The following is a 288,358-nucleotide window of genomic DNA, read 5'->3' as shown; positions in this document are numbered from 1 at the left end:
ATTACCAGGGCTGTTCTCTACTGAGTTGTAAGACTAATACATATATTTTTATCTAGTACAGCACCCCCTTCCTTTTGTGATAGTGTGACAGAATGATCTATGAAGAGCTGGAGCTATGCAGACTCGTGTTACTGTAATTAGTGAGATCTAACCACGTTTCATACCTGTGTAGCTCCATTCTTAGGGCATCTATCCATGTTTTACCAGCATAGTGAGATTTAAAGCCAAGTCTTATCTTCCAAGTGCACATAAGGGTCAGTTCATCCACCTTCAGCAACAGTAGGTGACAGAGGGATCGAAGCCAGATTAACAGATGGACTTCACAGAACAAGGATTTAGCTTGACTGTGTTAAATACACCCGTGGCATAAGTCACACCAATGGCAGTTAATTCCTACTGTAGTTTGTGACAGAGTTAAAATGCTCCTTATATTGCTCTAGCTATAGAATTTTTCTTATTTCTCATTGGGACACTAATTTTCCCAGTTGTTTGACAGGACTGTGAGAATGCAGGCTATGGCTTGATGCTCAGTCCTGTACATCAAAGTCAGTTCTTCTGGCTGCATGTTATTCAGCTTTTAAGAGGTAATAAAAATTGACTCTATGACAAACTAAAACATTTGTTTGCTTATAGCTGTTAGAAATTGTGGCACTACGTAAGTAAAAAGGGGGTGGCAGCACAAGACACTCCCAACAGCTTTATTGTTTTAGCTGAGAAATGGTATTCACATGCTCTGCCTCCAAGGGATCATGTTAGAGGGAGCAGATTCATCAGGTCCTGCCTTGCCTAGATCATCTTGACTTCATAAACACCATCCCAAATCTGTTCAGGGGAAGCAATATATATTAATTTCCAGAAGAGGGGAGGGGCTCGTAAAATTCTGCATTTAAAATTGTTTCAAGTTGCAGCTACCACAGTTCCTACATCACTGCTGGCAAAAAGACAAGAAAAACATACAGAAGATTCTGGATGTAGCTTTAAGCTACATCAAGAGGATCATGGGGTGTGTGTTTTGGTTTTGCAAGCCTGAATTTTTCCATTGTGGATCAGGAGTGATGGATTATAATGGCTCCAAGAGCTGTCAGCTAATATCTACACTGCAGCATGATCAGACAGTAGCAACCTCTCTGGAATGCTGTGACAATTTCTGGCTGCTGCCATGAGAACCACAGGTCATTCTTCCATGAGAGGTTTTAAAGTAGAAACCTGAAGTTTAAATAGGAAAAGGCACCCAGACTGCATAATCTTCTGCAGAATAGGAAGAAAGCATTCAGCTAATAAAGTACTGACAGCTTGGAGATTTTGCACACTGCTCTACTTTCTTGGCACTCTGATGCCACTGTATTTTCTTGTTACCTTGGAAGTAGCTGCATTCAGGTGAACAAGGCCAGCGTCTCAGTTATCAGGGAGGGTGACTAAGCAGCTCACTCGGTTACACCTTGGGACCTGTACTTGAGTTCAATGGTTAAAAAAAAATCTAGGCAATCCATATACTTGTTGCTCCTCTAATTTCACTCTGCATTGAAGACACCCATTATCCCATGAAAAAAAGGCACTCGACACATACCAAATCAGTCATATTGTAAAGCATAATGAAGTTGCTGAAATTCTAGTAAAACACTGTTTGTACCATAGGAAATGTTCTGCAAAGAATGTTAGAAGTTCAGTCATCACAATCTCAGCAACAATGCCTCTTACGCATTACGGTCAGGTATGAAGGTCATGACTTTGAAAGCAGATGACCATTTAAAGCAGTGATTAGCTTTCTAGTCCACTTATCTGGATGTTGGCATCCTTTCTTAGGCTTTGCGCCAATTAGAGGAAGGAAACCACAATCAAGTGGTTATGCGTCCTGGTGACTCAATACATGCTAAGAAAAGGACTACAAGATTTGAGCCAGTGGGTGATACTTGTAGGGGGCTTGAAGTGCCTATGGTCATGGAAAGAACAAGGCTCCAAACTATTATCTACACCCAGAAAGCCAGAGGGAGTGCAGACCAGTGCGGGAATTCTGCCTCAGACATAGCCGTGCTGTGCAAATAATACCAGGGCACAATCTGCTCCTGGAAAACTGAGGAGTACATGCCATTGGAAGGTAAGAGTATTACAGAGTGCAGTTCTGGGAAGACAAGTCAAGATAAAGCATTCATGCCTTCTCCCACCATGAAAAGAGAGTTACTTGAGCCTTGGGAGTAATAAATATAAGAGGAACAAAAGTGCTCAAGCACAAGAGCAGCAGGACTGGTGGAGCTGTAGCTGTTTGGAAGAAAAAACTGAACTAAAGCCCACATCCAAGTCAGAAGGTGTAAAGTGCAGTCCTGCTGTGCTAAATACCTCACCTTGTGCCAGTAGGCCTACTTCAAAATATGACAGATATTTGAAGTAGTGGTTAATAAAAGATCAATTAACTTGCTCACAATTAGACCTCTCTTTGGGTCTTAGTTCAATTCCACTGCACACAAATTTATACAAACTGCCTTTACAGCATCCCCTTGGAAAAACAGGAAATGATGAATTTCTTCAAGGGGGGAATATTTTCTAAAGGTAAGTCAGTTAGCAGTGATGACTCCAGAGAGGCATCCTCTCCTGCACTACTTGCCATGGCTGGAACCAGTGTGCTGCCCCAAGTTCCTGTGCAGATACTTGCCTTCAGAGCCAGGCTGATTGCAGGTGTCTTTCCAGACTTGCACTTCTCAGAGGCTCTGGGACAGAATATAGAAAACATTCACTGGAAGCAGTGACTGACCCAAAATACTGAAACTCATGGGGCACATTTTCAAAACTCCTGGCAAGGATCATTTTTTCTACCAAACTGCAGCAGCACCCACACTGAAAACAGGTCAAACTGTAGCCTTCCTGCCTTTCCACCAAGCAAGGTATAGGATGTTGAATTATGCCAGGCTTTCCCACAAGATTAAAGAAGAAATGTTGCCCAAATAATGATCAGAGGCCGGATTCAGTGGTGCAACTTGTTCATCTATGGATATTAGAAGTGGTTACAAAACTAAAGTGTTGAGAATCAGTCAAGAAACACTAAACACTAAGCTACTGCCTCTAATTTCAAGTCCTGAGCTTCAATATGGTGGTTGTACCGGTCATGGGGTACTGGTCACAACACCAATGGTCATTATTGTCTTTTCCCTCTCCCTAGTCCTTTTTCTTGAGAGAGGTTTTTCTATGTTTCATGTTCCTTTAAATATTACCTAGCACCTTTTTCCTCTGTAGTCTGAAAAGATATTACAGCAACATAACAGCATTTTCAGATGCACAAAACCTGAAGTTAAACACCAGGGTTGGCATATTTACTTAAATCAAAGATGTCTTAGAGATGAACAAAGAGAACTGGTAAATGTTACACAAGCTAAAACAAATGAGGAATTTCATATTAAATACATCAGAAGATTACATTTTTCAGCAGTTACATAGAGGTTTACAAACTGTTATAGATGAGAATGATACCATGATTGATTCCTCCATATGAAAATTTGAGCCTTGGGGCCAAGTTACAAATCTTCCAAAAAATTGCAGCCTGCATATCTGTTAGTGATTAAGAGCTGAAATTTTACATTCAATGAAAAAAACCATGCTTTTCACGGGTTTTTAGTGATATTCATATAATGCCCTCAAAGAACTGCTAAGAACTCATCTGCCTTCTGAAAATTTTTGTATGTGAGCCAGTAGGGCACATGCAAGCCCCAAACTATGTATACATTACAGGGCTCCAGGAAAAACACTGGCTATTGTGAGCAGAAGTGAGACTTGGCTACAGCATGACTGGGGTAGGAGGTAGGGAGGGAGTGAACGTCAGAGCTGAACACCCCTTGTGGATATGGGAAACAGGACACCAAAGGAAGGAAGAAAGGAAAATCGCGCTGGAAAGCCACTCTCTCATAAGAGATCTATAAATTCTTCAATCTAAAGATGTTGGGTTTTACAGGCATGCTGTCTTTTTTATGTGAAAAAAGCACACAACAAGAAGGAAGATGTGTCTCAGGGGAAGAACGCAGAGCTGGGCAGCCTACACAAGACAGTGTGGGCTAAGAGCAAGGCCTGAAACAGTCAACAAGCAAACATGGCAGGATAGAAGATGAAACAAAGGAAAACTAGGAGTGTTCAGGTGTCATGGATCTCTATGTCCTAGGGGACATGCTACCTGTAATTTAGCTGCTTCCCAGATCTTCTATCAAAGCCTAATCTGGTTGACCACTGTTCCATTCTACAGCAGGCAAAGCCTTATGCTCTGAACTCAGAGCCAAATCCAGGCATTGCAATGTCCCCATCATATTTTGTGACCCTACCAGAAGATATTCTATGCCTCTCGGGGAGGACTTTGCCTATAGCAGACTCAAGGCTTCATCAGTAAAGGATATAGACAAGTCATATTCTCCAGGTTTTATCTGGAAATCATGGGAGCAAGGCTGCTTTTCGGTTCTGGGAGCCAAGAACCCAGACTTAGGTTACTCAGAATCAGTTGGGATTTATGGCCTCTAACTGTTTTACCACTTTTTCAACTCCTACTGCTGAAAAAACTTTCTCATCTTCTCCTCTTACTTCTTAAGATGAAATAGGAGTAGGTGACTTGGGTCTTTGTTGCCAGTCCAGCATGCCTCCCTGTGATCTGTTGCTGGCTGCTCTTTTCTCTTCACCTGTGCCATATCACCAGCAGAGACCACCTCTGTGAGCAGGTTGCACGCTAAAGATATAACTGCAATAAATATAAAATGACACACCAACATGTTCTTCCAATCATTGTATCAGGAACTGTGAGGAAAAATCTGTAGGAGGAAAGCTGCAATAGAAATGCAGGGCCATTTAAGTGAAAAGTGTGGAAGGGTAGAGGCAATGACCCACAAAGTTTGTAAGGTGAAAGGATAACTTGTATGCTTTCCTGGAACTTATTTCTGGGGGATCTACGGTTCTCTAGAGTTCTGTGTCACCTATTAGTAAATATCCCAGTCATTACATCTTTTTTTCTAGTCCACACAAAAGCTATTATCTAACATTTAATATAGTAGCTCAGAGGTGGGGAAACTGATGATAAGTTTTGATAATTAATATTTGTTGTTAATATGGCACCAGAATGCAGAACACCTGCCTCCATATTGAATTTGCTACCAGGGGTGGATGGATTAATTTTTTTTAGAACAATACTAAAATAATACAAAATTTGTGACATGACCTACAGCAAAGTTAGACCTGCTGTTCAATATTGTATAGGTGGATAGTGAGATGATTGGCTCTCCCAATTAAAAGATAACTATTGTGTGAATATTAAGAAAAGCTTTAGTGATGTATAGTTATGTTATTGTAGTTTAGATGTCCTCTGCTGTCCCCACAGTTCCCTTTCCCCCCTGTATTGTGACCATCAGACAGCCAGGGTTGTCTAGGGCAGGTACAAAGAAGGCATGCACATGTGCCCCTCGTATGGGGCAGTTAGGAATGGATAAGCTTGTTGCTTAGGGGGTGTGGCATGGCGACACCTGACCTCTAATCAGGTTACAAGAAAGCAGTCTCCACTGCAGGGCAAAGAAGAGCTGACTGAAAGACTTTGGGAGGGGCCAGGGCTGGCTGATGCAACCCCCAGGGGTATAAAAGACTGAGCATCCATCTTGAAGATGAACTGGTTATGTGGTGTACGTGAGAGTAGTTCCCAGCACTACAACTTTTTCCTTGTATAGTCCTTTGTATTTTTGTTAAGGTTTAATAAACCTTTTTGTGATAAATAGGGTCAGGAGACCAGCTCATTTAAAAGGCCTTTATTAAAGACAGCTCTGGGTGGGGAACCTGAAGGGTCACACACAGTGCCACGAGGACTGCAGCTTTGTCTCTTGGCAGAGCTGGGGCTACCATCCTCAAGAGAGTCCTTAAACAGGCAATACTGGCTCATAGTCCAGGGTTATCCTCCAAGCTGGGTCCTATCGAAGTTATGGTGACAGGACGGAATCCGGCTCTGGTCAAGAATGGGTGACTTAGTCTGGTTCTGGTGGGTTAAAGTCAAAGTTTATATGCTGGTTTGTTGTTTTGAGAGGGTTCATACAATTGTCACAGCCTCTCATTTGAATTCAGTCCAGGTGCAAGGCCTCCTGGGAGCAGGGGGGCAGGGGAAGTGGTTCCCAATGCGAATGGATACAAATCCGGGGTGAGATGGAAAGGGGTACATAGGCAGAGTATGAGGGGAGAGATACAAATACAGGGTAAAATGGTAACATTTAACAACGGCAACTAAAAGCAAGTCCTAGAACTCTTAACATTCAATGTTTAACAACAGACCAACACTTCAAATTAAGACTTTATCAACTTCACTAACGTCAACTACCAATTACTACTCTGAAAAAGAGCTCTCATCTCCAGGATTTCGTTCCTCACAGTTTTTAAATTTTCAAAGTGAGCAGTTGTCTCTCACAATAGTGTGCCCTCCTACCCACCTGTGTGCAATAAAAAACTATTAGGCTTTGTAACTACATAACTCGATGTTCTTTTGCTTCCCAGCAAACCTTTACTCCATGCACTCTCTAGACTGGATAGTGGATATGAGGATGAAGCACTACTGCCCATCAGCAGGGAGCCTGGTCCCTGACCTGTAACGTCAGCAGGGTCTGATTACCTGACGTGAAGACCTCAGAGTACACACCAGCCTGTGCTGATGGACTGCAGATCTAAGCGTGCCAACACATGACAGAGCTCAGCTTTGCTCTGCTCTCATATCGTTGGTGTAGGTGAGCTTACAAAGATAAACTGCTCTGCAGTACAACTGCTGCTGCCAACAGGTGAGTTGTGTATAAAAGGCAACAACTAACTAGATGGGTGGGAAAGGTAAGGCAGCATGAACTCATAGTGTCCCACATTACAGAGTCCTTACATCAGCAGGAAGCAACAAGACACCCTGGGACTTCTGCCTGGCTCAGGTCAGAAACCAAATTTCTTCCCTCCTTCCCTGCTCTGTGCTTTTTTTAGTCAATTTTATTATAGCTTTATTTCTTTAACCCAAGCAGTATGCAGCTGAAATATATGGCATACTCTGGCACTGCTCTCAGAGCAGGTGGACTCAAACACCATCTGTATTCACACCAAACTATAAACTGCTTGTGCCTATCACCAGGATGAGGGGGAAAATAGTCATGCAAAAGACTGATTGACTGAAGTTTACCTGTTTAATGCTCATAGAACAAGCCTGTTGTGCTATTTTGCATCATAAAACTTACAAAGAAGTAAATCCATTCATACAATAATGCAGCCATTATGGCTCATTAGAGGCTCAGCTTGCAAAGTCCAAAGTGTACAAACAGGCATATATAGGACAAATCTGAACTAAGCATTGTACCCTGCCCTCTGCCTGAACCAACCCCTTACACGTATCCGGTAAATGATTTATAAACCTAAAGATAGCAAACTATAAAAATGCATCACTCTCTTCACTTTGCAAACCAAACCCTTTCTGAATAATTTGCCATGGCTCGGAAAATGTTTCAAATTTTGGTGTCTGCTCTGCTGTTTACTGGTAAGTGCTTGGCATCCTATCTCATGTCATTCTCTTCATGCTTGTTAAATAGTCAGCTGGCAAAAAATCCTGTGTTACCACCAGAACAGCACCAATGGAAGAGAATTAACTGGAAATCACTGCAGCAGGGACATACAGGAGAGTGGGTGCTGCAAGAGAGAGTACTGCAAGATTGCATGGAACATTCTGTGAAATATAGTTTGATTCTGCTCCTCGTGACTACTTTTGAGCTTTTCACTGCTCATGTATAAGTAAGAAGGATGCATTTCTGACTGAAAGGCATTCTTACAGGATGATTTCCTGAACTGTTAAAATTGTAAAAAGAGCTTGATGCTGTTCCTACAAAATCTTCTTTAAATATTATTCTTATCTCAACATTTATTGTTTGTAGGAAACAATCTCACATGCGTTTATAAGGACCCAAAATAATCTATTTCACAAGAGATTTCTGGAATACCTGGCTTGAATTTCTTAAGGAGACTGACTGATTGTTTTAAAGCACTTGGGCTGTCTGGATGCTGATCCTTCACAGCACTGAGTAACCAGAGCATCTACAATCAAGACTCAACCTGTAACACTTGGATCAGAGGGAAAATGGATGGGGCAGGGCTACTACATGCTCTTCCCAAAGCAGCACACGCTGGTACAGTCAACGATCAGTGATGCACGTGCTGCAGGATTAATTTGTTTCTCACAAAATTAGAACAAACCAGGCAGGCAGTAAGTGACAGCTGACTTCCCAAGTGATTGCCTGCATCTTGACAAGATGGTCTATCCACATGCATGCATTAAAAGCATTTCTTAGATTTGAGTGCTCCAATACACATGCAGTAAACACATGATGTGAGTAGCTAAGGCAGAATGAGGGAGACAATGATTAATTGTGGATTACTGAAAAATGTTTTGTAAATTGGGACCACAGTAAGGTATAATCTCTCTCATGGTTTTAATTCACTTCCATGCCATATGAACCTGAGTTTTGGCTGCAGTGAGGCTCTGTAGGGAAATAAGGAGATGGAAAGGGACTTTGTCTCTTCGGCAAGTTTGAGCTCACCTATAAACCTTTTCCCCTTATTTGTCCTTCCTGATCTGCAGTTGAACTGGTACAATTCCTGAGTATTGCCTATCTTCTTGAACTTCACCTCCTTTCCATTGAAGGCCATTTATAGCACAAACAGTGTCACCAAGGCCAAGCTGGGAGTGCAGCAGCTTGCAGCCCCTCCTTTTGGAAGACTTTACTTTCATCTCTTTTATGTCTCTTGTCTTGTTTACCCTCTTTTTCAGGTTTCTATTCTTCAAAATACATGCAGAACTACTTATTACTATTTTTAATGAGCTGTTAAAATTTAATTGATCACAGTCAGTTCAGTTTTTCATTAATTGTAGGTCCTTTCAGCAACAGTGAAGGTGGTAGTGAAGTAAAATAGAGACTATAAGACTGTTGTGAGAATCTTATTTTTCTTCATGCCCTCAATTCAGCTGCTATAAATCACTCCTCATAGTAAACCATCGTCACAGCACTTGGAATAGGCTCTCTGGACCTTTTGCTTTAGCTTCTGGAGAGTAGCTGCAAGGGATGAGGTAGGAGTGTCAGTGATGTCTTGGCACTGAGATAAATGCTGAAGTCTCTCAGTGACATCCCAGTGATGTCTTGGCACTGAGATAAATGCTGAAGTCTCTCAGTTGTCTGATGGGGGTTTTTTGCCACAAATGGATGTAGAAAGGAAATCTCAACAGGACCCACTGAGTGGACCAATGGACTGGTGCTTTTTCTAATACTTTGCTGCAGTGGAAGTAGCTCCTTCCCTAGGATTATCTAGGATTTTTGCCAAATTGCCTTGCTATTTACCCATGCTGGCAACTTTCCTGACCCCTGGCATCATCACACATATTGAATATGTTCAATAGCTAAATCTGCATTAAGTGTCTGTAACTTCTCTCTGCCTTTGCTGATGAGGGAATGAGGCTGATGCTATAGCTCTAAGGATTGTTAATGACATCTCTTGAACCAGAGAGCTCTTTGTGTTCTTGAAATTAGGAATTGTCAAAGAATAAAATCTATTTTACTTGAAGCTTGAAAAAGAAACAGATAAGGCCAAAATTTCAAAGACTGGATGATATAGAAAGAGTTGAAGCACTTAATCAGTGACTTTAACTCTTGCTGTCAACAGATATTAGCAAATCTGACTAATTTAATTCTATTCTAAGGCTTGTTACCATCCAAACACTCCAGAATACAAAGCCTATGTACATGTGGGAGGATGGATTGTAGGAGAATAGAGATAGTGCTGAAGGCAATCTCATCCCTGAGGAGCTGCAGCTGTACTAATTACTAAAGAGTAGAAACAGGCCTGCCCTTAATAGGTCACAGCTATGTCCAGTAAGGATGGGTGTTATAAAAAAGCGGGTTAGGATTTTGTTGGCTCTGCTGTGCAGAGTAGTAAGGGAAAGGCAGTTGTGTAAGGGACAGGAAGGAGTTAACTGGCTGTGCAAGAAGGGAGAGTAAAGGAGTCACTGTTGTGAGGAGCTGCCCATGGGAACTCAAAGAGAGAAGGTCTGAAAGTTTTGTAGTAAGATGATAAACTGATAGTGACAGTCAGATTGGTTCCAAGCACTGAGGCCAACAATTGATGGCCCATATGGGGGTGAGTCCTGAGATGTACATACAAACATTTTAAAAAATAATTTGAAAAGCAATGTGCAGGTGTTAGACATTAATACAATTATACTTTTCAACTGAAAAAAAAGTGATATCTGGGCCAGAGTTGGCCTGCAGAATCCACAAGTCTGTCTTTGCTGAAATCCAACCACTTTCTGCAGTGTACTGACAGATGTCTAGATTTCCATGGAATGCCCCATAATCTAGAGAAATATTTGAGTGAGGAGAGAAGCAGCTGCTGCATCATTCTTTTCAGCTGTTGCACTGTGGTATTCCGAGTCCTCAGACGGAGTTCTGTGGTCTGACTTTGTGAACTTAGATTTAGAAAGTCAGATAGCTGAAACATGGTGGGGAGGTGGTCTGTTCTAGCTCGTTCTAGTCTTAGGAAACACAGGTGAGCTGCAGACTTGATTTACTTTTCAAAGTTCCTAACACGTCAGCACCTGCCACCTCAGCAAGGTTGAAGTTTAGCTCTGTCCAAGTTTAGCCTCTGTCCAAGCTCTGTCCTAAAGAGCTGATAAGACTGGCAGCCTTACCTCCATGAGCTGAGATTTTGACCAGTCACCACAGCCAATAATAAGAAGAGTTATTAGACCTAAAGGAAAGGAGCCAGAGCAATTGCCAAATTTTGACATTTAAATTACATTGATATTAACTTAAGCAATATGTTTTCAAGTTGTCAGAAACTTGCAAGTCTTCAGAAACTAGGAAAAAACAGTTGTGTGCACAGAGAGTGTTTGAAGTGCTGCTAAATAATTGTCAGGTTTTTTATAAATATCACAACAAATCAGAGATAAAGCACTTTTCCCTTTAGATGTAGATGCACACCAGAGGTAAATTTTGGTCCTAAGCCTAGAGATTGCTCCTTACCACCTATAAAATAGTGCTGATCTGGAGAAAACAAACAGGCTTTGGGGTAGAGAGTGGAAGAAGAAGTGCATCCTGTACTAAGGCAAGCTTGAAGATTTGTCTTCTTATCATTAAACTCTGCCATTAGATGTGCAAATTGTGGCCCGCCTGTTCTTCCCAGACTACTAAGTGTACAATGGCTCTTGCTACTTAACTTCTACAAAAGAAAATTTATATCAATTAAAAAGGTCCCTTAGCAGACAAATCTGTCAAAACTTAATCCCATACTCACCTTTTTGATTGTGTGATGAAGTGGATCACTGCACATTCAGCTGACAGAAAAAGATGTCTTCCTGGGAAGATTTTGTGGCTGCACCCAGCTGAGTATGTTGCTGTCTAGAAATCTATCCTTGTAAAGAGAAATATGCTTCCATTCAAGTCTAGGTTGAAGAGATTTTAAAGCACAGTAATTTAAAATGTATTCAGGTTGATTTTCTATTTTGAGTGCGGTTTGCTGTGATATTTTTTATTATTACTTTGACATTCCAAGATACTTGATATGCCTTTTCATAATCAGGCTTTTGTCATTGGTTTGGTTTTTCTTTTTTATATACTCAATGCTGGATTAAGTGCACATTTGGTTTTTTGACAAAGATGGCAAGGTTGTATCACCATCTCTCCTCAATTTCAGTCTCAGATCATAGTAATCCAAAATTAGATGCTCAGAAGGCATAGTAGCAATAATGACTACTAACAGTTTTCCCTCTGGACAATGTCTTTAGGGGCACAGGATAGACAAAACGATCTGCTGAATGCAATAATTACATGAGCTAAGCATCTGCTTGTTAAAAACAGCCAATTTTTTTGTATAATTTGCTTTTCATGTGAGAACACTGAGTGAATCTTCAGGAGATGATGAAAGGAAACACTCTAACTGGTAACAGCTGACCTAACCTCAGCAATAGTTCACCCACTACACATGTTCCTCCTATTTTCCCACTGGGACATTTATATCTAAAAGTACTTTTCAAATCACGTATTTATCTTAGAGAGGAAAACAGTATTGAATAATAATAAGAAAACACAAATAAAAAAATACATGTCTGGCTGCTCTTCATGGTGAGTTAACTGTTTCAGTACAACTCAAAGTTCTTTATTTTTTGCAGCTCAACTTTATGCACTATGAGCCATTTACCCACTTGCTCCTAACTCCCTCTAGTCTCACATCAGATGCTCTGAAATTCCAATCTCCTGGTTTGTATGCTAATCTTCTACAAGATGCAGTCCTTCAGGAATACTGTGTTTATAAAGCAAATCCTTCAAGATTTTATTAAGCTATTCAAAAGGAGGAGGAAAATTACACCCAAGCAAATTGAGTTCATTTGATGAAAACTCTACATTGTATTCAGAGGGGCTACTCAGATGGAGACAGCTGGTGTGATGACCCCAGGTCTACATTAGAGCTAAGTGAAGACCTTTCTCTGAGCTCTGCCAGAGCACAAGCAAATGTGCAGCCACACTGAAAGACCAACAGGGCTGATTCTGGTTATGCTAGAAATCTCACTGGAGTTTTTCCAGAGGTAAATGAAGTTTTCCATGTTCAGAGACTTGCTGTGATCTTTACAGCAAGACAAAGAGAGAATGAGATAAGCCTAAAGGATTAGGTCATATATAAAGGCTCTTACCTGATTTTCTCTTGGTACTTCTGCCTTTTTGGAGTGCCCCAGCAGCTGGGGACAAGTTCTGCAGAGACAGCTCCCAGGAAATGAAATAGCAGCTAGAAAAGAATAAGAACTGGGTGTCAGCATTGACAAGAGAAGCCAAGAGCAGTGCTGGCATACCTACCTCTCCTCAGAGCAGGCAAGTGCACTTCAATCTAAGTGAATACTTAGCCTAGTTAGGGGTGGCATTTCTCGTTGGATACAGAAGCAGCCAGAGGAGGCTATCTATTAAAAATTGACATATAATACCCTGAAGATGCAGCTCTCTGCACCACAGTAGCTAAGATAACGCCTCACTGTCCCACCAGTGGAATGTCGAGATCATTTTTGAAGATGCTGGCAGCAAGAAGAAAACCTACAAGAAGCAGAGCTGCTTAATGTCCTTTTTTTTTTCCAGCTTATTTCAAATTTGGAGGGCCAGAGCACATATTGGTGATAAAATGTAATGTTTAATGGCCCTTACTAACTATATGTACATTTAAAGAAAATGGAAGCCTTTTAACGAGTCAATTTCTGATCCCAGTTCAGTTATTTCAGTCCAGAAATGTAATCATGAGCTTACAAAATATTTAATACAAAAAAAACCACCCCAAATTCCCTAAAGAGAAATTAACAGCTCAGAGATTTTTCTATTGGAAAATAGTAAATTGCCAGAGGAATGTTGAAATTTGGTACAAGCTTAGTTTTCTCTTGTGCAGCTCTAGAATACAAGTATAGCAGCTTAATAGACATAGGTGTGAAATATCTTCTTTCCCAGCCTTCCACCAAATGTCTGAACTTACTTTTTTTCATGGAGTTGGTAACATTTTTGAAGATGGTATTCCTTGAAAACTCCCTACCCTAAAACTTCTACCTCCACTTTATGATTATAGTAACTTGGAATATGAAGAAACTGAAGTAGCAAGGAACTACTGGGACTGTGATTGCTTGCTAAGTAACTTTTCTAATGTACTAATTGATGTCTATATTAAGAGCAAAGATTACAACTATCCTCACTTTTTTTTTGTTCATTACTCTATAACCAAACTCTTTCTCATCTTTTTTTTAAACATTTTTGGCACTGAAAAGAAACAAAGTGAAAGGGAGCAGCAAACACTCTAGCTCACATATCTTCTACCTATATGAATTCAGCAAACATTTTCTTCTATTTAAAAATCTAAAAAGCAACAATATTGTGGATGATCAGGAAAGCCAGCAATAATTACAAGTGAGCTGAATTCAACTGAAATTGCATATGAAAGCAAACATTTGATACTCCCAGTTAGATTTTCCCCCTAGAAATTCAGGAATCAGGGGATAGGAGAGCTGTGAGTGAGGTTATAGATTGCCCTGCTGAGCTCCTACTCTAAGACATATTAGAAAACGGTTGAAGTTCTTGGCCCATGTGTTCCAAGTATGTGCAGGTTACTCACAAGTGTCCATTTAAACCCACTTGACTAAATTGGAGTACAGCTGTTTACAGACACTGGCCTCAGCTCAGTTGATGGATCTGAGCTCCATCTTAATCAGTGGTTCATTAAAAATTGTGTGATTTGGACTGACATGCTATTTTGGACTCTTTTAGCCCCAAATTAATTTATGTCTCAAAATTAATATATGTCTCAAACACTCGAGACTAAAAAGAAAAGGTTTTTTTTCTGTACCAGGACCTTTCATGTGAAGCTAAAGAGGAATTCTGACCTTTGTCTTGTGAAGAACATTTTTTTCAAGATCTGTAAGGACTCCTTCTGCATCTATGGTGACCTCAGAAGCTATCTGAAGCAATGCAATAACAAGATTAGAAGTGCAATATCTTCTGTTCGGAAAGTAATTTCCAAGCATGCAGTTTCTATGTTGATACTAATGAGAGTAAATATCACATATAAACCAGGAGGTTCAGAAACCATAGATACATTCATAGGTAGGGTTTGTGTTATTTTAAAAAAACTTTAAGCTCTCAGCACACCTGAGACTAATGCAATTATAGTCTAAGAGGATTTTTGTAACAAAATTTTGCATTAAAAATAAATTAGTTCCTTAATTAAGTTGTGACTTTATTTACTTCAGATTCAACAGCAAAATAATGATTTAGAACATTTGTTTTGTTAACTTCAGGCCTAAAAAGAAATCTTCTTTCTGGGAATCTAAGGTAGGACCACCTCCGATTTTTATTAAATAAACTACAGATTCAAAACCATGTTCTATGGATATAAGCATATTATTGAAGTGCACATTCTAACATATTTTTGTGATATTACAAATATTTGTCAGCTTCTGTTTCGAGTGTCCTTGGAGCACCCTTTCTGACAGAAGAATCAGCGAATCAATTCATGCGGCTCAAACGACACGTACCATATTCTCCAAGCTACTGGGACTCAGGCAGCAGCCAGAGCACGTGGGCATACACTGTGGCTGAACAGGTATCTTCCTCATGCAGCTCCTACTGAGAAAAAGAAAGCATGGGTCTGGAATTAATGTGTAACATACATCCTTTGGGTCATGGGAGGAAATTTTTCTGATTTATCAACATGGGCAAGGCTGCTCAGTAGTCACAGAGAATATTTATTTAGTATTAAAGCTCAGAATATTCCTTTCTGTACTGATCTACTTCAGATTAGTGAAACATGGGCAGCTCTGAGGGAAACAGCCCAATACTACATGGACTTGGACCCTTATGCCTTCGATCCTTCGACAGCTGTGTTCGATGGGGTTTCTCAACAGCGCATTTCATAGACTCGGAGCCTGTGTGTACCTAAGTAAGTAAAACTGGCCCCTAAAAAACTGCTGACGATTTATAGTGTCATAACCTGACACAGTGAAAAACCCAATTGTATCTTGAAAAATTAAAGAAGATTTGTTTCTGCTATCCAAGTTTAATGGTTATTTAAATGCGGTCATTTTATTGTGGCAGAGTCTTTTTTAAGTATGTTTTGGAAAAGCTCATTAAGGGCTTAAAGAATATATATCCTTTTAAAAGTCCACAGAAACTAAACTGCTTCCTATAGAGTTGATTTAAAAAGCAGACAGAAAGCAATTCCTGAGGAGAAAAATAAAAGATAAAAAATGCCATCTATTTCAGTAACAAAACTATATTCAGTGTGGAATAAAATCTCAGCAGAACGAAACAGAGAATGAGACATAGCAGTTGGTAAAAGCAATATTTATAGATTGGAACAGGAGTACATGAAACGAAGTGTTGCAAACTGTCTCAGAGAAATTGTTAAGGATCGGACACATTTTTGGAACAAAATTTTTTTCAAATTTAGGGAGCAAGTACTAATGATTCAGTTGGACAAGCACAATACCCACATTATTCCTGTGGAGCACTTTTCCTGAGAAGATACTGCAGTCCTTAAAAATGGTAGAACTACAGGAGCAGGTAGAAGTAAAATTCTACAGTTTCAGTACTTAAAATAATTACTAAGACAGCAATCTGTCAGTCCGACTGAAACCACGAATAGGAAAATGGGTAAACTTCTAATATACTTTGAATTGAATATGCTTTGAATTTTATTGACTTGAAAGTACCTTTCTTTTTGAAAACATGTTTCATTTTGAAATGCTGCTTTTGAAAAGACCTTTTTTTTTTATAAGATAGGAATTTGACTTGGAGACTCAGAGTAAGCTTTCCAGGACGGTTCCACCTGAAAGGTGACACCAGTTTCACTTACTCTGAGCAGAAACAAAGTAGGAGAGAATAGCTAAAAGCTATAGTTTACTTTCCCTCCTGCTGAGGCTTCAGCTGAAGCCCTTGGGCAACTGGAAAGAAGCACCAGGTTATTCATTCACAATTTCTAATACTGATATGGGTGGATAGCAGCAGTCACTTCTGCCTTATGACAAATTTACCTGAAGACACTTTATTCAGTTTTCTGAAAAAAACCCACTGTCTTTCCCATCAGAAAAATTCCTGACAGAGGAAAGCCCTTTGTCTAATTACTGGTTGTGCATCGGTTTGCCTGATGGCTGTGATTGCAGCAGCTGCCAGGCAGACTCCAGGATGAGTTATGCCTCCAGAAAGATAATCCTAATGATTGTTGTATGACAGGATTAAAGCCACTTACATAAACACATTTGCAGGCACTCCCACTGAAATATGGTTATGATTTCAAAGCAAGGCTAGTTAACTCACAGACTGAAATAAACTTTCCAGTGCTAATGTGACAGGAATTGACATCTAGAGTTTTTGAGAAGCCATATAGTAGCAAAGAAGCATCAAGCTAGAAGTTACAAAGACCATTATGGAAAAGTAGAAGAATTCTTTCCAACCTTATTTTTCTTGATTAGTGATAGTTCTGAAATGGAAAGCCTATAAAACCTATGCAGGAATCTGGTTCAGGGGCTGTACTTCCAGAAGAAAACATTTGCAAAAGCTAGCAAATCTGAATACTAGAGCTGTTGATAGGATCTTTAATTAATTCTGTGATTTTTTTTTCTAAAAGTAATTTATTCCATCTTTTCTAGCAACAAAATCAGATCCTACATGGAGAATCTACAGCAGTCTGGGACTCACCTCCAGCAACAAGCTATTACATCCTACACATCCTGTATCTGGCCATGTTAGGATATGGCATGTTATGTATTTGGCATTATGTATTTGATAAGATGACTTTATCTCCTCCCACTTGGGTCTAAACCCAAAATTAACACACTAATTCTCTGTATAAATACTGCATATTTTATATTCATAAGTAGAACTGAGATGTAGGTCATGGTAAATTGAATACGTTGAAGAAAACAACCATGAACTTTTAGCAGGTTGGATTTAAAAATGTCTAGTGTTCAGGTAAAACATTCTTTTGACTAGACAATTGTTTGAAGACACACATTCCTGCTTCTGTGACTTAAAATGACGTTTTTATTTCTCAGTATTTTCCTTAAACATTAAATGTTTTTGAGAGGCAAATAAGAAATTAAAATTGGTTACTTTGGATGGAAAAGAGAAGTAGAGCACGTTTGCTTCAGGTATACCTCTGTAGTTCAAGTGCATTTCCATTTTTTCAAGTACTAGTAGTAGGTGTTGTAGTACACATTCATTCCTGTCAATGCTTCTCTTTCCTCATTTAATCTTCTGTACTTGGTCTTGAATGCCAAAATGAACTGAACTCACAGCTATTACTGTGAGTTGTTTTTTCTTACTCCACAGAAATGGGAAATGGTAGAAACATTCATGGCTCCTTTTCTATAAAGAAAATGGTGGTGACAAATGTTCTTTTGTTCTTGAGCTTGGAAGTTTCCTGGTTCCTATTAATTAATGTACCTTATTTCAGAACATCTTTGAAGAGAGGATGAGGCTTCCATGTTTGTATTATATGTTATTAATATAATGCTAACAATTAAAAGCTTTTTCAAACTTAGTCAAAATTTCTGCATGAATAAAGATGACCTGTTGAGGAAAACAAAATGTATGGTAACCTAATGGCAGGGTAGGTGAAGGAAGGAAATTTTTGCTTGCTTTTTATCCCCAAAGAGCAGTTTCTTCATGTTGTGCTTTCAGGATTCTTTGTGAATATGGACTGTACACTAACTGGAACAAATTTGAAGATAATGTTGGATCTTCTAGAAAGAAATCCACATTCTGGATTTTTGGCAATCCCTACCATGCTTCTAGGTATGAAACTATCCTTAGGTCATTATTAATTTCCCTGCATAGGACCACAACCCTGAAATTTCCATTATTCGTTAGCTGAAGCTGAAAATTCATTAAACACTTGAAAGAGATAAATGAGGTGCAAGTTCAGTATTTGCCATGTAGAATTTCACATCTTTAGTCACACTACTTAATTATGAAAGGTTCATTCAAAGATAAGGGCTAACAAGTGATATATAGACTGAAGACCTCACTGGTTAAACACAGTCATGGCCTGTCCCTGCTGCCTGCCTTCTCTGCACTGGTCAATCTTGGATAAGCTAGGGGTCCAGACCCTAAAAATTCCAGTGTTTTCCTCAGTAGCAGCACAGACATGATAGAGTTACTGAAACTCTTCAATTTATAGCAAAGTGCAGGACTGTAAGGATAAGCATTGCCTTTTATTTTAAGTGGATATGCATTAAAACTCCAAGGATCCACCTGCTCCAGCTGAGCATCTTGCTGGTCCCAGAGAAGTTGCAACTCTGCAGGCATTGATGCTCACGCCACTTGTGAACCTGTTCCTGAAGTATTGCTCTTTTCTGCCCATCTCTCTAATTGATGTAGTTTCTGTCAAGGCAGAGGTTGTGATCTCTCTGTGCATTAACTGCAGTTTTCATGCCTGCATGTCAAGTTAAACCAAAATGGAGGTAGTTCAGGACCTTGTTTGCAGATGGACAGTAGACACCCCTGGAGTGGGGATGACAAAGTCCATTAGTGAGGTGGAAGGCAAAGTGAAGTGCTATCAGCTACTATCTGCTATCAGCTAGTGAAGTAACTGCCCAACCCTTATGAGCCATTTTAGGGTTGTCAGAGCCATAAAATTAGGATAACCACTGTCTATTGCCACGAGGACAGTCTTGCACAAGGCTGGCTTTGCAACCAAAACATCAGACAATGCCAGGGGATGCAATTTGACAGATCTGTTGTACTTAGACATGACTAATTCCTTTAAAGGAGTTGTTCTGAAAGCCAGAGACTCAATACTCAATCTGCAAATCCATAGCTTCAAGCTAATGTCAGTAATTCACATAATTAGTCTTGCTGAATTAAATGGGAAGAATTGTGCATGCATGAGTAGCGGTGGAGGATGAGGTGCTTATTTTGTGTTATCAAATACATGCCACTCATGACAATGAGCAAATGGCTTTCACAGCATTTGAATATTAAACACCTTCTTCTGCATTTATTAATAACTGGGGAAAATATTTACCCTGTGAATTTGCTACCCCTGTTTATCTTCACATATTATTTCAGTGCTTTAACACAAGTAAAGCTGGACCTTTTTCTGCTGACTTTTCCAATGCATCTTTATGTTTCCACCTACAAATTTTATCTCCTTGCTTTTTCTACAGCACAGCTTTTTCTACACGTGCAATACCTGACAAAACCAAAGAACAGTGTTAAACTAAAGAGAACTTCAAGTACATCTGTGCTGATCATGGGAGTGGAATCACAGGTCTCAGGGCATTTTGCTTCTGGTGAAATGGAGAGCAGTATTTATTACTATTTTCTGAATACTGCAAGTTTTTTGAGGGAAAAAACCCTAAGCCACACAAATACCAGAGCTCCCTGAGGCTAGAGAGAACAGAGTTCCTCTGAGAGAGAGGGAACAGGCAGAGAGGAAGAGGAGTCACGGGAAGCTAGAATCCGGTTTGTCTCTGTATAGATGTTAACTGGATGGATGCAGAACATCCACCAGGCAGCCTGATTTTCCAACTCTTTCTGACTCATGTGAACACGGTGACTAAAATAACAGAACGACAGAAATCAGGATTTCCAGTTATCTCATGGTTGATATCTATCTCCAGCAGCGGCTTTTTGCCAGGCAAGGCCCTTACAGGATATCCCTCCCATGGGAGTGGCAAGTCAGTCATGCTGCAAATCTTTCCTCAGAGCACCTGCCTATTTCCCCAGCTTCTTGTATCCCTATCTTTCCTAATCTTAGAAGAATCAAACTGCCTTTGAATATTTTCTACTCTGTCAAGTTGAATTGAAAACAGCCCACAAGTTAAAAAATTACTGTGGCTAGACATAAGGGATAAACAGGTACCTATGGAGACAGCATGGTTGTAGGAGCCTTGCTTTGTTAGGGAAACAGAGGAAGGATTCACTGTAGTCAGACATGACAGGAGAAGTAAGAAAACCTGTCATTTCTATAATAATTGAAGAAAAAGATTAATACTCCATAGCTTTCTTTTAATGAAAAAAGCAAGTCATTCTGAACACAGTGAATAGAAAAAGCTGTAGAATCCAAGTAACCTATATATAACCTACATGACAAATGTTGAGTGTGGGATAAGTACTAAGATACAGTTGTCTATAAACTCAGCAGGTGAGTATATAGAGGTAATGAGCAACAACCACTTATTTTATGACCTGAAATGGTTTCTTCAAACAGAACAGTGGCAACTGGTATTCAGTGAAAATTCTATCCACTACTTCATCACTGCTGTAGTTCATGTGATTGAACCTGGTCCCAGATAATTTTAATGCATAAACCTTTTCAGCTTGCATCACACTAATACTGTGCCTTGCTTTACATTTGATCTTCTGTTGTCTTAATTTAAACCAGAACAGCTGAGACAAAATACTCATCTAATTTACACCTACTGCTGGCTGCCAGCAAGAGTGAGCTGTGTTCAAGGCAATTTATGTTGGCTGATTAAGTACATAAACCACCCACCTGAGGCAGGAGCATTGCCACAACCTCTTCATGTAGAGTGTGAAATAAATTGTTAGTGTTTTGTACCATCCATAGGAGAACATGAGCTCAGTAGTAAAAATATAAACATAGAAAGTTATCCAAACCCCAAAAAGTTCAGCCAGGAAATAAGCAGTCTTTGTATGTGACTATTATGTTAAGTAAATAAACATCAATAATTACTATTCTGCCTCAAAGACTGTTGAAGAGCTATGAATTTCAAACAATATTACATCAAACCTGCATAGCCTACTTTCCACCAGCTGCTAAAAAGAGGAGCAATTCCTTCTATGAGAGATGAGTGGTATCAAGCTGAATATCTGTAAAGGTGATCAATGTAAGGCAACACAGCAAACAGCTGTTCCCTTTGAGCCTGAGCCCAAGCCACATCCCACTGCAGCACTAGGCAGGCTGAGAGCGGCAGCTGACTGCCTTAGAGATAGAACAGGTACTCATTGAGACTCATAATGCAAATTTAACAACCACCTCCCAAGGGGAGCAAGCTTTCCCTATGCCAATGTCAATCCAGACAGGGATAGGGAGGGAAGAAGAGACAGACAGATGAATTTCAGCCCTCTAGAGTCAACTACTAAAAGCTTCTTTCTCTATGAAGCATTACAGGATAGTCAGCTTGGAGAGACACTTCCTATTCACCTCCTTATTCCTGGTCATAGCAGCCACTGCTAAGGTGATTTCATGCCAGTCACTGACTCTGTGGCAGAACTGAATAAGTATGTGAAATCCTATCTGAATAATTCAACTATGTCCTGCTTGTGATTGAAAGCTGCTGTGCAGCAGGGAGCTCACTCAAGGAAGGCTTATAAAACATCCTTAAAACTGCTGTCAATCCTATTATCATAAATCCAAGGCTGGACTGTGCAAGGTGCAATGAGAAAGCAGTTATTGTGACATCTTCAAAATGAAGGTAGGACTATCTAAGGGCAAGAAAACAACCACAGAAATAAAGTGACTAAAAAGAAAACCATAGATGATGGTGGTGGCTGCTTAGCACTGAAAAACAACTGATTTGGTAGTTATTTAGAAGAAATATTATAAAAAGATATTATTTGTAACTTCAAACTGGCTTTAGTTGAACACAGCGCTGAGAACTATAAAGTGCTGCTTCCTCTTGGTGTCTCTGTTGAAATATTTATGGTACTACCCTTGCTGTGGAGTTCAGGCAGGAGGCTCACTGCCAAAAGATCTACCACAACCTTCCTGATGGCCTGGGATCTCTACAGCCCCACCTTAAACTGTGGGCAGGATGCAGTCCAAATTTTCCAATGGTACCTCATAAAGCAACTACATTATAGCAAAGCTACATGTGCTGACTTTTGGTTTTTAATTTAGAGAACTTGCTATAATGAGGAAGAGCCTATTTAAAACATTTAAATGGTGAACTTAAAAACCCCCATGCTTTTACTCATAAATAATTTGAAACAACTACCTTTTGCTAAGTGTACAAACAATTCAATATTATACTTTGTGGATAACAGAAATAATTTTTCTACAAATAAGAAAATAACCTCCCTTTTCATTATTCAGGATTACACGTACTCATCCTTTTTCATCCTCTCTGCCCCAAGCTAAAATCTATTTTCATTCTCTTAATAATTGCCAGAGGATTACATCTAGCCCAAGTACAATTATAGGTACTGTTTATAGCAACCAAAGATTACTCTGTGCCTCACTAAAATGTCCAGGCTACCTTGATCTGTCAAGTCAACTGTATCAAGAACAGCATATGCAGCAGCAATTACAAATAAGCGAATTACAAAAAAGTCCCTTCTCTTGAAATTATAGTTTTTGTAATTCAGGCATGCTAGTCTGAAACCAGAAAAGGAAGCTGAAGGATTTTGAGAGAATTGCTCATCAGATGGATCCCTCTTTCCCACAGAGAAACTTTGAAGTTATGTTATTAATGGGAGCAGTGACAACTGAAGACAGGATCCTGTTTGACAGTCTTCCTTTTCAGTTCTTAATTAACATGTAAAATTGCATGCTGGAAATGGAGGGGCAGTTACCAATGTGTGCTGAAAATTTACTCACACCCTCCTAAAATCAGCTTCTGAAAGAAGTATTAATGAGTTAATGAGGTTAACGCAGAAGAAGACTGCATCACCTACATTGTAGCCAATTGATTAGAAGAAATTAGTCAGGAGAATCAGGAGCAGATAACTGTATCTGTCTCAAGACAGCCTAGGCAAGCCAAGTTTTCTCTAAATCTTTTTCAAATTGAACTAATGTGCCCTGAAATCTGCTAGCTTGAGACTGCTGTTAATATCCAGATGTCCAGAATGGGAACTCTCAGAGAAATATTTTGAAATTGTCAGTTCTGGTTCTGAACAAGGATTGAAAGTAGCTCATCTGTGTCAATAAATTGGCTAGCAAAGATTGGATCTGTCCTTTGCATTTGACCCTGGTACAAGTGATATGTCTTCTGGTACAAGTTTTGCAGCATCAGGACTCAATCAATTGAGAGTTGATTTTACCAGCCCCTAAAATTGGACATCCTGAAATGTGTGTGCTTCAGGCTCACAGGACTGAAGAGGACAGAAGTGAATTCATTACCTTTCTAATACAAGATCACTTGATGTGCAACAGCCCTACCAATCATTATGTCCAATGCAAATAATGGATTATGTTTCTGTCTTATTATCTTGTGACAGGATTGTTATTAACTTGTGACTAAACAACAGTTTTGTAGAAAGTCTCCTCAAGGACAGGCTATATACATGTGTGTATATATATATATATATATATATATATATATATATGCCTTATTCATGTTCATCTTTTCCCACTGCCTAGATTGTAAGTTAAATTGAATGGACCAATAAGAGATTGCTAAACTGTGGGCTTTAGAGATCTCCAAGCTTGCATTAATGCAAGTAAATATATACCACAGATTTTTTTTCAAACCCTGAAAAGTTGGCTGTTAAGATGGCATAACAATTCACAGTGAGAACATGAATTTCCAAAAAAGGTTGGAAAGTGTCATCGAATTACAAGGCAATAATGAGGCCTGAGGCTTTTCCAGCATGTATGGTTGTCCTGCTAATTTGGTAAGACAGTGCCTCCAGAAATAATTAATGATAGCATTTGTACAGGTACTTAATCAACAGAAACATTGGAGAGTGATGAATCCATGCAAAGATTGCACAGGTAGAATAGAACAATCCCTACAATAGACAGATATAATAATATGCTAGCAGTGTCTCCTTCGAGAGTGAAACTCAGTTTTTCATTTTCATCTCTTACCTGGGCTCAATGTCACTGAAGAAGGCTTGAGTAATTTGAAGAAAATAAGAGTTGTGATTTTTTTTCAGTTGGGTTTATGTATTTATTTGAATTTTACAGCTTTTATACATTTTTTTTTAATATTACATTTCTTAGAAACTACAAAATCATATTTAATCTTGAATGGCAAGCTGCAATTTTTACAGCAGATCCTGTTGTGTTGTCTTTGCTTTTAGGAGGAATGAGCACAGGTCCTACTGGGCACTCACCTTATTGACCAGCAGAAGAACAATTAAAATTTTCAGCCCACTAATATACATGCATGGATATACATGTCACTTGAACTCCAGTTGAAAGTTGAATGAAGAGAGGTACTTGTATTTTTACTTACTTATGCATAGATAACCATCTGAATTACCTGAATTACCTTCCATGTTCTAGTAGAGATGCCTTTTAGCACTAACCCTCAACCTTGTGGCCTTAGCACACTTACAGAGAAAATACTTTCTTCAAGCACATTCAAGGGAGATCAGGTCAGTCAAAAGGACATGAAATTAATTTAAATATGCAAAATGGCTTATTGAAACAGACTTATTGAAACTACAGCTACTACCAGTGATTCTATAGGCTACAGCTTCTGGACAGAGTTTCATTTTGTCCCAAAAAGCTCCAGATTGTTTGAATTAAATTCACTGACTTTGTCTTCCTCTCCATAGTACTATCATAATGGTGAGAGAAAGAGATTCTTCCAAAAAGAGCCTCAGATTTTTAGAACTACTCAAGAATTTCTTCTTGCGAGATGGCATCAGTCCTGGAAGTCATTCAAGACATCACTGAATAAAGCCTAAGTCTCGATATTAACACCTTCTGTAAAGCCCAAAACACCTCTCAAATCAGCCAATAATCAGCCTAAATCAATTGATTACCATCATGCCTAGTGACAAGAGTTAGTAATGAACTATATGTATTTTTCTGATTTAGTGGTTTGGAAAAGTGTTTTAGTCAATTTTTGAGCTGGTATCCGCTAGAAACTTTGGCAGATAAACACATTTCACATTCAGAGGTTAATGTTGATATGTCTGGGAAAAGAACAGAGAAAAATGAAGGTGTAACTCTTTGGTAAGTGTAGAAACAGTTAAATAACATAGTTAAACCCCATATATGGGTCATATTTTGCAACAGAAATACTCCCTGAGCTTCTCCTCCAAAAGGGAGATCAAGTCTTTGTTTAGTGGAAACACATCATCCTGAATACATTGGAAAGAAATTTTGCTTGGGAGAGTAAAAACTGAATTGAAAAATAAGTTTGCTTCCTTCCAGGAGCAGAGCATCCATGGGAGTGAGTGAGTTTGGCTGGGAAGAGTTCATGTCTGGCAGATGCAGCCTGGAGCTGGGGCACAAAGAAGCACAGAACAGGTGAGGAGGGGAAGTGTCTGCATGAGGCAGCTGAAAATAGTGAAGTGGAAGCACAAAGTGATCTTTTAGATTTAGTTTCAATAGAATTTGAATAGAATTTTAATTTCAAATTTCCTTGCATTTCCTTGCAAGGACTCTTACGAATATTTGTGCCAATGTTTCCGTTTTTGGATGCTGCAGATCAACTCTTTCATGCATTGCTTTGTGGGGCAAGTGATTGTGAGATAACAGCCAAGTATCCAGGCAGCTCATGCAAAAAGGTGCAGTGAGCAGGAGGGCAGCAAGGAGAAAAGATGGAATGTGCCATGTGCAGGTGGAGGGGAATGGGGGTAAAACAAAACACTGTGATTCTGATCCTGTTGTCTGGGAATTGGAAACTCATGTGGCCTCAAGATACAGAAAGTAGGAAAAATTAATGAACTAAAAGGATTGAAAAATATTTCTCTTTCAAAAAATAAAATGTCTGGATTTTGGACTACTACCTTTTCATCCCCGTGCCTTTAAAACCTTCACACTTTAAAGATCTTGTACACAGAGCATTCTTTCCCAGGAAATAACTTATAAGTTTTGTATGTTGTTCCTCTAAAAGACATCTTTTCTTCTTCCTCTTGAGACTTGTTTTTTTTTTTGCTTAAGGCTATCATGGGGAAGATCAAGTGATTTAGTCACCCAGCAGAGTATTTATCATTACACAAGCCAGGATAACAGTGTGTCACTGTGCTGCTTCCTTTTTTAGGTAGAATTACTGTAAGGAGGCAAGCCTGCTGAAAAGACACCACACAGGAGACTCCAGCTTTTATGCAAAAAGGGCTCAGGTCATGCTCTGGGATTACACACAAGGCCGTGGCTGTTACTGTAAAGATCTCCCTTCCTGGCAGGAGGAAGCAAGAAGAAATCATAGAATCACAGGATATCCTGAACTGGAAGGCATCCACAAGGATAATCAAGTCTAGCTTCTGGCCCTGCACAAAATAACTCCAAAAATGGGAAGTGGCATCATCCCAAGCTGTACTCGATGGTGGAACCATCATGTACATGGGGAAAGGCTGTGAGGTTTTGCTTATTTGCAGGCCTAACATGAAGCAGAAAAAGGCAACACAACAGTTTGGACGGAGAAGACTGGGGTAGGGTCAAATTGGGGGTTGTGTTTTTTAAACAAGGAGCAGGGTGTTTGTCACCTGGTGTATGTCACCACTGGCCTGGACAGGAGAGGATGGAGCCAGACGGTGCTCTGGAGAGGCAGTTCAGACACAGCTGGGAGTCCCCACAAAGTCAGAGGAAGTGGGGACCATCCATTCTTCATTTGACCTTGCAGAATTTGTGCAGAGTCCAAAGAAACCTGTCTTACCAAGGCTTGTAGGTGCCATTAAGGAGGAGACAGCTGTGACTGGGGCATCACTCCTTTTTTCTCCTGGCTTCCCTGCTGTCCCCCAGGGCTCCCAGCACAAGTCAGTCAACCCAAAGGGCTCCAAACACAAGTCAGGAAAATTCCCTGAAAGCATCTGAAGCACAGAATTTGGATTCTAGAGTTGAAGAAGTTGGCTGGAGTTGGGTGGAAGAGGGATCATACACAGCACATAAGTCTGTTTACAACAGGCTATTGCTCATTAGTAAAAGTTTTAAACAAATATTATGTTTAAAGGCCATTTTATAACTCTTGCTATTCTCCCCTTTGGAAATCTTTGACAACCCCCATTTCTTAGCTCTCAGGAAGCAACTCCACCTCAAAAATCTCACTTCTTGAAAGAATGGTTGCAGCAAAGAGCGAACTCCCTATTTCTTCTTACACCTCCCACACAGAAGTGTCAGGAAGGTACTGCCAAAACATTTTCTATGATGACTGGCAACTTGCTTGCATGCCAAGAGAAAGGAACTTGTGAGAACATGCAAAAGTGTAATCCTGCAATTCCCTGCCTTGAAAAAGTTTTCAAAAAATGGTAATTACTTTTAATTGAATTTGAAGATGAGAGCACTATAGTTTTTATTTTAATCTAAAGCAACTCACCCGTGTCTGTGTCTTCTAACAGGAACAAGAGACAGAATGTAGCATGCACAGGTAAAATTTAATTAGCTAATCCCTGCTCATTATTCTGGACTGTCACTTGTAATCCCCATATCCTATTTAAGAAATTATAATTTCTTCTGTAGTTCAAGTTTATTATGTACAGTCCAATCATAATTTTGTCAAAAAACTTGTCTGAGGTGAAGAAAGAATCCTGCACAGTGCTATTTGTTCATCAATAGACTAGTCAGGCTTACTAGCCTTTTTTAAAAGCACTTATAAAAGACACCATAGATCAGTATCAGCATTTTGCAAGAGCCTTTTTAACTATTTCCTCCAGGTGATAAGCAGATTTCTCATAGACAAAGAGCAGCTGACATTCCAACCTTCAGATTATTTTTTTATAAAAGCAAAATATTTTCTGTTTCTGACCATAACTGTGCTCTTAAATTATGTGCAGAGATAGGAAAGGTCTGTGCTTCACAAGTGATGGCAAAGTCAGTGAGTCTTATGTCAACATCTTTTGTCCAAATCTAATTTGATAATGATGAAAAGGTGTCACTTAGTGATCTCTCTATTTGAAAATAATTTATGGTAAGACACTTAATGAACAGGTGCTTAAAATAGCAATACTTTTTTTATACCTGTGCCAGCTTCAGCTGCACTTTTTCTGTAGCTAAATAGAATATCACTGATATTAGTTTGGAAAAATAAATCAGCCCATACTGTTTTGAAGGGATCAAAGGAAAACAAAACCCCACCAATTTCAAAGGACCTCTTCATCCCACCCCTTATTGGTGCTGTTACAATGGGAACTTCTGACACATAATTCCCTCAATAAACCACATTTCCATCCCAGAGAAACAGCAATTGTTCTTCACACCTCCTCACACAAAGATGGTTTCAAGGACCATCAGAAAAATATACAGAGAACTAACCTAAAACTATTAACTTTCCAGACTGTAATCATTGTATTCTGTTTCTTCTGAAAAGTCACTTCACTTTTGAACTCCCATCCAGCCCTTACATTTTTTTCCCAGCTCAGAGGATTTTTGCAGCAAGAGACACAAGTTCACCACAGTTTGGAGGAGGCATTTCCCTGAACCATAACATACCAGGGATATGACTTCGACAATATGTGTTTAGACAGACCTTTATAAGACAGTTATAGTGAAGAAAGTAAAGCAATACTGTTCTTGATGCAGTTCTTGATGCAATACTATTCTTAAGCTTTGGAGAAGTTAAGGAGATGCTGAGACACAGCTGAATACCTGTAGAGCATGAGACAAAAGCAGAAAAGAGGCAACAGAAATCAATCAGCACTTGGCTTTGGTTTGCAGTCCCTCCAGCCTTGCCTGATTCCTCTGCAGTGGACACACTTGAAGCATATACAAAGAGAATTAACAATGAGTAACATTCTTCATCCTGCCCTGTGCAAACACCACTTCAAGAGTTAGAGAAAGCAGTGGAATTGAGAGAAGCTTGAAAGTGAGGTATAATGAAATTACTGGCGCTGTATTGATAACTTTAAAAATCAAAAAAAGGAGGAAAAAAAAGCTCATTGTAAGTCACTGGAACAAACATGGTTTTCACAACCCTGTTCTCATTTCTGCTCAAAGACATTCTTTTATTAAAATGACTAGTAATTAATTAAAGGAAGAGCTCCAAGATACTAGCTAGTGCTTGCTCTCTCTCAAATAATGGGGAAGAAAAAATACAGAGCACCCTTCTACACACCTTGTTTCTGGTCCCTTACATTGAAGTCTATTGGAGAGAAACCCCCCATAGAAGGCAGGCCTGATGGAAACCCAGGAAACTCACAGGATATAGCAGATGTTCAGGTATATGAACAATAGGCAAATTATTGGCTCTCACAGTGGTCACTCTCCTTATTTTTTTGTCTTCTGCACAGGATTAATTTTTAAAATGGTTTATTTTCAAGTCTGACATATGTCTAACGGCAGCCAGCAAATTCCTACTCATGAGCTTACATGTGTTTAGTATTTCTGTGCTTCTTTACATATATCATCCTGTGTAGACAGAGAAAAAAGTATTCCAAGTAGATTGCCTCTCTGAAGAGCTGCTTTAAGATATTTCATTTTATTGTACAGATCTATATACTGTTAGCCATCATAGTAGCAGACTGCCGTGACTAGAAATTTCTCCCTATTTTTTCCTAGCTTGCCAATTAACTGGTACCACACTACAGAGGGAAAAATGTCATTGCTGTTTGCTCATTCATGACCTAAGTAAACATCAGGAGGAAATCAGTCCCACCCAAACCCCACTGTCAAGTGTGTTTGCACAGGTGTCACCAATTAGGGCAGAATTTGTCCTGTAGAAAATGTCCAACCCTACATGCTGCAGAAAACTGACAAGTTGGTTTGGGATCTCACAGTGATGTTTGTAGAGCTGTCTGCACATAGCCTCAAGGTCTGGGGAACGAGGCATTTCTTTCCTTTGTGAACTGAACATTTCTGGTGTGTGTACTCTGTCTAACTGGGATGGAGTTGATTTCCTTCATAGCAGTCCATACAGTGCTGAGGTTTGAATTTGTGACAATAACTCTATTTCAAGTTCTCATTTCACCCTTAGCCCCTACTCCAACCCCTTTTCCAGAAGCTGCACATCATGGAGCTGTATCACCTGCCCATCCTGACTTAGTGAGGGCTTCTCTTCTTCCCAGTATTTCAGAGGAGGTGGATGAGCATATCAACTCATTTGTGGCACCCTTTGTAAACAGTGAGGAAGAATGTGTGGCCATATGGAATGTTGTGCTGTGCTAACAGACTGGCGTGAATCCTGTTCTCAGAAGCCAATCCCTCTGTCAAGAAAAAAGGCAAAACAAAGGAACTCGGCAAGCGTGCATCAAGGATTCTCCAGATGACAAAAACTCAAAATAAGTGACACTACTTCACATATGCTGTGTGCAATCACAAGGACAGTTATCTCACCATGAGGAGAGGAACCCACTGTCTGTAACTGCTTCAGTTGCAGAGGGATTTCAGCCGTGGAGAGTGTTCCTTGGGGTTTTGTGGAGAGACTGGAACTCGCAACCATGAGCAGCCCTGTTCATTTTGAGAAGTATTACCTCAGATGCCATAAGTGATGACTTTAAATAGCATTTTCGGTGTTTTTCTTGTTTCTAGTGCTTATCAAAGAACAAAAAGGTGACCATGAAGACCTACAGGGTCACTTGATTTACAGAGAAGAGGAAGCCAAAGGATGTATAAATCTAGGAGAAAAAGTTTTTAAAGACAAGATGAGACTGTAAAATAAAAGGGTCACATGAAAGATGCCAATACTTAACATTTCAGTGAAGGAGCTGTGGCTTTAAAAGTTGGAGGGCAGCATGGAGAGTATTGCTAATATTTAAAAACTAGCTCATAAAATGAAAATTATGATGATGATAATAATAAAAAAAATATTGAAAGAAGAGATTTTTAAGTAAAGGCAGTCTAACCAGCAACTGTCCAATCTGTTTGAGTAGTATATCATGGTACGCCATCTAATGTCACTTATATAAACGCTTATATTTGTTACCTCTTTATTTTTAACAGCTGTGCCATTTCCACATTGAACTGCAACTTACAAATAAGACCACAGACTGCAGCCGGAAAAAGCTGTAGAAAAGCTTTTAAAAACAGATATTTGAGCAGAACTTATCATATTAACTATTTCTGGTAAATTCTAAATTATCTTAATTTTTAATATTTTGTGAATAATTGCACTAGAATTAGAAAGTAAAGGTATCTTCAGTTGCATAAATCCAATTTTCCACCATTCCACTGCTGGCTATGCAATTTCTAACTTTTCCTTCAGATAAAGCACTTCCCTTTAGTCAGCAAACAAAAATGAAATCTTACAAGTTTCCATATAAAACCCCAAATCTGTTTTAATTTTAAAATTAGGAGAACAATATCTTGCATTTTTTTTCAACTGTGTGAATAGTATCTAAGACTCAGAGTTCAAGAGAAAAAACCTGAACAGATGCATCTAAGAATTCAACCTAGTATTCTCTCAATTTTGTATCAGCATCATAAAAGGTTTTCATTCCTCACAGTGCACAACTGCAGAACCTTAAGGTCATAAACTTGATTTTCATAAAGTACTTGTGTTTTCATGCCCTGAAGCCACAAGTGGCCATCATTACTTTCAATTTTACACTTATCAGCAGGAGTCATCCCCAATGCACTTTTCAGGACACTCCTGCCACATTTTGGCATGAATACCACAACCCAATTTTATCAGCTTCCAAATTTGGAAGCCTTCTCATCTTCATTCTGTGTGGCTCATTTCCTGTGGCTATCCTTTTTTAAAATCAGCCTAACAAAGCTTTACCAAGGCCAGGCAAATGGCATAAAAATGCAATTTAAGGAACAATATTGCCTTGACCTGCAAAGAAGAGGGAGTGCAATGGATCTTAATGGCCCTTTTCTATGTAAGATTCTGAGAGCTGTGGAGGTATAATACAAACACTGAACTGTCCTGAATTAAATGAAGTCAAGATAACTCAAGGACAAAAACTTGTTTGCAGCCAATATAGATATTTGAATTCCTCTCAGCAGTACTTTAAAAATCTCATTATGAATGAAAATGGGTATTTCTTGTGGTGCTACAGCAAACCTTGAATTTCTTCATTGTTTCATGATGTGTGTTCTGAATACAGACGGGCTCTCCCAGAGATAAAACTCAGAACAGTGTAGCATAAATGATATCCATAAATAATTATTTCCTTAGCTTATCCACTAAAAATATCACTCCTGCTTGAAATACATAAATCTGGATATAACTCCAAACCAGGAACATTACACGTAAGGCTTTAGTGAGTTCTGCAGCATTACAAGAAAGCTGCCGCTACTTCAAATTCAGTGTTAGAGCTTGGTACTTAATTTTTTTGAGGAGGAGGGTAAACTAGAATATATCTTCTTCTTTCATCCCTTATCATGGCTACAAATATCCCACTTAGAGGCAAAGTTATGCTTTGAAATAAATTGCTGGGCTTCAGGTTATGAATCTTAAAAAAAAAAAAAAAGAAAACCCACAGAAGTACCTGTAAATAATTGAAGGTACAGTTTTGCATTACAAAATGACCTTGTGTCACATTTTATAAACAGCAGAATTATCTTAAAACAAAAAAGGTGACTATTATTCTGTCTACCATGCATGCATTCAGAACTTGGTATTATGGATGTGCTCCAGGAGGAATTTTTTCTATTTTCTTTGGCTGTATTACTTAAGGGAGGGCTGTTAGCCAGCTGAGCAAAACAGCTGTGACTTGGGAGCCCAGCGGAAGAGAATGGGCCCTGTAGAAGATTGGCTTTTGCATATCAGCTTAAACTAAGCTCCTAAAAGGGACAGAATATTCTGTGACAATCACTGGAATTGAGTGACATTATTAATACAAATGTTCTGCCAAGATAATGGACAGACCTGCTTATCTGTCCATAGTAATTAAAAAGCTCTAATAAAATAATATTGAAATAAATTTCAATGCTTTGTATGATGGAATTCCTCACAGGAAAGTCTTTTATACAGCTTCAACTTTAAGTTGCTACTAATTTTTGAAAGTTAATGCCATGATAACTTTCAATAATATGGCTAGTGCACATTTCTATGCTGCATTAATTGTACATTTACAGCTCCAAAGAAGACATGCACAAAGAGGAAAAATACAGGACATATCATCTGCAGTTGTAGACAAATGAAAACAGTGGCTATCAGCCCCGCAGCATTTTCATTAAATATAACTATTCTTATCCAGCATTTGTATGCATTAAATAATCATCATGCTTCCCTAGCTCTCCTCCTTCCCTGGAGAGGTCCATGGATCTAACTGACACTCTTGTAGGACTTACCACTTCTACAGAATACTAAACAGAGAACTAAATAATTTCTTTCCCCTGGCATCCTAATTAGGACAGTATGAAGCTCTATGCTCTTAAATCCTAAAGTCAGTGAAGAAACTGAACAAAGTCTGCTACATTCACATCAACAATTACTTACTCTTTTTTGTCCCCACATAACTTTTTCACTCCATGTCAGTTAGTGCAAAATCCTGCCATAACCAAATTTGTGCAAAGATCTCCATAATCAGAGTGGAATATTTTTTGTTGCTAACACATAGCTGTTTAGATACCCATTCTTCTTTTTCTAGGACACTCCTGTTGCAAGAAAGCCTTGAATCTTTAATTTTCATGGCTGTTTCATGAGTGGAGCCATGGCAGGGAACAGAAAAGGCATTAGGATACTTAGGGAGGGGGAAGAAAATATAATCTCAATGCCAGCAAGAACAAACTGCTGATACAACTGATTTTAAATCTTCTTCCTAGGTGGGAGACTAACAGAAAACAGCTGAGATTTTCACTTTGAAGAATGCTATTGAACTGGAAAGAATATTATGACACTAGAAAAATAATGCAGATTGTACTTTGCTGATATGGAAATATGCAATAATAGCAATGAAATTAATGTGTGTCCCTACTGAAACATCTGATTTTTTTCCTTGCTTGCAAAATATTATCTATCCAAAGATACCAGTTATGGAGAAAAAGGGACATTTTAAAGAAGATGATACTTAACCAGGGACCATTTACAGACTAGTCTGATGCCCCAGTTCCTACTGTGAATCTATGCACACACACAGAGTTTGCCATCCTCAGGTTTTATTTAGAAATTAATGCCAAAACAATTCTCTTCTCTGTGAATCAAATCTGTTCTTTGGATTAAGCTGAGAAAAAATGAATACTAAATGAAGAACTCAAAGGTTTCTATGAAATTTATTTATGACCTTCTAGGGAGTCCCCTCACAGAAGACACCAGAATAGTTCAAAATGTTGAGAGCAAAACTATGAAATTTTATCCATGTATATGAATTGTATCCATGTATTTTTGACACAGTCCTTTAATATACCAGTTTTGGAACTGTGACACCAGAAAAACTCCTCAATTCCTAAACAGGTTTTTCAAATCAAAATAATGTTGCATTGATATGTAAGCTGTGGTATGGTTAGAGATCAGGAAAGGGCAGCTGAAGTTTGCTAACAAACAAGAATTTTTACATCCTCAAATGTTTGTAAGCTGGGGAGAGTTTTTAATTCATGTGAGCCTAAGGCTGCACAGCTTTTCAGTTTGATACGGGAACTAGGAGGAATAAGGATTATATGTACACACAGCACAAAATAGTCTGCATGCAGGTACCTGGGCCAATCACTAGCAATACATAGCATACAGTGTAAGGCCCCTCTCCACCACACTTCAATTCCGCTGATTTTCCAGGCTACATCTGATATTTTGTCTGTCTCTCTTTCAAGTGAAAATTCCATTATGGGCTGATAATTATCAATAGCACTACTGCTGGAGTATTTCACACACACACACAAAAAGGGAGGTTTTAAAAACAACTCACATCAGCAATTTATAACAATTTAAAAATTGAGATGTTTCTGACCCGTCCTAATTGTGACAAACTGAAAATACAAGAAATATTATCTGGGAAACAGAAGATGGGAAGATCCATCTGCATATGCAAATAGTAGATTATGGTTTGGGGTATTTTGCTTTTATAGACCTCAGATGGACCATCTGGATCAAAAAATCCAGAAGTTCCCAGGCATGCCTGTGAAAGCACTATCCATCTAATATGGTTCAGTACATAGATTGGAGGCCCATTCGCAACAGCAAACAGAAAGCTCTTTGTCCCATCATCAAACCCTTCACAGTTAAATGGGAAAGAACTCAGAAATCAGATAAAATACTAGACCTCCCCCTTCAACACTGGGTAGAAGACACAACTCAGTTCTTAACTGAGGTCACTTTTATTGTGGCTGCATTTTTTTGCCTGGTTAAGCAGCTGTGTAGTGCTTCATTTCCAGCTGGATTTGAGCCACGACAATTGTGCAGAGAGGTCTACAGTGCATTATAAGAGAAATAGATTCTTAAGTTTCTACTACCATTCACCTCCCATAATTCAAATTGCTGCCTGAAGTGCACCTTTTCAAAATCTAATTGGGGTAAGGATTTAATTGTAACGTACCATACCAAATTTATGTTGCTTCTCCCAACACTCCATCTCCATGCAGTCTCACTGTAGTTCCTCCTCAAGGTAATTAAGTACTATATATACATAAGACGAGAATCTACAGTGAAAAAATTGCTTATTTTGTATGTTTTTTTTTGTATTTCAGAGTAGCCTGGCAGTCTTTAAACACTGTAAGGAAGAACATTGTCAGCATGTAAAATGGACCCCATTTACCATGGGGTCCATTTTACCTGCTGACAGTGTTCTTCCTTACATCCTCTGCATTAGAAGACTAATCACATTAGATGCAATGTATGCACTGCCTTGTATTTTGTCCTTTTTTTTTTTGGCAGATGACAGTGAACAAGAGCTGAGACATATTCAAAAGCTCCTTCTATTAAGGAAAATGAAAAATCTCATTTTTTTTCACACAGAGTGTATTTTTGATAAATAAGAAACAAATGTAACATAAATTGAATATGGATAAGCTGGAAACATTCCCTGATATGATCAAACCCACTATATTTAAAAGGCAGTGATGAGGGCATTATCAGATTTGATTTTGAGATGGCGGATCAACTTCCATCTGCGTACCTCAGGAAGTTCATTAGCTGTACCACAGGGTTATGCACACAAGTCCCTGTTCTTATACTTGAAAGGGCATGGAAATACTTACATTAATGTATATGTACTGAGACTTGAACATATCTGAACAGTTCTGGATGCATGGTTCTTACCCTCTTTGAAAGCCATCATGGTGCACTTCCTAGTTGCTGCCTGACTTCAGCGCCCTGGTTTGCGCTTGGTTTTTCATGTGGATTCCTACTCATGCACTTTGGGAGCCTTGGAGGGTAAGATTTGAACAGAATCATCCAGCAGTGGCTTCAAGGGCAAGCAGAACCTCTAGGCACCAATGGAACAAGGTTTACTCCTAGTCCAATAAAGGACTGACGAATGGCACACAAGGATTAAAAAGGCAAAAACAAGAGGAAAACAAAAGTGAGTCTAGCAGAAATACATGGATTATTTTCAGACTATTAAACTTTATAAAATAAAGTATTTGTGTCCTGAGTGCTCTGCATTTGGAACCCAGGAGAAATATACTTAAAAATAAGGGACAATGACACCAAGCAAAATTGCTCCTTTGGGCTCACATTGTACAAAATAGTCCTACTGCTCCAATTGCATTTGAAAGATTCAGGACTTCCCTTTCCTCCAGAATCTCTGGGACAGGCATTTTGGTTAAGGAAACATCATGTCATCATTGCCGATTTTAGCTGAAATGCATTTTGCTTGCAAGTCCCATCAGAAAGTGAAAGGAGGTAGGTTCTCAGAGAATAGGTTTGTGATGAAAAACTAAAATAAAGGAATTTTGTAAGGACAGGAAAGATGAAGACAATTCATGAAGAGTACTCCAAGCATAGCTGCACATGACTTAACTTCTTAAGATTAATGAATTTGTTGTACATGCCAATAATTACTTCCATTCACATGGAACAGGTCCAGCTGCTTTCAGCATCCACAAATGAGAAGCAGAAGGAAGCAGAAGAGAAAACAACCATATTTTGCTATGTCCAACAGTTAAAATCAATGGATAGCAAATAAATTATGCTAAGCACAATTAAACACAGAATTAACAGTAATCATTTGTAACATAACACAGCAAGACAGCCAAGATGAATGAGAAATGGCTTTTATTGCATCATATTGAGAAACTGAATGATACGTTGCCAAGATACGTGTTTACAGAAATATGAACCTGAGGTCAAATATCTGGTTGGCTTCTAGTGGAACATGTATTCATCTACGCCTTGCTTGTGGATGTTTCTAATCCCTTCTCCTACTTTTATGTGTGAGGAAAACTCCTACTCTTGTGGTAGCTACTATTTTAGCATTACAAGGGGCAGGAATGCTGTTCAAATCCATGCTCATGCAGGTGACATTTGGTTATTAGTGAGCGGATTAGACATGCCTCACACCAGATGAGAGATGGCACAGCATCTGCCATCTCTCATTTAAAGCAGTCGGCTTTAAATCTCTGAGATCTTCAGAACGCTGCTGACAGCAAAACAAGGCAAACTCAGCTAGGCTGTGCCTGCACAGTACTTCATGGGCAGATGGAAGCCTGGTCCACATGGGCTCCAGTACAAATAACTGTGTTCCAAAAACCATGTCCCGATTACAGCAGATGATGGGCTGGGCTGATATATCCAAGGCTTGAATCTTCAATGAGTCTTGAAAGCTAGGGCTTATGATGGCAGCAATACAGGCCCTCAGCTTCGGTCAGCCTGGGGTGCAAGTACAGCAAACACACACGAGACTAAGAGGTAACATTTAGACTTTCTCAGTTACATCTACATTAGGGTTCTAAAGTAGATGAATTTGTTAAAAAAAATCTCCTTCATCTGTTGCTATAACAACTCTCAGTTTTCTATTCAGCAACAGCCTTGGCCCTGACTTAAGTCCTGTTATTTCCTTTATTGCATTCTATGCTGTCTTTCAAAGATATTTCCAATGACCATGGTAAAACAGCAAACTAAAACAGCAAAATCACCTTTCATTAGACAATTATAGCTCAGCCATGAAAGAGAACCATAGCTGTCGCTATAGGACACAAAAAAACACAAGCGCACACCGCTCTTCTCAAGGTGAAGAAAAAAAGGGAAGTTTATTTTCTGACTCCAACATTTATAGCTTTCCAAAAGTGACAGTGGATTGGAGGGTGAGAGTGCCATCTCTCCAATGATACTGAACAAACCAACAGTCCATCAACTTTCTCCTCTTCCATAAAGGAATGCAACACAATGAGTTATTTACAGAAAGTGTGTGAGAAAGTTCACTACAAGAATGTCAACAATCAGAAGGCTTGGAAAATCTTAAAAAATCAGGGCGACACATAGCATACCCCATCACCCTTGGAAAAATTTGGCCCAGGTTTACATTGTGGAGATAATTGCCCAAAAATACTACAGAGCTGGGTTACTGCTGTAGTGTGCCTCCAATTCTAGGAGTTGAGGAGTGCTCCTGGGAGCTACAACAAATAGACATTGAGTTCATGCACCTAACATGCCAGAAAGATATGGATAATCTCTAAAATCAATATGTTTAAAAGTTAGGGGTGTGATAATTCTGCTTTGTCTTCTTAAGTTGCAGCCATTCCTGCTCAATGCAAGAAAAAAACAACCAGCTTTCAGCACAAAGTCCTCGGATATTATCCTCTGAGTTAGGAGGAGATGGGGAATCTGGAACCATTTACAGCCATACCAGGATCACTGCTGGCAGTCTGTGGGATGTTCCTTTGAGACATGCAGAGGAACCTCCTTCCAGCTTTCCTGCTTCACTGAATCTCCATCAAGGGGCTGCTGTTCCCACAGCAGATAGAAGGACTCTTCAGGCTCTGTCTTCCAGCAGCATTTTACCTCCTGTGTCAGAGACACAGAAGTGGGCTCTTTCTATCAAAACAAAGCTATGCCACAGGCTTTCCATCATCTTTGAATGATGGGCCAAGTACAACAATTGATTTATAACTCCTGATATGAAAAGACAGGCAGAAAATTCCCATAGTAGACAAGTGAATGAAACAGCAGCTTTGAAGGAGAGGAGACAGGCAGGGCCACAATGAAATTGTTTCCCTAAGAATGCGCGTATAACACTTGCCTATAGATTTCACTGGAAAATCTGGTTCAAAATAAGGAAGCCTAAATCTATTTGGTTTCTCCCTGATCTCTTTTTTCCTAAAGAGTACCGGACAGGTGGAGACTAAGCCAAGAGAACAGAGTCCCTGCATTAATTGTTAATGGAGACAAATGCCAGGTGCAGATGTCAACTGCAATTTTTCATTCCTTGCTGATAGCACAAGATTCCACAAAGTAATGCTAAAATGTTAGGGTAGAAAATTCACTCATGGCTCCCCTAGTCATTTTGTGACTTTTTAAATAGCTTTTTGTTTCCAAAACGCAATTTCACTCTGGTACTTCCTTTATGCCATGTAGCTTTGTCACAGTTGATCTTCATTAAAACTGAAGACACTAGAATAGAAGGCACAATTTTAGAGTAAAGGTAATTGTTCTGTAGTCTGATCCATTGCGCATGCCAGCATGTAAAGTAATGTTATGCACTCACACATGCTGTGTAGTGTTAGCTGTTGACACAAACAGAAGTGGATTTCCGAGTTTGTTTTGATTTAGGAATCACAGTGAACTCATCTCTTAGGAGCATTTATCTACAAATGAAGAGTCACAGACAGAAGCAAGACTTCAATGCACAGACAGGAGAACCTGGAAATCTTTCAGAGTTTAGCATGAAGAGAGACTTATTTCATTTTGTTGACCTTTTCAAGAGTATGACTTGCTGGAATGATCCTTTTGTTTTTGTTTCTGTGAATGAATATGATTTCACTTTTGTGGAGTGAATGGGGAACTAAAATCACAGGCATTTTTGCCTCAACCATCAAATGGGGTGTCACACTTAGAGCCTCTGCAACTGCATAAATATGAATTGTTTGCTGCTATGCTCCAATTTTGTATGTTGACCAATCTCCAAATTAAGGGAAGACAGAGCAATTCAAGTGCACCAAAGTTCTCTCAATAGCTGTCTTTTGTCACTATAACTCTTCCTGCCCCAAAACCTCAGCTATGGCTTCCCTCAGCTGTAAGACTGTCCGTCTGAAACCTGTGGTAATCACATATCCTCTAAACAGAGAGAGACATAGCTCTCTCCCAGGATTTTCCTGAGAAGATGTGAAAAAGCTCAGCGAAAAGAATGAGAAACAATTCTTATCTTCACTTGCTGCACCTGTTGTTGTGCACATGTGGAATGTGTTATGAAGATTTGTTTACCAAAGAGTGATTTCTTAATTGGACACCGGTGATGGTGTTTTGGATTCATTGACCAAGTGGATCCACACGTGTTTTGACTGTCTGGCAAGGGCAATGGGTTTTTCTTAATAGTATAGTATAGTGTAGTAACAATAAAGCAATTGGTCAGCCTTCTGCAATCATTGAGTTAATGCTCGTTATTCCCTGGCGGGGACCGCTGCTACAATAGAAACACGCTGAGTATCATTCTAAAGTAGCTGATTTACAGAGTATCTGTTCTAAATCAACAACCAGTAATGGAAGGCATGTGCTCATTCAATGGGTATTATGTGCCTGGAGTATATCTGTCCATTTAGTATTTGATAATAAAATGATGGAGGCATTTCACAGTCAAATGTGCTTGCTGTGAGGCTGTGCAAGCTGGGGAGCCAGGGGAAGATATTTTGCCCTTAATAAGTTTAATAGAGGCAGTTATGTTCAGAAGATAGCACCTGATCTGTCAGAAGTTGCTTTAGTCTTTCTAAAGGGGATAAATGTTCAGTAATCATTTCCTGAAAAAAGGGCCGGATTCTTTCTTTATTGCATTAGTATAGATTTAATGGGGAAGGAAAGGAGAGGCAGATCTGAATAGACATGGAAACCAACATTTGACTATATGTAGAGACTCCAAGGAAATCAGTTCAAAGTCTAATGAAATTGACTTGGAAGGTCCTCCATCTAGTGATACTCATGAGCACATAGGAAAATAATGCCTTCTTGAGAATTTGAGCCAAAGATCTCCCAATGTGAACAGGTTGGCTAATAGAGAAGAGGATGTTTTCTTTTTGGTTAACAGATTAACAGAACTGTTTCCTTTTTTACTACATATGCATCTTTTGTCAGTATTTTAAATTTCTGAACATTGTAAAAAAACTCATCCATGTGGACTTGATCTGGTTTAAGGACGGTTTCTGGGGTTCTGTTTAACAGCAAGAGACTCCTTATAGCATTGTGATGATCCTTTAAATGGGAATATCTGAACACTAGCAAGAAAACCCTTTCTTGAGAGCCTCCAAGGGAGACCTAGCTGTGCCTGCCATAACCTTCTATATGCTGTTCTTTGCACAGATATTACCATATTCTTTTTGAGGGCAGAAAGAAGGACAAATAATGAGAATTCTGGTAGAGATCGATCTAGCAAAGGTTATTATTAACAGATCATGTGCAGTGACGAGGGAGAAGGAATGTCAGGGACAGGTTGATTCTTCATCCAGTTTGCTTTTAGTAATATAACTGGGCCTGTAACCTAACATGTTGACTCTTTCAGTCCTGCTTACTCTTGAAAACTTCAGTCAGGCAAGGAATACTATAACTATGGATGCTATAGGCAACATTAAGATACAAAGTTTGGCAGAATACTTATCACAGTTGTGTACTGTGGGGGGAGGGGACAAAGATTATGAAGTGGGACACCCTGGGACAAAACAATAAATCATAAGTAAAATACACCTTTTGTTCCAGAAAATTCCCTGTTCCCCACCTTTCCATTGGATCTCTCCCTAAAGACCAGCCCCTTCCCGGTTTTCTATTGGTGTACTCCAGTCACCCCACAAAAAGCTCACCTCTGTAACCCCTTCCAAGTGGTCAAAGGGCACCTCCGAGCCCGCCTAGTCCTTCCCCCTTTATAAACCCTATTCTCACCCGGCTTCGGGGCTCGGCACCCTGGCTCCGCTACCCTTCAACAGAGCTGTACCCCTCTTTCCCTCCCTGCCTGCACCCTCGGACTTCCCGATATTAAAAAGCCTGTTGGAATTATACTGGAGTCACCGAGGCCTCTGTCCGGCTGTGCCGTCTTAAACATCCGGGACTGCGCGTGCGCGTGACCACGGCTGGATCCGTCCGTGGCCACACGCGCCGAGGAGGGGGCCCGCGGGCACCCGCCCGATTCGGGGCTCCCGGCAGCTAGCCGGCCCCGAAAAGCCGCTGTGTACCAGTCAGAAATGGCTCATGTCAAGAACGCACACAGTAAAAAAGCAAGCTAAAAAACACGTGTTTTAGAAAATCATCTCAGCTTCTGAGAAGCAATTACTCCCACCTACATATCTGGTTATAAAGTCTAGTTACTTAGAATGATCTGGTTATAAAATTTCTGCATGAGAAAAAGAAAGGGAAAGAGAGATAAGCTTGGATCACAACTTCATAGAGTGAAAAAGAACTAAGATGTTGAAAACCATTGTCTTGATATTGAAAAAACGCATATTTATAAAACTAATTAAGCAATGAGGAAGCCAGGATTTTATACTAGTATTTTGCCTTTGACTAACACTGTTGTACTTTATCTCAAATTGCAGTTGTCTATGCCAAAAGATTAATTTAATTCTAGCATTGATGTAATAGATTGAGCTGACCAAATCAAACTCACCCTCAAAATACATAGTTATTTGCGCATGTTTGATGAGCAAGGATAGTTTAGTAACCAGTCTGAATAATCCTTCCTGCAAACAGGTCATTGTCTCCAAAGTATTGCAGATTTGAAATTTTCTGCTTTGTTCATCAGAATTCAGAATGGTTACCAAGTATCACCCAAGAATTACAGATACAGTCCATAAATGACAGGTCAATTAAGAAGGCAACATGAATTCCCAAAAATGCTGGAGAACAAGGGTTGCACAGAATACATTACAAAGAAATTGCATAAGTGACTTGATTTTTGAATTAGAAAATCAGAACAGAGGGTAAGTAGGAAAGTGCAAAAAAATGAAGATAGAGCTATAATGCCCTCAGTGAATAGTCATGTCCTACTGGAGCTGAAAACCTGTTAAATTCAGAAAAGCAAAAAAGTTGAAAGCTGTAAGAAAATATGTAAGTCAATAGCAACATCTAAAACTTAAGCATCCTCTGATTTTGTGCAGGCGGAGAGGATTTGTTAGGTTACTGTTACAGTACCATTAAAAAACCAGCACAGGACTGTGAAGAAGCTACTGAACAGCTTGAAACAAATAGCACAGATGGATCTAGAAATCACTTGCCTGCAGATGACAGCTTCAGCAGAAGGTGGTACACTGGCTGTAGAAATCAGCCATTGCCCTCTTACCACAGAGATATCCATTGTTTATGTCACTTTTTACATCATTGCTACCAAAAGAGGCAAAATAATTCACTTACTGGATTCAGATTGGGCCAAAGAAAAAGATATCTCAACTCAAATAATTTGTGCTGAATAAAGTTTTTCTGGTAAATAAAGTCTTCTGAAATATGCACTTTTGAGCAAACCAAAACATTGCATGAGATTAACTAAATTCCAAGGAATATTTTTGAAACAAGATAACTTGGGGGCAAAAAACCCCACCTTAAATAAAAATGTTTATTTAAAAATTATTATTTTGAATAAAATATTATGATTGGCAATTTTGTGTTTAGAAATCAGATTTTTCAGTTTAGTTCCTGAGGTCAAATATTATTAAAAATTAGGATAAATAAAATTAACCATAGAATTTTACTACAGAGCAGAATACTTGGTTTCTAGTTAAACAATATATTTGGAGTTGATTTATCAGTTCAGCCTTACCTTTTTGTTTTTGTGCTTGCAACCCAAATTTAGTTGTGAAATACAGTGATTTAAAATAACAAATCTAACTGGAATCAGCTTCAGAGTCATAGCTCTTGTGTTGCTCTGAGGGAGCAAAGGCAGACTACAGAGTTCCAGCAGCCCCTGGGAAAACTCTACAAGCAGGATTAAGGAAACTGCTTCTCCACCTGTCCAGAACTGAGGTATAGGGATAACCCTTGGTGTTCAGCTTTGCTCCCTGCACCTCCATTAGCATGCTAAAGGAACTAGGACGTTCAGAGAGGACTGAGTTCCACCCCTGGCTCCAACGGCAAATGAGTAACTTACCTGATACACAGGGAGGAAGGATTCTTGTCCAACACATAAGTAGGACTAAACAAAACAAAAAGCTGTTTCAATTTCTCTATCCTTTAGCGTTAAGAGTGGTCCAGAGTCACAGATCAAGACTGGTAAAAACCCGTGGACAGAGGCTGGGCCACCTCAGAATTACAGGTTTGACATTTTTCACTTTTCTGTCTATAGAATGGAAATAAAACCAATTGAGTTTTATCAAAGTGAATATGCATTATTGATTTCAAGGCACTCAAAGGCACTATAGTAACATCTTCAGGCACTATAATAACAACAGGCTCTATAAAAACCATATGAATAAATACAAAGCTACCAAGTTGGCCAGAGTAGGCCTTTTCTGCTAAATGAAAGGAATTATTTTAACATGGGCATAATTAATGCACTGTTGAATTATTAACCTGCATGAGTGTGCCAAAGTGATTAGTTCATTATTAAGGTTTCCATCTTTGCAAAACTCTTATAAAATATTTCAATAAAATAATTTTGTACTTTCAATCTAACTTATTAAAGAATAGTTAATAACAGTAGTTATGCACTAATGAAAGAATAATCAGGTATGCTCAAAAAATCTGGAAAAAAGGAACAAGAAATGCTCCAGGTGTGACATTTATCACAATCATAGTTTCCCAAGGAAGAGAACAGTAAGAGCCTGATTGAAAATGTTTGCCAACCTATATTGGAAGTATCTCTACCAGCCTCTGCTATATCATCTATGCTCAATAATAGTATTCAATTAGTGTATCCCAGACTCTTACTTAGGAATATAAAGTTTAACAAAGTCACTGTATTTCTAGCAAAAGGCAGACTAAGAATGGTATATTGTTTCAATAAATAAAAATAATAACAAGATCAGAACATCCAAGATAATGCAACACCTTTGAGATGGTTTAATTAGACTGGATCAAACAGGAATTAATTTGTTCCCTGTCATCATCTCAGGTAGGAACTCTGAAGAAAGACAATATGTCAGATCTGTCTGTGCTTTATTTAATGTGAAAATGGCAATAGATTCTCTAGGGATCATCAGAGTGGTAAAACAACTTCTTAATTACTTCAGTAGTCTCATTTCACCACTGCTTGGAGAAACAGCCTGCCACAGCCCCTTGACTCTTGTCTCAGCAAAACACCTGTCGCACATGGCAGAGACAGAACTGCACTGAGATATCAACCCTTGGAGTTCCATGCATCCCTCAGAAATACCCCACAGTGGCTGCTGTCAAAGAGAAGGTGTTAAAGGTGAGCACACCTTCTTGGATAATAGCACAGACCAGGAAGATTCTTAAGGAGGTGGAAATAAGAAATAAATGAATTGTCATCCCACCTTCCTGACAGCTAACTCCTGAATGAGTGTTGGTAAATAAAAGGTATCCAGGTCTTCCACTAACTGTCGCCCAATTGTAGTTACAAACTAAAATAATTTATCTGGTGTCACAGATGTTATGGCTGTTTCCCTCAGTATTCATTGTATGTATGGAGCCAGGAAAGGTGTGGTGACAACAGACCTGCCACTGGAGCAATGGGGCTTCTGGAAGGGAGAAGAGCCCAGGACTCAGCTGAGGAACAAGAAAGTCCCATCAAGCTCGGATATAGGCTTGGAGGAGAATTGGTTGAGAGCAGCCCTGATGAGAAAAATCTGGAGGTGCTGGTTGACAAGAAGCTCAGCATGAGCCAGCCAATGTATCCTGGCGTGCATCCAAAGCAGTGTGGCCAGCAGGGCAAGGGAAAGGATTCTTACCCTCTACTCTTGTGAGAACCCATCTGGACTGCTGCATCCAGGTCCAGGATTCCCAGCGAAAGAAAGAAGTGTACCTGTTGGAGTGACTTCAGAGGAGGGTTGTGAAGATGATCAGAGGGTGCAGCACCTCTCTTACAAGGACTGACTGAGAGAGACAGGGTTTTTCAGCCTGGAGAAGGGAAGGGTCCGGAGAAACCTTATAGCATCTTCCAGTACCTAAGGGGGCCTGCAAGAAAGCTGGACAGTGAAATTTTGCTAAGACAGGTTGTGACAAGACAAGTGGGGAAGAGATTCTTTACTGTGAGGGCGGTGAGGCTCTGGCATAGGATGATTGAGACTCTGGCACAGGTGGTGAGGCTCTTGGCCCAGAGCAGATGTGGACACCCCATCCCTGGAAGTGTTCAAGGCCAGGTTGGATGGGGCTCTGAGCAACCTAAGCTAGTGAGCAACCTGAGCAACTCTGAACAATCAGAGCATGTCTCTGACCATGGCATTTCTCCAGGCCTAAGGAATCAAGATTAGTGAAAGAGATGCAGAGTGAGTAGGGAACCTCACAGAATGAGAAAATGCCAGGTTGCATGGCTTCAACTGCAAGATCAGACCATGGGGTTGAAAAGTCCTTATTCTAATCAAAATATTATTTCCAGAATGGGGACAGCACACCAGGGCAGATCTCATGTCTGGGGCAGCATTGTGTGCTCTAAGACTCCCCTGCCCACTTGTGATGTACTGTCATGGTGAAGGAGATTGACTTCAGTTTTAAGAACAACATGGAATTTCAGAAATGAGTCAATAAAAACTTGGTATAGACTTGAGGATTTGAGCACAACAGCAGTAGCACTTAGGCACAGCTATCTTGCAGATGAAAGGGAGATGTCAATAGACTTAGCCAGTGTAAATCCCATTTAACAAGATACATTACACTATCTGCTAAAGTGCAGACAAAAACAAACATACATCTGACCTAAAAGATCCTTTCCAATCTCAGAAGTTCATCCTCTGGGACTCAGCATGACACACTCAAAGGACTAGAAGTGCTGAATGAAATATTTCTGAAATTCAGCTGTGTGAAGACTCTTGACACAGATTTAATATCCCCATTTCATATAAAGAGCACTTTTCACAGCCATACCACCTTTGATCTCATAGTCCTGATCTTTAAAGATCTCCAAAATGCCTTCCAAAGGAGGGCCTGAAACTAACAGCTTGAACTTCTAGTCACCAGGAAACAGGGATTAAACAGAGATATTGATTTCATGGCATAGTATAATTTCCTTTCTCTTCCACTAACCTTTCCATGTTCCACAGAGTAGAAATTATATTTTGTTTCTTTCCCTTAGCAAGGTAACTGCCTTATCAACTTCTCTCTACTCTGCACATACTAGCGACATTTTCTTTCAGAGGTGGTTTCCTTGGTAGGTACCTGAGCAATTGTTTTCAATTTGTGCTTAGCTTTGAAGTCTGCTAACTTTGATTCATACCTGAGGAAGGCAGTTGTGCCTGAAAAGAAATCTTTAAATAAAAGATGCATGTGGACATGAGCACATCTGGTTCTACCTGCTGTCTTTAGGAAATTGTTGCTAAAAAAACCACAGCCGCATCTCCTTTATAAATATTTCTGAAGTTGGCAGGTTAAGAGAATACAGTAAAAAAAGCACACTAAGTTAAGTAAAATATGAGACATGATGAGACCCTGTTCAAGTAAACAGCAAAGTGGATCATCATGTGGTGGTGGAATCATATATAATCAATATGGAAAACACTAATGGCCTATGTCTAAACCCTGTGGCTGTTCCACCCACTGATTCACGAAACTAAGGGTCATCTCTAGGTTCTGTGTCACATCACACAACATTTTTTGGTTGTCTTGGAAGCCTGGGAACAACCTAAAAGGCACTCAATGTTAAGAAAATTCAATCTAACCTAGGAAAGCTGAATGTAGGGAAGGGCTCTGTCAGACTCCTCCTTGCTTGGACACAGAAAAAAAGCCAAAAAACATTCTAAACAAATGCTACCAGAGGACAAAGTGCCCAAGACAGGAGCATGTACCCTCTAACTGAGAGTACCATTGCAGTTTTCAATTCCAAACACAGCCATGGTGTACAGGATTGAGTCTTCCAGTAGGACACGGATGTTATGCTACACATTCCCCTCTTTGCTGACCTAACAGGATCAAAAAAACTTATGAAAGCAAGTGAGACAATTCAGAAAATTACATTATCTGCTAGAATGTGGACAAAATGCAAACACTCATCTGACCTAAAAATCCTTTCCAATATCAAAAGTCCCTGTGGAACTCAGAGTTTATGAGATCTTTGCATTTATTTTTTAAGAACACTGATACTTATTTTTCCTCTTACTAATTGTTTCAGTTAATCAGTAATAAAAAATTATTCCCTATAACTCCATTAATAGGACTAATGGCTTTCACTACAATCATGATGAACTTCTGCTATATTTTTGATCTTTCAAAACAAGTGAACATTTGCAAAAATAACAAAAATGAAAATAAAAGAATAATACATAACAATCCCATAAAATTTGCTTTGATGGACAGTATCCTTTCATACATTTCATCCTTTCATTCATGCTACAATTTACTACATGAAAAATAACACACATCTCAAAATATATTATGACATGGTTATGATAAAATAAAGCTTGAGCCAACCTTGATAATATTTCCAGAAATCAAAACATTAGTTACTAGTGGAAGATGCTTCCTGTTTTAAATTTGCTAGATGTTTTAAGTCCATCCTTTGCTGCAAGTATTCTTTTTGCTGTGCCATTTTTTTTTTATCCTTCAGGAGTTATTCACAGAAAGTGAACACCAGAAGCTATGTATGTGATAAATTAAAATTTATGAATTTAGGAAGCCACCTTTTAGATTACCTGGTCAGCACAGTCAAAATGGGAAACTTGAAAGTATTTAGCACCATGTTTTGATATCAGACAAATATTTATTTTTAAAGAGAGCAGTTACTTGTAAACATTATTAACATTTTTCAAGAAGTATTTGAAATCCATAGACTTAAAATATTATATCCCATGACTATAACCTATTCTTTCTTGGATTAGTAAGAAAAATAAATAGATACTACATATAAAGTGATTATTTAAAAATTATGTTACTTTTTCTACCCCTAAAGAGAGTCAGTGGAGGGAGTAATTAGCAGAGTTGTTGACCATCCTATCAGAGAACAATTTAAGAGAATAAGAAAATGGAAGAAAAGATATTGTACTGGTAAGAATCAATCTATCAATGCTTTGAGAAGGGGCCATTTACAAACAAAGAACTAAATAGAGTTTTGATACTCCATTGGCTCATGGACTCCATGAAAAAAGAAGAATTAAAATTATTACCTTTCCTCCTCATCACTCATGATGTAAATAAAAAGCCAGGTGATTTATTAATATGAGTGCAATATTGATTTGCAATGAAAGCCTTGCCTCTACTGTTGCCTTGCTGTTACAGCCAGTGATTAAAAGGATGGTTTGCGTGACATCTGCCTGTCCTCTGTGTCACCTGAGAGCAGTTCCCTACAAGCCAAAGCAGTGCTTGGGAGTTTAGGAGAAAACTACAGATATCACAGTTTGTAATAGAATGTTATTCCTTGGAAAAAAACCCAAAATGACAACCCACTAAATTCAGTTCTAAGGCTCATTGAGAAGATTTATCAAGGGTTTCCTGTGCCCTGAAAAGATCCTAAAATTTTAAGAGCATCTGAGAAATCAGTTGGAAGCACAACTTATTTCAACATCAAGGCACAATCAGAAGTGACTACAAGTCTGCACACCAGCACATGCCTACTTCTGTGTGTCAGGGCATCCATGCAAAATTACAGTGTGTAATATATTTTTTATCTATCACACATTTTACCCCACTGATTAATCTACTTATCATTCATTACATGAAGGAATCAAACTGAGGGGAATAATCTCTTTACTTAGCACACTAGGTGTCAGCTGAAAAAGCTCCTTGTCTGTCCATCCATTAGTAGCGTAGGAGTGAGATGTACAATTGATCTGACTTTTCTTTCACATTGTTGAAAAATAGAAAATAACCCTGCTGCCATCAACACACTACTCAACTTCTCAGATTTTAATGACAGACACTGATGCAGCTGCCATCTTTCTTGCTCATCGTAGCCTAAAGCAAGCTCAAATTTTAAAGCAAAATGAGTCCAAAGCTCAGGGCGACACAGACAGGAAAGCTGGTCAAGCCCATGAAAACAAAGGTGCATAATCTTGGCACACCACCACCAAAAACATTGGATAATTGACACAACAGGGCTCACTGCTCATAAACTGAATGTAACACTCTTGCTTTCTGCTGACAGCTCTGTGAAAAAAATACTTCCTCAGTGGGGAGTGATCAGATTCAGCTGAATGTATTCTTTAACTTCTCACAAGGAAATCAAACACCTCCTTCATCTCCTGGCTTAGTGGGTGCCCATGTAGGCATGTGTAGATGAGAGAAGAGGAACCGCTCTGGAAAGTGGTTCACCAACCGTACACCAGCAGCTTCTCTATGCAGGGCAAGGCAAATATGCTGGCTGAGTAGATTTAAATGCCCAGAGTTCTGCTTTCTGCCATGCTGGTATTCACTGCCTCCCCAGCACAGAGAGAGAAAGCAGGATCCTGTGCCAAACCATGCTTGAACATTAAAGGGATTGCACAGGCATACAACTGTGTTTCAACGTCAAACTGACACCACTAACACACCCCCAACCTCGCAGTCCAAAAGGGAAGAGATTCAGTTTAACATCAGCAGGTGCTGTCAGCCCTTTCAGAAAACCCTTTGTTAGTACCTCTCATCTTCAATAAAAGAACCCTGTGCTTCCAGAGCAGGGTGCAATATGAGCACTAAAACAAACATCAAGACCTTGTCTGCCACTGAGGGTACAAGGGCAGAATCTTGGCTATCATCTGTATAATCGCTAAACGCTCAAAGTTTGCTTCTTTTTTCCAGAAGCAGAAGAGTAAACCAGTAGATCATTATCTGGTTTCAGAAACAGACATCTCTTTTAAACCTATTTTCCCTCCCCAGTAACTTTTCTAGGGCTGGGAGAGCAACAAAGGAATATCCATACTGTGCTTTTATTTCAGCCTTGTCTCTGACCTTGCAAAATGTGGAAAAATCTTGGATAGACACTGTCACCCTTGCCTAAAGCATTAATGAAAATGGCTTCAGTTCCTTGGCATTAAATGAAAAAAATGACCTCACATGTACCTTGATCTCTCAGAAGGCTTTTTGGATCTGATTACAATGAGAAGGAAAGAAATGTTTGTGCCTACTTTTGCCATAGTGTATAAGTATTCATCTAGCCTGTGAGAAAAACTGACACAAATCTAGGGAGGTGGTAAGGTGGCACAGCTGTTAGGGGGGCGTAAGGGATATATGGCTGCCTAGACCCAGAAGCAATTGTTTAATTTTATTAAAATAAAAGGAAAAGATGTAGTTGTAGCAGCATTGGTTCAGCCACACAAAACATGTCAGACTCACAACATTACGTATGCAGTAACTTTAAGCACAAAGGAACATGTTTTTCTAATATGTGTGTGCATGCACATATGTATGCTTGCCTGTGTGTATTTGTATATATATATATATATACATACACATATACACAAAAGTGTACACATAGGCTTGAGACCAGACAGTAAACAAAAGGGGCTAGCCGTGTTCATTCTCATATATGAATCTGAGGGAAAAAAATGATCAGATTTAAGAAAAATTTGCTAGAGTGATGGGAAGATCAAAATGAATGGCTTGTCCATATTATGCAATGAGAAAGAAGAGTCTTAGTGTTCTACCTGTTAGAGCATCCTGATTACTTCTGACTGCTTGCCACAACAAGAGCATCCTGATTACTTCTAACTGCTTGCCACAACAAGGAGGTTGTTTTTGCAGTTGCCCTGCTCTGTTGTGTGCCAGCGAATGAGCTCTGCAACCTCACCCCCACAGACCTTTGATTTGTCATGCTACAAGCCTTCCCCTGGCTCTTGAAACATGTCAAGGAAATACATTCCAGCTTCTGGGATGCCCAGATTCATGTGTTGACACCCTGATGGGTTTGTTTGGAACTCCAATTTGTTTAAATCTATTGTTTTGAAGAAAATAGGGGGCCCTAGTGCCTATTAGGCTTCATTTTGAGATGCTTAAAAATGCAAACCAAGTTAATCTCAGCAAAACAAAGGGGTTGTGCTGAAACAGTTACACACTAAAAAAAAAAAGCAGGAAAGCACAAATTACTAGGCTATCCTTAACTCCTGTCTGCTGCCAAGGCTTAGAGAGCTGTGGCATGCTGAAGGCAGCTGAGACTGGCACCACAGAGACAGCTGTGAGTTACAGACCTCCATATCAGACTGGAGTCAGGCTAAAGGGACTTTTTCTCCAGCGTCATCTGAGTATGACCATAATATCAACACATATAAAATAAGTTTCAAGCACATTCCCCTTACTATTTAATTTTAAGGGAATATAATACCAATTGTGATGAGCCTGTGAATATGTAAACAGAAGTAGTTCTCAGGCATGTCTGAGGATTATACAAAAATTTGACACACTGATTTCTCACAATAAAATGGAGAGGGAACTGAGCTGGAATTTGCCTGTTTTTCCTTGCCCCTGGCACCATGACTTTCATTGTTGCATTTTTCATAGCCTGATTACAATTTATAAATATGTCAAGGAAACCACTATCATTAAGATATTGGTTTCCACAAAGACCACACACTTTAAAATAAACCAACAATTCATATTACTAAGTTGGCACATGGTATCTCTATTTTCCAATGCAACATTGCAAGCTGGGGCCCACCATACTTATCACTTATCTGTTTAATTTGAATCAAATTAATAAATTTAAAACACTTGAGGTTTAAATTTGTAACTGATTAAAGTAAAATTAAGAGATGGATGAGCTTTCTCCCAGATGAGAAAAATCCCACTGGAAAACAAAACAAACTATTCCTTAAACTTGCAATTACAATGTGCAGAATGAACAAGTCATAGCTGATTTTAAGCTGAAAGATTGCATCACACATCTCAGAAAGCTGGAATTCAGTATTTGAGTTTGAAAAAAAGGAAAAGAAAAAAGGAACAGACAAATTTCATACTAAAGGGACCTGTTTTGTTCAGTGTAAATTGACTCAAATCTGAATTCCTCCTTAAGGGGCAAAAAGGAAATAAGCATTAACCAAAATTGGTCTTCATCCATGGAAGAAAATCATAATCAACATATATCTACACTGTGCATCCAGAATATACAGTCAATCATACTATATATATACCCTGGGAAAAACTTTGAAAGCCATTTCCTTGCTTAGAATAGTTGTTACCAGAACCATTAAAAAACTTCAAGAGCTATAAACTTGGAATTACTGATAGGCTACTAGAAATCTCCATGTCCCACCACTTAATATATAAAGAAAAAAGACCCGAAAAAATTACCAGTAAAATAAATTAAAATCCTACTGATAAGGAGATCTAATTGCAAGAATATAGAGGAAATGAATATTTAAAGAAAGGAAAAATTGGAGAAGCAGCTAAGTCATGTGAGCAATGTATGGTAATTTAAAAACTCAGTGAAATCTCAACAGGCAAAATAATTAAGAACAATAAAATGGAATTTTTAATAAGAAGCGCCTGACTAAGGATTAAATACATTTCAAGATAGAGAGATATGATGAATGACACCAGAGAAAATTTAAAATGCTCACTAGATATTTACATTCTATACAGAGAATTATAAAATGAGAATTCATCTATTTTATGTAATACAAAACATTGTAAAATAGTTTAAAAAGGCCACATCTGCCATGATTAAACATGGGCATAAGTAATCAACAAGTCTAGGCAACTTACTTGCACCCCACAATGCCTAAAATTGCTTAGCTGAAGGGTTCTCCAATTCATTAACATTTATAAATTATTTATATTATAATCAATCATAGAAAACTGGAACAATTCCAGTAGATGGGAGTACAGCCAAGAAAAAGAAAATTTTGGGGCTGGAAAACCCTGCAACACTCAGTGTCAAAAATTCATCTCAATTTGTTGAAGATCAACACAGAAATGTTGATCAGTGTGCAAAAATTATCTGACAGTCTGCAGATTTTTATTCTGTAACCATTTCTAGCAGGAATAAAAAAAACAATAGAACAGCTAACAACATGGGCTAAAGGATGCTCTCATCATGAAGGTGTCTAGATGTTGGTTTGGTTTTTTTCTGAGCCATTTTTTTCTGTTCCTTACTGTATCTCCCAAGGCTGGCAGTCTTTGTAGTCAAATCCTGCTGCTAGGTGGCAAGTACCTCTGACCTCTGATTTTGTAGAGAAGGCTCCTAGAGTTTTCAAAGGCCCTTGAAACTGGCTGTTGTGCCAGTGGGTTCAAGAATGCAGTCATCTATGCAAACAAACATCTATGCATCACCAGGAGGATGGAAGAACGGTTCAACCCATCGAGATTAAATGAGTGTTTGCAGATTCTTGTGATATCTCTGAGAACAAATGAAAAATCTGAAAATTAATTAAAAGCACAGCTTCACAGCTGAGACCTTGAATCTGGCATTTCATCTGGAGCTAATGTTTATGAGCAGTTACACTCTCCCTACCTTGGCAAAAGGTTATAGATTCACAATTAATAATTGTGCTGCTATTAATCTTTGGATGAAGTGGAACGTAGTCATTAAACAGAGACAGCCTTTTACAAGGAGTTGGATGCAGATGAGTACAGAATCCTTTCACTGGATGAAAGGGGAAAATTGGTAAGAAATGTTTTTAAAGCCTTGGTACTATAATGATCCTATTCTGGTCACAAATAAACACTTGAGTCTCCCCCAAAAGTCTATCTGAGTCAACTGCAGCATAGTCAAGACTGTGCCTTACCCCATCCTTCTGAAGCTGTGCCTGATTTCAGTTGCATCAGATCAGAGCTCACTGTCATGATTTCTGTTGTCCCATCAGCTGCTCAAGCTCTATCCTCTGACATTTGTATGAGCAGCTCGTGAGCTGCAGCATTTTCCTGTTGCTGCCTTTTGAGGCTTGGGGCACAAAGACGGGCAGTACTACGTGTAGTATGGAGTTTATCCAGGAGAATAGTTGATCTGGGATTTTACGTCTTCCCTTACACTGCTCTTGGCCCAGAGCCAAGGCAGCCTCAAGAACTGTCTCAGTTCCCATTACCAAGGTGCTCAGTGAAGACCGATTTCCCAGAGACCCTCTACCTAGATGGTATCCTTTTGCTATAATTTCCCATTTTCTGCCACTACCAAAAGCAGAGGCATCACCCTCACCCACAATTTGCTCTGGAAGCCCATGGAACAGCTAAGGGCTGACACTACTGCCAGCACAAAAATCCAGGTTTGATACAGAAGGTCCTCCTGACAGCTCTTAAACCCAATCCTTCCTGGTATGTTCTTTTTCTCACCTCTAAAATAATCTTCCTGAGTATCATCCTCATGGAGCCTTCAGAGAGACGTAATGGGCTAAAAAGAACAAATTTTCTACTTCAACTTTGACCTAAGTATAACTCCCAGATTCTCAAGTGTCTCTAAGGTTTTCTGAGTCAATTTTACAGGTCCTATTAGAATCATGTCTCTTGTGCAGTGTGAAGAGGTAGCTATTTTATATACTTGCATGATGTGGGAAAAATACACTGGCTTCTTTAAATGATCTATGAGTGAGAAAATAAAACTGGCAAGTGGCTAAATTTAACCATCCATAAACTTGTAATTTGGCTACATCTTTGACACCATCTAAGTAAAACAAGAACCTAATCAGGTGATGCACACCTACCAAACTTAATGGGGAGCAACCAAGCACAAGCAAGTCCATTAAATAGTGCAATGGGAAATGAAGTTAAAAATATTTATCAATCACTTTCAGGAAGATCACAGAGTAATGGAAAATTTTTATGAGTTTGACAGGCATTGCTTTTCCAAAGGCAATTTATTACCTAGGAATGTGTGCTTTCACTGAAGAAATCATTCTTGCTTTTTAATGACTTTAGCATTAGGCACAGAATTTTGATATCAGTATATTTACTACACTGCCAAAGATAGGATCTTCAGATTCCTGACACTTTAATAGCTTCCACGCTTCAGAGCCTAGAAAATTCTAATGTTCCCTGATAGTACCAGGAGAAAGTCTTTTACCATCATGTGCAAAATGTCTTAGTCGTTCCCCAGTGAATATCACAAGTTATCCAAGAAATATTTAATGAGAAAATGATTGAGGAACCTACATCAAGGCCACTAGAAAATGAAATTTTTGTTTTGATTGATTTTTGTTGGGTAATACAAATGAGCCTCTAGTCTATGATAGGCATGTTTTATTGACTCCCCCACACTTGAAGCAGCTTGACAGGAATTAGAGAACAATGTAATTGTGGCTATAGCATTATCATCTCTTCAGAGGAAGCCTATCTCTTTGTGTTCATGCCTTATCTGTGTTGCCTGGGCTGTAACCATTTCTCACTGCAATGGTTAATTTGATAACAGTTGGTAAGGATTACAATATGCCTCTATAGAGGATTCAAGTAAATTATCCTTCCCAATCCTTCCGTGGATAGATTATAACACTTCAACAAGCTGGTTTTCCACACTTTAACAGAAGGACTTTTTCCCCTCCTATTTAAAAAGCTTGTAAGCTGAAACAAGTGCTTCTGCTTTTACATACTTATTCCTTGGCATGCACTTGTAGGCAGTTAGTAGTTATTAGGCTGCATTGTGCAATTTAGAACTTTAAAAAGACATTTGCACAGAACTAATACAAGAGTAAGGGTGTATAATTTTTGATCTCATTTGTTAATATAGAATAGAAAATTATTATGAAATTGATAGAGATTATCCCCAGCTTAATTGTTAGAAGCAAACGATCATTGCATACTGAGGCATGAAATACAAGGTGCATCAAGTCAAGTAGTATGCACACATTTTGCAAGGCCAGAGAAAATCACATTATCTGTGAAGAAGAAATTGATTATTTTTACTGACTGACCATCAAATAAGATTTAACTTTCACTTGCATATAGTCACACAATGACCCAAAAATTTTTAATTCCTATCCTGACTGGACTCTGTCAGTCATAGTAGTAAGTGGAAGACAATGAGAAGGAAAAAGGCAAGTTGGAAACAACAGAAAGCTAGTCAGTAAATCATAAGTCAGTTCTCTGAGGAAAACTGGATAAACACAGTTAACACATAAATCATCCTAATAGGAGAGAACAAAAGGGAAAATATCTGTTGTTAAGGACCCAAAATTCACATACTGCATATCTTGTGAGATTTTAGTTTCCTTTAGTTTGCTTCTGTGGAGAAAGCACACACTAACTGCTAGAGAGCATCTCTCAGCTAGGTTTCAGCTGACAGGAGTTCAGTTCATGTGCTGTCACAGCACTTGGCAAGGGGAAGCAAAGCTTGGTCGGGAGGGATGATAAAGTCATTCACCTCAAAGAGGTGATCGGGAACACCTGATTCAAACTAAATGTGGATGTTGAGCGTGTTGCTGTACAGGGACACAACATACAATGTAGCAGAACAAGGATAATGGTGCATTTAGTCATCCATGTCCATCATGACTGTGATTTCTGCAATGATGGTGACAGTAGTGTCTGTCCTGCATGCTTTATCTTTGCTTCCAGTCTCCTGGCACATGGGCATTAGCACTGCACAGACTTTCTCTTCCAAGAAAGTGGAGCAGGGGATGCACCAAATTCTCACCTTTTTTTTCTGCTTTTCTATCAAATGCCCATGCTGGATTTGTGTAGGCATAGCACAGCTGGTGGCTGGGAGAGCCAGCCAAGCTCTTGAAGGGAACTGCCATCTGCAAGGAAGTCCTATACTTGAAGGGTACAAGAAAAAAAATTAACCAGCTTCTAACAACTTCTACAGAAGTGAACAGATATTCCTCCTCTCACTAAGATCCTTTCTCTTCTTGGGCCCCCCAGACCCCAGCTAGCCCAGCAAAACACTCATTAGAACATTAGAGCTTCACAGTGCTCTGTAATGTTGGAGCCTGTGTCACTGTCACAGCAGATTGCTCTGGCACTGTCCATCACTAGGAACACTCAGTCTTCTCTGAGCAAGACTCGGATACTTCCTGAGAAAAAAAATACAAAACGATTTGGCTTCTATTGAGCAAGGTGACTTTCTTTCCTAGAAGAGGAACATTTTTTAACCTAGGCTAATCTGAAGCAAGTATGATATTTATCTAAGTTAAATTAAAAACCACCTGAGTTAGTATAGCTGGTGTCTGCAAAGCACTTTCTCTAAAGCATTTAAGTAATGAGGAGGTAGCAACAAATCACAGAGAAGTAAAATTTAATGCAGAATAATTTAAAATCCATTATCATTTTTCCTTGCTGTGCATACCTTCATCTGAGGAGGAGGTGAGAGGAGGGCTTAAAAGCCATTTTATTGGCAACAAGTGCCTTCTTATGCACACCTTTCTCTCTGAGTTTTTCTCATGCTCATAGGATGCCACAGACACACAAGTCTTACCCAGATGCCACAGACACACAAGTCTTACCCAGACTTCTTACAAAGTTCATCCTGGAACAGCATTCCCTGAATTTTCACTCTGATGAACCTCCTTTTAAAGACTCTGAGTCTGGATTAACTGAAGTGTCTACCCTGGTTTTAGTTATATCCTTTTGAGATAGAGACCAAAGAAGTCAAGGAATTACAAATTTTCAGGGTGGGCAGTGAACTCTGGGTTTTTGAATGACAATCCATGTAGTGAAAAATGTAGAGAGAGAAAAAAAGGTACAGTAAACAGAAAATAGCTATCAAAAATATATGCTTCCCAAGTATCACTGTTATACTTCCCAATTTTGCTCACCCCAGGTTATGATGGTTTCCATCAGCAATAGATACTATAAATAGCTAAACACATGGGCAAATTTCCATGGGAACAAAATGCAATCATCTGTGCAGCATAGCCACCTGGTTGAAAATGGCAGCTATGTTTGAAAGTAGCAGTTCTATTATATTCAGTTCTATGCCTACAATAAGCAGACATACTGAGCATTACAGCTAATGTTGTTTTTTCATAGTTTAAAAGGTACTACCTCACCAACTTACCACATAAGTTTACAGTTCACCAATCTTGATGCAGATATAAAAGCTGTAACTGATCATCTACTTAATAAAATTAATGAAATTACTTTCACACCAAGCTTGACACTGCTTTAGCTTTAAAAGCCAATGTGAAACCCCATATATGAACTATGTACATTCATTTTGTTTTTCTATACAATGAAAAAAAAATTCTATCTGAAGGTGTTTGGAAAGAAGACTCTCCAGGATTACAGTTTTCATGAAAGGCTCTGTAGAAACCAATCTGGAAGCTGAAAGCCCTTTCCCCACCTTTCTTCCAAAAATTAGATGCCATATGGAGGCATAAGAGCACCAGCTCCCCATGCATAGCCATCACAATATTCTTTCCCAGTATCTTTTCCTGTTAACTGGAGTACTACATCTAGGCATGGGAAAGTAGCTGGCCTAATCTCCCTGCACATTCCTGCCCTCTTTGCTTGTAAAAGCAAAAAGGTTATAAATAATGGTGGGGAGTGTCACACGGACACCTGTGGGGCTAAGACCCCAGATTATTTCACAGATTGCCAAACAGCTGCCTAAAATATTCCTTCTGTCCTCCTTTCTTACTCATTCCCCTAGAAATTTACACAGAAGAAACCATCTAGAAGAGCTCTGGATCTTAAGAAACAAGAAGCAGTACAACATTTCCTTAAGTAGATCAATCTATAAACAAAAGATTTTCTTTTCTGGTTGGGAAAGCATATGGAGAAAGCTTCTTTATTGGGTAAGGCAGAAGGAAAAATAGCACTGAATATGCCATTCACAAATAGCATACTTGGTGTATTACAATGGTGATGTTGCTAAGGACAAAGAATGTTCAGTGAAATCTATCTAAGACAGCTGATACTGTCCGTACACTTTAAACCTAAAAGATTCTCCCTTGCAAGAGGGTGCTTTGCAGCTGTGTTTCATCCATCTTCCCTGGGACCCTGAAGAGATCTCTGTAGCAACCTGTTCTCAGTGGCCACAACAATGTCCCCCAGTAGTCACTGTCCAGCATGTCCTGGGTTGAGCAGAGCAGAGCACAAAGCCACATTTAATCTCTGCAAACTGTACAAAAGGGGATGTTGAATCAGTTCTTCAGAGCCATGAAAGAAATTTGATCTGTCTGAGGAAATCTGCTGCAGAAAGCAGATTTCATAGGAGAGAGTCACACTCAGACAGACATATTTCTCTGAACTGGAGAGCATCTGGCATACCATCAAGTTACACTTACATTACTAATGAGCTAAATGAAAGTTTTAAGTGGCCCATATGTGCCTTTCGGAAGGACCAGGAATGTGACAACTGAAGACAAGTCACAAGATGTTTAACTACTGCAGAACCAAAGCTGTCCAGACAGATGCTCAAACTGTAGCTAGAACCAGAGGAAAACAGAAATACTTCAAGCACAGAGACTCTTCAAATCAAAATTATGAGCATGATGGAGAACTTGGCCTGTTAATGTAAAGACAGAAAAATAATTAATGCATTGCAGACTACATCACTTAAAGGAGAGGAAGAAGGCTGAGTAACTGAGATTTTTGTCATTATATTATGCCCATGCTTTAAATTTTGCCCATCTCTAAGACCAAATGTAACTCTGCTTATCCATTACCACATAATTTTGCCTATGGTACAAATATTGGACAGTTTCATTTCAACAACTAAGTCTGGATTGTGGTTTAACCCCAGCCAACAACTAGGCCTCACACAGCTGCTTGCTCACTTCCCTCAGTAGGATGTCCAGAGAATGGGAAAAATAAAAGTTAAAAAAGTAAAGGATTGAGAGAAAGAGTTTAGGAGATAAAGCAAAAGCCCTACACACAATGAAAGCAAGCCAAGGAATTTGCTCACCACTTTCCATAGGCAGGCAGTTGTTCAGGCATCTCCAGGAAAGCTGAGCTCCATCAGGAAGATGGATCAGATAACTTAGGAAAACAAGCAGCAGCATCCCACCTTCCTCTTTCTTCCCCCAGCTTTATATGCAGAGCATGATGCCATATGGTGTGTGACATCCCGAGGTCAGCTATCCTGGCTCTGTCCCCTCACAGATCCTTGTGCTCCTCAGCCCAGCTGCTGATGGGGAGGTGAGAGAAACAGAAAAGGCCTTGACGCTGTGCAAGTGCTTCTCAGAAATCATGAAAACTTCTCACTGTTATCAGCACAGATCCAAAGCACCAAACCACAGGAGCTACCAGGAAGAAAATGAACTGTATCCCAGCCAAAACCTACACAAACTGCAGTCCTCTGAGTCTTTTACATAGCAGAACTGATGCTTATGCTACTTTTTAGAAATGGAGAGATGGCACAGCATTTGGGCAGCTCTAGAGTTCTTAGCAATTCTGCATCTCTCTCAGATCCTGAGGAACAAATACTTCTGAATTTCTTTTCTCATTTTCTACAAAAACCTTAACACCCTTCTATTTTTTCTGGTGTCTTTCACAATTACTTCCACTGCCTTGTAAAAAATAGCCACAAAACCAGGTGGACTGTGAATTAGGAAATCTGGCTCAAGGAAAGTCAGTGTACCACATGAGGTAAGAAGAAAGCCTGGTATCCGTTCAATTAACATCAACAATAAAATAAAAAAAAACACATAACAATTAAAATAATTTGTAACTAGATGTTGCCATGCTAAACACGGGGACAACAATTGAAAAACGGTGCAGGTAATGTGTTCCAGGACATTACCAAAGGAGTGAAAGAATATTTCCTCAATGCTTACATTATTTTAAATACAACACAATTCTTAAAACAAAGTTTTGAATGAAAACAATCTCTGTCTGTAGCCCGTATTTGTATTTAAGCTGTATTTAGGAGAATAACTTAAAGCTGTCTCTTAATTTGAAGATATCCCACCCATGTTTTTGTTGATTTGTGTTCATTTTGCCACTGGTTAATAACAGCTAAATAAATATAATCATAAAAATTCCCTGCCTAATACTTAATTTTGAGCTTGTCTCATTGAGTTTCCAGCTATTAGTTCTTGTTGTGTATTTCTCTGCTAATTTAGAAGCACTTTTGTATTCATTTGTTCTTCCCATGAAACATTTATATACAAATCAAGTAATTTCTCCATCTGTTCTAGTATAAAGAACAACTTGATCTGCAAGTATCTCATTATACAACTTTTTCTCTTCCTCTTTAGTAGTAATTGCTTTCTTCACTCTGCAATTTTTAATATCCTTTTAAAAAGTATGAAATGAAAACATTTCCAGGTTCTTACTTGTACTCACACATAAAATTATGTTACTGCTTCCATATATTCTTTTCCTGCTCCAAAGCACATGCCACCTTTCCTGTCATTGTAGGGACTGTCACACTGATCCAATGCCCCCTCTAATCTCTTTTTCAGAGTCACTACTTTTCTTTCCCCCTATTTTTTAATGTTGGTCTATGTTTCTAGACACATTATTTGATTTCTTCTCATATTAAAATTCATTTCATTTAAACGAACTCTGTTGTTCAGTATTCTTGATCTCTCTGAAGAACTGCTTCTACAGTTTGGCAGAGCACATCTCCAATACACTTGCAAATGTTAGGAGCAGGAATTGAACATTGACTGCTGAATATGTTAAATAGTGAATTCAGAAGAGTATCTTCCTTCACTAACTTCTCACAAAATTGTATTTTTCAAAACCTTTCAATTATTTTTTATGTAATATTTTCTTCATTGAAAATAGGACATTTTCTGCTCCCATGGCAAGACTGGAGGAGACCATTTTAGCTGTCTCTCTTTATCTTCCTTTATGGTGTTATATACACTGTTCTTACTGGGGACTATCCAGATATTTTCCTCTAAGGAAATCTCTCCTCTTGTGCCAAAGTGGCATATGGGTGAAGCTCAGTGTCAGGCCTTCTCTTCTCCCATGCAGCAGCATGGGCTTGTGGCATCTCATTGGGTGTCCAAGGTCCACCTGCCTCCAAGTGTAATGACAGGGCTTCACAGTCCCACTCAGTTATTTCTTTGTGGTCTAAGCCAGATTCCTAGAAACTGTCCTTACTTTACCTAGTTTGTGTAGCTGAAGAGGAAAGAACTGGAGATGTATGAAAAGACCATATGGCCATCCTGGTCATCAAAGGCAGAATCATGCTCTGCCTTTCTGAGAGTGTATACATCCTCTCAGGGCAGACCCACACCAGCACTAGCACGGATCATTGTGGACTGCCATGAAACCACCACCCACGGAGCTCTACTACAAAAGGAAACATCTACACACACTGTGCCCAAGGCCTGCTGTATCCAACAGCCAAAATTGCTGCCTAATCACAGCTGAACAGCTGTGAAAATAAACCTGATCAGTTGCAACTTCATCTGTGGAGAAAGGAATCATAAACCAGGCTCAGGTCTGTCTTCCACTGGGATCTTCCAATAACATCAAGTGCAAACACGTTGAAAGGTTCTCCCTAATTTTCAGAGCCAAATCTTAGTGATCCCATCCAGCCTGTCACCAGCATATGACAAACACCAGGAATGGGACAGATGCCTTTCCTGCCAGCAGCCTCCTGCTCCCAAGTCATTCTCAGAGGGCTGTTAATGCCAGTGAAAATTAATGGAGTTACAGCCACACCTAATCCATCAATCTTGGATATCATAAACCGTACCTAGGAATCCTCCACCTGAGCTACAAGAACAAACCAAACTCATGTAAGTGTACACAGCTGCTTTTTAATAGATGGATATATCCATGAGAGGGAGGTTCTAGCAAGCTCCCAGAATAGCTCTATCTCTGGATTTGGGAAACATGCTCAGTCCCAAGTTTTTTAAGCACTCGCTTTATTAACTGTCAGCTATCAACATGAGGTTAAACACCATGTTAATGGTATAGCTACACATGTGTTTAATGGTATACATATACACAATGGTATATACATATATACATATGTTTAATGGTATAGCTACACAAACACACTTCTGGCATCAAAGCTGGATCAAGAAGTTCCTCTGCTGCTTGGTCCAGCTTTTGCTTCAGCATTTCTTCACTATATCTGTGTGACTCTCCTAGGTGCTGCACTCTTGGTGAGACTGCTGAAGTTACCAAAGTAAAAAACAAATCAGAAAAACTTCCTTCATTGCAAGTCTCTTCCTCTCCAGGAAGGAAGAACGTGTCTGGAGGTCAGTCAGAATACAAGAACTATGAATTTGTAAAAGCTTTTCTGAGTATTAAAAAGAAGAGGGCAGAAAGTACTTGAACCGATTTTGCCATCCTCACCAAGAGCTCACACTTGTGACTGCTCATAGAGAAACGTGTGCCAACAGAAGAAACCCTTCACCCACCTTTGTTAAAGAACTCAGAAGCCCTGCCAGAAACAGAATAAAAGACATCATGCATTCAAACTGTAACAAATCTGCAACTTAACATTCAAGGCAATTCAGTTTGAGATTTAGCTTAAGGTTTTCTCAGCAAAAAGGGAGACAATTGTAGTTACAGGATGGCAGCATAACTGAATTATTAGGGCAACAGTCTGGACGAGAGGAGAGCTCCCAAGGAGAGTTCCTGCAGACACCATTGGCTCTGCTGAGACAAGGCAACCAGGAACAACAGACATTGAAACCATTGAGTGTGATGTGGCTTGGCTTCACCACACTAGAACTCCCACTTGAAAAGTCTCTTTCAGAAGACAAACAGCTGTAACCCAAGAGAAAGTAGGGAAAGTGAATGGAATTAACAATCCTTGAATTCAGAATAAATCTGCAGGTAGTTTTCATTCTGTTTACAGCAAGACAAGGATAAAGTTGTTGCCAACTCTTTTCATTTCATGCAGTCTCATAATTCCCTGTTTCATTCATTAAGTAAGGTCAAATATTTGTGACCCCACTGCTCTGCAACTTGCTGGAAATTTGTAATATTCATCTCAAATTAATTCATAACTGATTTATCCTCATAACAACACTGCCCTTTTAAAAAAATGTCTCTTTTCCCACATTGCACCAAGTATTCTAGGAAATGTCTTGTTGCAGTCATGATTTTGCTAGATAAAAAAGTCAACCTGTTTAATTTTTCATTTGAAAAGAAAATGCATTTCCACATAACTTTTCCAATAGTCTGTTCTCTCCTGCTGCAATTAGAGTTCAGCTTTTTTGGGCCTGGATGACTAGCACTGCACACAGTGCTTCAGACATTATTTCACTGTTGCCCTAGAGAAGTAAATTCTAAATATTAATTTAGATGTATGCATTTAATTATCACTTTTATTATGTACAACACCAAACTTAAAACGTATCAAGGTCATTCTTACAGCTCATACCTCAGTATTTTGGCACAAATCTGGTAAAATTATGACTTGATAATATTTTCCCTCATGCTATGTTCTGTGGCAATATGATCTGAAATGAAGACAAATGAAAATATTTTTCTCTACACATTGTTATGTCAGGATTAAATAATTCATATAACATACCTTAAATAGTATAATCAACAAAGATATAATATGTTTTTTAGTCTCAATAATATTTTCTAAACATCCTATTCAATATTATCTGTAGGCTATAAAGATTTTATCTGTTTTCCAGAAACTGAAATCTATGCTAAAAACCATAGAGGTTGTGGAATGTACCCTTTAGCAATCTTTAAAGTTTACTTAATTTTATCTCTAAAATTAACCATTACTTTCCAAAATTTTTACTAGGCTCTCCAATTTCTGATGCTTTTTTTTTTCTTCATTAAAGTGATAAAATGAGTCAACTGTTTCTATTCTAAATTTTTTAAGTAGCCCCAGCATGGTACTAACTGTTATGCAAAGCTTAGGTGCCAGATTGTGTTTATTTATTTGTTTTGTTTCTTGACTGTTATGAATGTAACCTGCACCTGTCATCTGAGCAAAAATCTTATAGACTCCACAATGGAACAGGGCTTTGATATGAGGAGGAATGGTGGAGGTGTGTGTTTGTTGATTTTTCTTATGTTTTGTTGTGGTTTTTTTTTTTACAGTAAGACCTCATACGGCACAGTAGGGCTTTATATGGCACATGGATGTGTATCTTCAGCTCAAGTAGTAACTTGTGTAAAAGCAGGTCCCAGCTGAAAAAAGAAGGAAAGTGCTGTTCTGATTTGTGTCCCTATGAAGCTAGAATGACTACTGAAGAAGCACATGGATTTAAAAAAAACAGCTACTTGTTTAGAGGGACATTCATTCCATTCCTGTGTGACTCAATGGTCACCGTTTGAAATTTAAGATGCTGAGTCTCAGGGCTGCCATTTTAAAATTGTCAGAGCAACTTTTGTCCACAAACTCAATATTTTCCAAGTATTAGTTGTCAAAATACGTGTGTGTAAAGATTACTAGCCCATCACCATGTACAGGTTTTTCTCCCCCAAACAGAGGAAATGGAGGCAGCCTACACACAAGCAATGTAGGAAGAGTCTTGGAGTCTTGTCTACCATAGAATCACCTCTTCAGAATAAAAGCCATCATATTGCATATAGGTAAACAAAATTATAGCTTTCTTAACTTCAAAGTCTCAGCAATTATCTGAAGGACAGTTGGGCCTCTTAAATTGCTTCTAGGAACAGATATCTTTAGTCACCTAAATCAGGAAAAGAGAAATAAAAAGGTATGTTCTTACAAGCTGTTCTGTGAGGATATATTTGCATTCATTTGTCTTGCCTACAGCTCTGAGTGCATTCACTTATACAATATAGTTGAGTACAAATTGGCAGTTAAAAAAAAGCTCATAAAAATTAATATCACAACTTAAAAAATGTTTTGTTGTTGTTGCTTCTCCCATCTTCTTGAACCAGTTCTAGCCTGCTGAAAAGGCAACAAGGATGCTCTTTCATGGTTATCTACCTGAACAAGACACTAAAATTCACCTCTGTGACCATTCTGAATAACAAAAACTACAGCTTTTGTTTGTTTGCTGGTTTGGGTTTTGTTTTTTAGTTAGTTAGTTTTTGGGTTTTTTTTAACCACAGCATCAAAATGAGCCATGTAGAATAGCAGGGACATGTTTCTTCATGCCTAATATTATTTACTAACTTTGTCTAATTTCAATATGTACATACTTTGCATGAAACAGAGGTCGAGACAACAGGACTGGACTTATTCACAGCCTTTCTTTTCTATGTATGAGATGGCTCTGTTTAGAGTACCTGAACTACAAAAGTCAATTTATACCCCTGTCTTGGTTTGCAGATGGCTTGAAGCTTTAGGGCCCAATTTTGGTGGCCTTCCAGGCATGCAACTCTCTCACAAGTTAAAGCAAAGTTTGATATTAGAATTGAGATAAAATGTTGGACTTCTGCCTAGCTTATTACACTTCAAAGAGTAGCACTTCAGCTAAGGGAGCAGAGAAAATATTCCTACTTCAAACAAAAATGACAGTAGTCATCTTCTGTTTAGTGGACTAGAACTTTCACATCATTACAAGAAAATTTGAGCTACTGTTAATAAAAAGGAAATGGCACCATTGTATACCCAAATATCTTAAGTTTCTAACATGCTTAGAGAATGTCATCAGCAGTAGGCAAACACAAATACAATATTGCTTCCAAAAAATAAGTGTAGTTGCCATACTGTGTACATATGTACACAGGTATGTGTACATATATGTATTTGAAAGAAAGCTTTATAAAAGACACATAGAAAAGTTACACCCCTCCCCTACTTGTAAGCAGGACAAAGATTGTTCAAACTGCTCCCTGTGCCATCAATTGTGGATGAAGAGCAGGAATGCTGCTGACAGCAGTTGCTATTCTTTGGATTCACCAGATACATGCCTTGCATTCCTGTGGCAGCTGACACCACAATTAGTCCTTGTATGGCTAAAAGGGGATGGGGAAGGAGGGAGTTCTTCTGGAGAATACTTGGTTTCCATGGATAAGCCTAGTTTCTTCTATGGAAGTACTGTCAGCAGTTGGAATCATGAAGCCTTTATACTCTAATGCCATTCATACATACCTTGTGCCTTTTAGTAAAGATTTCTGAGAGGGGAAAACTTAATGATCTTCAACCTTGTTTTCTGAAACTTCCTGCCAGTAAAAATTGGGGGATGGGTGGGGGAAACAGTTTTCTCGTACATGAATGAAATGTCTACTGAAATTTGGGAAAGTTTTCCCTAGTAAGATTTTTGGCTTTCTTTTCACATTTTCCTTCTCTGTGAATTATTTTTGGCTAAGGATAGTGGAGAAAACTTGAGAGTTTATTAAATGCTTGATTTTTGTACAAAGGTCTACATGGCAGAAGAATTTTGTAAATAAACAACTGGTGTAAGAAAAGTAAAAGAGCTTGACATGTATTTTACTCTTAAAAAAGTCCAGTCCAGTGGTCACAACAGTTTCACAATCTTCAATATCCATAAACAATTAAGGGTTCTGCCTGGTCTCCAGTGCAAAGTTTTGAAAATATGCCCATAACCAGTGGTTTATAGACTTTAAATAAGGATTTAAACACATATACATATATGTGGAGAAATCACAATCTAGTGACTATTAACCTAACTTCAGATATTTCTATTGCATCATGATGAATGGACAATTTGGGCTTAGAAGTCAACATCTTTTCCATTCATTAGACTTTGACCAGAAATAGGTGATGCAGAGCTGCCAAGACTGATGTTTCCTCTGCGGGCTACACAATTTTTGCCCTTTTCAGAAGCCAAAAGGGAAGGCAGTGAAATCTATTGGTTTCCCTCCAGGTCAAAACTCAAAATGTATTGGGAGTTTAATGATTTGTGTGCAGTATGGAACAGCTTTATCACAGAAATGTTTTAAATAAAAGTCATGTTCTACTTCCCTGACTTAACTCATAACTTGATTATACAAACCCAGATTTTGCAGGGGCTTTCATATGACATTCCAAACAAATATTTCACTCCTTTTCCTCTTACACCTATATTTCTCATGCTATCTTATTCAAGACTGATGTGTGCTATGACAACAGTCAGAGGGTACCTTTCTGTCCAAGTAAAGAAACCATTTCAGTAGAATCCTTATCTTTCTTCACAAACCCAGACCCTGACATCTATAACTTTGTGAATAATTACACACAGCTATTAAATAATTTGATCCTCTGTTTTTTATGTTTCATGTTTTAAAGGCTGGAGGATAAACAAGGACAAAACCAATATGTATTTCCCTTTCTTCTCGTTTATATCCTTCCTACTGACCATGAAATGAAAGAGAATCATGTCTGAAATATAACATGTAGGTTTTATTACTTCTCATGTGAATTCTTATTTGATATATTATATTTATATCCCAGGCTCTCCTTAAGAGAGTATGCTTATCTCTACACCACTCAAATACCCAGTAAAAACTAGATTTTGCACACTTTCCCTTCCCCCTTCTATATTTATATACAAAGCAAGTGTTACTATAGAATCAGTAAGACCAAATGGCAGAGCTGCAGGTTACATGTGAGCAATTTACCATCAGGTTGGAGTTGCACTGCATTGTCAGTGTGCTCCACCACTGACTGTTTTCTTTCAGGGACTATCTTCCACTAAGATTTCCTTCTACCTGAGCATCTCAAAGTGTTGCACAGGGATAAAGTCAGTCAGTGCTCTCTTCCTCCTTAATTTAAACTTGCTGTTCATTGAAAGAAGGTTCAAAGAGCTGTCTAAGTATGATGAAAAGGGTTTTCCAAAACACTGTACACAGGTGTAGAACTTTCAAAGCACAATGACCTTCTCAACAAACCTGTGGCCGACCTAGATTCCTCCACATTCCCGCTCCAGCAGTGACTCAGCCTGTATAAGCAGTTTCCACAGACAGGACAGCAGAATTGGTATGAATGTTACCTGAGGAAGAAAACACTTTGTGGCTGAAGCCCTGGAAGCTGCCCGGAGGCTGTGGGCAGGCTGATCCCAGATGCTTGGGATCAGGGTTTACTAGAGGGAGCACACACTCTGCTGCCTTCCGGCACCAGCACCGCAACCTGCTCAAGGAGCCCGTCTTGGATTTTCAAGTGTCCTCAACTGCTGAAAGCAAAACGAAAATAATAAATAATCCTAATGAATAGACATAAAAATCACCATTTCAATTTCCTTGGGAGGGTTTACCTTCAAAGAAATTTGGGTTTAGAACCAAGCCTGATTGTTCTGATGGGAAAAATACAATGCTAATAAAAAGATGAACTTGTTAATGAATAAATCCCATTTTGCTTTCCAGAAACACAAAGGAAGTTTTTCCAACCCTTTCTATTTTCAACATTTGCACTGGGATAATAAAATAATCTCATTACCATATGATCTGAGGAAAAAAAGAGAAACAAGGGAATCTTGACAGACTGTAAAATGAAGATTTGATTCTCCCCTGTTTTTCAACAGTGTGTTTTCCTAATCCTGTGTTGCTCAGCATTTCTGGTGTAAACAATTGCATAGCCAAATGATTCAATATCTTTGCCAGTTTCTGTTGAGCAGCAGCAGCTCTTCTGGAAACAACAGTTGCAAGTTCAGGCTAAAGTCATGAAAGAGGAGATTGTGCTATGGAACAGCCATTTTCTGCTGTTCCTTGTACCCATATTTCCAAAACAAACCAGTGATGGGTTTTCAGGTGTTTTTTTTCAGAGATATGTGCAAATATGTTGTTGATTTGTTTAAAACCCAAAGAGCTAGTGTATTCAGGTCAATATCTTTTCAGCTATGAACTTTGCATAGTTACCACACAAGTCACCTCAGCTTTATGGTGATGGTCATTTTCTGTGGTCTAATACAGCTCTTTGAAGGGTGAGATGCACATCAATTCTTTCAGAATGCATATTTGCACATTAACTCTCTCCATTTTCTCCATCAGGCTCCAGATGCTCTGGATAGATCCTTTGCTTTCCCTGTCTGCACCTGAAACAACTGTTGCATATTCCAGTCTCTGCTTCTGGTTTCCTCCTACCCTCTTCTCTTCACCTCTTCACACTCTCCCTCTGTTTTTTCCTTTATAAATAGTTTTGCAGGAAAACTGCAAATGTCCTTCTAGGCCATTCTGCAATTACAATCAATTCCAATCCCCCCTGGTGAAATTACTCTTGATTCTCCCCCTTGCTCTGCATTCTTCACAGGCTGTTTGCTTTTGTTACCTGTTTCACTGGCACTGGTCTTCAGGCACTCCTGCATGAAGGAACTTCCCTCCTAATCCTTATGTCATATGTTTCCCACTGTTAATTCAAAGCAGTCTGAAGAGAGGTCTCCTCAGGAGAAAGGCCAGTCACACTTAAACAATCTTGCAAGCAGATACACAGAAAGAATTACTGACCATTTCAGAAATGTCAGGAGGTTAATAGCAATCAGCTCTATTTATGGAAGTGTGTAAGAAAACAACACATATTTTGAATCTGTGTTGCTGGGAAAGAAGGGAAAGAAGAAAAGACTGCATAGGACTAAAACTAATCCCTTTGTCCTAAAGGGCCATAGAGAAATACCAAGGCAGTCACTGCAGCCTACAAATCCCAGTAACTTGGCAGTGTAAAACGAATGTTGCCAAAGAGACAACCTTTATAAGAAACTACTGTAGCCCTCTCTAGTGGAGTGCATCATTCCAGCCCTGTCAGATTGCTGTAGGTCATGAGCTGAACATATTGAGGGTTTATTTCTCTAATAAAGGGACTAAGTCCCTTTTCCTCATCTGGATTAAAGTGATCTTTCAGCAGCTGCCAGAAAATCCTCACTTCTTGGTGGTAACTGGGAATCTTTCCCCTCTGTTGCTCATGAGACATTTTTCCAAACAAATGTGGATAACCAATTTTTAAAAATACCAAATAAAGCCTAGTCACAAAAAAGAAAGGAAATGTTCTTCAATACTGATGACAGTTTTCTCTATGTGCATTTTCTCACTCTTTTTTTACCCTGGGTCTTTGACATTTTAAAATTGTCTTTAGTGCCAAACCTTCATTCTAAACAGATCAATCCAAGCTGAGCGTGAGGTAAGAATCAATATGGCTTGGGAAGAATTAAACTTATGTCTCTCTTGAGTCTTTGAAGGTTCTTAAAATGCCAAATATTTTTTCCATCAGCTATATCATAGTCAACCTATTAAGTAGCTGGAAGATGCTTCTTAATTTTTTAAGCATTGCTCTGAATTAGGGAAAGATTAATATTTGAAAGGATCCTGACAAGCTACCCACACAGATATGACACAGGTATTTGGGAAACATCTTTATTCAAGGAATTTTCATTCTTCCACTTTAGTGTTGCACACTCTGAGACCTGGCATATGAGGGACCTTTTTGCGGCAAAGATCTCACTTCAACTATTACTGCATGGAAAAAAAAAAGACATTAATCATGACAGAAGCAAATCTTTATAGAGTGAAGCAGAATTCCTCAACTTCCTGTGAAATTCTTTGCCTGCTGCTTTAGCACTCATGCAATTCCTGCCAGTTTTGGCAGAAATATTTGTTTCAAGCACATCAGCTGCTGAGTTGGCTATGTTGTTTGCTGAGACATTTTCCTGGTGATTTCCTTTCAAAATATGACAGTTTGCTACAAGCCAAGAAGAGAACATGGGAAATAGGCATGATTTTGGGACAGAATTGGGTAAGAAAGCCTAAGATGACATCACACAATTTAGTTTTCATGAAAAGATGGTCTAAATAGCTATATGGTAGTATTTAAGACTGCATTTGAGGAAAGATAATATAGTAGAAAACCAGTTTGTCTGTTAGAACCAAATTTTGAATCAAAGCTATTTTGAATCAGTAACTGAATGGGAGAAGCCAAAAGAATAAGTGAAGGTATTTATTTAAAAAAAATAACCAGTGATAAGCCACAATTAGGCCACCATATTCCAATTCACGCAGAATTCCTTTCACAGCAATGGAATAATTTAATGCTCCTACCCTCTGCACGGAGTTTTAGGCACATCAGGACTATCCAGCCTCATCTCTAAATGTTGTTCCAAGGTTCTCCCTTTATCCAAGAAGAGGTACCTTTGCAAGCAACATTTAACTGCATGAAACCTTTGAAGCAGCCATAGTTCAGTCAAAGTGAAAATGCACAAGGCATTTGAAAGGCAAGACCCACACAGTCTTGTGCTGACCCTCCTCCTCAGCTGAAGATGGATATTGACCTTCCTGTTCCAGCATGATAATAAACCTTTGATAAGCACCACAAGCACCGCCTCGGCTGAGTGGAAAGATGGCTCATGTTGGGAGGGAGAGGAGAAACACCTTAGGAAGTTATTTTACTCTCAGTCTGTTAGTAAAAGGTCTAGATAATCTACCAGATGAGCAGTCTTTGGGCCACTGACATGCCTTTAATTATAGCTCTCATAATTGGAGCTACTGCTTTAATAAAAGGGCAAATGCTTGATCTGGTTTGCTTGAAAAAATGAGAGTCCCATTAAAATTTAATCTCTAATAGCAGGCTTTGTTTTGAGAAGGACATTTTTTTCAGAGTGATTTTATGCAGTGCTGATATGTTTTAGTAAGGGAATGGCTCTTTCCATGGTTAATGTAGATGTGATGGGTGTAGAAAAGGTATCACTTCTGGTACCTTCTAAATCTGGATACAGGCAGCTGTACATTGCTGTCTGGCTCAGCCTCTTTTGCATTCAAGATGGTTATTCTGGTAGTGTTTGGACTGTTTTTGCAGTGCGCATTCATGGCTAGGGGCTTTGTTAAATTCATAACAAGTGAGCACATTCACTTCCACAAAATTTTTCTGAGTCAGAGAGAGACACTGCTTTCACATCCGACCAACTCAAGAAATTTCGAATCTCATTCTACAATTTCTGCCTCTCTGCTGGAGTTTCTTTTGCCAAAGACATCAACATTATATTAATAGAAGCAGCAAGGAAAATAGCTTGTCTCAGAGAAGCATTCTGGGCTAGCTGAATGCATATAGGAAGGAGTGGGATGTAGAGTTGGTCAAGAAGTTTGTCAGAAATAGGCTTCTTCAAAGCAAAGTTTCATAGCCAAGGGACCATATGCCCATGCATATTTTTTCACTGAAGGTATATATACCAGATTTTACACTCCTAAAGTAAAAATTGATAAAATCAGTAACAATGTAAAAGTGAAAAGGAACTGTAAATTGTGGAAAAATAACTGAAAGTATTAAAGATTATTGTAATATAACTTTTTGTTGATCTAGCCACATCCCTTTCTCTCTTCAGAATACATCATTCACAGAGTCTGTTTAGGAATAATGTCAAAGATCTGAAGTCTGTCTTTCCCTCTGGTCAAATAGCCACTCTGTGTGCCTATATCCACCTGTTTCTTCAGCAAAGCAGATTAGCCCCGGTTCTGAAGTAAAGCACCATAAGGCTAAAGATCATTCAACTTCAGTGATCCACCTGGGGACTTTTCACCTGCCTCAGCCACGGGCAAGAGATAACTCCTGGTTACACATTGACCTGAACTACCTCATCCAGCCACAATTATTACTGATCATTGCAATAGAGACAGTTTAGAACTACAGGGAAGACAGAAAAACTCTTCTCAAAGTGCAAGTATATCTCATTGAATCCAATTATACATTTAATAGAATTTCTGTTCACAAAATGAAGCTCTTGAGAGACTTTTATGGCAAACAGGAATCTGAAAAAAGACAAAACCCCTGAAAGAACAACTGAGCAGAAACTAAAAAAAAAAAAATAGTTGAAACAATGTTAGTCAAAAACTGTGAATTTTTATCTCCTTGAAAATTCAGTTTAACATACTTTTGTTCCAATTAAAAATTTCTATGTGCTTGACCAGAAAATGTAAGACATGCAAATAATTTTTCATTTATCTGTCAGATTTCAATAGGACACTGGAGACTTTCATGACAAATTGTGATACAAACTCAACATTTTTTAGGCAAATAAATATATAAAGGACTCTTCTGTGTAATGCATAAAAATACAAGAAAAGTCTATTTTCTCGTATCTATTGGTATAGTCTTATGTAGTGAAAATCCAAGAACAGCCTAAACTAATCCATGTCTAAGCTAATCTGAATGTGTTCTGGCCTACCCAATTCCAAAAATTCTGCTTTACAAGCACCTGTGCTGAGTCCAGTAGCAATTAACAGAGCAGCTTGCACGAGCATACTTGACATAGACCTCCTCACATTAAACAGCCTTCCACATCTGGTCACTGCACTTACACTGATCAGCGCAATATTTGGTCATAGATTTCCTCTGTGAATCTGGGCAAACTGCTGAGGGTTTTCTGTATGTTCATTTCCCATTTGTGTAATGGGAGCAAGAATTTTTTTTGCTTAGTGCATGTGTCCTGGGACCATACAAGTTAAAGAATGAAGCGTTCATGTAACTCCAGCAGAAAACATTGTGCCAGAAAAACAAGGAAAAAGCAAATCTGGAATTAATCACAGATCTATAAATGGCAAGCTTAATATTCAGGCAAGGGGTGGAAGCCATGAGCCATGCACCACATTTTCTAATTTGTGTTTTTCTTAGACAAGGGAAAAGAATTTCCTGGTTGACAGGAGCTTACCCAGACAGTGTAGGCTCCTCAGCCATGGCCTATTGTGATCCTTAGTAAAAGTGATAATTGTGACACAATTGTGAGAGCAGTCACACACCGGGCCACATCAATACTTAGATACTAGAAAAGGAATTTTAGGAATATTTTTCAGTAGTAAATACCCTACTCACATGCAGAGCTTTCCCAGGAACATTTTCTGTATTATTTGTTTGGTGACTTTAACAATCACTTTGGAGAATCATAAAAACAGATGACAAATACTGCCCCAGTAGAAATATGTATAGTGAAGGTATATAAAGCAGATAATTTGGTCCCAACCAGGCTGGCCATTTCCAGTGGTCCAGGTTTTACACTGCCAGTCTCTTCACCCTGGATCTCTATGACTGATCCTTTTCTCACTTTCATGCACTGTCTCCTGGTTTTCTTCACCTCTGCTAATGCTGCTTAACTTACCTGTCCTGCAAACACTCATGCATTTACCCTTCTTCATGCCTCTCTCCTCAGCTGTCCCTTGCTGCAGTGACTTTTTCTTTATGAATCACCAGAAAATCAGTCCATCAGGACATCAATCATGTGTGCAGCTATAGGGTTTTTTCCATAAAATATAAAGACTAATTTGACAGGCACACATTTTCATCAATTGTCTTAGTAAATCACTGCCATACCACTTCTCTCCTTTGTCACTTGGCTTTGGCATTTAACTTTGTCAGCTCCACTTGCAGCCATGTCTGTTTAGGCTGTGAGCTCTTCAGAAATAAGAGACTTGTTTTTCTGGGCAGCCGGACACTTAGTAAGTGTAAGGCTCTCTAAAATAATGAAGATTTTTCTCAAGTCTCCCTTGATATATTGGTGAATTCAAAGTAGTTCCAAATAGACAGGTGGACATTGGTTCTCAGCAAGAAGGTCGAGTGAAAAGGCCTTAAATAGTACCTATTTTGATGCATTTGAGAACAGTCAGCATGAAATTGGTTCCATTTTCTTTTAAAGGATTTTAAAAAAAAAAGCACCTAACAGCAGCCAAACTCAGCTCCAACAAAAGTCAAAAGCTTAACCATTGATATTAAACTGAACAAATGTCAAGTCCTTTCCAAAGTTTTCTCCCATACCTGATTCATATTCAATCCATATATATATATCTTAATGACTGCACTTCACCTAGCATTACTAATAAAAAGAAAATAAAGCCATTGAAGAAATGAATATTTTTCACCTAATTTTTATCAGTATTTCCCAGTGCAAAATAAAATAAACAAAGAATGTAAACATAAATGAAACATTAAAACATAAAATAAATTTAAAAAGCAAAAATGTAAATTTTAACTTCTGAAATCAGAATACCAACTCTACATGTATAGGCATTGGCATTGCAGTAGTGATGCATTCGCTTATTAAAGTCACCCTGCTCTTTGTTGTGCAGCCCCTCTCTCTGTCATTTCAAGGATGGTGGAGATGTGTACAGGAAGGTGATCCCATGTCCAAACCCACTCAGTGCAAGCAAACAAATGGATGTGAACTCAGTGCCTTCACATGTTGTGGAGCCAGCAGGAAAACTAGGTCTTAGCCCCAAACATTCTCTATGTTTGATGAAATCACAGTTGTATTCGCAGAGCAGGCAGATATCGCATTAATGATGTGCAGAAAGTACCCAAGGGAAGGGGAGGCAACACCAGCATGGACTGCTGGGTACTACCTCCCTGCTCCCTTCTTTCCATTGTCACTTTTGTGCTCAGGTTGCTCTAACTTTTGAAGTGAAGCATCATTTGAGGTGCAGAGTTCTTCAGATTCATTGCTCTGTTTTGGGCAACAGGTAAATAAGTGGGCCCTCCCAAGAGAAGCTGTTATACTTCCCAATACAGGGCTGAAATTTTTACCAGGCCAATACACTGCTTACACAGCACTACTGCATATTGAAGTATGGAGACTCAAGGGAAAAGGGTGAGAGACCTTTGCCTTGCAAAGTTTAAAACAAGGTGGCGGAGGTGGGAGGAGAAAATTAATTCCAGGTGTACTGGCATCCCATAGTCAAATGGGTCTTGTCAAATTGAAAAGGTCTGCCTTTCCAGGAGCATCATAAATTGCAGGCCACTTTAAAAGATCCTTCAAGCCAGGTACCTAAATGTTTTTGAAAATGTGAAGTCTTAGCAGAAGAAGGCTCAAAAGACGGCAGGCAGGGTGCAGGTAACCTGGCAATTGACAGGTAGGTAGAAAACACAGGGCAGAGGAAGACATTTTTCCTACCATAAAATCCACTGAAAACCAATAGCACAACATTTCCTCAAATGTCAGCTCTGCAGGACAGGGTTGTTTTTGCTTTCCAGCAAGTGTTGATGCAGCATTTAAAAAGGTAGTTGATGATTTTTTTTCCCTTTCCTTAGCATAAGCTTTCAGGCAGCTGTGATCTAACACTGTTTTGTGCCTCCTGTGAAGAGGCAGACATCAGCCTTTGACAGAACCTGCTGGGAGAACATGACATACTCTCCAGTAATCTTTTCTAACAGGGAGAAAATGACCTTTTGTGTAAAAGGCTTTCCCAGACTTATGCCTCAGTTTACCCAGTAGGACAAATCCGATATTCAGAAGTCTAAAAACAGTTCAAACTAAGAAAGGACACCAGCTTAGATCCTTACTCACTCAGCAAGAGTCACAGCAGGAAGGCTGCAGAAGCTTTTGGTGAAGGCTCAGTGAGATATTTCAACTGTAACCTGTTAAATTCCTTAGTGCAAGTGTGATAATGCAAAGCCACAGGGTCCAGCACTCCTGTCACTCTTGCAACATAAACTTAAACTTTCCAACTCTTTTTAAGACATGAGTGAAGATATTCTGTCAAGAATTAACTGCAGTTTCAAGGACTGGGTTTGGTAGGAAAGAGTTCACCATAAAACACCTGCCCCAGCCTCACCCAAACCCAGATGAAAATTAGCCTGACCACTCTGCTGCCTCACCAGCTCATTTTTATTGCACGGAGACATCTATCAAGAACTGGGATTTTACAAAAAGCAGAAATACTCAAGCAAGGCATATAATCAAGCTGCAATACATAATCATCAAAATTTTCGAAGACACTTGTTTTTCTGGGGAAGCAAGTGTTGAGGCAGGAGGAGGTTGCCTATTGACTCCCCCAGTGACTGGATGGCACAGTAATGCTCTGCCCTCTGACAGAGCTGGCAGGATTTGCTAAGCAGCAGGATTTGCTAATGCAGGTCCAGGTGCTGCTAGCCCTGCAGGTAAGCTGCTCCCTGCCCATTCCACTCACTCCCTATCCCTTGCTTCCACTCCTTCACTTACCCCCTACTGGCTGCCCTTCATGCTCTGCTCCTCCTTCCTCTGCTAGCCAATATGGCCAGTTATTTCTCTCCTCCATTCATGCCCTTGCTTTTTTCTTTCAGAAATACCCATTAAAACTAACTACTGTATTTCAGGTCTGCTCAATGCTTAATTTAAAATATCTCTCTCTTCCTCTAAATTAGATGTCCAAAATCCTTCTCAGTCTCTGGACTCCCTTGTCCTCAGTATAGCCCACAGTCTCCAGGCTTACAGAAGGTATTGCTTTTAAATATGTTTTTTAACATGATTTCTAACTAGCCAAAAGTGAGCCATCCTGCCTTGACCCACAGCTCTAGTGGGTCAATAGGCCCCAGGGCACAGTAATAGGTTCATCATTAGAGCTCATCTTTTCACTCCTTTCATCCTGGCCTTCCTAATATTTAATTTCAACTCAAACAGGTCAGACTTCCTTTTTTAGAATATCATTATTTTTCACTGCAACAGAGTATTTTTAACTTTCAAAAGCATCTCTGGGCAGTCAGAAGAACCACAGACTGTAACATTGTGTGAAAATGGTACCGGCTGTGGAGTACAGCACTTCGCAGCCTACAGCCACATGTGGCTGTGCATGGGAAGAAAAATGGGAACAAAGGGACAATGAACATGCAATTGGAAGAAGTTTAATGGAGCACAGAATTAAAATACAGTTCAGTTTTTGCTTTTCTTTATCTCTTTATTATAATGTCCCTTAATTGCTTCATTTCCTGAAAGACTTAAGACAGACTGGTGTCCCAGGGAAACATGGCAGTGAAGGGAGACAAAGGCTTTGCTAGCCAAAACCAGAATGCTTTCTTTCAGATCCCCAAAAGCAGTTCCTGCTTTGCTGGGGAAGAAGTAGACAAGGAAAGTTTTGTAGCTGTCCTTACTAGTGAAGTAGAAATCAAAAGCAAATGAAAAAGAAATAAAAAGAGACTTAATTTTAGGAATTGTTAACTTCTAATTTATGTAGAGGTGATAAGGCATTTTATGGGAGGCTGAGAATTATTAAGCTGTATATGTAGTCACCATTGATTAAAAACTACTAACCTCTTCTCTTTTTTCCTGTTTCTCCCAAATTGGGAACCTACAAACACTTCAGCTTCCTCTGAATCTTTGGGATCCTTCAGGTGTGGCATTCAAAACTCCTCACACTAGGCTCTGATGGAGAGATTTCACACACATTGTACATACAGGCTTCCAGATTTGGGCAGTATCAGAACTGAGTACAGATTAATTTTATTCATTGATAACACTTTAAACTACTGCTGGTTCTAATGCTCCCAAATGCTAAGGGAATGTAAATCTGGCATCTTAAATTAGGGGCTAACAGCAGGCCTGTTAGCTAAAGGAGCGAGAAGAAGCTGAGAAGTAAGAAGCTGATAAGGAGCTCTCTCTAAGGCTGTAACTAGAGACCGAGAGAAGAAAGATAAAAGAACTTTTCAGCTGGACGAAGCATTTTTAGAAAGTTAGTTGAGTCACTATAACTTCTCACCAATAGTATTATGTTGATTTATTGTGGCCAATAGTAAAGATAGAAAAAGCATAAACAATTAGAAAGTGTATAAAAGTCAGCCATGTTCAAAAATAAAGTGTTACCAACTAAGACTGCTTGTAGTCTCTGCTTTATGTCATGACCGCCTCGACAGCGACACCTTATATGTGGAGACTGAGCTTTGCAGTCTGGTTCTGGGGTACACTTTCATAGTGAGTAATGGACTTTGACTTTGACAGAATTAGAAAATGGAAGTTTAATAACCTGCTAGCCCAAAATAGAAAATAATTTAAACATTAACAATGTACTTTTTAAAAAACTCTAACTCTTCCATTTTTTTTTACTAAACCACATTTTTCCACATTTATACATAGTTAGCCACAAAAGGCTTGTGCCAAATCCTTTGTCCCAAATGATGGGGGATGCTGATGGGCCAAACCATGAGATCTTCACTGGCTCCTCTCCACAGGTCTGCTTTTTTAAAGTGTTACTGTTCCTACCTCATGCTACTTTTTACCATTCCATCACCAAAACTGAACTGAGAAAAACCCAGAGCATTCCTCAGCCACCCAGGTGCCAAGTCCATCTCCTTCTCTGCCACCAGGCCTTTGACACTGACCTGCCAAGCTCTGTTGACAGACCCTGGTGGTGGTACATCAGCCTCTGGCACAGGAGGGTGCCACACACCTGCAGACACCCATCTTTCCCACTACTGCAGATGCTTTGGCTGTACACAGCTCCCCTTGGCTCTAGGCAAAGATCTAAATGCTCCCCTGTATTGCCAGCTGGCTGTCAGAGACCTCTGCACATTATCTTCGGGGTTTTAATTAGTTGTTTGCCGTAAGTATGCAATCTATTCCCAGTGTAATCACCCAGTAACAAATGTCCTGCCTAGGGAGTGCCTTTCCTGCTGAAGTCATGCTGAAGACGCCAGAAAACAAAAGGTGTTCCCTTAAATTTGGAGAGTCCTGTTCTTGACCTTAGAACGGCTGAATTTCACTGAGACTATATCAAAGGGAAGTGAAGCAACTTGAGACCACGAGTAAAAAAAAAACAAAAAGAGAAGAGAAATACATGCCTTTTTCACATTTCCCTAATCCAGTTGCAACCCTTTACAAATTTACTTTCATAATGCTTACTGTATAGTTGAAAGGTAAAGGATACAGTTAGTTTTGATGTTTTTATTCATATACCATTTGTGCTAAAACACTAGGCAGTTGGGGTTTTGTTGTTTCTCACAAATACCAGTCTTCCAATTCTTTTTAGTGACAAAATTTCCATTTGTTTGATCATTTGTATTTTAATATAAAAAACTGTATTAATTCAACAGGAATTTACTTGTTTTACACCTTTCAGTTCTAAACTCAGTGGATTTGTCTTGTTTCAACCACACTCAGACTTTTTATTTCACTGTGAGATCATATATCACAGCTGAAGGAGTAATTTTAAACTGACATTTGCCTTTTGTAATCCTGTGTGGAATTGCCTAGATAGCTAAACTTTGTTCAGCCTGTAACTGAAACAGGAAGATGCAGATGTCAACAAACGGGTGGCTCAGTCTCAGATGGCTCCATACATCATTACATCAGGAGCAGAAGTTTCCCCTGAATGACACATTGGCTTGGGTGTGCTCCAAAGTAACAGAAGGACCAGCATCGTGGCTTAAGCTGTCATATTGCAATACCCTGGCTCTGCTAACTTGACTTTAATAACAACACATTATTTGCCTAAAACACAACTTTTCATTGACGCTTATTAAATTTCAAATAATCCCTTGTCTGTATACCTAAGGTTTGGTATTTAAAACTGATGAGAACTTCAAAGACCAGCTGACAAAGTCATGCTGACATGAATTGTCTCTGAGCCTTACCAACATTAAGGCACTCTGAGAACTCACTTTCTAAGCGTCTCAGATTTGGTGTCTGGAAAAAGTGGAATCTGGTGCCTCTATCACAGAGTGCCTTAGTTACATGTCTCTGAAAGAGGAGCGGCTGCACACATGGCATGGGACTGCTGCTTCAGGAAAAGGCATGAAGGGACCACTCAGGCATTTGCCTGGAAAGCCATACTGCAGAGACAGTGCCTGTTTTCTTAATCTTAATATAAGTCAACCAAAGTTCTTTGCACTCAGGGTGTCTACACTAGGTCTGCAGAAAGAAAGGACTTTGAGGTATGATCTATTAAAACACTGACAGGTTTTAAGGTGAGGTGGAAAGTTCAGCCTCCACAGAGGACAATTGTCCTTTGTTACCAGAGAGAGCAGAAGGAAAATTTATTACTCTCAGCCAAAAATTTAAGCTGAACTGGAGTCGTGCCACCAGAAAGACTGTTTGTACAGTTCTGCTTTAATAGTTACTGTCTTGATACTTGGGTGAGAGACTAATAATATGACATGCTGTAGTGGAGCCCTCTCCAATTTATCCACTTGACTTCTCACATATTTTCTTCCCATTTGAAATCTTGTAACATTCTTAATCAAAGGTCACAGGAGACACTGATACGCAGGTAAACTTTATATATGGAAAGGCAAGGTTATCACATCTGATAAATCTGGGCTCTCTCTAACATTTCAGAATCTCTTGAAAGAGAGAAGCTGAACTTGGGGTAATTCCCATTTTCAAGCAAATTCTTATAGCTATATGCATTCATACTCCTATATTTTTATATATGTATATTTACATACACTATACATATTTGTATAAATTTATGCATATATATTTACACACACCATATATACATATATGCACATTTTAATTCAGTAGGTTCTAGGAAGACTACAGCTACTCCCCAGTTAATTTTTTCAAGTAACTCAAAAACCAGTCTTGGGAAGGAAAATAATAAAATTAATGCTTCTCATTATTAATCCAAAGGAATAAAATACCTCCATCTTACATTGCAAAACTGAATAATTCATTTTCAAAACAAAAACCTTTTCAATTGGGTTTTGAAATGTTCGTGGGAAAGACATCATATTTCATTCTGCCCTAGCTTTTGCTGTCTTGCTCAATATGACAAAAGTCACCAGCAAAAGAACAGGAATAAACTGTTGTCTCCTGGAGGATAAATTCTCTCACATTGTTGCTGTGAGCCATCTGCCATGCATTTTTAAGCATCTTGCCCCTAACATCAGTACTAAGTGGCTGCAGGGAGCACTCAGCATCCTAGAAAGTTACCAACCAATTGGACAGAGTGCTGGAAAACACCACTCTAAGATCACCTTGCTGGGGTGTATCCAGTAGGAATGGCTATGCATTTGGAAAAAAAAGGGTCATCAAGTGTTGTGGCTTTTACAGTGGTGCCTTCTATGGCCTCCAATTATGTTTGAAGGGCACAAAGGGACAATGGCCTTGACCATGTAAGTGAATATGTTACATTTAATACCTGAGGATTTTAAAATAATTTTGGCTTTAAGGGGAGTATTTAGCTGATGGATAAAATAAGGCATACAAAAGGTGAAAAAATCCCTCCAGCTGGCCTGTTTGGCTCTGATGTGCAGAAAGGGAATAAGGTACATGGGACTATTTTCTTCACACCCATGTATTGCATGATTCAGTATATAACCTCCTTCAGCCTCCACCGCTCTGTTCCTTGGAAAGAGCCACATAGGTCCCAAAAAGCTGGGGATGCTCTTAATGGCATTACCACTGTAACAAAATTGGGCTGGTACTAAACGATCACGGCTACTTACACCTCTTCCAGTTGGTGAAACAAAACTCTCTCAAGATGAAACAGATAAATAATGGGAAAAATAAGCCTTTTCAGATCAAAATTCTGACAATACCATGTCAACAAGAAAAATACAAGAAAGTTTAAGAATATGTAGTAATCTTTTGAGTCTTTGTATCTTTTCTGCTTGCCCCATCACACTTTATCATGGACAGTCACTGTACTGCAGCCATGCTCATTTAAACTTTTGTGTTTTTTTTTTTGTTTTGTTTTGTTTTCTTAGGCTTCCTGCTGTATTTGATGCAGAGAAGCCAATTTGGGTTTTTTTTCTGTGCAACACTATTTCAGCTTGTGTCCTCTGTAGCTTTCCTGCTGTCTCTTTTCCTCTCACATTTATTATGCTACCTTCCCTTCCACCCTTTACTTTTGGGCTGGTTCTGGTTTGAATTACAAAGAAATGATAAATTCTATTGAGTGTTGTTACAAAAATGTTTCTTCTTGTATTCTGAGGTATTGATCCCATTGTAGCTGAAGGCTCTTTTCAGATCTAAATGGTGCATTTCTTCCAATTTGACCTGCTGTCTCATATGTGTCCTTTAGAAACAAGATTTTAGAGCAGAAAAGACGTCAAGATCCACTGTGGGATGTAGAAAAGACCATAACCTTAGAAAGTGAGTCTTTCTATTGCCTTTGACTATGTGTGATTTTGGGGATGCTTCTTTTTTCACAGGAACACTGAGTGATACACAGGGTCTCACATTATGTGAAGAAGCATTTCTCAATAACAAATATGAATTTGATCCCTCTTCCTCAAAGTAAAAGACAAAATTCCAGCTGATATTGGCCACAATAGCAGCAGAATAACGTTTTGACACTTACACATAGAGAGCTATGTATAGAGACAGGAAATACACAATCATATTGAGAAGCACATAAAGCATGTTATAAAGCTCTGGCATAGTAATAACTGAGCTGCTGAGTTCATTTGTGCCCTGTCAAATAAAAATACCATTTCATAAATACATTCAAAGGTTCATGCAGGGGGACATTTGATCCTGGGAAGCTAACTCAGACACAATGGGTTCATTTCCTTCTTTTCCACATTTGGCCCTGTTTCCTGGAAAAAAAAAGAGGATTTTACTTAGAGGGATAGCCTGCCCCTGCCATAATTTATGTCACTGGTAAATCATTTGCCTTGTGGGTATAAGCGAGCTTACACCCTCCTCTGGCTCTAGAACCTGCTTTCTAGGGCAGCTGCCACTGCTTCAGGAGACAGTTAATACAACTTTTTCTATTTAAAATTTACTTGTTTACTCTTTAAAAATTCCATGCTCAAAAATGTAGTTTCAGTGTAGCTCCAGTTCAATTTTCTTGAAATCAAAATCTGTATCCTCCATATAATATCATAAAACCCCACAATTTAAATACTGAATAAGCATAATTCTTAAAATAGTCTGAAAACCCAGCAGAGTTATTAGTTATTAGAGTTATTAGTTATTAATAATCACTTATTAACCTGACCACATAGCTTCTGAATTCTGGATGGCCTGGGGAATAATGCCTTTTCAGCACAACAGCAATCAAATTATCCAAGCTTTCTGCAAACACTAGCTTTGCCCCAAGATGACAATGACCTCATTGACTCTTCAGTGTTCCATCCTAAAGCACTGGTATAGCCATGCTGAAAAACCTACCTTCTTGGGCTTGAAATGGGAGAACTGGTCAATGCACAACAAGCTTAGCAGTTCCCTCCCCTTTGACAATGAAGAAGGCTTATTAGTTGGGGGCTAAAAGACTAAAAACCATGAAAAAATGTACTGCTTTCAGTCAAGTTCACAATACCTGACTGCCTGGAAATGGGAATCTGTGGGTGAAAAAGCACTCTGAAGTTTCTTTTTTGCTGCCATTTGTTGTTGCTGCTGGGAGATGACAGAGGTAATATGGTTAGGGGAAAGGTGTTTTCAGGCATCAGAACTTTGACTCAAGGAAGACACAAATCATGACACCAATATTGGCCTATATTCCATAACTGGTGTGAAATTTGCAGTTCAGATTACTGTTTCTTGCCATGTACAAATTCACTGGGGTGGGGGGTGAGGGAAAGAAGCAAAAGAAATGGAGAGAAGATGAAGAAACAAAAGGTTTAACATTATCACAGGCTTACTCTTGCTGTAGCAAACAGCAAAATCTCCACATTCCATTACCTGTGGCTACCTTTCAAAGCAAAATTCACCATGGCATTTCCTGTGTTCAAAGGTCACCACTGGCTGAGTTACACAGTCAAGTTACAGCAAGCCAGATTTTCTTACCTCTTCTTAAGATGGGTAAAATAAGTGCTTTGGAGTGAAAAACATGAAGATTTAAGCATAAATATATTTCTAGGTCCTGGACAAGATGAGATTAACTGTGTATGTGTGTGAGAGAGAAAAACCTCTCTCCACCCCTGGTTACTTCCTGATCTGCTGAATATTTATTCAAATACTGTAAATAATTACACCCTTTGTTTAGGATGCAGAGACTATAATTCAAAACATCATTAAGAAGCCAGTAGACATTTCCATTGCAAGGAACAAGTAATGACATCAACAAAATCCAATAACTTGTCAAAGAAAAAGTGTACAATGCAAGAACAGTGGCTTTCTTTGCTTCTCTATGACAGAGCAGGACTCATTAGTGCTCCCTTTTCTTTGACACACCCTTTGTACTCCTGAAGGAAAAGGGCGACCTGGGGCAGAAGGCAACATCTGGAGAAACAAACCAGATAAGAGAGACAAGACATGGTAGCATGAGCATATTGGTGTGAATGTACATGCATTCTAAACAGCCAGTAGCGAGCCCTGAATTTGAAGGAACACACATTCAATACCTGCTGTCAAACAGAGCTGCACTGCAGAAAGATGGTGGCAATCAGTGTCTCTTGGAACAGTTAATGTGAGAGGTGAAAATGCAATATAAAAAGGAAAATAATATGGGGCAACCAAAAACTCAGGTGTTCTGGCAAAGCACACTACTGTGATATGATTTCCAACATAAATAACTTTATATTGAAAAGGAAAAAAAAATATAAAAAAAAGGAGTTTAAGCTTTTATACATTCAAGTTTTGCATGTGTCTTCTGTTTACATGTGTCCATACATATAATTATGAGTGTAAGCATTAAATGCATGCATTAACATATGAATACCTCAAATAACATAAAATTGAGGTAGACAAAAGCTCTCTTCCAAAAGTAAAAGCACAAGCTTCTTGCAGCCTGCGGAGTGGAATCCAGAGGGGAAAAAAGGAGATAGAGAATGAGGAAACCAGTATGCTGTGCATAACACTTGTGTGATACCAGGCCTATGCGTCTGTGTGATATGTGACTCATATGCACATGTAAAACAGCTCGGACAAAATCTCTGTACATGGTGGTTGGGGCAGACAGAGGAGCTGAGCCAGCAACAGCCTCATTGTGTTGTAGGCTGAGCCAATTCAACAGTATTCCCAGAGTGGCAAAGGCCCTCAACTCTTTGTAACTCTTTGATAATTGCTTCACTGAATTCATTGTGGTAGGCAAACAGCAGAGTTTCTTGTGCTATTTTTGTTTCTGATGTTCTCCAATGAATTTATTGAACTTCTTCTGAGTGAGATAAAAACTCCTTTTGGAATGCATTTCAAAAAATCTGATTAACCTCTCTTCTATTTCAGGGTCATAAATAACTCTGATGCTCAGAGAAGGCTGCAACCTTCAAGACAGTTCAGCCAGCAAGGAGATGACTCCCACCTTCTGGATACGCAAACCTGGATGCCTAAGCATGCAATATCCTCTCCTTCTTCCATTTAATTTAATGCCTCTGATAATATTTTCACAGAGTAGGCTAAAGGAGTTACAGTGAAATGAGATGTTGACTTTTTTATTTGTAATAAGGTTTGTCTTGATTTGAAACATGAAGATAAAAGAAGTTCTTTGAAGCAGAACTGTTTTCTAAACTGCTCATCAGTAAATAGGCCTGATTCACCATAACCAAGGTCTCTGTTTATTAATACATCAGCTAGGTTATGAAGCCACTGCTTGCAAAACCTGTAGAAGTCCCATTGGCAAGGTAAAATCCTATTAATACAACTGATGCAGCTGGGGAAACCAGACAAACTCGGAGCCTTATTTTCTTCTATAACAATGCTTTCATTCACCAGAAACTAATTAGAAATGTACCATTCCTCCAGAACTTGTATCTAGCTTACTACAGCTTCACCATTAAGCCCTGTCTAAGCCAAAACAGAAGTACAAAGGTGACAAGATGTGGTGATCTTTCTCAGAAGTGTCAGAGAGTTTTCAGACCTGTTCTAACCAAAACTTATTACTGAAAAGATGCTCCAGAAGTCATAATTCAAGTGTGCCTCCCCAACAGGGAAGCAAAGGTTAAGAGAAATAATTGGAGAAATTAAACATTCTCAGAAAGCAGAGGAAAGAGGCAGAAGAATGACAACCAGTTAAAGCATGGCCAGACATCTATACATTGCTGATAAACAAATTCCATCTTTGCCTCACCCAGACTCAAAAACTCAGATGAGGTAAATACTAGAAACCAAAGCAGAGCCCACTGTGTGTTTCTTAATGTTTTCTTTATGATGATTATAGACTTGGACCCCAGTAAATTTGAACTTGCTAACTGCAACTCCCATCATTTCATTACAAATTACTTAACAATGCTGTTTTGAGGAGATTTGCCTGCAAGCTGTCCTTGAGATGTGACAACATTCTTCTTGCAGACTCAAACACTTATTAAACAGATGACTACTTAATTTCTTTTTGGTAGGGTTAATTTTCTGCTGGTTTAACTCCTTGAGTTACCTTTCCAAGGGCCAGCCCACCACTGGCACCAGCACAAGGGAAGGAATGTGAGTGTCTCTGTGAGCGGAGCTGGGAATGTTTGTTTCTTCAGAACTCAGTGGCCCTCAGTGCAAGGGCACCTCACGCCCCTCTCAGGCACACCAGACCCGATACAGGTGTCACTCACCCTCACACAATAGCCCTGGATCCAGGGGAGCTGATGTCATCTTTAAGGTAACAATGCTGTTTTGTGGAGCCAAACCTCTGCTGTCTCTCTGTAAGTCAGGCAACTGAATATATTTGGAATGCAAACCAAGACTCAAAATTAAAAAAAAAATTACTAATGGGAACTACTTGTGACTTGAGGGTTAGTGCATTGCTGGCATGGTTTTGCAGCTAGGCACCTAAATACGAAGGGACCTTAGAAATACAGCTTTGGCAAGGATGAGCTCATGATTTCAGATTGCTCCTTGCTGCCAAAATATACACTTGCCTCACATTTGCAATGAAAGAGTAACTATAATTGTTGTCCTTATCTAGTCTAAGCCTTTTTTTACAGGGCTTAACCAAGCTGCATCACTTTCTCATTTATATTAGAACCCCCAAAAGTGTCTCCTAGACAGACACTGGAAAGTTATTAATTAAAGTGTTTATTTTTTTAACCCTAAGTGACCAAACCCAACTTTATGCCCTGTACTGAGTGTTCCTCTGAACAATTCAAGAGAAATTACTGCTATTTATCCTGAGGCTGAGAAGCAACAGGAGAATTAGCATGCATGCCACTGTGTTCAAATCCCTGAAAAAATTGACGATTATATTTGCAAGTATAATTCCAGACTGTCCAGGGAGATGACAGACAAGCAGGTGCAGACATGCCTGAAAAGGAAGCTGCTTTAAGGCTGCTGTAACACAAACAGAAGGAATCTCCCCACTTCCTTGGAAAGATTTTAAGGACATGATTTAATGAATTGTTTGACACAAAACTGAGTAAATTAAAGAAGAGAGGTAACAGAAGGCAAGCAAAGTATTAGCCAGTACCTTCTTTCCAAGCCTTCTGTTAGCCAAGGTAGGAATAGCCTTGTTGTCTCCTCTGGAAAACTGAGGATCTGAACATTCACATTATAAAGCAATGAAAGAAGGGCACTTACGATAATTATTCAGGGAAAACACTTGTGGTACTGGAATTCACTAGCAAGGAACAGCTTTTGTAGCTGGCTAAATGCAGGAGGGAAGCTTGACAGAGGCAGTTTTGGCAGAAAAACTAGATGTTATGTTCAGTGTATTCTGAACAAGTACTTGGCACACAAAGTGAACTCAGTTGAATGTATTCAAGAAGCAACAAGCTGTGAAATGTGTGTTTAGCTTAGTAGATTGGCAACAGTGGTTTCAGTCAAAGAAAGGACCACCTAGCTTCTCTTGTTTGGAGGTCTTACCTACTACAGTTTGTCACAGACAGATTATATGCTGTTCACATAGTTGGTTTTTTTCCTGTAATCTGTCCGTTAATATCAGCAGGGTTGACTTTCCAATGGAATATTCATATTAGTCAGAATATTCATATTGGTAAACCTCATTACAAATTGTCACTGCAGAACATGCTACATTTCTGCTTAATCGTCTGTCTAGCATTGGTTTTTACCCTGACAGAGTCAAGGCCATGGCCATGGAGCTTCAAAGATGTCCCTGCTACCCCTAGCACTGCTGAGGATCTGGGAGCCCGGTGCAAAGAAGGCTTTACACCCCAAGTGCTTGCAGTGAACTTTGCCTCTAAGGAAGAGACAGTCAGAGCCCCTGTTCACCTTTCCTCCACGATCTCCTCTGTTTGGCTAACAGCAGCCAGTGGAACAAAGCGTAGGTGGGAGCAAACAGTAGTTCCAAGCTGTAGCTGACAGGAAAGCTGAACGAAGCCAGATGTGCCTGTGAGACCCTCAGGCCCTGCACAGTGCACAGCCTGTATGGCAGAACAGCCCTGGGTTTGCTGCTTGGGCTGTCTCTTAGAGTGAAAGCACACAGAGTGAAGGCAATTCGAGTCAGGGAAATGAACAGGTGTGGGTATGTGTTTTCCCCAGGACTAATCCTTAATGTTTTTATTATCCCTTAATAGAATAACACATTGATTTAATAATGTTTTTACTCCTCCTTACATAAAAGGAGATGCAGGTTTGTATTTTGTTGTTGTTGGGATTCCCCTGACCCTAAAAATCTCTATTGAGAATATTCATAGAAAAAGTTTGAGAAAATTAGAGTAATAATGAATAAAACAAGTCTTTCTTATTTAACAGCATGCTTTTAAAAAAACATAGTTCTGTTGGATTTTTTTTGCTTCTGTAAAAGAGGCAAGGATTTTTCTACAAAATTTTATCTCACTTTCTCCAATGTTATGATTAGATGTATTTCTAGACTTATCTATTGATTCCAAATTATTAACTAGGCTACAAGAACTAGTTACATCTGCACTTTAGATGTAGATATTCTTCTTCAGAATAATATATAACATTTGTCTACTGACAAGCAAGAATTTTTTATTTAAAATTTAAAATAATTGAAATACAAATTTTGGGTGTACTGTAATAAACTTGTAAACAGATTTATTATTTTAAATGACACTTTATTTCCAAAGGGGTTGGTTTTTTTCTACCAACTGAGGAAGAAATATTATTTTATGAAATGTAAAATATGACACAAAGCTGCACAAGCTTGAACTGTTATTTGATTGCATTTTAAATTCCTCTTCGTGCAATGTTTTCTACAATTTGTTTTTACTGTCATGATCTTAGTTCTGTCTTCTCTACTCCCCCACAAAGCTTGAAAATATTGGCATAAAATCTGATATTTAAAAACAAAAACCCCTGAAATATCATTGAGATTCTTCACATTTGCACATTTACTTCACATTACCTTCTTTTTGTGGACACTTAACTTCTTCAAGTCCAAAGACATATCTCTGGGGCTACTTGATTTAAACATATGCCAAAGTTTCTCACTTCACTACATTTCTCTGACATCTGACTCTTAGAAAAACACCTACTATTAAAAAAGATGTGATGCTATCATGATCTAACAATGATCAATTAAATCCAGGCCTGAATTCTAATGTATTTCAAGTGACAGGCATCTCTGTTTAATGCTGAGATACTGACTCAGAAGTGCTTAGCAATGTCAATCTGACATCTGGATCGGTTTGCCATTCTTTCATACACCCCCAAATTTAACATCCAAATCTGTTTTGGCTTCCTCTAATAAGTCTCTGGCCTTTTAGTGTGTTTATAATACTGTTATAAACTTACTGACCTGCCTTACTACAACATGCTTAACACAGTTTATTCCATCCTTGCACACTAGAAGTTATTTATTAATTCATTCTTTATTTGTGAAGCTGATTACTACAAGTGTATGTATACAATGGCCAACAAGAGAAACCAAACCAGGCACCATTAAAAATCAGTGCTGTTAGAGGGTTTCTAACCAGTGTAAAAGAGAGCTGGCATTCAGGCAACAGGCAGCATCTTGTCACTTAAAATACAATATATTAAGCAAAAGATAAGAGCAAACCCCACAAAATATTCAGCACAGTGCATCTTCCCAGGAATTCACTAGACCCCAATACTATTGTCATGATATCTTATGAAATTGAGTTATTTAGCACTCACAGCAGATTAAGTGAGGACAGAAACTGCAGAAGTGGTCCACTTACAAAAGCCCCATTCACCCCATTGAGCAGAAGTTCAGCTCCTTTATTTGAAACAAAATACAGTACTCAACCAAAACGCAAACCCAGACTCAACTACCTCAAACAGCTGAAGCATTACTGAAAATTGTCATGTTAAAGTCCTCCATGACCTGAGCCTAGGGCCAAACCCACCCGTGGTGCAATTCCTTTGACTTCAATGGAGTTGTGCTGGCAGCCACCTCAGCTGTACTTGGCCCTGTGCCATTATTTATGCAAGGCTGTGCTGTGTGTCTTCACTTGATAAATGCCAGCACTGTAGAGCTCCAAAAAGTAAAGAAAAAACATTCTTCAATAATCACAACAAGACAAGAAATGCAGACACACAAACTGCAGCAAGACAGATAAAAAAGAATTTACAGCTGCGCTATGTGAAAGCAATTAGCAAAAGGTTTTTCTTGTATTTTAAATAAAAATTTATCGTCATAACTAGGATGAACTTCTTTCTAGTAAATGGGCTACAATTTGACTCTTTCATCTCTGCTTTGAGCCACAATTTTTCAATTAAAAATAGAAGTGAGATGAGACAAATTCTGACTGACTTTCATGGAGAGACCCTGGCCTGCAGTTTAACAGACTTGAGGGAGTGTAGGACTTGCAAATACACATTCAACATCTTTAAATTTGGAAATATTTAGCACTGCTACATGAAGCAAAGCAAAATCTTCAAGACTCACAGGAACAAGATCATTACTTTATATTCAGGTAACATGCCTGTCATGTTACTAGAAGCTGTTACTTTACCAGGGGCTTTACAAAGCCTTTAAGTATAAACATGAAGGCCCTAACCTACCGTTTTGCTGAATTGGCATAGATGATCTTAACACACTTGTAAGGCAGTAGAAGGCACTAAATAGCACCTACAAAGCAGGCTGTGTGTGGCACCTGTTTCTCAGGAGCTGACTGATATGTCAGGAAATCAGTGTCAGCACGCAGCCTGGCTGAAGAGCGATGAATGAAAATTCCCTCAGGAGCTCCCTAAAGCCAACATTTTTCATTTCCTATATGCTGGTGGCTTTTTTTTTTTGACAAATCAGTCTGGTATGTGTATCTATATATACATATATTGTGTGTCTTGTCTATAAGATCAGCTTAGTTTTCTCCTCACATTTATTTGAACAATAATAATTTTAAAAAATTAGATGTCATCTGGAATGAATGAATGAATGCATACTCATGGCTTTCTTTTGTCTACTTAAAGGTAATGGTTAACTTTTGTATATTCATTCACACATGCAATGAAACTGTTATGCCCTCCTGACATTGCAACAAATGAAAATGTGCAAGGGCCAATTAAAAAAACAACCTGGAAGAGTACATAAGCACTTGTATGTTCAATGTTGCTAATACCACATGGATCAGTAGTCTGTGAAAAAAAGAGTTGGCCCGCTAAGTTGGGATAAGCACAGATTCTAAGAAAATATATGAAGGCATATTTCAAATGGGAAATAAGAAAGGTTTAAAGCAAACATTAACTGAAATCTGATGCCACTAAATAGCTTTGTTATCTTAGGCAGCCTATGTAACTGCTGCCTCAGCTTACCCATTTGAAGTATGAGAAAATGTCTCCTTATCTGAATGATAACTGAATTTTCCTGGGAAGATAGAACAGCTTATGACAGAAGGGACTTTTTGAGATTATTCAGTCTACTCTCTCTGCTTAGAGCAGGACCCACTTTGAAGATCTTAGATCCAACTTCAGAATTAAATCAGTTTGCTCTGGATCTTACCCAGTCACGCTTCAATTATCTCCAGTGGTGACACTCAAACCTGCCCTAATTCTTTATGAACATTTATTTTCTTTAATTACAAATGTGAATTTCTTCACATTTGGATGTGAAGCATGGATGCAGCTTGCATCCATTCTTTTATCCTGACACGGTGGAAAACCATCTGTCTCTGTCTCCCCTACACACTCCCATCAGGCAGCAGTCAGGGCTCTTACTCTCAGCTTCACTTTCTCCAGGCTGAACAATCCCAGCTCTCACAGCCTTTCTTTCTCCATTCTGTTCTCCTGACTTGACCAACCTGTGTCCCCCTGCTGGGCTCCATCCAGTACTTCAGCCTCTCAAGCTTTTGAGGCGCCCCAAACTGGGCACAGTGCTACAGATGCAGCCTCTCCAGTGCCAAAGAATGGGGTTGCTGGATTGCTGCCCTCAGCAGTACTCCAGTGGAGAGCAGTCTTCAGCTGGGCTTTGTGGTCCGGGTTACAACTTGGTGGTCCTGCCAAGACATATTTTTAACTGTTCAAAGTCTAAAAATAACTGCAAAAATTGTTAGGTAGCATTTATGCAAGAAAGAATAACAACTTGTGCTTCTTAGTCCTACCCGAAAAATCTACTTAGCTAAATTATCAAAATTTGAACTTTATCTGACAGAGAGTTCCTGTAGAGAGATGTCAGAGACCTTTTAGAAAGAATATATTTATTATCATGATGTACTTGCTGCCAGATGGAAGATTTAGTCAGGGAATAAAAAACCTAATTTCATGATCTGATGTGGCAACTGAGTTGCTTCTTCCTATCTAAAAAGAATAAATGAGAAGATGGTATATTTAATTAAAGAGAAAATCAGCATTTGTGATAAGCTTCAGTTAAAACACAAGTTTCTCTCTCCTTTTCTTAGTTTCTGTATTGCTGTCCTTCACTGGATTTTCCACCCTAAACATGGTTCTTTATCATACCCTTAACACAAGGGAATCATGCTATCAGCACCCAGAATTACCTCACTTTTTTGATGTTTTCTTATTTTTTTTCCACTAGCTTCCTTCCAAGAACTCTAGCTCCATCAATGTGCAGGTATTGTAAAAACACATTTATGTATTTTACATCCTTTTTAATAAGCTCCTGCAGTGTAGCCTTTCTGAGAATATTTTAGACAGTTTTGCTGTTCCCATTTTATCAAACACGTGTATGTTATTCTTCTTTATCTTCTGCAGACAAGAACACAAATCTTCATTCCTGCAAGCTTTCTTTCCAGTGGCAATCAAGGTGTTTGTACCTGGACTGTGTCAGACACACCACTCTAACGAGGGAGCTGCTCAATGTTATCCCATCTACAGTGGTGCAATACTCTATAATCCAACACACTTTTCTACCGTATCAATTTTTGGGCAGACAAGCAAACTAGCTTTTTACATTCACAGAGATTTCAAGAGTAGTAGTTAAATACACTTTTGAGGATTTGTCCAAATATAATTTTTACTTTTGATGGCTATATTAATGGTAGCTTAAAAGCATAGGATTAATATATTTTCAGGCATACTAAATCTGGTATTATAAACAAGACATACAATCTTGCTCATAAATATATGCTATTTCATTTTACATAGATTTTCTATTTTTTTTAATCCCCTATTGCCATGGAAAGGTATACCTGAAGCTTACATCATGTTCTTCTCTCCAGCCCAACTGTACTTGGAGCCACTGAAAAATCTGTTTCTTGTATGTAATCATTTCACTTAGCCCTTTGGTTTTGTTCTCACTCCTTTCATTCCCTTTCCTCAAGTGATATAAATAGAGGACTTTCAACATCTTTTAAAGAGAGACACTCCTCCCAAATCACCTCTGCGCCTCTTTTGTTTTACAGTTCACTGCCCATGATTGCAGAGGATCAGGACTACATTTGGAATGTGTCCCAAATGTAGTGTTCTCCATGGCCTGGCAGAAAGGTATTTGAAGCAATTGAAGTAAAGGTAATTTTTGAAGTCATTAACAACTCCCTCAGTCTTTTGGAAGTGTTTTGCCTAAAATGTGAGGCCTTTCTGTGGACACAGCCTGACTGTAACTGTCTCCTGTGTGTGATGTAACTGCAGCCAGAATATAAAGCCCGGCTCTGGTGCGAGAAAGAGGTCTGTGCTCAAAAGTATCGAAAGCTGAGGAACTGCTGCAGCTTGTGGGGGCTGAGGAGATTTTTCTTAGCCCCTAGGCTGATGCTGGTTGAAAAAAACACATTGATGAAGCAGGAGAGCAATTCATAATACAATATGGCTTTTACATATTAAGGTTCTTAAATTTCATTACAGTGGGTGTAGAGTTACAAAGCGTTAGATTGTGCAGTTCAACACTGCAGCAACAACTCCAGGTTACCTTCTGACAGGTGCCTGTCCAGTGGGCTGAGAAAGGCAAATCAGCCTTAGCCCAGTCCTCACCTGAAAAGTCATCTTCATGAAATGCTTCATACTATACATTTGCGCTAAGTGGTGATGGTAGAAGAGACAAAGACTGAATAGATGTTTTGTGCCATTTCTTTCATGCCTCTAGGCAATCCCTCTTGGTCATGGTTCAGATAGTTTGCTGAGAAGTAAAGACAGGGGTGTTTATCTTCCCTCCCTGTATCCAGCTGTCTTCTGGGGAGGAGCAAATAGAGATTAAATGCTTTTCAGACTGAATTTATTCAGGTGAATTAATTTTTCTTCAAATTATTTTTATATGCTTATATCTCACACTATATTTCCAGGGAGATATACAGATTTTTCAAAATTTAAAACTGTTATTGAAGGTGTCATGTGAAAATTTTACCATTTACATTCAAGACAGCCTAACAGATAGGGGCAGGGGGGAGAAGAAGGAAAGAAACTAAAATTGTAGAAAATTTATTTACCTTTCCACAGAAGCTAGACCCCAGTTATTTACTTTCCAGTCTTTTAAAACACTTGAAACATTATTTTGTGCATACTATTACACCTTACCTGGATGCATACTCATTTCCAAGTCAGATTAAGATATCTTAGCCTCCCTCACAATGTGTCTTTAAATACTAATTAAATAAATATTTCATTGTCTAAACATTTGATTTATTTTTTTGCTCATCATTTGCTCAGCATGTCTAGAGAAGGGGAGACTGAGGGGAATGAGCGGAAACCTAATTGTGGTCTTCAACATCCTCACAAGGGGAAGAGGGGCAGACACTGATCTCTTTAGCCTTGTGACCAGTGACAGGACTTGAGGAATTGGCAGGAAGCCGCGCCAGGATTGGATATTAGGAACAGGTGATATTCCTGATATCACCCAGAGGGTGGTTGAGCACTGGAACAGGCTCCCCAGGGCAGTGGTCACAGCACCAAGCCTGACAGAGCTCAAGAAGTGTTTGGACAATGCTCTCAGGCACAGGGTGTGATTCTTGGGTGTCCTGTGAAGGCCACGAGTTGAACTCAGTGATCCTTGTGAGTCCCTTCCAACTCAGGATATTACATGATTCTATGATTTTGCATTCTATACCTCCTCATACACACAGTAAAAATGCTCAAGAATAGACAAAAGAAATGTAATGGATATTCCTTGGAGATCCCTGGAAATATTACACACATTCAATTTAAATTCACAAGGAAACACTTTTCCAGATTTCCTGGTTTATTTTCTTAAATAATATATGTATTCCTCATCCACTAGAACAACAAAATAAAAGAGGCACAAAAATATTTTAATGCTTAATTATAACCATTTGCTGCATTATCTGTGTATTTTCTTTCTCTTCTTGTTTTTAATGGCAAGTGCCTACGCAGAATATCCCAAAGATTTAATGAACTTTCAGCTTCATAGTAATTGATCTGAAACATTCAGGATCCAGCACAGGAGATGAGGAGACAGTGGGTAGATAGAAATAGTGAATCATAGAATGATTTGGGTTGGGAGGAAGCTAAAGACCACCCAGTTAGTAACCCCATGGTCATGGCCAGGGACACCTTCCATGAGATCAGATTACTCAAAGTCACATCCAACCTGGCCTTGAATATTTCCAGGGATGGGGCATCCACAACTTCTCTGGGTAGTGTATTCCAATGCCTTACCACCCTTCACAGGAAAGAATTTCTTCCATATACCTAATCTAAACCTGCCCTCTTTCAATTTGAAGCCATTCCCCCTTGTCCTTTCACTACTGGCCCTTGTCAAAACTCTTTCTCCACCTTTCTTGTAGGCTTCCTTTAGCTGCTGGAGGGTACTATTAGGTGTCCCTGGATCCTTCTCTTCTCCAACCCTAACTCTCTCAAACTCTTCTCATAGGAGAAATCTTCCTTCCCTCTGATCATCTTCATAGCCCTCCTCTGGAATTGCTCCAGCAGACTGATGTCCTTCCTGTGCTGGGGACACCACAGCTGGATGTGGTTCTCCAGCTGGGCTCTCATGAGAGCAGTGTAGAGGGCTGGAATCCCCTGCCTTTACCAGCTGCCCACAAAAAAGGCTAACTGACAAACAAATCAAACCAAACCAAATCAAATTAACCAGCACCCCCACATCCCCCCCACAAAAAAACCCCACCAAACCAAATCCATTAAATTTATAGTATTTTAAGTGCTGTAAAATAAAGAAGATTTGTCCAATTGGACTGAAATACAAAAAGCTCAGAAATCAGTGTGTTTAACTGGAAAATCAATGTGTGTTGACAATAGCAGGAGTTATAGGAGAAAGAAAATAAAATAAGGTTATATCACAGTAACTGAGGTTGGAGGGAGGGAAAGAGACATGGGGACAAAAAAATTGCCAAAAGAAATTAATGTGTTGACAAGGCTGCTACTGAAACTGATTGTCTCATTCTTGGTATGAAAAAAATGCCAGTATTAACAATGAAAGTTACATGTACAATGAATTGCAAAATTATATGCAAACTTCAAGGTGAACTTTTTGAATTATAGGACTTGTAAGGAGCTGCAGCAAGTTGATGTGCCAGGCTTATTAACATTCCACAATCCCTACATAGGAAACATTCTCTTTTGTACTCTGAATTCAAACTTTTACACCTCCTAGAATGACTTTATTCAGAGAGCTCTATTGCTGGGGTATTTTTATTTTTTTAGTGGATAAAAGAAATTGAAAAGCAAAGAACACACAATCTAAATGAAAGCTAGCTAACAGGCTCCTTGCTAAGAAATGCATGGAATTATTTCTAAAGCCTGCTTAGAGAGCTAAAAGACTAAAATTTTCAAGCTACAAGATCATTCTTAAATCTTTGTTAGACTGCAGATGAATATATTTGCAAGGGGAAAGTCAAAATGAACAAAGCATCCATACTTAAGAAATCTCCTGTGTAGCAAGTCCTCCCAACTATTAATGAAGGAAGCACAGTTTACCTCCCTTGGCAACAAATAAAAAATCAATTATCTTTGTGACTAATTTTCAAAATAATTTAATTACCTAATCTACTTCTAGAATTCTTTAGCCATTTTCCTTATTAACACATGATGACAAGAATGTGATAAACAACACATTAAAAAGATGCAAACCAACCATTTTAGATACAATTTTATCATTGAATGATTCAACAATTCACAAAGATATAAGATATCAAATGGATCCTTCTTCTTCTCCAGCTATATCTATTTGGATTTTACAGAGCACAGGCTTAAATCTCAATGCTTTTACTGAAAAAGGGGGGGGGGGGGGGAATATTAAAGGGCAGGAAGAGTATGCACATTCCTTGCATATTCAGTTTGGTCTGAACCATGACCACATCAAATATCTGCCAGTTTACGAACTCCAACTTGTGCATTTCTGATCATACCGCTAAGGGATGCTGTGCATTGATCATCTGGCCATTTCTCTATTCTGAATAGGCCTTTTATTTGCCAGATGAATCTTTGGAGGTAGGCTGTGCACAAACAAGAATTGACAAAAGCCTGTTTAGTGTGTTTGGGCAGGGCCTGATTTTGGTTCTGGTTTGATTTTGCACTTAACCACTTTGGTCATGACCTAATACTTGTTAGTAATCAAACCTCCAGTGTTAAGCCCCTTGAACACTACTAGTTTAAAGATATATGGTCTGTGGACTTTGTATTACATTTAGATAAACCAAAAAGATTATGGCTTTACAGAAATATCTATTTCACTACTTAGATTAAATTCAGTTTAACTGGTAAAGCTTTGTCTTTAATTCCTGCTGCAATTCATTACCTCCAGTCACAGGGTGTAATAATCTATTTTGCCAATTATACCTTTTTTCATTTCTCTGCAATTCATCATTATTATTTGATTTTTAGGTATAAAAGGAAAAGTACTAACCAACAAAATTACTTAGGACCATAATGACCTAGCACAATGAAGCCATTCATCATCAGTACAAAGTCTCACTCTGAATAGATCCTACAAATAGTTTCAATTAATAGCTTTATACAAGTGCTTCTGTAAAACATACATTAAACATTGTGGCTGATTCTGGGGGCTGCTGAGTTTGAATTAATAATAGCTGGAAGTCTTTTATGGCACTCAATCTGGGTCAGAAGTAGTTGATCAGCCCAATCAGACCTATATAGAACAGTCTTCACCCCAAAAGTCTTTATGCATAGAAATGTCTCACACAATTTAGCAGGAAGACATTGAATAACTGTGGCTCCCAAACTGGAAATGTCAGTTAGGGCCTGCTGGGAGATGAGAAGAAGTACTGAAGAGGAGGAAGAAGTTGACACCAATCATTAGGTACTCTTTCATGATATTGTTTCCATGCATGCATAATTATTTGCAATTTACATGTGTTTATAGTAAGGTACATAAGCAAGAGGACAACCTTAATGCAGAATTTCCCATTGGCTCTCACAGAAACTCCTTCCCCTAGCAATATTATGAACATAAGACATGTATCTAGTTTGATAATTTTGGCAGCAATTTCATTTCTGAAATTAATCCCATTACCAAATCCCTTCACAGACTCCTTCTTTCACAGCACAAAGTATTTTTTTATGCTCCACTTAGATATGCATACAATCAATATATAGAAGCTTCAATAAGAATATATCAAAGGCAAGCCATGACTGGCAACATTGTACATAGGCATTGAATTGTCCCATTTACAAAGTTTGTGTTATATAACACATTGCCCAGAGAGGTGGTAGATGCTCCATCCTCTGAAACATTCAAAGCCAGGTTGGATGGGGCTCTGAGGAAATTAGTCTAGTGGAAGGTGTCCTTTCTCATTACAGGGGTTGGACTATATGGCCTTTAAATGTCCTTTACAACCTACATTATTCTATGATTCTAAGATTTGAAGAGGAGACTGCTAAAGGGGAGGTGCCATTTCTAGATGAGTGACAGCTAAATTGTATTTCAATTCACTGGTTTAAGCAAGCAAATACTTCTGCCCCACTCCACAAATAGGTGTTACCTGATAAACATAATCTCTTTCACAACAGCTGTCCTGTCCTATACACAGTGACACAAAGTTAAATAAGTAGTTATATATCAAGCCCTTAACTTTCTGATTCTCAATGGATGAATTACTTAATTTCATTATACAAAGGCATTAGCAAAGAATGTATTTTAATGCAATTGCAATTGCTGACTAAAAGACCCAAGAATTTTCCTTAAAGATATTGAACATCCTCTGTACAAACTCTTCATTTTGTATGGAATACTTTATAGCATTTTGAAGACCACTAGCATATCCATGGCACAAAATATTTTGATATCGACATGTAGCAAGGATGCTTTGTAACCAATGAATTTTGCAGCTTTAATTTCTAACATTTTCCACATTTACTGAAAGTCACTAGACAAAACAAGACATATTGGGCTGTAACCATGTAATATGATGACCATGAATTTGCACTGTGGCTGACTTAACATATTTTATTCTGTTTTTTATGTAAGTTCTGTCACTTTTTAACAATGTAAATGAACACAATCAGTGTAAGCAGAGTGTTGCATTAAAGATCAGGTTTATATGTATATATCACAGATTTGGTCATAACTTTTTTCATACTGAAAATAGAAAAAATAAGCCTCTTCTCTTTTAGCAGTGACATATCAGCTCCAGTAAAAGTTATCATGATTTCAGAGACCACAGATAAATTCAGAGGTGCAGAGGAGAGAGACTTAAATAAACAGCCAACAGTTAGAATAGTTATTTGAACCAGTTTTCCCACCACCAGGTATTTGAGTAATTCTAGAGTATAAATCTTTCTCTCATACCACCAAGGAGTGAGTCTTAATGCAGAAATTCCTGATTCTAGGCTATACTTCACACTTTTTTGAAGGAAAAAAACTATTGAGAGTTAACTACTCTATCCCATTACAAAGAGTAGTCTGGTAAGGAAATCTCCACATATATAAATTTAATTATCTTGTGGCCAGCCCAAGTAATTCCTAATACTATGGTTGAACTATTCTTAAGATATATATATACACCAATGGAAAGGAATAATGTTCTGAAGGTTACTCTCATGTAAACCTGTTTTATTAACATGTTTTTTTTTGACATTTTGCTACAAAGGCAGCTTGATGGCATCCTTTTATTTGTAACATGCCTATTCCCATTACTTTGATTGAAATGAGCAGTTTTTGTCTGCATGACCCTTGGGTCAGCAGATCACAATTTGCCAAGCACAATGCACTTGCCGGAGCTTGTAATATTAAGGTTTCATGCATCAGCATTTCACTGCAGCCATCTCTTATCAACATTCTTCTTCCCAGGGTGTTCTCAACCCCAATTTTCTTGGCTTTGTGAATGTGCTTGCATCACAAACTCCACAATGGAGGTTTTTAGTGATACATACTCAAAGGGAAATAAATAACCGACAGATATGTTGAAGGTATTGGATTTTGATCAAATAAATTTTGGAAAGTAAAACCAGTCAAGAAATTAAATAGAAGGATTGTAAAAGAAATCTAGGACTTGAATTTGCTGTGTACTAAGAGGTAAATGCAGGTCAAGCACACTGGCATGGCATTCCTTCTTGCTTTGGCTAAACAGCATCATCTCTGGAGTAACCTAGCAGAACATTTGCATTAAGATCAATTCAAGATACTTGCATATGCCATAGAGACTTTGTGATAGTTTTAGATTCAGTCTGTATGCTGGACATGCTCTGCACCTTTCTGAGACCTCTGCAACCATGAAAGAAGAGTGATTGAGTGTCTAGGTGATGTAGAAAATGATGTAGATGAATTGATGTAGAAGAATTAGGCATCAGGAAGCATGTCTGTTACACCTGACTGAGGCTAACCAGCAGGAAATGTAGGAAAGCAAAACACACCTTTGCTTTTGCCACTGAGATAAAACAGGTTTTTACTCTGTGTCTGAATTGAGGGTGGCAAAAAAGGCAATTTCATTTACAGATTTTTTTTTCTCAGTGTAGATGCCATCTCAAAGAGGAAAACATATAACAGTACTTTAAAAATGACACCACACATGCAACAAATTTGCTGTACTTTTAAAAGGCAGTCTGTTCCAACAAGAAGGAAATTTCTTGTTTTGAGAAGCTCTGATTTTCAGATCCTTGTTTTCTGATAAATGTCTTAAGAAACAGCATGCCTGCTTGACCTGAAGAAACCATTATTAATGCACAGAAGGAGAGGGCAGATCTGCTGAAAACCTGAGCCTATCCATGCTGGTTTATGACCAGGAGTGGATTGGCTCTATCTTTAACTGAAGCTCATAGCTCTTACTCACAAGAATAACAAGCAAACAAGCTCAGCTGCTAAACTGATAACCTCAGAACCAGCCTAGCATGACTACACGAATCCATTTTAAAACCCATTTAACTCTGGTGGTAGCTACAAATATACACTGTAAAGTTTTATCTGAGGTCAAATATCTCTGAGAGTTTGTGTAGTGGTTGATAGGGTTATAGCACTAGAGGGTTCTCCAAAAGCACTTCTAAGTGACCACCCAGCTACATATTCAATGAAAATCAATACTAAAGGAGGTGATGGTTTGCAGTGCAGAGTGTTAGCATTATCACTGACCTGTCATTGATCTGATGTAGGAGTGTCATATTGAAAGAGAGTTCATCTAAAATAAAGAGATTCATATAACTTTCACTTTCTTTGTACAGCATACTGGGTAAGCACTACTGGAGTTGAAACCCTTTGGTTTCAACTCCACACAAAAATAAATCTGGTAGCATTTCTTTCTTAACCTGAAATCCACAAGATCAAGTTTTTAGCAAATTTATTTAGACATTTATGTATGAAAAGGTTCACTGGGCAACAAGACCTAAAATAAGCAAATTTTTGTACTAACCATGGATTTGGCTGTAGCCAGGCTGCACTTTACCAAATAATTTCAGAATATATGTTATTTATAATATTCTACTATGAAAAAAATCCAGATAATAATGCTATGTTTCTGAACATTGTGCTACATCAAACTCTGATATTCAAATACCTGCAAAACTCTCTCTGTATGGGATACTCTATGAATTTTTGCTTTCCAAAAGAGAGAGTTAATACTTGTAACTGTGCAAGCAGTAATTCCCTCATCTGTGGTGGTGATTTTCTGAATACAGTACAGGTTAAATGTAGTTCTTAGAAAATCCTTCACAAAGCAAAGGTTGTGTTTCAAGTTCTTTGTAAACTAAGGAAAACAGATTATAGATTTGTAGCACTTCAGAGCACTTACAAATAATATAAAGTACAAAAATCAACTGTAAGTTCTGAAACTCCACAAACCCCAGCTTCTATTGAATTCAAATTTGAAACACGAAGGTATTTTACAATTTCATCCCTTGAAAGTCATCTTATATTTTGTTTCTTTCATACAATTTTTATGAATTTACAAGATGATGGATTACCAGCAGTACCCTTAATGCATCTTAGTTTTATTAAGGCAAGAGAAATCCCAATTTATACTTCACAAAGCTGGCTGAGGAATGTAGACACCAGAGTCAAATGCCTGTTCCCTTTGAGTATATCTCAGGCTCTCAAAGCCAACATAGACTTTTCACTTTTCTCTGAAGCACTAAGATCAGATGTTTGTGAGAGACAAGATATTAGAACTGATGGACCATCAGTGCTATCTAATAGGTAAAATCATAATTGAGAAAGAAACACTAATTCAATGCAAAGAGTAGAAGGCTTCAAACATTTAAATATGTGCACATATTTAACCATTTTACTAATAAAACCTTTTTAACCTCTTCCACAGCAAGGAATTTATTATATTCTGAAAGAGTTAAGAGGGACCAGCAACCACTTTGTTTTACTCCTAGAAAGAACTTATGCTATTTCTTATGCTTTTGCTTTTGGCAAGCAAGCTCCCAGCAAGAAGAATAGACTTTGAGGGGTTTTCTTTGAGGGAAGAAGGGAAAGAAGAGGATTTGAGCAGATGAAGGTGATCAGGTTTTCTACTGATGGTGGTGGAAAGCTGTATGTGAGGAATTAAGGAAGAAAGGGAATTTGATGTAAATCTGATGTATAAACAGAAGCATGACATAAAAAAGCTGCTTTGCTTTCCAAAATGTTAGAATTATTCAATGGCATGGCAATTCCAATATAAAGACAGCTGTTTGAAGAACATGATCTTATCCTTTATGGGATTATGAAGTTTTGGGTTTTCGTTACTGTTCTTCTTCTTGTGTTGGGTTTTTTTGGTAGCAGGAGGGAAGGGTTTTTTTTAAATATTAACATATCTAAGTAAAGTAAATGTTTCTCTATGAAGAATGACACACAGTATGTTTTAAGGAACTGATTATTTCATTTTTAAGAGGGGTTTTGTCCTTTTGTCAAACTTGCAGTGGTAAGCATGGTCTCCCTCACCTCCATCCTGAATTCTTTCCTAGTTCATCAACCTTGTTGAGAGAAAAGACTGTTGATCTGCTGTTATCCACCTGCTCTGATCCAGCATAATTTCTTTAAAGAGGAAAAGTTTGAAAAAATGGTCACATGACTTGAGAGCATGCACCTTGTGAGAGAGCAAATAGCCCCAGACATATGTATAATTCACTTGAAGATGGTTCAAAGTTGAGCTTAATGAATAGCTGTCTCAAAGTCTGGAAAATGTTTTCTGAGTGCATAGTTACAAGTAAGAGAATTCCCAGCTAACATTTGTGTTGAGACCTGGTTATAGGCTAGAAAAAACCTTCCTGTGTTACTGAGATTGTTCACTTCTTTATTGTCATTTATTTTTGAATATGGAAAAAGATCAGAAGACTAGTTCCTGACTTCTAGGAATGTTTATTTTCCTATATTTGTGTTGAATATACTATCTGACTGAAGTAGTATGGTACTGTAATGTCTAAGGAAAGATATGGTACCAGCCAGGAATATTCTACTCAATTATGCTTCTTTGCACCAGTATCTGAAGAGAGAAATGTCTCACCCCACGCTTGTCTCTCAAAGGAGAACCCTTCCCTGGATTCATTGCTTCTTTACCTCATTCACTGAACACTGTCTGGCAATTTCAAAGCACTTTTACTGGAATCCTCATGGCTCAGGAGAAGTAGAAAGTTCTGCACCATACCCAGTAATATTTGCAGTTAAACAGTACTTTTAAACAATAACTAGCAAATACCCAGGTATTAAGTGTCTTGTGATGACAGTCAAACAGAGGGAACTGGCAGAAAACACTCCAGCATCTAGCTTGTCTTGATGACTTGTCCCCACTTTCAACTTGAAGATTAGAGAGTACCTACTTGCTTCCTCAAGAGACTATCTGGAACAGCTTCCCTGCCAGGTCACTTGAGCATTTTAAAAAGCATTTAATGGTAAGCTAAGAGACTAAGGGAATCCTTGTGATAGAAATCAGAACCTAATATATACACAAATTAAAGTAGACAAATGCTAACACAATTTATAATCCATATTTCATTAAAATAAGAAATAAATGAAATAATGTGTGCAGAATAGAGCTTTTGGTAGCTGAACACAGATACTAGATTTTTGCTTTTTTTTTTTTTTTGATTTAGGTTTACCATTACTGATTTGAAGGATGCTTACTATATAAAGGAAGCTTGTGGAGAACTGCCTTAATTAGGAACCTAAATCTCCTATATGTACTCTGGAAGATGATCAAGGCTTCATTCTATAGATGTAACACAGACTCTTTTACCCTCTTCAAGTATGTAGTCCAACTGTATTTAGTGCATTGGTATTTTTGGCTGCGTGATTATTTTTAGGAAACTGTTCTTCAGTGTTGCTGGCTTGGGCTGTGTGCAAGAAACTAAGGACAGACTGGAACAAGAATCGATGAAATTCGATTCATTGAGCCTGTGATAGAACATTTTTCCTCCTTCTGTTTGCATTTTCTGACCTTAAATGCAGCCACTGCTGACAGCTGAGGGGATTCACATTGTTCTAGTATTTGAGGACAATATACAAGTGCTATGCGATTATTAATAAAATGTGAGCAAAAAATATCTTTGCCCTTCAAATATTTATAGCTAAGGCGACTAACTTGGCGAGCCAGAGATAGTGTGCATCAATGGGACCAGCTGGAAAAGCAGGCATGCTCTCAGGCTCAAGCAGGTCTACTCACCTGTCAGCAGATCTGACAGTTAAAAATCTCCTGCAAAACACAGCTAAAACAAAGGCACTCGTCCCCTGTTTTAAGGTTTAGTTCTACAGCTTTTCTGTTGAGGCCAAAAACTGGTGAGGGTTTTTTCTCCTCGCATGGTCTAAATAAGAGATATTAACTGTGTCTTTGTTGGGATGCTGTTGCATCTTCAGGCCATTGTCGCAGATACAAGGCAACCAACTTTTATATATTTATTATCAAAGTGAGTCTGATTAGAAATACAGATAGAAATGTCTAGAAATCAACAAAGGAAAAACAAAAAGATGAATGTTTGTCTAGTTTGATTTCAAAATAGATGTGCCAATTTAACACACTATACCCATGTTTTGATTAAACACTCAGTACCTGCTGTTTCGCTCAGCTTATACTCTACTGTTGCTTAATTCCAATACTCTACCAAATAGCAAACAATGTTCTCAAGTTAACTGCAGTTTATGAGAGTTTTCATTTTATTTTTTGTGTTGTTTGTTTTAAGGGTAAACTGCAGCCTTCTTTTGACAAGGAAGAGTCATAAAGAACCAATATAGGTTCTTTATATTAGACTTAAAAACCCAACAAGACAGTATAAATAAAACCCAACAAGACAGTATAAATAAAAATTCCTCTTAGGTATACATCTGAAGAGATGAATACCTCAATCTGAACCCCACATTTCCTGTGATTGCTTTAGCATTGTTTATAACAATCATTTAAGGCATTTGTTCAGCAGTAGAATGTTCCACTTATTTCTCCTACACTCTTAATTTGTGAAAAGGATGAGCTTGCGTCTCAGGAGGAAATGTGCCTCACTCTGGTTTTTCCTGCCATGCTCTTTATTTTCTCATTGATTTATTTACTGGAGGGCAAACATATTGTGCACAGTTACATGTGATGCTCTGCCACTGAGATGCTGGTTCTAAGCATAAGTTAAAAATGTTGATGTTATTCCTAGGATCAGTACTTGCCCCCAAAGAAAAAGTGTTTTGGTGTTTTAATTTTGGGCAGTTTTGTCTCATTTCTTTACATTTTCTACACTCATGTTCCCCCTATTTACTAAGTTGCTGGGTTACTATAATCTATAAGGCCAAACTGATTTACTTATATATTCTAATTCTACTTTGGAAATGGAAATCACCATGGCTGCTCTTGCTTTTAGACTATTTTTATCTGAGCATTTGTACATATGTACATGCATGTGTGTATAATTTTATTTTAAGTATAATCTGTCTTCAGCAAAAAGCCTATGTACTTCCACTGAAATAATCTAATTAATATGTTGTACATTTCTGCATGCATTTTGCTGCAGAAAATTGTACTGCAGCTGCTACCTCAGTAATATTTCTAGTTAAGGAAAAAAGGATGCCAGTCTGCATCACCTAAACATGTACATCCCTCAGATTTAAGGTTAATAATAAAAATTAGAAGAGAAGTCTTCTGAGATTAAAAATTCCCATATGTACTTCCAACAGCTAACATTCATACTCCCTTTAATACATATCCAAAAAAACAGACGGTAACAAGTAAAAGGTTTTGAGAATTCTCCTAGGCTCTTGTTCATTTCCTCAAAGGTACCTTTTTTTTCCCCCAGTATATATAACTAAAGGATCCATTGCTGAGGCTTCTAGATGCTAATGAAATAAAAATAACTGGGGAAGAGAAGAGATTTGCATCCATAAACAGACAGAGGGACAGAGCACACAAGATCTTAAAATGCTTGCCATAAATAAATATTTGAAAAACATAATAATTGCTCTATACAACCAATATATTTCCTTCTTAGAACTGAACCTCTGTGAATCATGAAGGCTAGTTCTATTGAAGGCATGAACTGCTAAACTAGTGGAGACAATTTTAGGTTTCAAAAAAGAAAGCTTTTAGAAAAGCTTATTCGCTTGCTGAATGCAGCACCATAGAAGAAATAAGAGTTGTAAGAAAGGGAGCACAACATGGCCAAGGAAAAGGTGTCACAATTTTAGGGTTGCCAAGTTTTAGAACAGGAGCTGGGAGGCAGCAGGAGGGGGAAGTGGAAATAAGGAAGAGTTCTACTAACTTAGTATTCATACAACGAAGCTCTCCTGAAATGACTAGCCAGTTGGAGAGAGGAAGTGTCTGCCCTGAAAGTGGGTTATGGTAATTCCAGCATGGGCGGATGGGGAAAGGAAGGTCAGGAGACAGCAGTCAGGAAGGCATGTACAAACATATCTGTATTCTGCTTTCAAGTGTGCTGCTGGCAGTTCTCCTGCTGCTTCTCACTCTGCACTCCCTCTTCAGGGCTGAGCTGTGGCTTCCCCGTGTCCTCTGCTGCTCCCACTCGCCTTGCCAGTGCACAGGCTGGAACACTTCTTCTGCTCTGACTGTGCTCTTGGAGTCATAAGTCCCCCTCAGAGGGACAAGAGGGGTGGGATTTACAGCAGGATGTCAACTCTTCATAGGAGTCTGACATTTGCCAGTAGGAATACTTTAAATGTGCTTTAAACAGTGCCTGGTATGCATGCACAGTTGCAAGCATTGATAAACAAACAGTAATTGTGGAGATGATTTTCCTGTGCCACACTCAAGGGAAGAAAACTTATTTTATAAAAGCATGGATGAAAAGAAAAAGGGGATTTCTGTAAGTTCTAAAATGCTTTATTTGTTACTCTGAACAAAAAAAAAATATTATTTCTGCCTCACGTCTTGCTCCTTAGAAGCTCAAATAAGCCTGAGTAAAATATTGGCACTGCTAGTAACACTAATCAAGCTATGATTCAAGTGAAAAGGAGACTATTAATTTATTTTTGATTCTGGTATTGGTATTTGACTATAACATGTTAGGCATTATCTTTATAAAATATCTGTTAGCACATTCTGCCTGTTAAGTGAAGTTATACCTGGTCCTGTTGAGCTAGGAATCTGATCTGAGAGTTAAGAAATAAGCAAGAGAAAAACATCAAGAGAAGAGAGAGAACTCAGCAGACTTTAATCATAAGGAAACATGCTATTCAGAAGTGCAGACATTATTTTGCCATAATATTATCAGGAGGAGGCCCTAGCACCTCCTGCAGACATGAAGTTTTGCTCTGCCTTGGGACACCCAGGGCTCAGGATAGAGAACAGGCTTTGGGCTCTGATCAGATTATGCCTCATGCTCATCATAAGCATTACCTACTTAACAGAGTTTTTCTGTAATAGAGCCTAAGAGAACTATTATAAAAAGATTAGGCTGCCTCCATCCTCTTGCTTAATTAATTTTTCAGCGTAGAAGGGAAATTCCATGGTCCCCTGTCTATTGCTGAGGTAACACATTACAGTCTGTCATCACAGTCAGACTACTGAGCCTCCATGGACATCTGAATGATGAGGAGATAATTTTGTAGCCGCTTCAAGATCAGTCAAATAATGAATACATGAAAAAACATGCATCAACCAGGGAAAAGAAAAAGCCACACACTGGATTCTAGTCCTTTGAAATGAAAATAAAACAAATTTTCTTGGCAAAAAGTCTTGTACTACAATAGTCTTTTTACAGGAAGTAAACAATAACACATGCAAAATTTTTAATGGAATATTTAGAGAAAATTTCATGCCAAACATCATTTTATGATGTTTCTAGTTGGAAATTTGCATTGGAAAGAATCTTAAGCATAGGTAGGAATTAATCAGGCACTGCATGTTGTCCTCAGATATCCAATGACCCTGTGTGAAGGGCATTACTTTATCACTTTTTATTACTTTATTGTCATTCAAGTGACATTAGCCAAGTCCAGACTCTTAAGCAATTTAACTCTTCTTCTTCCCGGTCTCAGGTGATAGCTCTTCCACTAGGCTGTTGCCTCCAATTTCTCACAACAAGCTGAGATATCTTGACTTCCTCCTGATTTAGCATAGGGACATTTCTGAAAGCTTTTCTTCAGGTTAGCAGCCCTTTCGCTGCAGCTTCCTAGCCAACACATTTCACTGTGAAACAGAAGGGAAGGAGAAAATGAGAATGTCTAATTTCTCAGAGTCAACTCAGAGTGAGCACTCAGCTTATAGGCTGTGTCAAACAGAAAATAGTCCTGTCTGTCATTTTTTTATTCTAATTACTCGAGTGGATTTACTGGGGGCACTTGCAGGTGAAACATGGGATCTAAATTTTGACATCTAACTAGACAGGCATCCTAAGCTACATGCATATAACTCAAAGAAGAAAATGTGAGGGACATCATGTTTTCTTGATATGTGACTTGGTCACAGCCAACAAGCAGTTCAGGAAGAAAGATGCTAGACAAAACCATTAGCTTAGTCTATACACCAACAAGGAGGTAATTTCCTTTTGCCATTGATGTGACACCAAGGTCTAGGCCACCAGCTATTTCCATGCATCAACACATAGCTATATCAACACAAGTAAGTTAAAATTTATAAAAAACCTAATAAAGCTGAATTATTCCTAGCAACTGTAGCCTGAAATACCTATCTAATGAATGGCTGTCCAAAGCTCCTTGCAATTCCTTACCAGTACTTCATCTACAAAGATAGCCCCTTCTGAAAAGTTTCATCCAGGGAGAAGATCTGTCAAGTATATGATTTTACTCAATCTAATTACCACTTTTATCTGCACCAGCAATGCCTCATAGGTAAAAGCAGCATTGATGCTGTTGATGAGGCCCTTAATTCAAACACTTAAATCTTTCCATTTGCCAGTTTCCCTTCTTCAGGCAAAATGACACTATTTTCCAATATCAGAAGGCGATAATAAGGATTTATACATAACTGAATATTCTCACATGTTAGAGGAAAAGATGAGCACAGAAATTTCTACTGAAATGTAAATCTAACTTAACAACCTTTCTAGATTCAAGTCAAATATCACTGGCTATTTTTGTGCTCACAGTTCGACTCCTCTCTGCAACGGTAACTAAATTCATCTCACAACATGTACATAATCACAAATGTTGCTATTGTGATTAAAATGTTAATGTTTTGCCATGAAAAATGTGTGTTTCCTTGGCAGTTTTTTTTACTATTCCTGTGTTTGCCATGCGTTTGTCCTTTGTTGCAGCTTTGCTTTCTAAACCTGAAAATATAAAAAAGCCAGACTCCTGAAAAGCCACATGTAGAAAAAGGCAAAGCCCACACACATGTAAAATTTTGACAGTTTCAGTACAACATAATGGGCTGTAGAACGAAAACAAATATATTAGTTACTTTTCCATCTGATAAAAGCCCTTAAAATTTTATATGCACAATTTAAATTTCAAGAATACAGGGAAAAGCCCTTTCCACTATTGCCACAGGTCCCTGTAGGTGAGAAAGTTCCCCACTGGACACCAGGAGTGCCAAGAATTGTATCTTTCTAAGGTTGAAAATTTATTTTATACCGATTATTTTAATGAAACTAAAAAAAACCAAACCCTTCAACAAAAATTTCAGTAGCAGAAGGAGCACACTTACAAGAAGTTCTAGTGAGTATGTTTTACCAACATTTTTGTTCTGCCTTGTTTCTTGCTAAGTATAACTTGACAAAAGATACTTTGACAAGGCAGAACTTCAAAATGTTATGCTTCAAAATCTCCAAATTACAAAACTGCCTTAAATTATATTTCTATCTTATTCTGAATTTTAACTTTAATCATATTCTTTGCTTATATTTTATAGTTTCCTTTCACAACAGTGATAACTAGAATATTGTTTCCTTTGCAAGTTCTACTAAAAAATTAAGAAATTTGAATCATTTCTGGAGAGGACAAATTTAAAAAGGCAACTTGATGGGATGCTTGTGAAAAACTTCAGAACTACATACTTTTAATCTTTTTTTTTAAGCACTGAAACTTCTTGGACTTTTGACCAAAAAAATCCAACAAACAAATCAAACCCAAAAAATGCTTAGGGAAAGAATGCAAACAACAAGGAAGAGCCAAAAAAAATCTTCACATCAAATATTTCATAGAAACAGTACTGAGTAATTCTTCTCTGGATCCAAAGACCTAGTTATAGTCTTCTATTAAAGTGGTTTCTGACAAAACCTTTCCATTTATACAAGCCATTCTCCTCCTTGAATGAGAACACCCCTTTTGTATGTTAAACAGCTGCACAAATTTGGTTCAAACTAAAGGGAAAGGTCAGATCTAAAATTCCTGCAAGCAGCAAAACTGGACAGTCATATCTCCAAAGCGTTAGTGTTGTCCAACTCTGCCAGCTAATGACAGACCATGTGATGAGAATATATCCTGTCTCTAGGAAGTGACTCACCAAAACATCACCATATGTTTGTGTTCTCCCTCTAGAAGTGCTCAAAGCAATTTGGAGAGAGACTAAATCTGCTGCAATAGAGCAGGATGTCACAGAGTGTGCTGTGCATTTGTTTCTGTCTGGTTTATTTTTTTCAAATTAGGTTTAGTGTATGTGAGTCATCATAGATGTTTCCTTCTTTTTATCTTCCTTAGGAAAAAAAGATAGCTTTTAACTATTTGAGTCTCTAAATTGGCAGGATCACTTAGAACTTTTAAAAGCCATTATAGACAAGTGTTATTAGGGCAAAATGTTTCCTCACTCTCCCAGATGACTATGGCACACAATTAATCATTTTTTCAATCCTACCAGTGTGAAGGAAATAATAAATTCCCTAAATTTCTGATGAAGCACTTTTTTTAGAGATGTGTTTAAGAGAATCAAAATAACAGTGCATGCTTCTCTAGCGATGTTATTATTCTTTGGTTGGATAGTTGTGCTTATTTATAATTTTGACTTTTGCACATGCTCCACTATAGTAAATAATTTTGAACATAACAAGGTTCAATGGATTATTTTTATTGTAATAGAAAAATGTCTCATTGGAGCATTTTACTGTGCTTATATGATACTATTTTCTAATGAAATCAGATAAACCCTACTTACATTCTGTACAATGTAGTTAAAATAATTTACAGCTGCAGATGAGAAATTAATTAGCCCCAAAGTTTAAATTCTCTTTTGTTTCTGAAAGCAATTAACTTCCTTCCTGAGGTGTATATTCTTATATCAAGAGAGGGAGTTATATTGTACTGCATACAGCATTAAATCAGAGAATTACTGTGTATCAAGTGATCAAAGCATTCATAAATGGATAACTGTACCACCATTACCTGTGTAATTAGAGCTCATCAAAATTATGACTTTCCTGCTCTATTATTTGCAATATAATAAGTAAATCCTAAAACTAGATGCTAAGGTAGCAAATTTACAAATATATATTCCTAAAACCCCCTCTTGATTTTCAACCCTTACTACAGTAACTTAGCAGCATATAATTGTTGAAACAAGTGCAAGACTGTCCAAAGGGGTTGATAGGATTGATGCCCCTTCACCGTACAGCAGGATTAATCAGACACACTCCTGGTGGTGGGCTGCTCTATTGAGCAGATGTTTCACCCCCTACAGAAGGTTCTGCTATAAAACACAGTGCTATAATCTCTGTTCAGATACTGGGAAGAAAATTAACTTTTAGCTTCTGCAGATTTACAAACGGCCTCTATCTGCCACTTATTTCAAACTTGTCTTCTTGGAAGCCAGCTCAACCCCATTTTTTCGGAGGTACCTTTAAACTAAATGGGAATGCTTGTCTGGCAAGCAGCTGAAACACTCTGAGATACTTGTTAAAAGAAAGCAGCACAGGGAGGTGGCATTAGCCCCTTTTATTACTGCAAGTCGGCTTTGGGAAGGAAACCCCATCTTAGAGACCAGGATGTTGAGCAGACCTAGCCCCTGCTTGAGGCAGAAATCCATGCTGGGGGCTTTCTGTGCCCCACCCCTTGATGATGCCTGCCCCTACCAGACAGGATGCCTATTGTGGTTCACTGAAGTGTCCTTGAAATCCAGATAGGTTTTGAAGTCTGTAACTCATGATTTTGATCCTGTTTTTATTAATTTCCTAAATTCCACATCCATTTCAGACATTTTCATCTTTTGTCTTTCTCTTGTGAGTTCAGCTGTTCAGTTCAGAAGTGAGGCATGGTCCTTTGGAAACTCAACTTTGCAATTAACCATTTGAGGGCATGTAGAATTATGTCATAGCATAACATTTGATTGAAAAGAAACACAGGCCTGCAATAGATAGCTTGTAGAATACAAGATAGAACAATAGATAGAACAAGACGATTAGTCTTTTTTTGTTACAATAAAGGATGCTTTCATGTTGGTCAGGAACACTTCTGTTCATATTGATACAGATCTCTTTTTTTTCTCCTGACTTTAATGAAAGGAGAATGAGGCATTTCAGATTTTATTACCACAGTCACTGCTGAAACGTGTATTAAATTAGAGATGTGCCAGTGCTGGGATTCTAACAATAATTCAGACAGCTATGGAACACGACAGACATGTCAGTCTCTTCTCTCTGCTTAACATCTGCTTCAAATAAATCCAAAGCAGATACTAGCTTGCCAAGTCCACACTAAATCCTATGAACTTAAAATAAATACCTTCCTAAACCACCTTTTATTAATGATAGATATCTATAAATGTGGATATATTCATAAGAGACTAAGTTTCTCAGACCAAACCCTGCTCACCATAAAATAATTGTTATGTACAATATTACAGTGCCTTGATTCCTGAGCTACTTAAAAAAATAATTATTTATTAATTTAAAGTGGAGGATAATAAATAAAAAAAACATAGCTGAGAAACTTGTATTTTCCTGTTAAGGTAGCAGCAAAGCTGGAATGTCTTTGGGTGTATATGACAACATATGCACCCCTCACCCACCTTTCCTAAACCTAATTTTGATTTTTGGGAGCAGGACATCACAATGTCTCACTAACCCCTCCTGACCAAAAGTAGGATAAAACAAATCACAATATGTCTCTAGAAATGAAACTGGAGAAGGGGAAAGAAAATTTCACCTTGTAGCATCAGGAAGATGGTATTTAAGTTTATTTGATTTACTCTTATTAACCAAATTTTATAATAACAAATATAACCAAATATATATTAACTGTGTCCCTTGCCTATTCTTTATGATGCATTTTTCACACAACATTTTCTTTGATTCCTTTTCATGAGAATTAAACTCATGTGAGTAGTGTAAATGACCAAAGCATTTGCATCAGAAATTCAACTATTTGAAAGTACAACACCAAAACACCCTTGCATCCTACAGTAAAGGAAAAAGGAGCACTGTTGACAAACAGGAAAGCAGAAGAGGTTATGGAAACTGAGGATATTATAGACTCCTCCAAGCCACTGGGCAAACAGTCACAGTGACAGTAAATGACACATGGCAGCAAATTTTCCTGGTGGCAGCAGGAGCTCAGACAGTTCCCAAAAAATACTGGTCACTGAGCCAGCAAAACCCTGTTCAGAGCAGCACCAAGCTAAACATTCCCATCACACACAAAAAAGTCATGCCTCTAGCCCAGCAGCTACTGGGGGAGACATGGAGAGAGGCCAGGCTACATTTGGGAATGTAGTGGGGCAGCTGTCAGAAGAGATCCTGCTGCAGCTGTACTGGGGCTAATGGAAAGTGCTTCTTTGCCCCAACACACTGGTTAGGATTTGCTTTAGAATTTTCCTGTTGGCAAACAGCAGGGGTAATTAGGTTTACCATGGGCTAGTAAATAGCAACCACCCTCAAAAATACACAGCCTTTTTAAAACCAAGTCTGTGCAGGGAGGAAGCTCCCTTGACTTGCACTGCCATTTGAGTTCAGACATTTCTCCTGCCCACATAATTTACTACACATTTCCACTTTAAATGTCTCATATGAATGTACACTTTTACACAGTTATAATAATTTTTAATCATCTGAGATTGATTTAGTCCCACTTTTTAATATGTTCTTTATATTCTACCTCCTTGTATAGGTTGGTGGCAAATTGCTGCAGTTAGAAAATATGTTACCATAAATTTTGAGGCAGGGCAAAGAAGAGTTAGCAGATATTCAATGGGATTATAAATACTCACTTTTTTACCTGCTTTGAATATCTCAAAAGGGTAGAACTAGTCATTTTGGCCAAGGGAAAGTTTATGACAACTGGGAGATCTGTAAGCACTTCAGTATGCTTTGCTCAGTTCTGCCCTGATGCCCAAGTAATGTCCAGGCTCAAGTGTTTTACTGACTCAACTAACTCTCTTTAATGAGCAAGGGTCTCTCTTTAATGAGCAAGATGGTGAGATGTTAGAGATGCCCCAAGAGGGAGCAGAAGGTGCAGGAGTCCCCCAGTGCAGAGCCATCACCCCGGGGTCCATTGGCTGAGCTGTACCAAGCAGTCCAAATGTAGTGACATGTTGAACTGGCTGTGTTGCTTCTCCTTCTTGCCCTGTACAAGGCAAAGATACACCCAGTGCTGCCCACTGGCCTGAGTTACTCCAATGATTTTAGTTCTCCTGAAGGCTGAGCTGTGTGATCCTCCAAGTATTTGGTATTTGTTCAGTGGAAATATTCAACCCTTATATTCTTTTTTAAGTGAAAAATCAGGGGAGGGGAAGATTTTATTTTTAATAACATTCTGTCAAACCGAAACACATATGGGAACACAACAGCTTTCCGGAACAAAGTTTTCTTTAGAAAACTGTTCATGCCCCAAAGGCCTGAACATAGATAAGAAGACCCTGATGATTACATCAGGGTAGCTGCCTGGGAGGAGGTAAGCCCAGTGTCTAATAGCAATTCAGCCCCCATATCGTAGGCGAGTAACCCAGCACTAAACTGTTAAGTCTTCTGGTATAGCTTCCATCTCCCAGCAGAAACCTTTAAAATACCCTGGTTTCTTATCTACCTGGACTGGGAAAGCTTTCTGAGAACATCAGTGCTCCCACTCACCTTGTGTCAAAATGCCCAGAGATCATTAAGAAGCCATAGGAGGAGCCACTGGTCATCAAATTTGTTGGGTTTTTGTTTGAGTTTGTTGTGGGGTTCTTTTTGTTTGTTTGTTTGGGGTTTTTTTGTGGTTGGTTTTTTTTGTTGGTTTTTTTTTTTTGTTTTGTTTTGTTTTTTTTAATTCTCACAGGACTATATTGAAAGAACATGACTGCACTTTATAGTCTAGAGACTTTTAAAGGACTGAAGCAACAGCACAAGAAGAGACAGTAGAACACTGAGGGGCAAAGAAAGTCCTTCTATCTCTGCTGTTAAAATCCCATGTCTAAACAAAGCAGGAAAAATGTAGGAGTAGCTTGGGAAAAAGAGCCAATATAATTCAAACATTTTGCACTTTCTCAGATTGGTGAGCCCTACTTAGTTAACACTTCCACAGGGTGTTAACCAGCTCCAAAGATAATTGTTCTTACCTTCTGAAATGAGAAGTGTTGCAGGGCAAATTTCTTTCACCTCCTGCCATATATCTCCATAGCTTGCTAATTCAGGGTGGAAGCAATGATATAGCACATTACCAGTTCTTGTTGGGGCCATAGATTCATCCTCATTAGGAGATAACAGGGACAGGATTTCCAGCCTGGTCTTTTGAGAAACACCTACTAAAGGAACTATTGAAGTTTTCATGCTAAAGGTGGTACAAGACAGCTTTCCAATAATGATTAGAATCAAGAGGTAAAAAGAGGTAAATATTTATATTAACAGTTTATAACACAAAACCAGAGTGCCTCCTCTCCTTTTCTCAAGTTCTTATCTCCTCAAATAGGGACTCTTGAAAAAAAAAATCAAATAAAGGTAGAAAGCAAGTGTAACTAAAACCACAGAAAAGTGATGAGGTATTTGAAAAAAAAATGTTGCAATGGATAAATAACAGTTTATAGGGATATTCAAATATTCATATTCTTCTAGTGCTATTGTTTCTAGAAAACTCCTCTGTGAAAGGAAAAGCTCCCCACAAAAGCGAGAAACCATTTCTCCTGAAACAGAACTGATTAGCAGAAACAGGTAGCAATGCTTATGCATTTCAGCTAATGGAATATGTTTTAATTATCCAAACTCACACACAAACTAAATGCTCCAAATTATAGATAATTTAGCAAGCTCATGAGAAGGCAGCCAGCTGAATTTCAGCTTTTTCTTTCCAAAACATAGGATGCAATATTATAGAACTATCTGTAAATGCTCTTGGGTTTCATACAGAAAGGATCAGGAATCATTAAGGGATATTTTAAACACACTAATACAATCTTTGGGTATTCTATAGAAAGATATTTTACAGAGGTTCTTAGATTAGCAGTAGGATGCAGAAAATTGCCATCATACCAGGATCCTTAATTTGAACACAAACTCTTCACCTCTTTCTGGGTTTAATTATATTTATTTCCTCCACAACAGCACGGGTGAAAACTTCAAATAGTATATTCTCATCACGATATAAGATATCCACTCTTTCTGATGATGCAGATTTGTGTATGTAATGTGTTTGTACATATATATACATGAATAGATGTGTATATACATACAGACAAATGTACAACTGCGTCTCTGTGTGTGTAAATATGTGTTTGTGCTTTTCTCTTCTATTTAGATGAAGTGCAAACTGAAGAAGTTGATAAGTCAAAGCACTGCACAATCACATACAGTTTTCTTGCTGCTGCTAGAACAACACAGCCACAGCTGGAGCCTGTTTCTGCTTGGGAACCACCACTTACAGGCCTGTGGGATGCATGACTGAGGCCTGATAACTCACATCCACGCTGCCAGTCAGGGCTCCAGACCCATCTGCTCACCCTCTGCCTTTTGGCCTGCTGGGCAGTGGCAGGTGTTATGCAAAGGCTGCTGGTTTGCTCATCTCTGAAGGAAACTACAAAAAAATCACATTAATATGAGAGATTTTATCAATCTGGTTTCTTCAGTGATCACAATGTCGTTTTTTTTTCCTACCTCAAAAGAGATAATTTAACTCCCCAAGCAGTGTAGAGTTAGTAACATTTAAAGGCATCATCCAAAAAAGTATTAGGTATTTCTAAAATTTTTTGGACAGTATACCACTATCACCCTCCTCCCAAACTGTAATTGGAAGACAATATTCTATGTCAACCTTAATTGGCAAGTTCCTGTAAACAGCTTATGGCTGACACAAAACCCAAAAATAAAACAATGTCTTCACAGTGAGTATCACCATAGTTCAGTGACTTTAATTTGGCATAGCTTGGGTGGATTGTGCTCTAATTCAGGTTATGCTTGGACCTAATCCATGAAGAACATGGTACATGGCAATTCTGAAATTTACAATGTTAGGCTCACTGTGAAATGAGCTGTGGACTAGCACTGTACAGCCTTGCTGCTTCTTACTGGGACTAAACCCACAGTTTTTTTGCTTTAATTTGCTCTGTAATGTCCAATCTGATCCTCCATGTTAACTCTAGCATATTTTGAGCATTATGTCTATTTGTCTGACACTTTCTTTTGTTGCCTGGACCACATCTGGGTCTGTGAGGGAATGCTTTGCACTATGAGATAGAGGTTTAGGGTCTAGAGTCAAGCCATAACAATACTGTCATAGAGCTCTTTATTTTCTGTTTTATTATTTTTATTTTTTTAAGTATTTTTGAGTGAATTTTACACTTGGTTGGCAAAAGGGTAAAGGGAAATGACAGCTGCCAGACTGAAATATTTGCTACTGTGTCATGATGATAAGCAGTGCAGTTGGTTGTTCCACCACAACTCTAGTCAGCCCTGGAGACTGACTTTATCAGGATCCAAAATGGAAAACCTTAAGATGTGTAGTAGCCACAAGATGAATTTTGACAAATGTTTATATAAAGTACTCAGTCTGAAAAGATGAGCCACTCATTCCAGCACCCAGCAGCTGAGACAATACAGCACATACTTTATTTCATATTTATTGAGGAATGGAGGTCCCCTTGCAATGCTCATACAGACACCATCTTAATTTCCTGAGTTTTCTGCCTCAGTAATGGTTCCTGTTCCAAAGAGACTGACATCAATTATCCAAATGCCCATCCCACTTCTGCTCAACAGTCTTGTGCTGCAGATGGTGCAAATGACCTGGCATATGCAAAATCCAGTATGTGACTCTGAAAGACTACCAAGGCAGAGCACAGACCAAATATAAGATACAGTGGCAGAGCTCTCTGGAGGTTCTTTGCCCATTTACAGCATGCCTGACCTCAGACAGCTAACAGCTTTCCACTTCTACAGGAGCTGTGCATGCAAGTCTTTGTACCTCATGCCTTGAATAACTTGGAAAGTCCAGACAGACTGCCTGAAAATAGGATTCCAGATGAAGTATCAGGCACATGGCCTGAAAAAAATGTTAACTTGACGTAGCTCTCCTTTTCTCAAAGTGCTTTGGAACAATTTCTTGAGCAGAAGAAGTACAGAAATTGCTATCAAGGTAACATTACAATTACTATTTCATTTTAACTTGTCAGCAGCTTACTCCTTCAAATATTTAGAACTTTTGAGTAAACTCAACTAACAGTTTTCTGTGAGACACTGTGACTAAAAATCACAGTGCTTGGCACACCAAAGCCCAATGCAATTTCCCTGATACTGATCACCTTCAGAAAACACAGGAGTTAAATTAAAAGGGTGAAATATTCCTGAGAGCCTCCAAGTTGCCCACGTCCCTTTGCAAGGCTCAGCACTGCAAATTCTATTTTCCTTTGGGTATTCACTTATTTTCCCAAACACAGAGTTGAAGTGTGCTGAACAGCTCATAAAATATATTACAAACCAGATTAATCCAAAGAGGAGAGGAGTCCTCCAATTGCATCCTTCTCCTTTTTGATAAATCTTCATCAGCACCAGCTTCATAGAGAGAAATTGTGGGACCTGTACTGTGGGCATGTTCTTCAGTGGTGAAGTCTCAGTCACTCTTGGCTAAACTTCCTGATAGTTAGGAATAGTCAGTACAGAGCAGGTACTGATAGCACAATAGAAAGGGAAAAATACAGCACCTACAGAGACTTCAGAGCTACTGTCATCAATAGTCATTGTTAAGGCTCAGGAAAAACTCAGAACAATGAGAGAAAAATGTATGTTATTGTTCCCAGCACTACTTTTTACTTATATGTAATGCTGGAAGCTCACTTCAAAGTATTTCTGTAGGCACCAAAATAAACGTCCACAATATGTTTGTGAAAAGTTTCAAACTATAAAATATAAACATACCTTAAAAACAATATTCCCTCTACCATGAAAGATTCTAAAGAGTACCTATATTTCTTCCTTTTTTTTTTTTTTTTTTTTTTTTTTTTTTTGAGGCACACAAAGTAGGATTTTGCTGTCTGGAAATGAATTTTTCAGGATTAGTGAACATGTACTGGTTGCAATGTTTTTATTGACTTAAAATAGCAGTAAGAACCCTTTCTCTTTAGTTAAATTTGAAATAATAAGTTTTTAGTAATTCTGACAGTGATTCCATTTTGCTTTCTGTTCTGCTGCATTAAGCCTTCACACTCATCAGAGTTCTTTGGGCTGAGTTCCTGGTTATATTTCAGTGTTATATTCCTGATTACCATGCTTTAAGCAAAAGCAATAGGATGTCCAACTTAAAAAAATGTATATTTGAAGAGAGAGACAACAACAGGACAGCCACCGTATGGGCAACATAATGCATTTAACAGTTACAGTACTTATCATAAATGATATTGTTGACTGATAATAAATAGACTATGCTTTAATTGATGGAACAAATAAAACCACTCTTCTGTCAAATTAAACTCTGGCAAAGAAGTCCATCAGCCCTTTCAAAATACAGCTTAGGAAGATTAAGGTTCATATTCCAGATGGTCCAAAAATAAGCACTAAAAGCTTCCAGCTATGCTTGAATTAAGAAGCCACTATATACATCTACAAATATGACACACTATGAATTAAGCACACAATGTTGGGGAAATGAAAAAACAAGGATATGAAAACAAAATTGGTAATGTTCCTCTGACTTTAGATATCTAATTTCAACACTCAAATTATAAGGGTAATTTCCCATGGCATCTTTTATTATCAGGAAAGCAGGAATTAGTCCCACCACTTTCTGTTTTCTGGAGGAGTCTGTTCTGTACTCTCTTCAGAATCCCATCTGGTCTGGCAGCTTCATCTAACACTTAAATGTGAACAGCAGAAATGATCCCGTAAGACTTACAAGAGCCATCACTAACAATGACTGTTTCAGATCATTAAATGTTACTGGTGGCTATTAAGGACCTTTATACAAATAGGTTTGTTATGGCATCCCATAACTCTGCTTTGCATTGCTTGAGAAGGGGACACTGAATCCCAAGGAATTTTTTTTCTTCTTTTTCCTCAAATAATTGAAAATATCAGATGAAGGTAACATGATTATTAAAGGAATTTTCAGAGGCAAGGGGATGGAGACCAGAAGAGTATATCACAAGCAGTTTTACAAGTTTTCCATTCCAATTCATGAACCAAAGCTGTTCATTTTTGACACTATTAGCTGAGTTGTCACAGATCTACCATTCAGATTTACAAGAAGAGAGAGAAATTAGGTGTTTGTATTTTATAAAACTACAGAGAGAGAAAAAGCAAGACTAACAATTTAGCATTCCCTACTATTGAAACTACAGAATATACCCAGCAGAATAGAAAGATAAGTACACAAATGAAATAGGACACGCATTTCTACAGTTGTGGTATGAAGCAGTCACCAGGGCTAAAGATTGATGCCTAAATAGCAGATACAAACTTTACCCTGAGCTATATCCCTGATACATTTTTCTGCAAGCCCACACCTGATGGTAGTCCACGTGATAGTTCAAAAGCCAGGTATCAGAGATCTGATTCCATCTGGACCAAGGCTTCTTTATTTGCACAGACCATTAGCAAGTCTTCCCAAGGCCTGTGTGAAACAATGGCAGCTGGTGAGGAAATACACACTTTCAAACTTAAACAACACAAGTTCTCCCTAGAAGGAAATAAAATGAGGAACATGCAATCAGAAAATTATCAAAAGGGAGGCATAGTACATTTTGTACATTTTGAATAGTAATGTGAGAAGTATTTAAAAGGAATACTTTCATATTTTGAAAAAAGCTTGGGTAAAGAACTGTCATGGAAGAAATATTTCAAACAGCCATATTCAGGGGAGAGGGAAAAAGAAAGAGTAATAATCCACTGAGGAACACAAGAGGAAATGACAGTTGTCTTAAAAATGAAGTCCCTTCCAAAACATGTCAAGGAAAAGACAACTAGGGAAGATATTAGTTGCAAACAACTCCTAGGAGGGAGCCAGGGAGTCACAAAGATTCATCTTTCTACAGGAAGAAGACAAAAAACAAGCTGAGAAACTCAAGCATAATAAACTGCTAAATTAGAAAAGTATTTATTAATGTGTCTGGTCTGAATGAAAAAAAGCATGAAATAGCAAGTGAAGTGAAGACAATGCACCAAACCACAGACATTTCTGACTATGTAAAGCCTGCAACATAACATTCATTTCTTATCATGAAGTCCAGAATAACTTAGCAAGAATATGAAAAGTTTACCACAAAGTCTGATAGATGTTTTAGGGTACAGAACAAATACAAACAGGATTTGATCTGGTCACATTGTCATACTTTTGGTTCAGGCTTCCTGAGGAGTCAAACCAGCATGTTTTAACAACTTGGAATAATTAAACACTTCCAATTTGGAGATCATGCTGTAGATTAAGGTGACACAAATATTGACGTGAGCTGGGAGACAGAGTTAAGTGACCAGAGACCTCAGGGCTGGCACAGATGTGACAGTGGAATCAGCTCGTCATGATTTCTGTTTTGTACAAGTGTGATCAACACAGCATAGAGCAGTTTGGGAGAAATTTTTAATGAATCACATTCTTTTCTCCTTAACAAAAACTAAAAGAATGTTTCCCTGTTTATGAACATCCTGCTAAACAACTCATGCTGCCAAGCTACTCCCTTTAGCACTATAAGACCTTCAGACTGAGGAATAATATGAGCATAATGGACAAAGCTGAAACCATCCCCTTTTAAAGGTAAGAGATTTTTTATTTTTGCTATAGTCTTATATAGCATTCAGAATGTAGAGACTGAAAAACAAAATGGTTCCAAAAAGTTGCTCAAATTAACAGATGATTTTTCCACTGCTTCCTTGTGCAAAGTATACAGGGAAAATAAGCCTTCCACCACACTGCTAAGCAAGGTGCTACATACCATGGTTCTGTTTTTAGAGCTTTGAACATTACATTCAATGGACAGCCAATAGATAACCAGCAGTCAAATGGACTGTGTTCTGTTTTGAAAAGCTTTTATACTATCATCAGAAGAAAATAATATTTTAAGGAAGGCAACCACAAAGACACTCATAAAATTATAAATAGATGAGAACACCATGCAAAAGAAGGTTTAAAGACCCCAAATTAGTTATCTGGAGAACAAGAGAAATAGGTATGTTTCCTTCGTGAGGCATTAGAGAATTTTCCTGCAACAGCCACTATTGCTTTTTTCACATTCAGAAGTGCAAAAATGTCACCATGAAAAGAACAGCAGTGGAATTTAAATTTAAAGAGAATGAGAACATTGCTTCCAGCTATTCACACTCATAATCTGTGAAATTTATGGCCTGAGAAGACAGCATTGAAATTAGCCATTCCTTCTTTAAATTGAGCTGAGAGTTCTAGGGCCTATGTAAAAACTTTATGCTTTTTTGGTATTAAAATACAGGCAATCAGGAACCATAGTTGAAGACATCACAAGAGCAAAGATTGTAAGACTTTTTTCTTCCTTGATTTATAAGGATTGGTCCTTCACAAAACCAACACTGAGCACAAGTGGAAGATTTTTGTCTTTTTTCTGCAAACGTCTTTTTTTTTTGCCCTACTGTGATATTTTATTCTTATATTATATTATTACATTATATATATTATATTACTATATTATATTAATATATTAATATATAATATTAATACATTAATGCATTAATATATAATATTAATACATTAATATTATATTATATTATATTATATTATATTATATTATATTATATTATATTATATTTTGTTATTTACAACAACAATAAACCCAGGCCAAAAAAGAGAAAAAAGCTCCACAAGCTCAGTAGACATTAAAAGAAAAAGTATTAAGCTTTGCATGTCACAACTGAAATGCACATGGTTCCACGACCTAGCAAAATCAAGCTGGGAAGGAGAATGATCATTTTTATATGGCACTGAAAAATTGCATTTGCTAAATTAGCCAAGGCTGTTGAATCCAGATAGTTATGAAAGAAGAAATTAATTCATTCTGATGACAAAAAGATGAAGCATTTTGCTAGCTCTATACAGTCTATTATTGCTAAATTTTGACTGAATTCTCAGTTGCAATGTAAAAATATAAGCAAAACCCTGTTGCTCTCACAGGTATCAATTAAAATTTCAGAACTCAGAACTTTCTCCTTAGTTTCAAACATAATTTGTATGTACATAATGAGTATAAGTAGTACTTCAAATGGATTTTTCCTAAATATGTAGTGGAAGAGGGGAAATATGTGACTTGAACAGGTTTTAATGAAAAAAACTTAAAGATGAAACCATAGCTCTACTCTCACGTCAGTCAGAATGCAAGAGTTTAGCAAGAGTTTAATTGAAGTTACCAAGTCCTGGAAGAGAAAAAGTATAAATAAAGAAAGAACACAGAAAGAAAAGGGATGAGCTGAAACTTTACTAGGAGCTTTCAAGTAAGACTGTGACAGCATTGTGACAAAATAAAAAATCTGTGAGAAAAAAACAAAGACAGCTCAGCAAAATTGTGGGTCATTCCATCTCAAGATGCCATGGAGTTTTACTCTTCCACATCTGACTGGAAGATGTTTGGCCAGTACAGACTCACTGAGAGAAAACACCAGAACAGTAAACATAAAATCTCCACACAAAAATGATAGTCCCAGCTTGTTACTGTATATATTAATAAGAAATAATTGCTGTATCCTCCATGTGGTTTATGTGTGGTTTGTCTTGGCACAACAGAAAATGCCTTCACAGGAGTGACCCCAGGAGCTGAGTGTTAAAGAAAATGGAGTAGGAAGCTGTGCTATAGTTAAGAAATTAAATTAGTTTTTGTCGTCAACAGCTGCCTTAGCAGTTTCTTTTGTATTCTACTCTTGAGTTTAGGTGCCTTGTACAAATAGCATCATGATGGCTGTCCAAGTTTGTGGAAGGTGGTGTTGAACCTGGTGCCAAGGACATTTGCATACAAGTACATTTGGCAACTGGTTTCACTCCAGCTAACACTTATGCAACACAACTTTGTTTATTATTATCAAAAATTGTAATGAGCCTCCTCCTTACTTCCCCCACCACACCACACCCCCTTCCAAAAAAGAAGCTGGTTATTAAAAATGAAAAAAAAAGATCACTGAGTAACAAAATTATAAAGCTTAGCAAGTCATATAGTCCCTAGAATCAAGAAACATAAATAGTTGAAAAATTCTAGTTTTCCTAATGGTTGGATATTGAGTGAGTAGAAGCTGAGGGAGAAAAGCTAAAAATTATCAACCTTTAGACAATTTCTAAAAAATTTTCCCCATAAACATAATATGGAAAGTATCTTTTTACCTTTTAAGGCCTATGCTGACTTGATCCACAGTTGGATTCTGCATCCAAAGCTGCTATTTCTGAGAAAAAAAAAAATAAAAAAAAGGTCAGGTAAGCCAACATGTATGGTTTGCAAAATGTTATCTATTCACAAAGTTGTCATTTGCAGCGGAGTGTTTTCTAAGTCACCTTTACCAGTGAAAATGAAATTAAACTATAAATGAACTAACAAACATCTGCAGATCTGGAAACCTTCCAATAAGGCAGAAAAAGCAAAATTCACAAGCCCTAAGAATTCAAGGTTTGGGAGCAGTTGTACCTTTCTCCCCTTGAGGTAAAACACCTAAAGAAAGACAGACACTGCTCTTCTGTTCAGGGCTCAGTATCTCAAGAAGACAGTCATGGTCTCCTGAAAGCCACTTCAGCCCTGGACTGAGCTTCTTGACTCCTCAGCAGCACCCATGGATCCTTATGATGCCTTTTGCTCCATGCACACATCTACAAATATTTGAGAAAAAATACTGTGTTCTTTGGCAACTCAACACAAGAAAATTTTCCACTATTTTGTCTAAAAAATGTGCATATTTAATCTGAGGGTGATCAGATCGTCTAAGTATTGCATTTAGGACTGGGGAGGATTCTTTTTGTTTTGGTCAGGAACAGCAGTAAAAGACTGCTTTTGTTTCCCTGTTTTCTAGTTCAGGCAAACAAGCGCCGCAATTGCTGTGGTTAACTGCTGTCTCAAGCTGGTTTATTTTAGGTATTCCAAGAGAGCAGGGGTAGTCTCACGTGATTAGACAAAGAAACTGGAAGTCCTTCTTTGGACCAAACTTACTGCTTCTTCACATCTCCTGGCTGGGTAAAGAAAGTCTCAGAAATCACATGTCTTCTCCTCTCTCTCTCCAGCATGCTGCCATCCTTAGCTTTTCTCAACTGGACCCCTTTGCAAGTCCTTTAGTGAGAAAGGTTTAGTGAGAAAGGCACTATAGGTTTTTTGGTTTTTGTTTTTTCAAACAAGCAAGCCCAGCTGCTCTCCCAGAACACTAGGGAGCCCTTTTGCTTTGCTGCATTCTTGAAGTTTACCAAATCATAAGGTTAAAGCAGAAGAAAAGCCTCTCACTTAAAAAGCCATAGCTTTTGCCATAGTACTTTCCATTAAAACATACTTTGTTTGTAGAAATCCTGAAAAAATCTGAAATTTCTGAGTAAAAAAATTACCTGGTTTCTGCTCATCAGAAACCCTGTGACAAGGTATGTATTAACAGGATTCTAGTGGGCTCAGAACAGCCCCTCACAAGAACTAAGACAGATAAGATTTACAGCTGGCTCTGAGGTTATAATCAAGCTTTTAACACTAAATTAACTCTAATAACTTATTATCTAACTAACTGTAGCTCAGGTTATTAGTCCCACTTGCAGAATCTTTCAAAGTGGATGGTACCTTGCTAGTTTCACTCTGAGTTTACAAGCATCACAGAATTATATCATTATTAAGAACCATGAGTTGCTCTGACTGCGGGGCTGCAGTGAGGTATTCACAGATAACAGAATTATCTATGATAGGCTTACATTTTTCTTCTTTTTGTTAAGTGCTTTCTTAAGAACTATGCTAATAAAATGTCAGGACACACTTCTCTCCGTGAACAGCTTCAGTTCTCAGAGAGCACAGTAGTCAGACAATTGATAAACTCTAGCCAGCTCTTCCCATCAACTGCTTTTCACAATTAAAAAGCCCACCACACACCACCAGAAAAAAAAACCCAAAACCAACCAAACACCTGACCAGCCAACAAAACCAAACAAAACCCAAAAACCTAAAGAAACAACCAAGAAAACAAAAAATCCCAGAGGAAAATAATACATAGCTAGGAAATTTTGACCCTTTTTTCTTACATATTTCCAACTTGTAACAAAGTCAGACTATGGAGACATTCACAGAATGACTAGGTTGGAAGAGACCTTCAAGATCATTGAGTCCAACCCATGCCCTAACACCTCAACTAAACCATTGCACTGAGTGCCACATCCAGTCTTTTAAAACAAATCCAGGGTGATTGACTACACCACCTCCCTCAGCAGACTATTGCAGTACTTTATCATTCTTTCTGTAAAAAACTTTTTCCTAATATCCAACCTGGATTTCCCTTGACACAGCTTAGGACTTTGTCCTCTCATTATTCAGTTGTTGCCTGGAGAGAGAGACCAACCCCACCCGACTACACCCACCTTCCCACCAGGAAGTTGTAGAGAGTGATAAGGTCACCTCTGAGTCTCTTTTTCTCCAGGCTAAACAATTTGATCTCCTTCAGTGACTGCTTATCAGGAAAACAATAAAGAAAATAATTTAGAGAACAGTATTAATCAATCCTTCATAAATTTGATTACACTCACTGTTTGTTTTGAGGTAACAGGTAACATAGAAAACCTGTATTTTTTTCCTTCATTCATACAGCTTCCTAATTAATCAACCAGTGATTCAATATTTGATACATTTATTTTAAATCTACAGCAACAACAACAGCTGCCTATTATTTTGGCAGATAAACCCTTACCTTAGAAAGACTTTCACTTTTCTCTGTTGTTTGCTTCTTCTTTCGTAAACTGGCAGTGTTATCACTGATACAGTAGTTACTGGCTGATATGCCATCAGCCACTGAAACAGAAACATCCTGCTGTTTCAATTCTTTCATATTCCTTTGGTTTTCATACAAAGAACTCAGAGCAGCAAAATTAGAAATACTGAAACAGCAGCAGAATTGCTAAAAGAACTGAGGTCTTTACTTTTTCCTCTTAGAATAATGATGATATTGTTAATATAGCTCTTCATCCAATAATAAAGTCAAAACTAATATTGCTAATAGTGATCTCAGAAATATGTACTGAAGCAATACTTATAACCTATGAATAATTTCAATCTTTTGTAAATATTTTTATCTTTTTAAAAATTTGTTTAAAAATTATTACAGCACATTTGATCTTTGGCCTTTAATCTTCAATGCTTAAATAGAAATAGTCTTCTTCAGTAACTAAGTAACAAGTAATGTTAGACAAGGTGAAACTCAAGGAAAAAAGTTTCAAACTATATTTTTAATTTTATTTTCTTCCTGTTTGTGCAAGTGCACTCATCTTTGTTTTCTCTAATAAGAGAAATTCTTTTTGCCTAGTTGCTTAAGTCTTGTGTAATATAAACCCCAGATTTTTGATGCTAATTTGTTCCCAGTCTCTTCATGCAGAGATTTGGTTGCATTACTCTGCTCCTTCGGTAGGCCAAGTAAAAGCACAGTTCTTACAATCATCATCACAGTTATCTTTCAAAAAATCCCAATGCTTTAATGTGAAGAGAACAACCTCGGGCCAGCACTCCTTCCTATCCTTTTCTGAGGTATGTGAGAGAGGGAGTCTTGGGAAGTTTAAGAAACAGTCTAAGCAGCACTGTGTTAACGTGCCCGATAAGTGCATCCTCAACAGTTTCCCAGTGTTTTCTGCAAGTAGCCTTTCATATATTCATATACCCCTGCTGCCAACTTCCAACAAAGGGGCTGCACTCTGGCGCCTGGAACACTGAGAAAAAAATTGCTGCTTATGAAATAGCTGCAGCTTTAGCAAGACAGCAGACAAGTATGTTCTGCCCTTGCTACACTTTGTACTCCTTGTTTTGGAAAAACTCTCACTGCCTTCCCAGACTTCTTTGCTGACCTCTATTTAATGAACTTTTTATCATACATTGTATTCTATGTTGCAAAGAGTAAGTGAGAAGAAAGCAGAAGCATTATAACTCGCTTCATTTCTTTATGTGCAAAGCTGAAGGACATTTCTACAGAACAGACTTGAGGCCTGATTCAGCAACTTCAGGTACTTAATTTCATCTAAGAAATACATATTCCCATCATTGCCAATTTCACAGAAGAAGAAAAATAAAAACAAACAAATTAATCTCTGGTCTTCTATGCAACAAAGTAAAAAGTTTCAGAAATTAGGTAAACAGTAAGGTATCGTGTATTGTAAAACAGTCTTCTGGAGCAAAAGAGAGAAGAATGTTGGAAACGTTCTACTTCAGTGAAAAAAGGGACAATAGCACTAGAAAGATTTATTGTGGTCTGAATACTGAGAAGCCTACATGACCCCAATAGTTTTCTATTATCAATTTTTATCATTCAAGTGTTTCAAACTACTTCATAATAGAATTGTCCAAGTTCTACAGTTGACATGACAAGTAGCTTTGCAGGTGTTGACATTAAACTTGGTATATTCTATAACTTCTTTTTCTCATCTAAACGCATCATTTCAAGTATGTGCTGTCTTCAGAAAAAGAGCAAAACAGCACTCTTTTCAGACACAGAGGAAGCAGTTGCCCTTGAGATACTTCTTATATGTAGCTGGAGTTCTTGGAGTCCACAGGGATACACTTAGGGTAATGCGTTCTGCTGGGAAATACAGACATTTTAATGGTCTCAGAAAGGTTTTGCAAGTTCATGTTGGCTTTTTTGAAGGCAGATTATATGTTTTTAATTTATAGTGGTTTTGCTGTGGTTCTTCAGCAGAGAAAGCCCTTCCCCACCATCCAGCATGTTTGTGTACCCATGCTTAAACTACATTTTCAAACTGGTGTTAGATTAGTTGACATAGGACTACTGAGTTGATGGTATGGGAAATTGACTGGAAAACTAAACAAATTGTTCACTAATTTTTACCTGTTTTAAACTGCTTATTTGAATTGTTTCATATATCACAAATCGTAGTTTCCCACCAGAGAACATAAAGCATTCCACATGCCAAAGAATTTAGGTTTAAAAAGGAAGAAAAAAATTAGATTCATCATCTATGTCTAAGATTTTCAGTCAGTGGCCCTTAAATTTTAAGACTTTGCAACTGCATACATGCACCTCAAATGCTGGTGATTGTCAGAATTTACAAATTTGCACCTTTACTGTTTTCTCTGCAGACACCCTGACTGTGATTGATTTAACTGTGCTGACCTGCCAGCTGTGATAACTGCCTGTTCCACTGTCACCTGCTAATACTAGTCGTATATTTAGCTGCATCCCCTAACTGCATACTGGTGGTAGATATCTAATAAGTTATTCAGCCTGGATTTAGGCAAGACATCAGAGATTTTGTGTCCTAATAACATTCCCTTAAGCCATCCAACTACTGTGCCTTTTAAGTTGTTTACTAACAAAGATAAATGAGCTTGCCTAGGCAGAACAATGACAGTAGTTGGCAGATACATTGCTCACACAGATGACCCTATTCAATTTTAAAATAAAATAAATCTATGCTGTTTTTTTTTATATATGACTTATTAAATTACTGATATGGAACTTGTCTGCCCGAGATTGGAGGGCACCGCTAATGCATTGAGCTGCAGACACTACGTAGCCTTAAAAAAACCCAAACAAAAAAGGTTTACATTAAAATTAACATGAGAAAGAGACAGGTTCAGATAGAATGAGAGATGAGGGGGAAAATACAAAAAAGTCTTGTGTAATTGCTTTCCGAGAACCCAATATGCTATCAACTGCAATGATTTACAAAGCAGCTGATGACTGGAAAGGCAGCTATGGCACATTAAAGCTATTCATTTAGAAGGTGGAATCACAATGCTTCAGAAATTGCTGTATCCAAAGAAGTTTTGTTGAACCTCCATAACTAGATGCACTCAGGAACATCCTGTGAAAACGTTATAGTTATTGCTGATTAGACCCATAAAAATTATTAGTTTCAGGCTAAACATTTTTCAGCTAGAATTGGGAATTTAGGAAGTCATAGAGTCATTTTATAGAAAGGTTTGGTTTGAAGGGACCTTAAATTCATCTAGTTCCCAATTCCCTGTCTAGACCAGGTCGCTCAGGGCTTCATCCAATCTGGTCTGAAATGTTTCCAAGAATGGGACATCCACAACTTCTCTGGGCAACTGGTTCCACTTTCTCACTTCCCTCCCAGTTAAGACCTTCTTTCTAAAATCTAACCTAAATCTTGTCTTTAAGTTTAAAACCATTCCCTTTTGTCCTATTATTGTCTGCCCATAAAAAAAATTGCTCTCATTCTTTTTTGTAAAAGCTCTTAACATACCCAAAGGCTGCTCTAAGCTCTCCCCAGAGTCTTCTCCATGACTGAACAGCCACAACTTTTTCAGCCTTTCTTCATAGATGTTCCAGCCTTCTCATCATCTTCATGGCCCTCCTCTAGACTTTCTCCAGCAGGTCCATGTCCTTCCTGTGCTGGGGACCCCATAGCTGGATGCAGTTCTCCAGGTGGTCTCACAAGGATGAAGCAGAGGGGCAGAATCATCTCCCTTGTCCTGCTGCCCACGGTGCTTTGGATGAAGCACAAGAGTGTTTGGTCTTCTGGGCTTCAAGCGCACATTGCTGGCTCAGGTCCAGCTTTTCATCCATGAGAACCCCCAAGTCCTCTTCAGAAGGGCTGCTCTCAAATGACTTCATCTTCACTTTGGTCCTATGTCTGGGCTTGCCCTGATGCGGGTGCAGTACCTTGCACTTGGACTTGTTGAACCTCATAACTTGCATTCTGTTTACTGTTTCATGTGAAAGGTGCAACATGCTGCTCTTACGGTCAACAAAAAGAGACCTTGCAAACTTATATGCAACCAGAATTCTAATCCAGTTCAGGGGGAGCTGACAAATAATAATTAGTATGAGCTTGCAAAACAGCCCTAAAACCATTTAAGATATCACTTTCAGGTAGTGTGGACATTTGGTCCAATCCTTACCAACACAGACCGTGTGTCTTTCCTTACAGCAGCTCCAAAGAGAGAAGGTCAGAATGCAGTCAGTGAAGGTCTATATGACACAAAGATTCATTCAGGAAAAACTGTGCAAAATAACAAAGTGAAAAGAAGCCTTACCAGAAAACCCTTGAAAAACACCAGCATCCAGAACACATAAAGGCACAAAACATGGGTTTTGCTGAATTCTTCAGGCTTTTCTTTTTTACATTTCTAACAAAAACCAATGGACGCCATTGTTCATTGAATTATAAGATAATGTTCTGTAGTAATGAAATTAGAGAGACTAAGAAATAAAACACCTATTGCTCAATCTGTCAAGTAATTATCATTTACTTCTTTTTAGACCAGCTAAACATCTTGAGCCATCCCATTTGTATGGCTGCAATAACTCAGTTTTTGCCTTGCATCTTCTTAACAGTAGACAAAATGGCATCCAGGTGGAAAAATAATATATGGAAAACAAAAACTTCACTTGTAATAATTTTTAAAATTATGTTCTACATGTATTTGGCCAGGTCAGCAAGCAGCCAGTCTCAGTGAAAATTTCCTCTTTCTGTGTAACCAAAAAGATATTTCATTATCTAGTCTTCAGATATTTGATTTGTTGATGACTTTTTTCATAAAGTAGGCCCTAGTTAGATTCTGGTCCAGACTTCCCATGCTCCCCAGATTTTTTTCCACTCCTGGGAATTTATTGTGTGCACAGACACTCTGATGCATAAAATAATCCATTGTTCTTCATATTCTGCTAGCAAAAATACAGAATGTTTATAAATAACTAATATATTGCATGGATAAAATACAAATCACCATACTAGTCAGAAATATACTTTAATGTGGCCTACAGTGCTAATCCTACCCAGTGATGGCTCCCACCTCTATCCCTATCAGTTTCACGGCAGCTTCTTAAAGCAGCATTTGAATAACACTGTAGGTACAACATACCAACAGCACTTGTCTGTGCTGGACAAGTCTGAATAGAGTCAGGGAAGTGCCAAGACACTCTGCAGTTTCTCCATTTCCTAACAGCAAAAATGTGAATAATTCTCCTAATCCCAGTTTCCCATCATTTGGCCTCACATGTACATCACAAAAAACCATGCAGAGAGGTCCCAGATGCTTGTGCTAAAGGCAACTATAAAAGTTTGAGCACTCAGTTTTTATAGAACAAAATGAGACAATTTTACAACTTCAGACTGGAGAAAGACAAATTCTGCTGCATGAATGACCAGAGAGTCGGGGCTCAAGCATACCCTGTGGCTCTAAACTGAAATCGCAGCTGAAATCTGCAACCAATCGCAGTCACACAAAACACAAAAGTCAAACAGATTCTGAGCTTGCAATCAGAACCTCAGGCACAGGAGTGCAGCATGAAGACAAAGATCAAGATCCAAAACATAATGGCAAGATGTTTTGTCCACATCCAGTAATACATGATTTAGCTGCACCTCATTGTGCTCAGTTAAAAGAGAAAATGTTTTTTTTTTTCAAAATGATGGATAATTTTTAAAATGCAGTTGCATGTTTTTAAGCAAAAAACTAGAATGAATCTCAGACTCCGTCTTCTGCTCACTTATCTCCAATGTTTTAGATGATCATTAACAAGAAACACTTCTCTTACCTCCTTCCTGAGGTAACAGCTAATTCTGAGACACCATAATATATCTAACTAAATACCAGTCCAAGAAATATTGATATTCGGACACAAAACATAGTCAAGCAGAAGATAAAATGTTTAAAACTATAGAAACATATGTAGAATGGAAGACTTTTGATTCAGCTTTTGGTAGCTGCCACATGCAATTGCTGCATGTTAACACCAATCTACTCACTGTTAGTCTAGATTTCACTAGCCTATGTCCTAACAAACTAAATGCTACCTGATATAACACTTGATTGCAAAAACCATTGTCTTTCTACAAATGGGGGCATAGATCTATGAACAGATCTATTATCATACTCAATTTAAGTTTCTTTACACATTCACATTGTTTCTGAAATAAGACTGAATTTTCTGTCTCATCCACCAACACATGCCCAGTGAGAATCAGTAATATTACTTCAAGCCTTGCTATCTTAGTAACAAAAGGAACTTACTCGTGCTGTTTCATTTTCATTTCATTACAGAGGCCAGTCTGAGCAGAAAAAACTAGCATTTCCAGCCACTTGGGTAAAGCAACCTGCAGCTTTGCATATGTGCAGATAAAGGTGTCCAGCAGGGTTTTAAGAAATAAATAAGGAAAACTAATGATTATGCTACCAGGGTTTCCAGACAGCTCTAATTCCAACACTACCACACTCCTTGTATTTTTTGTTCTGTCAATAGCACTATCCTCAGAAGCTGCCCTGCCTATCAAGCAAAATATTAAAATAGACATGGTGGTATGAACACACTGAATCTTAGCTTTTACTCACTAAGTGATCCAACTGGCTTAGTAGGTATGAAAAAAACCAATTGTGTGGAATACAGAGAAGACAGATGATGACAGGAAAGTCAGAAAGAGAAATCAAGTGTCCTGCTTAAGAGCTGCTTGATAACAACTCAATTTTTAATCAATAACTTCCTTTTTGTGGCTAATACAGAGTTTAAATGAACTTCAGACAAAGCTAAGGAGACTTTTCTTAATTGGCATCCAAATTATGCTCTCTGTCTCCCACATTCTTTTCTAAGCTAAAAGCTGTGTTTCTTTGTGACAGCCTTACTGGGAACTTCACTGTTCTGTTTTTCAATGAGTGCAAACTTGTGCCCTCCCAAGACTCACTTATACTACTTTACGGTTTTAGACCATTCCTGCATTACAGCCACAAATCCTAAAGCAAGAAATCTTCACTCGTGAAAGTTCTGCTGCCTTAAAGAGAGTGGCCATAAAAGTTACTCTGATGAGTTCAGTGCGAAAAATTAAATAGAAAAAACATTGGTCTTACTAAAAAGGAATAGTATGAGAGAAGAAATGAAAACTTTTTCTGACACTGCCAAGCTGCTTTTTTTCTTTCTGAAAGACACAGCCAAGTAGAGTATATTGCTTTGTTTACAGGATGTATTTTATATATTCATTTATATTCATTTCTTGTACCAGGGATGTCTTCTGCACAAACATTAAACAATTCCACATGCAGGAAGACTCTCTGCATTTACCTGGTGTAGAAAAAACAATAACAATACCTTAAAATATAAATTCCATTTATTCCCAAGTGAGACCTGTAGTTCAAACACACTTTTAAAAATTTAATCTTTAATTGAATTGTGGAGATACAGTGGTCAGTACCCAGAATGAAGACTGTCAAAACAGAGCCTAAGCAGTGATAGAGTTCTCTGTTTGATTCCCATTTACTCTGAAAACCTATTCCAATTGAAAATACAGCATCAGCAAAAGTCAGGGTCAATGCTTAAAATCTCCATATTCAGCTCTGGGACTGTATTAAAAAGCAAACATCTCCTGATAAGATTTATATTTTAAAATACTATTCACTCCCATATATCCTTTTATTTCAATAGCAGATGCAAAAGCCTAATTTTTGAAAGATCTCAATGTCATATCTAATGGGTAATTAGACAATTCACAGTTTCTTACAATGTCTTTCCCTTCACTCCATTCTCTCTGAAGAGGCCGATAGCTCTTGTCCAGGAAGACCATCCATTTTCACAGTGACAGATATTGATTTTAATTAAAGTAGCAGAAAGAAGCTGAAAATATTAAGCTCTATTCTTTCACGTTCCAGGAATCAAAATAAATGGTACTGAGAATTTACACAGACAGAGCCTCATATTTATGCCTGTGTCCAAAGCTACAGCCAGTCTGCACAAGAGATGCCAAGAGAGTACTCCAAGAGACTTAATTAGTATAGAAAGCTGATTTGATGATAAGTGCAACATGTAATAGTCTTGGCACCAGCAACTGACCAGGAGAAGTGAGTCCCTATTACAGTGAAAAACTTGATGGGCCGCAGTAGTCATTTGATTTGTTTATATAACCAAGCAAGCTGTTTTATCCCTTTGTTTTTCCCCCCTATTGCTTATTCCATGCCTGCAAAGAAAGAGTGTTTGGGTTAACATCCAGCGACTCACAATTAAAACTTGAAATGCTTGCCAACTGCATAAATCTCAGGAGCCACGAAAAGGAAAAAGGGTATTTCCTTCAATAAGAGACCCAGGCACACATACATACACAGTACAGTCTGCTCCTAAGCTATGTATTCTTGCGTGTATATCCCCAAGTTTCAGAAAAATATTTCAATTGCAGACTTGGGAGACGTAAGCAGGTTCAGAAAGGCTGTGTTGCATGTAAACTTGCAAAACATGATTTTGTTGAGGGTTTGGTTTTTTTCTGGCCTTTCAGAAAGAGCATCTTATAGTACAGCTTTGCTGCCCTGCAAGAACTGATGAAATCATGTTCACAAGGCACATGGCAGGCCATTGGGTAAGAGTCAGATACAAAGGATTGCTACTCTAATGATTAAAAAAAATCTATTCATCTCTCAACCTCCACCTGATCAATGAGCTAAATTGGTTTTAAATGTGATTGCACTGTATTTTAAAATAAGCTGACTAAGGACAGTCTTATGCAGTCTATCTTCAGCCTTTTAAGGATTTCATATCTCCACTGTTATATGGATAGATTAACAGAAATTTTTCTGTGTGTTACATTTTCTCTGTAATCCCTGCAGTAAAATGAAGGGATTTACCCAATGATTGTCATGTGTAAGTACTTAGATATTAATCAGTAATTTTACATATCAGGGTAATTTTTCCTACTTTCTCTCAAACAACAGAAATATGACATTAAATCCATAACAGCCCTGTTCTATCTGTAAATCCATCTGGTTTTCTTAGTAAGTGCCTTTGAAATACTGATTCATTTGGGGAAAAACATGTTGCAAATAAACAAGTTTCATATACAGCATTTCAGTTTTGAATGCAAGAATTCAGCCATTCAATCTGGAATTCCACTGCATTCCTGTAACAGATATCTCTGTCTTGCAGGTTGTAGCACATTGTTGTTGCCTGAATACTTAATCCTTTCTCTACAATACCTTTTGAACAGATATCTCTCTTCAATAAATGAAAGATGTAACAGAGAAGCTATTCGGAAGCCTGAAATTTATCCATCTCTTCTTTTCCCCTTCAAGGATCTGTAAATTTGGCCATTTCCTTGGTGTTCCTCTTGTTTGATTATCTTTATCTTATGGGCATAGAGATTTCAGGGGACCTGGTGTGACCGTGGCTCCTTTTGGAGCAATGTGCTGAATGAGCTTTACTGCTCCCACTGCCTGAGTGACAGGTGCTGAGCACTGGTGTCTCTCTGATCAGGGTCACAGAGGAAAAACAGCTACTTCTAATGCACCCTGAAATAAAATAAAAGCAATTCCATACTAGTCAGGAGCATCATCTGAACCAGTGACACTTTTCCCCAGACAACACTAAGAAATTCACCACATACAGTAATCTTCTGCCACCTTGAGAGAGACTTGGCAGAAAAATAGTGTAAAATTAACAATTAAAAATTTGCACAGAAAAAATAACTTAAAAAATTGTTTCCACTCATTTTGAGCTCTGACAAGGGAAGCAGGGTGCTAATGTTTCCAGTATGCACTGTCTGGGGTAGACTGCAGCATAAATGTTCATCAATCCTGAAACCAATTACTGTTCTGTCTGTCAGAGCAGACACTATTTTCTCTGCATGAATATTCATTAATCATACCACTGTACACTGCAGGTGAGTTCATAGAGGCTTTCCTCATAATGAAATGCAGGTTAAAACTTACTACAGCAAAAATACATTGTAGTGCACATTGCTGAATTTTGCCAATATATCTCAATCCACTCACAGCACCACTGGAATTTCTCAAGACATGTCACTTCTTGGCTTGGACTTAGTTAATGACTGAAGGAGAGGACTAAAGAATTTGGGGAAGGTGTGCAAGCATTTACACACCAAGAGATGTCCTATCAGGGAATGACCCTTGAATCATAGCATGAACTGTAGAAAAAGAGTGCTTTGGAAATCTTGTGCAACTAAGAGATGATTATACCAATAAATGTAAGGAATGAGGAATGCTGAATTTCATGCTACTCTGTAGGATGTATTGTAAAACAAACAAAAAAAAGAATTAATTTTTTTCCTGAAGATGTGAATCTTTCCAGATTTTCAAGAAGTCCACGTCTCACTCTCAGCTGACAGAATGCAGTCACCTTGGGGTTATATTGAACAGAAGTAGCTATCGATTAGAAAAGTGTTTGCAGATTAGGAGCTTTGCAAAAGAGTTGCTCAGCAATCTCTATTAATTGGATATTTTCAGCACTTGAAACTTAATTTCTATCTCCATTTAAGTGAGTCAATATTGTGGAAAAAGCTAGAAAACAGGTCTGGCACAATAAAACTATAGTTCTCTTCCTATTTGTTTGGATCAGTCTAGACAAAAGCAGAATGTGTCTACGTTCAGGCTAAATAACCACTGGCCTAATGCTCCATGAAAAGGCTGTAATTGTTTCCATTTGGCACTGTACCAGGGATTCCTGGATTGTACCAAGTTTACAGAATCACACCTTGTCTCAGAAAGGAATCTCGGGTGATTGCCTGGTCCAAACCCCTCAGCTCAAGATACAGCAAGTTGTCCAGAATCATGAACTGTTTGGTTTTGAATATCTCAGAGGCTGGAGGCTCCACAACTTTTCCAGGCAGTAGAGTTTCTCTTTATTCCAGTGTTCTGACTCTGTAGCAAAATGTTTTCTTTGTGCTGAGCCTTCACTTACGGGTAAACCATCTCAGCTCTCAGCTTCTCTCTATATGTCCCTGTATGTACTCACTTAATCACTGTGCCCTTTGCTCCAGTATATCCATGTCTCCTCTTCTACTGGAGAGGAAAGATCTGGACACAGAACTCTTGATGCAGCAGGCATGACTAGAGCCAAGAGTCACAACTGCTAGCAGTGTTCTTCCAAATGCAGCCTGCTTTGCCATGAGGTTTATTACTGCCTCATGTTTAATGGTTTTGGTCCACTGGGCTCCCCAGCACTTTTTTTCAAAGCTGCTTCTCAGGCCCTGGTCTGTCCTGGTGCGTGGAGTTATTCTCCTCTAGATCTTGCATGTATCTTTGTTGGACTTTATGAGCTTCTCCTTGGTCCATTTCTTCAGCCTGTCAAGATACCTTCAGACAGCAGCACAGATATTTTGTGTATCCACCATCAGATCCACCCATCAGACTTTCATATTTCCTTCAGACTTTCTCAGGCTACACTCTGTACTGTTGTCTAGGTCAGGAATAATGTACTGCCCCCAGTGTTGATCTCTGGGTATCCTACCAGTGACTGGCCTCCAGCAAGAATTCAAGTCACTATCACAATATGCTGAGGCCAGCAGTTTTCTTTCCAGTCCATCTCCCTGTCCACTTGTCTAATGAATTGTTTCACTAATTTGTCTACTCTTGGCCATCTTTTAGACATCAGGATCTCAGAAAAATCAGGTTCTATTCAATTCCATTTCTAGAAGGATGAAGCAACTAATCCCTACAGATTGTAACACGAATATCCATGAATTGGCTGTGCTGGAACAAGATGACTGGTCCTAGTAATCTTGTAAATTTTGCTCCTCAGTCCGGTAGGAAACAGCACATCATGCTGAATGGGGATGAAGAGCAATTAGACCATTGTAGGAAGCCTGCTGTGCTTCTGCCCTCAGAGGTTAATATCCCAATGTGACTAAAGGAGAAATACTGAGGACATTTTCTGAAAAACAACATGACCTTTAAGGGGAAAATAAAAAAGTCTTTTTTTTCTTCTGCTATATAAAGCAGAGAGCTTCTGCTTGAAATTGCAATAAATCTGAGCCTTAAGCTAACATCAGGAGCCTTGCACATCTGTAGCTTAACTAAGAATCAGAGAATTTTTGTTAAGTAACTTACAATATGCATGTTCTTGCAACACTGAATAGAAAGAGACAAAATTTTGCAGGGCTAGCAAAGATGGGATGGAGACAACAAATCAAAATACGTCATTGAGTTTATCCATTTACTAACTCTCAAGGTTAGCCCAGTTCTTCATTTTTTTATAAACACATCACCTATTTAATGCTTAGAAATACCTGAACAGCTCATGACATATCTAATAAGAAAAAGCTTTTCATAGGTCTCCTGCACCTACTGAAGAGCAGGAATTACAGATTTCCCATAAACAAAAAATATGAACACAAACTCCCAGAATCCAAGTCTTTCTGATCATTGGTCTTACGGAGGGAGAGATAACTGTTCACATGTTTGAAAATACCACCTGCTCACATTTTTGAGGCATGGAGATCTACAAAAGCATAGAATTTACTGTGTTTTTCTCTCATTCTCTATAACTGCTGCAAATGTCAGTGCTTTGCTCACTTAAGTTCCATTGCACAGCTGAAGTAACCAGTAGAAACTATCAGTATCAAGTGAAGATAAAACTGCTACAGCTTGTTTACCATGGATAATTGTGCCCTTTCTTCCCCTTGACACATGTAACCATTTCATCCATATCCATTACTTGCAGTGAGAAAGCCAAGCTTTTTGAATGCATCTCCCCTAAATTCTTAAATCCCTTACTCTCTCAACAAAGACTTGGTCATGCTGTTTTTGCTGTGACAATATGATGTGTGCTAATAATTTTCTGATTTGCTGCCACTGGTGTCTCAGCAATTGTTTTTTCATCACAGAGTTCTCTTTGAAGATTATTAGTCACTGTCAAGAGTGACCTGCTAGCTCCATTGTTAGTGGTTAATAAATGATTTTTCTTTACATAATTTATAGCAAAAATTAAACTCTAAAGGTTATGGGGGATGTTACCATTCCTAAAGACCAAGTCTAAAAGTGCAGGTATTGAAAAGGTGAGACACATGAAGCAGCACAGCTATTCTTGGGCAAGCATTAATAATTAGATATTACTTTGGAGAAAGGGCAATGCTTCATCTGAAGATGAAGTATTATCTTCAATATCTCTTTGTGCATTTGGTGGAACATTCCCACTGATTGTGCTTCTAATCTCAAAATAAGTTGGCAGGTTTGCCCTTTTCTAGCTGAAGTATAGTCTCTTCTGGGAAACCTTTACCAACACATCCTGAAGACTGTTATGTCCTATTAAAGGTTGTTCAAGGATATTTGTAGTATCTTAAATACACACTGCATTATTACAGATGAATTCTACATCTGCTTAGAGTAAAGATTTTGCTGAAAACAAAAGGAAAACATTTCTAGGGGCCATCTTGTTTAGGAAGCAGACTCCTTGCTGTATTTTGTGGAGTTGCTTCAGGAACAGCAAAGTCCACTGGGGATGAAAACCAGGCAGGTATCAGACTCCAGGGTCATTTATGCGGTCATTTATGATCTCCTACTCCCCAAGAACAAGAGGGTTCCACAGACTCTTTTGATAGAAAAGGCAAAACCACAGTATGACTGAGCACTACATCAGATTTATATTAAAAATTACTCTCAAATATTATTTCCCTTTCTCCAAATGTCTTTAGGAAATTCCTCTTTATGTGGCAGAAGTGCTTTTTTGTTATGGTATAGTTTTGTTTGGATTAAAAAAACCCAGCCAAATGTTGATCACATGAGAAAATACAGGATTTCATTGCTTTTATGAAGAAGGAGCATGCATGTTAGTCTCCTTTAATGGTTGAAAAGACTTACCTTGTCTTCAATCAAGTTATTAAAAAATAAAAAAAACTGTTTGCTTGTGTTATTGAAGAAAATATACCAGAAACTAATGCACTCATTAAATGATCCCTGTAGGACTGGCAGAATCTACCCCTGAACATCTCATGTCAAGACAATTTAGCTTTTATATTTGTAGTAATTTGAGGTACCCATTTGTGCTGTAGAAATACCCACTGTAGAAAAGGACTGCAACAGTTAGTTTTTTAAAAAAAGAAACAAAACTCTAGAAGCTTCAAATTCTTTTGAGAACCAGAAATTAGAGTTTAGTGAAATATTTCCACTAGATGAATTATTGCTGAGAGTGTTACAATACTGGCTAACAGACAGCATACTGATAATATCCAACTGTCACAATTCAGAAAAATATATAAAATAAAACCTGGTCACATCTTCTGTGCTTCTTTTAAACTTGTGCCAGGAATATAACAAAATAAGTTTTTCAAGTTATTAAAAATATCCTTAAAAACAACTCTGCTGTTGACCTCTGTCACAAATTCCTGGGCCAAAAGGCAAGGGTCACTGGAAGGTAATTGCATATAAAATGTTATAACATGTAATTATTTAATCCCTTTTACGTTAATAGCCACATTTAATCATTAAGGATGGTCAAAATGGCTTTGTCAAACATGTTTTAGCTATCTACAAGCTCCATAGACATATTCTGAAGACAATGTTTGCATGAAAGCAAAGTTACTTGTCCTTGTATGCAATTGTATATAGTGATTTAGAAACAGCATCAGTCTCTAGTCAGTCTTAGTCAGAAAACCTCATCCTATCTATTTCTCTCTGTGACCCAGAACATCCTGCTGAGGTGTATATCCTATACTCTTGTGGCTCTCCAGCAGAAAAAAAAATGTATGTGCTTAGGAATTCAGCAAGAAAAACAGAACAGTGGGGCATTTACAGCTTGTGATAGTCTTAAGTGCTATGCACTCAACTGCAAAATATAAAATCCCATTAGCTTTTTCATCTGTTTTGTGAAAAAAACAAAAAGTTTAGCTTTAGACACAGCTTTAGCTTGTTTGCTTGCCCATCACAAAAAAAAAGTATTTTCCAATATTTATTGCAAAAGACACAGCCTTCACTGATCCAGCCACAGCCTATGAAAATCAGCCAAAAGATTTATTCCTAGGACTTTAGAATTAAACACATGAATGCAGTATAGTCAGATTTTAAGCAAGGTTTAGAACTTCTGACCTTCAAGTATAAATTTATAATGACATTTGTAAATTACTCTTAAGACTAATTTAATTGAGTTGAACACACTTCAGCTGAAAAAGTATTCTCTTTATACTTTGCAAGGCCTTTTTTAACCTCCCCATTTCTTTGTATGCCTCTTGCATACAAAACCTGTACTTGCTAAATGAACAATCACAGGCAGAAAAATCACAGATATAGGAGTGGTTTATTTTCATGTGACACTTCAAGGAAATGGAGTTTACTGTGTGGGACCTGAGTCTTTGAGTGCTGAGAATTCCCTCAACAACAAAGACATGTAAGAAATCACTTGTGTCATGTCTCTGAGAATACAAACACAATTTCACATCTAAGACTTATTCTACAAAATAAATTAAATTAGATGCTCCCCACTTTATGAAGTAAATTGAGTAAATTAAACCAACACACCTACACAAGTGATTTTGAGCTGTCTGCCCATTTTAATAAATAAGAATGGCTTGGTTTTGAAGGAAACAGATTTCTGACAAAATAGAAAAATATTCAGCCTTTGGTCTTGTTTCATTTTGCTTACTGGGGTGGAAAAAAAGGTGGTGAAGAAAGTATGAATAATGAGGTCATTTCACATTTCTTGTGTTTCTTACAAGAAATAAAGAAAATAAATTTCAGAACTTAAAAATCCTAAAAAACTTTATAAAAGTAGATCTTCACTTTTATGTATGTCAGACAGCTGAAACTGCTGAAAAGTTGACTGGGGCTACTTAAAGCCAAAAATCATATGGACAATACACACCAAGCTTTAGTTCGCAGGAGAAAGAAGAGCCAGAAAGTCTTCCAGGACTGTAATTACAGAAAAAATGTGGGTGCTGATATTGTAAAATGGGAGTCAGTCTACAATCCAATTCATTATCTCACATTTTAGAAAAAACCATTTTGCCGTAACAGTATGTACAAGGTAATTGAGGCTATGAGAGACAGGCCTACAGCGTATGACTGTGCATCTCTAAGTGTTTATGAATTGAGAAGGTATTTTAAAGGATTTTCTAGGCAGCTGGAAATCAGGCATCTGGCTTTGACAGCTTAATGGGGAAATGGAGTGAAAGAGAATTGTGTGTAAAAGGCGGTGTGCAAGAGGGCATGATAAAGAGTGAGGGTGAGTGAGACAGGATGAGAGGGGGAGAGAGCAAGAAGAGGAAGCAAGACCAAGTGAGAAAGAGCATGAGGAGAGCAACGAAGTGCATGAGAGCAGGCAACAGTGATTGCAAGAGCAGCAGTGAGGGCAAATGCCAGCAAGAGAGCAAGCACGTGAGAGCATGTAGGAGAAGGAGACCTTGTCTGACATGTTCAGTAATAATGCTTTTAATAACGCAAGACATAAGAAACTATCTTGTCGGCAGTGAACTGTGTTTTGATCCACTTACTACAGAAGTGAAATGTGACCTAACACAGTGGGCTGGAGCACTGAAGTTCAGCTACTAACACTGTGTTTGAAAGCAATATCAATTAGTTGGATGCAAATCAATTTTAAAAATATCAGCAGAACCCAGGAAGCGCAAGTAAAATCTGATACAGGGTATGGGTTTCTGGTGCTGGTGATTCAGTCTGGCACAGTTTGTGTTCCTTCTCTGCCTCCTTTGCAAAGCACAGAATACAAAAACTTGTTGATTAAATGTCACCATAGACTTATACAGAGACTAAACTGTTGCCCTGAAGCATTCCCACTAAACATTCCTTTTGTATTTGAGGCCAAATTCATGGTAGATTCCATGATAGTGTAATACACATATGAGCCCTGGACCATTACATGGATCTAAGGATTCAAAAGGGTGTAGTCCTTTAGTCTGTTTCTCACTGACACCCTCCAGACTCAGGTAGAAATGGGCTTCTGGGACAGCTTCTGAGAGCATACATGTAGCTCAGACCAGTATTTCCCACAAAGGAAGGAAATTTCTCATATTACATGCAAAAAGAATGAAAAATAAGGTGGGGAAGGAGTAGGCGTGGCTTTAGAAACACAGCTGGAAATTAGCTAGCTCCAGTACTAGCAAGAAGCAGTTTGGGTTTTGGTTTCACTATGGATGAGCTCCTGTACCCTGTTACATACTTTCCTGTCTATGATGTGCAGGTTTGCAAGTTTGACATCTTTTGGAGCACATCTGTGACCTGAAAGTACATCCTTCCTCTGTCTGTCCCACATGATGCCAGGAGTCCCACTACTCGTTGCCATAAGACTTTTTAAAATTTTAATTTTAAATAATTTTAGCTTCTCTTCTAAAAGTAAGAACTGAAAGTAGAAATTATTATTAATCCAAGCACTGAACAAAGTTAATATTTCCTCACTTGTAGATATGTTGCAAAGTAAAATATTTAAAAGCCAACCCATACTGAACAGAAGTCTGCTTGCCTAGCATCCTTCCAGAAGTCTGCTTCCCAAACATCGTTCAGCCTTCTGGAAGCAGTAAAATCCTTCTGCTAGAGGCATGGAATAATTCTGAGAGAGCTAAAAATGGCTTTTCATAGCTCTAGAATTAATGAGCTAGGTAGCTTGTCACTATTTGTTCATTATAAAGAAAGCTCAGAATGGTAATGGCTAAAAGTCATTAACTTCTGGCAGCAGCTCAGTGACATATGGGAAGAATTGGTGGCCTCAGTTCACTTCTTAGAGCACGTAACATTTCTCATTTGTCAGTCCCAGCAGAAAGACCACTGTTTGAATGCAGACTGGAGAGTGGCTTTCTACATCTCACTATTACATCTCACAGAATTGGGAAACCACCAGAGAAGCTGCTGTGGCTGCTGGAATCTCTCTTCTCTGAGTTGCACACATCAGTTTCAAATTAGGTAATTTGGCATCTAGCTACTGACTTCAAAGCTAGGGGATTCTTAAAATAAAGCAAATCCCAAATCACTAGATTTCTTAAACAGCCACAGGAACATAGCCAAATGCACTTACTGCTCAATCACAATCTTTGTCTTAAATCATGGCTCTTCACTTCTCTCTCTTCTATTTTGAAGAGCTGAATAAAACCTCACAGAATTTTTTTTTAATCATAACTGTACCTGAAAGAAGTTGGAATTTACAGCACTTGGGATTTACCAAGAACTGCTAACACACAACAGCTTTGAACTACTTCTCAAAAAAAAAAACCAAACCAAGAACAGAGCCAACATGCAGACAACTGGATAAATTTATATTAAGTTCAGTTTGGGGACTTTTTTCAGTCATAGGAATATGCATTCAAAACCACAGTAATTTTACCAGAAAACTTGTAGTTTGATCAACCTTTTGATTCACCCAGTGCTGAAGTACATTTGTCCCTTCAGAGTGAGCAGGAACATTGTCAGACTTGTGGCAGCCTTTGAGTTGAAAGATACTAAATATGGAGAGACAGAGAGGAAAACCCACACCAGAGATGCTGACAAGATTTTGAATATGTAATTTTTTTCTTCCAGTAAGCACTGAGACAAGCAAGGCCTTGAGGATCTTCTCGAAAGCCACTACCATGTTTTATACTATTTAGATAGCAGTGGTTGGATCCAGAATCCAAGTTACAAAGCAGTCCTTGTGCAATTCCCATTTACACACAAAATATGTCATCTTTCTTTTAGGAACACACAAATCAAAAGTTTCATGATGACATAAGAAACTAGCCTGGCCACTGGCTTCGGCCAGTGTTGCACTGTACTTAAAATAGCATTAAGTTGTCCTGCCCTACACTCTACCCTGATGTTGTTTACACGTCTGCGTTTATCCCAAGTAGGAATAAAATCTAAACCTCTAAACCTAAACAACTTAACCCAGCCTCTTTGCCTTAGGGTGAACAGTTGCTTTTCCTCGACACTTCTCTAAATAGCTACGCCACTTTGAGAATCAAAACAGCCAGTGACAGAAATTGCCACAACATTTTGGTCATATTGTTTCTGTTGTACTCAAGTCAAGATCTTATGAACAAAAATACATGGTTTCTTTGCTTTTTTTTCACAGTGAAATACTTAGTAGGAAAAGCATGTTTTACTTCCATTGCTGTTCATTAGCACCAAATCTTTTAACCACTTTTATCTCACCTGCAGTGAGTAATTCACTGCTGCCTACACTGACAGATAGCAAGCCTGACATACGCAGCTTTGTTTCTGTGTGGTTTAATACACAGCAACTGAAAATCCTGTACTCAGTCCAAGTAGTTCAGTGTGAAATCAGGATAACTATTCTTCTACAAATTCAGAATCCATTTGCTGAAACTTTTGGGCAGCATTATTGCTCAGATATCAGACAAGATATTAAGACATAACACACTTTTGTCAGCAACACCATATGTTCCTACAACTTTATGTTATAAGAAAAGGTCAGCTATATTTTAAAAGTAGAAATGCAAAAAACTAGAAGAAAAGCAGTGGACAAACTTTATGCCAAAGATTTTGAGTTGAGGTTTCTATTTAATTCTGTTAACTGTAGTAAATACTGAGCAAAGGAAGTCAGTAGATCCAGAACATCTAGACAGGGCAAAGCAGTAGCTTAAATGGCATACTGAAAATATGAGAGGAGTCTGAGGTAGGGTGAGCAGCCTCAAAGGACAACAGCTGGATTTTCAACGACAGAAACAGTGCTGCCTCGGAAGCTGGAAAGGCAAGAGCAATGCCACATTTAATTAAAAGCTAATTGTAAAATCATGCTGATAACCACAAATATTGTGTTGATTTGATAGGACAGATCCTTTCAGCTTAAGACCATCACATCAGCTGCAGATGTTCACAGCAACAATTACAGAAATATGAGTTTGCTGTTAAAAAACGGGCTGAAACCCACACTTGAAGCTGTTCTATAAAGCAGCTATGCTTAAAAGAGGCAAGCATAACAGCTTACGTAAACCACCAATTACCCATAAATGCCTCCCCTGTATAATGATGAGAATATAATTATACCCTTTGCTATATTTTGTAGAGAGCTTATTTGTCTTTTAAATTTATGGCAAAGATTTTCTCAATTTCAGGTAAACTATAAGGCATAAAAATAAAAATCTAAAAATTCCACATAACTCTAAGGCCTCCCCCTGGGAGGGAAATGAGGAGTAATTTCTCACTAGTAGATCATGCTCAGTGTCTTGATAGCCTTCTGGGCAAGTTTTTTTAAATATGAGTTTCATTATGAAACTGCAAGATGAAGGTAATCCTAGCGAAGATTTTACTTATGCAATAGCTTTGAAATGTCTATGTGTGTATATAAATGTAAACTTCCTGATATTTTAGAGCACTGCCTCTCCATCCCTTCTTAAAAATGTCAAGAACTTTCACTGAATTTTGAAATTCTCTTTCTGGTGGAGAAAGACCAAAATACCTGTGAGACCTGTTAGAATAACACACATAAGGACTCACACTGTCCCCACAAACTGCTACAGCAGATAACTGAGTCAAACAGAGGAGGGGCAGCTACTCCTGAGGACAAGAGAGTAATGAAAAAGTTAATTTCCACATTGGCAAAATGTAAAAAAAAAAACCCCAAAAAATCCATTGTGCCTAATTATTTAGAATTGCGGAAACACAATCGTTCCAGCAACTGCAATTTAATCTCACACAGTTCCAGCTGAGGTGTTATTCTAACATTTTTTGAAAAAGGTTGCCAAAAAAGAATGGTACAAAACCTCAAAGATCCTTAATTCACCAAAAGGTGATTGCAATATGTAACAAGAAATCAATGAGCAGTTAAATCTGAGCGCTACTTTGAAGTTAGTAAAAACCTTAATAATAGCAGTAAGATATGTCCAAAACTTCTGTCAAGGAAAGCAGAAGAGAAAAACAAATTATTTCCTGTTGCTTGGTTTTGTTTACTCATAGGTTTAGGCTTGGTGTCCCTAAGTTGTTCTGGCACTCATCAGTCTAGAACCTTGCTTTTAAATGAGATCTGAAACCCCATATGTACTAAATATACTCAACACTTCAATTCATGAAAAAACTGTGAGTGACTCACTGACAGTGATCATGTCAAAAGTCAGCCAAGGCAAATTTAAAATCCTACAGGATTTCATAAAACCCAACAGGACCCAACTTTGAATCACAATCACCAATCTAATTGGAGGCCTGATTATCTCATTATTCTATGCTTCACATTTATTGCTCAAAAAATAGTAAAATGTACCTTTGTCTTCAATATACTGCTGTATGCAAGTACTGTAACTGTTTCCTTTCGAGTGCAATACTAAAATACATTATAATACCTTTGGGGCATAAATCTCTAATGGAGAAACCTATTAAGGTTAAACAAAACCCTGTAAGGGCAGCATGAAGTAGACTTGATTACACTTTTAGACAAATCAAGGTGTGCATGTTAGGACAGTAGACCTGTTCTTGCCAGTCTAGTGAGAAGAATATTATTAGTTCATACTCTCAGTTTTAAAGTATCCTGTGAGTCATTCTACCTCTAAAGATGAACAATTACCAAAAGGGGTTAATTTGCAACTCAAAATGGTCTCATTCCCTTGACATTGTTCAGAATGCTTTATAAAACATTATTAAAGGAAATAAGACTACTTTAGTGATTAAAATTAGTAGCCTACATTAAAATAATTTACATTTTATTATGAAAAAAATCCTAGAGTAACAGAAATTTTTTGAACTCTTTGGGAAATACTCCCTTTCTACAGTGAATCCTGAAAAAATTAAGCTAATTTTATTACACTGTCTCTCTGAAGATGTTTATTTTTATCCATGAATCAATGTTACAGGGCTTAACTGGGACCCTCTTCTAAAGAATGTGGTAGAATTGATCTACAGGTTATCAAGAGACAACACCTTTCTTTCTCACCTGTCCTCAGATTTTCTATGGGTGAAGTCCTGACTATGACTATGTAAGACAATGTGATATGCAGCCAAATTTTATTCCGGTCAATACATATCCTGTGAGATTCCGATAAGCATCAGACACAGGAGAGGGCAACATTTGTTATTGAGCAGTTAGGTAAAACACATAATTTTATTTTAGTCAGGACACATTTAGTCACAAGACCAAAAAGTATTTTTCATTTAATTTGAAAAAAGCTCAGTACTTAAATGAAATTCACAAAACAGGGATGCTATTCATCATCATGCTCTCTATAGTCAAAATTTAATTTCCAACAGAAAATCTGTCAGCCAAAAATTTGCTCAAATGCATTCAAAAACACACACTCAGGCCCCTCATCCTGGGAGCAGCCAGATACTTTCTCCTGCAATGTGCCATCTACTTCTAGACAAATGAAGTTTCAAGAGAGATTCACCACACATATTTAAAAAGAGAAGGAATATGGAAAAAAAAAAAAAAGAAAAAAAACAAAACAGAGAGAGCCAGCCTCTCTAATTCTCCTCTTGGGCCATCTATTTCCTTAGACAATGACACCTAGTTACTGAGGAAACTAGAGCCCATGCTCAAGCATCCCAGATTTGTTCCCACAGTTCCAGATGGAAGTCCATAGTAACAACTTCAGTTGGAAGACCCTGACCACTTCTCATCAGACCTGCACATTTTTGCCAAATAAGTATGGGATACTACTGATGATCCTACAGAAACTCAAAAGAGTTGAGAATGTCTTGATAGAGGCACTTCATATTTTGGGTTTGTTCTATCATTCAAGATAGAGAGGAGCACACAAAAAAAGACGAGTTAGTCAAATACTTTTATTTCACTCCTGACTGTAATTTGAAACCCTGCATAAAAATATATTCTGAAGATGAAACCTAAATCATTGCTTCCTGCCAAACACACAAAAACCAGCCCAGTGGCAAGTATTTCCAGCTGCACTACAGTTTTGCCAGAATGTATCCATCCTGAGAGTTTGCCACACCACAAACAGCTTTAGTAGAAGAACTTAATTCACCGAAAGTCTTTAAAACATGTTGCCTTGTTGCTTTTTGCTTCCTCTTTCCTTCCGCTTTTTCTCCTGTTCCCACCAAGACCCAGAGCCACCCCTGCCCTTGGCCATGTCACAGGTTTGGTAGTAGGTGAGCCACTCTTGTCACATTACTACCTTGGCTTTCAAACACAGCAAACTTACAAGCACATTAGAACTGAAAATTTATAGGTCTAAGAAATTATGGTTTAAGTTGCTATTCATCAACATAATGGATGTTAGTAATAGGGGATACAGTCTGGCATGCATATCAGGTACACATACTATACATCTATTAAGTATAATTCATTCCCCCAAAGTTCTAATAAGGGCTGATTAATTCCAGCTTAAATCAAATGTCAGAGGAGCCAGAAACCCCAGAAAAGACTGTTTTTCACAGGTGGAATTTTGTAAATAAGTCAGACATTTTTTAGCGCTAAATGTGGTTATCCTTGGCTTTGTCTCTGCTGACATACCTTCTCTTCCCTGTTTGCATTTATTTTTCTTGCACTCACAACTGAAGATAAATGGAACTCAATGTTATGTTCTGACTGCTTGTTCCAGTGATGGTTCTTCATTGTATAATTAACTTTAATGGATAGATAATATATGTTTTAAGGCAGGTGGGAAAATAGGTAATCTGGAGATTTTGAAGCATGCCTTTGAGATATTTTTTAGCTACATATTATGTGAGCTTTTTGGCTGCTTATGAACAAGCTGATACACAATTTTGAGCAATTATGCTAAATGCCATGATCATGCTAAGCACTGACTCCTTTGACAGAAAGTTTTTCCATTGGCACAAGAATAAAAAAGTAAGGGAAATTAATAACAACTCATAATATTTGCTGATCTCTAATTGTCAGCCACCATCACTGGCAATCCCAATCTCAATGCAAACTGATGTAAACTCAGATTCTTTGAAAGGAATTAAATGTTTTGGTCACAGAATTACTGCATCCTTTCCTCTTGAGAAGATCATTCCAACGTTTTCTTTGTCACATCCTACTCAGAAAATAGAATGGGATATGGGAAGTACCAAGAAGGACCCAAAATACAGCACCATTTACATCACCTGTTTTGAAAGACAAGTTTTGCATCTTTGGTGGTAAAGTTAGCACATTCAGATGACATTTTGGTTATCTTCACAAAACTAGTGAAGAAAATTAGTGGCTTATAACACTAATTTATTTCATAAATTTGGAAACTCATCTTCTGAACAAGCAAATTTAGTATACTACCTTATCACCATCAATTTCTCATGTAGCATGACCAGCCACCAAAATGATTGCTCAAAAGTAGCAATATACACTAAAATAATCAAAAACCCCAAAGGCAAGCATATGTATTCCTGTTAAAACCCCAGTAAATATCTGAAGCATCCCCAAAGAAAATCCGTTTTATATAACTACACCCTCAGACTTCATTTTGCTCTGAGAGGAATATACCCACTGTACACAGCAGGGCACCCTTCTGAGGAATTAAGTCAGATTTTGAAAGAAACACCAAAACACTGTGTAAGAATTTTGCCAAAACCTCTGGTCTCACCCTGAACTTTCTGTGTCTTAATCTGAACAACCATTTCAAACCAGAGTAAAGTCATACAGACAAATATGTCTACTTGCCAGTGAGAGAACAAAAACAATCCCTCAATTTCCTGGTCTTTTATTCCTGAGTGATAAATCGCAATTCTACTGGGCATTTCAAATCATAACTTTATCTTTCCCTTATAGACAGCCACTTCATCTCCTTTCCCAACAATTCTGTGCTCTACAGGTATAAAACAGTATATCAATCTCACTGCCTTCCCATTGGAAGTCATAAGGATTGTTCCTAACATGTGTTGGGTTTTGGAACTTGCTACTACCTTTTCCAACTTGACAAGCAGCCTGTGCACCTGATAGTTTGTATGTTGTTTCCAAAGTACGTTAAGTTTGTCATGTTTAAAAGTGATAAGCTCTAACTTCATAGCTTTTCTGTGTCATTGTCCTTAAATCACCATGAGTTCAACAAAGCTTCCACTAGAAACCTGACACAGGACATGCAACATGGAAGATCAGCTTTTTGCTGTGGTAAAAATATGTAGACAGAAAAAATTCTCATATATATATGTATGTGTTAGAAAACATTGACATTTGTTATAATGTTTTTCATAATTAGCAGAAGATGGATTTAGCAAAACCTTTCTTCATTGATAAGCAAATAATAGTCACAAAGTATCCCTAATGTTTTTAGGTCGGTTTTACTCATTTATTTTTAAAAAGTTAGATTTCTATCCTACTTTATTAAAATCAGACCATTGCATAAATACACAGTCTTACATGAATAATTCCTGCATGTTAGTATTTGGAAGTCATGTCATTGTGTTCACAGAGATGCAAGACTACAAGGTCTGCATTTTGTCATATAATTTGTCTTGGGGAGAACTGATAAAAAGCTGACAAAAATTATGCTCATTTTGCAATCGTAGTAGTTGTAAATACACACTGAGCAATCCTAGCAGGAGTTTAACCTGAGCCAAGAAACAAGACAAGGAACATGAAAAATGGAATCTTGGTAACTCTATGTGGCATCTTTATAATTAAGTGCCACACTGATTAGAAGTCTAAACCATCAATTGAAAATTAATGAACTTCCTGTAAAAAAGCAAGAGAGGATCTGACAATCTTGGAGAATGTCAAGATTTATCAATATGTATTTTGACAGCTGTTGTACAGTAGTTTACTATCATGATATTCATGGAGCAAAGTAATTCTTCAAATGTCTGTGTCACAACTGCTAGCAATGTGACACCAATCATCTGATACACAGCTTTTACTTGAAGGCTTTTTATGTACTCCAGATTCCTTGAAAATAACCCTGGAAACTGTTTGTACAGCCTGAAATATCTCTACAATTGCTTTCATGCAGACATTACATTTTTTTCCCCCCTTCTGGTAATCCTACAGTTTGCAAATCTGGAAAATCCTGCTGACTCTCAGCAATACATGTGAGGTTTTAGATTTGGCTCCAAAACCAGCACTAAAACTTTTTCCATCTATTTCTGTGTGTCAGTGTCTTCTGTAATCAATCATATTTTTTATGAAGCAATGAAAAAAAAAATATCAGAAAGTGTTTAAGGCTCTAATCCACACAGAGAGTTAGTTCCAGGACCTGAGTCTGAAACAGAAACAAAACATCAGTGTAGCAGGTGCTAGGAAAACTTAAAGTTTTTTTGTTTTGGTTTTTTATTGGGTTTTGGGTTTTTTTCTGTTTTTTTTTTCTTTCTTTTTTAGTAAATAAGTTGCTAAAGAACTTTAAACCAACAAACAAAATATGCATAATGTGTTAGAGGTCTTCCAGGTAGCATTAAGAAACTGGCTGTTTGACAGTCAATTCAGTGGCAACATGGCACTGTATCTTAAGTAGAAGAGAATTTAATGTTGAGAACATACTTAGAATCCAGAATACACTGTTGGAAAAAAATAAACTGGCCTGCAAACATGCCAGGCCTGTCATCTCATGATTACTCTTCCTTCCTCCAGGAAAGAAAAAAACCTCCAGAACCAACCAAACAAGCAGAGGCAGATGTGATAACTTATTTCCCAAATGTCCTGTTAAAAGTGGTGCAGATAATCATGTGTCGATACTCCTTGAGAGCACAGATGATGCTCAGTGGAGCTGCAGGATGCTCCTGGTCTCTTGGTATCACAGCAGGGTTGGGACAACACAGTCCTGCCCTGCTGCACAGCCTGGGAGGGTGAGGGCAGGGGAGCTGCAAAGCCATAAAGCCAAGCCAAGGGAATTGCCTGCCCATTTATATCAAATGTACCTTGCCAAATTCAGCCTCCGGGCCCTCAGCAATCTACCTTTAAGCAAAAATCCCAAGCATTGAAAAATCAGCTATTACAAGTGTCAGAGAGAAGCTTGTTGTCAGCCAAGGAGAGACACAGATCTAGGTAAACACAAACATGACACCTCCAGCTCCCAACAGCCCAATGAAAAGAACATTTTAAGGACTACGGTTGATAACGGTAGTTTGTCTTGCTGTGTCTAGCAAATCACGTGGGGCATACTGATACCTCTTTAATAGTTTAGTGTCTGAACAGAATTAACTACTTTAAGTTTTCATAAACACTTACTGAGAAGACAGAGGAAGCTATCGCAGAAAACAACTGGAGCTCAATAAAACTAGATTAAACTCAATGAACTTGTTAAGGTTCAACCAGATAAGAGTTTAGCAGACTTGTGAGGAAAACAAATATGGTTCTATCCCTCTGTTAGGTCAGTTTAATACTTTATCAGCCCCATTTGTTTTTAAATAATGATTTGGTCTAGACAGAGCAGAGTGATTCTGTATCTGGCTCACATGCTTCACAAAAGCCACTGAAATTTTGGAACTATTTGGAAGTCTAAGAGCTTTGTCACATGCCTAAATATTACCCACTGTTACCCCTGCGGTACTTCCCATGCAGGCAATTTACAGTTGCAGTTCTCCCTTCCCAAATTTCCATTGTGTGCCAGCAAAAACCTCAGGGAGGAATATTCTCCAACAGAGCCCATTTCCCCAGTGAACAGCAGAGGTATCTAGCACAAAAAAGCACCTCTGCTCTCTCACCTGTAGGTCAGATGAAATGGAAAAACTGTCCGTACTCTGGCAAAGACAAACCTGTGCAGTGTTTTAAACAGTGTTTTAGAGGTGCACCTGTGACAGCTGTCACACAAATAATCCTATGAGAAGGGTTTTACATTAAGAATTGTTATCAAGAGGGAGCTTAAACTGCATGTGACACATGGTATGTTTTATTTGAAGAATTTTGTGTTTCATTGTTTTGGGAAGGTTATAGCCCAGAGGACCATTACTGCAGCCAGCTAAAGTGCATTAGATGCTACTAAACATCCATTCTCTCCAGGCTTAATTCCAAAATGCTATCAGCCCTCTTCTGTGGGGATTTCTCTTCTGTGGAGAAAATGGCATTTCTATTTTGGATCCTTCGTATGCTTTGAAAGTTCCCTCCCTCCTTCACCCTTATTTTTTTCCCTTCTTGATCCTTAGGACTTGATTTCATAGGAAAGTTTTTCAGTTCATACCCTCTCTGTTATATTTTTTGTTTAAGTCAGACTACTCTGGTGAAGAAATATTCAAATTATGTCTTCATTCTACATTGCTTCCTTTAACAGCTGTCTTCTCAGAAGCTGTATCTTTGCGTCACAATAGGCCACAAGTCCAGAAAACAATTACGTTTTCTAAATTACTCAGCAGTGCATTCATTTGATTAAACCAGTACTGTCTGGATCCCTTAGTATCCAGGTTACTGATCAAAGTTTTGAGTACTATCCAAACATACTTTTTAAACAAAAAATTTACATTGGAAACCAAATGGGTAAGTTTGCCTTCCTGTTATAATGATATTTCACATAGAAATGAAACATACTCTATATTTTATTTAAGAAATGTATTGAAATGAGAGCTGAACTGTACAGAAAAGGACTGTTTAACCAGATATTTTCTACAAAAAAAAAATTAGTGGATCTCTGGCAAAAGCTTTGATTTCAATAGTCACAGGCAAGTTTGCAAAATAGGACAGGGGAAGCAGATCACAGAATGGCTTATTAACATCCCTGTGCTCAGCCCTGCTGAGGCTCTGTTGTGGAAACGTGACAACTGTAGGCACTTGTATGACAGTTTGGGTGCCTTATTCTGTGGTTGGAAATCATACACAATATACACAACTACAAAATCATTTGAGGCATTTTAGATGACCCAAGTGTACCCATATGTCAACATGGTTGATGCTCTTTGTTCTGTAACAATGAAGAGTAATATATGCAGGCAGGCTGTCATATAAATACAGCTTAAAATAAGTGAACAAAATACTTAGCTCAGTGTTAAAATAACCACAGTTTGGAAGAGTCTTAGTTTGAACTGAATTACTTGGAGTCTTCTCAATTTACCATGTAATTACTCACATTTTAAGATTACATCATCTCATTTAGACACATTTTCCCCTTTAATACCTTGGTTTCTAACTCTTGAAATCAAGTCTGTCAGTGATAATTCACAATAAAAATACAGTGACATTTCTAAAATCTGAAAGCACTACTGCATGTACACTATCTGCTATGCTGATAAAATAGACACTTTTATTCTGAAGTGCAGACATTTTGACATCTTTTAGTAGAACTAAAGAGTGATGTTAAGAAAAATTAATCTCCCTTATGATGTTGAAGGTAGGAATTTTTCAGTGAAGGATAAATTGTCAAGTTCCTACGAGATCAGCTATTACTATGGATAAAGGATCTTAACAGAGAAAAAAAAGCAATAAAATAAACATAGAACCTAAACTTCTGGGATTTTTTAATCAAAACACAATCTTAGCACCAGTTACAGAATCTATCCAGCTACAATATGTTTACATCAGAGCAAACAAAAGTTATTAAGAGAAATATCAAATTTAATCAAATCTGACTTGCAAACAAAGTCAAGAATGCATTTAAGAACAATGCAAAAGAACTGGTTCATACCTCTTTAAGTAGAATCTCTTTTAATTCAGATTTCAGTTTCATTTTAAAACATGTCAGTGGCCCATATGAAACACATGAGAAAGTTTACTCATCCTCTGTGGAACAGAGACAGTCCATCACACACAGTATTTTTACCCTTGTGGCAAGCATTAGCAGAAGAGACTGAAACAACATCCTTATTCTCTGAGGCAGTCTCCCTAGAGTAAAAAAAAGAGAAAAAAAAAGGTGGAAGCAACATGGTAGAAGTTTAGACTTACTGTGTGCGCAATAACCCTATCACACTGGAAAATATTGTGTTCTGTAGCAATTGGCCAGGGACACTTCACTGCTGCTTTGCCAGAAACACACCACCACTGTGGAAGAATTCAGGGTAGATGCAAGCTGTGCAGCAGATTTATTTTAACCTGATCTTTATGAGACTTAAAACGTGGAGGTGTGCTCCAAAATACTGCAGCTCCTGATCAACCTACATTAATGAAAGCTCAGTGACTCAGAGTTGCATAAACCACCCGCAAAAGACCAGGGCCTACCGACTCCAGCAAAATGAGAAGTATGAGGTATCAAAAGAGGCATTCCCACAAAACCTGAGAGAAGTGGCACAGGTGCCTGGACTACCCTGGCTTTAAAAAGATTCTTAGAAGCAGGTATTTCAGGCTTTTATACAGCTAAAAGAAACATTTCCAGGAGATTGTTCAAAATTTCAGAAACATTGATTTACCCTCCCAAGATGCTTCATTCTCTGCATTACCAGAGGATAAAGACTATGATCATAAAATTTCTGCAGTAGGAAGTAAGAAAATATGAATGATAGCAGCAGCTACTGACTTTTTTAAAAACTTGAATGATTCACAGAGTCATATTAAAATATCAATGAAAAAAAAATTCATGTTATCACTGACTATGGCATACAACAATAAAGAGCAATGAACATGTATTTGTGGCCAAAGCAGCAGAGACAGGTGAAATTAAGAGTGAAAATTAAAACATGCACTCTTTCTCCATTGGGGAAAGAAACAATTCCATGTTTTCCCACTTCTCAAAGACCAATTACATATTTGTAGTGCACCAAAATAATTAGGGAATAAAGATAATAAAGAGAGGGAAACAGAGAAAGAATATAACAGGCATTTTAGGAAATATACTTAAATGTGTTAATTTTTAATCTTAAAAGCTGTCAGTCATAGGTCTTTTCCCATATTAATCTATGAATATTAGAAACCATAGAATGAAATACTTACTGAAAAAGTAAGGAAATCTAAGGTGTAAGAAGTCTTGGATTTACTTTAATTCATTAAAATATCAACACAGGGGTAATATTGCCCAATGGAATCTGGCTGCTGTAGTGTTTTAGTGCTTTCCAGGTCCAGGCACTTAAAACCCTAGTAATAAAAATTAAAACTACAATTTGAATAAAATTATTCATTTCAGTCATCAATTAATGCAGCAGTAGTATATGATATTTACATACCAATTTCAACATTTCAACTTTGACAGGTCTGCACAAAGAGTAATTGTATATTTAATCTCTGAGGAAATGTATTACTCCAGCATAAAAGAGAAAAACTACAGAAACAGATGAAAAAAACCCATAATGCAGTATTTCTCACTCCTGAGCTCCATCCAGCCTAGAACCTCATGCTGCTTCATAAAAATTTGTGATGAGAGGTAATAGACACTGAACATTTTTTGTTCAAGCAAAAGGATTCACAGATCAGAAGCACAGTGTGTTGACTCATGATACCTGACAGCTTGTCAGTGGTGGCAGCAGAAGTCGCTGTATCCAGCTGCTTCCCCTGTCCCACCCCAGGGCAGCATGCCAGGGAAATGCAGCAGTCCCTGTAGTGCAGTCCCTCTGTGCCAACGCATTTCATAGCTGGGTGCCGTGACCTCCAAACACCATCTATTTCAACCAGGATGTGAGCTCAACAGACAAGGGGACACTGACAATCTGCTCTGCTACTAGGCAGCAAAACTCCACTCACAAGAGCCTCAGCTCCTCCTTGGGACTGCATCATACATCAGATACATTTTAGATCACAGTGAAATCTTTCAGACTGGAAACATTAGGCACCTGGGTTGCAGGAGGAGAAATTTAAAAAGCCAAAAATGTGTATGCTGTATGTGTGGATTAGTTTTCACTTACCTTCAAAATCTTAAAATATCAAGTGGTGTGATGAAGAAGGAGCAATAATGAATGTGTTTAGGTCTTACAGATTCGTGGAAATGCAGTGTTTGACAATATCCAGTCTGTAATATACCTGTGAAATACATATTTCTTCAAATAATCCAAGCATATTAGCAATTTGAACTCATTCCCCCAACTTCTGCAGCTCACGCACAAAACACATTTCTAAAGGAATTGTGAAAGCAAGATCTGGATTGAAGGACAGGAAATGCCCTTCCTCCTTACTCAGTTGTACTTGGGTCTAGCTGGAGATTCACAACACTTGCACAACACGGTGTGGGAAAAGGTCACACCAGGTACAGCTTCTAGGGCCTCTGTGTGACAGGACTGCTCATCTTTCATGGATGAAGGATATATATTGGCCTACCAGGATCACCTTAGGTTTTATTCAATGAGTTATGTGCTTGAGGTAAAGAAGAAAGCTGATTTTGAGGGGCAAGTCAGTGGTTGCAAATCCTTTTCCTACATAAACCCAGGATGATTTAATTGAACTCTGCCTACAGCTACACAATTTCCAGACATATTGAACAGCAGTCTGGGTTTTCCAGTACATTATTTGCCTTTTGTTCCATTTTGTACATCTCTCTGCAGTTCCTTGCAGCCATATGGGCTTACATAAAAATACCAAAATCACCAACAACAGCTTCAGTTATAAAAAGTCCTAGGACAAAGTAATCTAAGTTTCAGGCTGAGTAGGTGTTAAAATTACATGCATCTGAGAGAAATCAGCATTCTCTAACACCCTCTGATAAGGCCTGCATGCACATTAGCAAAAACTCACTGCCGATCCTTGGCACATTTAATTTAATTTGGCATTAACCAAACTATGGAAGCTGAAAAAAAGGACAAAAACCTCATTGAGCCTAAGAACAGCTTCCTCATGCCTCTTGAGATGCATATACTTCCACCTTCCCCTAAAATGGTGAACTTTGATGAAGATATCCTTTTATGCTAATATAAAAAGTTATTAGTATTCAGCAGTGGAAGCTCTGGAGAGCTATTCCTAACAGTTTAAAAATAGAATTTAGAAATGTTCCTTTAAACATCACCAAGGGAAATTGCACAGTCAGGAGAGAAATTGCTTACAGTTATGCACAAACTCATGGTACTTAAGAGGAAATAAAGGCTTTCAGTCACAGAGCATCCATTTATGTCCTTGAGAACACAGGGAAAGGAGAAAAAGAATTTGAAGCTAAGCATCTGAAATGAAACTGAGAGTGGGTTCAAAGGACTTGATGCAAAACAATTATTCAGATATAGTAGGAAGAGTATACCTGTGGGCAAGGAATGAACAACTGACAATCAAAGGCTGAGCTCTTTGGATGCCCAGGCAGGTCAGGAATCTCATCATCTGTAGTCACTCAAAGGAGAAAATGATTTCCTGAAAGCATCTCTATCTTCTAGACCATAGGAAGCTTCCAGGTTACTGTAGTGACCATAGGCCTCTCTTGAGAACCTTTCTCTTCTCTGACCACTCTTCATGCAGCAAGGAGCAGTGTAGCATAAAGGTACAGGGACTCATGGTTCAAAGCTTGTATTCAGTGATAAACATTATCTAAGAGATGACTTTTCTACCACCCTGAAAAGTTTTAAAAGGTTCCTTAAGATCCTATGAAGGTAGGAAGCAGAGCATATAGATCAAATCAGGATGTGGTGGGTACTGATACCTGTGTGAACCCTCCTCCTAAGTCCCCATCACAAGATCATGAGTATTTATAGACTGCAATGAGCTATGTATGGTAGCATTTTAATAAAGAGTTATTTTATAAGTCTGTATTTCCTAAGAGTACAGTATAACTTACACTTTACTTTCTAAGTCCAAAGTCAAGAGAGATGAAAAATGCTTCTTACATTCCAGAAACAGGACTCAATGGAAGCCAACCCTGGATATGATGGAATTTCCTTCCTCCCCAGCCCCTTCTTTTTTTCTCTTACAACCTTAGTTCATTGTTTAATGGCATTCATGTTTAATGGCATATTACAACAACATTTTTTTCACAAAGCCACTTAAAATGATTTATTATAGTTCCACACAATACCACTTGTTTATTTCTCTTCTGAAATTATGTTTTCTCTTTGCTAAGCTGAGGGTAATAGCTGCTGAATGCTGATTAGGGTTTTCCTTATTTGATTACTGTTAATTAGAGTCAAGCATGTAGTGCATCAGACAGGAGGACTGCAGATCATCGTGACACTTCAAACAGCCTGTTTGACTTCAGCAGAGCCTGTTGGAAGTTTGGGGTCAGAATAAATCTTCAGCAGAGTTGTTTATGCATAGTTGTGTAACATTACACAGCATGGGGTGCTGGACTATTTGGTTAATTAGTTTAAGAGCCTGACTGTGGCAGCTCACCTCCGGGTTTACCATTGGAAATTGCAATTAGCATGAAAGAGTTTTCCTCTTTGGTCCAATTTCTCCCACACAAATCATTCTCTTGCCTAAGAAACCCAGGACCACAGCCAGTCAGTATTCACTCACCCTCTTCCACTAGAGTCTCCACAGGATGTATACAGCAACATCAAAGAACTAGGCTAATCCCAGTTGATCTTGGAAAAAGTCCAGGGTTTCCTGAGGCCTTAGGGCTGTGATTAAAGAATACACCTGTCTGCCTCATTAATGAGGTCAGACTATCTTTGCCAACAACAGGCTGCTTTTTCCCTGTGACACACCTCCTGGAGGAACTGACCGAAGAAGGTGCAAGTACAAGGCAGTCAAACAGCAATCCAGCACCAAGTAGCAGCCTCTAACAAAGCCACAACTATTACAGAACTGCTCTCCCTCTCCCAAATCCCCAATCAATTCCCTCTTCTTCATATGACACAGACTGCAAATGACATTTGGTGCTGAATTACTTCACATAAAAGGCTGGAAGTTGTTGATGTTGTCTGGGTAGGCTGAAGGTAATGTAACCTATACACAAGATATTTCTGAAACAAAGACAACTTAAAATTTACTTAAACTCCAAAATTAAAAGTAAACACTATCTTCCTCCCCACGTACTCAGGGATATAGGCAATTAACAGTTTATTTATAACTATGAAGAAAGTCCACAATAAAGTTTATACTTCATTTTATAATTAAGCAATATCTTTTTCTATGTTCTTGGTACTAGACAGTAATTTACCTTGCAACTTTATCATTCCAGTGTAGCAAATTACAGGTGGTAAATAACTAAGCTGGTATCCTTCTCACATCAGCCAGCCACAAGATATTAAAAGAGTGAAACTGACTGGAAAGAGAAATAAATTATTTAAATCAAGAAAATAGTTTCTCACACACTACATGTTACTGACTGCATTAGTGGTCTCTTACCTCAAGTCAGCCTCAGTATCTGCTCAGGCCCATCTGCTTGTGCTAATTTCAGGGTCAAGCAATTAAGACATGAAAGTCTTCTCCACATATGTGTCACAATTATCCCGGAAAATAACTGGTGTTCATTAGTCACATATAAAATTAACTGCATTATATGCCAGGCAAAGGCAGGCCCATCAGATGGTACTGAAAATAACCCCCTTTGTTTTCAAAGGATCACAGCATTTATTAATAAAAAACCATTCTTTAAAAGAGATGGGATTAAAGGTGAAGACATACTCTGGAGAAAAGTTTCAATTTCTTAAGTCAGTATATCTTTTCTATATATTTAAAACTATTTCAGCCTATTCAGAAACTGCAGGAAATTCTTCTGCTAATTGTTTAACCTCTAAAGTCAACAGGGTTTTATACTCGTGGTGCAGAAATCCTAAAATCCTGATCTATGCATTACCAAAGCAGCAGTAAAAATTCCTGTCACTTTCTCCTTTTCCACAACTTTCAAAATGCTCAGATATGGCACCAAAGATACTCTCTTCATTATTCTCACCTTTAGTAAAAATTCTAGGAATCTGCTAAATTACATCATCTTCTTAAGTGCATTGATTGGTTTTCTTTCTGGATTTGTTAGTTATCAGTTAATTAAAATGCCCTTGATTCTGCATACCTACAGTCATGGGGAGTTATTTGTATTCTAGGAGTCAGCTAAACCCCAATTCACCCACAGACACCAAAGCAAGGGTGAACACAGCCAGACCAGTGTGGTGATCTGCACTTCAGACTAGGAGACATTCTGGGAATGAGAAAGAAGGGGACAATTATCATTCACAGTAAGAGGGTGCTGGGGTGCACTGTCTGCCACCACCACCAGAACGTAGAGTTTATATAGTTCTACAACTAAAGGCAATTTCAAAGCCAACAGCTGAAATCACAGAGCATAAACTTTGCTTTATGTGTGTTTTGTTATATTCTTTTTCCTAAGAATAATTACAACTACATTTTTATGGAAAATGTGTGTGGTGCATTGTTCTAATAATGCAATAAAAAGTCACTGTAAAAGAGAGTGGACTTTTGATAAGCAAAGAAAATTCAAAGGGTAATATATTGGCCCTATATATCATTTAAAGATATTAGATTCTCCAGTAATGTCAGTATTTAATTTAGAATTAGGGAGAGAAGATCTTTGTTTCATCAGTTACCTACCTACTTGACTATACAACTCAAGACTACAGAAATACCTAATTTGCCATGAATTCAACTTTTCAATTCTTCAATCTCCAACTATGCTTTCACTTCATTTACAACAAGCATTTGAAACATTACAGAATTAATTTTAGGGTATTTCTTCAGTCATGTTTTAGTCACCATGAATGTATGAACTGTCAGCATATGGTATTTCCTATAAAACTTTGGATGATCTTTTCCACTCTAGTCTTGGGAAGCTCCATGATCAGCAGACTGAGGTAAAACATATATTTGGAGCACTTGTGGCACAAGTTTCTTCCAGCTTATGATTAATGTCTAGCACGAGTCTTGCCCCTGATCCAGGTCATTGATTTTTGCAGGTTTTCCTTAGAGATGCTAGAAACAGGCAGGAGAGCAGGGCGGATTATACAAAACTCGTTAGGTTCATCTTCTCACCCTATTGGAAGCTCCTTCTGCTTCCTACTTACAAAACTTCTTACTGCCTGCCATAACTTGGGCAGAAAATCTGTTTCAGTGCATGACATTTACATGGCAAAAGTAGTTTTCCTAATATCTACCTGAAACCTTCCTGCACTTCAGGGCCCTACTGGTGCAGAGCAGACAGCATGCAACTCTCAGACCACTGGAGATGTTTGCCTTCTCCTCATCAACATAACTGTTGATTGCCTCTCAGCTTGTGAACCCCTCCAAGACAATGCTGTAGGATTGATCATTCATTTTTCTACAAAGAGATTCCTCCCTCTTGAGTAGCATCTTATTTATTTGTTACAGCCGAGTTCTTCATTTTGTAGAGATCATTTTCATTTTTGACCTTGTCTTTTGTCATTCTTGCAGTCCATTCTAGCTTCAAATCTGATAACACACAGGCTATTCCATCATCCAGGTCATTAATAAATATATTGAGTTGTATTAGAGCCTAGGCAGGTCCTTGCAGAATCCCAGTCAGTTCCTTCTTTCATTTTGACAGTTAATCACCAACAGTGCTAAAAAGTTTTCAAAATTGCCTTGCATCCTCCTTATTAATTTCTTCCACATTATGTTTCTCAAGTCTGCTAATGAGACTGTCAGGACAGTGTACAAAGCCTGAGCAAAGTCAGGGTGCAGGGCACCTACCATCTCTTTTCTAACCACAATGCCTCTTACCCTGGGAGAATTTGAGAAGAAAATTAGATTGGTTTGACATATTGTTTTTTCACCAACTCCATGCTTAACTGTTAGTTAAGAGAACAGTTTCCCTGTGTTCTTTTCAGATTTGTTGTTTTGAATGCTCTTGGCAAGAGTAACATATTACTAATATTATGTTACAAAAGTAACATAATATTAATAGCAGGATTCATCCCACAACTTAATAGCGAGCTTCATCCTAAATTCCTTTATTAAAATTTTACAGAATGTGAGAACTGACATGACCCAACTATAGAGACCATAAACACAGAAATATTCAGTTATCTGTAACTTTTAAATTAGACAAGTGTGAGGGCAAGCAACTAATAAAATCTCCAGTGTATTCAAACAGATGAAATTAAACTGGATGAATAATTTCAGTTGTCGTAATTATGAATTTAGACTATTAAGAAAAAACTTAAAAGACATGGTATTAAACACATTGCCAATAGTGCTGAGCCTCTCACTGAAATGCTATGAAGTGAGAAAGGCTCATTCAAAGTGGACTAACAACAGTTATATCCTAACTATCTTTTTTTGAGACTCACTATTTAACCTTTTATTTACTGCAGGCTTACCCAGGTTTCTGATTACCAGCAATGTCAACTAAAAGCATTACTAGCTGTTTTACTTTATCAGAAGTACTCCATAGAACAAAGACCATGGATCCCAGATGGAGGACCAGAAGGCCACTACAATTTCCTACATAGCTCTGAAAAACTTTCCCATTTTTAGTACAAAATGCATGCTCAGGAAACATGTTCTGGATCTCGCCTGCAAAGAAGCTTGCTCAGATCACAATTGTCTTGCACAGTCCTTCGTAAGTGAACAGCAATATGGCTGTGGCTGTAAGAACGGTTCTGGCAATTTGATTCCTGGGTACCAGTGTCTGAAGAACCAAGACCAGGCATATCATCTGCTACTAAGAGGACCCATCAAATCACAACAAAGGAATGTACACTGCAAATGGAGCTATAGGGTTGTCGTTGCGAGGCATCCCTGAACTGGTAATAATTAGCATTGACTCCATGATTCACAGAAGGCTGATCAATCTCTTTATTATATTATATTATTTTTAAGAAGCCCATTGCTTTTACATATGGTTACGATACAGGTAGACCTAATTGGTCCTCCACCTCACCATCACCATTGACTAATTAAGAAACCACCCTTTGGTAAACAAATCTCCATAACACATTCCACATGTTCACAACAACAGGTGCAGCAAGCGAAGATAAGAATGGTTTCTCATTCTTTCCTCTAATCTTCTCACAGCCTTTCCCAGAAAGGCCTGGGAAAGTTATGTGCTGCTTTCTGTGGCCAGAGAGCTGCTGCCACATAGGCTAACATGAACACTTGCAATTAATGATTCTACTCTTCACATTCCTGACGTTCATTTCAGTCATAGAAAAAAAACAGCTTCAATAAGATGAGGAGATTAGCACCAGAGGACTTCCAAAATGTTCTATTGCATTTCTATAATGAAAAGCTGAGTATGTAAGTGACAACTGCATGTGTCAGTTGCAACCAAGGGTATATCCTCAAGGAACCATCACACTAATTCAAGACAGCTTGAATTATTCATGAAAGATTGGATTTTAACCCAGCATCCAAGTCAATTCGAGGTCCTTCACAGCTGAAGTTCTATCCACTGATAATTTTACATTCCTACTTTCTCATCTAGAAAGATATAGGAGAAGAATAAACTGTTTCTGTGAATACTAAAATCCATGAAGTCCCAAAATAACAACACCACTATGTACAGAGGTAAGCTCTACGCTAGACAAGAAGAGTTTTGGTTGTTTTGTATATAGATAGAAGGACTGAGAATAGCTGAAAACACAGTCTCAGAAAGAAGACTTGATGTAGACATTGTAAAAGAAGCCTGCAGGGCTTTGTTTGCTTTTACGTACACAGGCACTCTCACCATACTTTTAAACATGTTATCAGAACAATTTGTTCCTTTACCTCTGCAGCTTCTATTGTTTCCTCCAGCTGCTATTCTCAAAAAATGTTGTGTTTGAAATCTAATCAAGCCTGAAAGTATCCAGCTCACAGCCTGTGCTTTTATTGCTAGTTAGTCTAAGAAATGAAAGAAAAATGAGTACAGTTTTTCCTTAAGACAGTTCTGATCATGGAGACTAGTGAAAGGTATTGTAGGAAGGAAAGGAGACATCACACATGGAGACAATGACAATGAAGAAAGATGATGCTAAAGATTAAGCTGAAGTTAAGGACTGAATTGTTCTCAGTGTGGAAGATATGGCACTCAACAAGACTATGTCCAAGAGACACAAAACTGAACCTGAAAACAGGATCTGAAGTATTTCAAAATGAATGTTGCAGTCAATGATGGTAGTGTGTGATTAGGTTTGGTTCAATTGCAAGGCCAAAAATACAGACACTCAAAAATATGAGGAAAGGTAACGATGGAATTCCTGGAATATGTAGTGTTGAAGAGAGTACTTCTGTGTTAATGGAGCTGAGACTAAAACCTTGGGAAGTCTAGGTGGACAGAACACCTTACGATGAAGAGCCCCTCTTTCCCAGCATGATGTCTGCCCTGAGTCATCAAAGAGATATTGAATGGCTTCATCATCTTCTGCTGCTGGGCTTCAGAGTGAATGTTTTGCAGCTTCAGAGTGAATTCTAAACCATGCGATATCTACTAATATTAATTCAGAAATAATGAGTGGACTGTTGTCTCACAATCACAAGTAGGGGTAACTTGTTCACGAGACAAATAGATCAAGAACTTCTTTGAAATAGAATTTAAAAATTAATGAAAAACCTCTTCATTCCCGGCTTCATCCCTACACAAAAGAGATGCCAAGTATTTACGTATCATTTTCAGGGCTACATCCATTTAAAGGGAAAACCCAGTCATTCTCACCAATGCTCAACAATTCTGGAGATTAATACCTCAAAGAGATGACAAAGGCTTGGATAATTGGAGTTGTTCAGTCTGGAGAATAGAAGGCTCTTAGGAGACCTTATGAGCTCTTCCAGTACTTGAAGGGATCTTATAGGAAAGACAGGGACAGACTTTGTAGCAGGGGCTCCTTGTGATAGAAGTGGTAGATGTCCCTTCCCTGGTAACATTCATGGTCAGGTTGGGCAGGGCTCTGATCAACCTGGTCTAGTGGAAGGTGACCCTGCTCATTGCAGTAAATTTGAACTAGATGGCCTTCAAAGGTCTCTTTCAATTCAAAACATTATATGATTCTGTGATTTCTGTAGGTGATTTTCATCCATGTATACAGCACCCAAGAGCTGGTACATGCATTCTCAAGGTTTGTGCTAATCTTAAAGAATTTCACAGAAAAACAGTCTAATGGTAAGCACCAATTTCCAACAAATAAAATTACTTTGTTAAACAACTTAATGGTGGGAATGGACAGAATCTCCTGCAGACATAAGAAGAAAGCAGAGTTGACTAGGCAGTATTCTCAGTTTGTGGCAGGAGAGGCCTTTGCCTGTATCGTATGAATCTTCCTAGAAAATAGATTATTTCACAGCATAGATTTCTAAGATTTTTAATTATTTCCATTTTTTTTTCTTTTAAGTGTGTGGATTACTGTCTGAGCAGTTGAGGGCACAGCACAAACTTTTTTGCTCCAAGACAATGCACCCCTTTCTGAAGAAGTTCCCTCCAAGTTTGGTCAGCTGTAGACTCCTTCCCACACTCCAGCACACTCTCCTTATGCAGAGAGATATTTTCAACACAGGCTTTGCAACCCCTTCTGTGAGGGTGCAGAGCGGAGAAGCAGGGCTGCCCTGGGGGATCATCTAGGCACAGCCTCCCGCAGGCAGGCACAGTCCTCAAGGATCCTGAGCTGGTGCCCGGCCAAAGCAGATGGGCTGGGGTCCCTGGCTCTGCTCAGGGCAGGATTAGGGCCACAGCTGAACCAAAACGTCACCCCTGGTCTTCTCAGGAGAAGCTGGACTCAGAAATTAAAGCCTATGGATGGCTCCAGAGCCCAACAATTACTGGAAGCCAAGATTACTGTAATTGCCTGTCTTGTCACCATGACTGAAAAGAGCCATGGACCATTACAGTCAGACACTACTAGGTTTCAAACAGCTTGTTTTAACCAAAACTCTCTTCATTCATCCTCTTACTAAATGTACATTTGGGAAGCAACTTAAAGCTAAAGAACCGAATTAAAGTAAAATTAAATTCAAGCTTCTCCTCCTCTAACCAAAGCAAATTTTTGATGCAGCCTGTAAGCCAAAATTCTGAATTAATTCGTCCTTTAAGCATGAACAGAATCTTTGGGCATGATGACTAGCAGGCAGTGACCCAGCAGCTCCTCCTCCAATTTAGGAAACTTGCCCCTGACCAATGTATGAAGCCTAAGGCAGAGTTCTGAGGGATTCCATATCTCCTTATCACATGTTCCTTTTGATATGGCCCTTCCAGCAAGGTTTATATTGACTCTTCAAATTTTTGTGTATCCTGTAGCATAAAGAGAGCTTTAACAAATCTTCTTCTCAAAAGACCTGACATACTTAAACTCAGTTCCCAAAGTCAAAGAATGACCACAAGTCATCAGAGGTCAGTCTTCACTGACTGCCTTCCCAAGGTTTCAAAAGTAATTCTCTAGTGAAAACTCAAACCAGCAAAGTAGCTTTTCAAGTATAAATAATAATACATATTATTTAATATAATTAATTATATTGATTATGTTATATATAATAATTATAAATAAATTAATAATAAATAGCATTCAGTTATTTATTTATTATATTAAACAGGTACATTTATTTATCCTATTTTACAAATCAAGTACCTCATATTGGTCTAGAAGCACACTCTATCAAATATAGCTCTCAATAAAGAACCCTAAGTTAAAGATACTTCCCTTGATGGCTGATGATATTAAACCAATTTAGAAACTGTAATTTTATCTTAAGTGCACTTAAGAATATGACTATTTTAACCATATTATAGCAGGTTATATACAAGTTTTTTTCTAAATTGATACCTCCACACAAACCTAAGCAATTAAGCTGTCATTATTCTACTAGACCTTAATTAGTTGCTCACATTAGAAATAGCCTGAGATTTCTCTCAGTATAAGGGTCTGTAATTAGTGTAATTAAGATAATATTTTGATTACATGACTTCAATCTTTTAGGCCACATAATTAGAAAAGGAGCACATTTTAAAGTGAATGTCCTTTGGAAAAAAAACTCCAGCAAATAAACCAAGGAGTCTGATGGACTCATTCGTTCTGCATCATCACACTAGCCCCTCACTCACACCATTGCCTGGCAAACTGCACCCAACTACTAAAAGACAAATTTGGGCCTTCTGTATGGAACAGCTGGCTCACAGTCAAAAACTACAATAGACCTATTAGATCAGAACAGGAGGGTTTAGCTGACTCACAGCCTCATCCTGGGGGTTAGAAACATTTTCATCATTACCTTGCAGAAGGCATTTTACAGTGGGTGAAATGAGCTCCAGCTCCCCACGTTTTCATTCTCAGCTACATTCTCCCTCCAAAAATTTTTCCTTAATATAAAACACTCATCATCACTCTTCCACTTTTATTTTTGTCTTAATCCCCAGTTTTACTAAGCAATGCAGCACACTTTCAAAAACCAGATGCAAGAGGAACCTCAGAGGAAAAATATACAACAAAGGGGGAGAGATATGGCACCTTGCATTTGAATCAGTGTTTCTTTGCCTTGACTTAAAGTTCAAAATATCCTTGGGAGGGTCATCAAGGCATAATTTTATTACTACTGAGTCACCATTTTTCTATTTTAGACTCCTGCCCATGACTACAGGACAGCTGCAAAAGTCTGAATTGTGAGTCAAAGGTGACATATACTTCTTTTCTCCTCTTCATCTGAGAGACATTTTTGTCTTTTCTAAAACTTCTTGTTTTAAGAAGTTGTAGACTTCAGTCTATAATATAAAAAACAGTTCTTGACTAAAACATTAAGGCAAGTGGTAGTAAATTAATCCTCAATACTCAAAAATTGATAGCAATGTGCATACGGAATTCAGCTGTCTTTCTTACTCTGAGTGATAATTCAGCACTGCAGCTGTAAACACAGGTCTTTGAAAGTTTACTTGTAGGCTTAACAGAATGCAATAAAAAATTATATTTATTTATTTATTTATTTATCCGTAAATCCCTCTACTTTTTAAAGCTCAGAAATTAAGAAAGACCAATGAGGGAGAAATTAAGAGTTTCTAATTAAAATTCTTGGAGTTTTGAATTTGGAGAAATTCAAATTCAGACTAAATTCTGTGAAATAAGCAGACAGCAGTCTTTGGTATCTTGCCTGGTTCAAACATTAAAATTACAATAGCACTTGTGCTACAGGTTTTAGGAATCCAGAAGATTAACACTTCCCTCAATGCCCTTTCACGGAATGGACTTCCTTGATGGAGTAATAGCTTATCTTCAGTTTTAAAAAGTCACCAATTAAACCAGACCAGCCAAAAAATTAATTCCCACTGAAGTGTAAAATGCTGTCTAAAATTGATGTAGTCTTTCTTTTTTCTCCAGTCCATGAGGCTGGAGAGGTACAGACCAGAGTGGTTCTGGTTGAAAAAACTTTCTCTTTTTCCCATAGTAAAGTCTAGGCTAACAAGCATTTTCAGAACTGAAACTTGTCTAGGGAAGTTTTACTTTAAGATCCCATTCTCTTAATTTTCTCTAGCCTGACCCTCAGCTTAGTTCTCCCAGGTCTCATCTCCAGCTCCATAAAGCTACAGCTGCAAAATGCCATTGTGAAAAAAACAGCACAGAACTGTCAAACACTTTTAAGGATATATTAAGCTATTTCTTCTTTAGAATTTATTTATTTTATTGAGGAGCATTTGAAAGAGTTTTTATAGGTAGAGCACAACCTTCCTCAAACTTCTATAACCTAAATCACTTGAAAAGGCAGTTAATCACATCAGCCACTTCTCTGCTTGCTGGCTCTCCAACAATTCTTATTATAGTCTCTTGTCAAATGAGTAAACATCTGACAGACACTGACTTAATGGTTAAGGACTCAAAAATTCAGCCATCTGCAAAATCAGCAGGTGCTTTACTGAGGGCAGGTTTGCACCCCTCAAATGAGATTGAGGAGAAGAGTTTTTTATGTGTGGTGGCAAAACCTCTGATCTGCACAAGACAGAGGAAGCAAACATCCCTCACTGGAGAATGACCTCAACAAACCAACCTTTGTTTAGCAACAAGCCGGGTTCTGAGTCAGGTAAGGGAAGAGTGAAAAGGCAGATCCTGCTAGGTGGGATAATGGTTTTTATCATGCCAATGTCCTCCCTTACACACCTGGCTCATGTGGAAAACTTCTACCTGGGGTAGCACCAGGACATTCACAATTAGGTCTGAAGGTATTCATCCCTTCCAATGGGGCATAACTGGCTCAGGGAGGCAGCCCTCATGCCTTAGAAGGGGTCATAACCCATCAAAGACCCCTGAAGTGCCCCCAGACTCATTTCTGGGGCCTTCCACCAGAGGACTCTCTCAGGACTCTAACTGGTCAGAGTGACCCCGAGATACATTAGAAAGTCTCTTTTCCCAGCGTGGTGGTCGAAGAAGGAGTCAGAACTCTTCAGTTCTAGGTCTCAAGGTTGTTTATTGTTTCTTATCTATAAAATTCTTTCTCTTGGCCTGTTGAGGTCCACTCAGCAAGACAGTCAGTGGCACTCTGCCTACCCCCGGGGCAGTATAATTTTATACTAAAATCTATGTGTACAATATTTACAATTACTTTCCAATACCTATCACCTATGTTAGACAGTGGGCTTCTATTCTAAACCAATCTAAAAGTGCCAACATCACCGCAGAAGATGGAGGCCAAGAAGAAGAAGAAGGAGAAAGGCTGGACACACCTAGATTCCTCCATCTTGCTCCTGAACCCCCATTCTAAAAACCCCAAAAATCTACTTTTTCACCTCGTGATAAAGTCACTATCATTCTACTTAAACTGTCGTGGCTTGCAGTTCTTCATATAAGGTTGGTAACTTGCTCCATGGGTCACAATCAAAACTACAGGCATCTTGGGCTTTGTGCCAAGGTCTCTGAGCCCCATGGCAGGGGTCCTGGCAATCTAGGACAACCAGAAGGATGTCCTGAATTCTGACAGGACTCCTCCACATGATTTGCAGTGTTGCCTCAGACAGTGTAAAACTGCCCCCCCAGGGGCAGTAGCTGGATGTTCCCATGTAAAATGAAGTGTATATTAACCCATTGAACTTTGTGTTTCATGGGCTTCTCCCACCTCTGACAGATAAAGACTGTGAGCATCACTACAAACAACAGACACCAAAATTGCAAACATCAGGTCTTGTCCCTGGAGCCACAGTGATGATATCTTTCCTTATCTTTACTCTCTAATATTTACTCTTATTCTTTCTTTCTCTTTCTTTTCCTTATACCCTTTCTGAAGTGCTTTCTTTTATGCTTTGATATTACTATATTTCTGCAGATAATAGCAAAAGTAGCTACATACCTCTTTTCCTTTGCAACCAACACACAGATATATTTATGAGTACCAATCACTCTGTGTCAATTTATTCTAATCCACCCCAAATAACCTATTGGCAAGAACCTAAATTACCCTTGCCTTCAAAGGCAGATCATGTAAAACCTCACATCATTTTTATGTTCCTGCGGGGATAAATAAAATATTGTCGCTGTATGCACCAATAGCCTCCTAAAATTTGAATTGTAATTCTGGATATCCCAAATTTGGGAAAAGTGAGCAGGAGGAGGCTAGTTTGGTCATTTGCAAGCACAAAGGCTAGCTTAATACTACACTTACAACTCATCTAGCATTCTAAAAAAGGAATGATTTCTAGTCCATTACATCTACACACAATTAGTCCTCCCAGAGGATTGTCTCTAGGATAAACCTGAGAGGCTTGATAGGAAATAGTGGTAGAGAATTTCTGCAGGGAGAGCGAATTTCTTTCACAGGTTCTTTAATGAAAGACATTACCTGCAGGCAATTGATTCTGCTTCTCCCACAAGTCTGACATTTTTCTCAGCCAGGGCTAACACATTCCCTGTATCACTGAACAGAAAGAATGGTCATTGTAGGTACCTGCCTTGAGTAATTTAGCAGTGGCAGTCTGTCAGGCACCTCTGACATATCACAGACAAGTATTTAGTTCAGTTGTTGGAAAAATGGTGTAGCAATACTAAAGGATGTCATATAGCAGGATTCAGGGCCTAAGCAAATCCTTTGAAATGGATGCCAACTACTTTTGCAAATCTCATCAGTAGGCATCTCCTGAAAAGGCTTTGGGAGAGACATATCTAACAAAGGGAATTCCTTCCTCGTGAAGGAATAATAACACACTTTATACTACAGTTATTAAATAATGTACTTTATATTACACTTAATAATACACTGCAACCATTCTCTCTCAGATCTCTGGAAGTTCAAGAGCTGAGTACAAAAACTACAAAAGCAAAACCACCATGCCAACAATGTCAGCAGAAAGAGGCACAATTGCAAAGCAAATGAAAGAAATATGCAGAACACCTGGATTTACCACTCAGATTATTCATCTTTGCACTCCTTGTGCTCAGCTCTCAGACTCCAGAACTAACCCAAGTATTTGTATATTTTAGGTGAACTGAAGTTGGCTGGGATTCAGCATAGTGGCCTTTCAGGTAATGTTTGACTTTGTGGATTTTGCTATCAGCAAGTCTTGCCTTTCCTACAGCTAAGATGTACCACATGCCTTTTTTCTCCATGCCTCAGACACTGATGTTTTCATGCCTGCTGGCACATTGCCTGCAACGCACTGATCTTTTCCAGACCATGCAGTGCTGTCCACTCCCTGACAGTCTGCAAGACATTTGGCTACATGAGCAACACATACATACAAAGTTAAGAAGGATTCTCATTTATCCACCAACTATCCAAATACAAAAAAAACTTAAGTATCCATGCTATCTTCAACCCACTTGTTTGCTTCCATCCTATCACATTATTAGCATTTCTCTCCAACACTGTAATGACAGACATTAGGAGTCAACACTTAATGCCCACTCTGAATACAAAAACATTTCATTACTGTTTCTCTCAGGCTTCTAGTTCATACCATACCTAGCCAGAAGCTAAAGCATTCCTAAATCTCTGATAAAAGTTGACCATTTTCTAGAAGCACAAGAACACCATTAAGAGAGAATTTGAGCTTGTGGGAAGGGTTGTGCCTAAATTTTGATAAGAGGACACTAAATAGTAGTAAGAGACAAATATTATGCACCAGCAATTTTATTGACTGTCTTCAGGGTGGCAGTAAACTAGAGAGGTAGAGAGTAGTACAAGTGTCATCACTCCTACTCAGCTTACTTCAAGCAGCTTCTCTACTTTAAGTCAAAGGTAAGAACTCACAGATTTGTGTTTGCTGCTACTTTACTAACAGTGTGCTAGATACATCTGGTCTTACAAGGATTCAGGTGTGCTGAGACACTGCAAAGTCCATGATGTACTTGCCGAGAAGAACTAAACTCCTCAATAAATATGGCAATGACTGAAAGGTGAAATCTAAGTGACTAATTGTATATACCTAAATATTTGTCAATTTAGATCCATTTGCAGCAGCATAATTTTTCTAAGCAGAGGTCAAAAATGCCCCATTTTTTCAGTTATGAGTAGTGTAGATACCAGATTCTGATTTATTAGCAAGATAGTTCATGAGAGAGTAATTTTATTTTTAATATGTCTCTCAAAGCCCAATACTTCAGACAAAGCAATAACGTTTTCTTATATCCATTCAAAAGCAGAGAAACTGCTTTCTCTGCTTTCATATCCCTTAAAATGGGGCGGATGATTTAAAAAGTATGAAGGTTTAAAATCAAATGACACAATTATATTGTTCTCTCTGCTATAACCTATTCAGTGTATATTTCAGAAAACTTAATCCTTTGGGGTTAATGACACTTTAGAGATCCAATTAAAATGAAATGTTTCTTCTGCAGTCATCCACAAGGTGTCTATTGCTGTAGTGAGAGTAGGTAAATTGAAGTACTAAGATTCCCCAGCATCTATACAACCTCCAAATATCTTGCATGATTATTTTCTTTTCACTGAAAAATAAGTTGCTAAAGCACTGCATCCTCATATAAAAACCAGAATATTCAAGCCATTTCCTTCCTTCTCTAAAGGGTTTTAAAATATCCATGATGAACATTTGTTTCTGATCCATCCCAGACCCTATCACTCCTGGCAGAAATAAAAAGAAAGGATGCTATCAGGGCAAGTCCATTGACCCAAATATCTGTCCAGGGACTGTGCCTTTCTATTCTGTTCCATTAAAGAAACTCAGTCAATTGATGCTGTTCTGTAGAAGAATGAATCACTTTGTACACTGGAAGAATTCCTACCCAGGCACCTTCCTTTGTGAAACTGAGCTAACAAAAATAATGCCAACACCTAACTCAGGCATTACATATACGCTGAGGTTGGATGGACATAAAGTCTTTCATTACTGAATTAAAGTATGGGTTGACTAAATTGATATAAAATTACTGACTTTCTGTTCTACTTTCAAAATCATTTGAAAACTGAAATGAATCCTTTCCCAGCGAGCATTTATCATCCTATTATATTCACCCTGGGGGATGTTAATGGTTTTGGACTACTGCCTCCAGCCCTTACTTCACCTCCAAGTGGGTATTATGTGATGGCAGTGCACATTTCATCAAGATATATTGATGATTATATTTCCATTAAAGAATACAGCCAAGTCTGACTCCTAATTTTTCCAGACTAATCCACCACTGCGAGCTTCCCGGCCCTCATGAGTTCATAACGGAGAAAGGATTCCTTTATCCTTTTCTTGCAATTTGCATAAATACGTGTCCAGAGTATGAGACTAAGTTAATCAGTTTTGCCCACAATAATTAGAATGCTCACACAACCTCTTTAGTTTAATGGAGTGTTGTTCATTCAATTACTCTTTTTTCTTCATAGTAGCACAATGACCATTTTTAGCAAAATATCTCAAAAGAACTATGATTTTAGACTACAGGTTTGTATTACCCCACAAGGCATTTAAGGATGTGTTTGAAAGTACTGCTCAGACACAGCTGAAAAATTATAGGCTTACACCTAGTCAAAATAAAAATTCTGTACTGCACACAGATTCTTCTCCCTTATACCAGTGCCCAATTAACATGTAGAAAATACACCAAGGAATGATAATACTTTGAAAGCATCACCCTCATCAATCGGGTACAAAATTCAAGCATGCAGGCATTAGCATTTGCACAAGGAGAAAATTTCCTTATCCAAATAGGGGTCTTGAAAGAGAATAAGTCACCTGCCTTTCAATTCTGCTGTTCTGTTTCCCAAATGTTCTAGTACAAAATAATAGCCAGTTGAGCATCCCAGTGCCAGCAGTTTGGCTGTAAAGAGAAGCTTGCTCGCTCCAGGCTTTATTTATTCACTTCCCAGATCTTTTTTTATATTATTTATTATCTTTTATGAAGGGACATTCAAACTTGTTCTGCTTTTGTTGAAAGAAATGAGGAGTATTTCCTCTTGCTGGACTTAGCTAGAAGGGGCCATGCTGGGATATACAAAAGTGAGGACATGCTCAAAACAGCAGACATTTCTGAACCATACTCAGAGCCAGCTATAAATATGGGGAGCTTATTGCATGAGTCACACTAGCTGCATATGCTGTCACCTCCTGAGTTATGTCCTAGTATTTGCTTTTAAATATTAATATTTTTTGCTCTGTTGAGATTTATTTTTTATTTATTTTTGCAGATCCATAAAACTCATCTCACATTAGCCATACATTTCTTGTCAAGACTGTTCTGCACACCCTACTGTTTGGAACATTAACAATCAGGTGAAATATTTGTGTTTGACACACTTTTATAGTTCCCTAAAAATGTAAATATATTACTGTAATTGCTCTTCTCAAGTATCAGTGAGTCAGGGAAAAGAAACAACATTCTCTGTCATGCAATACAAAGGAAACAATTATACTGTACAACAGCACAGGGGACGGGCTAATTTCCACATGGGAAGGCACATTAAAATCACTTTCCTTTTTTCTTTTTTTTTTTCTTTTTCAATATGCTTTCTCTATAGATATTTGCATGAATTCATGTTTGTCCCAAACTAGCAGAATGCACCATATCAAGTCCTAAGTTATCATTTCCAGTAAGCCAATGTGCTAGGCAATATCCTCATGTAAATAATGCTTCAAGAAAGCAGCTGAGTCTAGTGCAAGCATAGAAACAAACTAGCTAATATGGAGTGCTCTTCTTAAGAAGGATTCCCAGACTGGTCCACTACTGAGATCACTTTCATGGGACTCTGGAAACTTTGGTCTCCCTGCAGCTGTGTACATCCCTGCTAGAGATGACTGGCCTCTACCATGCTCTGTGCCTCAGTTTCCTCATTTGTAAGAGGCTGATACTGCTCCTCTCCTTATAGGGCTTTGAGCATAAAAAAACATGTAAAAAAGAATGTGTATGAGAAGGATATGTATGAATTTGAGAAATGGGAGAAAATTTCTTTTTGTCTATAAAGCCCTGAAAAACAGAGGAAAACCCATTACAAATTAAGGCTGAGATGGGGTTGTATATACATCTGAACCCAAAGTAAAATATAAAACAGTTGTGGTCTTTGTTTTCCAAGTTATACATCATTACTAGATTATTAAGTATTATTTTACTTTTCAAGCTTGTTAGCATTGCAGAGACACGTAAAAGAATCATAGATTTCAATTGAGCAACAAAACTATGTATTAAAAATAAAAAGAGAGAGAGAAACAGAAAAGAAACTAAAAGGTGTCAAGTCTGAATATCCATCACATCTTCCAATTAAGTATCATCAGTGTTTAAGAGCTGGAAGAAGGAGTATTAGTGCTGAACTATGCTGCAACCCTACAATTTCTTGAGTTTTGAAGGCAAGAGATGGAGAAATTATCTGGAGCAGAGGTACATAAGTCCCATTAAAAAACACTCAGCATTGTAAATAATTAAAACCAATCACATTAGGGACCTGCCTTCCATTCCATTCTTCCTGGAATCATGGCATATGTGATGAAGTCTGTGATCACACTGAGCAGTTAAAATTCTCTATATAGGTTTAGCTTTTAGAAACTTTCCCTTCTAAGGGAGAATATCACATACTGAACCGTTGAATTTAGTCTGAAGAAGGGGATTCTTTGCCCCTTAGGGACAAAAAAAACAACCCAACTCGGCTAGAGGAAAGGCACTCACGATGCTTCCAGTGAAAAAAGATAGAAAAAGATATTTCAAGGATTAATTTTTTTATCTTCTTGATCAGGAGAGGAACATCACATAACTGAAAACAAAAAAAAAAAAACCACAATCTGCTTCTATTCTGCTACTAAGCAGTGATTTTAATCCTATATTAAAAAAAAGAAAAAAGAGAGGACCCCAAGATAGACTTTTATAGATTGAATTAAAAATTATGAGTTTTAAAACGGACTCAGTTTTTGAGAAAAAGTAAAGTAAGATAATGGAAGAATAATAACTTCAGTGTGTTTTTAGGGCTTTGGTAATGCTGCAAACAATATAATACAATTTATCAATGCTTTTTAAAGGATGACTCTGTAACATGTACTTCCAGGATCTCCTGTTGACTCCTTAAGCTTTTCCTAGGGTTCTCAAGTAGGTAATGTTTTTGCATGAAAGTCTGGATTTGGTAAAGCAGTTACATGCTTTACTGCATGTGATCTAGATTTCCCTATGTATACAAACACTAGGCATATCAAAGACAACTCATCCTTTTCACTGTTTAGATTGAAAAGCTAAAAACAGTTTGCTCTAAGACAAGAACATCATCCAGGATAATTAGGTCACTCTTTGCACAGGCATCTGATTAACTTTAATGTTCATGTTTCACTCATCCAGCTAAATCTTGGGAGTCAATTTAACTTCAGCAGATTAGTATTGTGGAATTGTCACAGCATTTTCCTAGGACTAGAATACCAATAAAATACAACTTGTCTAGTTACACAGTGTGTTAAAAGGATTAATCACTTTTTCTAGGCCCATTTTTACATGCTGGAATACACTGTAGATCTCAGATGGATTTCCTGTCTGTATAATTTTTAAACAGATTCCTTAAGATGTTCCCATACAGTAGTACACAGATATACATGAAAATGTTATTCTTTTACAGTTTTCAGGTCCTTAAACAAGGCTCAGCCTATTTAAAAGAATCTTTAACTTAAAAGGAAAAAAGTAAAAAACTCTTTCAGGAATTATTTTTGTAACAGTTTAATGAAGAATCAATCAATAAATGAGAAAGATTTCACTCTTGAGGGAGAGAAGGAATGAGAAACAAACCACTGTACTCACAATTCACAGGAACAGCCTCTCAGCTAGGAAAAAACTGACTAGAGAATTTAAAAAACAAACAACCTGTAGTTCAGATAGGCAAATTCTCATCTAATTTTTATTATCAAGAGCTACTTAATCCTAACCCAAAACCTAGAAAAGGAGGCCTATTGCCAGCCTTCTCCTACTGTCATTAGAAGCTACATCTCTGAACTCAAAGAGTTAGAGGAATAGCACAAGATCCCACTACAAGAATAGAAATCATGTCTAGCTCTGCATTCCTCTCTTTTTGGTGTTCCAGAAAGACAACACCAATGAAACTGAACTATTGTAAATCATCCTTTCTCCAGGTAAAAAAATTCCTCTCCTGCATCTAGAGGAAGAATATGTTATTCTTGATCAATAACACTGTGCTGCTGTCTATTAAACAAGATGGGCAGTATGCACTGGAAGAATAGCAGTCAGGAGCTTGATGCCTATTTTCCAGTCTTTTTCAATCCCAGTCAGAAGTGTGAGTTTTTAGGGTGTGGAGGAGAAGGTCACAAGATTCAGATCACTTGACCATATGGCCAACTTGGGAAAGACATTCCCATGTCGTGCACCCTAAACAGCAAAATAGCATCCGCAGAAGGTTTTCCATGTGGAACTTATGACAAAAATACTACAAACATTCAGATACAAAGAGCTACACTGTGAGACTCTGCATCACATCATCAGCAGCCTGTTGATAACTGCAGTTTTTTTCTTTACCACAGCTTTTCTGCAGACTGCAACATTTAGTTCATCCCTCTGGGAAGCACTGCCAGCCCTGGGCACCAGCCCCTGGGGCTGCCCAGGTACACTCTTATAACACAGGAGGCTGACAGCTCCTTGTCAGTCAAGAGCAGAGGCTGGCTTTTATTCATCCTTTTGTAAATTCAGTAGCAGTTAATGAGGGCAGAAAGAGGTTTTGATACGGATTGTCTAGTGTACATCAGGGCTTTTCAGAGCCTTCAGAAAAATCAACAATATCGGGGCAAACACAAGCCAGCTCATGGTTTTCATTCTCAAGCAGGTGCCACTCTTCTGTTTCCCAGCTCACAAGAATGATCCCTTTGGCTAGCTGAAAAATATATTAAAAAATGCCAGTACCCAATTAAACAGAAAACTTGCTCTAATCTACAGAAAAATTGCTTCCTAAAGTATCCAGTGTCTGACAGTTTGAATACCTACATTACTTTACACATAAACATGGAAGCTAACACCCTTTTTCTGTGGCTAGACTAGGAAACTCAATCTGTGTTGCAGCTTGGTTTCTGCAGAGTGAAATGATACAGATCTAGACTGTCAGAGAACCTTGCTGTGTCAGAGCAGTGCGGTCAACTAAGGAACACAGAGCTCCGTGTACTTTCTGGTATGTAGACTTTTAGGTCTCTGAGTGAGATTTCTTCTGCTACAGACATTTATTTCTTACTAGTTTTATTTGCTTCCACTGCAGGGAAGTAATACTGAAGCAACAGAGAGATACTTTTTTTTCCAGGGAGCTGTTCACAATATGTACACCTTGCCATCTTTTAGTCAATATTTCTTAAAATATTTAGATAAAAATTGGTTCCAACAAACAAAATTTAATCTAGAGAAGACTGTCAACTTAGAGATTTATTAACTTAATGAGATGAATGTGGTTTTGGTCCCAAAACAGTACTGTAATGTTGTTTTGAAATAAGATTTCTAATCCTTTTAAGAAAGTATTTGTTTTCCTTAGGTAAAAGCCCTGATAACTCAGGGACAGTCCAAAGTCAATATGAATGTCTTAGTGCAATTTGTCATTAATGCAGCACATCTTGCCAACTAAAAACTAAAAGCCATATAGTCTTCATAGGTAATAATAAAGGAGGGGATTTGCTTAAGTATCTCAATAGAAAATATAATTTGTTTATTCATCTTTAAAAAGTGGTTTTGTCTAATGCTTACACTTATCAAATTCTAAACAGAAAATTTTGGGAATACAATATTAAGCATTTATGGTAGTAACATTGGTGCTGCTACAGAACCATTGAGGTTAAGATGACTTTCACATTGATTCAGGCTAAGAAATGTGAAAAACAACACAAAAGGCTGGAGGAACTGAAGAGGTTATATCAGAGTATCTAAATTCTGGACTGAAATATTAACTAAGCTGTTAGCAAATGCCAGTGTATTAATTGTTGATGGCAAAGGGCCTTGGGTTTGGAAAAGGGCACTTTTCTTCAAAAGCAAAATATGTGGCTGGACTACCAAGTGCTTTAAGAGACAATATTGCTGTGACAATAAATACCACACATTTCAAATCTACAACTCATATTTAGTCAAACCAAACCCAAACCAAATAATAGGCAAGCAAAAGATAACAAAGAAACGTTTTTTCATTTTCCTCGGGCATTGCATTTGGCAGGTGTCCTGGCTATACTAAGATTAGTCTTCCTTAGCATAAGGCAAAATGTGATGAACTTTTAAAATATTATCTTTTGCTGTTCAGGCTAAGAATCCACATTAATATGCAAATGTCTATTTACTTAAGATCAGTTTTTATCAACAGAATAGATAACATGGCAAAATATATGCCAATATGGATAAAGTGAGATTTTTTGGGTTTCTTTGGGCATATAGATCAGGTTAATCCTGATGCTATTTGCATAACATGCTGTTTCCTCCAAAGGTAAGCTTAGGTTTAGAACTTGATCTTTAGTTTAAAGTTTGCCCATGACTTTTCATTCTGCAACAGTGTCACAGACACCAGGTTTCAGTAGTGACTCACAAATATGTTGGTTTAAAATCAGGGTTTCTACTCTAACTCACAAACAATCTGGAAACTTTACTTTTTTAGCATGATATGAGAATGTTCCATAGTTCTGAGGAGCAATTGGTTGGCTTAGAGCAAGTCCTAGCAGGCTTTGTTGATTATATGGGACCAAAGATGACAAAAATAAAAAGTACATTTCCAGTCTGAAAATCCAAGGGAAGTTACAACTTCCTTTGTGTTTAGCCCTCTTTTCAAAACTGTCTGATTAGGTGAGAGCACAGATTGTAGAGTTGACATGATCTCTCTACTATCATCCTTAAACACAAAGGGAACCAAAAGGATGTTTTCTCTCAGTTCCTGCAAAAAATATTTGCCTCTGCCCAGCTTTTAAGAAAAGGGCACACAATTTTCAGAAACTGAAGGACAGTAAACACGTAAGGCAAAACACAGAAATAATCACACAGAACCAAAGCAATGTTTCTATCTTTTTTACATGACAGAAAAACGAGCTATTTCTGTGCACTCTTCAGGTATAAAGTTCCATGCCAGTGGTACCTGCAACACAGTAATTGGCAGGGACCATACCAGCAAAAGAACCTTTTAAATATAGACAGTAAAATGCTCATTTCAACTCTTAATAGGTGGTAAGGCTAGATTATAATCCATGTATCTTATTCATGTATTCATTTCTTGTCTTCTCTTATCCTCCCAGACTGCAATACTAGAGCAGAGATATAGGCTAGTCTTTTTACACAAGCTCAGTAGTAATGTCAAAATAAATTAAAGATAAATAGGCCATCAGAGTATTATCTCAGTCATATGATGATTATTGTTATGGAGCAAGGGAGTTAATTTTGTATGAAACTAAGGTGCCTTAAAAAGCCATCAAATTCCAGTTTAGGAAAGTAGTGATGTTAACAAGATTAAAAAGAGTAGTGACGTTAACAAGATTAAAAAGGTATATTAGACTTACAGGACAAAAAATTGTATGAATAGCAGAATGTCTATTCTCTAGCAGAATAGCAGAATTTACATATCCTCTGCTGCCAAACTTTATGCTTGTTGCTGCCATAGAGGAATACATTTTATATGTGTTCACAATCATGGCTGAAATGTGAAAGCCCTGAGCTTCCTTCAAATAAAATGATAATTTCTAAGTGCAAGAAACCTTGCTTGTGTGTCACAATGCATTAGTCTTTTCAACTAAAAGCAAGCTCAGCTGGATGAGATTTTTCAAGTAGATGTAAGAGCTTCACAGAAATAACAGGAGAGACCAAAAATAATTCAATCAAAACACAGTCTCCATCATACACCTTTGAGGGGGTTCCTTGAATTTGGTTTCCTTAGCACCTTTTTTCCCTTACTAGCTTTTCCTTGTTAATGACTGAATCAATCAAGTAATGTTTACCTATGGCAGAAAACATTAAACTAAACACTAAGTCACTTGTCATTTTGGTGGTTGAAAAATATGGAAAAACCCAAAGGAACAACTAGACAAAATCATCTCACACCAGCAGGAAAGAGATCTCAAATGTGACTGGCACTGTGCAACAAGCAATAAAATGAATGAGACTTTATAACATCAGAGTCAGATATCAAAGTTCAGAGGTTTCTGTAGCTGCTACACATTGCTGTCTCTTTTATAGGACAGCAGATCTGCAGTACAGGTTCCTTTACTGAGACATTTCTCTTTTCTTCTATGTGTAAAAAGACACATGAAATCAGCCATTTTGTTTCAAATTATGGTCCCAAGCAAGGTCTTGGTAGAGTCTAATGGAAAGCAATTAATCCCTAGCAATATAAGCCTTTAATCATATGAAAAAATGCCTAACCACTGTATTTATAATCTCTTGGAGCAGAATCTGATGCTGAAACTCAGTGCCCAAGTCCTAACTTTCCTTTTTAATGAATGTCAAATCCTGGCTCCCTTCAAAGTTTAAGGCTTGTGTTAATTTTAACATCCATGCTTCAGTGAAATGCCTGACACAAGCACTGTAAAGTCAATGGGATTATACTTTTGATTACAGGTTGTTGACTAGGGCAGTGAACTGCCATGCTGCAAGTCTTGCAAGGATTTGTGTATTGTCCCTGATGAGACATTCAGTGTTATAAATTCAGGGAAAGGCTCAGTATTTTCCTCCCCTTGTACAGTACTTTCAGTTCAAAAGTTTGCTTTTGAATTTAACCATGAATCTCTGAGAACTTCGAATAAGATCTGGAGTCCCATGCTCAACAGCTGAAGTTTTATTTCTTCACAGAAGCAGTTTCACTTCTGAAGTGACAAAAGAATACTCCCTGATACCATCTCAGCTGGTCCTCTACTTCCTTGCCATTCTAAATAGCAAGACGTCATGTGCTGGAGATTATACAGTTCTGGGTACAACTCTTAAGATTGCATACAACACCCCTGAACATCAGGGGTTTTTTTAATCATGCAGGCAACTGTTCATCAGCAACTGGACTGAAATAACCAGTCTTGGTTTCATGTGCCACACATTGTACAACTGAACAGACAATGGCTGAACAGTTTTCAACTTTTGTTTGAGGAATCTATTTTAAAAAGATGGTTCATTAAATAACAAATTTTTCATCTATGCTCTTTTGGTTTTCCATCACGAAGGAGTAAGCTTCAGCATTTACTTGACAATTGCAGCTCTTGATCATCAGTTTTGTCCAGTCATATTGAGGAAGTTTGAGTTCATTTGCATGACTGCATTCACTTTCACCAGTTGTATTATATTTGTGTGGCAAGGTTTTGGAGTGGGGAAGGCTTCTCTTTTGTGAAAAGAGGACAGAAACTTTGCCCATGTCTAATAAAACCAACACCAGCTGGCTGCAAGACACACCCACTGCTGGGCAAGGCTGAGCCCTCAGCAGCAGAGGTATTGACTCTGGGGTAACATATTTAAGATGGGTAAAATAATCCCCCTATAAAAACAAACACAAAGAGGAGAGAGAGTATGTGAGAATAACGACTCTGTAGGCACCAAGGTGAGTGAGGGAGGGGAGGAGGTGCTCCAAGGGCCAGAGCTGAGGTCGTGCTGCAGCCCATAGTGAAGACCATGGTGAGGCAGAAGTGCCCCTGCAGTGCATGGAGCATCTCACACAGAGCAGGTGGATGCTCAAAGGAAGCTGTGACCCTGTGGCACTGGAGCAGGCTCCTGGTAGGACCTGTGGAGCCATGGAAGGTGGAGGAGCAGGCTTGCTGGCAAGATTTGCGACCCTGTGCAGGATTCACACTGGACCAGCCTTTTTCTGAGGACCTGCAGCCTGTGGAAAAATATTCACACTGGAGCAGTTCATGAAGAGCTACAGCGGGTGAGAAGGATTGCTGTTGGAGAAGTTTGTGGGGGACTGTCTCCCTTGAGAAGGACCACACACTGGAGCAGGCAAAGAATGTGAGGAGGAAGCCACAACAGAGATGTTTGATGAACTGGCCATGGCCCCTATTCCCCATCTCCCTGCGTCATGTGGAGAGAGGAGGTAGGGAAGAATTGTGAATTAAGTTGATTCCAGAAAGAAGGAAGAAGTGGGCAAAAGGTGTTTTAGGTTTGTATTTATTTCTCAGTATCTGGTCTTATTTGATTGGAAATAAATGTAATTAATTTTCCCAAGCTGAGTCTGTTTGCCTGTGATCGTACTCAGTGAGTGACCTCCCTGTCCTTATCTCAACCACAATGTCTTCTTTTATCTCCCTAGTCCAGCTGGAGAGTGGAGTGATAGGATGGCTTTGGAAGATACCTGGAATACAGCCAGAGCAAAACATCACATCAACGCTTTCCATTCATTAACATTCACTACCTTTTTTTATATTCTCTAAGTCCTAAATATCTCCAGATTCAGTTGAAATAATGAGATAAGACTGATTGCAAAGAAAATATTCTCTTGTATATTTTTGCTCTTCAAACAAGAGTAACTGGGAGAGCTCTATAAAGAGGCCTTTGAAATGGTCAGCAATGCAGACCTGGAGGAATGCTTCTGTACTAGTCGGAAATTTTAACATGCCAGCCCCAAACAGCCCGATCCCAGATACCAAATCTAGTTGTATTAAATATAAAACAACTCCACTAGTGTTTTCATGGATGGTGGGTAATATTTATTCTGCTGGCTCTTAAGCAGCAGCAACTGAAAAGGAAGGCAGTAACCATTTTTTTTTCTTCTTACAGCTGACAGTTTTATGTGCTTTCCAGTTTTTGATGAATAGCAGAATTTCCTTTTTTCCTCCTTTCATCTTTATTCATATGTCAGCTTGAGCTCAACACTGAAAAATGTCACTTGTCATATCCAGACTCTAGTAATATTTTCATATTGTCTTCAGGCAGTTATAGAAATGTCGTTTAAATGTATATTGACTTACCTGTAACATAGACACAGCTTTCAGTTTCTCCACAGTTTTGCACTCTCTGATGACACTATTCACTGCTTACAGTCTTAAGTTATCTCTCAAAGGCTACATTACACATACATGGCAGAGCTGAAGATGGATGTTTACTGCAAAAATCCCTTTGTCTGAATAATGTTTTTCATTTTAAAATCTCAAGCTGCTGTATCATAGATTGATTAGGCAATAAGAAAAAATATCACTCCATGTTTTACTATTTCTTAAATTTTCAACATGTATTCTGATACTGAAACAAACTATGTCTGTCACTCATTCTCTCAGGGTAACTACTCATCAAACTCCTCCTCATATTGTTCCACCCTTTTTCCTGACAACAGGCTACACATAGGATGGACACTCCATTGAACTACCATTGCCTCTGAGATTCCTGAAGAAATCTCTCTCACTGAAATGCCTGTGTTAGTTTCTTTCAGCAGCATTCATGCTTACAGTTTTAGAATGGGTTTTTGTTGTTGGTTGTTTTTGGGGTTTTTTGCCTCCAATAAGTAAGTTGCTTTGGGAAAACTGCTTCTGACACTATCATTCAGGTTTTCTATTCTAAAAAAACAACTCATCATTTCATTTTGTTTGCTTTGGTACACAGCATTCCGCTAGTGAAGTTCACAGTTGAGCTGACAACTATATTATTCTTCCTCACCACACCTTTTGGTTTTAATAGTGGTCTCCAAAGGTAAGATGGTGCTGTTAAGTGTCAGTTAGGTAAACTTCATCTTTGGAGATAAGAAATTTCAGGAGACCAGTAGCCAATAGCAAAGACAACTTTCTCAGATGTCTGCAGACTAAGAACACACTCTGCCTTTGTACAGAAGCACTTGAATATCAGGAGGAGGAACTACACCACTTGCCAGTATTTCCTTCCACTCCACCCCTCTTTACCAATTAATACCATCATGTGATCTAGAGCACTAATTATTTTAAATTAATATTATAATTAAGATTCCTGAAAACATTTGTGACAACAGTCTGTAAAAAACATTTGTGCCATATTTTGTTTGCTCACATCTATATACTACACTCTTCTGATAGATAACAAAAGTATCACTATCTATTTATCTAAAGTGGGCAAAATATAAAATGAAATATTTCCACATGGCAACATCATCAAACTATACCAAGTTTCAGTCAGTCACAAGGATCTTTCTTTAGTCTAATAGTCCCAAATAATTAGTCTTTTCATAACTCCAAATGCCACTTAATGCCATTTTAAGATCATGGGTAACTTTTTCTGGGCATTTATACTGTCTGAAAATAGTAAATATTACCACCCACACTCACAACTTACTTTCTAAATCAGAACAGCATCTGCACCAAAGTAGTTTTACTATTACACATTTCATAAGTAAAATGTGGTGTTCAACTATACTCTTACATCATCTGAACATGGATTTCAGAAGCGTCATGTAGATTAGTCTTGCTTTTAATTAAAGCTCAATAAAGTTTACTTTGCAAAAATGCCTTTTGCTTGACTGAGAATGAAACTTGGTGTCCTCAGAGGATGGCTCTTGATCTTAGGTCACTGTGACTAAAAACAGACCAATTGGTATTGGATATATATTAAATCTCTTCCCTGATTAGTCTTCAATTTGATAATTAAATAAAATTCTTTACCATACACATTTGTTTCTGAGATAACCTCTTCACAAACTTATTTCTGCACTTTTATAAGGTAGCAGCCAATTTTGATTATAAAGACAACCTTTGCAAAACTACAAGGTTGTCTTGTGTAGTCAGATTGAAACCATAAATTGCTCCTGAGTTAAATCCTTCAGGTCTTACTGCTGTAAGAGCCTTTGATTAACTTCAATGGTAATTTTTCACAGTTTGACATTTTGTTACAACAATTGCATACACTAAGAAAAAATAAAAAGTCCATATGCCTTTCCAGCTAATTCAGCAGTGTTCCTGGGACAAGAAAAATATGCTGGAAGGGCTGCCCGTACTGCCATTACATCTTTGAATGCTCCTGGGCTTTTCAGGCAGTAACAGTTCCCATACTGACAATTATTAATGACATCTCGAAGAATTCTACAACTATTCCATTAGAGAAAATCAAGTATCATCAAAGGATTGCCAATTACTCCTCTTCTTCTACTATACAAAGATGCCTGACAGTGGGTGCCAAGGGGGATACATTTAGGTCTTTTACAGTCAGATGATAGGACTTAATATAGGGACATCTTTATAATGAGGGTAGAAAGGGAATCAGAAAGAGGTTGGGCAGATTTTTCATTCTATTCTGTGTTAACCACTACAAAAATGACACTATTTTTCCTTTTTTCTTTTTGCTAAAGGAGCAAAAAACACATAAACTCCATAAATCTCATAAAGGTGGTCATACTTTCTCTGTCAGCCTGAAGATTATCTTTTTCTAAAATTTCCTCATGAATTGCTGAAGGTACAAAGTGGAAGGAAAAAAGAGCAAATAGAATATCAGGACAAGGTGATTATGGCCAGGGGAGATGTCAGAAGGAGGTTTCTTATATTCCTTTCCCATTACTTACTTACTTATAATGCAATAACCATTTCCCTATTGATGAGCTTGTCTCCTTCATAACCAAGTTAAAACACCATACAGAATACTGTAACTCACAGAATACAAATGCTGCAAACCTGGCTTTGATACGGAAGAATCCCATAATGAAATGCTATAACTTGAGACATTATTTCTTTAAATATAAGCAGTTTAATCTTGAGGAAAGATATGCAATATTTTTGAGCATAAATATCAAGTTCTTACACAGTATTATAATCTAATTATTCTGTGTTCAAGTTACTGGAAAATATGAGATTAATAAAAAATTGACAGAAAAAAATCACTCTGAAGGATTATTTAATAAAATTTATTTATACTTTTCAGAAATCAGTTTTAGAGACTGTTCATTCTCTTCTTTTACAGTTACCACTTATTTCTAAAATGAGGAAAAAATATTCTTCATCTTTAGCAATACCAAATGTAAATTATCCCTTTGTTCCTCAAACCCAGTCTATCAAAATCACTATGAAAACAAAGGACATTATTTGGCTTTTCCATTAGTGGAGTTCATTTTTTTCCTCCCAGCGTAGTTTCACCTGTCCTCTAACTCAGCTGAATCTTTTCAGGGATGGGGAAGAACAAAATTGGTCTACAGAAAGGAGAAGTAACAATGTGGCAACTTTTTCATCCTTTCATTTAGAAAACAAGGTGGAAAAATATGAACGTTTATAAGGCCTGGTTTTTTCCATGGAATTTTCGGGCACAGAGCAAATAATCAGGATGCAGAGTAAAGATTTCTGCCCAGAAACCCCAGTGCATCAGCAGCCTTCCAATTGTAGGCATACCAAAAGGAGTCAAGATTAGATCTTCTGTGATGATTTTCAAGATCATCAATTTTTTCTTGGAGGGGGTGTTTTTATTGTGTTGCTGTCAGCACTGTCTGCTGAAAAGCAGTTTAGATTATCTTTGGCTCTTTTAATTCTTTCCTCGCTTGTAGTTTTTCTTGCCACCATACCAACCAAGGTCACATAAACTGTTTACATATCTAATTTAATTGAAGGCACAAGACACATTAAATGGGAGAGATTACTTTCTTTTGATACAGCTAAGATCACTGGAATGGCCATGTTTTTTATTTAGTCTTTTCTTACGTTCATTTCTGACTAAGCTGCTGAGTGTATTAAGATCAGTGCTGATGCAGACACTCCATCCATGCCTGAAAGAAAATATCCAAATCACAACATTTGAGCTCTGCAATTGATTCTTAGGATGAGAACCTCAATGTTGAGTATAAGGCAAACGGTTGATTACTAGATCCCTATAGAAATAGTACATGCAGCACTTTTCCCACATTTACACACATGAATGGTACCTAAGAGCACATCAATACATGGACACAGTGTGATAAACACTGCACCAAGAATTTTGACAGCCACGGACAGGTGATGGCAGCATGCCATAGTACCATCTTCTCCTGGCATAGTATGCTCTAGTTTTCCCATTATGTTATCCCATGTGAGAAAGAAACTGCACATGCACATTTTGTTATTTCAACAAACGACTCAATAGGTTGAGTTAAATAAAGAATTTAAAATAATTAAGAACTAAAGATATAATTAGAGACCTCTGGTTTTTCAAAATAAGTTGTTTAAAATTTCACACTACTCTTTGCCAGAGACTTCATCTCTGAAATAGAAAAATGGAAAAAAACCCTTTCAGTAAAAAGAACAAGTTTAAAAAATGTGATACATTCCACTTTTAAACAGACTGTGAATATAAGCACCCTCTCCACCCCACTCTAGCTTTGACATTATAATAGCACAGGGTACCACTCATTGATTTTCTCCCAGCTGCTACCAACTCAAATGTCTGATACGCAGGCAGGCCAGTGTTCTTTGAAGACATATGCCTAAATTTTACAGAATATAGGATTCAGCTACTTAAGGAAGCAAGGAAAAGCAATGGAAAACAAAGGTACTAGCAGCCCCAACCCTATTAAAACAATAATAAAGTACACACATATATTTTAAAGAATATTAAATAGTTGTTATGGACAAACACTTCTCAGAAAGTTTTGATTTATCTACAAAATTATCCTGGAATTTACCACGTGTTATCCTAAACTGAGATGCCTGTGTTGTCTAAGTGGAATATTTCAAAGTCTAAAGGGTATATTATATCAGTAAAAAAAAGGTGAGAGAATAAAGCTGTGACTGCCGTGGAACCAGATATAGCCAAGCCATGGAAATAATGTCCTACTGCAGGCACACACTGGAGCAAGATTTTCCCAGAGTCAGCTATAGTCCATACAATTTTGCATTTGCCTTCCAGAGCATCTTTAGGTTCCAAGAAAGTCTGTGTACACTGACATCACCTGTTTGCTGAGTGTGTGTCTATGAGTAGTGAAGTGTACCCTCAGCTGAGCTCTCGAGCTAATATTCCAAACAGTGGCAGCCACCCTGTGCTTGTCCGTGTGGAGCTCAGCAGGCACCAAGAAACCCTCCTGAGAATCAAGGTGACCCTGGCACATCTCACTTCTGCCAAGGTCCTGCTAACAGATCCATGCTGCTGCTGTTTCACAACCCACTGCAGCCTCTGCTCTGAGACATCCTCTGCCCTGAGATGTGGTTGGATTTCTCTACATCTTGAACCAAAAAACTAATCACTGTCTAAGTTTCATAGGAGGGTATATATCATACCTACAGGTACAGGTACTGACCACTTTTCCCTCAAAATTTATTGTGAATCAACTTCTGAACATTACAGAACTGTTTGCGTTGGGAGGGACTTTTAAGGGTTGTCTAGTCCAATTCTCCTGCAATGGCCAAAGACATCTTCAGCCAGATAAAGTTGCTCTAACCAAACCATGAATATTTCTGCAGATGGAGCCTCTACCACCTCTCTGAGCAACCAGTTCCATCATAAAACTTTAGTGTTTATGTCTAATCTGAATTGAACCTCTTCCATTTTAGAACCAATACCTGTTCTAGTGCCGCAGGACCTTTTAAAAGATCTGGTCCCATCTTTTTTATAAGCCTCCTTTAAGTAGTCTCTCAACCTGTCCTTATTGGAAAGCTGTGTCAGCTCTCTATAACTTATGTAGCTCTCCTCTGCATCCACCATGACAGATCTGTTTCCTTCTTATACTGAGGAGATCAGAACTGAGCACAGAACTTCAGGTGGAGTCTCACCAGAGTGAAGGAGGGGGCCTCCCTCACCCTGCTGGCCACGCTGCTTTTGATGCTGCTCAGGAGACTTTGGCTTTCTGGGCAGTGGGCACACATTGCTGAGCCATGGACAGATTTTCATCCATTAGCATTCTCAAGTCCTCCTCAGCAGGGTTGCTCTCAATCTCTTCATCCCCCAGTCTTGAGGGGTAACAAGCTAGGGTTTGAAGGCTTTTATGGTAAACCTCAACAGTCAGCAGAAACGAGTGTGCCTGCTTATTTCAATTATTTTTTTCCTGGTTCATTTTTCATGTGTCAGTCAGCACAAACAAAGCTAAGGTCTCATAAGATCTGAATTTGGCTTGGCTTTATTCAAGCTGGCGAACTTAATCAGCATCACCTCAAGGCATTCAGGAACTAGAACTGGCTGTCAAGGAAGACTGTGGCACAGTATTTGCTGTGTGAGAAGGGTTATGCCTGCAGACAAATCTGGCTGAAAGAAACTCAGGTCATTGACAAAGAAGGATGGTTTGACACAACATGAAGAAACGTACACAACCTTGAGAGAAAGATGCTGAGGGTGTCTTTGATGGGAGAAGAGAACAACAAATAGTTTGGGGAAGGAAAAGTCATCCTGTATGTGAAAAACTACACCTCTACTATCTTTTCAGAAGCAATGGTGACTGTGGTCTGATGGAGTAGGGCAGGAAAGCACCCATTCAGATAACCCTGTGTATTGGGTTTGAGTGACAAGGTTTAGGAGTGTTGGGAAGGGCACAGGGTTGGGTTGTGTAAGAATTTGCCAGAAGTTTCCTCCACAAGTTTGATAGAGCCAACTTCAGGTGGCTCCAAAGAGACCTGCTGCTGGCCAGAGCTGAGCCCATCAGCGATGGTGGCAGCATCTCTGGGATAATGTTGCAAGAATAAGGGAAAACAGCTATTGCACAAGAGAAATTGCAGCCAGAGAAGAGAAAAATAAACATATGTGAGAAAAACATCTCTGCAGTCACCAGGGTCAGGGGAGAAGGAGGGGCAGGGGTTGATCCAGCAGGGATTCCCCTACAGCCCAGGGTGCAGCTCATGGTGAGGCAGCTGTGCCCCCACAGGCCATGGAGGTCCATGATGGAGCAAAGGTCCACCTTCAGCCCATGGAACAGGCCATGTTGGAGCAGGTGGGTCCCAAAGGAAGTTGTGACTCCATGGGAAGTCCATGATGCAGCCAGCTTCTGTCAGGACTTGTGGACCTGCAGGGATCCCATGCTGGAGCAATCTGTTTCTGAAGAACTGTACCCCATGGCAGGGACCCTTAGTGGAGAGGTAACTGCAGTATGTGGGAAGGACCCATGTAGAAGAAGTTTGTGGAGAACTGTGTGAGGAGTAGGAGAAGTGTGGTGGTGTAGGTGAAGAGTGTGAGGTGTCATCCCTCTGAGAAGGAGGGAGCAGCAGGGGCAATGTGTGATTCTGTTACTGCAGCCCTCATCAATCATGAACCTGTGTCAATAAGAGGGTAAGGCAGAAAATTTGGCAGTTCAGTTAAGTGCAGGAAAAAGGGAGGGATGGAGACGGTGTTTTAAGAATCTGTTTTATTTCTTGTTATCCTAGTCTGATTGGTAACAAATTCAATTAACTTCCCCAGGTTGAGTCTGTTTTGCTTGAGATGGTAACTGGTGTGTGACTCTCCCTGCCCTTATATTGACCCAAAGCCTTTCATTTTATCTTCTCTCCCCTGTCCAGCTGAGGAAGGAAGTGATCGATCATCTTGGTAGGCACCTGGTGTCCAGCCAGGATCAACTCACCACACTATGCAGGGGCAAAAGCTACATGGTAGATCACATTCCTGGTGTCAGAACTCATCACCAATTCCCATACACTTTTCTCCACTTTGTGTAGAAAAAGCAGCTTTAGAGAAATGTTTTTCAACTATCCTCATAAACATACATATGATCATTTTACCTAAGGGAAAGCCCCTTTCCAGTGCCAAACTCTAAAGTCAAACTGAATCCAGAGTGCAGAGCTCTGAATATCTCTTTTTCTTCGGTTTTCTAAAAAATCTTAATAACTCAAGCTGTAGGTATGTTTTTAAGACTGTACTGTTCACTGAATACCATAAACATTTATATTAGCAACAGGATACACAAGTACAGTATAGATTGAATATATCAAGTTCTTCTTTCGTTATTGATTCATTTCACTTTGACACAAATGACCCATCTTTTATGTTTACGTGTAAGAAAAAACATGAAGCCTTGACTGGCCTTGCTGCTGTTGTAAAAATTTACTGAGGTGAAATTCACTAAGCCCTTTGTGAAACATACATTCTACTGGTATTCATTTAGTGAGACATGGGGACCTCTGGCCTCCAGTAGGTCTTTTAGCTGCTCAGCCTCTGTTTTAATATTTGTTTATCATGAAAACAAAAAAATTGTAACTCTCAATGTTAAATTAGAAAGTTTCTTTTAGGCTTTTCATAAACCAAGTGAAGCAAGCAATTGCTGTTGAAATAATTTGGCTTCCTTCTTTTTAGATACTGGCACTTGTCAGATACCAAATCCCAGCATGTTGCTTGAGCTATTTGCCAAGAATAACTTCTGGAAAGCTCCTCCACTGTGCCAATTAAGTTGTCTCTTTCCTTTTACTCTTTACCAGTACTGGGACTCTGGTTTAGAATTACAGCAAAGGCTGGTGAGGTCTGCTCTGTGAACATGTGTTCAGTAATTATATACTAGTAGTGTCTTACAAACTGCTTCCTCATCTGCCACAGCAGCATTTCAGCTGGTGCTTTGCAAGTGTGCCAGGATATTTCTGGACTGAGCTGCCACAGATGTCTCTGCTGAACCTTCAGTGTTATTGCCTCTGCTAAGATGGTATCTCTCAATAACAACTCATACTGGAGCCAAACACTTCCACAAATTCTGTCTTTCCTAGACTGTCTTTCTCCCTGCTGGTTGACCTGGGTGATGAGTATCTTTTACAGGAAGAAAAAAGGATTGTTACCACTAGCAATTTCTGTATGTTTTATCAGCTGTGGGATTGTCCAAAAATTCTCAAAAGTTCCAGTGTTTCAGAAACACAACATCGTATACCAAATTTCCTCACCAGTCCTAGCTTTCTGAAACTTCTAAAGCTGGGAATAGGTTTTTCTCAGGTTGTTTTTTGCTTAAAATTAGTTCCATCCTCCAACATTGAATAAAAATTTACATTAGTTTTAAGGACGTGCTGTCATATTAAATCTCATATTTCTGCTTATATTGGAGGAATAATAATTTAATATGGAAGCATCCAACTGTCCCCTTATACTATGTGTTATCCAAGCAAACTGGAATACAACATGTTAAACAACCGTATTGGACATTTAGATGGACTGTTGGATAGAGAACAAGACAAGGAAAGGCAGAATAGACATAGAAAGACAAAGTGGATTTAAACCATAGTCATTCAGTAGATCTGTGGCAAGTTCCAGAGCAAGCAGAACTCAGATTCTTTGCTTGGCGTGCAGTGCCCTCTGCAACAAACCCCAAAGCCCTGTGCATGCACTGGAGAATCCCCCTAACCATTTTCTTCTAAATTTTCACATTTTTCTGTATTAAGAATGTCAGCAGATAGTGTTTAGTTCCCATTCCTCTGTGACAAACCTTTCTCTCATCCTCATCATTGCTCTTACTATCTACACTACTGTCATTACAGTCCTAAAAAATGGTTTCACTTTACAATGGAAGAGGCAAATACCAAAACCAGTCAGGTATAACAGCCTCAAGGTAAATCAGCACATGAGAATTCAATCTTTTCCCAAATTTGGCTCATTGTCTTTAAATGAATCAATTTTCTGCTATGTGTAAACTTTTTAAATCCCAGTTCTTCAGCACTGATGATAATATTCAATGTGGTGCTGTATTTTAAGTCCCTTATTCCACAGTTCCTTCTAGTATAAGACATCTTTCTTACATTGGTGTAGCTGGGGGCAACCCTGGCATAAGTTTTTCTAATGCACAGAATTTACTCTTTGCACTGGATCTGAGATTTATCATAATACCAATCTGGAATTCACAGTTCAATTAATTTTTCATTTTATTTTAATGACCTTTCTGGAAAGCAACCCACTGGCATTTGTTTTATTGTTATTATAATCTTCTACTGCTTGGCTTCCCTAGTCAAAACACATTACAAGACAATTTATCCTCTTTTCATGATTTAGATATGGTTTAATGGCAACAAATGAAACATTATAAGAACAATCCTCCTCAATTAACAGATTAAATTCTTAGAGATCCAGATCCAGAAAGCATTTTCAACTCTATCTCTTACTTTAACACCTCCACATTCACAGAAGGTACCACTTACAGTAAAATCTGTCACACCTGAAAACAGTCAAATATGGTAGCATAAATCAGCAGGTGAGAATTCTTGTGCAAAGAATTGAAAGAACTGAGAAGATTCTTCAACAAAGAATTGAGAGAATTCTTGTGCAAAGAATTTCACCATAATTTACTTTCTTTAGCTTGCCAGGGTAATTTAGGAATGAAACTTTCCCTCCCCAAAAGAAAGTGTCTACATACCAATCTGGAATTTTAGGAGATAAACTCCTGACTTTCTAGGAGATTCTTTTGTCTCAACAAACTTCCACCCACAAAATCTGTTTCTGCATATTTGAAAGGGGTGCTTCTTATTTAGAATGAATGATTGAAATGCAAATATGTGGCTTAAGTAAATATCCTGCTATTTAAAAATCCACAGCACAAGGACATCCTGAATCCGCTCTAACTCAGTGTAGCTTGAGTCCCTCTTGAATCTCAAGGCAACAAGTATTTGTGCATTTATTTAGGGAATGCAACCCCCCCCTTTACAGCATCTGAAGTTACTTATCATTAATGACTATTAATCACCCTGGATGGGCTGACGGAGTCAGCAAGATTTGGCTTGCACAGCAATGTGATATCCAGCAGACCAAGACAACAGCCATCCATAGATCAAGTAGCTCTCAGACAACATGGGAGAAGAATGTGGTCTGATTCCTCTTAACAAGATTGCTTGAGGATTGAAAAGTACTTTGTATGTTTGATGCCTTCTAAAAGACATTGAGAACACTTACTAAATAATACATGCAGAAGTACAACAAATGTCTGGCCCTTTCCAAACAGCATTCTCCTTACTGAGGCTGTGATAAAAGATGAAAATGTTTAAATCAGAAATGATTGAATGAAAGAGCTCCTACAGAATAAAATACAGAGATACATATACACAAATGTGTAGGTTTTATGGTAGCTTGTAGTCAATTAACTAGAAAGGTAGTGCAATAAAACTGTCCCTAAAATGGTTCATAGAATTGGCAAAGATTGATGAACCTTGAAGAGACACTGCCAAGCAACTTGTAGCATACCTGAACACGTGTATGTGTAATAACTGTAATAAAAGGCACCATCTCCCCACCTATAATTCACTTTAGAGAAGGCTAAGGCATTTTCCAGACAGATTTAAAACTCAAGAAATCTTAATGTTTAAAACTAGTCATATTTGGCCCCAGCATTGCCAGACTCTTAACAGAAAAGCCAGGAGAACATAACCCAGGGCACTCTCCTCTGCAGCTGTGAGCCTGCACAGCACATGACTGACTCCTCTCCTTCCTCCTGCTCTGCCACCTCTTCTGCTTGTTTTCTCCAGGTGAAACTAAGAAGATGAGTGTTAGCTAGGAGTGCTGAATAAGGTCTTTTACACAGGCAGGTGTTAATTTGTTCAAATTAAGAAATATCAAGTCTTCAGAATATCCTTTTGGCTTTTTTTCACTATAGTTCAGAAAAGCTGTCTAATTTCTCTAATTCTTCTCTTAAGCTCCTGCTATGTAGCTTTTCAACTACATATTTTCCCTCAAATTTGAGGTGCTATTGGAGCAAATGACCAATTTGAGATGCTATTGGAGAAAACAAATCCAAGAGGATTTACCTCCAGCTACAGGTCAACAAAACTTTATATACACCTGACATTTCAATCCCCAGTTAAACACGAACCTGATCAGAAAATGTATGTAATTGCCCAAAATAACTTCCACCCACAGACATCAGGGAAGAAATTCTAAGCAGATCAAACTCACAGCTGTGCACCACATGCTTATCTCTAGATTTCTTTTTATCTGCACCATAGTAAGATCAAACATGGAAGTTACTCTTTAGCATCAGGCCTCAGGCCTCAAAAGTTCATAAAGTAACCCTTCGTCTCCTACCTGAAGAAAATAGCAACTTTTAAGGTACTTTGCACAGAATTTCATGTGTAATGATGTGGGGTGACCCTACTTCCTTCCCCACCAAGTGGCATCTGCTCTAGGTTTGGTGGTTTTGTTGAAAGACTAGGAATTGTACATGAATGCATTAGACTTGTGATGCATTCAAGGGTTAATTGTATATAAGCAGGTTAGGAGAGATTGCTTTGACCAATTTGGTAGAGAATTGTAGGTTGAGGGTATTTCCAAGTTTTATCAGAGTTAACACACAGATCAATATATTTTTTTACCTCAATATTTTTTACACCTGTGACATTCAATTATTATCTAAAGTAACAGATTTTAAAGACAGAGTTCTCATCCTGGTGAACTTTCCAAGTTTTATTTTTCAAAGAAGCTGTAAAGAATGGTTAAATTTCTACAGCAGCATATGCTGAGGTTAAAATACAGTTTTGCAAACTCATTATACTCAAAAGTATAAATAAAAGAATGTACATTGAAGGAATGAAGTCTTCAGAGATTTACTTTGCATGTTAGAAATGAATATAACTAAATAGAAAAGTACAGTATATTGCTCTGTGTATAGTTTCTCCCTGAAACTCATGACCTAATAGGTTTTTTAATGAGGTAGAAAGTAAATAAAAATGAATAAAAAACAATGCTGTAAATTAACATTGGTATAGGGGAACCAGAAAGTACTTTGGTACTACTGGTATTGGAGAAAATCCAAAGTGATAAATATTGTGATGGTCAATGAAAACTATTCTTTTGCTAACAGTTGCATATTTCCTGACATTTGAGAAGGGCTGAGGGTCTCCACTAGGGGTACCCTGATGTAAGATCAGTCTATGGATTAAAAAGAGGTACTAGAAGGCAACACATAAACATAAAAGCCACTAGGATCTCGTATAGCTACTAAATCATCAATTCTCAGTTTGGACTGCTGCAGAAAGCAGAGACCACCTTCATTTTGAGCAAAGAACACTATCTGTATTGCCTTAAGGACCTTCTTTCATAAAACTCGAAATAGACCTGCTCATTCTTGTACAGATCCATTTTTATTGTTGCTTGCTTGTTTGTTTTAAATAAATCCATTTAATCTTACCCTACTAAACAAGTAGAAGAAAAGCCCAAAAGTAAAACCTGAATGTAAATCAAAAGTTATTAATTCAGGAAAAATCCTACAGGGATATTTTGATAAAAGAACGACTCATTGTGACGGGGATTCTGAAGCTTGCTTTGAAAACATTTTTTCAGACCTATGATACTTCCATGTTATTTGCTAGGCAAGTGTTACAAAGAAAATAATTATTTTCTCATACAGGCATCTAAATGTGGCTCAAGAAAAGTCACTAAATATTGCTTGTATTAACATTTAGCTCACTGACTTCTGTGTTTATGTACTATGCCAAGCAGAAATAGGAATGTGACTAGGGTAATACCTCCATATATAGGAGTTAGTGTCATCATTTTTGGGAAAAGATCAACATGATTTTCACAAATTTCCGAGTTTTGTTGTCAAGGCAAGGTTTATTCAAGCTCTAATTTTACCTAGAGCAGTGGGTGCTTTTTCTTCCTATAGTGACAAATAAAAGCAAAATCATGGTACTACTATTAAGCAATTTGCTGAGATGAAAATCAGTTTTATTTCCACCTATAGAAAGCTATATTTTTTGTTAATAATAGAATAGCACAAAGAAAAATAAATACAAAACCCACTTCAGCAGAGAGACAAATGCCTTACAAAGATACAGTTGTATCTAATCTTATTAGATTAGATACAGGCTCACATACACTATGGTAGTAATTGCATTAACAGATGTACAAAACACAATCTGCTGGAACACCCTTCATTTTGCCTGCTAATGGTAAGCAGATACATTCACTTCTTTACCTTCAAAAAGGATTTTGACTTTTCTTTCTGGAAATAATTTTTTCCTTAAATAAACCCCTCCTTCTTGCTACACTGTCTGATGAGGGACTTGAAGACAACATATTACTTCTATCTCCAGAGCTTACTTTCCAAAGGAAGGTGTTCATCATGTCAACTATTCAGTATATTTTAAAAATGTTTTGCATTTAATAGAGTATTTAAGTGTATATAAAAGAGAGACTGAAGCAATGACACAACAGCACACAAAGCACATACAGATTTTCTGTTTTCATATATATCCAATTTCAGAACCTGTCTCAGAAACATGGACAATAACTTATTTTATTCTTCCTTATCCACACTTAAAGACTTTTTTGTCATTTAAATAAAATTAAACTCAATGTCTAATTCAGCCATTCCAGAGGAATTATTACACAATATAAATGTCAAATTACCAAACACACACAGGCTGTGCCTTGTGTCACACAGAATAAAAGTACCTCTCCTGATAAGCTGGCTTTTATTAACCTTCAATCTATATATTCATTGTGCAAGGCAATCATTCAAGAAGAGCAATGAAAACAGAAAAGAGTGAATTCGATTCAAAGCTACATAAGTTTAGTTATCTTGGTAAAAGCAGTGCTAGCACAGCTTCTAAAGGACTACTGAGTACCCCAGAAGTTACAGCTTGAATTTACTTATACTCCTGATAATTCTGTAACAAAATCATTACTTCATGATACGCAAACAAACAATATTAAAAAACAAAAACCAAGAACTGTTTTATACTGGTCCCAGTAAAATTATATTCTTCATGCTTCAGAATTACAAAGGAATTTATCATAGAGCTAGTAGTAGGTGTTGCTGGGTTTAAAATATTCACCCAATCAGTAAAAACTAATTTCTGTTGGATGACAATAAAATAAGCTACTAGCAAATGCAATAAAGCTGTTTAATCAAGTAGTAGTCCAATACAGATGGTAGAAAAAACCCAGTTTGGTGAATAAATGGAGAGGAAAGGTAGATGGAGAACTAAATGCCCTAAAATTTCATATGCACCTCCAGGAGAAATGCATACGCCAAATGCCAGGCAAATCTATGAAATTTAGTTTCGCTTTTTTATTTTTATTTTTAAAAACATGTAAACAGCTCTTAATGACAGTTGAGCCATAGCATTTACAGCTGAACTTGATTCAAGTGTTTAAATATTAGAGAAATCACATGCCTTAAAGCATCATTCAACTAATGCATTTTTACTGGATCAGAAGAAGTAAATACAGTTCCTATGCCATATCAACAACAATCTGACACAAAGCAGCTAAATTAATTACTGGTCAGAACAAAACAACAAAGGTGGAAAAACCCTAGAGAATGATAATCTTCCTACTGACAGAGCTGCTCTGCCTTCATCAAAAGCTGGTAGTAGGGTGGCCTGAGAAAAAAAAAAATACATCCTTTATGCCTCCAGAACTTATCATGCATAGTGGGAGAGACTTTTCAAATGAGTTGAGTAAAAAAAACCCTGTTCAGCCACAGGAATAAAGTGCAATGGGAAATGACAGAACTACATCAGTTCACACTACCACTTTGAAAGCACAATTTTAAGGCACCACTTTCAGGCACTCAACTGCAAGTTAAGAAAATTCCAGCAACTGGTAATTATAACTGTTTGTACATAAAATAATGCTGGCTTCACTATGTAAAATTACATAATTTTTGCATCTTCTCTGCTTTTCCTTTTGATTTGTCAGAAGATTTTAATACATGGTCAAATCAATCAAAGTAAATTCAGCAAATCAGATGTAAGGATAAGTTTCAAGATAGTATATTCATTTGCACTTGTTAAATTTTAATGCCTGAAGTTTGGATTTATCTCTTAGTGCTACAGTCTAGTTGACATGGTGGTGCTAGGTCACAGATTGGACTCAACGATCTCTAAGGTTTTTTCAAACCTAATTGGTTCTTTGATCTGCTGTTGAAAATTGCTCCTCTATGTACTCATCCTGAGAGCAAAAAGGGTGGGTTGTTTCAATGATATAAACTTTACTACATCATTATCCTATGATCAGGAAGATACGCTGGGTTTGATTAACAAGAAAATACTTGATTCAAAACATCAACAGTTAACACTGGGGTTTAGGTGCTCTGATAATTTTCTTACCTTTCTGCTAATCTTATGGAATTCAGCTCTTCATATTCATGAGTACACAACCCTATACTTTGAATTCCTTTTCGTGTAACCCTCTGTCCTGATTTCAGCTGGAATAGATTTAATTTTTCTTTTAGTAGGCTGATAAAGTGCCATGTTTTGGATTTAGTATGAGAATAATGTTGATAACAGTTTGATGTTTTGGTTGTTGCTGAGTAGTGTTTCCTCTAAACCAAGGACTTCTCAGTTTCCCATGCTCTGCCTAAAGGTAGGTGCTCAGGAAGCCAGGGGGGAGCACAGCCAGGACAGCTGAGACTAACTTGCAAAGGGATATTTCGCACCATGAAGCATCATGTTTAGTATATATCCTGGGGGGAGTTGGCTGTAAATGACCATTTAGCGCTCATGGACAGCCTGAGCATCAGTCAGAGGGTGGGGAGCAATTGTAGTGTGCATCACTTATTTCTCTCAGGTGTATTTCTCTTTTCTTACCATTACACTTTTTATTATTTAGTAGTATTAGTATATTTTATTTTATTTCAATTATTAAAGTGATTTTTTGCAATGACAAGGTTTAATTTTTCTCTCCTTGAGCAGGGGGAGAGTGAATGAGCAGCTGCATGGTATTTAGTTGTCAGCAGGGCTAAACCACACCACCTTCCCTATTTCCTAGATCCTGAGTCTCACCTTCTCACAAAACAAACACCTGTTCCACACAGGCTTATGTTCAATGCCAAATGGCTGCCCTTCAGACAGGATATGGGAGAGGCAGAGTTGTTCCTCTGACTTGGATCAAAAATAAGGAATAAAAAACCAGATCCTATCTTCAGATTATTCAAGATTAAGGAACTACTGTGATTCAAGTAGGAAACAATACTGTAAAGGCAACATATTAAAGGATCAATATAAAATTTAGAAAGATGCACAGAAACTGCCTAAGAGAGGGTTCACCAAAACGAAGTGGTGCAAAACCCCAGCCAAACATAAAAAACCCCACAAGCCACCTCACCCCTCCAAGCCCAGATTAGCTGTTAAATTCTAAAACTGGCCTAGAGTGCCAGAGAGTAACAAAGGTTTGTTATGCTTCAAGTGAAGCATAATAGCTCAAGAATGATCAAAAAACAGAGGCCAGTTAGAGAAGGTTATCATCAGTTGTATTACAATTTAAATATGGGCAACTTCCCAGTGTTCTTCCTGATATTTCAGATTTTTGCAATGCATGTGATAGATGACTTCACAAAATGAGGGCAGCACAGAGCTCAGTTTACATGCAGAGTCAAGGTAATAATGAGATGCATGGGAGCGAATCCTTCTCAATAAAATGAGCTTACAATATCTCAGATTCCTGTAAAGCTACAAGAATTAGGTAAAATTTAGTATTACGCTAGGAATTACGCCAGGAATTACAATAGGAAAGTAGTACAAATTAAAAAACACGTGGAGAACAATCATCACAGACCAGAGAAAAAAACCAGCAGAATTTATGGCAGAATGCAACAATGCCAGGAGCAGTGGGTAAGAAAACAGAGCTATATACCCAGCTACCCAGGAGAAAATATTAGGACAAGAATGAAGACCTCAAAAAGTTAATTACTGATAAAATATCTTTGTGGGGTTTCCCTATCCAGTGAAACAAATAAGTTTTATCTTGTGATACATAACTCCTTACAAAGTAGCAATATTGGCATGTCACTGCTGCTGTACATCAGGGGACATGCAAAGCTAAGCCTTAAAGCTCTTTAGCAAGTGTAAGTGGGAAGAAAAGAAGCTCAAATCCCTAGAAACAGAGAAACACCTTAATTTATACCAGTTAGACTCTAGAAGCTATAAGACACGTCTGAAATATGTGATTATTGAGCAATTTCTACTGATCCTTCTTGTAGGACTTTTCTGCTCTTAGTTATTTCATGTGATACTTCTCACTCCATCAACATACCTTATCTTTACTCAATGCTTTATGCACCTTGGTTGTGTCAAGACATGGATACAAACTTGATACTTCATCCTCAGATGTGATATTTCTCCAAGTATCCAGTCCCTAATAAAACACCAGGTTTGCATCCACTTGACTCAGAACCAACAAACTATCATGCAGAGTAGAAAGATAATGAGCCAGGAAAAAAGTACTCTTGATCTGGTAAACCCCCACCCCTCCTATGTGCTTTATTCATGTATTTCAGGCAAAATAAATGTAGTATTCAGAAATTTAAGCAGTGTTAGTCAACACCAAAATATGATTGACAAGTAGAATTCTGAATGTTGCGATAAAATGATAAATGAGTGTGGATCAATTAAAACTATAGAAAATTCCAAACTTAGGTAGAAATTTAGCACACAGCCTTTAAAAATATGATCTTTGTGAGTGCAAGTTAGACAGAAGGGTACCTAAGCAAGTTTCTAAACTTAGGATTTTTCAAGCACATTCACAACCAGTAGCTCTGTTTAGACTCAATATGACTCCAGCAAATAGTTGCTCCTAATGTTAGCAATTAGCTGTTTTCAATCCTCCTACCCTCAGTTTAGCTTTGAGGAAGATTCACCAGAGATCATTTTGTCCCCAGAACTTTGATAATGAGCCTGTAAAATCACTACATGCAAGGAGCACGAAAAAAAAGCTCTAAAACCAAGACCAAACAATGAATCATTAATACTCTTAGAGAAATGTGTCAGAAATATCAACTATGAGAGTTTTTAGCAGATGTCACAATGACGACCAGTAAAATCACAGGATGAAACCAATCTACAAATTTTATAATATCAAGCACTGAATTTCAATAGGCAGCTGTTCAAGTTGTCACTTTTTTTTAATCTCTGCATAATTTCTACAGCTCAGAACCAGAAAGCATATACAAATAAAAATTGCCAGTCACATTTTTACTAGCTGATGTGCTACTACCATTAATTTTCCTTATCTCATGTTATTTCTCAGTACACAATGTTAAAGCTGTCAAGATATATTTTCCTGGCTCTTGTCCTGTTAACATCCTAATTCATATATGTGGCAGACCAGCTTTCATGACTGTGGCAGAGAGAATGAAGCTGTACTTCTAAAAAAGACATATTTCTGGCAAAAAAAGTGAGAGGCCCTAGAAGTTGCTGTATAAAACTCACAGATAAAACACTTCTAGAAAAGAAAAAAAAAGAATGTAAAGAGGGAAAAAATGGCACATCATTCTCTTGCTAAGTTCTGCAACATCCTTAAAGTCACATTCAAATACCATCCTATTTATGGCCACTTTTGAGCAAGTGCTTGAAGTGATTTTCGTAGAGAGTTTACTGGCTTATGTTTTATCCCAGTTCTCAACCCCCCAGAGTACTACTTAAAGAAGAAAACCAAGGCTTTGAAATAGCCAAAAAAAAAAAAAAAAAAAAAAAAAGCAGCAGGTTTTGTAGTGTATTTCAATTTTGACAGCTCCGGTAAAATTTGTTCCTTCAACTTCCTAAGAAAATCTTTACTCTTAAGAGATGCAGCGTTCAGATGCAAAAGGCCCTTTGTGTAGATTTGTAAATTCAAGCTCTATATCAATCCCCTTTAGTGTTTATTAAAATGATCCTTCAGTTATGTCAGCAATACTCTGCTTTTAGTTTTCTTTACTGTAGTACAGCTCTAGGAAGAGCAGAAGTCTCCTTGTAGTCATAAAATTTTGTGTCTCTTAAAAAAAATGTCAAGAGAAATGAAGGCAGAGCTAGGAGGAGACAAAATCCTCCAGCAAAGCCTGTTGAATTGCTAGATTGCTCCTTGTCAGCATCCACCAGAGTGCATGACTTTTCCACCCAATACCATTCATTACATTGCTCTATTCCTCTGGTTGTGTTTAAGCTGTCCCATCACTATTTGTGGCAGTTCCTCCCATTAGCTTCCTTCGGCCATCTCAAAACCAAGACAACTCTAGTCCTCGTTTCCAGATTTTATCAGCTCCAGAGGACTGTTCAGACAGCCCAAATGAAAGATACCACATTATTATATCCAAGTGCACTTGGAGGAGAAAAACCTCCAAGAACAATCTTTCAATACCTAATACTGCTTTTAGGACATTTTTTGGACAATGGGTGTGACCGTGGTCACAGGGGTTTTCAGGTGAAGGAAGAGATGAGAATGTTCACTCCATGTTCAGAAGGCTTGATTTATTATTTTATGATATATATATATATTACATTATAACTATACTAAAAAGAAAAAGAAGGACAGGTTTTCTCAGAAGCTAACTAAGCTAATAGGAAAGAAAAGAATGACAGCAAAGGCAGCTCCCTCGGACTCTGTCCAAGATAGCTCGGTCCTTGATTGGCCATTAATTATAAATATCTAAGGTGGGCCAATCACAGGTGGACCTGTTGCATTCTACAGCAGCAGATAATAATTGTTTACATGTGTTGCTGAAACTTCCTTCTCAGCTTCAGCAGGAACATCTTAAAGAAAAATTTTCAAAAAAAGATGTCTGCAACAAATGGGTAATGTTTTTATTTCTTACTGTTAGGTCAGAAATATTGCATTATCCATTAGAAAACCACTTTAGCTTAAGCTTAAACTATTACCAAAAAATGCCTCTGAAGAGGACTTCAAGCAGTGATCACATTTACTTGATTTGCTCCAGCTTTCCATATATAATTTTATTTGCTTCAAAAGCAGCATCACAATTATCATTCAAAATCAATTACTTACAAAGTAACATATTTAAAAAACCAAATGCATGTAAGCTTTACCACTTATCGCTGCTTTTCTTATTCACGACTTTAAACGGCATTAATGTCACCTAAGGACCTTCACTATAGAATATTAATCCCGATGTTTCCGGGTGTGTCGTGCCTGGCTTCGTCTAGCCCTTGCTGCTGGACCAAAGGCGGCAGCTGTGGTGTTTCATCCCAGAAATACCTTTGGTGGGCTGGGTGCTGCAGCTGGGCACTTGGAACAAATCCAGGCAAAGTAGGAACTCAGTTTACCTCTGGTGGAAAAGGTTCAGGCGACGGTGAAAAGAGCGGATTCTATCATAGAGTCTTAATCCAGAGTTTTATTTTAGGGTGGTAGACCTCTGAACGTGGTAACAGCTCACAATAGAACACCTGGCCACATGGTCTAGTCTCCTTTTAAGCCCCGGGGACAGGGGGAGGGGAAGGGACAGGTAAGAGCCAACCAGGTGTGAGGAGGGGAAGGCTCAAGGGATATAGACGCTAGGACAGGCCAATGAACCCAGACCAGAGGGGTATCTTTTGAGTTTCTGCCAACCACACGACACCCTTGCTGTAATGTTAAGATTGATGGACAGCTCTTAGCAGGAGGGCAAAAAGGGGGAGGGGGAAGGTTGGCACACCTGGGGGGGTTGGGATAGGTGAAACAGGAAATCACACTGCAACACTTCCCGACTGTCAGTGTCATGTTTCTCTTACCCATGCCATTTTAAAATCACTTTTATACCTCAATACTCTCCAGAGCTACAAGCTGTCATTGCATTCTGGGACTGACAGAAAGCATTGTTATTGAATCCCAGAATTTCAGCATCCCATTGCAATTTTGTCAGGAGCCTGCAACCCCAGCATCCCACAGGTGCTTATGCTACTGCAACAGTCCAATGAATATTTTCGCATGCTTTCAGAGAAGAATCAGAGAAAACAATATTGTGATAAACTGCTCATTAATCACATTAATGATACATTTAGAGGCTGGCTAATTTATACTAACTTACTTGTGTGCATCTGCCTAAGAATGTGGCTTTTACAGATACCAGAGAAGGGAAACACTGGAGCTGTTGGGCACCTGCCAGGGTGGTGCTCAAACACCAAGGAGCCCCAAACTGCCAGGCCAGGGCTGAAACTGGCCTGACTGGTGGCTCCTGCACTGCCAGCTGCTGGGAAGTCACAATGAAGACAGCCAAATTCTCAGCTACCTGCTGATTGGCTTTTGTTATTGAACTGGGGGATCTGGTTTTGCAGGGAACTCTACACACTGGGTTGTCTCCAGACCTGCCAAGACACAAAGCATTTCTGAGAGCTCATGTTCTTGCAAAATAATGTGATATTTCCCTGTCCACTCTGCTTCCTGATGTGAAGATACATTACAAAAGCATTTAAAAGCAAAAATCACATATGAAAATAAGGTGACATTAAAAAGTCCAGTTTACTTAATTTTTCTCACTGTTGTGCACTTCTTTGCTTACCTCACTGCACCATAAACCCTTTCTAGTGAAAGAGTTTAGTTAAAAACTGAGATTTCAGTCTTTTTTAGAAGCAGTGGAAATTGATGTTCCTCTTGATGGAAGAGAAAGTAGATGGTGAAAAGAAATGGGTTGTGCTTCATTTTGACCATGTTTTCTGGTGTATTTGTTAAATTGTATTTAATTGGTTTATTTATTATTCTATTTTGAAGGCAAATATTCAGCTTTCTTTACACAGCCTATGAGGAGGCTGTTCAGAGACTAAGGTACTAATTAATATAAAAATATCTTTTTATGGAAACAAAGATTCATTGAACACAAGCAGGAAGAAGTATTTTTGGGAAAAAAAAGTACAGCATGTGCTGACATTGCAGTTCACATGGGCAAACCGACAGTCGGTGACTGCATCCTCTTGGACATACCTTCAGCATATGAGCTTGAAATCAAGGATCAAAAATGGAATTTTTTCCCAAATATTTGTTCAATAAATAAACTCAGACATATTGTAAATTCTTTTCTAACACTAAAAATCTACCTCTCTTCATCTCTAGAGGAAATTACTGATCAGTCTTCTCAACTACCTTCTGGAAACAGGGGGAATCATATCAACCATATAAGAACAGAAAGTCCTTTGGAAAATATTAACATCTCTTACACTGAGACAAAACACAAACTCAGTTTACTGTGAAATTGTGCTGCTTGTAAGCTATTTTCACGGGCTGGCTGTACCAATCCCTGGATAAGGGAGAGGCAACAAAGAACTATTCAAAAGCATTTTAGCTAAAATGGGGAACATGAAAGTTCCAGCTCTTGGGGAACATGAAAGCCCCAGCTCCCAGCCCAACTTACCTGAACAGGAAACAAGTAAGAGATGCCCCTTTTTGGATCTTGTTCCTTACTGGTCTGTCTGCTTGCAAGGTGCTCTGAGGGGCGCTGGGGCTCTGCACTTGACATGCTCAATGTGCCAGAGCTCAAACACCAGCCTCAGGCTCTGAGGCTTGACATGCAGAGGTGACACAGCCTAAAAACTCTTAGAAAAATTCAGTCGTAGAAATACTGCCACAGTACAGCATATTTTCTTTAAAAAAACAAACAGAATATACTGGATTACAGATATCACAGTGCTCCTACTTGTTTAACTCACCTCAATTTAAATTACTTTGTTTAGTATGTGTTTAAAAATGTGTGAAAGAAAACCAAACCCTGCTTAAATAATTTCTCAAGAGCTTGGCATAAGTGTCACCATGACAAACTTATGCCTTCAGTTTGCTTCAGGCTTGATACTCCTTGAAATTCACTGCAGTTCAGCTGTTCCCATCTCCTCCTCCAAATGTCTCCTTATTGCCCAACTCTACCTATGAAGAGCAATTTCTCTGGATGACGTGGCTATATCTCCACAACATCAACACTTTGTTGCAAGAACAGACGGATTTAATCTTGCTTTGTTCACCACTTTTAACACAGATTTGTACAGTTAAATCATACTGATGGACTAAGAACTTAGCATGTGCATGCATTTTAGGAGAACTGGGGCATAGAAAGGAAACTGCATCAGCCTTACACTCCTAGTATTTGTCTTTCCTGGTTTTGCCTCAGGCTTGCAGTCCTTTTCACTGGTTAGCATATCCTCCTAATGCTGTAGTATCCCAGAAGTTATTTTATTAATGGAATAAGGATCAGTATCATATGAATGAACAAAGATTAGTAACATTAATAAAAGTGATGGAAGGACAGCATTCTATTCTTTCATTAGACTAGAAATTTATTCAATTGTCCTGCCAACTGAATTTAATAGGTTTTTATAATCCTTCCTTAATTCTCATTGCATATTCAATTTTTCCAATATATTTGTAAGTTTCCTGGAAGAAATCCAACTATTTCATTCAGTTCTCATTTATTTTACTTTTGGGGCTCAGTCACATGAACAACAAATTTGTTTGGGGTGAGTATTTTCAGCTAAATGAGAGGAACGTTCCTTCTATAAATGTGGCTTCACAAATGGAAACAGCCCATTTATTAAATACATATGCAATTAACTCAGATATTAGTTTTATTTTTGTGAGGTATATTCTAAGCTTGTTGGTACCTAAATACCAAAGCTGAGCTTTAACTCACATCACTTTCATATTTTTTAAGGGAGAAATCTAAACTCCAGCACCAAAATGACCAAATGCTTGACAACTCCAGGCCAAAGGCAGAGCAGAGATAAACTCATCAAGTTAAAGAAAAAAAAGCAAAACCCAACAACAAAAGCAAACAAACAAACAAACAAACAAAAACCCCACAGTGTGAGGAAACTATTGTCTCTCCTCTACAGTTATTAGCTGCCTCAGCTTAGTGGTCTCTGTTAATCTTTTGATGCTTCTGGAAAGGTTATTTTCAAAATGCATGAAAAAACACAACATGATGCAAGAAACAATAAGAAAAAATTAAGTAAAAACTTCAACTTCTGCCAGCACCTGGGTTAGTTTGAATAAGTAGTAACTCAATTGCAATTTTATTTGAAAAGCTTTTTTAGTAATTGCACCAGAAGGCTGTATTCATTACACTGGTTTAATGGGAAGCCTTGAGCCCAACCAGATTTATAGTAATAAGCAAACAAACAAGCCTCATGAACCCTCTGGGGAGTTTTTCAAAATAAAATGTATTTATAGTGGTGATGCAGATAAGCATCATTCCCAAAAGCCAGTTCTTTTTACAGTCAACGAGTCTTTTGTTTTCTGCAGATGAATTCAAAAGTTTTATGTTTCCAAGTGAAATTTGGATTCATCTATCTGCTTTGGTATGTTGGCATCCTAGTAGTATGTTTTAATTAAATAATTGCACAAGATAATAAGCAGTGCACAAAGTGCTATATGAGTAATTATGAGTCAATTATTGCCTGACAATATCTAGAGCAATATTTTAATGGCCTGAGGGAAAGAGAAAAATCAGAAGCTAGTATCGGAAACAGACCAAACAAAAATCAGAAAACCCAAAATAAAGTTATGAACAAAATCTTAAGAGATTTACTGGCAGTCCTATTAGTAAAATCATTCAGTATTTGTCACAAAGGAATATACAGCAAAACGAGAGGGGTACAGATGAAATCTTGCATGTTTTCCACTCATGGTGAAATGTTACTTACAATGTTTTGCACTGGTGTTCAAACTGATACAGGCATTCTCGATAGTGGAGTAGAAAGCAGTCAAGTATTTTAAGTATTGTTAAATTATTTTTTACATGGTGAACCCTTCAGTATTTCAAACAAACAAACAAAAAACCAAAACCACACGGAACAATCACAAAAATGACAAATCCACAAGACCAAACACCAACAGATAGCCACCCAAAACTACTCAAAGCATATCAGACACGAAGATCCTATTATAAGTACAGTGTTAAATTTTGTTCTGCTGAGGTGATTGCCTCGTTGCTCCAGCTCATCTGTTTGCACAGGTGTATCACCAACAGAGAGCTAATATCATAACAAAAATAACAACATGAATAATGACATAAAGAACGTTATTTTTTTTCTTAAAACCCTTAGTACACCTGGATAATGTGTTCACTCTGATGATTTACATTCTTAATGGCACAGTCCTATACCCGACTACTTATCACCATATCCAAATATGAGAATTAGATGCTTAGATGCTTGATATCAATATATCAAACAAAAATTTAGGCAACAACATACTAAATTAGGTGCATGGACACAGCCAAAAAATTATGTCCTGCTGATTTTAGTCACTAACCACCAGCTCAGACACCATGCCAGCTCACAATTACACTTTCATATATAAATAACATGTACTTACTAAAAGTTTTAAAAGGTAGGAAATAGCACAGGAGGGTTTTGGTTGAATGAGTTTTTTGCTATTAACTTTTACACTGAGGCTGAAAATGCATTTAAGTTTACAACCATGCTGGGCTATGGGAATGCACACAGTTACGTGAGGTGTCAAGTGGCAGATGGTAGCTTGGGAAACTGTTTAAGAGTCACGTTCTGCCACACATCGATGCAAGTGCCTGAATAATCAAAGCAAACAGTAGGGTAACCATGGTGTGAATGACAATGTCCAAATACTCTAACTCCCAAAAACTAAAGACAATACATAATGAAAATAAAAATTAAAGCCTTCACACATTTTACATCTCTGTAATTATTGCAAAAATCATCAATATATTTATATATCTTAGGCATCTGCAGCTCTCTAGTGAAGATGTGGCTGCAGGCAGATATTTAGTCTGTGAAGTCAGGAGCTGCCATCCATTATGACTCATTAGTTCTTGCACTCCTCATATCTGAAAACATCTCAGTTCAGCGTGCTGCAAGGGAATCTTAAATCTCTCCTTTTAATGGTCAGACAGGAGATAAAACTACAAACACTTAATAAATGTGGGCTACATCTATAACAGAGATGTAGAAGCAGCAGAAATACATATTTCTCTGCCTTGCAAAAATCACAGGAAGTGCACCTGAGAAGTTGATTTGACATCACCAAGAGTTTCTGATCCTTTTGTAAATTAACTGTAAGCTTTATAGCTCCTGAAAACCTACTGTAATTATCCAAAGAAACACCTCATAAGCTTTCTAAATTTTTCCCATATCTGTAAGAAGTTTCCACTCTCATCTTCTCTATTTCCTTATGTCCATTCAGCCTAGCCCCTTCATGTAAGGAAGGGGATAGGCTGAATGGACATAAGGAAATGGGCTCCTTAGAGTTCTCTCCTTGGCTTCTTGGCCTTTGTCTCTTAACCATGTGAGAGTGCAGATGGCTCAATGTTGGCAGGTCAGCTTCCACGGTCATACTTATATTTTCTGCTTCTTTTTTTTTTTTTTCTGGGACTAATCTATAAAGTTATATTTAGTCTTTTCACTGTGAAACCTTGGACAGTGACAATATTCATCATAAAATACTTTACTCATTTATAACTGGTGCATCCTGAGGTATCTGAATAGCTTACATCAAAACATGGAATGCACCAAAGTGCAAGAAATGAACCTATTATCTGAAAAAGTAACACCCTCAAGTAGAAATATCTGAGTTGGTATCTGAAATACCAGTTCCTAGTGAAAGTATTATTTTAGAAAAATAAAACAGCTTGTGTCATATAGGGAAGACACCGAGTTCTAAGAGGACCTACTCTATCTCTCAAAGGTTTTTACGAGACTTGGCAAAATCAAGGAAAGAAGTTCTGCCTGCATTATTCAAAGTTCAACAAATAATAGCATACATGTCTTATGATAAGTAGTGGCAGTGAAACTTCAGTTAAAGATAAACTAAAATCAAAAATCAACCACCTTCAATTGCTTGTCATTGGAAACAATTTGCCCAAACATGGAATTTCAGGTATACAGAGATGATGATACTGAGGTTTGTTCTCTCCTCCTAAACATTCAAAAGCAACTTTGCTCTGCAGACAAAGAAAACTAACATCTGATATCTACTGAGAAGCTCCTACCTTTTTCTCCCAGGATCTCAGAGCTATTGAATGGAAATATTAACAGGAACAGAAGCCTTCACCCTATGTAGTTAATAACTCGTGCCTTGAATAAATCCCTTTCCCAAGCACCAGAGGCAACTAAACAGAATGGTGATGATTTTACTTCTCTACCTCTTCTCATATACTCCAAAACACATTTGGACATCACAGTAATTCTATCAAAAATGTAGAAATTTACTCCTCCTCTTTTCCCCTGCTTACTTGGTGACTATATTTTGGGATAACAAATGTCTAAAATATTGCTGGGTTTGATTTCAGTTGAATTCCTCACATTTATAATGATCTTCATTTGTCATACACAGACAGCTCCCCTTAGTTAAAGACTCAAGTTCAGGGAAAGAACAGAGACACAAATAAATGAAACAGTGGTCCAAATCCAGATCACCCACAGACTCTTCAGTTTCAGAGTATAATTCAGGTCTCATCTATTCTATTAGCATACTGGAAAGCTAAATTCAAACTTTGCTGCACAGAAGCCTAGAAATATTTTTGGGGACTGAAATAATTGTTCCAAGAACAGAAACTGTTGCAGTTTAGTCTTCCAGGTTTATTGGTCTGCCATGTAGATTTTCAGCATATATTGCACTAGGAAACAACAAAATCATGAGATTTAACATCTTGCTTCTTTATCTCTAGGTTAGTACTTGAGTTTTTAAAGGGACCTTCCAGGTAATTTGCCCTCCCCCTCAGTCTGACACAGTGGGGTTTGGCAGTTTCCTAGGGCATGTACAGCACAGCTCCAAATTTAAGATTTTAGTCATGACATCTGAAGTTAGGATCCCATTCTCCACCAGGCACATCTTACAAAGATTCACAGGTCATCTATAAGTCCTTTGCCTTTTTTTCCCTGTAATAAGGTATCATACATCCCCACATGCAATGGTTTAAATGCAGAAAGGAGACATAATTATAGGCTGTATTTTCTGACTAGTTCTTACTAGATTTTTTCTTTACTAGATTTTTTCTTACTAGATTTTTTGAAAAAAATTTTTTTTAAAGTTCCTTTAAAAAAAAAAAGCAGAAATGCACACTAGTTCAATAGCTCACATAATGAAATATGGCCAGTCGTTTCAATGTGCTGTTTTACATAAAATACAGTGAACTAGGTGATTTGGGGTTTGAAATATTAAGATTTGGAGGAGTATTTTTAGGCATAAAATTTAGTTGTAAAGTTACAGTGTAAAAACCTGTCCCTGGGAGATCAGAAGAAATTTGACTAGATACATAAAATTTGGAGCCATTTTTAATATAGCATGCAGCAGTTCATGCTGAATCGGTTTTTTTATCTGCAGTGTATTGTGATAGACATTCTTCTCTCAGTTTGTTTTTACATAGTCCACAAGGACTTAATGTTGTATTTTCCTTTTCTAACTCTACTTATCCTTCACTATCTCTGCAATCACAACTTTACCCTGATTAAGCTCTAAGACACGAAGACTGGAGTACTATGAAGAGGAATCAAAATGGAAAAAGAGCAAAGGCCACTGGGGAATACACAAGCACACTGATGTATAAACAAGCACACAAAAATATACTGATGACATGAACCTGAGGAGGCATTCCAATAAATCTGTTTTGCTCTAATTCAAGACCCTTTATTCTCAGTCACTATCATTTTCCTGTCCAAAACCCAGTCCTCAATTCATACAGAAAGCACTACATATTGGCTAAAAAGACAAAGAATGTAGCAGGAGAAACTGAGTGACAAATTTTTCTTCACCTCCTACTTGTGTTACTCTCTTTGTTCCTTCCACTCATAGAAGGAGATGGTGCAGCCATCAGTTTATGGCAAAAAGCAGGTGTGCCAGGTGAACAGAGCAATGCCACTACTTGAGCTGCCTAAACAGTGACGTCTAGTTAAAGCAAGACACTTGGCATGATAGGTCAATCACTGAATTTTAAAAGAGATGTTTTACAGAGATGATTAACATAAAAATATTAACTACTTCGAGCCATTTTAATTTCTTGCTTGAATCTATTATTGATTCATTTAAACTGAAAGGGAAAATGGACTAACTGGTCAAACAAATAAATTTGGTAAAGAGAACTATTGTGGCACCTTGCACATTGAAAAAGCAGCAGAGAACCAGGTTTCCTTTTTCTTTCAATTGCTCGCTTCCCAAAAGAGTCCATTCCTATATCTCTTTCATGAAGGGAAAATTCCAATATCTCAAAACCCTGCAATCTACCTGCATTCTGTTTGTGTCCCCTGAGACCAGTAAAACTTGGATCTGAAGTCAAGCTCAACGAACAACTGCTGCCATAGTGGAAACTGAGGCACCTCCCTACAGCTTTAGTATCATATTCCCAAATTCCTTGCCCACAGACTTCACTAGAAAGCAACCATATTTGTGGTTGCAGACAGCCCAATCACACAGCACAGTTTGCTGCCTGATTCTGCACTGAGCAAAGAGCCTGAGCCCTGATGCACTAGAGCGAATAATGCCCCAAGACTACAGAAAAAAAAAGTCAAGTCTTAGGTAAGTCTGAAACTTCAGTTTCAAGACCTGTGGTGATGTTGCATTCAATACATGACCAAACAGATCAGATTCTGTTAGCACAATGTAATGATGAGTAAACTGAGGTAAAATCCCTTAGGAATAACAAAAAACACAGCATAATTTCAAGTTATAAAAACCTGCCAGAGTTACTCTATCTGTAGGTAACTCTGGACTGACTGAAGATGTCATCGATTACAACAAAGTAATATCTTGGCCTAGTACCATCACAAGTTCCCAACACTTCTAAAACTGCACTGATAGCTTAGCTCACGAGCGCACAGACCAAGCACAAGGGAAAGGTTTCACCCATGCCATGATACTTGAGATGGGCTCTGCAGTTCTGAAGGAGAACCAAGGTCCTCGGACACTCTGCTGACTTAATACATGAAATACCACACTAGCAGTGTGAGAACATACTGTTGACATACAGAGGAGATTGGGTCAGATACGGATTGTATTTGGTCAGTCATTCACAGCACACTGTGCAAGGCTGCACTTTGATATTTACAGGTTACTGGGTCATCTGTAACTTGTGCCTAAGAAAGCAAATCATCCATAGCATGTTGTATGCCAAGGCATGTTGAAATCTGTCATTTCAGTAGTCCTAGCAAATTACATCCACACACTGACAGGACCTATGTCTGGCTGCTACTTCCATCTGTCAATTATATCACCTTCAAAAATATTAAAATGCAGAGTATTTCAGAGACTATGTAAACCAGTGTTAAGATAACACATTTCGTATTAGTCATAAATCATCGAAATATAAAAACAAACCTCAAATAACCACATTTGTAAGAAGATAAATTAGCATTCTCCTAATGAAAAGTAAAATTTCTTGCTCTTTTCTACCTATTTTGAGAGCAGTCCAAAGTCTTCTTCACCTACATCAAAACCAGTATTTTATAGACAATTTAGGACTTAGACAGTTATAGACTTTCTTGCTTATTTTATTAAGTGGTTTCTCAATAATCTACTAGCAGTAATTAACTTTCAATAAGGTCATCAAATCAAGCTCTCTTTCATAAGATTTGGGGAAAAAATGTAGCTATCACAATGTATCAATCTAGCTTCATCCAAATGTGTTTCTAAATGAAAAGAAGATTGAAAATTTAAAAGAAGATCTATAAAGAAGTCCCAAGCTCCCATGAAAATAGGCTTGTTTAATTTCATCTCTTCTCTGGCATCTTCCAGTCTCTCTACCCAAAGAGACTTTGGTTAAGAAACTAATACTGGTAGCAAACACATAGTGCCTCACAACCAGCAGTAATGCTAAGAAAAGCAGCAAAATACTGAGAAATCACTAGACAGTAATGAACTTCAGAAGCCACAGTAACTATTTGGAGATATTAACTTGAGAATTTAGAACATAATATCCTGCACCATAGACCTGACAGTGTCTTAAATTAATGAGAAAATATATCTATAAAATATTTTATTGTGATTTATTCTTCATGGCAGAGTTAGAAGAGTTAATATTTTACAGGAAAACATTAACAGACTTGACTAGAATTATTGTCTCTACTCCCACAAAGTTTAGACCATCTCTATTATAATCACAGAGCAAGCAAAACTTCTTTTTTACCTAAAAAAATACTTTTAAGTGCCCTTGTATGCTATTACAAAGCATAGCTTCCAATAGCCAAACACTTCAGTACAAAATGGCATTTCGGTGGGTGGTCCATAAATCCATCGCTAATCATTATGCTGTAGAATAAAAATCACCGAAGCAATTTCAGTCATATAAAATTAGCTTAAGTATAAAAAAAAACCCTAACTGCATTTTCTCTCAGTATCTTCTCTCATACTTGATCAATGAAATCTTTGAGACAGGGTAGGTTTGCTTTTTTGTATAAAAAAATACTGTGTATGGCACGAGGCAGAACTGCATCCAGATTTATTAAGGAAATTTCCAACTATAAAGCCAGTTTTGTTTACCATTTATTCACTACACTACTATCAATTTCAATCACCCTAAAGGAAGTCTGTTTAGGCATAACAAAATTAACTTTTTGATTTTAGAGACTTAAAGGACATTTCTGTGAATAACATTTCTTTAAAAAAAAATGTTTTTGCTCAAGCAAAGCACAATTAATGTCAACTAATTTTTAGTATTTTTTACAATACTGACATGCTCCTAAATAACAAGTTGGCCAGAAGAACTAAACCATTTAAAAGGCAAATCTGATTTACAAGTAGAAAACTGTTTCTTGTTCATTCATCATCAGACCAAGTTAAACTCTAAGTCTCTGTTTCTGTGTGAAATGCTACTGAGGAACAAATAACACAATGAAGATCCATGCAAAACTATAATATTAAATTCCTTTTGTTTGCTTTTTACAAATGAAAAGCATATCAAGCACCCCCAGAGTGTAGTTCATGAAAATAGACTCTTGCTTTCTGTGTGTGAATTCCTAGGGAAGATGTCATTTTCCAAAAACCATGTATGCACTACTCTTTTCTGCAGGAGACTTTTGACAACATTTTTCATTGTATGAGGCAAGAACAGTATAGTAACCTCCCATGAGTGTCACAGGTAATAGTTAAAATTTGAAGAACATCTTATCTGTGCATTTCTGCTTTTGACAATTGCCTCTTCAAAAAACTCCATCAGCTGAGGACAATACGAGGTGTTTGTACACAGATCTAGCAAGACAAAATAAAAGAAGATCTTCTGCAAGTTGTATTCTTTTCTAAAATGAAAGGGAAGAATACCCAGCTGTAGTCTTAAGCCATGAGAGAGATGAGTGAGATAATATAATAGCTGAGTTTTGCAAGACACAAAAAAAAGGACAGTGATTTTTACGATTTCTAACAATTCCACAGTAGACAGTAAGCTCAACACAAAGGAGGGTGTGATTAAAACTCCTTAATCACCTTGACTTGTTCATTTGCATTTCTTATCATTAAAAGCACCTTTGACTTCTATTGCTTTTGTTTCTCCAAGAAGAAACAGTTTTGCAAGTTGAATTGAAGCAGGGGCTGTGGCTGTGGAGCTGAGGTCCTAACATGAAGCACTGATGAAAGCATAGCTGATGAGCATCACTGAAGGATACTGGGCTGCTTCCCTGTGCTAACAGGACACTGCTGGCTCCAGATGTGAACTGGGTCTCCAAAGCCCTGCTCTGCCATGCAAAAAAGCGTGACTGGACCACAGGCAGGGATCTCCAGAATCATACTTCATAATGTAACTCTGTGAAGTAAAAGGCACCCCAGAAGTGAATTGTTTACCTCAAAACCCAAAGGTATTTGAAAACTAATTTTAGATTAGTTCAGAGGTAAAATGGAAAGGAAAACTGCTTGTGGTTGGAAAACAGTAAACAGAAATTCTGGAAAAGAAAGTCACAAGTCCTTTCTCTGTTTTTTCCTGACCAAAGTTAGGCTTAGGCTAGGGGCAGAACAGCTTGGGAGAAATACAGCAAATTTTCTCCCCTTTTTTTCATGATGATTTGTGGATGACCAGAGGAGCTAAAGCATTCCTTACAACAGACATCACTGGGTGCAACTCTCCCATAAAAGGACCCAATCCAGAGACTTTGCAGAGACCATACTAACACACAGCTGTACATCATTATTTCTGAATCCACTGTTTTGCTTCTTCTTTGTTTTAAGACAACAGAAATGCTAATTTAGGTCAATAACCCAGATATGTTAGAACATATGTTAGAACATATGTTAGAAAGTCTTGATAGGCCAAAATCTACCAGATACACAATTTTATTCAAATAGCATGATAAAACTGTGATAATGTTTATCCATTTCCTTTCAACTTCTTTAGCTTTTTAAAACATCAGCCTTTACCAGCTTCTTTGAACCAAGTGTTGCCTACCTACATTTAATTTTCAACATTTCTCCAAGTTGCTTGCAGCCACAAACCATTTCAGTGGAAAACACCAATTAATATCTCTGAAGTCTTTACGAAGTGTGCTGATGAAATGTGTACAAGTACAAGCACACACAGTGTAAGGTACAACAACCTGTCCTGGAGCATCCTTAGCACATCCTTAGACATCCTTAGGATGTCTAATGAAGAAGAGAAATATTCCATGGTCCAGAGATGCCTTTTCCATATTCCAGCAGTATACTGCTGATAACTGAGAACACACAGCCCTGATTCTAGGACGGCACAGGAACTGCCTTTTTCTCCCCAAGGAGATTTTTCACGTTACACATTGTCGGCCATCTAAATCCTGTGACTGAGAAACTGTGAACTGGAAGGTTTAATTCTACACTATGGAGTAAAGCCAAGTAAACAGCTAAGGACAGTCCAACCACCCACTAAACACCTCTGCCTGCTGCTCCTGGCATGTGCCACAGGCAGCATGGTAGCCCTCAGCAACAGGATAGATGCTCACAGTTTCAAGAGCAAACCTAGGAGGAACAAACCACTGCCTCAACCACAACCCCAGGCTGTTTTTTTACTGAGGATTTTTTGCACACTCTGACCACCTAACACTAACATGAAACATTTTAACATGGAAGAGCAAACTTCATTTCTAAATGAGTAAGGTAAAAAAAACCCTGAAGTTTTAGGCCTGGTATTTTATCCTTTGCTTGGGCTAGGAAAAAATAAAATACACTATAGAGTATTTGGAGCTAGTGTTTTGAAGATCACTGAGCAAGGCTGGCCAATTCCACTTTTCCTTACCTTCATGTTTAAGACTTGTCCACTGTAAGCACATGAAAATATTTAGGAGGAATGCTTTTGACATCTGACAGAGGACAGATGTGCTGGATACTTTTTACCTGGCAACATTCCCTTTCTCTTAGCAACAAAAAGAAGAGCAAAGCTATTTCAGAGAGGAAAGAGTACAGACATGAAAAGTGAAAACAGCACTTCCCAGTGTCAGTAGATCCTTTAGTTTGGATGATGAAAAAAATAGATCTTAAACAGCAAACACAAGTTTTATTGTACAGCTCTAAGAGCCATGGCTGCTTTAGATCTCTACAGCACTGGCAATGTAGGAACCCCTAGCTGTGTTCATTTGTGGACATCAACATAAAAAGAATGTTAAAAATAAACTTACAGCTAACCATTTAATTAGTGCATTCTATCTGCAGCTCTAATGAGCCTTTGATTTCAGGAATGGTTGCATGTGTCATAAACACTTATCCTGGGCACTTGAAATGTCCATGGGGAAAAAAAGAAAGTTGTTATTTTTCCCATTTCTGTGATCCCAAAAGTTCTAATACTGCATCTGTGTGACAGCTCTGAAAAAATCATTTTCTGGGTCCAAGCAAACTACACTCTGCTACTTTAATAATTACTTTTTAAACAGGACCTTAGCATAAAATTTAAAGAAAACTAAAACCATGTTTCCCTCAATTTTCCTCCCCACTCCTAGTTATCCATCCCTTAATTACATCTCGCTTCATCTTATAACACCCTCTAGCCAGGACCAATCTTCCTGCACTAAGGGTACACATTTTTCTGTGCTGATTCCTGGGATGTTCAGGCCAGCAGAACAGCACTACCCCTATTCCATTTGTATGGTCATATGGGTGACTCAGGCACCTAAGTTTTGGGTTGAGCCTCACTTTTTGATTTTAAATGTGTGTACTAATTAAATGTGCTCCTGGAGTGTCAGCTGTCCTTCAGCTCTGTCCTGGATCTCACTAGAGCAACTTGCTAAAATCCTGAAATGCTGTCTAGCCTTTCAAAAGAACAGAAGAGGATTCAAGAGCTGCCCAAGATATGCAGGTGATGGGGAGTGGGGCAGAGCAAAAAATCCTTCTCCTAGGTATGCAGTGATAGGACAAGGGGGATCGGCTTTAAAGCGAAGGAGGGTATGTTTAGATTAGATATTAGGAAGAAATTCTTGACTGTGAGGGTGGTGAGGCCCTGGAACAGGTCCTCACTTGTTTTCTTTTCATCCAGAGAAACTGTGGATGCCCCATCCCTAGAAGTGTTCAAGGACAGGTTGGATGGTGCTCAGAGCAACCTCATCTAGTAGGTGTTCCTGCCCATGGGAAATTGGAAGGAGATGCTGTTTAAGGGTCCTTTAAAACACCATTTTATGATTATAAGGGAAGTCAAATATTTTTAAGCCTAGTCCATTTGAAACTAACCCCAGGCATAAGGCTGTCTCTGTGTTTGTCTCCCAAGACATTTCTAACTTCATTGCTACATTTTATTCCAAATGACAAAAAACCTCTTACCAGCCATTATACTCCTACAGCTTTTTACAAAGTAGGTACCTAAGCAGTGAAAAGAGATTTCACAGACTAAAGCAGATCAACTTTTCCATGGTACAAGAAATATTTTTTTGAAAGTCAGAGGAAAATACTTTTTTGGAAGTCAGAGGAAAATCCAAAGTATTTGTGATGCATCTGTGTAGTAAAAATTATCTTCAAAAACCTCATTCCAAGTGTGGTGTATCTTGATTTCCCATGTATTTTTATCTTGTAGATACATTTTTCTGTTGTCTGAGAATGCATTTTGTGACTGATCACAAATACTTTGGAAGACCAAAATACAAGTAGCATTTTAGTTAAGTTTTTTATTTTTTTATTATCATATTGATTAACATCTAGAAAGTCCCAGAAGAAAATCTAGAAAAACACAGAGATACAAACACTGGTCAATATCAGAGGCAAAGGACTGCTAGGATGAGGAGAAAAGGAAAAAAAAAAAAAATCTCTCTGCAACTCTTTGTAACTGGCTGGCACTGCAAATGCACTGGCACTTTTTTCTTCTGTCCAACAGCTTGCACAAATTCTGAAGGAGTAAATGTAACTACTAGCTAAAAATTACCTCTTGTTCCATTACTCATGCCTTGGAATAGAAACAAAAATGTGGACTCAGAAATCAGATTTTTTAGCAAGACTCTGACTGTTTTTACAACTTTACTTTCCTACCTATTCTGTGGATGTAACGGCTACAGTTAGGTCCCTTCATCAGCCAAAATTGGCAGAAATACCTGAAAGAACATTGTGCTTCATTCTACTGGAATCCCATTTTATATTTACCAGAATCATTTGTATTCCACAGACTTACATTTTCCCTTATGTGTCCCAGCTACCCAACAAGTGAGGGAAACACCTGCATAGTAAACAAGAGTGAGTGAGACAACAAGGATAAGCACCACTGCCCTCTCCAGAAAAGCCAGCAGCAGATGACAAGCAGACAAAACACAGGGGTTAGCTGTCAGAAGAAAATAAGAGAGGGGAGAGAGACTTTGTTTCTTGAACTGCAGATTTCTACAAGTGTTAACTTGATTTTTAAAGAAACATTTATTTTATTTGTATGTGGCAGAGATTTAGAGTTGTTGCATGTCAAGTCAGATGAACTTAGGTAACACCACGCACAAAAAAACACCAGGACATTCTGACCTAAAAGTTGTCACTTCTTACACTTGGGAATCTTTTTTACTTATCTGGTATTTCATTTAGGAATGTCACTGACCCCCTTTAGTGTCTTAATATTAACTTAGGATCTGCTTTTATACAGTGGTTATGGACCATTGGTGCTGGCCTGCAAATCACATCAACATTTGTCTTACGCGTTAAAGGCTTTTATGTTTCCTCATGCAAGATCAAATGAAAAGGACAGAAAAAGCAATTCAGAGGATATGCAAGTAGAAATATGAACAAATACAAATTTGCATCTTAATAACTTTGAGATACTGAGCTCAGCATAACTGTTTGCATTACTTGCTCTGTGTAACTCCTTACTTTATGCACCTTACCCACTCATTTAAAATCCATTATCAGATACAGAAAAGTAAGTGGGGGAAATATTTTCTGAGGACTTAGCTTTAACAATTCTTGTAAGATATTTCACAAGTTTTTATACATCAATTATATGTCTGGGCCTAAAAGATAAAACAGATAAGTGTTTGCCATATGATATGATAGCAAAAAAACTCATGCAAACAAACAAATAAAGCAATCAAAACCCCCAGCTTCTTGTTATGAGAGAATTGGATGTATAAATAGTGACACAGTCACCTTCATAGAGAATGTATACAGCATGTATTATTTCTACAAATAGTCATGCATATGTGCTGTCCATGTCAGGGCCTCTCTATCAAAAACAAAGGGAGAAAATTAAGAAACATTTAAAAGTGCAACAGAAATTCAAAGGCAAAAGACAACCTGCTTAAGAAGGGAGCAGAATCAATTAATAGAAAGACAGCTTAACTAAACTGGTTGAATTTATATACTCTGAATATAAATGTGCAAACAGTGTTATTCAGAGTGGGAAGATAAATTGTGGGAAGATAAGGAACTAACTATGCCCACAATTTCCCCACTTGTTTCTTAAAAAATGAAGTTTTGAAATAAAAACTATTTCACATGCTTGTTTCCATCCACAACAAAAAAGATCCTTTTTATAAGGTTATGTTACACCTTTTTCACTCTAAAAGAGAATGCAGCTCAGTAAAAGAAACAGAAGTTTATTATCAAATAAATTTAAAGACTTATCCCTAACCTTCAAAAATTTCAGAAATACTCTTTTTACCTTATTGAAGCATTACAAAGAGACCCATAACAGAGATCTTATCTGTTTTCATTCTCCTGTTTCTCCTCAAATCTGTTTGCTTTATCAGATCAGCAAACCGCAGGGCATTCTCTATCTTATCTCTCATGATAAAGATTACAGACATAGCATGAATTAATGTCAGCCTAAAAATTGTCCAACTTCTACTTAAAGAATATCACAGTTCTGTAAATGAACTTTTTTCCTTTTTATTCATTAATTTTTTGTTATTAGGTAGAAGAATTTTACCTTTTATTTAGAAACATGCAGTTATATATCTTCCATGTAGTATATTTTCTAAGAAAGGTCTTGCTCAATAAGAAAAAAAAAAAATCTTTAGAAAATACCCTAAGTAATCATCTGCTTAATGTAGAAATCCATAATTTATTACTTCAAAGATACATTTTGAAAGTTTCAATCATGAGAATGGACTTTCACATCAATGAGTTTCCATGAAATTTACAGGTTTATATCTCTTTTTTCTAGTTTATAACTGGGCAAACTCCATTCCTTATATATTTAAACCAACTTTACATATAAACAACTTGAAACCATGATGGTTTTTTTAGCTTGCAGAGAAATTTTTTAGTTCAGCTGCCTTAGAGGATTAAGAACAAAATCAAAGCAGAATCAGGCTCTTCCTCTTTATGAAACATAGCAGGATATTTTAACCTATCATGAAAATGGATGATGGCTCTCAAATAAAAGACACAACCTACACTATATTTTCATATTGCAATATATGGTAGGGATAATTCATGCTATTAATGTCGATGCCTTAGCGTAAGAATAGAAGCCTCCAGGGCGATGATCGTTGGTTTCCCCGAGTTGTCAGAGTTGATGAGAGCCACCCGAAAGTGATTATCCCCTTGATTGCCTCTATCAAGATAGTCATCGCCCCGCCATCCTGATACATCTGAATAAACGGCTCCTCCAGAGCCGATTGACACCAACGACACACCTGGATGAGGCTTTTGCACCTCTGCACATGGAAAGCAACAGTGATGCATGTGAAGAGACACAAAGAAAATTCGGTCATCTTTGCCTCGGGCAGAATAAACTGCATAAAACCTCGCTGCATGGAGCCGCGAGCGTGAACTGGGGAGACTCTGACACTCGGAGGTCAGATCTGTGTTCACCCGGCACCGATCCCGGGTTCGACGCTGTCTCTTTGGCTGTGGTGGTTTCGAAGACCGAACTTCGGTCTCACAGACAAATTAATAAACTTTCGCTAAATTTTTGATAATTTTGGCTCACGATTTGATAATTTATAACAATATGCAATAAAAAGCAGGATTTTGTAATGCTCACCAAAGCAGCATCTGGTAAACTAATGACAAAACTGATAAGGGAAAAAGCCTTTTATGTCCAACAGTGAAAAGTATGAATCAAAACCAAGAAACAACATCCAAAAAGCTTAAAAAAAATTCTGCCTTTATAATTGCAGCAATCCTTTGAAATTTTATCGGGTGTTTTCTTAAGGGCATTTTAATGTTATTTCAAATAATTGATTGGGCATTTCATCTGTGCACAATGCTTATAAAAACGTGGAATAAAAGACAAAGGGAGGTGATTTTTATATGCAAATGACTCACTGATATGATAAATTTGCCAATTAATCAATATCTTTGTAATGCCCCCATCTGGTGGCCAGGTGAGAGAGAGATTTTTCCTCACCCAGGTAAGAGATGCTGGATGGGCCAGTATGTATATATAAATATATAAAAATATAAAAATATAAAAAGATATATATATATATCTGCACAGAAGTGCCCTTATTCCCTATTCTTCTATCTGAAAGCCTTTTAAAAAGATGATTAAGCCAAGGGGTTTTTACAACTCAGTCTACCTGTGAACCACCCAGCTCCTTCCCACTCACTGATATCCACCACAAGTTTCAAGAGGAGATGGAAAATGTCTCATAGAATAGCTGCCCAGTATGGTCAGAGGAAGACAGCTTTCTTAGGAAATGGGGTTGACTTGGGCCAGAAAGGGTTTCATCTGCCCAGTACCAGGGTTTCATCTGCCCAGCAGAGTAAACCCAACCGAGGGGTAGCTGCCCTATTCTTTCATGGTTTTAAGCGTGACCAGGCAGAGATCTGTGCTATCTGCATACCAGAGATCTGACAAAAAATAGCCTGCCCCACTCACTGGAAATAAAGCATATTCCAGGGTGGGGAAATTTTATTTTTTTGAGGCTGGGCAGACTACGTCTCAGGTCTCCAGTTCAGGTGAACTAAAGTTTGTGACACCCAGCTTGTGACTGGAAAGTCTCAGTAAAAGGATGATCACCAGTTGTATTTAATCAGCTAAATAAGCAATGCCTCTGTGATCTTCCCTTGTGAATCTGAGTCATCACAGAAAAAAAACTAACACAGAAACTCCAAATTCTTTTAAATGTAGATTTGTTTCTACTAATTTCAAGGGCATTAATTTTTAAGCTTTTCTAAAAGACAGATCATTTTGCGGTCACATGTCAGCCAGCTCTAAAAAAACTAAGGAATAGTACAACACTTATCACTGAAAAGACACAATGCATCTGCATCAGCATTTTCTAAATTGCCAGTATTGTAAATTTAACTCAAAAGACTTTCAATTTCTCAGTTCCCTTAACCCCTCAGTTTCTTTTTTGACTAATCTCTTTTGATAGTAGCTCAGAAACTCAAACCCAAGGTTTGTTTACATTTGGTCATTCAAATATAGAGCTTAGGTAAGTGGCAAACTTTCCAAAAAGGAAGGAGCTCTTGCAGAATTGATTTTTCAATTGTTTCTGGTTTACAGTCTTTTTCAAGACTCATAAGGTTCTGAGACACATGGCATGAATAAAATCCCTTCCAACATTACAGATAAACAGAGGCTCCAGGCAGTGTCTGACCATGGATTAGATGCTTATCATACTAAAATAAATAAAATTACCTAGATTGCAAGGCTTCCAGCAAAAAGATGTTTTACCCATTCTCATGCTGTACTGATGTAACTCACCTGTCAGACTGAATAAATGAATGGAATTAAATCTACTTTATTGCAGGAAACAAACATGAAAAGAAAAGGTGATGAGAGGTTACAATTACTCAGTCTGTAACTGTTTACTGTTTTTGGAAACTAAAACTGCAGCAAGGGAAAGAGACCTGGCAAGCAGAGGAGTACAGCTTTCTGAATTGGTTAAACTAATCTCTGCATTGTTTTCAATTCTAAAGTAAGGATGATAAGAAATGGAAACAATAGTAATAAAATATCAAGGAGGGATTAGTTGTAGTTCATATAGTTATCATTATATTAGTAATAATGAGCTGTGTTTGTCTTCCATGATTTCAGCTGCCTTTTGAGATATTCTGATGTTGTTTGAGATGTTTGAGATGTTGTTAATTTGAAGTTAGTTGCACATAACAAGGTCAAAGCTCTGCCTCCCATCTCTTAGGTAGATAAATTCTATTTAACATTCCCAAAAAAAAGTAAAACTACTGGTGTCAAACACTGACACTGATCTTCACAGCACATACTTAGCTGCTAATAGATTTTTAAGAACAAACATTTCCTCCTAAGAATTTGGTTTCAGGCTTTTGTTCACAAAAGCCCCCTGTTTTATCTGCCATAACATCAGCTTATAGGGACCTGATGGTTTGCTGTAGTATGCTTATAGTAAGCATATTACATTTCTAGTACTGTCTAGAATAAATAACCCTGAGTTTCAAATTTGAGAAATATTCCATCTCTAAATTGATACCTTGTAAACTGAAATATTAAAACAAGTTCTCTGGTTCACAGGAAAGAAAATCTTTACAAATCCAACATACTTCTTCTATGGAAAGAAAAAAAACCCCACAAACAAAAACACCACCACACAAAAAACTACACTAGCAGTTTAGGAAAAGTCCCCAGAAAAGAGGAGTATGCAAAAGTAAAGTTATTTCAAGATTAGGATCTTTGGCTAAGCTATGTAAATCCTTGCCTGAATCATAGTTAAAAAAATAGCTGAAATATATAGAAAATCTTGTGTTAGTGTTTCAGGAGATAACTCACTGGCTTTGTAAAAAAAATATATATTAGCACTGATTCATCAGCTTTTATTAGGATTGATATAATTCTGATAAGAAATGCAATAATTTTGAAGAAAAAGTTTTAATTAAATTTCCAATTGATTTTTATTTTGGTTTTTGGTTTTTTTAAAAGAAATTTATGTCTATGGAAACTTTTGATTCTGTAAAGAAAATTGTCTTTGTTGCTTGCTTCAAAATACAAAATTATGCCAACTGTAGCAATTGCGCAAGGAAATCCAGAGAGTTTGTCTCCACAAAGGCAAAAGAAATGACACAAAGCCACATTGCTGTGACTGAGAACCTGGTTGCAGTTACGTCTCCAATCAGACCAATGCTCTGCACCTGCTCCTGCTGAGAAGTCAAGGCAAATCTCCGGCTTCAATATAAGATGCTGGTGCTCCCATGCTTCCTGGTGCAAATTTAAATACAAGGAAGAATGAGTGGATTAGATAATAAATTGAAGGAGATCTCCACAGAACATCCAAATCAGTCTCATACTCAAAGAAGAGTCCACCACCAGATTTGATTCAGCTGTTCAGGTCCGTACACAATTATGGACTCTGGCTGTGTCCAGGGATATTTATCAATCATTTTATCTCATGGGATGGATATTCCATCAAGTGAGTGCTGGATCCTGGAGTTAATCTAATTCAGACATCCATAATACAGTGCCTGGAAACAACCAGGAAAACTCATGTTTGACGAGCAATCCAAGAAGGCAAGGCAAGGCATCTAATCATGGATGTTTCTGAACCCAAGGGCTTCCCTGAACACAGATATCCGTAGATGCTTCAGAAGTGAAGGAAAGCCAGAATGTTTGATGTTTAGAATCTTATAATTTTCCACAAATCTTCACTAGAAAACTCACAACCAGTGGCACATAGTCCCTTCTGAACAAAGTAATATTTTCCCATTAGACATTCAGAGAAATTAAAGCTTGCATTTTAGTAAATGTGCATTTCTATCTCTGCAGTGTCTCCTCAGCAGCAATGCTGACACTTGATAGCCAAGAATGCTTTATTTATTTAATAAAGGTATACAGAAATGAAAAAAATCTCAGCCAGTGAAGCCAAGGAAATGCAACAATTAGGGTAACTCTCCTTCCAAGCTCAGCATGCTTAGCTAATATTATGACACAAAAATAGAGAGGTAAAGACAAACCTTACTGCAAGATTATAACTACAACAAGACATTGGAACCTACAGTTTAGAAAAATGTGTCAAAATTCTCATAACATATATATAAGTTTTAGCCAATTTTTCTTTAGAAAAAAGAAGATCAACATCAGTATTCACTCTATTATTAGGCCATTTTTTGTACTACATAGTGATGAACTGAATCATATGGTATTGTTTCATTTTGACCTCCAAATCTCTCCTTCCAGCTCTAAGATCAATCTTCCAATTTTCAAGTTTATGCAGTCATTCAAGCATTCCATATGCTGACCCATACTCTTGCCAAGAGAGATGGCTTGCAAATACTCTGAAGTTAGCATTTCATTTTTTCAGATCAGCATTCCTTTGCCCACAAAAGAAATAAACAGTGTGGGTCCATGCAGGAGGGCCCACAAGTCTTCAGGCAGCTTAAACATGCAAAAGCTTCATAATGTTGTTAATTTAATATCCCATTCTGAGGTTGGCATCTGAGCAGTTATTTACTGCAGTTAAGTAACACTCACCTCTAAGAATGGACAGTGGTCCCCTTCTGGAATTGAAAACTGCCTTTAGCATCCATTAATAGGGTTGAAGACCCAAGGCCACATAGTCTGGGTTTAACAGAACATTCTGCTTCATCTTCCAACACTCTCAAGCCGTAGCAAGTTTTCTGATATAAAATAAAACTTCTGCATTACCATATAGCTTTTTCACCCACCCACAGTAAACGGTTCAAGGCCAGACTCTTAAGAACTTTGCTATTTTTCTCCCCATAAATTGTGAAACTTGCAATGATGAATAACAATCTGCTTCCACACCTCTCTGCTGCACAGCCTCCTTCACCGAGGCAAAACTTTCCAAGCAATTCTCAGGACTATAAAGTCACCCTGTGACTCTCTAATGTGACCAAAGAGCAGAAATTTGGACAGCACTCCAAGTCAAGTTGGGCTTGTTTTGTCTGTTAGAGATTTTTTTTAAATCCTTGTCAGCTGCTTTCAGCACCATCAGAACTTTACTAAAACATGCTAACAGACTCATTCTCTGCTTAAGGATCTCTGCAAGCCTCAGAACAAGGTGTTTTATTGGCTGTATTAAAAATTCCTACTAAACACTCTGTGACAGTTGTTTCACTTCAACATACGAGCAACTTTACTGATCTTGTATGAAGTTCTCACATATTGGTCAAAAAGGATTTTCCTTACATTTCCTTACAAAATGATTATTTTGACCATGCTTTTCAAGCAGGGTTATATAAGTAATGCAACCCCCTGCAAACCATAAAATAGAGGATTTCCATCCCTTGACAAAATATTAGAGAACCAGGAAAAGATTGGGAATCTGATAGTAAGCAGACCAGAGACCAGTGAGGCAAAAGGCTATTCCCTTTGATATTCAACACCACACCATTTCAAAGGAGATTGACAAATCAAGTTTAAAAAAATCCCCCAAGGAAAAGGACATCAGCACAGACAACTGACAGAGCAGTTGCTTCAGACATGAGAAAAAAGACTGAAAGTTGGGGCTTCCGAGAGAAAGTTATTTTTACTGGTTTCTCCAGCTGCTTATTTCCATGTCTCCACCAGAGAAATAGCCTGGATGTGGTTATTTCTTTACATCCCTATTGCCCTGTTAATTTATAGTTTTACTGACATTCATAACATCCAATGATGCTTGCCTAGTTAGTTAGTGTGTTACTGTTTAGCAGTCTTTTCCATAGACCTCAGGAATAAACCACATTAGTGGATATAATGAAGATTATTACACTCTTCACTTACATTGTGATTACTGTGCTGCAAGAAACACCAACTTAAGGCACCATTACTCTTATTTCTTATGTACTTATCAAATGTAGCTCCTCGGCCTCACTTTCCAGACCACACATAATTTCCCACTCCTATCCCACTTCCACATCACTATATTTAATAAATTAATCAGATAGCACATTCATACACTTTCAGCCTTCAGTAGTAAACAAAGTATTGTTTACTGTGTCCCAAATGTCCCAAATTGTTCAAAGATCTTGTTTCTATTTTCAGAAAAAAACATCTCCAACTATATTTTGTCCCTTTGCAAGAATGAGACCCAGCATCTTCCAGGGGGACCACCATCCTATTAAAGACATTGGAGTGTGCATTAGTCCTCTATGAGTTGGTAGGAGTTTTCCAGTTAAGCTTTTACCACCATCAAAATATCCCACAGAGTGGTGTACTACAAAGGCACCACAAATCTGTCACCAAAATAGACTCTAGCATTTCACACTAAGAAAAATGTCTAAGATTCTTTTGGACAGACATTGTTACTGCTTACTTCCTACTCATAAGCCAGTGTCTGTGCCTATTAGATCATTAGGGCATCATTAAAGCTCATCTATTTTCCTAAGCTTTTGGAACTACCTGCTTTGAAACTTAAGACAACTGCAATCACAGCTTAAAAGATTTATTTGTCCTCAGACTTCTGCTCATCCGCAGACATAATGCCTTTCCTTGTCTGTATGCTATGGAATTTTTTTCCCCTGTACCTTCTTCATATATTTTTCTGCAGAGAAAAGGGATTATAGCAAAACAGAAATATTCCACTGAGCTTTAACGTATTTAGCCTGTATTTCCTGCCTCTGCATTATCTTACCAAGAAAGGCAGAGACAGTTATAGCAAAATAGCTATATATTTTGCACAAATTTACAGTGAAAGCAGATATAAAGCAGTTATCTGAAGTAGAACAATGTCATACTACTTGGTCTCAGTTCTACAGTTACTTGACTTGCTGAGTTTTAGCTGAGCTGTCCCCACTAGAGAGGGAAAGCATCAAATGATGCCAGGGGACCTTCAGTACGAGACCACAGGGCAAAAGCCAGACTTTTCTATCAGATGATATCTTGAATGCTTATACATTTTCAGTGAGAATTTCTGGTCTAAGATCAGGCATTTTTTGGCTCAGCTTCAGTTAGTATGCTGCATTTTAACATAATGCAGTTAGCAAATACATGGAAATGGAAAAATTGTCCATATTAGACAAATTGCCCATTAAACATGTTTTGTACCAATACAATCACAAAAGATAACAGAGTATAAATATGTGCTAATCCATTTCTACTCTGATGAACCAGCAGAACAGCAGCAGAAAAAAAACATTTCTGGGACGAAATTCAGTAGTAAATCCCATATCAGTACAAGTTTACCAAGAGCATTTTAATATTTTGCCATTATGATTATACATCTGATGTACTTTTGAAGGAAAAAAATCATTAAGTGGCACTCAACATTAAATGCAAGTAGTCTAGGCTTTATGATACTTAGTGACATCAGAATACATTGAAAAAGTGATAAAATTACTTGGTTGCAAACACAATGTCTTGGTTTAATCATGTGAAAGAAGTAGGCTGAAAGTCAATGACATCAGAATCAAGAAAGTAATCAGCTAGAAAATAAACTAGGAAGCATCCCCATTCAATACAATCTGTAATTTTACTCACGGCTAGTAATGTGTGAATTTGCTTAACCCCAAATACTATTTTTTTCTAGATCTCTAATACAGGAAAGCTACACTAAGACATCTGTATTTGTGGGTCTACTCCAGCAATTAACCTATGGTCACCACATGGGACACTGACATTTTCATGCAGTTGGTCTTTGCACTTTCTTAAGCAGTAATTCTCAGCAATATTCTCTGCTTTCTCTTGACATCAGATCTGTAAAAGGTGGTTTTAGATGCTCTGTAGAAATTTAAAAAATTTGTGCAAAACTTCTGAGAAGGTGCTGGTTACACAATGAAACAGTTGCACTGGAAAAGCAAAAATGAAGAGTCTTTTATTTTCTTAAGAAGAAGGAAAAGAATTTCATGTCTGTTTTCCAGTGAAGAGACCTTGTTCTTAATGTTCATCTACCATATCAAATTCAAGTGAGATATCTTCTGTGGGAATAAAAGGCTGTCCTGGTTTAGGGCAAATTTGAGAGAGAACCCCCAAAGGGGCTCCTCTAGAAAAGCAGATTCAATCGGCCCCTCCCCCCAACCGGTCCAGGAGAAAATACCTCCTTGGGGAAAAGTGGAAAAAAAATGTTTATTAAACAATAAAACCTAAACAATATTAAACAATAAACCCCTTGCTACTCCAAAAGAGATGGCAAACTCAGAAAGTCCCCTCCCCGGGTTGCAGCTCAGCTCACTCAGTCTCTTATCTGTCCATCCAGTGCTGGAAATGTCGCGGGCCAGGCCCGGCCCGGTGGGCCACAGGTGTGAGCTGCCAGTGCTCCCCTGGGTGTTCAGTCCAGAGCAGGTTTGAACAGGCCCAAAGAAAAAGGAAAAAACCCCACAGTCCAGGGAACTTCTTTGCCTCAGCTAGCTAAACTAACTAAAAGCAAAGGAGAGCTCTGTCCTGCTGTCTGTCCATCTGCAGACAACACAGTCCAGGAGCAGGAATGTGGAGGGGTGAGTGCAGTGTGTGAAAACAAACTGCTCACTTCTTCTCTGCCCCCTTCACTCTCTGGAACACGTCTTAAAGGTGCAAAATTTATTATTCAGCATAAACAGAACAAGGTGACTGGGGATAAAAGCATCATATAGTCAACCTAGGACATGGGCCTTTTTGGAAAAATTAGTCCATTATGAATATTTACCCCAAGACTGAAATTAAATATCATGACATCAAGTGTAGTAAGAGATGCCTTCATATCAAGCGCAAAAGCAAAATTGACTGAATTCGCATTTCAACCACTTTGGGGTTTCTTTATAGTAAGCACAGTGGTTATTCTGAAGCCTTTTTGTCAGTGTCTTCTTGTTCTTCTTTCAAAGCAATATTTTCTTAAACATTTTGAAATCCTCAGTATCCCCGATTGGTGATATATGATTGTTGATACTCTTGCAAAATTCCGTCAGTGTAGTCCAGTCATTACTAACATTTCTTATTTTTATAAACCAAGCACCTGTCCTTAGTCAGGGAGCATGGAGGAAGAATTTAACTTGTTTTAGCTAACTTGACTAAATCCAAAGTGAAGCCTTACTGAAGGCATCTCAAGTTGTCATTTTCACATTTAACATGGCAAGTAAATTTTAACACACGATCATAGAGGATTTCTTAGCCTCCTTAGTCATACAGAAAGTACTCTTTCACAACATCTTCACTAGGACTTAAAACCAAATTAACTAACTCAAGTTAAAATATTTCCCCACTCCCCATTTTTTTAATTACAAGGAAGCTGAGAGTCAGTCATAGCAGAAATATTTAAAGACCAACTGGTTCTTCTCTGCAATCTAAATTCCATTTAAACACCACCTTTAAATACAGTTTTTGAATTATTTTTTCAGTCTTCTCTTATACGATTCATCTGTTAGGTTTTAACAGATTAACTAATTTAATTTCATTCCTACAGGTTTTTTGAGCCAACTCTAGATCAAACCCAAAGCTATTAAGGTTTAAATTTTATTTGCTGTGACTTTCTATGTATCGTTTCTACTGAGTCACTTAAAAAATTTATGCTTTCAACCCTCTACAAGGGAACTACCCTGAGACATCCTACTCTGTCAATTCCTTTGTGCAAATAAAATCCAAGTCAGACCAAAACCTACAAAGTTGTATTTAAAATATTAGGAGACCAAGAAATTAGTGAGAAACTCTTAGAAACTGATTTGAACTTGGGTTTCAAGGGGGAGAAGAGGGTTGCTTCATTTGCTATCTCTCATGATTCACTTGGTTCTGATTTTAGAGTACCCAGCAATTCTTTTCCACTGACAGGGCTAAGTCACTGTGGCCCACTGCATTGCTCATATCACAAGGCTGGGCAGAGTGCTTCTCTCTGCTGCTTACCTTAGGGTCAGGGTTATTAGTCCCATATCCAGTGTTTCCTAATCTTTTTTCTGAGAGCAGTTGGTGCACTATAGAATATTTTTCTATACTCAGGGACATCTACCACTGTTCTATGCACAAAGGTTTTAGCTGTCCTGCAAATAGACCGGGCTGCTCCAACACAAACTCCTGAAAATAACTTGATGGTTCCAGCTCATATCCACATTTTGTTTTGTGATTTGCTACAATATTCTGTCTAGAAACACAAGTAGTGTTATGACTAGTTAATAAGCTGGTGGCTTCCCATTTTCAAAGACCAGGCCCCCATTTGCCTTTTGTCCAGGTTTCTTGTATATCAGCTATTTTTGAATTATCTTCAACTGTGGCATTTCATTAGTCAGATTATGTTGCAACATAAAGAGGGCTTTATGGTCAAATCCAGTATATTTAAAATACCTAAATTACCCAAGTAAGCTACTAGTTAAAAAAGCTTTTGTTAAAAGCAAAATTGAGACCAAAGTAAAATGTCCAGTTAAAGCTAATTAGAGATAAAATTAATTTATAGCAAATGATTAAAAATAAAGTTACAAATGCCAGGCAGGCACCATATTTTTAATAGCATCCCAGAAAACCTTAGCACAAAAGAACAATCAGGGTGCATGCTTCCACAATCAAGGTGGCATGAAACTCTTCAGCAAAAATATTTCAACTCATTCAAAGTACCATTCCCCTCACATTAAAGGCCTATCTTCTATTTTTTCTTTTCAAAGACACATGGAAAAATCTTGCCATCCCCTGTTCCTAATTTCTTACACTACAGATTATTGCTGCTGTTTGTATTATGAGCAGCGTCACAAGTACTGTGTCTGCATTCACCACACAAACACCTGAAAGACAGAGTGTCGCTGAGTTCTACACACTGGGAAGCCCTAATTATTCTTCCTACACAGGGGAAGTTGAACAATTCTAGTTGGGAAGTACGTTTGTGGGCAGGTTCACCTTGTCTTTTATAGTGAATGAGCAGCAAGTAGTTACATAAATATATTTTAAGACATAAACACTGAGAGCAAATAAAACATACCTGTCCACAAATATATCTTCTCAACTGCTAAAAGACATGAAATATTAAAGCTTGTTAGATGTGAAGGGAAAAATAGACACTGCTCTCCACGAAGGCAAAACTGTCTCCTCCAGATCTCAAGTCAAATGTATGCTAGAATAACAAATTTCATATACAATACAGTGTGACTACAATTTACAACATTTAAAATTTTATGAACCCAGACACTTGTGTTATGTTAAAAAAAAGTATTCTCTCCCACATTAAGTTTGTGATGCATGAGCCAAACTGATCCTACCTATATAGGGAAGAGTACAAAATGAAGGTTTCTGGGAGAGAGTATAATTTCCCATTTTAGACACTTCCAATATTGAGAACACTTTTTCTGAAGCTTTTGTAGAGGTGAAAACAGCTATATTTTTTCACCACTGCAATGAAAAATGGTGCCACAATTTTGCAGATGGTGCCACAAATGGTGCAGACAGTTTTGGAAGGGTTGACCTAGCCACTCTAGGCCCCTGTTTCAAATGAGATTTTTACAATAAAAATTAACTCTACATCCCTCCAAACAAATAATAGCATGAAGCTATACAAAAACTTCATAGGACCAGAAGGACCCTTAGCTCACCAGACTTCTGCTGGCTCCCAGGTAACTCAAATAATCAATGCTGCACTCTCTGTTACAGCTATTTGACTTTATGCTCCACAGAATAACACATTAATAGGCAAAATATAACACAGTCTTTGTTGACTCATGTGGGAAAATATTTATCACAGAAATCTCTGGGAAGGGAAAAAATGCTAAACTCTCTAAAAATTATCATTTTTGTGGAAATTTTAGTTTTCTTCTTTCCTCCCAGTGTCACTAGTTTCCACTTGATAAGTACAGTGACAAACCTTCATTTTCATGGGCATTTAACTCTCAGTTACTGAAAGGATTTATGAAGCATAATTATCTTTTCAAGACATTAAAAGCACAGTAAGATACAGGAGAAAAAGATGACAAATTGAGATGTAAGCAACAGGTTTGTGGGTGGTCTTATCTTTATGTTCTGGCAGTAAAAATCAAAGATGAAGAAATTCTGCATAATCTGTTTATCTGATTGATGTTGATAAGACTGTACAACAAAAGAAATTCAGTATTTTCAGCAGGAGTCTATCTTACTTACAGAGTTATATAGCCAATTCTAACAATTTTGTTGTGGTTCATAGAGAATGATTTCTCATGTTGCACTTTGGAAGTGCCTTTAAGAGTAACACAAAATTACATTTGCAGAGTGTTTGCTGGGCTAAGTGGTTTGGTGAAAGGAGTCAAGATTTATCTGTGAAAAAACTTTGCTGCTAAGATTTAAAACTCCAAGAGTTTTTCTAGTTTATATTTATTTTTCTGCTAGTCCACCCCCAACCAGCCTTCTCTGCAGTGTGGTTACACTGGATAAATATCATCTTAGCACCAGGCACTCTGGAGATGCTCTTGTCCTGCACAGCTAAAGGCTCCTTCCCTTTAGCCTCACGTCACACCTGTTTGCAGGAAGGGTACAAGATGTGAATGCAGCTTTCAGGCTGGGTCCCTGGGCCAACTATAGCAGGATTTTTTTCATCTTTCAGTTGGTAGCCCCTAAGGCAAGTCTGATCCTTGAATTATAAATTCCCTAGAAAATTTTGTATTCATGGATCAGTGCAGCATATTAAATTTTCCTTTTCTTTACCACTTCTTATGTAATTCAAAGAACCCTAAGTGGGCAATCATCCCCTTAACCTGCACTGCAATAAATACTTGTGTGCCTTGCCCATCAGCAGCAGTATAACCTTCAAAAGTAACTCTCTCTGGATTTGGGATCTGTAAAACCTCTGTCTGTGGCACTGAAGCTTAGGAGGGCATCCATGCATCCCTCTTCCTCATCTTGAACAATAATGAAGCTGCCAAATGCAGCTGAAGATGTCAAAGAAACTGTAAGCCTAATGATTTTTATAATTTAACATCTTTGCAGGAAGTCCTTAACATGTGGCATTACTTTGTAGAGTGAGTTCTGCATGTCTGTGAGATAATGTATTTGACTAAAATTGGGAATGATCACGTCTCTATCTGTATATCAGTAGACAGACACCCTAGTGATTAATTCTTTTTATCACATCTTTAGTTGTCTAATCTGTTCTCAGCACAGATTAATTTGTGTCTTTCAGGGGGTATTCAAACAGTTTGTGTCCTTTAGAAGTCCTTCAGAATGGTCACCATCAACAAAAAGTTGTTGAGTTCCCCCCTAAAATGTTAACTTATCTAGATAACCAGATCAAAGTACTTTCTATCAACAGTGAAATCTTGTATTCCAGCCCTGAATGGGACAGAAAAACATTGAACCTTGGTTCAAGACAGTATCAAGCTTCATCCACTAATTTATTGAAAAGGATGTTGTGTTATAACACAGATATGCAGTAAGATATATTGAAATTACTGAAAAGCTGAAGTACTTCTGATTTTACAAAGCAGCTATTACACTTTTTGTCCTGAGGTCTACACAGTTCAATTTCTGAGTCACTAAGAGAAATCTTTGACCCACAAGTTATATGACTGATTTTTATGATTATTACTAGGGTCTGAAAACCTCTACCAGATAGAATTCAGTTGGCGTTCAAGCTTTGTGAAACAACTGAGCCTTTAAGTAATGTATTAATCTATGTGGCTTGTTTGTTGATCAGCAGTTTACAATGATCCCAAATTTACCACTGTAGAAGGCTATAGTAATGGGATAGAATATGAAACTTGAGCAAAACACAAGATTGCTACTTGAACTGGTACATGATAATTCTCAAAATATACTGGATAAACCATTTCTCCCCATTTGGTAAAGCCCTTCTGGGTTTTATAAAACAAATAGCCCTCCACTTGTGGATGCACAGGATGTAGATACCCAGGTGAGAGCAACAGGGAGGAAGGAGACTGCCCAGAAGAGGAGAAGCAGCAGCTCCAGGCACTGGAGCAGAGATTCCCCTGAAGACTGTTCAGATCCGACACCACAGCAAAGGGAAAATGGGAAGAAAAAGGAGCAGTAGAGAAAAACAATTATGAACTGACCAAAACCCCACCTTTTCCCCTGCTAAACAACAGACCTGGGTGCAGAGGAGTTGAAAATAGAGAGGTGAGACTAGGAAAGGCAGAAGGAAAGGTGGTACTTTAACACCCACCTCTTTGTTTCTCACCACCTGAATCTCTTTTATGGGGTAATGAGTTCTTTTCCCCAAGATGAGTTGGTTTTGCCAACAACAATGACTGGTGAGCAATCTCTCTGAGCTTTCTCATCCTATTTTCTCCACTGCTTCCTTCTAAGGTCAGGGGGAGCTAAGGGGAGGAATGAGCAGCTGCTTTGAAGTTGACTATTATTCAGGGTTAACCCACCACACTGGGAGCAGACACATTTAGGGGGGAAATCAGCTATGGCAAAAGACATTCTGAGCAGCACAGATATATGCATATAAATAGTGATAATTCTTGTGATTTGGAAGATAGAGTTCTATTTCTTTTGGGTTCTGGTTTGGGTTTTTTCCTGACACATTTAGATTTTGGACTCAAATTACACACACAGATTTCACTCCACCACAAATTAAAAATCTAAATACACCATTTACATTAAAATGTATTTCCATAAAAAGACAAAGCTGAATTTTGCCTGTGACCAATCACTATCCAAACTAATGTTCCTCAGTCCTGTTTCACTTGCCTAATTTTAGCTTTAGTTAATTTAATACTGAAAAATCACGTGGGCACAATAGTTTTCACATTATAGGCCTATCATGGAGTTCATTTAAGGTAACTCTCAACAGACATACCTCTCAGTGAAACTGCAGGCAATTTACATAGCTCTGCTGTCACTTCTACAATTAGAAGTTTGTGGATCCAATCTGGTTTTCAGGAGGTTAACATAAAGAAAGTCAAACTGCAAGTTGCTACATCAGTCATTCAGACTTTGTAGACATAATCAGTTCATCAATGTCTGCTTAAGATTTTGATCCCTGAAGACACTGTGAAAGTTGACTGCAAATAAAACAATCCTGAAGTTTGTTAGAAACTGATCTGGAATACTTGCAATATGTGAAAGCTGTTCCAAAAGCCCATCATTTCATACACAGTGTAATGACCACAGGCATGTTATCAATACCCTTAAGGGACATCACAGCTAGGACATGTAAATATAGGAATAGATTAATTTTTGTTCAGGCCCAAAGCCAAAAGTTAATTCTTCAAAAGAAGCTGCTGTGAAAGTACATAAGCTCCCAGGAAAAAATAGGGATACTGAAGTGCATTCAGCCATTAGAAAAGGTCAAATGTCTATGGTTTGACAATAAATAAGCTTGTTTCTTATTTCTACCCAAGTAGTTAGAATGCAGTCTGATGCATTCTATTAAATTCCTCCTTGCCAAACTACAGACTACATAAACAGTTACTAGCCAATCTCTAATTATAGGTAAGAAAGCTATGAGATGAAACAAATTCCAGTACAGCACTACAAATTCAGGAATACTTCATTCTGACTGGTTCTCCCACTAGCTCTCAGTGACCATGGTCTTCAGAGTACAGTTTTATTACAGTTTCATTCATCATTACTAGTTTATGACTGAAATCAACAAAAACTGCTGCGCTAAGAAATAGCAATTTCCTGGTTCTAACATAACACCTGGGAGTGATACTCTGAAAGGAGAAAATAATTTGAAGTTTGCAATGCTATAAGTAATCCTCTGTGCAACTACAGCAAATGTTGGTGTTGCAAAATAATTCAAAATACTCATGGATAAAATATTTTCTTCTGCTTTGTTTCTACATCTATGAAACACAAACAGCTGTTTCTTTCAGTATCAGGATAGATTAATGTGGCTTTTATCAAGATAGAAGAACTGGGAAAACTGAAGTAAAGGACAAGGAAATCAGAGGATTGACTACTAAGATAATCAGACACCCCTAACTTAGGAAAGGTTTCAATTTCTTCATCCTACAAATCATGGTGTTTGATAAAAAAACAGGCTGCTGCAAAATTACAAGTATCACTTAAGTTCTTAAGAGATGTGTTCTATAGCCTCTTGTAGCCACCCATAGAAAGTTTATTGCAAAAACCTGCAGGACATCATACGAGTTATGGGCATAAACACAAATATACATTTCTGTCTCAGGCAAAGAAACTTCCATTTTACAAAACTGGAAAATGTAGATAAATAATTTAATACTTTGCTATTACAAAAAAAAAATCAATAAATGCAATTAAGAAATATTTTCAAAAGACAGAAGTCACCTTCAGCTGTGAAAGTTCATTTTTGTATACATTCAGCAGAAACAAGAAGTCTAAGTCACCATCCACAGTTCATTGCATTAAAATTGCTACCAACAGGTGTATTGTAAAAAATAATGTTTCACAGTTCTTTGTGTCCAAAGTTACCCTTTTTCTGAAAGCTGTTATTTTTAAATGAAAGAGATCCCTGCAATTTTATATATCTTAGCTGTATTTATGAAAGGAACATTGGAAAAGAGACAAACATAGTGTTTATAATATTTCTCTGAAAGGTCTGAAGGTCCTAGAAGTTTGTTTTCTTGCAACAATAGGAGATGCAGTTATTAAAGTTATTAACATTTTCTTGAAGTAGTTTTCCAGATTTACCAACAACTTTCCCTGAAGTAACGTATCCCATCAAAAATGGTGGTATCATTATGCTTCTAATATGCTTTTAATGTATGTATTAATTTTACACATACACACACACACATATATACATAAAAGTTTTTGAATTATATATATATAATGGGCATAAAACTGAATAGATCTAGATCTTGCAGAAGATGTGGACATGGTTCTGTGATTCTTTTTCCAGGTGGCCCTGCTTGAGTGGAGGGTTTGGACTAGATGACCTTCAGAAGTCTCTAACCCCAACTCTTCTGTAAGGCTGAATGTATTTTACATAAATTGTTGTGTGACATACCATCCAGATTTGATAATACGCAAATGCATCCCTAGTCTAGAGAAGGCATTTACCCAGACTTGACAGACACACACTTCAATCTTATTGAACACCAGCAAGTTTCAAACAAATCAAATCAGAAAGGAAATAAAATGTAGATTAGTAGGTACAGTCATAGCTTTGAATACTACCACTCAATTTTACCATTGTTTCACTTACCCATACTTATTTTTACAGTTTCTCTCACTAAAAGCTTTACAGATATTTTGTGCTCCAGAAATTTCATTCTAATCTCCAGCCTAAGTAAGAAAGCTCAGTTTTCTATCAAGCGACGTTTCAATATGTTGAACTCCATTAAGCCTTTGGTTGTCTAATATTGTGAGTTAATGATCCAGTGTATGCTTTTCAGATTACCATATTTAATGGTTTTCCTCTCCCCTGCCTGCCCAGTTTCACATTATAAAATATAATGAATCACCTAAATTAAAAAAACTGGTCAAAACATTTAAAAATTACCAGAAAGAGGAGAGACCAAGATGGCATGACTCTGTAAAATAGGTTTCTTTTGAGAGCCATACTGAAATCACAAAATTAAAGGATCAACTTCATTGCTATGCCAAACTCAATTAGAAGCATATCAATGTGAATAAAGTACATAACACTACTGTGTTTTTATATAGCTAACTCACACTTCAAAAGAACTGGAACAACAACTTTTTCTGACCTCTATGCCTAAAAAAAAAAAGGTCTGGTTTGTTTTTTTTTGCATTCACCACCTATAAGAAAGGAGTAATATGTAAAAACCTAATTTGAATTCTGGAAAACTATAACAGAGTTACTGTTCATTAGTAATTTTTTCTTAAATTTAAGAGCCTAAATATCCTGTAAAATATTAGGATCTTGATAAAAACCACTAAGAAGGCCTTCACTGCCAATGCATATATTTTGTTTTAACATGTTTCATATTACTCAATAATGAGCAGCCTAGAAAATATTCCAGTAAATCCTGGATTTCAGAAAGTATAGATAAGTGGAATATTTGTTGTGTTCCTATGTCAAATGTTATTTCAGCATATCTTCCTGTCAGCTTACTTTAATAAAATAATAATGAATTTCAGAGCAACAAGAAAGTTAGAAACACAAGGAAATAACAAGTGAAAAGAAGCTACTTTCTGTAGCTCATCTTCAAATAATGAAAATGTGATCACAACAATGAAATCAGGCCAAATACTGAAGATATCAAAGCAGATCAGGTCCTTCCAAGCATATATTAGAGGCATCACTGAGGAAAAAAATTCTGAATGGCAGCACTTTTTCACAGAATTTTGTGCACTAAGGGTAACTATCTGGTACTAGAAACCAGAATTAGCCATGCAAGTGAAGGCTCTTTCCTTCACCTCCACGTAATTCCAGGACTGTGGGACAGCCAAACCCAGCCTTGGGTTTGGAAGCCCATGGCATGGACTGTATATAAGAGGCGGATCAGAAATTTCTGACCCAACTAGTTAACATCCTGCATCTCAAACCAGTCTAACATCCCTGGCCTGTTTGATGAACTGCTAAAACCATAAAAACATTGAAATTCATTTTGCAAGGGACCTCTGAAGTTCATTGAGTTCAAACCTCTGCTCAAACCAGGGTCGATTAAGAGACAAACTTTTCCACAAGACATCACTATTCTTGGCAAGTTCTGGCAATTCTGCACTGACTAAAAGAGTTTCTCTGCATTGTCAGTATTTCTACTTGCACATTTTTCATGAAAATTCTGAATATGTTTCTGGTTCTATATAAGCATTGAAATCAAATGAAACAAAACCACAGAGCTAATGAAGCTTGGCACAAAAAAGGAAAGGGAGGAAGGAGGGAAGTGCTAAGGCAATCTTAATTCAAGTCTATTGTTTCAAGAAGCTGAAAGCATCATCGATGACTGTTCTATTCATGTGACCCCCCAGTTTGAGACACTTACATAACAGCATCTCTCCCAGCGTAGTTAGCAGAAGTAATCGGCAAGAATTGTTTTATCTCTCATCTGCTGCCAATATACTGGGTTTTCAGGCCTTCATGAGTGATGGTCTTCTTAAAGGCCCAGATCTTCTTCAATTCATAACACTAGTTGCTGTCTTTGGGTTGAGATGGAGTTGTTCCTTATTTATATATACTCCTGAAGAAGCACTGTAAAATGAACAAAAGTACCAGTTCATTTGCACCTGCAGAGCTATTCAGAGGGACCCTACATCAGAAAAATAATGGCAGAAGTGTGTTTACCCCTCATGTAAAAAAAAATTAAAAAGCAGTAAGGCTTTGCCGGGCTATACTTAGCTCACAAACTTTGACCTGTCCACATGCTGCTGTGAGTAACATTTCCTTGGATACTAATCATCTGTCCCAAAACTGCAGGAAAACCCATTAAAGCCACCCATCACCACGAGGTTTCACACATAACCACAACAAAATGCAAAGAACCCATATTCTTAAAATACATTTTTTAATTACTTCATATTTGTGAAAAATGGAATTCAAACAAGATTCTCGGCACCAAAGTTATAGCACATTTTAAGCAGAGAATTAGTGTGCCAAGTTTCCCATTTGGGAGTGGACAGATTTTTTGGTTTAGTCCCATCTCTCTTCCCTACTTTCCCCCCCCCCCACCTTTTTTTGTTTTGAGAATGCAGAATAAATAAGATCATTTGTTTTAATTAAAATGCAGTGTGCTCTGTGTGCAGGATAAGAGTGATGCATCACCTTAGTGCTCAAAACAGGGCATTTCTCTTTGTGCCAGAACTGGGCTATGAGTCAGCTGTACAAAAATGAATGTTAAGCCTTTCAGAAGGAATTCAATTTGCAAAAAAATTGACAGATAAATGAAGTCTAAAGAAGATTAAAATATATCCTACTCTAAAAATCAAAGGTTAAATGCAAATATCTTCTATTATTTTGTTGAGGCAACCCATTGTCAGACATATTTCGGGGTTTTACCGTTTTCCATTATAAAATGACACTGGTTTAGAACTTGAGATGAAAATCCCTATATTTCCTTCTCTACTTCCAAAATGAACTTTCTTATGCTTAATAGAAAATGGGTAAAACAGCAGTCTTTTTTGGATTTATTTCCTTGTAATTTAGCTTTTATCATGTGTACTTTCATTTACATGTTGAGTGAAGTATTCAACCACTGATCTCATCTTTCTCCAAGAGATATTACTGAGATGCATAGTTCACTTGCTAACTAGAATTTCCTGATCTAAAATCTTCTTGCTATATTGAGCTGAGTAAAAGTAATGGTGCTGCAACTGTTCTGTAGTTTTCTCTCAGGAATTCAAGTCTAATGCCTGTTGCTTTATTTAACTGTCAAGTAGCTAACAATCCTTCTCCACACAAGGTGCTGAATTTTGCAGAAGTGTTTTTCTTCCCCCACCTCTGATCTGTTTCCAGCCAACTTTTCTAATACTGTTATAATATACAGTACTGCACAGCTATCATTTAGATTCTCTTTACAGCTCTTTTCTGCCCTTCTTCTGGTCAAAGGTCACATGGCTCTTTTACAGAACATGGGTATTGTCAAGTTTTGTTCAAATATCAACTTAATTTATTTTTAAAACCCCACAGTTTACAAATCTTTTCCTTCCATGAGTCCCAGTCAGTTGTCACTTCCCACTTCACTGTTGCGAGCTAATGCATGACGACTATGCTGATCCACCCTCTGAGGCATCTGCAGTTCAGGTTTTGTTCAAAAAAATGGAAGCATCAGTTAAGTGGAGCCTTTTTTATCTACCTCTCAGATAATTTCAGGATATCAATGACCTTTTGATTGCGAACACTGATATCCAATACAGTAAGACTGACTGTGAATACATTGGATATCAAATATGTGTACATATTCCTACACACACACTTTGGAGCAAGATGGTCACTTAGGTCTTATTTACCTCATTGATTATGGCAGCAGATGGTACTCTGCAAAACTATTAAAATACCAGTACTAGTCACTGGGGCCTGTTATAGAGTTGTACAAAAATAATTCCTTGCTATTTTTGTCCTACAATTCCTTATTTGCTGGCAAAACTCTTCTACACAGCAAAATCAATACAGTAGTTACTTTCTTCAGCATCCAGACAAGAAACCACAGTTAAAAGTATTTAAAAGTTTGCCTGCTTATTTCAGCAATATCACAGCAGTTCCAATTAAAGATGTCTCCTTTAGCCATATATTCTGCCTCACAACCCCCCCCCCCCATGTTCTAACATCATCTCAGTCTGAACAAAGCTGCTCGTCTAATTAGTGTCTCCTGTCCTCCTATGTAATTAATGTTCTAATTATACTTGACTAGTCTGTATGGAGGAGAAAATCACAAGCATGTGAAACTGTCACGTATGTTGCCTTTTATATTATAGGTTACATGAGTAACAGCCACAAAGGTAACAATAGAATAAAAGAGGTATCAGTAAAGCCTTGATTTAGCCTTTGAGATTGATTTGGATATTAGGTAAGATGGAGCTGCCAAGTGGAAAATCAGAATTCTCTAATTTGTAAAGTACACAAAATTAAACCTAAGGAAGGCTATTTCTATTGAAGTAGTTACATTGATTACCATTTTGTACTGACAATCTAGAGTTAGCTTTCCTATTTTCACAGGAACTTCTCCCAGCAAGTGTATTATTTTGTACCAAGAAGAAAAATTATAGGAACATTTAAGAAGTTGTGGGCTTGACTTCATATTACTTATAAAATACACTCCTTTTCTCTAACCAATCTATCTGTTACTGAATTTACTTTGGCTAAAGCGTGAGCTTCCTAACTACTTAAATGTAATCAATGAGCTAAATGTAATTCCAATAAAAACAAGAAAATAAGAAATAACTGTGTAGTACCTCCCTTTAACCCCACCACCCATGTGAGCATGTCCCATGTCCATTTAAAACAAAAAATGAGTTTGTTCTCACTGAATTAAATAATGACTACAAGAGACTTCAGCCTAATTCAGACAAAAATTATTTTTAAAAAGTATTTACAGTAAGAATGAATGGGGAATGTACAGTGTATTATGCTGATATTAAAAAAAAGAATTTGAGAGTTAGAGTCAAGGCCAGGAATCAAACCCCTAATGTCATCCAATTCTTCCAGCACTTTACAAAATGCTAAGATAATTCTCAGCATCAGGCTCCAGCATCCCTATCAAATGGGCAGCAAGTAGTTATAGTTCCTTATTGGTTTACAGTCAGAAGTTTGGTCAATTCAACATAGTTGACCAACAGCTACTCCATCAGTTCCTCTAAAGTTTCCTTGGGAACCTAATCCAGATTCACAAAGAACCATCAAGAAACAAATTGAGATGATTGCTTTTACCAGCATATAAACTATCTGACCTATTTTAATTTTGTTAACTTCATTGTAATACCATTATCTGGTAGCTTATGACTGAAATATTTCACAGATTATGTTTTACTCCTTCTTAATTCAGGCCAAATACAATCCATCAGAGATACATTTTTTTTGATCCATTCTGTCTTTTCTGAAACTCACATGACTGTGAACACAAGTAGACAGTTTATGTGTCAGGGAAGATTGTCTGGGAAATAAATGAATCATTTAGAAACACGCAAAGAGCTTTGTAAAATTCTCATCAAAAACTCAAGAAGTCAAGAAATCATCCCCTATCCCTAAAAAATTGTCTCAAAGGTTAATATCCCCACACTGCCCCGGCCTGGCCTGATTGACAGCAGTTGACAGATACCTGGTGTAACTCTGACCTCCTTATCACAGGAGCTCCGTGCACAAGATGACTGATTCACACAGAGCAAGCATGTTTTGAAAAGAACAAGTCTTCATTTTGTAGTTAAAGTGGATGTGGATGTTCAGCACTAATTTCAAACTGGACAGAGTAGCTCAGTGTGCAAAGCAGCACTGATCCCTAGCCAGAGAGCTCTCACAGCAAGGTTTTTTCTTAATTTGTATTTTTACTCACTGGTTTTGGCTAACTGCTCAATCCATCTTGCCACTGTTCCAGTGTGTTCCTAGTACCTGCTGCATGACTGGCTTGTGCAGCACTGAGTAGTTCATTGGCATGAAGAGGATACCCAGGAGGCAACTTCATTATACAAATTATCAAATGAAATATAAGTGGGTTTTTAACACCCTTCTTGTTCAAGGTCAAATGTTCAGGTCAGGAAGACTGTGAAGCCTTGAAAAAAAATTCCCTGTGATATTGTGTCTCATTAAGTCTTACCACACATATCTAGCTACTCTTTTGCAAAAAAGTTAAACAGCAATATGATATATTTGAATACACTTGTTTCATTTATTGTTTAAAAACAATAAATATGTCCCTATCTATTCTCTGTATGCAGAATCAGGAATTATTGGCATAGTTAGCAAAGCCTTTGGTTTCATTTTACAAAGATGATGTAACAGGCTGTTATACACCAATCTGGAACTTTCTCACAAAATTGGCCCTTTTCATGTTTTTTTCTCATACCACATAGTCTTCTAAGTTGTTAAATGATAACTAACAAAACTATGCTGTTGAATTATTAACCAAGCCATAGCTTTCCTTGTTTCATGGTTAATTTACTTCATACTTTCAAGGGGACTTGTGCCTGATTTCCAAATACTGCAGAATGGTTGCAAGTCTAACCTAACAGAAACAAGCTTTCCATCAACAAAGCTTTGTGACTTATTTTTTGTTACTGTTTTAAACTAGATTTGATAAAAGAGGAAAAAATTGCCTACATGATTTGCTTTCTGCATGAATGGTTTTAAAAAATATACAAATGATGGATCAAAAGTTACAGAACTAATCAACCATGTTTCCTAAAACAGATGAAGTTTCACAATGGTTCAGTGGCAAGACAATATTTCAAAAATCAAATGAAGATGAGAGCCATTTACTTAAAAAATTTCCACTGCCAACATCAAAGTTAACTCATTGCAATACAGGAGGAAAAAAAACCAACAAAAAAAGAACTATCATGATTCTAGTGCAGGCACATTTGAACCTGCCAGCATAAAAAGTATTGATTTCAACTGAACTAAATTTTATTCTTTCCTTGGTTATTACTCCACTTTGAGATTATCCAGGGAATATATGTTGATACCTACCAGATTTCTAAAATACTTTATCTTGAATTAGAAGCAGAATCAAACTTTTCAAAAACTGGACTGGATCAAAGAATTTATGTCAAAAATAAATGAAATGTTTTAGATTTCAGCATTCAAGTAATTGATTTCGAGTGAATTAAAGCTAACTAGCTTCACAGGTCTGCCTAATTTGTGAAGTTTAGAAACAGAACCAAGGGCTTCCTTTAGGCAACGTGGGACTCATGCTACTAAAGGCATTCCTCAATACATAGCATATAAGCAGCGTTCTTTTGCCACTTGCTGCAGGACTGAGAACTGGAACACATTTCTCTAAGATGAGGGAAAGGATACGAAAGCTTATTTAAAGACTGGGTCCTAAGGAAAGATTACTTAGAAGATTGAACTATTGATCTTATTCTCCTCCTTGCCTCCCACTAACCTGATCTTTCCAACAATTTTGTTCTCATTAGGAAATTTCAGCATCATTCATCAGAGAAGAGACAAGAGGCAAATACTACATGTTCTGAGAAAATTTGCTGCTTTGCAGAGGACACAAGGCCTAAGTCATTCCTTCTAATGAGGGAATGACTAGAACTCTGAGCTCTGTTTTCAAGTCTGGCTGACTCAGTTGAGTAACCAGCACATGCATACGCCTTTGAAACAGCTATTGCATGAGCTGTGACCTGCTCATCCTCCCTAGCAGCAGAAAGAGACATGAGGACACCCTCACATGCATGGGTATGAAAGGAAGAAGGGGTAGGGAGAAAGCACGCACTTATTTAAAGACTGTCAGTGTAGTGGTCTGCAGATCTCCCAGCTTGTGCCCAAACCATCCACCAACTCCCAATGTAGTGAAATTCCCTTGCTGCAGAGGAAGGCCAGACCAAAATTCCAAGGGTCACTCAGGAAGACGTGTAAGAGTGAGCCTAGCCCTGTGTAAGAGTGAGCCAGCAGGAACTCTAGCCAAATGCAATAGCCCAAATGGCTCAATCAGCCATCCAGCTGGGTCTCAAACATCTTTGAATGAACTGGACCCATACTAACCCAGGGATTGCAAGACTCATGATGAATATTGAATGGGAATGAATGATCGCACCTTGATTGCTGTGTCCAGTTCTGGCCCCTCAGTTTGGGAAGGATGTTGAGACACTTGAGCACATCCAGAGGAGGCAATAAGGCTGGTGAAGGGCTTGGAACACAAGTTCTGTGAGGAATGGCTGAGGGAGCTGAGGGTGTTTAGCCTGAAGAAAAGGAGGCTCAGGGGAGACCTTATCACACTCTACAACTTCCTGAAGGGTTGTTGTAGTCATGTGGGGGTTGGTCTCTTCTTGTAGGCAATCACTGACACAATGAGAGGACAAAATCTTAAGTTGTGCCAGGGGAAGCTTAGGTTGACATCAGAAAAAAATTCTTCACTGAAATAGTAATTGGACACTGGAATCATCTGCCCAGGGAGGTAGTGGAGTCACTGTCCCTAGGTGTGTTAAAAACAAGACTGGATGTGGCATTCAATGCTATGGTTTATTTGATGAGGAAGTGTTAGGTCATAAGTTGGACTTGATGGTCTCAAAGGTCTTTTCCGACTAATTCATTCTGTGATTCTGTGATTCTGTGAGTCGGTGATTCTGTTATTCTGTGATCATGGAGTCCTCTTTCCAGGCATGATAACGCCATTTCCCTGTGTGGGCAACCACCAGTACCTAGAGAAAGCCAGAAACTTCTGATAGCTCTTGATGATCTGCTGTGGGTGGGACCTCTAAGATACTCACTCCAGGAGTAACTACAATACTTTATTCTCTGCTGAGCTTTTATGTCAAGAGCCCCTTTTTATTAATACACATAAATCCAAAGACTATAGTAATAAATGCAAGCTTTTCATCCACTGCGTGGGGTCTGCTCATAACAAAAGACAAGAGTGAAAACAGAAAGCAAGAAGGTCCAAACCTATCAATACGTTCATGTGCTTATATTTTTTTTTCTGACAGATTTGACTCTGAATTTATTAATGCCATGATTTCTTGTGTGTCTCATTGGGAACACAGACCCAAGCCTCCATGCTTGCAGGCTCAGCCTAAGAGATACAAAGCATGCAGGCACCAGATGAAGTCCTTTCCCCAGACCAGTATCAACCTTGAACTCCACTTGTATGTGTGGCTCTTACTCATAGGCAAAAGCCATACTCTGAAGAGTAGGTCATGAGGGTATATTGAAGATTATTGGAAGCTAATGTATAGGCAGTTGGGCCCATGGATTAGCTGATAGTCACGCTCTTTACTTCACAGTTGATTTAAGCCATGCCTTGCAATTAATCCATGTTTCTTGTACCAGCTCATTGCAGAAATGCATTTTCAAGGAAAAATGCTGGCAAGTCCTATATATGTAACAGAGAAGTCTGTTCACCCATGGTATTCTATTTTCAACAGCTGCTTCATACCCATGTATTTTAAACTACACACTGGTGCTACGTCAAAATCTCTGCGACTAAAGCCATGATCTAAAAGCTTATTCAAGTCATGTTGAAACGTAACAGGCTGTGAGGCTGAACACAGTCTGACAACTAGTCTAATGCAGATATTAAAGTTATTTTTAGGAATCTAGCATATATGGCCTACATTTAAGGTGAGAGTGGGTAAATCTCAAAGTTACTTCAACTCCTCTCACTGTACTGCATCTAGCTGATTTCACAACAAGGACTTCTCAAAATACAGATTGTTAGTAGGCTGGTAAATTGTTTCACAACTAATTTTGGATGGCTCATGTGCTGACATCACAGGGATAGGCTTATTACCCTCTTATAACTTTGCTCAGACCAGCAATCTATCCTTTGTAGTTCAAATATTTCAAGCTGTGATAACAGCTTTTTTAGCAGATGGGATTCCTAAATATCCACCTTTGAGAATGAGAACATCATTACAAATGGACATACTTCCAAAAATCACCAGCTCTTCAGCTGTTTTCTGTGAATTTCTTTTTCAGAGACACTTAAACACATCATCTATCATTAATCCCAAATGCTGTGGCTCAGTATCAACACTTTTGAAGAGATAAAAGCTGAAGGAAAATAAGGAATAAAACATTTGTCAGACTGAACTCCCATGCCAAGTGAATGTTACAGTTATCAGAAAACCACAAAATCACTTACATTGGAAAAGACCTCTGAGATCATCACGTCCAAACTAAAAGCTCCAATTCTCAAGCTGTAAAAAATAAAAAAGAACATGTGGTTAATGTGAATACAGTTGGTTCAGAATATGCAAAAGCCAATGGCTGGCCAGCTGGACATAAGCAGAAAATCTTGGGTTTATAAAATACCTGACAACTGCGTGAACTTGCTTCCCTTTCTCTGCATCTGTATTATCATAGCATCTGAAGTGATGAAGCTACAAGCTGAACCATTACAAAAAATATTTCATACTTCTGTAGTTTTTTTCACTACAGAAAAAACTAAACTTCTTCACAGCAGAAGACCTTTGTTTGGTGCATGAGTACATCAACTTTCCTCAAAAACTGCTGGGACTTTTTCCCAGGTGAATAGTGGCTACTTCAGTTTCCAAAACTTGGGTACGATAATGTCAAAACTGTTCTATATTGGATTTCTAGATAACATCCACCTCAAAAGCTGGGCTTGTAAATTGAAACTATAAATGCCTCTGAAAATTTGGGTTGCTTTGTTGAGTCAGTCCTCAGAAAAAAATGGACATCTGTCTCCGCTGGAAAAAAAAAAAGAAAACATTTCCATTTGCAAGATTTCTAGTTTCCAGGAGCCCTATAACAATTTCTAAGCAGGATAGTTGAAAAAGAAGACTAAAATTTCTTATTACTTTGAAAACCTCCAAGAGTTTTCAAAATCATTTCAGCCGGATGTTGAGCTGGCAAAGAACAGGAGTCCCTGTCACACAGAGACAGTACAAACAGTTACTCAGAATTGTGCATATCAATATCTGACAGCTGAGAACTTAAATGTGAAACCAAACCTGAAAGAAAAACCAGCTATACGGAGTAATTCTCTAATGCAAAATCCATAGTGCTATGTTTCAGCCACTGCTTGCAGCCTTATTTATCTTAACTTTACCTTATTTTTTAAAGGAAGTGTCACAAATGGCACAGTTCTCAAGATCATTATAAAGTGGAAGATTAAATCTCAATTACAAAAAATATGTCCAAACAGACAAAGGTGTCTTCAGGCCAATAAGCCAATTGCTTTTGTCAATAAAATGTAGTTACGAGTATAACAGTGTTTCCTAGGGATAGACCTTTGTCCTTGGTCGACTCTCATTTGTCACCACAGAGGGCACACACAGAGTACAACCAGCAGGCAAGCCTCGCCCAAAGTACAAGCAGCACCAGCAAAGAGCACTTTCAGAAATGGAAATGAGAGCATAATATTTTTGTAATTTATTACTGTCAATAAATACCATAATTCATAGGTCCAGCCACATCAATGTAATTTCCTGATTTTACTTTAAGATCTAACTTGACACCTAGCAGCATTGATTTCCACACCTTAATTATATGATCCCATGGTAAGCTTTTCTGCTTCTAACCAATTTTAGCAGATTTTTTTTTTTATTACATCAGTATCTCCTGATATTTTGGTTCCTGAACAAATAATTTTCTTCTGCTCAACTAACCTACATGGTATACTCTACGTGGTGATTATTTTCACATCATATTTGAAGGTGTTATTCAGGTCAACAACTGACAATGACAGGAGATAATAAAAAGTCTGCTCAACATTTCAAACACTTCTTTACCAACACATCAGTATTTTAAAATTAATATGTTCATGCTGTTGCATGTTAGGATGAAGGACTTTTAATGATCATCTACTCTAACAGCAACTCTGATTTCTTTGTTCAGGCCCTATCTTTTGGTACTGGGATAAACACTGTGAGCAGCTAAATTGTGCATATGCTACTTTACACTGGGCATCCAATCCTTAAAAAAAATAAGAAAGAAAGAAAGAAAAAATTATGACTGCCTAAACTCCATGAATTATACATACCTTTCAGTCTGAGACTTCAAAGTTTTCAAACAGTTAGGTAAACATTATGATTTTGATCATGTTGTCAAATTATTTTGCCAATGCCATCTCCAAATTAGGGCCTATGCCAAGGTCGGGTCTATTGAGAGATAACTATTCTTGACAGCAATAACTTTTCCACTCAACCCAATAACTGCAGTAAAGTTTAGTGCTTCAGTAAAGCACTCGCACAAGGAGACACTGGTCTCAATAGAGACTTCCAGTCACTGGTGTTCATCATCAGGTGAGGCAGGTGGTTGCCCAAGAGCTCCTGGGCCATCATACTTTATTCTCTGTGATTTGACTAAAAGCAACAAGAGAGCAATTCTGAACTATGTACTCACACAGTCAAGAAAAGAAGAAAATCTCAGTTGGGAGGTAGCGAAGGCAGGCTTGCCTTCCAGCCAAGTACTGAACCTCTCCTCCTCATTCTCTCCTTGGCTGAAGGAGAGCAGTAAGCAGCACCACTCTCAGCTGAAAGAAGGCAAAGGATTCCTTTGCTGGCTAGTAAAAGGTCAGGAGACAAAGCAGTCATGCAGCCTGGCTTTGATGATATCAGGACAGCAGCAGGTTCAGGGCTGACAGTTAGCCCCTGCCCACAGCTGCAATCCACCATTCTGTCAGTACTGCACATTAAAATGGATGCCACTTTTAGGCCTGGGATTTCAAACCACAAGGCAGCAGTTCAGCTTCAGGTCAAAACAGTAGTGACAGCTAAGGTTAGCAAGCTGAGGCCCAAGCTAAAATTATGCGTTAAGTTCAAAATGCATCTTGGACTTCACCCCTTCCTCCCCAGGGGTAAAAAACCCAGTGATCACTACATGAAATTTTCCACTGTTTTGTTTGTTTTCCACTTAATACTGTTTTGTGTTAAGGGCACAAAACCCACCTTACTGGGCCAGAGCCATGGAGAACCTTGCCAAGTAGCAGAAGGACACATGATACTCAACACGACCTAGAGTTCATCACTCTGGTGCTCCCCTAGGACCTACAAGAAATGGATTATGAATGTTAAAAATTATCCCTGCTTATCCCCTATCTGTTTATGGACCAGTCATCCCTCACAGTTTGTCCATCTTTTTTTGCATCTGTTCACTTTGTGTCTGCCTCCATGACATACAGAAGTCCACTATGCACTGTATTGAAGCATACTTATCTGTTTATCTATTTAAATTAATTTCCTAGCTCTTCTGTGGTAAGATTTCGTGAACAACAGTTCACTAAATCTTGCCTTTACCAATTTTATAAACCTAAGTCATAGCCTACCACAGACAACTCTGCTTCAAACTACAGTCACAAATTTTTTAAATTTCAGCTACTGCATTCCCTTTGTCATTTTGACTAGTTACAAGAGCAGCAATTAAATCCCCTGTGCCTGCCTTGAAATGTAGAAACCAGGACAGCACATTACCTCCAACTTCTGTTAGTATTCAGCTGTAACTGCCTCTAGAATTCAGCACCATTGGGAAGTAGGACTGTCATTCATGCCAGTACAGGACTGAATGAGTTCCTGATATGGTTCTGAAACATTTATTTGAATTAGTCCCAAAGTGTGCCTAGTCCTCACTTTTGACAATCATACACTGCAAACCCTATCCATTTAAAGCCCTATGCATTTAAAGCATCTTATCCTAACAAGGCATAATTTATACATTTTTATTCTTTAGAAGCTTCACATAATACATGATTCCCTTTTCAAACTGAAATCAACCTCCCTGTTTTTCAAGGAAACTCCATCTCCAACGGTTGTCTTTTATAGAGCGGATTGAACAAAATTAAAACAATTAAGAATCCTATAATCAATGTCTCTCTGATAACTGAGGTATAAATACATAGATACAAAATATTTGTAAGAAAAAGCCTTGCATGATTCAGATTGGAAAAAAGAGAATCCTTTAAAGTAATGCTTCACCATTTGGTGAACTATCAGAATTTCTTTATTCTTGCTCCTAAGCCTGAAAGACAAAAAGACAAACTTGAGTCCCAGAGTATTAGTTATGTGTAAAAGAGACTCCAAAACAAACCCAAAAATTATGGAAACAATTTCACCCCCTGTCCTAGGTTGACTATATGATGCTTTTATCCCCAATCACCTTGTTCTGTTTATGCTGAATAATAAATTTTGCACTGCAGAGAGTGAAGCAGGGAGAGAAGAAGTGAGCAGTTTGTTTTCACACACTGCACTCACCCCTCCACATTCCTGCTCCTGGACTGTGTTGTCTGCAGATGGACAGACAGCGGGACAGAGCTCTCCTTTGCTTTTAGTTAGTTTAGCTAGCTGAGGCAAAGAAGTTCCCTGGACTGTGGGGTTTTCCTTTTTCCCTTTTCTTTGGGCCTGTTCAAACCTGCTCTGGACTGAACACCCAGGGGAGCACCGGCAGCTCACACCTGTGGCCCACCAGGCCAGGCCTGGCCTGTGACATTTCCAGCACCCGAGGGACAGATAAGAGACTGAGTGAGCTGAGCTGCAACCCGGGGAGGGGACTTTCTGAGTTTGCCATCTCTTTTGGAGCAGCAAGGGGTTTTATTGTTTAATATTGTTTAGGTTTTATTGTTTAATAAACAGTTTTTTCCACTTTTCCCCAAGGAGGTATTTTCTCCTGGACCGGTTGGGGGGAGGGGCCGATTGAATCTGCTTTTCTAGAGGAGCCCCTTTGGGGGTTCTCTCCAAAATTTGCCCTGAACCAGGACACCCCCCAATGCCCGTGTAACAAAAAATAAAATTAAGATAATAAGATAATTTTAATTTCTCCAAAGGGTTATGCTCTCAGTCTTTGGCACAAGAGTCATTTCTGCTGAGCCAGAAATGCACATAACTATTTTAACAGGTATTACCAGTGTGATTTCTTCAAAAAAAACCCCCAATCTTTGTTATGGGCATTGTTCTTATGTCCATTTTAAACTTGAATAAAATCTGTGATTACAAAATATATCAGAGCAATTGCTACCCTGATCTCTTGCAAAGAGGGAAAGTGAATCAGAGTTAAATGATACTGGATGGTACCTGGCAGCAGCAGGCTGCAGTGGAGCTGAAGACATAATATGCAGCATGAAGACTAGGAAGGAAAAAGAAGGGCAGAGGTTCACAGCCTTCTTTGCAGTTTGCCTTTTATCTGGATACCTATCTGTGATAAGCGAATATTAATTTATTTGCATGAAAGCATTCATCTGAGGCAGTGGAACGAGTTGTGCAGACAAGCTGTGGATGCCCCATCCTTGGAAGTGTTTAAGCCTGGGTTAGATGGAACTCTGAAGAACCTGGTCAAGTGAATGGTGTCCCTGCCCTTGAGAAGTGGGCTGGAACTAAGTGATATTCAAGGTCCCTTCCAACCCAAATCACCCTATGATTTTATGTAGAATTCTCCTTTTTATTTCCTATATGAGTCTAGTAAAAAAAAAAAAAAAAAAAAAAAAAAAAAAAAAAAAAAAAAAAATTTCACACCATAGTGATGTTTAGTTACATAATTTTTTTAAAAGAGTTTATATGCCAATGAATTACAGTGAGTCTTACATATTTGTCAGAGCTGAACTCCAGAACCATGCATGTTGGGCTGCCTTCTAACTACTCAAGATTTACTCTTTTGTCAGCTCATTAAACAGTGTGCTATTTCCTTCTGCAGAAAATAAATTTGGATGTCCTTTACTCTGCAAGATATCTTCCTTGTTCCCCTGAATATCAGTAAGAACACAACCAGGTTGGAGAAGCCTTTATCCTACTCTGAAGAAAAACTCATGAATATTCAATCACTTCTGAAATGACTTCAAGGTGAGAAGTAGCATTTACTTTAGAAAGTAAATAGTTATCATTAGTTTTCAGACCTGTCCTAGTAAACAGATTAACCATATCATGACTGGAAGTATAAGTAGAAGAGCTTTGGACCTTCCTTCATCTCTGACACATTTCTCCCTTTCCAGTGTGAGGTGTACCTGACCTGAAAATAGATTTTATTCAGAGGCTGGAGACTAAAAGTCTTTGTGTGGCACAGGCGAAGAAGCAAAAGAGAATGTCAAACAGAAAAGCTTCATTTGGTCACTCACTTGAAAAAAAACACAGCTGCTTGAATTCTTATTAGTCAGAGATAGCCTGTGGGTATGTTGCTTCTTTTTAAATCTTTTATTTTTCTTTCTCAGCTTTCAACATACTTTTCCCTTTCAGATATTCTGCTTGAATAAAGGAAAAATAAAAGAAAAAGCCCTCAGACTGATGCAGATCCCTCAAGACACAAATATATTTGACAGTTTTGATAGAGAGGCACAGCCTTGAAAATGGCCCAGAATGAATGAATCAATCTATGGTCATCAACACAAAAACCTCAAGCATCCACAGCTGAGCAGAATTCTATAAGCCAGCATTAGAAAAAGTGATGTTAACCTTCTTGTAATGAAATAAACCAAACCTTCCCTAAAACCCTATCCAAAAGAGGGATAAATTTAAGCAATCAAAGAATGGAATCAGACCACATTGTTTCTTTAGTTAAGCCACTAGTTTGTTCAGCACCATTTTTTATTTGTCTTATATAATGAAATTATTGAATCCTCAGAATTTGAAGACGTTGCTTTATTCTAAAATATCACCTAAGTCAGAAAGCTTTATTTCCTTAATGGATGAAAGTTTAATTTCTTGTGCATCTCCAGGTAACTGCTCATTCAATTTTCAGAGAGCCTACATTTGTACTTTTGCCAGTAGATTTCAGCCATACCCTATCAACAGACTAGCAAATGCAGAAGTTCAAAATTTCACAAACACACACATTTGCAAAGCACCATAGTTACAGCATTTTTGGTTTGATATAAACTCTAGCAGAAGGTTAATGTAGGATGGACTGCCAAAAAGTGAAGCTTAAAGACAGATTTGTAGTAGGAGGAGCTGTTGATCACATATGCCTGTTGTTAACAGATTTTATTCTTTTAAGTGGTGGCAGAGGGTAAGAAAAGAATGAATGCGTTGAAAACTATGGTGAGGAAACTTAGAAACAGGATATTCTCTCTCTAGATCTTTCTTATTTCCATGACATTACAAATAAGAATGCGAAAAACAGCTTCCTTTCTTCACAAATATAGGCATGTGGAAAAAACAAACAAATGTAATTTACTCACTATATAATGTCATAATATGCATCATCTTCTTTCAGCTGGAAGAGGAAAGCAAGTGCACAGAAGATCCTAGCTTGGAAGAGACCTGCAGGGATTCCAAGTCCTGGCTACACACAGAGTAATTTAAAAGTTAAACCTTACATTTAAAAGTATTGTCCAAGCACTTCCTGAACATTGACAGGCTTAGAGCCTTGATCACTTTAATAGGGAGTTTGCTCCAGTGCTCAAGGCCTCCCTCAGTGGTGTATTATCCCATCTGAACCTCCTCAATGCGGGTCTAACCCGTTCCCTGGCATTGCATCACCAGACACCAGAGAGGAGATAGAGGCATTTCCACCTCTGTTCCTATCTCAGGGTAAGGCTGGCCCTTTTAGCCATGGGGGCACACTCTTGACTCATAGTGATCTTACCATCCTACCCCAGATTCCTTCCTGAGGGCAACATTCCAGCCTCTTGTCCTCCAGTCTGTACACACATCCTGGATGATCCCACCCCAGATGCAGAACCTGCAGAACCTGGCATTTATGCAGAACCTGGCATTTATGCTTGCTACATTTCATATGGTTGGGATGGCCCAGTGCTCCAGTCTACCAAGATCTCTCTGTAAGGCCTCTCTAACCAATCACCAGCCCAGTTTAGTATCACTGGGAAATTTACTTAGTGTGCACTTGACTCCTATGTCCAGATCACTGATAAAAGCATTGAAGAAAACTCGTCCTGAAATTGAGCTGTGGGGAACACCACTAGTGACTGCCTAGATGTTGCCCCTTCACTACTTTGCTTTGGGCCCAGTCTTTCAGCCAATTGTTCATCCATCCTAAAGCACACGTCTAGCTTTATGCTTGCCCAAAAGGATACCAAGACAGTATCAAAAGTTTTCTTAAAATAAAAATAACAACAACCAACAAAAACAACAACATATTCACTACCTTCCTCTTGACCACTAGGTAGATAACATTCTCATAAGAGGATGTTGGGTTAGTAACGTGACTTCATTAAGTCATGTCATCTTTGACTGATGACTGCTTTGTCTTCCAAGCATTTTCAACTAACTCCCAGAAGTTTTACCAGACACCAAATCAGACTGACAGTCCTACAAGTACCAGAGTCTTCTTTCTTGCCTTTTTTACCAGGCACCAAATCAGACTGACAGTCCTACAAGTACCAGGGTCTTCTTTCTTGCCTTTCTCAATAATTGGACTGATCGGGCAACTTCCAGTTTACCAGGACCTATCCAGATTCTCAAGACTGTTTATAAATGAGAGAGGTCTCACAATAATATCAATAACTCTTTTAGTATGCTCTGCTTTATCTCCATTCCTGTTTGTGAGCTAACCAACCTCAAGTAACAGATCAATGTTTCATTGAGTCCTCCTTTTGCTGTTAACATGATTAAAGCCTTTTTGTGATCCCACATCTTACTCCCATTTTCAAATCCAATGGAATTTTAAGCCATATGAATTTTCTCACTGCAGTGGTGGTCATCCTCTTGCAAAACCTGATCTTACTTACAAAGTCCATATACTTTGATGAGCTAGAATTACCTGTCCCTGTGGTCAGGACCAGCTATTTGACCAGCATTTGTGGACCCCAATTCCTACAAAAGCAGATTCTGATGAGACTTTACTAACTGGATCCTTAAGCAGCGTACAGTGTGCTCTCCCAAAAGCCATGGGTGTCTACTCTGCTAACAGAGCTCTTTCATATCACAAAAGATTTTAAACTTTACCACTTTGTGGTAACTGGGGCCAAGATAGACACCAAACATCATTTCATACACAGACCAACAACAGATCCTGGAGGGCATTTTTCTTAGCCAGGTCCCTTGGTACCTGTATCAAAAAGTAATCTTCAAAGTGTTTCAGGATTTTCCTTAATGCTTTCAGTGTCTGCTGTATGATAGTCCCACCTAATATCTGTGACATCAAAATTGCCCATAAGTACAGGGGTGACCGATGTAGTGATTTTCCTTAATTCCTTGTAAAACAATACATTGTGGCTACCTTGCAGGCAGAGTGATCTTTGGTAAACTCTGACAACATTTGTTTCATTAGTTTTTGTACTGGTCCTGACCCCAAAGTTTTCAACCACATCATCTTTAACTGCAAGTGCCGTAGAGCCCAGCCCATCCCTTATATACAGCACACCCCTTCCTATTTGCCTGCCCCACCCACCTCTCCCTGAGGTGCCTGTGAACATCACAGCACTCCATCACTGGACTCTTCTCACTGAGTCTCACTTATGGCAGTGATGTCTTGGCTCTGGGACAGAGACAAAGCTATCATCTCCTTTTGTTTATCCCATTTTCTGCATGCCTTCACATACAAACATTTCAGATGCGCTCCAGTGTGCTCAGTTACATCATGGTGCAGCGTGAAAGCCCACACTAACACACCATCATTCAGGATCCAGGCATTGATAGGCTACCTGTTTCTATGACTGTCATTCCCTACAATTGGGAGGACAGAGGAAAATGTTATCTGCATTTCCAATCCCTTTTACAATCTCTCCAAGGCCTTGAAGTCTCTTTTTATCACCCTTGGACTTCTAATTACAACTTTATTGGTATGAAAAGGATGTATCAGGCTAGGAAGTCTTCTGTTAATATCTTTAACACAAGCCCCAGGAGAAGCAGCAAGCTTCCCTTGAAGGCAGGTTTGGTCAGTAGATCAGACCTGCTGTTTCTCTCATAAGTATAAATTTACATTTGTTTCTTCATGGAGGCAATCATGATGTGGATGTTAAGAAAACCTCTGCTCAGTCATCCAGGAGCCACTTGCACCATCTGAGATAGAACTAAAGCCCCTTCACAGCTACACACCCCACACTCACAGACAGACCAGGCTTCCTCACCAGTTTGACTGTAGGTTTTTCATAGCAGAATCTCAGACTCACAGATCCTTCAAATAATTTAATCTTCATACAATAACTAAACAACAACATAACAACTCAAATGTTTCAGGTGCCTCTGAGGAGGGACCCAAATCAAATGAAACCCTGTTCTTTATACCCTTACAGTCTAAGTGTGCAATAGTCTGGGATTGTCAGCTTCTGCCATGTCTCTGAGTGTCCGGTCACCTGACTGGTGCTGCTCTGCTACTCACACCACTGTTTGCGCTGAATGTATTTCTCAACAGGGGAAATAAGCTGACTTGACTTTGATGACTTCTCAAGAATGTGTGGGTCATCTTCAACCTCATCATGTCCCAGTCCATCCAACTGCAGAGCTTGATATCTGTTGTATAAGGACGCATGGAGGTGCAAGGAGACAAGGAGGGAGTTCTCTCCCTGGCCCCCGTAGAGACTGATTTCCTTTTGGGGAGAGAGTGCAGGATACCCCTTACCAGGTGTTGTACCTAGTTAACATTTTTGTTCCAGAGAGGACAGCAGTGTTTCATCCCTTCTCAAAATCACAGATGCTCCTCAACCTCCTCACTGCATCCCAAAGCTCAGTCAACAGGAGGAACAGCTCTTCTACCTGTGTGCACCTCTCACAGACATTGTTGCCATTGATCTCAGACAGCAGCAAATACCCTGTGCACATCATGCATCTGGAGTTCTAGAGAGCTGCATGCTCCCCTGGGAACTCTGTCTGGATATCTTCCCTCCAGCAGCTGTCTGTCCTTGCTGCAACCTGGGCCCTCCCCACACACAGCCTGAGGGCTTCAGTCACCCAGGAACCCCATCAGGCATTCACAGGTTCATTCCAACCCTGGTGCTCCTCTCAGTGCAGGACAAGCTGCTACCACTGCTGGTACAGCTCCTATTACTGTCCTCCTGGCACAGAGCAAGGGCTGCCATCAGCTTCCTCAGGTTCTGACTGCATGAATTAAAACCTCCTGCAAGTGACTGAAATGGAACAGTGTAAGAACATTGTTCCCTCATCAGTAACTCAGAATTAATTCAACCGTGCTAATTTGCTGAGAGTCAATAAGTGCCCAATAAACAGGGGCAGAAGTGCTGAGCAGCCAGTGCTGCTCCTTGCACCAACCAGGGACCTCAAAGTGTGGAAAAGTTTCCTTCTAGGTTATATCTGCTGCCTCTGTCATGCTTTACAATGACCAGATAATCTTGAAAAGCAACATGGACAAAGACGAAGAAAATCAAAATCAAGGCCATTACATGGGCAGCTGATTTTCCCAAAGTCTAAGCCAAGATGAATATCAAATTCTAAAAGTAATGATATACATTAATTTTTTAAAGTGAGTGATGGAACACTTGTGCCTTGGAAGTTAGCTGCTGGTTGTATTGAGGGTTTGCACATGTCAGGAAAAAGATGGGGAGGAGGTACTCCAAGCATCAGAGCTGAGATTCTTCTGCAGGATGTGGCAAGGACTATGGTGAAACAAGCTGTCCCCCTGAAGCCCATGAAGTCCACAGGGGATGCAGAGATCCACTCACAGCCCATGGGAGGAGTGCTCACGCTGGAGCGGTTGGATGCCAGAGGAAGCTGTGGTCCAGTGGGAACCTGAATGGAGAGAGAGAGCCCTTGTTTCCAGAGACAGAGGGCTCTTGTTGCCAAACTAGAGCAGCCTATCCTTAGAGTACTGCACCCTGTGGGTGAGTGATTCACACCACAGCAGTTTTGGGATGACTGTTTGCCCATGGGAGGGACTCAAGTTGCAGCAGTTTTGGCAGGACTGCTGCTCATGAAACTAGAGCCATGCTGGAAAAGTTCACAGAAAACTGTCTCCCATGGGAGGGTCCCTATGGCATAGCAGAGGAAAGCTTCCTCTCCCTGAGTGAACAGAAAAAGGTCTCTGATGTCAAGTTGGCCAAAACAAAGCCCCATGCACTGTCTCTCTGCAGGGTCAGCAGGAAAGAGGGAGGGGCTGGGGGAAGAAAAGGTGTTTTAAAGGCTTATTTTACTTATTGTTATCCTCCTCTGTCTCTGTTAATAATAAATTTATTTTATACCTTTAAATTTGAACCTATTTTGCCCTTAGAGTGTTTTTTTCCTGGTCCTCATCTCAACTCATGAGCCCTTTGCTCATTTTTTTAGCCTCTCCTCTTTCCAGCTGCGAGAAAGAAAGGGTGAGCAAACAGCTTTCAGGGGTGCCTGGTGTTTGGCCAATATCAAACCACGACAGACATGTACCTTAAATAAGCAAAAAAAATCCATGTTTACTTCCAAGTGAAAAAACATCATAGAAGCCAGTGCTTGCATTATTCTGGACTTTGAAAAACCCAGTTATACATATTTTAAAAACAAAAAAACCCAAAATAGCAACAAATTTTTCTGGCCCTTACCTTCCAAAATCACACACAGAAGTAAAAAATGAGGAGCAACAAGCACTCTTAATATAGCAATGCAATCATCCATACTCAGCCAAGAATTACTGCCTCTAAATTAAAAATCTTCTCAGACAGAGGGGCTTTAAGGGGTGCCTAACACCCCTTGCCCCACATCTTGCAATACTTTCCCTGGAGCAGCCACTGACTGTGTGCCCCATTCCAGTCAGGCTGGACCTTGGGGTGACTGCACCTTGCTGGGTGCCATCAGAGAGGGGCAGAGGAAAGCCCTGCAGGGGTTCAGCTGCCAGGCAGAGATAAGTATGAGGACCAGAGCAGACGTGCTTTTGCAGCAGGGGTAAAACCACACTTCCTTTGGGAATGGTATGCATGTAAACATTTACCAACAGGATAAGGTCATGCAATCTCAAGCTTGAAGCCAAGGGAGCAAGGTGCTCAAATCAAAGTATGTCCAAAGCAAACACTGAAGCCTGGAAAGAGGCAGGGTGATGGCCTCCCTGGGCAGTGAGCACATCCCAGAGCTCTGTGTTCAAGCTCACTGTCCCTTATTCATTCAGGGGCAAGGTAACAGCTCAGAGACCTATTTTTCAAGCAAAAATTTGCAAGAACACAGTTTTTCATAGAAAATGACTGCATTCAGAAACATAAACACCCCAATCAGCCAGAAGGCCAGTAATTAATATTTGGAATAAATATTGGAAGTTATCAAGGCATCTAGTGCAAATACCATGAGTGGCTTTGCACATAGTTCTGGACAATTCAAGGTACTGAGAAGCGAGGTTATGAGGTTTCCTGATGAGCTTAAAAAAAATCCTGCCCAGCTCTTTCTCCCTGCCTGTGTGTTTTGTTCCACTGAGGAGCTGCTGCTTAGGTTCTGCTGCCAGTTTCAGCCCCCAGGAAGAATGAGAACAAGACTGGCAGGTGGGTCTGAAGCCGCAGGATCTTTAAAGCATTCATCTCCCCTCAAACCCCTAGGTGTAGGTCTGTCTGCTAACCCCAAGGACATGGAATCCTCCAGGATGCACGGCGTTGGCTGCCAGCTCCCGCTGCGCTGCACTTCCCGGCGGTTGCCATAGCACTAAAAGGCAAACCTAGCAACAGGCACACAAGCCTCCAAAGCACACAAGTCCAAAACACATTTTTAAAATAAATTAAATTATCCAGCCTTGCCTGTTACCCCCCCCCCCAAAAAAGTACAGCATGTTTCAAGAAGCTGTTAAGAATGTGCCATTTCTGTTCAGATGCACTAGAGAAGGGTTTTAATTACTGCTAAAATTAAACAATGAGTGCTGTGCTGTGACAAAATTAAAGTAGCTTGCAGGAAGATTTGCTTTTTAATATGCCTTTTGTAAATCTATTTATCTGGCAGTTATTGATGGTATAAGTGGTTTTGTTAGGCATCAGAAAGCAAAATAAGAGTTTAGCTTTTATTTTAGACCTTTTGTCTTGCAACTCTGATTTTATGGAAAAAAAAGTGGTAGTACAGCAATTTATTTGTTTATGTTAGTATCACAATTAGAGATTATTTGTGCCTTTTACAAATCAAATCAATCCCACTACAACTCAGGATCTTTCTTTACCTTCCATTTTCTTGTGCCTATCGACATGATTATTGAATACATATCCTAAGTGTCTCCAGTTTCTTCAGGTGTGTATAAACTTTGCTTCTGAAATTCTCAACTTTTTCAGCTTCAAAGCCTTGCATATTAATATTTTAACTCTGTGACACATATTTAAAGAAACAGCTTATAGAGGAAGCTAAGAGCATAAAACACTGTATTTCTGAGAATTTCACACAGTTAAGTATATTCTACACAATAAAAATACAGCCATTTTGTAGAAAGAATATAAAGTTCTATAAGCCAAATAGACATGAAGGAGGATTGAAGAAATAGAGGAATGTCCTGCTGTTATTATTTTCTCTCAATTGAAGGGTTTTTCCCTGCCTCAGATTATTTTTTCCTGAACAAAACATATTTACAGAAGGAACCCTTTTGAGTAATCACTCTTTCCCTATGAAATAACAGGCTCTGAACTGTGTGAAGATGACTGGAGAGATAATTCGAACAAAAGTGCCCTACCAGGTTTTCCAGGTTTTGCAACTGACTTCTTTTGTGAAATTCAGGCTGAATTAAGTGGTTCCACTCACTGCCCTTAGAAATTTCATTGGGATTGATTTGGCTTGTTTATCTGTTATGAAAAATTACCTACATAAATAAAACACTTCTCATCCAAGAGTCTGAAGGGAACACACAATTTTGTACTGAGTCCGTAAGGAAAGCAATCTCATGTTCATCCTGACAAAATTTACCCATGTATCAACTTAGGGAGAAGAGGTGAGCAAGAAGGGACAAATTTCCCAAGTGCTAAGGAGCAGTGCTCCTCAGAGGAGAGTGCAAAAATTGGATGGAGTATATCTGTGTGTTAACACCAAATAAAATACAATTATGTATTTTAGAGGTTCATCAGTAAACTTTGAAACATTATTTTTTTCTCCTGCCTGCCCTCAGCATGGTCATGAGCCTCCCCACAACTGCAAAGCAGCATGCTCAGATGTTGATTAGAAGTTTTTGAAGGTTGTAATTTTATTCAGTATCTCCCCTGATGAATGCTGACTGTTCACATTCATGTTGATATATCTGGAATCACAACTCATTAAATTGTTTCCATCTGTAATTGGTCTTTTCAGGGAAGGTGCTTGTGAATTAGAAACCCTTCCCCCTCATGCACACTTACTACAGACAAATATTAGAATCAAGATAGTAACACTCGTGGCAAGTCAAGTACACACAGAAATTATACCATCTGGCAAAAATTAGTCAGCCTGAGGGCTGGTTAATGAACTGTAATATACACAATCGAGCATGCATACTGAAGTTGCAATTCTTTATGATACCTGTGGACATGTAAATTCTGCAGGGGACATAAGAAGCCTTTCTAGCATGTAATTTATTTATTTAGGGTTTGCTTTTGGTATGTACAAGAATTAGAATGAAAAGCTTTTCTCCAAGACATTTCTGCATACCTCTTGCTGTTTCTGTAGCAATAAACAAATTAATTTTGGGGTTTGTAGGTGGCAGAAACAGTACAAGATATCTAGTTCAGACAGAGGTTTGGATAGTTTTCAGCACTGCACAAAGACACACAGAAAATAAATTTGGGGATTCCACCATCAAATTGTGACTTATACATTTTCTGCTGTGCATCAAGAATGACAAACATCACCATCCTCTGCACCTTATTCTTCTCCATACTCTAATTACCAGTACCTGAGGAATCAGCTCTAATATGGTCATCCACCAACTGAGGACAGCAGCTGTTAACTGCCCTCCACAGATACCATTGCAGGACCCCATCATCTGACTGCCACTGAGGAAATGAGTATCTTAAATGTGCCACTTCATAGCTTCTCCTGCTAGCTCTGCTGTGGTAATGTTTCTGTTTAAATCCTCTTTCTATTTAAATCCTCAGGGCTTCAGTACTCATATTCACAGAGAACAGTACTGTATGTGCCACTGAGAGGTCCTGACTCTTCATCAAAAATAAGAGTTAAAAAAACCCCACACAGATTAACCACATGCACAACTGGCACCAAATTAATGTGATGGCACCAAATTAACTTTTGTATAGCCTCTGATAAAGTGCATGCACATCTCTAAACAAACATACATCTGTGTCAGAAAATCATATTTATTTAACTCAATTATATATTTAAAAATATATGTATGTATGTATGTATATAAATATATATATTTATACACACACACACATATTTTCCCAAGCACAGGATTTAAAATTATGTCTTACTTATTTCAAATACTTATATTTCCTCAAAAGACACACAAACTTTATGTAAATATTTTTGGCACCTGCAAGGTGCTAAATCCTTAACAACTTATTGGGCAATGTTAAAAAGGAAGAGAATTCTCCTTGTGCCTTACCTACTACTTTCTCCACTGTACTGTGTGAATTTCCTCAAAAGAAAGACTTTTTTGTTTACAAGAAATTTTTGTAAGAACAGGGGGAGCCGTGGAAAGAGTGAAAAACAGAGCAAAACATACTGGTCTATGAAAGTTTAGACTGGCAGGGCTAGAGGGCTGTGTCAGCACATTTCACCCGCTGGTACAGGTCAACACTTGTGCATATATAAATTGACAAAACAGATTAAAAACTCTGCAGGGCAGCTATAGGTAAACACCTTATCCACTTCCCCCTTCCACAGCACTATGTCCTATATTTTCATCATTACTTAAATGTTATTGAGAAAAATATGTTAAGTGAAACTGGCCTGCTGAAGAGAGGTTCTTTGAGTCGGTTTTTATTTCTCATTTAACACAAAACCTGTTTTAGAAAGCTTCTTTTTAACCTCCCTCAGTAGATACTGAGCAGCCCCATTTCAAAGCCCCAAAGGGCAACAATGCATCATCTTTATTAAAGGTTGAGATTTATCTTCTGAAGAAGGAAGAAGAATTCACCATCAAACACTACCTTGGCAAACAAAATCCCACTTTCATTTATTAAGTCCCCAGAAGGCTGTTCTTTGCAGGGAGCACTGGATGTCAGCACATGACTAAAATGAAGGTATACAGACGGTATATGCCCATATGATTAACCACTGCATTTATTTGCAGAGGGAGAGTAGGAAATTACACCAGCCTCACCTCTGCACATCAGCACCAGGACGCTACTTCAGTTTAAAGAGTACAGATCACTTCTTAGCTCCCCTGGAGCTAAACAGTCTCATCCTTAAGCCACAGCAGCTCAGCTGGGCTGCTCAGGGAGTGCTCCTGCCAACTTACTGTAAAACTTCCCTCTGCACTTAGAGCTCTGTAAATACATGATCAGTGCTTCTGCTGCTCTCTGTGTGCTTCCTAACACTGCCAAGGGAAATGTAAGTCTGCTTCATACACCAAAGGTCCTTTACTAATGCATGGGTTATTTGTATTGATCAATTTAGTGCAATTATTCATATTAATACCCATAAGGAGTCGCAAGAGATGGGAAGAAAGAGATTGCCACAGACAAAATTCAAGGCTAGCATGGGGATTCCATGGGTGACTTAAAACTAATTTGTATGAAAACCAGAAGCTGTTTCATTAATTATTTTATATGTTGAAGATGGCCCTGAGAAGTCCTAAAAATTTCATTTTGAACAGGAATCTGTACCTTCAGCTGAAATTAGAATACTATTTTGAAAGACTGCTTAAAGATTGGATTGAGGTATTCCAGAACTTTTGATAATTGCACATAATTCAGAACTTGCACTCTTCACAAAACTGCATGCATGCCTAATTTCTTGGACTAATCTAAATCTCAAGGTTTTCATTTTAGAATGTTCATGTTCAGTTTTTTACTTCAGCATGCATTATTTTGAATTTTAGAGTTAAAACTTCGAAAATCTCTCTGTCAAGAGAAAGTCTAAGTCTAGAATGCAAAGGAAGAAAAGCAAAGATTAAATTATTGTTTCCAAACAAAGGCAAAAGTCTTCAATTCAATTAATTTTTGGTTTTTTTTTTTTGTCAGTTTATATGCAATATTTATGCTGGCCTGGTAAGACTGCAACATGATGAAAAGTCTTATGCTCTACACTGCTCTCAAGGTATCAGGAAATTGTAGTCTGGGTACGATTAGCAAGGAAGAACAAAACAAAACACTCCTTAATTGCCTTGCTTCCTCAGATGCACAGTGGCACTTACATTTGACTAAATGGCATTTACAGCATGAGACCTGGGTCTTGGTCCAGGTCCTTGCCACCTGGTAATCTGCTGCACTAATAGGAAACTATAGTAATAAACTGAACTTACTCAACATTTCAGCAACAGGATTTGAAAAAGAGATATTCACTAAAGCATAAAAAAACCCCATCTCTTCTACAATACAAATTAACTGAAGTTAATTACATGTAGTTTAATCAGGTATAAATGGATTTGTGATGAAGATAAAGTTATACTGACAGACCTTTAATTTTTCCCTGACACACTGAGTTTTGTTCTTCTGCTTTCTTCACTTCCCTTGTTCCAGTGCCAGTTCACAAATTCCCAGCTCTTCATAATTCTTTCTTTTTTTCAAAGCTATGGACTACCAAAACAAAGTTCATTCTGCTTTATAAACAGCCCTTCTGTTGTCTGTGCATATTGTTGTAGGAATGGCTGCATGAGTAGTGTTCGGAAAATATCTCCTGAATTTATTTTATCACAGAGTTGGCCCTGAGGAAAGCCTGCTTAGGAAGTAAGGCATGCACAGAATGATCCTTCTTGTGGTGTATTCTCTAGATTTGGCAAACTAGCTGTTCATAGTCTGAAGATTGCCTTCAAATCTCATATGTTATTGCCACTAATGAATTTCTGCATGAAGTTACTTGGTTGCTCTTAATCCATTTGCTGTTGTGGCCTTCACAGCTTCTTAGAATATATTCCACTATTTACTTCTTAATTGTATATATTCACCATTGGTAAATTATGAAAGAAAAAATATGTTTCCATCAAGCTGGTTTGTTGTTGAAGCATTTGGATGAGTTTTTATTTCCCCAGCTTGTGTTACTGCCCATTAGAAGTACCAGATATTTACATGCCCTATTATTACATCGTGCCAGACCTTCCAGAGGGAAGCTGTTGTTCCACGCACTAAAAGCACCTGATCTTTTTGGACACCAATCCATAAGACTTCATAAACTGTTATAAGTATCTTTCTAGCTATATTGTATCACTGAGTCAAAGGGCAAGCACCTCTTATGGATGCAGTAAAGAGTACTTCCTACTACACTTTTATTTTTCCTGGAAGTTTCCATTCAAGTCTTGACCCACAGTGACTCTCATTAGCTCATAAAAGCCAGCTAGATCCCAGCTCAGGATTCAGTTGCATAGAGGACACATATTTGATCTGCTTTCTATGGATTTTTAGAAAGCAAACCTTTTTCTACCATCACAGATATGCACTTACAGAAATGGCCTGCTGATGCATGCAATGTACAGGTGATGGGAAATGCATCCCTCTTTCAATTCCTGTTCACAAAAGTGAACTGGAAAAGTCAGGTTGAGACATTTGAAGAATGAAGATAGCTCAGCTAAACACTGAATGGTTTCTCTTTCTCAAAGAAATCTCTTTGCCTTCTACTTAATATATCATAATTTCCCTTCTTGCTCTCCCCTTTACTCATTGTGGGAAACTCAAGTTTAAGATAAATCAGTAGCAGCAATGACATGGTAACCTACAGATAAAAACAGGGAGAGAGCAGGAGGATTTGAATAGGATTGCAGGGGGAGAAGTGGCTTTAATTTTGCAGAGCTATTTCCACATAAAATTCTGCGCTTCCCTCCTTAAAGCTTCTGTCAAAAACATTCATCTACAAATAAGCCAGTTAATTACATTTCCAAGTAACTGGTTTCCAACAAGTTTCCCTATGTCTTGTTTGTAACAGTTTGTGAGCCACTAAGACAAAGCTAATTGATAGCTAAATTATGGAGATGCATTTAGAGGGTTAATTGCTTCTGCTTGCAATCAGATTTTTTAAAGAGCTGGAATCTGCATATCATATTAAGATTTTAAATGACTGGAGAACAAAAATAGTGGGGTTTTCTCTCTCAATTTCAAATACTGAAAAACAAACACTGCATCAATCTTTTTCACAAGAATCAGAACAAATCACTCCTGCTGCTTTCCAGTCTTTATATGACACTGGAAATTATTCAGGCTCATCTTTGAGGTTTGCTCTGAGATAGTAAGATAGAGAGGCACTTGGCAGCAGCTGTTAACCCACCTGCAGAGACAACTTCTGTCTCATTTCATCTCCTGAATTGTTCAAGCCACCAGACAAATGTTTACTTATCAAAGGCACCACATGGCCCTCTGGGACTGTGCAAGAAAGGAATGTTAGAGCTTTCAGGGCCTGAAATCCAAGCTGGTCCCCTTATTTAAATATTGGGCAGCTATTAAGCTGCATATCATGGAATGCCAGAAGACCTAACCCAGGGCTGCAGTAAACTCTCCCTGACACGATGTACATGACCAGTCTCTGCTAACAGCTGTTTCTGTACTGGAAACCCTAAATTGCATGTTCACCAGCATCCCAATTTATCATCATCTTCATAGGAAATAACCAGTGAATCAGTAACTCTCAATACCAAAAGCTGTATTTTAGAGGATTAATTTGCCTGAGAAGTAGTTAATGTTAAAAAAATAACATATATTGAAACCTATTTAAACAAACTGACACTCACCTCCTCTTAATTGTTATGTCCTTGGAAATTACCTCTGCTAACAGCTTGGTTTTTTTTCCTTCTGGACAGCTAAAGGTGACAATAATTCTGAAAAGTAAACACATTTAATACTGACAGGCAGCATGTTAGCATGAAGCCTTGCAGTGCTTTTGTCTGTTGGTGTCACTTCCTAGCAATTATCACTAGTTTTTTTTATTCTAGTCATAAGCAAGCTAACAATAGAATGATGAAAAGAAAAGAAATTTTTTTTACAATAATGGTATTGACTGCCTTGTGAAACAAAAAATCTCACTACATAGAAAGCAATTCTACCTTGACTCTGGAGAAATGAAAAAAAAATCCCAAAGCTAAGAAGGCAAGTTTCAAAAGCTGAGAGTTTGTAGCAGTATTTATTTAGGTTATTTTGTTTATCAGAAAACCTTAATTGCCATTTAATCATGAAACTCCAGAAAGTCAGAACCTACTTTCACTCTGGCTACTCAAGGAAACCAAACTTGAGAGAGTCACTGGGAGCTGTTGCTCTTACTGGGCCAGTACAGCCCAGTGTGGAAGAGGGGCAGGAATTTCCCAGGCGTGAAGGTCATGATAACAAGCAGTCTCAAAAACAAGAATGATCCAAACTGCTATCTTAATGGCTGAAAATCCACAAGTCTCAGAAATTTCTCATTTAATTTTTTTTCTGAGCATCCCCAGAGTCAACACACAGCAATTCCAAACCAACCAAATCCAGAGCTGGTTTCTGCCCAAAGGACAGAGGAACAGGTCAAGAGGGTCACACCAGCCTCTATTTTGATCAAGAACTAAGTTGCACATCTTTTGTCTAATCTTAGTCCAGATATACAAAGGTTGTAAAGTGTTATTTCTAGGTATTTACAGTTTGATACCTAAATACTAAACCATTGAAGAATAACAATTTAGCTACTTGGAGAGGGTAACCCCAAGAAACCTAAAAAATTAATACAGCACGTACATTTCTTGGTATTTTTCCCATACTTGATGTAGATTTTCTGAGCTGCTCTCACAAACACACTGTTGTTAGTTTGTCTATTGTAGGAAAATGTCCTTTTTAAGGCAAAAAAGGTAACCATCACCTGACTTTTTGCTGAGTGATACAGGCTACCTTTTTTGCCCAGTGTAGTGACTAACCATGGTTTCTACTACTCCCAAACTCAGTTGCCTACCATAATACAGATTATGTCTTAATTTAAAATTGGGAAACGTCTGAATTAGGCTGTGGAAATCAAAGAAACACAGTAAGAAGGAATGAGATTACTCAGACACAAACATTAAACTATTTGGTTCTTTAAATGCATACTAGCATTTCAACCAAATCACTGCTATTGAGTAGTTCCTGTTTTGGAATTCTCAAAAAGCTCAAGTTTGCCAGCTTTTGTTCATGATTTTTAATGTGGTTAATAAGCCTTTCCTCAGAAGCAAAGTCTTCCACCTGTTTTGTAAATACCAACTGCTACCTTGTATGTTTGATTCCATGATAACAAGTGACTGGATGTTCTCTGACATAGTGGCCTATAGAGGAAAAAAACCCAAACAAAAAGTCATTTACTGTTGCAGTGTGATGCCATTTCCTGTTTCACCTATCCCAACCCCCCCAGGTGTGCCAACATCTCCTTTCCCCTTTGCCCTCCGGCTGAGAGCTGTCCATCAATCTTAACATTCCAGCAGGGTCGTGGTGTGGTTGGCAGAAGTTCAAAAGATGCCCCTCAGGTCCGGGCTCATTGGCCTGTCCAAGTGTCTTTATCTCCTGAGCCTTCTCCTCGTCCCACCTGGTTGGTGCCTCACCTGTCCCTTCCCTTCCCCCTGTCCCCGGGCTTAAAAGGAGACAGGACCATGCAGTCGGGATTCTGCTGGGAGCTGCTACAAGATTCAGAGGTCTATCATCCTGGAATAAAACTCTGGATTAAAACTCTACAATAGAATCCTCTCCATTTTCTCTTCACCGTCGCCTGAACCTTTTCCACCAGAGGAAAACTGAGTTTCTACTATGCCTGCATTTGTTCCGAGTGCCCAGCTGCAGCACCCAGCCGGCCAAAGGTATCTCTGGGGTGAAACACCACAGCTGCTGCGTTTGGTCCAGCAGCAAGGGTCAGACGAGGCTGAGCACGTCCCACCCGGAAATATTTGGATTAGTATTCCTTACAATTTACCTTGTTAAACAATTATTTTTTAATTTCTAAACTGCTCAGCTTTTTTTCCACCCACTGTGATTCTACCCTGGTTCCTAAGCCACATATACTTTTGTCTGCTCCCACTGCATGACCCAAAATACAGACCAAAGGAAATCTAATTTTTCTCCTGCTGCCCTCTCTGCCACATCTGCCCATCCCCAAGGGCCCACACTCAAAGAACTCCCCACTCCTGAACCCCCACCTTCCCTCTCAAGACTGCAAGCAGTGATTCTTCTAGATAACATACTTTTTCCCACAAATCAAATATTGTTATGTTTTACAGTAGAAGAGTGACATAGTATTTTCTGGTTTCCTCTGCTACCTTTTTGCAAAATAAAAATAAATTACCATATAGGATTTCACAGTTCTAGGTTTTAAGTTCAGATTTCCAAAACATTTTGCATTCAAATTCCTAAAATTATTTCCTGACATATAAATAATTATTTTCCCTATCTTTCACCCAGGAAACAGAGGCAGAGGCAGTATTATTGGGAAAAAAAAAAAAAAAAAAGTGATCACTACTGACTTCCAGTTCTTCCATGCAAATCACACTTCCTGGTCCTTCAGCAAAGGCAAGTAAAAGTCATCATTCTTAAACTTGCTTGTGAATGTGCATGCAGTAAATTTGACAATAATGATCTCCCAGAAAACAGAACGACAGTAAAATGTCAACTAGTAAAAGTAGTTGATGCCACAATAAGAAGGTTACCTTATGATTTTGATATTGACGTAAAAGAGAAACACTGCTTTTGAAAGAGAAATTGTTCATTTAAAAAAAATAACACTGTGTTCATTAAATTTTCTTATTTGATTTTTCAAATGCATTATACAAAGCTCTTACACATGAGATGATGCAATTTTTGTAGTTATTAAAAACATCTTAGTATAAATATTCAGCCCTTTGGGAAGAGTTTTTATTGCAGAGACTGTCTATTCTCTAAATTGCATTGGGAGAAGCTGAGGAAATGAATCACCTAAGATTGATGCTCTCTCTCTTTGGAGTAGCTTATGCTGGATCTTATCTGGAAACATTGATCTATAAAGTCACTTAGCTTTATAAGAATGTATTTTTTAATCTAATTTATGAAGAAGTTCTGTGGGCTTCAGACTGTGATTATAACAGTTCTGTGCAGTAACACTTGCGTCTCTTAAGAAGCAAGGCAAATTAATGTATATTAACTTATAATCATAACAGGCAGATACTTCAGTGTTGATTTTCCAGAGACTTTTAATTAAAAGCAATTTATGAATAATAATGTTAGCTGTACAATTCTGTGCCTAGAATTCTATGCCTACAAGATAAAGATGTCCAAGTCAGATGAAAGGGTATCTGAGGATTCAGAGTTCATGGGAAATGAACAGTGGTCAAAGAAATTGTCTATACTGAAACTAACAAAAGCCACTCATTTGGGCAACACTCAGGAGTTGCCCAAACCAGCAGAACATCTCACAAACGAAAAGCTTAACTTCTATAGTTTTCAATAAATAGGATTTTTGAAGCCTATGACTTTATTTCCAGGGAGATTTACCTTAAAATAATTTTTGGGAAGGATTTTTTAGATGGATTCATATTTTAATAGAAAGTTATACTGACATTCTGAAACTGATTGAAATCACTCCTTGCTTATCATTGCCCATCTTGGTTGGGCTTGATTGCTGAGAATTTTGCAAAAGATCAGCTTCCCTTCAACGAGGCATTAAAAAGCAACAAAGTGGACAAAAGAAAGGAATGGGAGGATTCTGAGGCCTTTCCTAGGCAGCTTGCCAGGCAGTCATGTTTCTTGAACCACCCTGTCTTCCACTGAGCAGAGACATCATTTCCTACACGTTATGGTAGGAAAGTTACCCAAGTTATCCACAAGTTATTCACAGAGCTAAGTACTTCCACATGTACTCAATATTATTACAAAACTCCTCAGTTGTCTTCAGCAATAGTTCATATTTATGTATGTTTTAATATTCTCTAATCTCCTAAAAACATAAATCTCAGGGAACACTTGGGTCTTTCTTTATTAGTCACCTTTGTGAAATCCCTGCTCTTACACCAAGATACATCTACAAACAGGTATTCATATTTGGTGCTAAATAAAACTGTTCCTTTCACCATCCCAATATTTAGCTATTGATGAGCAAAATAGAGCAGAGTTCAGTGTGGATTTTAAGTTAAAAATGAAGATATTCTGAATGCATGTCTTCTGCTAGATCTCCTTCACATCTAAATACTTATGAAACCAGCATATTTCTATCTACAGTGTTTAAAACCTGGCTTTCTGAGGGAAATTCCTTGCAGGGTAAGATGGAAATTCAAGATTCTGGCAGCCAGACTAGCTGTTGTTTCCTTCTTCCTCTCATACAGTGTTAATACAACTGTCACCCTTTTGTGTTGCAACTAAAAAAAGCATTCAAGACACAAGAGTCCCAAATGTCACCATTAGCCTGGTCTGTAGCACACAAATTTCCCAGCTAAGAAAAGAGCCCGGGAATTAGACAGTTTCCTCCAAGCCACTGCTCCTTGCGCAGGCTGTTGTCAGCTGCAATTCCAGCATGACACACCATTACAAAGCACCCTTATTCCTAAGGGGCACACTGTCTGTCCCGAGCCTCAGACACAATCCCCCTTGCCTCCATGCATTACAATGAAATCAAAGTCCTAACATGATTTAGAAAAACAATTCCTGGTGCAGGATTAGCAAGTGCTTTTGCAGCAGCAGTAAGCATTAAGGGGCTGGCTGGCATCCCATAGAGAACACCATTATTCAGCCTGGTTCAGCACAATTCTGCTTGTACAACACATTCACTGTATTTTTGTTCCCACATTTCTTCATTATTGGCTATATTAGCATGAGAACAGGATTTCTGTCAGTTAGAACTGTATGAAAGTTTACAGATTTTCCTCACAGAGCATCCTGCAATTGTCTTTGATTTTATTCTAATTTATTCTGAGTCTGCCCAAGTTTTGTTTTGAATTCCCAGTCAAATTCATTGAAGCTAACAATGTAGACCAATATAGCAAAAAATCCCACAACACTGTATGTCTTTTCATCTATTTTGCTTAAAAACTATCACAAAATTCCTGAAAGTGCCTTCTGTCTTTCAGAATATGCCGATCAAATCAATTAGTACTCATCACAAATATCACCTGCCCACATACCAAGTGCAACCTGATTTCTATCCCAGGAACCTCAAAGAGAAAAAAAGAGTTCAGACAGTGAGTTTTGTTTTCTAAAAAGACTGCAATAAAACTTAAAAGTACTCAACTGACATTTTTATTCGCTCCTAAATGCAAAGCCTATCATTCCTGCCTGTTCAAAAATAGTTTGAAATAAGAATCACCAGGTTATATGGAAATCTCCATACAACAAGGCATCAACATCCATCAACAATCATCTAATTCCTAGTTTTCTGACACAGTTATTGATGTACTTCACTGCTTTATTGCTGTATTTTCAAATGGACATTTGAATTCAAGAGTATATAAATGGTTGTATTAAGGCCACCTTTCAAGGCTCAGATGTGTCTGGGAATGCAGAAATCAAAAGGTAAGCTCCAGTAATCAAAAACGTGTTCAAAGCTAATGGAAGACCCAGCTATCCTAAGCAAGGACTGTTAATATGACCTAGTTTGCGCTGCTCTTGTGTTTTCTACTCCCTTCTGACCAAAAAGAATTTTTTTTTTAATGTATTTTGTTTGCTACTACTGGAAATTGTTTTCTGGTCTATGATAGAGCTGAAATAATTGCCTGAACAGTGCAATTTGAGGTCATGACAACAAAAGAGGAAAAGAAATTTAAAACCATAAGGTTCTAATCCACTGAATAATGTACAGGCCTTTTTTAGAGACATTGTTTATTGATTACCACAACAGAGAGGGTAGTGAAACTACCTTCCAACCAGGTGTGAATTTAACACCTCACAAGAGTCTCTGACTTGTGTCCTGATTCCTGGGCATGCTGACTGGCCCACCAGAGCCACAGGTGTTTTTAGCTAAGGAGCTAAAACCACTGTTTTCCGTCCTCTTTCAGGATATGTCTGCACTGCTCTGAAGATGGGGAAGCTCACTCTAATTCATAGAAAGGAATTAACATAGCAATTAGAGGTGTTTCTTTTGGTTTCATTTAAGACCAGCTGACAAATACAAAGGAAAGAGCAAACGTTTCTCCTTGGTATATTGTGTTATGCATGTTTTCCTTAAAAATTTGGAAGCTTGAAAGTCATTTCCCTAAAAATGCAGATGTCATCTGCTCATAGAAATGAACACCTCTCTTGTAAAGAAAATGGTAATTCTCTACTTAACACCTTATACTTTCACTTTGTGCATTATACAAATATTTGGACTAATATAAATAGCTATAACCACAACACATAGGGCATTCCAATGACATCACAAAAGCAAAGTTTTGACTATTCTTTTATGGTTTTTATTAAACCACTCAGGCTAGTTACTTGAAATGCTGCTGTTTCTGCAGTTTACCAGATTTAATAAAAGAAAAACATACATAAAAAAGAATAAACCATTAAAATACTGAAAAAAATCTCTCAGTCATCTAAAGAGCTGTCCTAGAAAAATATTTTTATTAGCCTCTTCATAAAACTTTGCAATACATAAAACTACATCCCAATATTTGAGAATTTAGATGATGTTACTCAGAGGAAAATACCATAACTGACTACTGATTAACTATTTATCCTATTTGACTACTGATTTCATATTTATCCACAGCTGTGATACACTTAATAAAAAAATGTACCAAATAAAGTACCACTCATAAGCAGTTCTAACAGAACTTGAATATATTGGATACCTTATTTAGTATTTCTTATAAACAAGAATTTGATTTCTTTTTTTGTAGCATGACTGATTCACAATAACAAGCAATACATCTTTTGAAAAGGATCGTTAAAAAAAAATCACAATGAGTTATTCAGCTTCTGTTTCAAATGGGTGAAGTTTGGGGAGATCTACAGAGAGGTCCTGTTCTAAGATCCAAACAGAGGCACATCACACAATCATGTCATTTCAGATTCTCATCAGCAGAGAGGACAAACTATCACAAAGATATTTTATACCAACTGGCAGAGTTAGATTTGAGAGATTTTTATTTCCAAGGGCCAGGACTGCATATTTTTCTATTTAAAAATACTTTATCTCCATATGAATTTCTGAATAAGCATGTCCACCTTGGCTGAGGTCAGCAGAGACTTATTGGTCCAAAAGCGCAATTTTATATAAGGAAGAAATGCCATATTTCATTAGAAGGGGAAAGGGAAAAACATTTTCTCTCCTAAAAATGAATTCAGGCAACAGGTGGGTCTCAAACAAAAGAGATAAATCTACTTTATATATAAAAATACAACAAGATAGATTTGTAGCAGTGCATTTAAGAGACCCCTATGTAAATGTAACAAAAGTTAGGTGCTATCACTTTTAAAAATGACATCATTTTTTGATAGCTATCACCTGGAAAAACAGGGAATACTCAGTTACCTCCAATGCTGTCTTGTCTTCTTCTGCATCACTCTGTCTGTGCATTCACTGATGCACTGCATTAAGTATCCAAGCAGGTTTAACTTCACAAACTAACTTTTTTCTTTTTTTTGTTAACCTTTCTGCAGCATAGCTGCGTTTTTAAATCCAACATAAAAAAAGTATCACCTCTCTCTTACCCTAAGGAGATCTTGTTGTGGAGAGGGGCTGGAAATTAATCCCTCACTACACCCTCACTCACCAGTAGTAAAACACCTTTGTGCCTTTAGCAGCCACAGCAGGGAAGTTGAGGCAGAAAATGCCAGCTGCATCATGAAGACAAGGGTTTAGTGAGGCCCTGGCTGGTTTTCTGGAGATCAAGCAACTCCCACATTATATGCAGGGTAAAAATAACTGTCTTTCAGGCTTCTTTCTGGATGGAAAAGCATTTTTGTTACCCATGTTCATGTTGCACATGAGACCCTCACCCATTTCTTTACAGGACCTTCATCTATAAGAGGGTCATAATAGCAACATTCTTTCATGAGTAACTAAATACATAAAGTAAATTCTTCATCTGCATGACACTAGCCACCTTTTGGGACTTTTCAGGGGTGACCCTTTTCAGCTGCATAGGATTGGTTTTTTTTCCTATGGAAGACAGGGTCTGTAAATAGGAGTGATCTATTTGATTACATCAGATAATATAATGCAAGAAAATAGAAAAGGCTTTGAGTGAGCCAACCTGTTCTTCAAGTCTGCAGTAGCTGCAGCAGGTAACTGAAAAATAAATACCTGCTGAGAACAGACTTATGGTTCAATTAAAGAAAAACGTTGTCCAGACAACAAAACTACAGAAGCCCTCTACTATGGAGGCAAACACTTCCCCAGAGAATGTAACCCCAGGGAATGTAACCTGTAGGGGTGGTAAAAGTTCCATAACCAGGGTACCGTACCAAGTACAAATACATTTACAGCATGACATATAAGTAGCTACATAATTTAATCACTAGATTACTATATTTCTATCAAAATATCAACACATGTCTTTTCATGACAGTTTTTTTTTATCTGTCTAGAAAAAACTCCAATGTTTTAACCATGCAACACAAACACCACAGGGTGAGTTAAAGGTTGAATCAAGACTGTTTTTTTAATTGAATAACAGAGCTCTGATTACAGTTATAAGCTAAAATATACTTAATCAATGACACACAGTTAAGTCACCTCCAAAAATTTTGAATATTCATTCTATCTGAAGACTATAACCAAATTTCATATATGACTGCAGAGAAGGATAGCCTGCTGGCCAGGATAGATGACATAGTAGCTTTATAAATGAAAAAAAATGGGTCATTTCTGAACTGGGAGGTGGACAGTCAGAAATGTTTATAAAAGGAAAAAAAAATCCCAAGCCAAAAAGAATAGAAGACTTACACAAAGAAAAGTATTTATGCATTCAATTAACCCTCTCCACAAGCTTCAGAAACAAAATATTAGAAAATTTCACCAAAAAGAGGTACTTCAGTGAATGGATGCTTTTTAGTCCAAAGGTGCTTTCAAGAGACCTATTGACCATGGGATGTACCACCAGCAGCCTTGTGTGGCTTTTCAAACACCTGCCTAAATGTTATGACCAACACTTTCTGAAATAAAGGTCCAACAAATCAGGGATGGTTCCTACAGCGCCACTCTACAAGATACCTAAAAATCTCCAAAGATGGAAAAAACAGGGGATTAAGAACATGCTTAGTTCTACAAGATTTTGAAAGCATAAGGGATCTTTAGGTAGGTAAAAAGAAATTTCAGAGCCAAAGGTTCATCTTTTACCAGTTTCTGGCCATATAATCTTAAGGCTACTCAAGAATCAGTTATTCCCTGTGCTTTAGTGTAGTGGAAAAACACATAAGCTACATGCTCTGAAGTAGGAGCAGGAAAAAATCCACAATGGTGCAGGGACTTGACAGTCCTCAGCCCAAGATATGTCCCATCCCAGCTGACAGGAAAATTTTATGTGCCTACAATCCAACTTGACATAAAGATGAGTTTAATCTCTCAATGGAGCCTCAGGTCCACTTTGAAAACACTTTGACCTGGAGGCTCTATTTTTAGTTGGTAAGTGTTAGAACTTTAACAAGAAAAGGTTTTGTCTTTATTAGCAAATACAACATACAAAGGGACATAAATTAAACATGCCAGCTGGCATAAAAGATCCAGTTATGTTGGAAAACATCCTTTGGCTCCAAATATCATTTAACGCCTGCTGAAAGTATCCCTGCCCAATCTCAGATCTGAGTTGAGACAGGAAATTTTTGACCAGACTAGTTGTCAGGTGCCAAAATACCAGGAAATAATAATTTTTCAAGTACAGACACTGAATCCCAGTTTAGATCAAGTCCATTAATGGGCTACCTGGGGGTTGGCCCTGTTGCTGCTACCAGCTGAGCAGTAATCAACACTGAGGCAGTGTTGGGTGAGCAGAACTCACTCAAGGTACAGGTCTGCATAGGCCAGGCAAGGTCTGCCTAAATTTGTGTTCCCTGGTTCACCATTCTGGAATTCAGTACCAATCACCACTCAAAACCCTTGTTTTAGATCATATTACATAAATCTGTTGAACTAGGTGCAATACTGATGCATGTGAAGAGAAAAGATAAATTTAGGAATAATAAAGGGAGATAATATCATATTACCTTGACTTACTGTGTAGGCTGCACATCCCATAAAACATGGTCCAAGTGCTTGATTTCTCATTTCACTCCTCACTCAGTCCAGCTGCCTCTAAAAGTATACAACACATAATTTCAACTGAATTTTAGGACAATACTTTTTTCAAGAACTTTTCTGCGTTAAAAAGTTTGTATCACATCACCTGAATGCTTGAAGGACAGAGCTCAGAGGGGAGCTCACACAGCTGAGTGCTAAAAGCCTTCTATTAGGGTAGGGAATACTAGTTGTCCAGGTGGACAATTATAATACAAATCAGTTATAACTTTAAGTTATCCAGCATAGTACTTAACCTAAACTCTCAAAGCATCTATTTCCTACTTCCATCCATACTGGTAATGTCAGACTGAAAGAT

The 288,358-nt window shown here is 38.1% G+C and overlaps 1 protein-coding gene and 2 long non-coding RNA genes across 6 annotated transcripts; 1 reads left to right on the top strand and 2 right to left on the bottom strand.

Moving 5' to 3' along the window:
- Positions 1-7,449: 7,449 nt before the first annotated feature.
- CUNH3orf85 (chromosome unknown C3orf85 homolog) lies at positions 7,450-17,270 on the top strand. The gene is made up of 4 exons (XM_071433925.1): positions 7,450-7,498; positions 14,978-15,126; positions 15,320-15,405; positions 17,171-17,270. Exons 1-4 carry the CDS (start codon positions 7,450-7,452, stop codon positions 17,268-17,270), a joined length of 384 nt encoding a protein of 127 aa, XP_071290026.1.
- A 93,227-nt stretch (positions 17,271-110,497) lies between these two features.
- Positions 110,498-234,850, bottom strand: LOC139592977 (uncharacterized). Of its 4 annotated transcripts, XR_011680158.1 has the most exons (9): positions 234,715-234,850; positions 233,338-233,445; positions 227,515-227,559; positions 130,430-130,515; positions 129,039-129,155; positions 128,225-128,283; positions 124,404-124,576; positions 120,333-120,484; positions 110,498-111,743 (listed from the first exon to the last, which is right to left on the bottom strand). It is a non-coding gene; the product is annotated as an uncharacterized lncRNA (long non-coding RNA). The 4 variants fall into 4 exon arrangements; XR_011680156.1 differs by lacking the exons at positions 110,498-111,743; positions 120,333-120,484 and having other exon boundaries at positions 121,496-124,510; positions 233,379-233,445; XR_011680157.1 differs by lacking the exons at positions 110,498-111,743; positions 120,333-120,484; positions 227,515-227,559; positions 233,338-233,445 and adding an exon at positions 160,163-160,359 and having other exon boundaries at positions 121,496-124,510.
- A 14,104-nt stretch (positions 234,851-248,954) lies between these two features.
- Positions 248,955-288,075, bottom strand: LOC139593205 (uncharacterized). The gene is made up of 3 exons (XR_011680212.1): positions 287,970-288,075; positions 257,184-257,238; positions 248,955-249,139 (listed from the first exon to the last, which is right to left on the bottom strand). It is a non-coding gene; the product is annotated as an uncharacterized lncRNA (long non-coding RNA).
- Positions 288,076-288,358: the final 283 nt, after the last annotated feature.

This window comes from Agelaius tricolor, unplaced genomic scaffold (genome assembly GCF_023055355.1).
Source record: "Agelaius tricolor isolate 1412-34295 unplaced genomic scaffold, bAgeTri1.0.p SCAF_9, whole genome shotgun sequence".
Lineage (NCBI taxonomy): Eukaryota > Metazoa > Chordata > Aves > Passeriformes > Icteridae > Agelaius > Agelaius tricolor.
This window is presented reverse-complemented; position numbering and strand designations above follow the sequence as displayed.

What these genes read in the sequence shown, in the direction of transcription:
- CUNH3orf85 (XM_071433925.1), top strand. Translation starts at nt 7,450, where the DNA reads ATGGCTCGGAAAATGTTTCAAATTTTGGTGTCTGCTCTGCTGTTTACT. An exon ending in GTCTGCTCTGCTGTTTACTG is followed by an intron (nt 7,499 to 14,977) that starts GTAAGTGCTTGG and finishes AATATTTGTCAG; the next exon opens with CTTCTGTTTCGAGTGTCCTT. An exon ending in CATACACTGTGGCTGAACAG is followed by an intron (nt 15,127 to 15,319) that starts GTATCTTCCTCA and finishes GATCTACTTCAG; the next exon opens with ATTAGTGAAACATGGGCAGC.